This window comes from Pieris napi, chromosome 15 (assembly GCF_905475465.1).
Source record: "Pieris napi chromosome 15, ilPieNapi1.2, whole genome shotgun sequence".
NCBI lineage: Eukaryota > Metazoa > Arthropoda > Insecta > Lepidoptera > Pieridae > Pieris > Pieris napi.
Window position 1 is genome coordinate 5,170,684 of NC_062248.1, and position 204,530 is coordinate 5,375,213.

The 204,530-nt window shown below is 33.0% G+C and overlaps 6 protein-coding genes and 3 long non-coding RNA genes across 20 annotated transcripts; 4 read left to right on the plus strand and 5 right to left on the minus strand.

Annotated features, from left to right (window-relative positions):
* Positions 1–23,752: 23,752 nt before the first annotated feature.
* LOC125056883 lies at positions 23,753–149,807 on the plus strand. Of its 5 annotated transcripts, XM_047660206.1 has the most exons (16): positions 23,753–24,263; positions 58,223–58,256; positions 68,372–68,411; positions 91,576–91,628; positions 95,885–95,942; positions 119,127–119,321; positions 121,844–121,972; positions 122,664–122,778; positions 123,055–123,663; positions 124,051–125,582; positions 125,807–125,955; positions 126,496–126,696; positions 127,487–127,613; positions 128,298–128,482; positions 138,881–138,952; positions 147,346–149,807. In XM_047660206.1, the coding sequence occupies exons 5-16, from the start codon at positions 95,899–95,901 to the stop codon at positions 147,432–147,434; spliced, it is 3,447 nt and encodes a 1,148-aa protein (XP_047516162.1). In that variant the 5' UTR covers positions 23,753–24,263; positions 58,223–58,256; positions 68,372–68,411; positions 91,576–91,628; positions 95,885–95,898; the 3' UTR covers positions 147,435–149,807. The 5 variants fall into 5 exon arrangements, with proteins under 5 accessions (XP_047516162.1, XP_047516164.1, XP_047516163.1 ...); XM_047660208.1 differs by lacking the exon at positions 95,885–95,942; XM_047660207.1 differs by lacking the exon at positions 58,223–58,256.
* Positions 65,482–71,672, minus strand: LOC125056903. 2 transcript variants are annotated; one of them, XM_047660257.1, is made up of 18 exons: positions 71,228–71,667; positions 71,142–71,165; positions 71,004–71,060; positions 70,916–70,930; positions 70,780–70,848; positions 70,428–70,460; positions 70,176–70,229; positions 69,793–69,846; positions 68,275–68,322; positions 68,031–68,087; positions 67,890–67,958; positions 67,016–67,132; positions 66,621–66,683; positions 66,517–66,555; positions 66,419–66,457; positions 66,031–66,105; positions 65,637–65,707; positions 65,482–65,569 (listed from the first exon to the last, which is right to left on the minus strand). In XM_047660257.1, the coding sequence occupies exons 1-18, from the start codon at positions 71,361–71,363 to the stop codon at positions 65,492–65,494; spliced, it is 1,098 nt and encodes a 365-aa protein (XP_047516213.1). In that variant the 5' UTR covers positions 71,364–71,667; the 3' UTR covers positions 65,482–65,491. The 2 variants fall into 2 exon arrangements, with proteins under 2 accessions (XP_047516213.1, XP_047516214.1); XM_047660258.1 differs by lacking the exon at positions 67,016–67,132 and having other exon boundaries at positions 71,228–71,672.
* Positions 135,474–135,904, minus strand: LOC125056925. Its single transcript, XR_007118132.1, has 2 exons — positions 135,633–135,904; positions 135,474–135,542 (listed from the first exon to the last, which is right to left on the minus strand). It is a non-coding gene; the product is annotated as an uncharacterized LOC125056925 (long non-coding RNA).
* LOC125056922 (profilin) lies at positions 148,892–152,276 on the minus strand. Its single transcript, XM_047660284.1, has 4 exons — positions 152,054–152,276; positions 150,274–150,445; positions 149,934–150,033; positions 148,892–149,862 (listed from the first exon to the last, which is right to left on the minus strand). Exons 1-3 carry the CDS (start codon positions 152,162–152,164, stop codon positions 149,936–149,938), a joined length of 381 nt encoding a protein of 126 aa, XP_047516240.1. The 5' UTR covers positions 152,165–152,276; the 3' UTR covers positions 148,892–149,862; positions 149,934–149,935.
* A 7,599-nt stretch (positions 152,277–159,875) lies between these two features.
* On the plus strand, positions 159,876–163,973 carry LOC125056901 (eukaryotic initiation factor 4A). Of its 2 annotated transcripts, none has more exons than XM_047660254.1 (8): positions 159,876–160,049; positions 160,477–160,852; positions 160,934–161,148; positions 161,268–161,415; positions 161,996–162,127; positions 162,654–162,877; positions 162,956–163,101; positions 163,605–163,973. In XM_047660254.1, exons 1-7 carry the CDS (start codon positions 160,027–160,029, stop codon positions 163,098–163,100), a joined length of 1,263 nt encoding a protein of 420 aa, XP_047516210.1. In that variant the 5' UTR covers positions 159,876–160,026; the 3' UTR covers position 163,101; positions 163,605–163,973. The 2 variants fall into 2 exon arrangements, 1 of the variants encoding a protein (XP_047516210.1); XR_007118125.1 differs by having other exon boundaries at positions 159,878–160,049; positions 162,956–163,163.
* Positions 163,974–164,333: 360 nt separating this feature from the next.
* Positions 164,334–172,858, minus strand: LOC125056900. 3 transcript variants are annotated; one of them, XM_047660251.1, is made up of 2 exons: positions 172,706–172,858; positions 164,334–165,740 (listed from the first exon to the last, which is right to left on the minus strand). In XM_047660251.1, exons 1-2 carry the CDS (start codon positions 172,785–172,787, stop codon positions 164,551–164,553), a joined length of 1,272 nt encoding a protein of 423 aa, XP_047516207.1. In that variant the 5' UTR covers positions 172,788–172,858; the 3' UTR covers positions 164,334–164,550. The 3 variants fall into 3 exon arrangements, with proteins under 3 accessions (XP_047516207.1, XP_047516209.1, XP_047516208.1); XM_047660253.1 differs by lacking the exon at positions 172,706–172,858 and adding an exon at positions 166,031–166,301; XM_047660252.1 differs by lacking the exon at positions 172,706–172,858 and adding an exon at positions 166,130–166,300.
* Positions 172,859–174,021: 1,163 nt separating this feature from the next.
* On the plus strand, positions 174,022–204,162 carry LOC125056906 (activating signal cointegrator 1 complex subunit 1). 4 transcript variants are annotated; one of them, XM_047660263.1, is made up of 7 exons: positions 174,022–174,371; positions 174,487–174,586; positions 174,669–174,801; positions 174,987–175,115; positions 175,535–175,692; positions 202,903–203,075; positions 203,660–204,162. In XM_047660263.1, the coding sequence occupies exons 1-7, from the start codon at positions 174,260–174,262 to the stop codon at positions 203,914–203,916; spliced, it is 1,062 nt and encodes a 353-aa protein (XP_047516219.1). In that variant the 5' UTR covers positions 174,022–174,259; the 3' UTR covers positions 203,917–204,162. The 4 variants fall into 4 exon arrangements, with proteins under 4 accessions (XP_047516219.1, XP_047516216.1, XP_047516218.1 ...); XM_047660260.1 differs by lacking the exons at positions 202,903–203,075; positions 203,660–204,162 and adding exons at positions 176,208–176,380; positions 178,162–178,587; XM_047660262.1 differs by lacking the exon at positions 175,535–175,692 and adding an exon at positions 202,224–202,381 and having other exon boundaries at positions 174,025–174,371.
* LOC125056927 lies at positions 178,577–182,449 on the minus strand. The gene is made up of 2 exons (XR_007118134.1): positions 181,549–182,449; positions 178,577–179,525 (listed from the first exon to the last, which is right to left on the minus strand). It is a non-coding gene; the product is annotated as an uncharacterized LOC125056927 (long non-coding RNA).
* On the plus strand, positions 196,282–197,682 carry LOC125056926. The gene is made up of 2 exons (XR_007118133.1): positions 196,282–196,425; positions 196,758–197,682. It is a non-coding gene; the product is annotated as an uncharacterized LOC125056926 (long non-coding RNA).
* Positions 204,163–204,530: the final 368 nt, after the last annotated feature.

A 204,530-nucleotide genomic window follows, 5' to 3' on the forward strand; every position in this document is an offset into this window, starting at 1 on the left:
AAGATATATCGTCTATAGATCTAAAACAAATACGAACTACGAAGGGATGTTAATTTAGCTGAGTAGCTTATCAGCTGATACGCTGTTAGCAAAGCTCATTGGCCTATGAACCACAACATACGTCACGTTAATCATATTATTCCGTAGTGTATATTATGCAATAATTTCGTCAGAGGTGATTTTCAAAAAGAGATTGATTGGAAACAAAATATTCAATTTCAGCCATTCCAAGCCCATACATATCGTTAGCAGTAAAAAATCAGCGTAAAGGATTGATGATTTGAACGAATTCTCAGAACCCACTGGAAACAGAACAAATTACAAAAGTATTATTATATTTAGCGATGCGACTGGGAAGCAATTTAGTTTATTTTAAATCACTTAGGCCCTTAAGAATTCTCCTATTATTAAATAATATCAGATAAAATATAAAAGTGTAACAATATTGTCGAAATAACCTTGTACGCTTTGTATCAGAAATCAATAGGTACAAAATACTGCACAGATAACCTACATTAATTTATAATACCCGTTAAAGTACAAAAAAGTACCTCCTATAGGTGTAAGATTTTATTTTATAAATTACCGACATATTTTCAGTATTCGTTATTCCATATGACGATACGAGTATGATTGTGTTCGATCGGGTGTGAAATGGCTTCTTCGATCCTCTCTGAATCAAGGCTGACATAATATTCGATATAAAAAAATAACGTCTTGTGGGATTTATTTTTTATTAGTAGTAATGTCACAGTTTATATTTAACAGCTGAGTAAGTGTTCCAAGAGTCAGCCAGTCGTGATTTGAGAATAAGGTTCACAGTCGAGACTTAGGAGTTAGAATAAGCATCATATTCTTGAACGACAATCAAAATTGATCTAGTTTAAAGAGCTGTTGAACCAGATTTTTTGTATAAAGTTAAGAGTAGTCTTAATACATATCTGAGAGTGCTCAAGTCGAGATTATTACTTGACATACCAAATATTTGTTAAGGCTGACTCTTGATTTTATCAAATAGAAGTATTGTTCGCGTTAAGTATCATGTCTGAATGTCCCATAACGAACTATTACTCCCGTGTGTTAAAATTCATCAAGTATATATTAGGTTTTTGTAAGATGAGTATAATAAATATCACCAGAATTGACTAACTTGGAGTTCTACAAATCACTTTAAATAATAAGTATATTATGTAGTATAAGTTATATGTTTAATGTTAAAAAAATTCTGTTTAATATGAACTATAAAAAACAAATGTAGACTGTGAAGAAAATAGAAACGTTGATAAGCTATTTTCAGATGCATCTCAATTCTCAAGCTTAAATGCGCCAGATCTCCGCTAGAACTTTAGTAATTTAAATATTCATTTGCCGCTAAAATAACACAAATGTCGCCGTTCGCAGTCTTTATTTAGAGAAATCACAAAAATTTCTTGCTATTCTGTAATATATGTATGTATATGTAAAAATACAACTTTGCTATAAACTCGAAGAAGCTGTTTTACAATAGATGTATGGATGTACTATTACTGAAAAATATTTCATGAAATGATGACCATAAAATCCAAATAATAAAAAATTACATATGTATCATGAATTGAAAATTTATAACAAAATATTACACCTCGAATAATTGATCATGTTTTTTTAAGTAAATAAGAAATAATCGTGTGTGTCAAACTAAATAAATTATTTTGTGTCAAGAAACATTTCGGAAATTCAACTAATAATTTATAAGTTTAAGTTAAGATCCTTTAGATCTCTTATGAGAAATATATTCGCAATTGGACGTTATAGGTGTCGTTACGGTCGGCGCCTGGCGGCGATATTTTAAATAGGTGACCTATAGATTTGTACTTCGTCAAATCATTCTTGAATTACTAGTTCTGAATAATTTACTATAAACTACTGTCGTTTTTGATGTCTTAAATACTTTTCTTTCTTTGAATATAAAACAATTATTGCTTCTTACCCTTAATAAAATAAGACATAGCTGTTTTAGGTAAAATGATAATTAATATTGTGATTTCAATATTCTTTTGTTACGCTTTACAAAGAGTTGATTGACACAAGTCGGATTTACGGTTCCGAGGAGACTTTTATGAGGAGGGGAAGCATTGAATTATTTTAATAAATTTACGTTTCAAAATGTCGCAGATTAATGTCAATATCTGGGGTGTACACATATAACCAACCAATTTTGTTTAAATGATAACATAATGGCTAAGTTTTAATTCATTTTCTTTTTATAATTTGTATTAACTATACGTATATTATTGCATTATTAAAACTACTCGATGACAGGTTTATTTTAGCATTGTATGATTGTGTATTGTTTAATAATTATTATAGGTCCTTCGATTTGAATTTCAGGTGAAATCAACGCTGGGGCCAAATCATTTGAAAGAGTCGTGTCACGTTTAGTCTCAACTTTTAGTGAAGTCGGGTGAAGGGTCGTCTGAGGACGTGCGCAGTGCACTAATTGTCAGAGCTACGGTCTGTACTTATTTCAATCCGTAACTGTTTGTAGCAATGGCTTATATAGTCTAAAATAATTATTTTCAATTATCAATTGTTTCTGTATTTTATACATTTCATAGGTTGAGATAAACATGACCTTTATTTATTATAGAGCAGCATTGCCTATTAACAAAAACAAATGATCACGCAAGAGATACAGAAATTTGAAGCCCGAACCTAAAAGGTTGTAGCGCTATTGTTTTTTTTTTATTTTTATTATACATTTCATAGGGTCAATATGTTTAAGTATATGACATCCTTAATCTACTACTAATCATATTTTAATAAATGACGATTATTATACTGTATTGAATATGTTAGACCAGTGTTTCCCAACGTGGGACCACGCCGCACAGTGGGGCAATTTGATTGTTAAGGGGGGCAATCGAAATCAGCTGGATATAACACAATGTGGAGACTTTAGACTGAAGCTAACCAAATTGGAACCCGATATAAAATTTCTGTGCAGCAGGCATCAGAGCAAGGATCTCACTAAATTAATATAGAAAAATCTTTATTAAAATTATTTGGAATTTGAATTCCATTTTGTCATTATGTTTTGAAAATTTACTGAAGTAAACGAAACAATAATGTTTCGTTAACAATGTAAACCTATCATTTATATGTAATAAGTGAACAATTAATAAATAAATTATGTATGTTACATATTGCATAAGAATTTTAGGTAGGCTAAGGTGGGGCCTGGAACAAAAATGGTTGGGAAACACTGTGTTAGACGGTTTTAGATATTTAAGAAACTACAACTATAGTCCTTTTCATGAAAGAAGTCCCCCAGACGCGGCGCTGCAATCGCATAACGTAATGTTGCCATTTATGAGTAAAAAATTTACCTATTTTATTTACATTTAGCAATGTTATTTATCAAATATTATTTTCTGCATACTTCGATGAAACAATATTTCTGTTATGTAAAAAGTATATTTTTATTTACTTATATTAGCGGTGTTCTACCTACTTACAGGGAAAAGATGAGAAAATAGGGTAAAGAAAAGCAATACAATTTTTTATTCAGAGTTTTATTGCATAATTGTTGGGTTACAATTTTTTTGAAGTAGGTACACGCCGCTATTATACCTTCGTTTGTAATTCTTGTTACAGTTTTCTCTGACCTGCAATTAAATTATGAACAATTAAAAATAATAGTAACTTTAAGTTTATAATGCTTATGTAATATGTAATAAGTATATGTTTTAATTTCAGTTACCTAGTTTCATCACGTTATGTATTTATTCAATTTTGTCGCAAAAACTAATTTATATCATAAAAGTCCCATCAATACAGCAAAAAATTATTAAATGGCAACTCTAAAAAGTACCCGTTATGGCGCCAACTCTCTTCCGAACATTGTTTAGTGGTATTAAAACACCTTGATTCTTATGTTCCGCTTCACAGAACTCTTTCACCTTTATATCATTTCTCGAGCCGAACTTTTTACAACTTTTGGCATTGCAATCAATCTTTAAAATGCACAATAACTAGCTTTGTGCATTTTAAAGATTGATTCACAAATATCTACCACAACAAACGAACTTGATAACATCGACGAATGACAACACTGCCGACCTGTCAAATTTAGTTCCAAAAATCACCGCGGGACTTCTTTCATGAAAAGCACTACACAACGAAACCATTCATACAAAAATTATAAAACACTACGGATATAGATCTATCGTAAATAACAGGATTAGTGACGTATTGAAGAGCAGTGTTGGCCTAGTGGCTTCAGCATGCGACTTTCTGTCTATGAGCGCATTTGACACTCGCTTGTAGTGCGAAGAAAAACATCGTGAAGAACCTTTTGGGTTTGGGAGTATGAACCCAAATTATATGCAACTATTGTTCTCCTACTCTTAATAGCAAAAATATGTATTGACATTGTGGAAAATGGTATTCAACTACCATCTTTATATCTAAAACACATAATTGTATGTATAACATACGTTAAGGATATTCCATCTTCGCTGACATCACATCAATCAAGGTCCCATTCTTACTCAATCGATCGACGTCTTTTAAGAACGATCGGGATGGTGTTGGGAAATAGGAATATTTGATTTGGAATAAATAGTACCAAAGACTTTTACAGCTGCTCTAATTATTCTCTAAATTAAATCATTAACAAAATTTAAATTTCGTGTACCCAGTAGATATACCAGACATCCTATCCTTTCCGTGAATTTTGGCCAAAACCGGCCAAAATTCACCGACGTCCAGATTGACCATTCTGTTAAACGAGCTGGGTCTGGATATTCATAGTTGCTCCTCTCACACTTTAAGATCGATTTTCGTTTAATTTTATATAAATAATATTATAGTTTTGCATAATTTCCTTTTATTATTTTTTATATGCTAAGTGCTTGTCACATTAAAAATTGTATTTTATTTTTCTTTTATCCATGTATCAGTGTGCCGAGCGTTGGCAAGCTTTTATAAATAAATAAATAATATGGTGAATAATATAAATGTTGTTATAGTGCTTTGTGTTTTGCATTGAATCCGCATACCTTGGAGGCGGTGATTTTTTGAAGAAGCAGACGTTTGGTTAGATAAAAGGGGAAGGGATATTTTAAAACATACACTGACCTACATAGACATCATCACTGCCATAAAACAACAAATTTGGGTTACTAAAAATATTATTCTCATTCAATTGAATTAAAAAAATGTGTCAATCAGACTGATTTAGACAAATGCTGCGACTAAGTCAAAAACAATTTATTTTATACCGACTTTTGGATATAATTTGCAAATGTTGAGTTTTAGGGAGAGCACGTACGGGCCATTTTTGACCCTTACATGTCATTCATGGAAGGTTAAACGAAACCTGTCAAAATGCGAGTAAAATGGGAAATTTTTATCCAACTTCGTAAAAATTTCACGAGATTTAAACCCAATTAACGGTATACGTGAAAATATATTTTTGTATATTAAAAATAAAACGACCTAATTTCTCACTAACCGTTGCGTTGAATCATTCAAAGGGTCGAATTTTAATTGCGTATGAGGTATTTTTCCTTTAAGTTAATTATAAGTCAAACTCGACTGTGCTATAAATCTATACCCGGGCTAAGTGAGCAGTATTTATTCTTTAGCGGTCTGGAATGTTGCCAATACTCGCGTTTTAGCCGCTTAAAGCCTGATTCACGCTACACCGTGTCTCGACCGGGCCGTGCCCCGGCCGGGGCACGGTCTAACATTATTGATATACTTTTGTATGAAGTAATTCATGCCTGACCGTGGCTCGGCCGGGGCACGGCCGGGGCACGGCCGGGACACGGCGTTGTAATGTCGGTGGGTATTGTTTCCCGGCTCCGGCACGGTCCGGCCCCGGCACGTCGTAACATGAACGTAGGCGCCCGGGCACCCAACGTCAAATCTTAGTGAGGTTGAATTTTTTCTATGTACGATAAATATGGCTTTTGAAATCTTGTAATTTTTTTGGTTAGATCTGGTTTTAATTTTTCAAGTAAATGAGTAAAGCATTCTTTAGATATTCTAAAATAACCATAAAACTTGCTCTCGTCGTATATTAATTCTTTGTAAAGTAAAGAAAATTCCCCTTCTGCTTCTCGCTTTCTCCAGGTTGGATGTACACCCGATCTTCTTTTAGTACTTTCGCTTCGTTTTTCTAATACTTCGTCATTGATGGCAATTGCAATAGCTGCCAATTCAAATTGTGAAAATTGCATAATTACTTAAGCGTCAAGTCTATCGACAGATGAAATCACTAGCTGACAAAAACAGATATAGTGGTGCAAGCACGTACGTGCGTACACCCAAACAGCCCGGTGTAACATGAATCAATGTCCAGGACGGCGCACGGTGGCCGTGTCCCGGCCGAGGCCCGGCCCGGTCGCGACACGGTGTAGCGTGAATCAGCCTTAAATGTGTTTTTATTGAAGCTTACGATTTTTTAATTCTAGTTTGGATTAAGACTCTTTAAGCCCTATAAATTCACTAGTTAATTATGTAAAGCTATTTCAATTTCACTTACAATTGACGAATCTGTCGGACAATTTAATTCTTGTAACAAATTAAAATGTTTTACAAAAAACTAACGTGAACTTAATTAAATTCCCAATCAACATGATGGAGGCTTTCATTTCAAAAAGGAATTCGCTGCTGACCTATTTGTTACAGTAACACGTCCAGCAATCAGATAATTTGATGAAGACTTAAAAATAGAGTCATTCACTGAATTCTATTTAAGGCTTGAAAAAAGAGATTCGTTGCATTGCTGATATAAATTCTGAGCTTATTATTATGACTTTTAAAATTTTAAAAATTCATTCAAAACATTCTCGAACCGTTTATTCACATTTCTCATTACATTCCTCATATACTTCAGCTTTCCATTTATATTTCCTCAAATGGAATCAAGGAGCTGCGCACAAGCATATATAAAGCAAGTCTTACTACTTTCAGGGCTTAGTAGCTATAGGGCGTGTGGGAATGGAACGCTCATAGGATCCCTCCAGGTGAAACCATATTGATATCTCACAAGAATGGTCAGTGGACACAAAGATACATCGCACTCCTTATGTTATCATTTACACACATTCTGTGAATTTTCTATAATTTTATGTCTGTGGTACCAAGTAGCAACTCTCAAGCGGAATATATGAACGGCGCATTTCTCTAAGCAACCTGCTTGAATTAGATAAGCCGCTTTCCTCTACTAGCATTGTCTACCAAAATGACTATTATATGAAGCGGGCTTTGTTACATATTGGGTAGACAATATTACCAGTACTATAAACAATGTATATACTTAACCAAAGCCGATTTATATATTGTGAAGTATGGATATCAAGATGTATTCCTTCAAAACCGTGGAAGTTTTCGCGGGTACGACCGATTTGGAAAGAGTATTTTGATCTGATGTCAGAATGTGAAGAGCCAGTTACTCTAATGATTTGAATTAGGAATCAGTAAATTAAGGAGATTCCGATAACATTACTTGGCACTTTCAAGGCGCATTAGAAGGAATATAGCTATTATTATATAGTGACTTATATTTTCGTATACCCTCAATAATTTTAATTAAATTTGGAAAATCAAAACTTATTAAGAGACTAATGATGGCCTACGTAGTTGCAAGGCAATTTAGTGCAGTTTAAAGTTGGTTATACATTTTAAAAGAACTTTTGTATTATTTAATATCTTGAAAATGGCCTATTTTCTTTCGGTTTTAAATAGCCGTCTTTAGCAATTTCCTTTTATGAAATTTATGGTAGTTATTGCGTCGGCGCGTGAAAACGGGACCTTTTATGCCTTAAAACATTTCCCAGTATTAAACAGTGCGGTTCAGTGATGCGAACTATCCTTTGCATTACTGCAGTTCAGTTTATATGGAAGTTGAATGTTACTGAATCAAGTTTTAACATGTTTTTCTATGAACAAGCAAAAATTAAGAAACAATTATATTTACTCCTAAGCTTAGTATTTTGTTTAGGTACCAAGAAAAGATCAATGTGGGTTCACATTCATTAAATAAATATTTATAAAATAGTTTTTGATAAATGGTAAAATAAGTTCGAAGTTTCAAGGGAGACTTTCGCATTGAATATAGTCTTGTTTAGACGTGTCAACATATATAAAGTGTGCTTGTACCTAACTCGTAGTGTATACGAGATTCGATTAAATAAATAATAAAATTGCATTTATAGCAGAAATTCTTCTATTACTTTTTTCCGTTGCAAAGTCAGCGTCAGCCATTAAAACTTTTTTAGTGAAAAGTTTTTTAATAAAGTAATTATCCCAAAACCTCTTAACAAAATTCAGAAGGACAAACAAAACTTTGTTTTGTGGGGTGTCTTAAGAGAATTTATTACCATACCTTAGAATAAGGGTACAATTCGCAGGTGTTTAACTTTGCCGAAAACTTTTTTCATTTATGATAAACTCCTAATGAACATTTATTTCGATTAAAGTTCAAATGTTATACGCCGAATACTACCTACGTACATTATGCATACGGCTAACCTGGAGATCGATTCTCTACGAAGTATGATCTATTTCGGGTTGATAGGAACAGCATTCTGATAAACAATAAACTACAAGCTCCCACCTTTGCAGAATGCCAAATCATAAAATGACTGCTTCACGACTGATTTGAGAGCGACCGCCGATGCGAAAGCCGCTGTGTGAGTTCGAAAAGTGAGTTACAGAATCGCAGGGCAGAATGTTTACAAACTTGCCAATCAATGGGACATAATATTTGTTTTTATGGAATCTCGCATTTGGACACAAAGGAGTCTCCTGCGAGACTCGGACCTTAGCTTGGGCCGTAGAGGGGAGGTCAATCGCCTGTAATGCAAGACGAAAGCCAAATGGACTGAGCGAAGTACGAAGTACTGGCCCTCCCAGGCGAAGGTGTTTTTTTAGCCTAATCTGAGTTGTCATTTTCGTTGTACAGTGATTGGATCATCTGGATCCGAAGGCTTCTCGGAGATTTTTTTGACGGTAAGGGGTAGTAGTTGTTACCTTTACGCATCAACAATGGATGATGTTGGTGGGCCTTGTCGAAGTGGTATATGGACGCCAACTTCATCCATTGGGCTATAGTCGGAAGGGGACATAATGAAACAACTCTGGTGTTCATATAAACAGATTTGCGAGGTTTTGGAGCCGCAAATCTATGTTTTGTTTTGTAATATAAGGAATTAAAATAGTATTAGTTAAATATATGCGGTAAAATTGTATTTGCCCTATTTCGAGAAGTTACGGAAATACACTGACTATAAACTATTAAACTTCTGTTAATTTTGGGACAAATCAGTAGTCTTTAATGATACCTATATTTGCTATTGCTTTTAAACTCAGGCAGCTAAATGAAAATAACATGATTTTATATAGATTTTTAGATATATTAATTATGATGTTACATATTTTTTATTTAAAACTGGTGTTTACAAAAAAATGCGATTCGTACTTCGTAATACGCTTAACGAGGTGGTTGAAAACGAAATTAAAATTAGTGCATTAATTTAGCTTAGAACGTGAGCCAACGTTAGGCGAGTTTTATTTACTTTTCATTGTAAATTATTCATACGTTTTCTTGATAAGTGGGTAGGTAGAACAGAATTAAAACTGACAAACAAGAACTATATTTTCAAATAAAATGTATCCCTTAAATAACGCCCCAACAAACCTTAAGATTTTGACGGCTTTCGGGTACCTATTTATAAAATGTGTAAATGACTGATATATATATATATCTTTCATCCTAAAATACACACATAAAGTGTTCATTTTAGGATTAAAGATACATTTATTAACATACGCTTCAAACAATAAACAATGATAGACAAAATTTATGAAAGACAAAATAGTAGCATACTACTATACTTTTGTAGAAACTTATCTACAAAAGTATAGTAGTACGAGTATGTATATAGTCTCTTTCACTTTGAATATAAATTGAGTAACAAATAAATGACGATTGCATAATTCTTAGTGTTAAAAAAAGGTTTTGTTGTATTCACATAGTAATAATAATAAAAGCCTTTATTGCTGTAATTACTTATACTATTACATAAAAATGTGAAGTACTTATAAATTGACACTAATAAATAATCATTAATAATTAATCGGCAAGCCGGTTAATTTCTGTTATATAGCTTGTCCTTAGACATAGGCCTCCTCTAAGAGCTTCTACTCTTCTCTGTTTCTAGCTTTACGTAGCCAAATATGGCCAGCTGCTCTTCGCACATCATCTTCCCATCTTTTTATTTTTCTTCCTCGTCACTTCTATACCTATACCTGACATTTCTTTTTATATATTCTTATATATGTTATGTATCGGTTTTTTAATAAATAAATAAGTGTGGAGGCGAGTCTAAGCTCATTAAATAACTAACAGAATGTGCAAATGAAAAAAGAGATAAAAGTATCTAATATGAAACGTAGTGGGAACAATCTCTCATCAGATATATGAAAGTAGATACATAGATAAAAATCGAATTGATTACCAAAGGCTTCTGAGGAAACTTATTCGAAGTTGATCCCTCGTATCTTGCCTCAGAAAGTTTTATGAAGCGGATAAGATAGATTGAGCTCAGAATGCATTATTGGCTATCTAAGATTGTGTCAAATCCCTTACGCAAAAGTTTATGATTAAAGATTTTCTTTTTATGTTTTCTACTTCAAGTCTTTCAACTTCTTGAAGGTGACGTATAGGCAACACTCTTGGTGTTGCAATCGTCTATTTAACGAAAGATTAGTGACTTTTGCTAACAGCCAATTGATCACGTTACCAAGCGTGAGCTATCGTCATTTCCAAATTAATTTATACTTGAGAAAGTAAAAATCATTATTTATATAGTATAAGTAACAGTATGACTTGTAAACTACTTATTGTGTAAGTAACGATAGTCACTAATCTAAGCAGAGTTCGATAGAAATCTTTTTTGTGTAGCATTCTCATTATTTACTTTAACTCTATATACAAATTTATGTAAGAATATAAAATATTTATCAAGTAGGTAACATCTCGAACCGGTCGAGCGTATGGTATTGATTTTGATTTATTTTCATACATGCTATTGTCATCTTGTTCAGGGTTTCTGCCATCCCAATCTATACCTAATGCATATTGACTTTAAATGTTAAAGGCTCATATGATACTATTTATATCAAGAATATGTAATATGATATCTTTCCAATTTTGCATTCTTATTGCTCATCATTGACTATTTTTTAACCGACTGATATATTTATCACGTCACCAACACGTGTTCCATATAAAAGTATTTTTAAATAAGTCAGGTCGAGAAAAGATATCAATATTAATAGAATTGAATGACCCATAAATCCTTTGAAAGATACTGTAGAATTTCACTCCTTTAAAGTAATTGAATTGATATTATCTAGAAACAGATAGGAACTAGAAATCTGTGGACCTAAGTTTGTCAATGAATGCCTGTAATCAAAAGCTGGAGATCGAATGGAATTATTAAGATTGCAATGTAATTATGCTAAGCTCTTCGGATGCAGATTTAGGTCAGGCGTCAATCGATTTTCAACAATGTAATTAAAAGTTTGTTGAAACTTTGATTGTATTGTACTGAAGGATTGAAAAATATGGGACACCATTTCAAACAGCGTTGATTGTGATTGAAATTGTAGGAATAAAAATAACCTGGATTTTTTCTTTGTATGCTAGGAGAGTGATGGAATCAGTGACGTTTGTCTTATGTAGGCAAATACACGTTTGTTTATTATTGATTCGTGCGTAACGTGTTTTTGTAAATATTGCACTTGTATTTCCTGATTGTAATAAGTGGGTTAGTGTAGCGTCTGTTACCATGGTAACGATAGTATTTTAAAAAATGGTCACTGGCAATCACGATATTCCTATAACATTTTATTATAAGGTTGTTAAGACATGTATACTCTCAAATACGTATTAAATATCCTAATCACATTAGTGCCACCTAGAAAAAAGATTTCAAACATTTTTTACTGCAATCATAATTAAATAATTTTGTACGTTTATGGACAAAACATTATTTTTCAAAGTATAATTTTTATACGATGCTTTACAATTCATAAGTTTCATCCACCAGAAAAGGACTAAGATTTTGATATTATTTAAGGTTAATAGACGTTACCAGATAACATCAATTGTTAATTGCTGAGCTGTCACTCACTTTCCTGACTTGCTTGTGGGAAAGCGCCCATAATCTCCTTAACACTTTTACGTAACGATCCCTTTGACAGCTGACAAAGTTTCCCTTATCAATTTTGATGTAATGGACGTATACTGAAGCTTTTATTTACAATAATATATATATACAAAGCTTGAGAATTTGGAATTCTTAACTAGCATTCAACCTGTGTAAAGTCACTGATGAAGACATATTATGCCTTAATATATTATGTAAACAGCATATCACACAGTTCCAAAACAGTTGTTTAATCGTTCAAATTATTTTATACACTGCAAATTGACTTATTTAAGTACTTTAGAAAAACTAAAGCGACTTCTAATACAGTCAGTAAAATTATTTACTTACCTAAATTGTAATGCATCTAATTTAAATAAAAGGATCATTTGGACATGACTTTCCAAAAAATTTGAGAACATACACTTACAAAATTTAGGACACGTGCTTAGAAGCTCGCTTACATATGAATTCTATAAGCTTCTTTTGGATCATATTAGAGGTCCTTATTTATGTGATAAAGTATGAAATTATGCGTGAAATCGTATACGAAACATTGAACGTAAATAAAAAAGAAAAAATTTATTTTTTTGTTTTATGGGGTGAAAACCTTGCTCTATTCCCAAAACTATATTTATATAGATACCTACTATCACATCATGTGAATGTCGAAGTCATCCATGTGCTCGCTAAGGTACTAGTGCGAAAAAAAATTTAAGCAAAAAATATCTTCGTAGTCCAGCTCAAACTCAAACTCCAACTCCACTCAATATCTTTATTCATATAGGTAAACAAGTACACGTATGAATCGTCAAAATTAAGTTAAATTAATTGTAAATTTACATTTACTACCAGTTCGCAAGTCAAGGGCGTAGAGCAGGTATGAAGAACTGGCAATAAACTTTCCGCTACTCTTTTTAATCGCCAAGTATTGTCATACAAATTGTTTGAGCTGGAGCAAGTCAATCCCAAGGATAAGAATCATTTAAGTATTCGTAAAATTTATAAAAAGCTTATTGATTAATTTACGTTTAACGAGGGCTTTGAATTTATTTAGCGATAATTCTCTAATTTGCTGTAAAAACGAATACAATTTCCATATGAGTGGTTTATCTTTTGGAGCCTGGTTAGTCTAACATACATATAGGGAAAATTCTTATTTTCTAACGTGATTTAAAAGATAATCTGTAAATCTATTTTGACTTCGCCGTCTTCCAACCGCTGCACTCTTCATTTGTCATACACCTCGGGCTGCCAGTGTGAATAATAGCCTTCTGGCTTCAGAAATTCCTTAGAGATTTATGGTTCGTCTCTATTGGGACAACATATTAGACATAATGTTATAATAACAGAAGAGAATATTTTCGCTTAAATATAACTTTGTAACTTTTGTAAATAAGTTGTGTTTTACCTTGAAGTAAAATGGATTTTATTGTAATCATGGCGGCTAAATAAACAGTTGAAAGTTTATTCAATAAGTCTTTTTTGCTTACAAATTATAAATTGATTTATTTTTTCTAATTTAGAGGCCAAGGTTCGCTTTGGACGGAGTAAGTTTTTATCTAGAACAATAAATGGAATACCCAATGAGCTGTAGGCTCACCTGATGTTAAGTGGTACCGTCGCCCATGGACCGACTCTTTGGTTCTGCCAATGCAAGAAAAACGTAAAAGAAAATGCTTGCAAAACAAAGTTCCCTATATTACAGCTATTACATATCCCCTCCTGATAGCCGCAAATGTATGATGCGGTTATCATAGATCGTGTTAAGTGATGCAAGATTTGTGGAATAGGGTGAAGACGTCCCTTGAGGTCAAAGTCCTATTTTATTTTATTCTCGGCACCCGTCCTATTTCTCTTCACGGACAGAAAGCGTCTGTCGGACGACAAACACAAAATATTATGCCTTGTCGCAAAATTACACACGGTTTTAAAATTCAGAAATAAGATTACAATGTACGTTCAAGATTTATGATGCTGCGAATTGGGAGAGAACTTATTTTAAAAGCTAATTAAAGGCTAAATATAAATATTATACCTTTGATTACATAATTGGGGCTGACACAAATAATCAAAGACTTTTATATACAAAATGATAATAATAATAAGTGGCGCTACAACGTCTTTAGGTCTGGGCCTCAGATTTCGAAATCTGTTCCTTGATCATTTTTAGGTGATCAGCCTCCAGTGCCTGACACACGCCGTTGACTTTTTGGGTCTAAAACATGTCGGTTTCCTCACGATGGTTTTCTTCACCGTTCGAGCGAATGTTAAATGCGCACATAGAAAGAAAGTCCATTGGTGTAACAGCCGGGGATCGAACCTACGACCTCAGGGATGAGAGTCGTACGCTGAAGCCATTAGGCCAACACTGCTCCAATACAAAATGATTACTTACGCAATTTAATTGTTACCTGTAACTTGAGACCCAGTTAATGACCAAAATACGGCGGTTGTATACGTAGTAGTGTTATTAGTAGTTTAGATTTACTTACACATTGTAAGGTAATATTTTGAACTATTCAGCGCGTTTCATGAACTACGGTCAATGTTAGAAGTTAGCCAAAGCTTTAATAGACTTACGTCTACTTACTGCGCCGCTCAATTACGCTTTCCATTTGTCGGATGCACTATACTTGCTCTAAATATACTAAGGTAATATACCTTCGTTCTAATTCTAATGTAAAATGTTCAAGGCTTATAGTACGTTTACGTATACTATTTACGCAACTCAGTCATGTATCCTATACCTAACTAAAAAATGTTTAAAAAATAATTTAAAAAACTCTTTTAGTAATAATGGCTTTGTTATTCTTAGAATTTATTATAAATACATATTTTCTTTGTATATTTTTTGTATTTTTTATATTTGTATAGGTGAAACTGTGCTTTGTGTATGTTTAAATGTGTATTCCGTTTTTGGCTTTTGTGTACGAATACCGTTGAGCAAATAAATAAAAATAAATAAATGATAATGGAAGTTATTGAGTGTGTGGCAAACGTAAAACAAAAGAGTAAATGCGAGATTTCCGTTTGATAGTGATTGGTCAACGGGATCTCTCATCTAATACGCATGGACACGTGACTATGTCAGTTTTGTGGCATTAAATGTTTTCACCCACCAGGTTAAGAACATCTCCTGGTACTATTGACTCAAAATTTAATAGTTGTTGTAATATAATAATAACGACCGTTTTATATAGAAATCTTTCGTAAGCGTCTGTAGATCCAAACGGAACTTACCTATAAAATTTTTATGAAAAATCGACGTTTTCGAGCTGCCCAAAATCGTATCTAATGAAGTATTAAATACACCATAAAGGTCGTCACTATCGTAAAGTTGTGATAAAGCCTGAATCATAAAGGATTTACCGTTATTCATGTAAAAATAAACTTACCATTTGCTAATTTATATAAAGCCAACTATTGAAAAGTCACAACCTTTTAACTTTCACGAATGCACTCGTTTCAAAAGCTCGCAACAATCGCCTAAAGTTCACAATTTATTCTTTTTCAAAACGATTGTGGCATACTTCTGAATAAAACATTCAACTTTTGAGAAGTGTTGAAGTTATTAGATCAATAACACTGGTTTCCGACGAAGAAAGATTTTTAAGAAAGCAAGTGAGCTTGTTACATTATGTTAGACTAGTAACAAAAACTTACAAAATAAATCCTTTCATATTAGAAATTGATGGTGATGGTGGTGATAGTAAGACACGAATTGGTCCTGAGATTGTATGACTTAACTCCTGATAAGTGTGAGTAAAACAAAAAGTTGTCCTAGAAGTACCAGGCTGAACAGACTAAAAAGAGTGCATACTGCATAATTAAAACAGATAAGCGAGAAAAAAATATATTAAAATACGTAGTGGAAAAGTTGGCATATGAAGTGTCGGCGAAGTCTCCAATTATGTTTTGAAAGTAACGAGCATATGCCGAGATCCATTCATTGCGTAAATCTTAGAGGCCGGGTCGTCTTCTTTCATACTTTTTTCTTCACATTTTGTTTACACGGTAATTAATATAAAAACATTTTTTTCAATTGGATTCCTTTATCACACTTTGTCATTGTTAGTTCAGATATATTCTCTAATTTTAAATCCTCTAAATTGGTGACAGTGAGTTTAAAAACATCTTGCGTCGAACCGCACTAACAACTTTTCTATTATTTATGTGAAATATATATAAACAATTATAGCCTTAGTGAAGAGGACAAATGGGTTTTTACGTCTGTTTTATATGAGGTGGCGATCAGCACTTTATACCTACTGATCCTCAACCGTCATTGTTTCGCCGGTATTCAAACGTGGTGTGTTTCGATCACTTAGCCGGGAGGATCTAGTCAACTATAGACATATAAAAAAAAATTGCAAAGCTGCATTTTTCAGCATGTCTATGTTATTACTTCACCTAGATCGCTCCGGGCTTGAGTTTACGATAGCTAAACGTGGTACTTACGGTTAAATTATATCTAGCAGCGCAGATTTTATGATACTATTATGGTCATATTTTCTGTTATATCAGCAACAAGCCTTGTACCTGTTGACATTTTCATCAAGGTTGTTTCATAACAATAACTTGTTTAGAACTAGTTTAGTTGTGTAAAACAAACGTGTTCAGAAGTACAGTACTTAAAAAGTATCCTATTAAGAACAAAAACTGTATGATGTCAATGTTCAGAGTATGATAATTTGCCATGTGAAATATTAAATTATGTGAGTGAATATATGATTATATGTAAGCCTATTTAATTAATTTCAGCTAAACCAAAACGTACGCTTTAAAAAATGCCAGTTGCTAAAAAAAGTCATAAGAATATTAAAATCACTTTACGACACAGCTGGGATCATACAAAGTGGGATAAACGTATATATACTATTTAATTTGTACATACTTAGCTATCACTGTCACTAAAACTTCTAATAAAGATGTATATGTCACCGTAAAATTGTAAAAACCGTTAGATTGTAATCTATCTCGCGAGATTGTAAACTGTCGAAAGATTGTCAACTCAACATACTGCTTGCAATTTAACGTATTATTATTCGGTAGTTATATGAAATTGTTGGGAAGTAAAATTAATCTGTAATTGACCAAAGAAGTTTGAATGATAACTAAGTTAGTGTAGTACAATCTACCGAATACCGATAACCGATAGATTACAATCTAACGGTTTTTACAATTTTTCGTTAACATATACGTGTCGTGTATTGATACAAAAGGATAAATTAATAACTTATCGTGATCAACTTGATATCTTACAAAGAGAAAACCAATTATTGACCTCTGTAGCTTGTTGATAAAGGTTTTTTTGTAGCACCTTTTATTACGAAGGCTTTTTTGATGGTTTAACAGCTCCCCTAGACCTTAAGTTAAATACGCACTTCCTTTAGCCCTTATTTACGAGTTACGACGTTGCTTAGGGGAAACTGCCCAGAAAGACACCGATAATTTTTCCGCTACTAATAAAATAGGACTAAAGTATATTTTGGGTGGAGTTTTTTAATGCCACCTGGAGGGTACGCACTCTGAACAATGGAAATTTCCTGAACATTTCTTTTAAACATACATAATTTGGTTTTTAAAATGCTCTGGAAATGCACGGGTATCAAGCCGGCTAAAACCGAAAAAAATTACTACGGCATCAAGTCAGTTATAAGGAAAATCTCCAAATTGATTTAACATATTATTTGTACAAAAGCACTTTAGAGTTATCCACAAACAACCACAGAAGGCATAACGGACAAAGTCGATGCGGAATACTAGTTTGAAATTTTATGATTCCGCTCCAGCATTGGGGCTTGGAGAATTAAACTTCTGAATAGGTTTAAGATGAATGAAAGCGGAGTACAATGGAACAACAGTTTAGAAACAAGTTATTTTTGTTGAATAAATGCAACCAACGATTTACCTGCATGTTTTGATGTACGACGCTTTGTTTAAGGTTTATAGTGTATTATTTTTCAATGACAAGTTTTATTTTTGCACACCTATTTACAAACAATGAAGAATGCTTTGACCTGACAGAATTTTATGTAAGTTACGAACAAATTTGTTTCTTGTTTTATTGTTATAATATTACACATGGTGTCCACGTAAAATATAAATAACAATTAAGAGAAATGTAGACATCGCAAGAATAAAGCGTTCATATGATTAAACAAACATACTTCATCGACTTAGCATGTGTTTGAAATGGTAGAATACCATTGCGGGTGGAAGCTGCAATATTGTTTCTTGTTCAAATCTAACCCTCTAAGCCATGCAGGACTACTCCTTTAATATAAATCAATAAATAAATCCCTTACACCCAAAATATAACTTCTGTATGGTCTGAGTAAGATTTGTCCTGCGTAAATCAAAATATAGTTTTGTTTTTGAGACTCAATTTCAGCAACTAATAACGCATTGAATAAACGTGACTAATCAGGCTATGGTAGCTGATTTCATAACACAATTACAGAATAATTTAATCATAATTATACAACACCTTGGCTAATTTTTGATTTTACGCGTTGTAAAGATTAAAATTGTTTATGTTTGCGAAATCTTACGAATACACGACCTAAACGTGCTTTATCTGTATACATAATATGTGTCACCTTTGTTACATATTTTGAGTAAGACATTATTACAATAATATATGTAGTTTCAATTACTTGATGGATGGCAATGTTTTATTAAGTGTGTGTATAAATTAATAGATAAACAATTAATACTTACTTTTATTTTAATAATAGCCTGATAATATGGCCTATAGCTATTGTCGGTAAATTAACTATCAAAACAACTAACAACTATCACAACATAAGCCTTACATTACGCGTTTAAGTTCAATTTATTACTATAGATTACAAATATTTATTTTCAGTAATTTTTAAAGATATGTAGTAGGCTCGATATTCTAAACACTTTTCTTTTTTTATAAATAAAAATATACGACGTATTTAAAACTGAACAATCACGATTTTATTTAAATAAAGTCATAAATAAAAAACTATTTTTTTCTATTCTGAGTCTACGGTACGCCCAAAAAGGGCAGTAATCGCAGCCCATGGCTACCGATTTTAGTGGGAAATATTAGAGGTTTTATTAGGGAGTATTTGAGGGAAAAATATGCTTATTTTTTAAAATAATCTATTTTATGTTTAGATATCTTCCAAGGTAGTTGTTTAATAAGGGTTAGATCCAAACTTGGTTAATAACGCTAAGATCAGTATATCTAAAACATAATAGAATGATTGGGAGTCGCAGATCAAAATCAATTCTTACCAATTGTTGAAAGTGTTATCTATATAGGTATATAAAAATGAAACCCGTTTTCCGTTGTCACGACATAACATGATAACGGCTTCAACAAAAATAAAATAATACAACCGTCGCAATCAAAAGTCACATCCGTATACACGTGTTAGTGTAGACGTCTGAGTCCCGTCTGCACAGGAAATGGTCTACAGATGAGCTGAGAGCTGGCGGTCTGTTGGTATAGATTTAATTGCGTTTAATTAGAATATTATTTAATGTTCAAATCAAATCAAAATCGTTTATTCATATAGCTAACACACTTATGAACGTCAAAAAAATAAATATTAAATGCTTCTAATTTTACATTTACTAATTTTAAAACGGAACGAAGCGTAGAACGGAAGAGAAGAACTGGCAATAAATTCTCCGACACTCTTTTCAATCGCCAAGTTTTTTTGTTATACACAATATTTGTAAGGAGCTGCAACCATTACACCATTATCCACCATGTTTGTCTAGATAACCAATGCTACACCGGTAAACTAGATAGAACATGAACTTCCGAGCGCTCTGAATAGTATACTTTGTATAATTCACTTATATATTATATACTTACTCTAACTAATTTATTTGATTTAAATTTCGTAAAGAAAATGCAGTCTAAAAACAATTGCATTTCGGTAACCCCTTTTCGGTTTTCATCGATTTTAAATATTATCAAGAAATTATTAAGGCTCTGAGGTTAAGGTAAGGGTAATTTAGACACAAGATTAGCGCTGAGTATATCTTTCGTAAGTCAATTGAATTTTGACATAAGGGAGTCTCGTTTCTGAATCTTGCCCTTAATGACTTAATCTTTTTACCACATATCTCTTTGAAGGTTACTAGTCCGATCAAGCTGAAAATCAGTAAAATTGTTCAAAACATAATTAAAAATAATATTTAAAAGTTCCCCATCATTCCCGTGTATGGATTTTTTTTATTCAATGTCAAAGGTCAAAAAATTACTATACGTCAGACGTTTTAAAATCACCACTGAATGCTTATAAGAACCAGAGATGTGCTTGAAACGAGCTTAGTGCTCTAATCACGTAATTCTGTTAGAAATGCAATAACAAGTGATGCTTATGTTGACGTATTAATTAAAGACTTAGGGTGGCTGTGCGCTTTATAAGCACTTACTTCTACATGTCTATGATACACGCAAGATTACGGAACAAAATATTAATATTTCATCCATAGTGTTATTCCTATAAAAATTGTCTTTGGTATTGGTTAATTCTTATCTTTAAAATGTTGCAACACAATTTATTCCGCCTTATAATGTTTTGTTTATATCTGATTAGGTGGAGTTTTGTAAGTGGTGATAGCAAATTTTACTATACATAGTACTTTTTCTACTATCTTTATTTCTAGATGGTGTTAAAAATAATTACCGTATACACAGTGCACAAAGTCCTGTTACTGAATGAAATGTGGGGCGCAGCCGTCTGTTTCACTAATCATCTTCTATAAATCCATGATGTGCTTTCTAAGCCTAATATTAGGCTGAGGGTCGACGGATATTCGAATTGAATCAATCAGCACTGGGCTATGGAAGAGTCGATTGCTATATATGATTGGTTATTAATAACAATTTACGTTTTTCTATATAACAGGGTTTATTAGATTTTTTTGTATAACATTTATATTTTTTATATTATAAACGGCAAGGAGGCTTACCTGATGTTACGAGCTTCTAAACACGCAGATTCGCAAGTTTCACTCCTTTAAGAATTGTTACGCTTTTTTAAGGATCCTAAGTTGTATTGTGTACGGTAAAAACTGTCTTAAAGACGCTCAGTTATTTTAATATTAATTTCACAACTAAATTAAAAAAATATTGTTTAGTGGGCGTAGTGGTCAACATAAAGAGGGATTAATACTGGATTCAATTCCAGGCGAAACAATAATTCCTCTGATTTGCATTGAAGGCTATTCACATTTTTTTGTTTCCCATAATATTTGCGGCACTAAACTCACATTTGCCCTTATATGTAATCTGGGCTTATACGCGTATGAAATATTAATGATAATGTCATGGGTAGACATAAGTAGCAATTAATGTGTAATATGTTCAAGTATGGTCCGTATCTAAATTACATAAACCGGAAATACACACTCATAACTTCATTAAGCGTAACATATTAATTGCCTTTGAAGAGACGTATATGATACGGCTAAATATAGTATTACATCAAAGTTCCTGGCTGGTTAAAAATAAGAGAATATTTTATGTTGTATTTAAATATTTTACGTTCTATTTTTAAAGATCTATTTTGGAAATAAGTAAATTATATAAATTGTTTTTACAATAATACATTATTTATTATTGATATATTTTTGTGTGTTTAATTGTTTACAATGTTATTTTTTTTACCTAAACTTACTTCGACATTTTTTTCAAATACTCTGTAAGTGCCATGTGTAAATGCTCTGTTTTAACTTTATTTCCTTTCTAGATATAACCATAGACTATAGTCAAATGTATATTAACGTCAATTCCTTACTTCCACCGTAACAAATACTTCCTAAGCACTATTTATAAACATCGCTATTTCTAAAAGTACATTGTGGGAAACGCGCGGTAATTCGCCTCTTATAAGCTAATGACTGAGCCGGTGAGTGGTCGTTTCTTGGAACCGAGGTTAGTAGGCTGCCCTGAGACGTTATACATCGTTACCTGTCTTCTACACGTCTACCTGGCTATTCGTTACCTTAATTACTACACCCTTAACTGTTTTATTTAAGACATTATTGTAATGAACATCTTATATAGAGACGAGACAGGTTATGGTTTGTTTTATGGATGAATAAACTCTGTATTATAAATTATTACTATTTCAAATAGCTATGGACAAACTGGTTCGATACCTAGTAAAACATCAATTGTTTTGCGTTGGTAGGAAAGGTTAATCACATGATAGCCAACAAAACAATCAACGCTAAAAGCTACGAGTCTTCAAACATCAAAGAAGAGTTTAAAAGTACTTCCTAAAGTGTAGATACATCGTTTAAAGTTTTTACATTAAACAGGAAAAAAAATATCTCTTGTTACTGCGTGTTAAAGTGGCGTATGTATAGTTCTCAATAAATGGCTTTACTATCACAGGATCTGGGTTAGATCCCAAAGGAACTTTGATAAATTCATGGGGTCAAGGTTAAATAATAGCTGGGACATAAGTGACCAATCAGAAATTGAGCAATATCGTATGTTTAAGATGAACTTATTTATAGATTTAATCATACAATTGACTAAATTTTGAGTTATATTTTGTCGTCTAGTAACAGTTAAATTTAGCTCTGACTTTGTTTAGTCATATGTAGAAATTTAATAATAAAAAAACTGTATATAATTACTACAAATGAAATTAAGTATTAATAAATAAAAAACAAATATTTTAACATAAAATAATTATAAAAACTTTTGTACATTAAAGGGATCGCCAATTAGACTTCGTCAATGCTTCTGGATGTCATTTCTGTTTTATGTTAAAAAGTGTAAGCAAATTGTAAAATGTGATACGATATAATGTAAAAAAACTTAGTCAACTTAAGTTTATCGTTAATCCCGGTTCCGAAAAAACACTACACGTAATTTCACCCCAAGTTCTGTTTACGATGGTTACATTCCCGTCACTTCTGCCCGTGACATTATTGAGTAGCTCTACACTTCACGCTATGTACATTGTACATAAGTTTATCCTTTAAATTTTATTTGGCGTATTTTTTGCTTCTTATGCAATGTGACGTCATAAAATGAGCTCATCAACATTTTAGTAATCCATAGACATTCAGCCCAATTGGACGTTTATAAAATTTGACTTCCATAGATTAATACGTGCCTTATATTTTACATATTCATTAGATATTTTGATGCAAAATCTGATGCCGAGACCCATAAAGGTTTAGCGCCAACTAATTATTATTATTACATAAACTAGAAGAAGTATATACAAACATTATTTATCTTTCTACCACTGTTTACAATCATCTTAGCCTTATTATCTTGAACAGAACGAATAACTATACTAGAAAGAAGGAAAATGATAGTTGATTAGTTAAATTAAACGTCATTAATCATCCCGTAGTCGGAAACGGATGCAATTTGTATGTTTATATTTCAGTGAAATGCGTATCCCATAATGTTTATTTTCATTTTTATTTGATGCTGCTTGTGATTGTTTTCGTTTTAAAGCGTCGAGTGCGGAGTGGCGCGCGCACCAGACGGCAGGCATTGGAGGTGACGCGGCGCGGGGTCCTCGCCGAACCAGCCGCCAGCGGCCATACGCTCCGTGGCGGCTTCGTCGTTCAGTCATCGTATGACCGTGGGGAACGAGTGTTGTTATTTCGTTCGTAGTCCGCTAACACCGCATTACTTATTATATTTACGTGTCTGACACCGCATATCCTTTGAACTGTAATAGACTTTTTGCAGTTAGTTTAAGAAACCGGATTTTAATTTGTGATTGTTGTCATATCTGACAGCGCGCGTGTTGTGCTCTATCGATATAACCTGTACAACTTCAAGGGCACGGGCAACTTTGTGCTTTGGATGCGGTGCTTAAGAAGCTGTTCTAGGGATTTTAGCCTTGCCTTTTGTAAGATGTAAGTGGGCGTATTCGAAAGTTTGAAAATCGATCGGGTGACGTGCGTGCGTGGGATTGCGTTTACGTAATCTTTGTTTACCTTGGGAATTTGCACTGTGTTGATTACCGAGTCCTTTATCACTACATCTCTGGCGATTGCAGACACAACAAAATACGCTCGGTAAGTAATGAAATGTTCTCAACTCTTGGCTATCCTTTCCAATTGTTTATATTATTTTAACTAAGTTATTTGTAGTTTTATAAGTTTGCGGAATCGAGATGTACTTAAATTTATAAAATATAATAATTATTAGTATATTGTGTAAATACAAGGGCAATAGAAAAATAATAATTGATGATTACTTTTTATTTGTAGAAAGATTTAAGATTGATATCTTTAATCATCAAATTATGATTGTTGTACTACTATACCGGTCGAGAGTACTTTGTAATATATTCCAGTGTTTACATACCTACTATGTAAACTTCTAGGTATAAAGGTATATTTACGATAAGAAAAACAAATTGTAAAATTTGTTTCAGCTTAATAAATGTATGAATGTTTTAATTAAAATAACCAGCTTTCATAAAACCAATAATTATTGCTCTGTAATTGATGTCTGCACCTTTGCGCGCTTATAAAAATAACACTACTTTTGTTACCAAGGAGTTGCCGGTTTGAAAGTCACGAACCCCATTTTACGGCGAGTAAATTGGCTGGTTTTTTATGGTTATATTGTAGAATCGAGTCGGCCGGTTTTGCATAATAGGCTGCGTGTGAGAAAGGAATAAAATTTAGACGAGTTTCTTTATGTCACGAATCACATATCGCCCTTAGGGTTTTTGTCAATATTAGGGGGTTATGGGTACCTATGGCGAACAAGGTAGAAACTAGCCGTTCTTTCAGGCGAAGCATTCATATTTCATGAGCACCAGTCTGAGGCACAATGGCGTCGCGATGAGGTCGTTGGACGAACACAGCTTTTAACTTTCATTTCTCGCATGCACTTTTTTCTATGTGCGCTTGTATTTATGCGTAAAAACGCCGACATAGATACATATTTAGTATAGTATCTTTAGGATTTTAGGTAATATTATTCTAAAATAATATAAATATAACTGGTTTGTAAACTTAGTTTAGTGGTAAACGCAAAATGTATGTTTTAGACGTATTTTAAATATGTATTGTTATTTATTTATTACCATTTCGTTGCATTACAATATAAAAATTGAACATAATTAAATGAAAAGGAGAGCAACTGGCGGCCTTGTCGCTTTCGAGCGATCTCTTCCAGGCCACTGTAAGAAAATAAACAGAAAATGTATTAAATTAGATTAGGTAGGCAAGAAGTGCAAAAATACAGATAACATATAGTTATTAAGAAAAAAAACTAAACAGGAACAAAAAACAAACTAAATTAATGAAGGATACATGAAAAATAAAAAGTAAAAAGTGCACATGAATCACGATAATTTAAGATCAGTCTCACGTCAGTTAGTCGTTAGAACGAAAGTACGATGTGGAGAGGTAATGTTTGTACAGAAGAAATTTATAAGATATATATAATATGATATGAAGCGAATGTTACATGAGTTACCTTCAAGTTCAAAGCCCATTATGACTATTTATTCAATTATTTTTTATGGTTTTAACCCATAGGATCCGAAGCAGACATATTTCTGTGTCTGTTTCATTGCTTTCAAAACTACGGAAGTAGTTAAAATTTTCATAATATGGTTGATAAATAAATAAATTCTGGTTTTGTGTCAAGTAACCAAATAGCTCTTCGGAATCTCAGTCGTCCCTTGGGAAATTAAACTGAATTAGCTACGAATATGTAGATATCCTCTCTATATTAAATGTTACACATGTTCACCGGAAAATATAAATGCTTAAAGTACTCAGATTAATTCCTGCTTCTAGTAAAGTTTCGAATAGCCCCTCATCGCGAATGACTTCTAATATGATTCTTCTTACTGTACGTAAAGTATAAAAACTGTCAAAGCCCAATCTTGGTTCCACCATTGGAAATCTAATAGGTATATAAAGTGGTAGAATAAACTTAACGCTTATTCTACGAATTTTGTTCAAGTTAATACAAAATCTCATTATCATTATGTAGAAACATTTTTATTTTAGAAATAAGTACTACTACTTCTATATATAATATTTGCAAAAGGTAATGTATGAATCTGATCCACAATTTCTCTTCATAATGAAACGTAAGCGAGATCTATAAATCTAACAGATTCGGATAACTTATAAATTATAGACGCTGTGAGACAATTGGTAAAGTGAAAGTTGTAACTAAGCCTTCAATTTGGTTCAAATAAAAACGGTGTTTGTAAACAAATCTGAACTCGATGTCATCAATACATTAAGCCATGAGTCACAATGATGCCATCATATGAGGGCACGACATTCAACTACGCAGCGCGGGAGATGTACTATTTTTATTACGACGTACTGTATATTATTAAGCATTTCTTTTCAGAGTGCGTCTGTCAAATCAAATCAAATTATATATTCATCTAGGTAACTTAATGTAAAAAATTTATGAGTGTCAGTAACAAATATTGATGCTTCTAAATTTACATTAACCTACTGCCAGATCTCAAATCCCTTGCATGGAATGGACGAGAAGTGGCAATAAGCTGCCCGTCACACTTTAAAATCGCCACGTTTTTATACAACCATTGTCTATTAATATGTAATCCAAGGTTTTTTAATTAACGTCCAAACAGGACAGAAAAGAATAGAATATTCCGGCCAAAGTAAAGTCTTGTTTAGATCGTCTGTTGTAGCAACGCCAAGTTAGTAGTTAAGTCCAAACCAATTTAGCTTAAATCATTTAGTCATTGATAAATTGACTTTATATTAATAAAAGTCTACAATCATAGTAACGATCGTTATACGCATGAAGGACGTATGCATTGGTAGGTATGCTCCAAGTGCAGCTCGAATAGGTACGCAAAATCTCGCATTTCATGCAGGTTTTTATTTCAAAGTCGATAGGGAGTAGGGACCTTTCACGTAGTAATGTACTCCAACAGCCATATTGCGTAAGTTCCTGGGTAATGTATGAATGCACTACTTATCTGCGTCGCACATTAGCACTCTCGAGGGACGACAATACCTTCCCACTTCGTACGTGTAATGAACGGTATAAACACGCTAACTTTATTATAAAATCCACTATGAGGAAGTTGGGTTTTGAGTAGTTTAAATATAAATGAGGTGGGAAGGGATCGGCGTGTAATGAAGGGAATACTTGGAGACTACCGTTAGTTATATATGTTAACGTAAAATTGTAATAACCGTTAGATTGTAATCTATCTTGCGAGATTATAAACTGTCGAAAGATTGTGCACCTCAGCTTACTGCTTACAATTTAACGTATTATTATTCGGTAGATTGTACTACACTAACTTAGTTATCATTCAAACTTCTTTGGTCAATTACAGATTAATTTTACTTTCCAACAATTTCATATAACTACCGAATAATAATACGTTAAATTGTAAGCAGTTCGTTGAGGTTCACAATCTTTCGACAGTTTATAATCTCGCGAGATAGATTACAATCTAACGGTGTTTACAATTTTACGGTGACATATATATATTTTACGATTGTCATCTTTGGGTGGAATAAATTAAATCCAATATTAATATTGCCGAAAATATTATGTACTTTTTACTTAAAAGATAAAGTATATAAATTGTTTTTAGCAGCTTCCCACGCATTGAATGGTTATATTGATCTTTGCACTTTATTATGTCATCACTAATAAATCCTTCAACACGGAACTTTAAAAATAATAATCATTTAATTCAATTTGTTCATATTTGTCCTCCTTAATATTATAATGACACATTTTATGTTTGAAAGAAAAGTATATCTTACTAGCGTTCTTTAGATTTGATTTTTGCTTGTGCTGATTTAAACAATTAATCGACAGTATATAAAATCTTTTAATTATACAACAGCTTGGCAAATTCTGTAACGTGTTTTGACATTGACAAGTAAAAGATGACACTTCAATAAAGGTTACAAAACGTACTTGGGCTTGGAGTATTGTGGTTAACCATTGAGTGCTGACCTATACCTAGCCAATCATGCGTAAACATTAAATCTGGTACTAGTAGTACAATTGTTTAACTTATGAGTAAATGTCATCTAGATTCTTGAAATTATTTAGTAATAGTGAATGTGTGTGCAACTCGCATATAATAGCTTCTACGTAATGATTTTGATATAAATTCGCAAACATTACGATCGGAATATTATATTGATATTATATTTTGCTCTGAATACGCAATGGAATAATTCTGCTGACGTATAAATCTCATTATTTATGGCTCAAGGGGTCTGTTTCCTTTAATACTCTCCGAATCTTTTCTATATAAACGATATTCTATAATCGTAAACAAAAACCAATATTTTAGAACAAAGTTGAATTGACTTTTTTATTACGTTACTTACATTACTAAAAAAATCATTTAAAATCTCTCGGGAATTATGTTTTGCTAATATATCGTGAATAACATTAACTATTTCCTTTGGGAATGTGTGCGAGCCATCAATTAATTAAATTTATATGTTTGAAAGTTTTTCCTATTTCGAAAACCTTTGTACATATATAAAGTGATACTTGTGATGCAATGTTATGATAAGTTCAGTAACAAGTGTCGTTTAAATTATTACATACAGTATTTCGGATGTAGAACGCGTTACTTGACTTACCTTATCTAGACGATTACCGGCTAAACAAGACTACAAAATGTTTATGGATGGCAAAATACTTATGAAATAATCTAGACAATTGTAATACTTTCTTAACATATATTTCGCTTCGCATTTGGTATATGAAATTGCATGTAGTCCCCTGTGGAGCACACTGGGGCTTATTACTCGTTTCTATTAAGGATGTATATGATTATGTGCCTTATACACGTCGTTGGTTCGTTGGACACGAGATTAAAAGAGACAAACTATTTAATTTCATAGTGAACGAAGTCGCTTTAGTATTAGTTAGGTTAAGTGATCTATAAATTGAATTAATCAAAGACTCGGCTATAATTAGTTCATGTTACTATTCCTAATGCAGGTAATCGAGGTCGAGGCTAGACTTATTACTCTCATTAATGCTTGGCTCCTGGACCTCGCGGGTATCGGATTGTGGCTACACAAGTTCATTTGATTTACTTCAGAAAATAGATATCTTGTAATGGTAACATGAAGTCTCTGATATGAATGAAATCGTGTTTATTAATTACAATTTCTAGCTAATTTTAATAATAATGTTTTAAATTAATTGATCATTGGCGCTACAACCTTTTTAGGTCTGGGCTCCAGATTTCTGTATCTGTTTCATGATAATTTGCCAATCTAATAGGCAAGTAAGTGATAGCCTCCTATGCCTGACACACGCCGCCGTCTTTTCGCGTCTAAGGCAAGCCGGTTTCCTCACGATGTTTTCCTTCTCCGTTCGAACGAATGTTTAATGCACACATAGAAAGAAAGTCCACTGGTGCCAAGCCGGCGATCGAACCTACGACCGGATAAGAGTCGCATGCTAAAGCCACTAGGCCAACACTGTTTATATCTGACTTTAAAGATGGATGGACGTGTGTTTTCTTTTGAATGTGTGTGTGTATTGGCTAATTTATAAAGCCAATAATTTATTGTATAATAGCTACAGTATTAGTTATATATAATAGTAACACATTAATGCTTTATAAGTCAAGTTAATTGAATAACTGATGTTTCAATCATCTAGAAAATTACTTTGTTAAAAATATTCGTCTGAACAGCAGTCAGTAAATGCACAATTGCAAATAGCAAATTGAATTCGTATGCACCAAAAAGTTACTTCACAATTATATAATTATATTCAGAATTAACACGAATATATTTATTTTGAAGTAGACAAACCGGAACCGTCAAGTGCAGCCAAGCGAGGACACTTCAAGGTCGCACATGTCTTTATCTGTTTTATCAATTTAAAAAGAAATTAAAGTGTTTTTCAATTGCTTTTTATAATGTACTAGCAAACCCGGCGAACTCCGTTTCGCCACCAGATGGCTTCGTTTTATGTAACATTTCGTTTGGTGATCCCGCTTTTCTGTTGAAATTTTTCCTGAATTTTCTTTGCTATATTTCTTTTCTATTCGGTACCTCACGGAGACCGAGACCTTTCCAACGAATGCAAAACCGTGGAAATCGGTTCGTGCGTTCTGGAGTTATAGCGTCAGGAAGGAAAACCCGACTTATTTTTATATACATGTAGTAGATTGAGCAATGGGCATTTAAGCGGGTCATTAACTGTCGCGTGGCTTAGTGACTAACACATACCATTAGACTTGGAGGTGTCAGTTACTGGAGTACCATATGTTTCAGGTAGGTAAAAAGTGTTAAAGGGATTACAAGAATTAAACCATTTAAGAGACTGTAACTTACATAGATAATCGTACTTTAAAAGATCACTCATACACAGAGTTTTATAACAAAGTTGTATTGTTGTAAGAAATATTGTAACTCGTAAATTATAAATATTTGTTTCTGGGCCTAAATCACCGGAGAGTAGAATTGTGGCCACTTTGTAAGGATTTTCTCTTTGATTAATTTGCGTAATATAAGAAAACATTCTAAGGTTTTTAAAGGTAAGTTTTTATATAATAATTTACAATATAAGTTATCCATACTTATAAATCATTAGCGCCGGTACTCTATAACTTCCAGTAGCAATATAGCGATTCCGACTTTAATGATGTTTTTAATTAGATCACAAGGTTGCGACATCAGTAGTCCGGTTATTGAAAATGACAATTATTACATACAAATCTATGGGTATGGCTATTCGGAGTTACAGAGTACCCGTGCTGTTATGTTTGTGTCCTAACTCGCCCTCATTGTATTCGGTAATACGATTACATGACTCATATGTAGAAAGTTTCCTTACGTGATAATGAAAATTTAGCATTTACTTACACGCAAAATAAATTATTTCCAATTATGCCTACGTGATGATCTAAGAATGTAAAATGAACATAGATTATAGAAAGAAACGATTTGTACTGATGTAACGATTTTGAAACAAAAATGAAATATTAGTCTATGGTTATGACAGTCGCGTGACTATGGCCGATTGCAGTGATTTCTCCAATTGTGTTAAAACTTCAGAAAATGTAATCACAGCGATTTGTGTTTTGTAATATTTAAAGCAATAAAATTGTATAAAAATATTTCGTATAATATTGTGTACTTAATTAAACTCATAAAATTAGAATCAAAATTAGATCACATGATTCTTAGGACGCATACGTTATGCATCAATGACGTAATCTTTTTAATAATGAAAACAAATTTTCTGGCCAGAATGAACGAATTAATTCCAAAATTAAAAAAAATAGATTAAGTTTACACAATTTTTATACATATTATACGAACTGATGTTGGTCTATTAATTATTGTTTTGTTGAAACTATGTAGCCCTGAAATATATCTACGTTCGATCCTGGAAAAAAAAGGAAATTGGCACATGCTTATATCAAATACTCTGTATCGATTATAATCTACATATTAAAATTATTTCATAGATGTACATATGGGGACTGTGTGCACTTTGTATCCTGAAAACTGTTAGATTTAGATCCACCGTAATTGAAATCGTATTTTTAACTGACTTTTAATTACTTTCGTAGCATTCGATTTCGACCATTACAAAAAATTCAATATCCTAGGTCATTTGGTTCTGATGCAGTCGGGATAACGATTTTGAGTAAAGTTTTTATGAGAGATAGTTAATAATAGTTTCATCATGTAAATGTGTACTAAATTAAGGAGTTTAACAAAAGCAATGAGTCCTATTTATTTCAAAATAATCGTAAATAAAATGAGATTTGATTCTGTATACTTTACAGAAATTCTATTCCTGATTAAGAAAACAAAAAACAAATGAATGCGGTACAAAATAAAATATGAAGTAACTTTGTTATATGAACTTTTTCAGTATTACCTAATACAAAAGTGTGTAAGTTATTTCTCCCTGAAACCATTATTTATCATTAGTCTAAGTAACCATGTACCTTCAACATGTGGAGTTACATAGAAATATGTAAAAATCTGTACACAAAAACTTTTTTACAGCAGACTGCCTACGTTGTGTACCTACTACTCTACTAGTACCCTTTTTTCCTTCGAAAAAGACTTAGCGAACATCTATATGTTATGAGTATATAATTTGCATAAATTATGTGCTTGATGTCCCAAATAAATTGAATATTGCAGTATGAAAATTCTTTTTCTTCACCTTTAAGTTAAATTAAAATTAAAAGCACCGTAAATAATAATTTGACTATAATTTTAACAAAATTAGCTTATCATTAAACGCATTCCATAAAAAATAGGGCCGTAAAATCGGGAACCTTAAATTTACAAGTTATTTTTGAATTTAGATACTGCCTTGCGATTCTGTATCTCACTTTTCGAACTCGCACAGCAGTTTTCGCAGCGGCGGTCGCGCTCATATTAGTCGTGAAGCAGTCATTTTACGATTTGGCATTCTGATAAGGAGGGAGCTTGTAGAACCGCTGTGCGAGTTCGAAAAGTGAGTTACAGAATCGCAAGGCAGATCTTAATGCTGCTCCCTACACATACAAAATATAGAAACCCCACCAACATTTTTACTTTGCATTTCTAATATGTAGTTGCCAATGGATTTGAATAGCAAGCCCATTCAAATATTTTTATCTGAATCGTTTCGTATGTGGCGATTAGAGATTTCATTCCATTTTGTTTTCTATTGGGCCCTCTCTAAGATTACAAGGAGACGTAGATAAAAGCAGGATTATGACCCTTATGTCCACTTAGTGACCCTCTCTAGTCCCCTCTAGTATTGGACTGGAAATCTTTAAGGCCCACAAATTCTGAATTACTGAATGAAATGAAATCTCACTGAATTTGGCCCGATATTACGTAGGGTGTACGTATAAATTGGGAATTTATTAAAAGAGAATAATTAATTCTCTTTTTATATGAAGTAGTAATTTCTAATGTTCGTAACACGGATTTAATAGTTTATTATTTGATAGTATAGTGCCTTTGGATAATAAGTTTATTTCCAGGTCGACCTAAAATCGAGCATCTGATCTCATTTGTGTTCAAGAAATAACAGTTTAAATCGTACGTCAGTCAGGAAGTCGTTATGGTCTTGTTTTAGTTTAGATTTCTTAATAAATCTTCAAAGCCGGTCACAGCGACATTCAGAGCGTTGAGTATCAAGTTATAGTATCGATGAAGTGATCTCAGCTGAGTCGGCCCACATTTTATGCCTTATTGTCAATTCAATTTAATTTTTTACTTGACGCCGCTTCTAAAATTGAATTTTGTCTATATTTCGCTTACTTTTTTACTTTTATAAATAGTTTTTGTTCCGATGACTTTAGATACCGGCACACCTAAAATACCACAATACAATATATAATAAATATAATACGCCTTAGTAGCCGTTCTTAGTTTAGTTATATTACCGCTAATTAGCTTTTCCCTCCACAAAAGCTTCCTCCAAATGTATCCATGTTAATCTGTCCTTCGCTATTCTGTACCATTCTACCCCGGCCACCCCTCTTATGTTGTCCTCGCAACGCCTCAACTGCCGTACATTTTCTTTTCATCATTAGGGTACCACTTTGTTACCTTATTCAATTTTCCCCTACCTTCTCTTACCATGTGCCCGACACATTTCGATTTCATTTAATACTTAAAAAAAGCATTAACACGTTGAACAAACGGAGAAAAAAAACTAAATAACCTATGGTATAAGTGTTTACATAATATGTAAAATAGCAATAAATTATGTTGTGCGCGACACTTGACACAACCGTTAATTATATGACATTAATTTCAAATGCAAGTGGGATACAATTAAACTGTCAGTACAAGCAGTATGTATTGAGAATAAACTTATAATTTCTCATATTGTTTCATGCCTTCATCGAAAACTCAAAATTCTCTCTTAGGTTGGATATTCTCAATTTTAGAGGCACCAAAGCCTTCTCTAATCACGTCATAGGGATATTAAATATATCTTTAAATATTTTAATAGAATTCAGAAAGGGACTTTTAAAATGCATTATTTAATTTTCAAAGTTGTTACATATAAAAACCAGTCAGACTTTAATGTATTTTGTTAGGTTACATTAACTACTGTCGTAACAAAGTTGTTTCATATATTTCGTTAGCTAAATCTAGTTTAACGATCTGTCAAACATATAAATATAACCCGAATGGGGTTACAGATTCAGTTTACGTAAACATGAAATTTTTAGTGCGTGGCCAATATATCACATTCGTCTATATTATTGAGTGTCTCAATCTTTTGTCATGTATCCAGTATCAATAGTGAATTGTAGTTGTTTTAATTTAACTATGTACGTTGACATTATTTTTTTTACACATCATCGATATTAAAAGAACTATATATAATTTATTCATGTTGGTAACTTAATGTACACTTATAATTGTCAGAAAATGTACTTCTAAATTGACATTTCCTGCCAGTTCTCAAATCAATGGCGTAGAACGGAGAAGAACTGGCAATAAACTCTCCATCACTATTATAAATCGCCAAGGTTTTTCTACAAAATGTTTGTAAGCACATGCAACCATTACATCATACTCGCCACATATTAAAACAGTTAATTATTGCAATTAAATGAACAATGAATACATAAATAAGAAAACCAAACTGTTCGCGTAAAAACTACGACGCAGCAACGGCTAGCAGACAGCCGTTACATTACGATGTTCCTATCCATACCAACTATGCAAAAAACTCAGTTTTGTATTGCGCAGCCCGGAATATTTAAGCCTTGAGTTTGTTTGAGCTATCGCGGAATGGACTCAAAGGAGTATTAAGAATATCCAAAGGGCTAAATCCTATGCAGGTTATGATGCCATAAGGACACCTCACATATACGTTCATTCCTTCACTTCCACACCAACACAATACAGCCGAAAAGGGTATTACTAAGTTAAATGTATTTAAGATTTTTTAATAATTTTTTCCTAAATGTTTGAACCTTTTTGTATATTATATGTATTCAATATTTGGCTATATCTTTAGTATAATTGTTATATATAATTTATGTTCGCTGTAGGCTTACGATAAATATATATAAGTGTTAGTAGCATATCAGCCCTGCGATTCTGTAACTCACTTCACGAACTCACACAGCGGTTTTCGCATGTGAGTGTTGTGTGAGTTCGTGAAGTGAGTTACAGAATCGCAGGGCAGGATTGGACCTTTGTTGATCAAACTTTACTTCGAATGAATATTGTTTTTCGACATTGTATTTGTTATAGATTATTGTATGTAAGCTTATGCCAGATGTTCTCTGAGTCATGGTATACTGACACGTAGGTGTAGGGCCGATTTCCATACAAACATGTTATAATGGGTAATTAGTGAATCATTCTTACTTCCTTAAATTAAATGTACTGATTTGCACCTTAGATTTGCAGCTTAGTAATGCGTAATTCTCAGCCGTTAGTACTCAAGCTGCGTACAATTATTTTTAGAACAACAATGGATTATAATTTCTATGTGCGCGATTAATACTTGTTTATGGTTAAAAAACATGGCAATCGACATTTAGAACATACCGGCTCCATCATGGTGATCAAAGAAACAAAAATGTTATGATTTATGTTCAAAACGTTATATTGATTTCGATGTATTCAGAAATTTTAGTCGTTGTCGTAGTAGACATCATTAGTTAGAATGCCTGCCCTTGTGGCCCTGTTCGATACTACGAAAATTGTATCTATTGTAATTTAATACTTTATACCTTCATCGCAAATATGTGTGCAACAAAAAAAGCATCATGTCAACTGAAGCGTTCCATAGACAGTGTGTCTATGTCTGTTGCATTGTCATTCTATAATCTATGTAAAATGATCATAGTGCATGAGAAGCGTGAGAAATATTTAAAATCAACTTTCCGCTGTTTATCGCCACGCAAGAAAAACAGCATATTACTTGAATTCGCGCTAATTACTCGTATGTTTTAGGTCATTGAACTAACGGTTAAGAGTAACTTAAATATCGTGACTGAGCAAACATTTCAACGCATCGATAGAGAATCGATTATTAATTAACTGCAACTTTGTGTTAAATGAGGTAAAATTTGTTTTTTTGTTCATAAACATAATATAAGCCGCAAATTGTTAATGAGTGTTTTGTACATAATCTAAGAAATATCAAATTATTAAAAATAATTGGGGATTAATTTTCGGTAAATTCACTCGTTATGTATGGAAAAATTTATTTAATCCGATTTAATAGTAAAAAATAACTCACACAGATATTTAACTTGTAAGTTATAACATAGTATTATTATTGGGTTCCCCAATAAATAAACGATATGACTCTGTGATGAAATGGAGATCAGTCTACCTAGTTAATAAAGCACGGTGCTCATAAGCGAGAAGTCGATTCCCGGCGATGTTATTATCGGCTAGGAAGACACAGAGTGTTGATCAGGATCAGTGTGTACCCCAATAAATAACTCGCTATTCCGAGTTATGTTGGGCCAAGGGGAATTTACGGCACACTTCAGTATGATGTAGAAAATTATTATATCAAAGCGTCTTAAATTAAAAGAACGTATCGTTTTTTATAGGATAGGTGGGATATTAACACTCATTTTTAATAGGCGGCCCTTTGAGGAAGGAGTATGCTCTCTTTTTAAACAATTGACGGTCCTATCTCCCAGGGAAGACCTCCATGATTCGATTCCACAGTTCGCTACTTAGTTTAAACGTAAATAACGTATGTCACAGTCGTTAAGTATTTAATGGCTGTGCTAAAAGTTTTTAATTACTCTCAAAATAAAGCTGAAGTGAAACACAAATAAGTATCATCGCAGTGAACCGTTGGTTGGGAAAATAAACCTTGTCTGCGGTTAAATACTATATCGATTGCAAAACTCGCCAGTTTTGAGTTCTGCCATACAATACTTTTATAAAGTAAATAATAGAACGAATCCTGTAACGCCTGATTGCTGTATCTTGAATACCAATAAAATAAAGTAAAATATGTTACGTATTTATTGAAGGTGAATTTGACAGTCGTTCGCTTAGGGTAAACGAGCGCTAAGTGTGAGTCGTGTATGTCAAATCGTGTACAGTACTATTAAATATAAAAGTATCCAAACAGATTAACAGTAATATCTTCCGGATTTCAATAAAAATAATAATTGGAGGAGTTAAATGTTGAATTAAATACACTAAGTAACTACAATATTTTTAGTTTATGAATTGCATTTGAATTGTTTTTATGTTATACTGTATACTAGGTTAATTATAATATGCTTAAAATGTATTGATAACCAATAAAGAGGTAAGCATGTATCTGGTTATCACACGTGTTTGTCACCTAGACATTCTTTTGACCAATCACAAACCGAAAGGCACGTTCGTTTCCTCTTACGTTTAACATTATTTTAGTCACTGTAAGTAAACAAAAATGGTTTACTACAAAAAATCGTAACACATATAAAACACAGAAATGGTACTTAATTCTACGTTCAATCCCCGTCTTGCGTAAATTCAAAGAGAGAATTTGTGAAAATGTCCTATAAAATATTTGATAATGTTTCGAAGCTCGTTCGTACCCCTGACGGGCTGTCGTGTGATTTTCCCAATAAATTTTACATTTCGATTCGCTCCTCAATTTCCTTTACCTAAACGTACGGATGTCGTTCTGTTGAAATGATGTTATCCTCATTCACCGAAATATTTAAAATTGTCTCACCTAGTAACAGACTTTTATTTTATTTTGGTAGCCAACTATAAAGAGTTTCATATATGATCTTTAGACATATACCCCTTGACAATAAAGTTGTATCATGGGCCTCTGAATTATCTAATACATATTTTTTTTCACGTTAGACAATAAAATATATCAATTTAACAAACAATACGAAACAGCTGATCTTAAACCGCAATCTTAGCTGTCAATTCGTTCCAAGGTTGTTTAATTTTAATATTTCAACGCTGAATTCGGTTTATTGATAAAAAATATTTTAAAATGTACTACAGGTAAACATTAAATAACAATATTTATTATTTCTATTGATTGGTCCTGTATTGCTTAGATAATTCTATGTAGTAGTTAAATTATATACGGGTCCTATTAGTTTAGTTTTTGAAACTCTTTTCCAACGACCAAGTCCTTTCTTCCTCGTAAGTTATAGTAGGTAAGTAACATAAACAGATACATTTTAATCATAATAAATGGGCATCCAAAGTATACGTAAAGGACAGCATAACGAAATAAAAATAGTTTAGGTCTATCAGTGAAATCGCCTTAAGTATATTAAAATGTGATTACAGTTTGTAACACTGAAATAAACAGTAACTTTCTATCACTTTCGTTAAGTAATAGTTATAGCGTGATCGAGTCGTTTTCATTATTTTACGCTATAATTAGGCGATCACGGGCACACAAAAGTCGTGTAATAGATCGCTATTGTGTCCAATTTTCTAATATTGCCGAGATTTGAGAGTATTTCGCTTCGATACTTATCAATCGTTTCTGCAAATGATAATAGTAAAATAGGAAATAATGAGACTTTTCACAGTTTAACATAGAATGTTCATAAATTATATAATAAGATTTAGGCCAATATTCGAATACTAACAAGATAGTCAATCAGAATGTTAAATATTGATAAGTTTCATACAAATAAATGTTCTTTTAAGGTTTTATTACATTATCAGTCATATAGTAATTGCAAAGGTATCTTGGGCGTTTGGGTATCGACATAATTTTACACCAGCCACCATTTTGTAAACTTCAAGCCTTGAAGCTTATTTATTGTACATATAGGTATTAAACTCATAAACTTTTTTTGTTGTGCTGTTTCCTGATAATAAATAAATAATATTTAGTTTTGCTGTAGTAGCCACAGTCTGGCGGATGAGTAATAAGAACAAAAAGTAGAACGGCGTATAAACGTGCTATTTATAAATGTGTTGCATTTAAGTGTAAATTGTTATTGTAATTTGTAATAGTGCTGTTTGCGTATATTCGCGCCGCGCTCCCTAACAGTGCAAAAACCGCAGCTTTGTTGTTAGTTTCAACAAATCGCTGCGGCAAACATCGTTTAGTTTTGTTTTTCCATTCATATATTTATAACATTGTTCCATTTCTGTTTACGTGTCTATTGTCTATGTGTCTTAAGAGAAATGATTTTTCTTTAATAAACATTACTCGCTTTGTATGTAAATTTGGATAGATAATTAAAAATATCACTTTAAACTTACATTATTTTAGCATTAAGAAACTATGTTTCTAGTGTAGTTGGAGCTTGGTTACTCAAATTCTCTCGGTGACCACAATTGCTTAAAATTACTGTGTACTCGTTTAGTTCATTATAACAACGCGTTCTGAAGACGGGCCAAAAAATAATTAGTAAGAAAACCTTCCTTGTAAGGATAAATTCTTACTATTGTAGTTTACTCTAAAACACAGGTAAGTTTGGTAAACATTCACGTTTCAAATAAATTCTAATAAATCGTTGGTTAATGGAAAAGAACGTCTTTTAATACTTGGATCCTAAGATGAATAGACAGCAATAGATAAAACTTTTCTTGTCACAGATAAACTTTTCTTTACTAAACTATTCTTAAATATATATAAGTTAATAAAGACTTACAGCATTCAAGTATTTATTCCGATTAGAAGATTATAAAGCCAAACTTAGTAACAAGATTTTACTTTTTCACTCACTGCAATTAGCTATCATAATATAAAATACAACATGCAAAGAAATCCCCTTGTGAATAATAAAGACCCTATTCTGAGTTGAACGGAGGTCACGTTCCTACCACTTGGGTGGCAGTTCGATGCCCGGGTAACTCAACTTTCAAGTTTAACCTACTTAACGCAGTTCCAATAATAGAAGGAATAGGAATAAATACTCCTACTCCTATACAATGCACATCAGTGTAACGCTAATATAACTGAACAGATGTCGATAAATTTAGGTACGAAGAGAGGTTTACTTTATTCTAAATGTACGCCATACTTTTTTATTAATAAATGATTGTATGTTTTAATTTAGCTCGCGCTGGCATTAATACTCTTATTAATTGTGTTATGTTATTTAGAAGTTTCATAATAAATCGTTCTTAAAATATTGCACTACGGTCACATATGCTTTTAAGTAGTTTAAAATTTTCGCAAGAGTTAAATTCAACTCTTAAGGGAAAACAAATTTGAAAAAAAAATTACTTCATAACAATATACATATACCTATGCTCTCAGCTTATATAGCGTTATGGCTTGCGAAAATATCAGATAGTTATTTGATTCACTTATATATACATTATAACAATAACTTAGAGTTATGTAATTTTCATTAAATACAATAAAAGGGTTATAACCTCAAACCCATTGCAAAATTCACTTTTCACAAATACAGCGATTCTCATGCAATTTATGTCAGCGGTTTTGATCGAAGTGCTTCGTGACATAAAAGAAAAAAAAAACAGTAATTAACAAGACGCGGGGAAGGGATCGCACGTTCAATTGTTTATTTTTCACCGGATGTTTCTATTCCGTTGAAACAGGTTTTATATGTTTATTCAATATTTCTTCCAATGCTTACGGGCTGTCATCGTCGTTTGCTTATAAAATGTCGGATTGGAAACATTATAGTCCAAATAAATCAACTAAATACACATTTATTTACAAATGATAATTAATTGTTATTATATTGTTTAATTTAAAATCTCGTTACGTGGTGCTTACTTCTAGCAAAATTATACTTTTGCACTTGTGGTCATAATAAAATGGCTCTCCAGTAACTTAAATCATAAAACACCTGATCAATTTGCTTGCTACATTTTACATATATTATATTATTTGCCCATTATCATAATGGTTATAAAAAGTAAAGAAAACCGAGCAATCTAAGCGTCATTACAACACTTGCGCTGTCCTCCACCTGAATACAAATGGGTTCGAAGCATTTCCTTTTCACTCAGACAAGATTAGTAACTTTAAATGGATTCGACAGCTTGCAACCTCACTGTCACAGGAAGCTTTCTAAAGAAATCCGAAGGAATCGTTTGTGATACGTGATTCCGCATTGATATTTTGCAAACATGAAACTTCATTTTGCTACGATAAACTTCGAATATCTGTAGGAAATTTTTGGAAACAGTGAATGAATTAGACGGAGTTGCTTGATTTACTTAAGAACTTATTTTACTGCATGTACCATGCTACTTTAATATATATATATATATATTTTTTTTAGTTTACTTTTTATAATAAATTTTATGGTTTTTTTAACGTCAATTTCAGCTAGTTTATAAATTAAGTACGTTAATTATCCGTTATTCGGGGCGCTTTAATTTAAAAAAAGAATTTCGAACCAACTAGTCACAACTGGATTTTTCCTACTTACATTTACGAATGACAAGGCTGAATGTGACTAAGTTAAGAGATATATGCGCGAATGTTTTACAAAGTGTGGACAAGTTACGTGCCGAGAGTTATAACTAATTAAAACCTTAATTGAGGCTTATGTGCGTACGAAACTTCACGTCTCCTGACCTTCGTAAAAGACCTTCCCTTTACCGGTTTTATCTCGAATGTTGCCTCTTATCGGGACTATATAGTAAGAAACCAGAGCGGATCGCTAGTCATTGCTCTTTTTGCGGCAACTGCTTTGTGAAACAAGATGCTCGATGTTTTTATAAGAAGCTTGAAAGACGATACTATTTTTATACAATTGACGTGTTTATCGAAAGACCTTGCATGAATTAAGCTATAGTAGTATTAAGTTATAGATTTTAATAATAATACTTGTGTTTCAGGCTCCTGATATAGTTAAAAAAAATAGAAAAATTAAGTACAATTTAAATTTATGAATGAATCTATTGAAATATTAATTTATGATAACGTTTTATACTGATTTTATGATTGGTTAATTTCGTTCTTTTGGGTTCTTCTACTTGTCTACAGATTACCGATAATCCTATTTTTTCACTAGCACTGAGGAAGTTTACTATAAATTAATACAATTATTATTTTTTGAACACGCGATGTGACTAGCATTCAACTTTTATTATAATAATATTTATTGTTTTTCTAATGGATGCTAAGAACAAATTAACGTGGATGAAATTTATGGTTGATCTTCGCATCTCATTTTGTAGTATTGTCCATAATATTTATTACCTTGTTTCTGGTTGAATAAAAGCATAATTTGATGGTGTTATACAGTTAGACCATACAACAGTCACGACTTCGCTTAGTTCACTTTCTCTTGCACGATCGTTCTATATACCCTTAAGGGAATTGTCACAATCTAACTTTCAACTTGCATTAAAGTTTCTTATTAAACATTGATAAATGGCTAAAACAGTATTCTACTAGGAAAAAAATATAGCACAAACTTATTAACTATGTACTTACTAATAGCCCCCGCGTACTTTGTTACGCCTTTATATTTTTTTTACTTAGCCTACCATTTCATACTTGATATTTTGATACCCCATAGAAACTTTTCGCTTTTTCGGAATGATGCCTAGGTATTTGGCGTAGGATTTAAGTTTGTTTCTGTATATTTCCAACGTATAACCTTCATCAGAGTTCAAGGAATAAATTAATAAAAATAATCCAATTGGTCCAGCCGAGTTTTGCATTTTTATTTATATAGATTTCATATCTTTTTAAATTTTAATTGGACGACTTCAAAATGCACTAAAACGAATTTAATTATATATTTTATTTTTATAGATTGGTCTTGTATTAATTTCGAAGGGAATTAAATGTATTAAACTATTTATAGGATATGAAGAATATATTAGGTTATTTCGCAAACCAAAAATCAATGAGTATGTAATGAAATGACTACAATCGTCGAGACTCAAGACAAGACAGTGACTCGAACCAGATAGGTCAACAGATGGCAAAGTATGAATATTAATATTGAACATCCAAAAATATTGAATTGATTATCTCGAACCCTTTGTTTTTTTGAAGTCTGTTAACAATACGTCTTATTTGTATCTTATTGGAAATAATTTGACAGAAATAGACAAATGAACGTCTACAACTTTAATTAAACGAGATAAATTATTCTGATCAAGCTTTTATAAGACAATTGAAAAATACTTCCTAAAATATAATTATTCTTAGTAAGCTGTCGTCGCAAATAGATTATAAGGATTGTTATGTTATTTCAAATGTATACTCGTAGTTACCCGTGGAAATGTCTATAGCGTGTCATAAGCACTGTCAAGTATTAGCTTATCTCTAGGCAAATAGAGTTAAAGGTTATTAAACTGTAACGTGAGAACCTGACACTCGATTGTATTATATTGAGTAATGTTGCTGTATTCAATAAAGTTTTTTCTAATCTTTGCGCAAACGACTGCGTAAGTGTCGCATATTGCATCAAGATATAATTGACCGTAATTCACAAACTTTAATTCGATTTCTAAAACTTAAGAAATATTTAAATCGACAAATAACGAAGTGACCTTATTAAGGTATTGTAATCTTAGCGCGCACCAACTTGAAATGGCAAGAATATGTAGATGAAGTTCTCGAGATAAAAAAAAAGTAAAACAATGGTTTTGATATCTAACCTCTGCACTTTCATTCATAATAATAAATTATTGCACCCGTTTGACTAAAGTATTCATCACTCATGTATATTTAAAAGAATGGGCTGAGACAGAGATCGTTTTTATGAAGGCTTAGTATTGAAGAAGGTCAAGTTATTGCAAGCAAGTATTCGCATACTAAAGAGGACAAAGTAAGAAATAAATAAAAACACAATGGCTTACAATTAATGGTTGTTTTGAACTGATAAATTACTGAAGTTGAAAGGATAGTCTCAGGTTTTCTGGGTTTGTTTTTACAAATCCAATATATCACTCGGTGACGAAGGTCTGATTTTATATCGATAGAACTCTTTACTTTTATTTAAAGTTTGGTTAACATGCTTTTCTTAGGGACTTAATTAGACTTAAGAAATCATTCCGTGGTGGCATTTATCGAGAAAAGCTACATAACAATTTATTTTAAACTACAAAGGTACATACGTCATTTAAAATTATTGTACAAGAACAAATTAAATGCGGGTACGCGGGTGAAACTGTCAATTATTACCTAATTTGAAATTGTTCCTAACATTTAGTTAGTCTATAATAATTTGTCTATGAATTAGTTATAGAATAGACATTTTAAGTTTTTTTAATTAATTTTTGTATCATAAAGTTAGGTCAAGTTGGCTACTAGCAAGTACTATTAAAACAGCAGTGCATGAAACAAGTCATGCGTGCATACTTTGAGGTCATGCCCTTAGCCTCCCACCACCCTTGTAATTATAAACTGACTTAACCGAGATCGTATTTTCCGTATCAAATACAATTGTAAACTATTAATTACCACAACGTTTTATTTTAATCCACACTTATAGTAGTTTCGTGTGATTAGGACAAAAAATATGCTATTTCATGTCTTGATAATTTAACCATAAAGAATAGCGTATATATTGAAAAAAGAGACTGACTCGTATCAGACAGTTAAAATTGTTACTTTTTAAATAGATAGCCATTCTAGCCAGAATAGGCAGCCCTTTTGACTTCACTCCAGCTTCTGAATCTGAAATCGTGCTTCGTTGCCAGGTCTGTTTTCGGGGATTCCAGAACATTCATTATTTTTATTATCAAAAATTTTAAAAGTAAATATTAAATACAGTCAAAACCGTTTACGACGACATCGTTCAGAACAACATACCGATTATATTGGCCAAAATCAAAGTTCCCGGCTGAATTCTATTGCATTAGGTTCTTAATAACATCGTCATGGGCTGTTACGACTATCGAATTTTACAACCAAATATGAGTATTGAGTAGTCCCTTCGATGTCGTTATAACAAATTTTATTCTCTATTATGAGACGCGAATTCATTATAAGATTGCAAAAATAGTCGATAAATTTAATTTAATTATTATCTAATAAGTTATACGTTTAAAATTCGCGTAAGAATATTCTCCCCTGAGGCAATTATAACTGTAACATGTACATTATGCTTTAGGTACTTTTCAGACTAGTTTTGCGAGTCAAGGTAAATATAAACACGATTTTGACATTTTAGGTTCACATGGAGTAACAAAGACAGTTCGTGATTCAAATATCTTGACTATATTGTTGATTATCCAAAAAGGTCTTAAGAATTGTAACGTTAGTAAAGTTATTACAATGTGTCTATTTTAATAAAGTACATATTACAGTTATTTCACTTATACGTTCACGTCAAAGTTTGTTCAAAGCTTTATGAACCACTTAAGCAAGGTACTAAAATTTTAACTTACCTAAAGGTATGTATTTCTTTTCCCTCAAATAATTTATGAGCCAAAGTTTTTAGTTCAGATTTTATGATACGAGACTACAATAATCGTAAAAGAAAGCTCCCCGTCAAACTGCGAAAACTGTCCGCACGGCGATAAAGGAAAATGCATTACTTCCAAAACGAATAGAGCCCGTTTTCTTAAAGGGCCCTTTCGAATAACGGATCGGGTCATTAATGTCCTACTCAGGAGAGTTCCAATTTCAAAAAGTTCATTTTCTACTTTGTTATATTCCAAGACAAAGGTGATGTCTGCGGTTTCGTATACGTAAATTAGAATATTAGTTCGCAATGATATTGTTATTATCCGTAACTTACAGATGTTTACGGTCAAGCGTGGTCTTACATGTATACAAATTCGACCAGCTATCGGACCTGTATTATCTTTTTAGTTGTTGCAGATACAAGGGTTCAATTTTGGTATTAGATTAGATTTCAGTTCGACCAACTGAATATATCCTAGTTTTTTTATATAGTGAAGTTGTGTAGAGAGCATAATCTGGTAAGCCGCGACGCGCCGTATTGTTGCTAATGGACTATTTTAAAATCAATTGCCGATTTAATTACCGAAAGAATATTTGCATTAAAATTCTCTACAAAAAATTCATGTTTTAAAACTTTTATTTTATTCTAGATGTCGTGTATTTACCATATTGAGTTTTGATTTAGCAAACCTTTAAATATTTACTGATTTTGAACGTATGATATATTTCTAAATGTCATAAGAAAAACAAAACAGTTTTTAGTCGATTAATTGTATAAATTAACCGGATACAAGAGTTCCCATTACCGAACGTTCCCAATTTGCTACAAAACGAACCCTCGCAAAATTTTGTGTAATTGATGTTATATCTTTTATTCTCCGTGAGGGCCTTTGTGCAACACGTTTTTAGGCATGTATTCAGTCAGCAGGCCGCAATGCAGAGTAACGCTCATTAGTGGAAGAGGGTTGAGTTCAGAGCAATATAAAGCCTATTTGCTTTGTGCGTCTAATCATGCTAGAAAATTCTTTCCACGCATACATGCAACAATTACGAATAAAAGTTGCATCAATAATTTGTTATAATAATGTACACGATTTATTATTTTAAAATCATTCCATTTCTCTAGTCTGTGTATATAGATAATGGTGACGTCTAGAATTTGATAATATGATTGTCATCTGTCACAATTAATAAAATATGAGTTATATAATTCAAAAGCGCGGCATCCAAAATTAAAGAAGCCAAATGATGATCGCCAATCTTCGAAAGGAGCACTATAAGAAGAGGAAGCGTATATTATTTTTAAGTCGTCTTATATTATTATCACATAATACATTTATATACTCTGTGTACTTGTGTGGCTTGTATCTGTGTCATTTTTATGTTTCATATAAAATATCTATTAATTTAATCTCCTTTAGTCCTATTGAAAACTAAGCTCTTTTACACAAAACCATTCCTTGCATGTTAAATATTTACCAGGCATTTATTTCGTAGTGTTGACCTCTTATAAATGTGTGCTTTCGTAGATCGTGTCATACATATTTACACGTCTATCACCGTACATAATAAAAGTATCCGCCGTAATGTGCGCTCCTTTCCTGGGTCTTAGAGATTTTCCTTCCTCTATCCCACTCGAGCTTTGGGTTGTCAGTAATACTTTATTACTCATATTAAATAAAACCTCTTTATCGGATATCAACGCGAATTTAATACGTATATTACACGTTGCTTTCTTTTTAGCAAACCAGTAAAATACTGTTTACATAATAACGTTATCTATCTATTTTGCTAGGTTTATTTTCGTTACAGAAGTTTTATTTTAATGTGTAGTACTCGAAAATTAAAAAGCTGAAATTCAATGCAGCCTACGCCTCGCGTTACTCCCAAAAAGTTAAATCGATATTATCATTTGGTTTATGGGAGTTCTATACATTCAGATAGTTGTTATGCTACTGGTGCACTCGAAATTTCGATAAAAATAATTTAACAAATAAACGTGTTGTTTGTATTGATTCTTTTTGTGAGACTTTCATATCTAATAACGTTATATATATTCTGTTTGAACAACTAGATAAAGTTCTTTTGTTGTTTTCATGTAGAAATTTACTCCTTACGTAGATATCAATAGTTTATTTTAATACACGTAATAGATAAACTTATTATCTATCTATCTAATTTATATTTGTAATAAAAACTACAGTTGCATACGCATATTTTACTCCTATCTATCTAAGGATACACAAATGGTGAGGTCAATATTAAATCACGTTCAGTGGCAGTGCATAGGGAAATTAATATTAATCAATAAAATAAAATTATAGCAATTTTAAATATATACTAATATAAAAACTAGGTAAGCTTAGTTACGAATACGTGTACTACACTTTCTAAAATATGTAATTTGTTATACAAAACTATGGTTAAACTAGATTAAAATTGACACTATTATTAGAATTAACTCCATACACATCTGGCTCATATATATATCTTAAATATGTTATATATATTATGCTATTCATTCGATACCACGTTGACAGCCCTACAAGCAGAAGGGTTCAACGTGACAAGATTATATGATAAAGTATACGAGAATTGGAAACCTAGAATTTGTTTCTTATTTATTTTATGTTTTTGACGTGGAATACTTAATTAGAAAAGTAAGTTTTGTCTAGGGGATGCTTAATAATCCAAAACTGCCAATCGTTTTTTATTTATAACTAGTATGAATAAAAAATCGTGAGAGAATGGTACGTTTATATAAATCAAAAATCAATAAAATAGTAGTTTATTTAGTGTACAACTTTTTTTCAAAATTTCTAAGCAATTAACAATTATAAAAACAAACTTAATCTCCCCTCACGTTTATATTGTTAGGAACATTACTATATGGGTCATGTGTTGTAATGTTAATATAAACATAATTATTTACGTTGAATATTAAACAGGTTGTTGTATGTAAATCTGTATTCAATTCATATTAGATTTACTGTTAGCCGATTAGTACTAGTCGGGCCTGGTTTACATCAAGAAAGTCAGTGGACCATGTTGATAGTTCTACTGTAATAATAGTAATGCTAATAATCTGCTCTAAGATTACACTTAATACATCTTCAGTAACATTTAACACACTTTCGAGTAACATATAGGCTAAGGCTTAAATACCAGTCTAGTACTAGTTTATGTAAAAAAATCGACATTTCTAAGACGGGAGACTTATTCGCACTTACAGAAGCCTTAGATTTTTTTTAAATGTTTTCCTTTTGTAGGCTTATCGAACACATCAACCACCACTCAAATTGTGAATTTGCTTCTAAAATTAATGTTAATTAAACATAAAGTTACATAAAGAGCTTATCAGTTTTAATAATATTATTAATGTGTACCGTTGTCTCGCTTTAACAGTTGTTGCACCAAACGTTGGTATAGGGATAGTTAGGACTTTATAATCGGCATCTTTATAAGGCAAAGAGAAAGTCGCAGGAGTAAAATGTTATAAGCAGTAAGTGACCTTAGCTTGCGTGCGACCGCAGCTCTTCCGCGCAAAACTGATTTACGGTCCCTTGAAAACGCGGGTCATTGACCGACCCTTCAGGGTACACGTGCTCGCAGTATTATGTCAATGTATCGTTACACAATACTGAGCCCTGATAACGTAACCAGGGGAAATGTTTGGCTTCCGCTTTGTGTTTTAACGTCTGTATTACATTAAATTACCTCGGTTTACTATGGGACAGTTTGGCAAATTAGATCTAAGACATTCTCAATATTAATTGAAAACTACAATGCTGCCAACATTCGATAAGTTTTAAACGAAATGTTTAATGAATTTAACGCGTCACGGGAGAAAGCACGGCTAATGGTGGGACAGTTAAAAAATAAAACAAAATATACACAACAATTTTAAACCTACACCCACCTACAGCACGAAAAATAAAGACAGTTGTTTACCAAATCAGCCATGAAAACATACATTATAATAATATATTTAACTGCGATTCTGGCTTAGTGGTTAACGCACATGCCATGAAACATGGGGCCTGCAAATAGGAAAACGCCCATCGACTGGAATTTATTTAAGAGCTGAGATAAACTGCACAAGCATTATTTAATATAATTTATAATTAAACAGAAGCATACATTATATTGAGATAAGACAGCCATGTGGTCCTCTCAGCCCCGTGTCGAAAGATATTGTTGGCTTCGTGCCATCGTATAATGACATTATTAATATATTGTCTTATCTTATATCCTGTCTAGCGGCTCGAGTAAGAATCATGTGTTTACTTTAAAAAAAACTCTTTCAGATATCTCAGGTTTGGCAGTTAAGATGTTTGGTACCTTAATTTCTATACAGTTTTGCGGATTAAAGATATCGGTTCTGTTACTGCCCACTATACAATTATTATTACCATTAATTATGCCGTTTCACCATTTTGGTTATTTATTTATTACAGAAATACCATTATCCTTATAGACTATATGGCATAGTCTAGATAATGTCGAGAAAAAAAATTCATAAAGTATATAATATTAAACACATAATATACACAATATTACTACTGTGGCGAACAATAATAGCACTCCTCTTTTCCACCGCGTCGGTGATTTTACCGCTATGTGTGACGACACGGGCGCGGTGGGTGGAGCCTTGCAGCCAGTGGCAGCGCGACCAGCGGGCAGTGCGTTGAGAACACCCAGAGGCGATACCCGTGCGCGTTTTTAGAACTATCCCTTAGTAATCATTATTATATACTTTTTGACGTGCAAAAGTTTTTTCTTTGTCTTTCCACTGCGGCCATTTTTAGTCTAGAAACTATTTTTATATGGTGCTCACCTCTCGCGCACCTATAAATTGGTGACCCCGACGTGATTAGTTACGTGATTAGTTGTGTGATTTGACATTTTATTTGTGAAACATGGCTACGGCAGGTAAAGACGAAGTGTGCCGCGTTGGCATAAAAGTTCCGCCATTTTGGCCAAATGAACCTGCACTTTGGTTTTCGCAACTGGAGGGTCAATTTGCGTTGGCCAACATTACCGCAGATGCAACAAAATTCTACCACGTCACCGCGAATTTGGACTATAAATATATTTGTGAGGTGAAAGATGTGGTATCCAAACCACCGTCAGAAGGGAAATATGAAAAAATTAAAACTGAATTAATATCGCGTCTATCAATTTCGCAGCAGCAACGGGTTCGTCAATTACTAACGCACGAGGAATTGGGCGACCGAAAACCTTCCCAATTTTTACGGCACCTTCAAAGCCTGGCGGATGAAGACGTACCAGAAGAATTCATACGGTCTATCTGGGTGAGCAGGTTACCCGACCATGTTCAGGCAATTATGGCTGCTCAAGGTGACCTACCTCTGGAATCTATAGCCCGGATTGTTGATAAAATTTATGAGATCGCCCCGCAGCTGGATAGGCAAGTTGCCGCGACGTCTCAGGCAGGTACACCGACTTCGAGTATAGATGTGCTAACCCGGCGCATTGACGACCTATCGCGTCAGGTAGCGGCGTTGTCAACAACATCAAGTTCGCGCTCGAGATATCGAGGGCACTCACCACGTTGGCGACATCGGTCTCGGAGCCGCTCTAATGCTGGCCCGGGGCATTGTTGGTTTCATCGACGTTTTGGCACTAAGGCGACGAAGTGTCGCGCACCCTGTTCGTTTCCGCCGGGAAACGAGCGGCGCAGTCAGTGAAGGCGGCGACGCGTGACTGCAATAGTGTGACTGGTGGCCGTGTGTTTGTAACCGATCGTAAGACTAAAATACAATTTTTAATTGACACTGGTTCCGATTTGTGTGTTTATCCAAAAAAATTATTTAATAATAGACGCTTGAATAAAACAGACTATAAACTTTTTGCAGCGAATGGTTCAGTGATAGACACTTTTGGATGGTTTAATTTAATATTAGATTTTGGACTCAGACGAGCTTTTACGTGGCGGTTTGTGATAGCTGATGTAACCAAACCTATTATAGGCATAGATTTTCTGTCGCATTTCAATTTGCTTGTTGATGCTAGGCTTAATCGCTTGATAGACAATGTCACATCGCTTAGTGCTTCAGCTAAACCTGCTTCATTTGCTTTATGCCACATCAAATCTTTTACAGGTACCTCACGTTACCACGAAATTTTGTCACAGTTTCCCGACATCACTCGTCCAGCGGGAGACCTGTCTATGCTCAAGGTTAAGCATAATACGCTGCATCATATCCGTACTACTTCTGGACCTCCAGTCTACAGTCGTCCTCGTCGGTTGGCACCGGATCGACTCCGTATTGCTGTGAGGGAGTTCGAGGATATGGTAAGATCAGGTATTGCTCGCAGATCTGACAGTCCTTGGTCATCGCCATTACACTTAGTTCCGAAGAAAAACAACGAATGGCGACCATGTGGCGATTATCGTGCATTGAATGCACGCACAATACCCGACCGATACCCGGTTCGTCACATAGCTGACTTTGCTCATAACCTTTCTGGATGTTCAGTCTTTAGTAAAATAGACTTAATTAGAGCATACAACCAAATCCCAGTTCACCCGGACGATATTCCGAAGACAGCTATTACAACTCCATTTGGAATGTTTGAGTTTCCATTCATGAGTTTTGGTCTTCGCAATGCTGCTCAAACATTTCAACGCTTTATGGATGAAATACTACGAGATTTGCCTTACTGTTACCCTTACATTGATGACATTTTAGTAGCTTCGCAGAACGAAACTCAACACCTGGACCACCTGCATCAAGTATTCCAGCGCCTCCAGGACTATGGAATAATGATTAATGCATCTAAATGCGTGTTTGGTGAGTCGCAAGTGGAATTCCTCGGATACATCGTTTCCTCTGCAGGTACCAGACCACTTCCACAAAAGGTAGAAGCTATCCAGAATTTTCCTCCACCCAAGACGATCAAGGAGCTTCGGAGATTTCTGGGTATGATTAACTTTTATCGACGATTTATTCCAAGTGCAGCTAAAGTGCAGGCCTCATTGCACGAGCTTCTTTCTGGTCCAGCTGTTAAGCCCAGTACTAATATTACTTGGACTGATGAACTGCAAAAGGCGTTTTTGTCTTGTAAGGCTAGTTTAGCTAAAGCTACTCTTTTAGCGCATCCTGATCCAGCTGCAGAACTGACATTGTGGACGGATGCATCAGACAACGCAATCGGAGCTGTCTTACAGCAGAATATTAATTCTGTATGGCAACCACTCTGTTTCTTCTCGAGGAAATTAAATACCGCTCAAAAGAAGTATAGTCCTTTTGATAGAGAGCTTTTGGCGATTTATGAAGCTGTGAAATATTTTCGGCATATGGTTGAAGCTAAGGATTTTACAATTTTTACCGACCATAAGCCAGTCGTTTCTGCGTTTCAAAAAGCTTCTGAGAACTGCTCACCTCGACAATTTAGATATTTTGATTTTGTGTCGCAGTTCACTACAAACATAAAGCATGTTTCAGGCGATAATAACGTAGTAGCTGACGCTCTATCCAGAGTAGAAACAATAACTAGCGTGATTAATTTAAATACTCTCTCATCAGCACAGATCGTAGACAACGAGCTACAACACTTGTTACGCAGCAATAACTGTTCTTTGGACCTGCAGAAGATAGACATTTCTGGCTCTGGTAAGACAGTTATTTGTGATATGTCATGCTCAACACCAAGACCTTACTTGACTCCTCAATTTCGACGGCAAGCTTTCGACTGCTTGCACGGATTGAGTCATCCGGGGATCAGAGCAAGCGTTAGGCTGGTCTCTGAGAGGTATGTTTGGCCCAACATTAAAAAGGACTGCAGATTATGGACACGGAGCTGCCTGGCTTGTCAACGCTCGAAGGTTATTCGACATACCCGTGCTCCTGTCAGTGATTTTGTTCCTCCATCGGATAGATTCAGCCACGTCCACATCGACCTCATAGGCCCATTACCAATGCGTCACGAATTTAAATATTGCTTAACAGCTATTGATCGTTTCACGCGGTGGCCGGAGGTCATGCCGCTTCAGGACATTAAAGCAGACACTGTGGCCAATGCTTTTGTTTATGGTTGGATCTCAAGGTTCGGTTGTCCTGAGAAGATAACAACTGATAGAGGCAGGCAGTTCGAAGCATATCTCTTTAAGGAATTGTCACGTATAATGGGATTTAATCATTTACAGACCACAGCTTATCACCCGGCTGCGAACGGTATGGTGGAGAGATTTCACCGGCAACTCAAGGCAGCAATCATGTGCCATGCTAACGACGACTGGGTTGAAGCTCTTCCGGTGGTTCTTCTCGGCATTCGGACTGCTTGGAAAGAAGACGTTGGGTCGTCGTCCGCAGAGTTAGTATACGGAGAAACATTGAGACTGCCTGGTATTTTCTTCAACCATTCTCCAAAACAGGTCGTAGACTATTCCGATTTTGTGTCACGACTCAGGAATAAAATGCAAGAACTTAAGCCTACACCGGTAGTTCGCCATGGTGCTACTCCAGTTTTCGTCAGCAAAGATTTAGAGACGGCTTCACATGTCTTTCTTCGCCAAGACGCTGTACGAAAGTCACTGCAAGCACCGTATGTGGGCCCTTGCAAAGTGATAAAGCGAGGAGATAAAACCTTTGTCATTGAATTTAACGGTAAAGTTGTAACTGTTTCAGTGGACAGAGTCAAGCCCGCATTCATACTTTCATCACCAGATCCAGTGTCGAAGCCAGCGGTGGTGGAAGATCGCTGTACTCGGAGCGGGCGTCGTGTTCGGTTCCCGGATTATTTTCGACCGTAACGGTCTCCGGGGGGGCTGATGTGGCGAACAATAATAGCACTCCTCTTTTCCACCGCGTCGGTGATTTTACCGCTATGTGTGACGACACGGGCGCGGTGGGTGGAGCCTTGCAGCCAGTGGCAGCGCGACCAGCGGGCAGTGCGTTGAGAACACCCAGAGGCGATACCCGTGCGCGTTTTTAGAACTATCCCTTAGTAATCATTATTATATACTTTTTGACGTGCAAAAGTTTTTTCTTTGTCTTTCCACTGCGGCCATTTTTAGTCTAGAAACTATTTTTATATGGTGCTCACCTCTCGCGCACCTATACTACTGTAAATTCACACTGCGAACATATAAATATGTATGTCGATAGTGTCGGAGACAGCATGCAGTAGTTTTCATAAAAAAATTAATAGTTCAATTAATAATGATTATTTATGCATAGATCAGTCGGCATTCATTCATTGTCGTAGTCAAAAAAGTTGTAATACCATAAATATATATTCAGCAATAAATATTTTTATTTATTCGAAAATAAGTATTACGTTAATAACGATTTTTCTCTGGCGTATTTTAAAAATTATTTTTGCCAACCATAAATCTAGCAGGTAATTATCCGGCAATTTTTAATGAAGGACAATTAATGTTATAAGCGTATCGGCGCTATAATTAAATTGGATATTAAACCTCATTATACCCCATAATAATTCGTTAAAATGTATGATTTGTAGTCAATAACCTCGGCCATCAAATAGCTGTATTTACCATAAATAATTAATAAACATAAATCATTTAAAATTAAATATTTTTTTGTGGAATTCTTGCGAGTAAAGAGTTACTATAACTTGATTGATTGTACATGAGTATCTGTTACTTATGACGACATCTCACGTTCAATCGCGGTTTGACTATTTCTTTAGGCGTTTCTAAATTAGTAACTCTTTACATACTTGATTTAAAAACATCTGAACAGTAGTCATACATTGTATATATTATCTGCAATCTAAAAATTTAATCGGAACATACAAACATCGTAGTATTTTCCGGCCTTTCAAAGTTTTTGCTCGTCCTTGACATACATTTAAGATCCGGTATGGGATATAATCAAACTGAAATTCAATAAGACGAAGGAAGTAACGTGTTTGGTATGTTTTCTTACATTTTTAAGGCTGTTTATATTACGCTATTTCCATATCTTCAACCCAGTATAATAGTGTGTTAATTATAATTAAATGATCGTTGTTAAGTCTTTGAAAAAAATAATTAGTTCCTTATTTGAATGGGGTTTGTATTATAAAATGCAATAAACCTACTTTTAAAACTTCCCACTAACATGGCTACCTTTTCTAGAAGCCGTATACATTTATCGTATATTCGGTAGTATCAATAACAAATTAGGGTGATAAAGCAATTTACCGAACGTTAATATATCGATGACGTGGACAATATTAGCGAATTGGGTCATATGAGGCTGACGTCATAGCGGTATCGGGCCATTCATAATAATTTTATTTGGCTACTCCATGCCCGTTGACAGATATTGATGATCGGAGCGGTAGACTCATATGTCGCCACAATAAAGCCTAAAGGAAAATGGCCAGTATTGGAGTAAATACGGAAATAATATCTAGCGAGTTATGATATTTGATGCTGAGAATGTTTTTATATCGTTCGATGTTTATTCAATTGTTCTTCATTCGATTGTTATTTAGAAAAATAGTCCCGTCGTTATACTAGAAGACGCTACTGGATTTTTTAGATTTCCTTTTCATGATTTTTTATGTAAGTAAGCGTACTAAGGAGAGTCTTCTGTAGAATTGTTTAAGTTGATCCCTGCCGCCTCGTTTCATCACCGCACGAGCGGTTATAATGGAATCGGCACCCGGTGGAGTTCTTCCCTGGGAGTTCGATCGACGAACCTCCAATTATTTATAAAGAATGGTTACTCATTCAAAGGCTGGCAACGCACCCACTAAAGTGGTGACGGCCCTTTACCAGGCAGGCAAACATAAACTATTTAAAAAAAGGAAATATTTGAATGCTTAAAATACTTTGGCTTTTTCTTATTACTTACTTTATACTAGTATCCAGCGGTGTGCACTTTATAAAAGCAAAAACACAGTGCTTAGTCTTTGGAAACGTGACATAAATATATTTATCCTATTCTGAATAATAACTTATTCTGAACAATATTAACAACGCTAGGTTCTGAATTCAACTAAATATTAAACATAATCACTAACTGTCCTTATAATATTCCTCTTAATAATAATAAATACTAATACATTAGCGCTACAACCCTATATGGGTCCTATCCTTGGCCGCAGATTGCATCCGTTTCTTTGATCATTTTTATTTCTTATAGACAAGTAGGTGATCAGCCGTCTGTGCCTGACATGTCGTAGATTTTGGGCCATTATTTGTAGTGTTAATTGCGCACATAGAAAGAAAATTCCATTGGTGCATAGTCGTGATATCACTATCTAGTCACTAAGTTAATATTGCTCTATAATACTCGTCTAATTTTATGTAATTTTTTAATACATTTTTTTTTAATTTTTAAGAAATCTATATTTACTTTTAATATTTATTTCATTCTTAATAAATTCTGCACTACCTTGCATGTTCACATCCTTTAGAATGACTTGAACAGGTTTTTCAGCGATAAGACCTAACATGATTATTATTTCTTCGAATTGTGTTTCTTGTTATTCTACTTATAATTATGTGTGCTATAAAGTATTGTAAGATATAATAATAAGAATTATTTCATTTATTTTTCTTACTTTTTTTATGCTACATGGTTTCAAAAAACAGAAAATAATTATTTTATACTATTTTAGTGAAGTAATGAAATATTTTTAAAATATATACCTACATATTTATTAAAGTCTCAGCAAAAAATACAAAAAAAGCCTATTCGAAATGGCCACCATTCTCGCGATAAGATTTTTTGCTTCCTTCAACGGTTTCGACGAATTCTGGCTTTAACAGAATTAACAGCCTTTGTAGTGTAACAGCACGCGGCCCCCCCGATCTTTTCTGGTCTTCGACAGACGAAGTATTGTTGTATCTGTTGACAGTACGATATACGAACATTTGGTATGTTTTGAAGTGTCTGGAATATGACAGACAGCTCCATACCCACTTTGTGAAAGGCGATCACTGCAATCCTATTTTCTTTAACACCCCATTCCATATTGTAATTCAATAATAAACACGAAAAATATATGAGATGGCGCAATATCGAAAGAAGTTTTTAAAATAATATACATGTTCCAAATTTAAAATAATTAAAAAGTTGAAAACAAGAAAAGTTTTTATGTAACAGTATTTATGGCTAGACTAGTTATATATTCCAAAGCTAAAGACAGTTTAGTGTTGACGAACAAACATTTAAGTCTAAGTAGGATCATTACAACACCAAGTTTACTCTTGAAAAATGAGATATTTTTTAAGACATTTAAAACCAGGCGTCCGAAGTACCTATTGTAGTGAAGCATAGCACGATATCACCGGAACTCTTGAGAAATACGTCTGGTAGGCAAACGATCGCTAATTACCACTCTTGACACGGCATATTGTGTCGAGTGTAAGCAGCCATGGAATGCGTACAATACTCAAAATCCGCTTATTATGTAGCAGGATTTTTTCTTATCGATCGTTACCAGTCGCCCAATTATTTCGCCGATATTTTTACTACGATTCCATGATACGTTGTCATTAAATATGTCAATGTGACAAAGGCAAAGCCTATTGGGACTAATTGAATTGTTGACATGCTTCATGTTATAATTAACCGTACAAACAAAACTAGATTTTGGTTCGGAAATATTAATTGTTTGATAGAACAAAGTTGGACTCCTTGAACTTTAGAAATTTCTTATTTTTTTATATTTCCTAATTTATTAGTCTTAATTTCAGTTATATTAATCTTATTATTGTTTGTTTCAGATGTCAAAATAATAATTAGAATTCCAGTTAACAGGTTTGAGCTTTTGTTTTCTTATTAATTTATATAATTTTCAATTATCTTATGTTTCTTCTTTCTTTGCACATCTTGGTGTAACTCTTACCGGCACTTACTAAGCACGGGTTGTCTGAAAAAGATCGACCCGTTGCAGTGAGCCCTTGATTTATTACTTTGTTATATGTTTTCTTCAGTACAAAGAAGTGTAAAACATAACCATTCGCTTTTGTCGCTTTGTGTGTCTACGACATAGGAGAGTGATACTTGCTCCTAAATCTCGAGTCTTACCTTTAAATCTTTTAAAATACGCTTTCTTATCTTGCGAACGATGCCGTGCGTGCAATAGTGAGCTTACCATACAAATATTTATCGTACTAATTGTTTCAGAGATTCACGGTAACAATCGGAGATATATCTTTTGAGGGCTATAAAAACTAGGGTTTCATTAATACATTGAACATAAACGCAGAAATTTCTCTTAAATTGTATTATATATAGATATTACGTTTTAAATATACATTTGAAAATGATTATAAAGACTCCTCAAATCCCTGGTTCGTCAATATATTTATCCTTAAGGATCTTGTAGATCCTTGATTTAGGGGAGCACCACCCTGTTTCAGAGAAAAGAAATAAACTGAGATTCTCTTATTTCAGGTCGAGTGGCAATTAAGTAGCTTCCCTATCTTACATGTAGCTCGCATTATTAATTACTTAGTGAGAATAATTGAAAAATCCTACCTGGGAGCAGAATTAAAAAAATACTGACTAATAGAATGTTTCTAATCAAACCAGAAATTTTAGTAGATTTAAAAAAAAACGTAGGATATATTCCATTAGAGTTCGCTGGTATATTTGGCTCCCGGATCAGAATTAAGATAATACAATTTGTTCATTTTGTCCGGTCTGTTTGGTATCAACGTCAGTCCTGAGCAGGTTAGCGAAATAATTCGTATTGGATTTTGTAATCTCGTTTTGAATGTGTATCTAGAATTTTAATTATATTTTTGTGATGATGACCGAGACGCATATGTTAATTAATGTTATACAACTGAGCGGTAAATGGGTATATAATAAGTAAAATAATAAAAAACTAACAATATATACTTTTGAGAGTCGTATAATTTTCATCTATCGCGAGCGCGGACCATTTTTGATATTGATTTAAAGACAAGAGACTCTGACGAAAGTAATTATATTTTAGTTAAACGGTATTAATATGTAATAAAGCTGTCGCGGACATGGTCTAATCTGAAAGTTATGTGTTTGCCGAACATGCTAACATTCAATAATCCATATTTACATAATAAATGCATCGCCAGAACTCCAAGTTTCTAATCTCCGTTTAGTCACTGCGTTGAGGAGATAGTCAGCATAAGTACCTAGATGTACAAGTATGTACAAATATATAGTAGATGGACTACATAATCATCAAAGTCGTTCGATGCCAGAATATTAAGTGTAGGGACACATATATGTGTAGACAGCTGACAAGGTTTCTGTTGTTGTATGTGCCATCGTTCTCCGGTCTGTATGACAGTCGTTACAATAGTGATCGGGGATTAATAAATTTATATTAAGTCACATTTGATGGTAGGGGAGCCCAAGAGGGGATTTCGGGATTTACTAAAGCGCGGCAGATTAATATATAGGGGGATACCTTGTACCCGGTTAAGTACCTCCACAAAATATGAGGCCCATATATAAAGCCGCACGTGAAGGAGACAGGATCAGTTTAGTAAAAAAAAATTGACCATCAGAAATTCCCGAGCGCGTCAGATTAAGGTAGGGTGAGTTAATTACATCCTAAAAAGTGTATATTCCACTAATCTGACAATTTGAGAGTGTCGGAAAAAAAGGGGACGGCAACAAAGTCGTAAAAAAAAAACGTCATCTCGACATTCTCGAGCGTAGCTAATTTTTTTTTTATTTTGAAGGAAATAATTTAAGAATAATGAAAAATATATAATCTGACGATTTCCGCAAGCCGAAATAACAAAAATTCGTCGATAAAGTTAAATGCGTGCAGCTGCGTGATGCCTACATTTCCTTAAACCGATCGGAATCTACTAAACGGCGTTCTAAATATTTCCCTCAAAATTACATTTCCTGTGAATTTGAACCGATTCGGACCGATAGATTTTGAGAAATTTTGAAAAATCTTAAAAAAATAAGAAATATTTTTTTTTAAAGTGGTTTCTTTATCGATCAACTTCAAAAACTAAACCGCCTTTGAGCTTGAAAAACCACGTCGATCGCCACCAAGCTGGTCAAAAGCGGATGATTCGTTCGAGAGATATCGTACACGAAAGAAACCCGAAAAAGTGTTTTTTCGGGATTACTCCGAAATTTGTGGTTCGATCAATTAAAATTGCAAAATTATTTATGAGGATGATAAAACTGCGTCGAATGCCGTCAACCGCGTGAAAATTGCTTGATCCATTCAAAAGTTATTGCGGTTTGAAAATTCCAAAAATAGTGTTCTATGAAACTTCTATCAGACTTTCGAGCTGGGAGAGCTCAAATGCATAGAAATGTTATTTCTTTGAACTCAGTGAGCTCAAAATATCAATTTTAAGCGCCCAGGAATGGAATTAGCGGGAAGTTGCAGGGATGGCCCTTTAGGTGAACCGTTTTTCTATTTTTTTTTTGGCAGATCAGGCGAATCCCTCTAGATAATCGTCAGATTATGAGACGGTACGTTTAGAACATAAAGATGAACCACATATATCTTAATCTGACGCGCTTGAGTATTTCAAAATTGCGATTTTTTCGATGAAAAAACGTCATCTCGACATTCTCGAGCGTAGCTAATTTTTTTTTTATTTTGAAGGAAATAATTTAAGAATAATGAAAAATATATAATCTGACGATTTCCGCAAGCCGAAATAACAAAAATTCGTCGATAAAGTTAAATGCGTGCAGCTGCGTGATGCCTACATTTCCTTAAACCGATCGGAATCTACTAAACGGCGTTCTAAATATTTCCCTCAAAATTACATTTCCTGTGAATTTGAACCGATTCGGACCGATAGATTTTGAGAAATTTTGAAAAATCTTAAAAAAATAAGAAATATTTTTTTTTAAAGTGGTTTCTTTATCGATCAACTTCAAAAACTAAACCGCCTTTGAGCTTGAAAAACCACGTCGATCGCCACCAAGCTGGTCAAAAGCGGATGATTCGTTCGAGAGATATCGTACACGAAAGAAACCCGAAAAAGTGTTTTTTCGGGATTACTCCGAAATTTGTGGTTCGATCAATTAAAATTGCAAAATTATTTATGAGGATGATAAAACTGCGTCGAATGCCGTCAACCGCGTGAAAATTGCTTGATCCATTCAAAAGTTATTGCGGTTTGAAAATTCCAAAAATAGTGTTCTATGAAACTTCTATCAGACTTTCGAGCTGGGAGAGCTCAAATGCATAGAAATGTTATTTCTTTGAACTCAGTGAGCTCAAAATATCAATTTTAAGCGCCCAGGAATGGAATTAGCGGGAAGTTGCAGGGATGGCCCTTTAGGTGAACCGTTTTTCTATTTTTTTTTTGGCAGATCAGGCGAATCCCTCTAGATAATCGTCAGATTATGAGACGGTACGTTTAGAACATAAAGATGAACCACATATATCTTAATCTGACGCGCTTGAGTATTTCAAAATTGCGATTTTTTTTTGCAAATTAAGAAAATGGCTGTGGGTTTGCGTCCCATCGAAATCGTCAGATTAGTGAATGAGAGCTTTTTTTTGGTGCACTTAACACTCCCTTAGAAAATCTGACGCGCTCGATAAAAAATTTTTTTTTTTTAATTTTCAACCCTTAAATACAACCACCCGCATCATGCAAACGATCAGATTAACATACGTACATTATTAAAAATACGTAGGGCATAGATGCTATCAATATCTGACGCGCTCGAGGATGTCCATGCAACAGTTTTTTTTTACATATTTAACTATCTATAGCCGCTTCCCCCACCGATGAAAAGGAATTTATCATATAACATTTTTGTCTTCTTTTTATCTAAGCTTTGCATCCCAATAGGTCTCTACGACGCTCGAGTAAATCCCCATTTAGCATCGTGGGCTCCCCTACCATGACAAGTTATAGCGTATCTAGCGGTTTACCCGCGTTATAGTCTTCCTAAATATATCCCAAAAATATATAAATCTGCCTTATAAATATATAATAATAAAATAAGGTTATTTAAAGTTCCCTTAACAATTTCCTATTTATCATATTAAAAACAAATAAAATAAAATAAACCTATGTTAACATATAAAAATGCGTTGCAACTCAATTTGCCGTTATCATATCGAAAATGTTAGTTTTCTATCTTCAATATGAAATAAGGAAAAACAACATTTCAATGTTTGTCTGGCTGCTATCAGAGCTTCCGCGTCAATAGTCCTTTTCTCTTTTTTGTTAAAATAAACGAGACTGCAACGGGTGCTCTTTCTTTGTTGAGTTTGTTTGATCGTTGTTATTGCCTACTTAGCTAGTAATCAACGTTGCTCGTATATTGTGTAAATAATTTATTTAGTAAATAAATGTTTAAGTGTAAAACATTTAATTTTTGTAAATATATTAGGAAACAATTTTCGTAAGAATCAATGTAATAAAAATACTAATATTAGCATATTATAACAAACCATGGATTAGTTCATAACGCAAGTGGCGTATAGTCCGGAGTTCGTAGGTTCCTAGCTAGCCAGCTAAGTAGGTTCTTAGCTGGCTAGCCAGGGGTGACTTCATAAAAATACCTACATTCTCATATTATATTTAGTTTTAATTATTCAATTCTTAACAGAATATTAACGGAATAGTTGTCGGAATATTCTATACCAACAAACCACAATAATGTATTAAATAATATTAAAGTTACATCCAACCTTTAATTAATTTTTAACGCAAGGAAGAGGAAATTTACTAAATAAGGGTCCCTAACGATAAGGGGAACTGGCAATTTCGTACACTGATGAAACTATTGAATTATAAGGCAGTAGCTTCATTACTCCGTTTTATAACAACTTATATAAAAACGGCAAAACTTTTGAGTTAGATAATAATGTATAGTGTTTAAATTTTCTATATTGTTTTATGCAGTAAAATATTATTTCTATGCAGTTTTGAATGTTGATGTTGAGTTAAGAGCGTACATTGACATGGTTGACAAGATTGACCGCCGCTTTAGAACTACTGTAGCAATTTTAAATTTCGAAGCGTTGCCAACAGTACAATACAGTAGGAGTACCTACAAGTTACCCTCCCGCCTGCGGCGACTGGCGACCAATAATCCATTTAGCGCGACCGCACGCGCCGCGCCGCCGGCTTGCCATGCTCTGATCGAAGCGTAATTGGGTGTACTCACCTTCCCTACCGACCGATTATAAAATAAACAGCATTCTAAAGTCATCCGCTGCGACGTAAATTAATTTCTCCTTAACGACTAACGACCTCATCCTACTCACAATCTAATTACGGCGTTTGCTACGATGTCATGCTGTGATACGAATATTTCACTTAGAAAATCAAAGTTGAGCTACTTTTGATTGATGCTCGCTTGAAATACATTTCAAAAGTTACAGCTTTTCGTTTTAGAAGAATCTGAGGGTTGTAATGGTTTCCTACTATGCCCGCAATGTATTTCGAAATTCTATATTTACATATTAAATTATATGTAAGCATTAATTTTTTCCTGTAAATTAGGTTAAGTTACATTTAATTATCTTTCTGTTGCATCTGACAAGAGTAACTTTCAACATGACCCTTGGATATTTGTATTGAATATATACCTATCTATAATAAATGTAACACATGTTACGAAAAAGTAATACTTTTAATTATTTCAATAAACACGAACGACAATTCGTATGTTATGTTTTTCTAATGCAATTTGATCTAACCATCCAAATTCGAAACCATTAAAATAATTTAAGCTAGTTAAATGGAAACATTGCAGCTAAAGTTTGAAATAGTATTGGTCCCTAGGCGCAAGTTACTGTGTCCTGTCACATGCATTGTTGAAACCGAGTATAAATGATCAAAATCCGCTCTGTACACAAGTATAGAACAAATATAAATTGATATGTCACAGTATCAAATTATACTGGAGTTGCATTGCACGCCCTGATTCGTTTGTTGTTGAGTGTACATACAATCGCAAAAAATCTAAGTAAACAATTCCAACGCCAACATCGATATAAATATCGGTATCGGCAAAAAAGTACTAAATATTTATTAAACTCGGATCTCTCACCTGTAAAAGACCAACTATCGATCTATGGGATGTTATTTAGCGATATTATTTACCGTTTTTTAACAACATAGTATAGTTTCCTCTTTTATTATTGGCTGCTATAAATGTGGAGCTTAGAATCAAAGTTCCATAGAGAACTTTGATGGAGTGTTTATAAACGAAATTGCTTTATAGCTTGCCATTTGTTTGACGTTGTGTTGTTTTTAGAATACGATTGTTGTTCGAACAAATGCTGTCTTCTAGTAATGTGATTTCTCTATTAAAGCAAACCTGAACTTGAAAGCTTCAATGGTGTCATTCGTTTCCGGGAATACTTCATTGTGTACCATTTCTGTTGGCCTTGTCCGATATAGGATATCGATGCTGTTAACGAGAACGGCACGTGTAACTCTTTATTAGAAAATAGATGAGTTTATAGATTTGAAAAAGTATAATTGCTTCTCTATATGAATTTAGATTTAATATAATTACAATATTACATCTAGATTAACGTTTTATGTTTATCAGGAATTTCTTCGCCGAAGCAGACTTAATAAAAAGAAAGGAAATTAGGGGACCCTTGCCGCATCGCTGACGCGTAAATTTTTAAAACTACTGTCAAGTAGGTATTTATAGAACATATAGATATGTTTTTGTATTTATACGTGTGAATAAAGGTTATGTCGTTCATACGGATGTTTTCGTTCGGACTCGATTAATCTGTATGTGAGTAAGCAATTGAATTCGAATATCTAGTTTCTGGAATGATCCCATGACAAGAAAATTCAAAACGCATTCAATTTTATTTTACTAATGAAATCGTCAAGTCATTTATCTTATGATATCAAAATAAACAGTAACTAGATTAGTATCTTTTTTAGAAATGTATGCATAAGATACATATAAATTAGCATAACAGAATGTAGTATATAATTTTTTTTTTTATTTAAAATATCATAATTTACTAATTTTATCTAAGTAAAACTTAAGAATTTAGACATAATATATCAAATATATATTTAATACGGTGTTGTAGTTTTCGGAAGTTTTAAAACTTTCCTTCTTTCCGGTGCAGTTTCAATATCAACGGGCGGGGGCTGAAATGAAAAGATTTATTTATGTAAAAAATATTCAAAGTAATAATAAACGTAAGAAAAGAAATACCTCTTCATTTCCATTATTATCATTGTCTGTACTTTCTTCAGCCGGAGTAACGAACAAAGCGTTTGTTGGCTCTGGAATTTTGTACGTTCATAATATATATTTATTTTATAGTTATTATTGATGCGAGGATCGAAAGTATGCAAGTTATTGTAAACTTCTTAAGCCAGTTATTCTGAAGATTAAAATTTCATGTAAGGTAAGGTAGTTTTGTAATTTTGACAATTGACATATCATTACAATTACAATATTATTCGTTTTCCCCAATTAAATTAATTGCCATTGAAATCTTATTTGAAATCCCTAATGATCGTGCGTTGTTTTGTGCCAACCCAAGGAGACAACAAATGTATTGAATCGTCGTATCTAAAATACGATAAACGTTAAAAATACATACTATTAGCTTGAACCATTGCAATGTTATTAAAATATTCGGAGAGGCTTTCCACCCTTTCAATTCTCTTTCCTCCCTCTGAAAAGGGTAAATGTTAGAATTCTGTTTATTTATAAATGCCTGTTTAAAATAAGCCCATCCTTTGAAAATATTCTTACTTCAAAAATTGCTCTTGAGCGGAAATAAAGTAAAAAATACAAGTTTTATAAAAACACAATGAATCAATAATTTTGTACCTTCGTTTCTCAACTTTATAAGCAGTGTCATTAAAGTTAATTCACTGAAGTTGTAATTTTATTAGGAAAATATAAAAATACGATAGTAACTATATGGATAATGTCTATCGAATATGTCGAATAATATAGGACATAATGTCCATAAAAATACTTACTTAAAGGCTGTATTTTGAGACGAATGACACGATTTTCCACTGTAAAAAGACCAAGTTTTAACACACGCAAATTATCAATAAATGCCATGGATACTTACATATTTTTTCTACTTCTTCGTCTATGAGTGATATTCCTACTGAAATTTAACGAGGTAAATAAAGCATATTACAAATGATATATATCATTTTTTTTTATACTCACACATCTTACGAAAATTCTGAACTGCTTTCGAATGTTCGTCGCTTTTGTGTGGCACTTCGATATCTGTAAAAAATATATTTCTCACACATGAATAACTGTTGAAAATGTAATATATTGCCATTGATTATTATATAGATTAAACGTGGTAAGAAAACTACCGCCTTAGTTTACGCACACAAAGTACTTGTACAAGTTATAACCCTAGTTTCATTTCCTAATAAATAATTTGTGGTCAGGTTGGTTGAAGGATCAAAAACAAAATATTGGGTAAGCTAGAAAGAATGGCATTTTGTATCGACTTATCATTTTCTTTACAATGCCTTCAAGTTTACCCTTTCAACAATAAAAAGCAATTAAACGATTAAATGGAGCGATAATTTAATGATTGAACTCACATTCAGCTTTAGTTGCTTTTGTATCGTTTAAGCACTGTGTATAAACACGACACGTGTCAAGTTCAGTTGGAGATGTGCACTCGTATCTCCAATGACAGGCTGGCTTCTGCTTGCCATCTGAAGAATTTATATACGTTATTTGGATAAATAAGATTGTCGTACAAACATAATAAATACATTTATTTATTTAACTATCGCCAGCAATGGACAGCAGTGTTGGCCTCGTGGCTTCAGCGTACAACTCTCATACCTGAGGCCGTAGGTTCGAACCCCGGCTGTGCACCAATGGACTTTCTTTCTATTATACACTTAACATTTGCTCGAACGGTGAAGGAAAACATCGTGAAGAAACCGACATGTCTCAGACCCAAGAAGTCGACGGCGTGTGTCAGGCACTGGAAGCTGATCACATACTTGCCTATTAGATTTAAAAATGATCATGAAACAGATTCAGACATCTGAAGCAAAGACGTAAAGAGAAAGAGGTTGTAGCGCCACTGATTCATTTTATTTTATCGCTAGCAATGGATCTCTTCGCCTAGGGTTACCTAAACCTTAGGCACATAATGTTAATAATATGAAAAAAAAACTATTTTCAGGTCAGCGTATGAAATAAGTCATATCCTCCCGATATTACATAGGATAGGTTTATATAGTGAATAGCCTAGCATTGTGCCCTTTACTCCAACTATTGCTTCGTTGAAAATTAAAGGGCAGTATTATAAAGCGCAAACCAAGTCTCAAATCTTACCACAAAGTATCTTTCGTATAAAGTATAGTTTTTAGTATATGTATATGATGAGTTTGGGATGCTATAATTTTACGTACAGTTTATTTCGATGTTATTTAGTTTAACTTTAAATTAATTTGTTACCTTGCCCCACTCTTCTTTTATTTACCACCAAACGCCGCTTCTTTCTTAGTTTCTGAGCAAGTTTTATTCCTTGAAAAAATAATCAAAATGCTTATCTTGGAAGTATGTAATTATAAATATCCATTAATTTATATGAAATACCTCCACTTTTCCCTGTCCGTAACTTATTTTCATTCGCCTTAAGGCTTTTCATAATAACTGAAATTTGAAATTTATGAGATATCATTTTATTATTAGGCCATTAGGAGTAAATGTGTTGTTACGGAGTTGCTTACAACAAATACGTTATCTTACGTCGATATACATATAATAATTATTCTGATTTAGATAATTTAATGTATTTAGTATGTCTGAATACGGTTGTATTATGCTAAATAATACTCACGTTTATATTTAGTCTTCTTCGGGTAACTGCTCATTTTTACCATTTGACCTAGATTGGATTAGATAAAAGAAATTTAATTTAACAAATTTTGTTACAGATTTCCTACATGCTTTGGAGTAATTAAAGTTATTTACCAGGTAAGTTAAATTGGTTTTTAAGTTAAAATTCAGCTACAGTCAAAACCGTTTACGACGACATCGTTTAGAACAACATACCGTTTATATTGACCAAAATCAAAGGTCCCTGCTGAATTCTATTGTATTACTTACTACACATCTATTGTGGTACTCAATAACGTCATCGGCTGTTACGACTATAGGTTTTTACGACCAAATATGCGTTGTCCCTTTGATGTCGTTATAACAGATTTTGACTGTAATATGAACATTTTGGAGTAAAAGGCATTTAGAACAAGTTCAGTTCAGTGATTGAGTGAGTGATACTATGATTTCTCTCACCAGGGGTTGACATTTATTTTAGCTGGGTTTTCTCTCCACGAATTAAATTGAAACATAATTTTCTATATCAATATGATGATGCATCCGTTGAGGCCGTAAAATGTGAAATATCGGAATAATTTTTTAAATAAAAGTATTAAAAGTATATAAAATTTGTTATAATTGAAATATATGGTTATTCACTGGTTCATTATCTTCTATATAGGTTGTTCCATAAATCAACGTCAACCCTAAATCGGATGATAGGGCAGGTAGTGGTTTAACCCCAGAAAATTAATAAAAAGCTTTTACTTCCAAATTATGGCCATTCAAAAAGTAAATGAATTTTATACAACCTGTCATGTTCTCTTTATTCTTACATCCAAACTATCCGACCTTGTTGAAAAAATTACTAATGCAATGTTGTCAAGACACTAAAAAAATGGGGCATTGAGTTTGAATTCCAAAGTAGTAAAAATCTTTTTTGTAAGTTGTAACTAAAAACAATATATATTTCTTGACGTGATAACGTCTTTAAAATCGTTTTAGTCGGGTGACATGTTCAGAAACTTGTGTCACACCAAAACCTCACGAGCGCGATCGCAGGTATAACGAGAGAGAGACGCTCCCGTCTCATCTCGAGCGCTGCCCGTCATTCCGTGAATGTATGAAGAAAAATATATATCATAGTCGAATAAGTAAACTTGTCATTTTACACCCGAAATTTATCATCAAAAGTGTGAATAAAACGATAGATGTAATTTAAAATTTGAAAAAATTGTTATCTTCATTAATTCCTTACTTCCCAAAAACTTATATCACCAATAAGACGTTATCACGTAAACATCTCGATCGTAAACCTACTTTACAAACAACCAATATTTTTTTAAAATAATTTTGTCACACATCCTGTCCGACCTCAGCTTGACGTGGATTTATGGGACGATATATTTCTAAACAATAATTTCAAATCGCCTTTCCGTTAAAAATTATTTACAATAACTTTTCTCTTGCATACATATTGCCCGTCTAAAGTGGCGTACGCCATGGTATAATTTATAAAACTAATAAAATTTAATACCTCGTAACAATACAATCTCTCCTGGTTCAGTAGCATCCTCAGTATTATCAACGGCTAAAATAAATTTCATATTTATTACTTTTGATTAAATGGATTTGATGAAACTGTTCATAAAAACATTCCCATTTCGTTGTAGTTTTTTGGGCTCACGGCTCACCCAAGGGAGACAAATAAATAAAATAGTAGAGGTGCTCTATTGATACATTTGATTTTCCAAGAATATAAAAATTGTAAATGATTTTTGTTATGGACATAGAAAAGGCCGACCATTTTGATTTAGGGTTGAACATTTAAAGATAACGTATGTTACTTTTGTGTGGTGTAGGCTTTTACGCCTTTTTTTCCATTTTATTTCTTAGAATTACGATTGGTTAAAAAAATACCTTCGCCACTGAGAGCGAGAGCTTGTAGGGCATCGAGTCCGTCAATGTCATTTTCTGTAAAGCACAAACGTTAAGCTTAATAAAAGGCATATTTAAATATCCAGCTCTTGAAATTTCTATTACATTAAATATTTCTTCGCCTCATTGACTAACTCGTAATTAATTATATTGATAGTGATTAGACTTCACTGACTATTCGTAACAATAATTGATTAAAAATCTATGAATCTACGATACTCATTATATAAATACCTGATAATGTTACTATACGTTTGAACGTCATAACTGAAAATAGAATGTTATAATTTTAACTATTATTCTAAATGATTAATTGATTGACAGATTGACTATTAGAGTAAATTTAAATAAGATTTGCGCTAGCAGATATCGAATAAGTCCCTAAAATAAATGATTTATGATTTATTCATATTTAGTTTTAATAATAATAGAATAATAAAATGACAACCAACTATTTTAATGTTTATTAAGGTAGTTGCTTGCGATTTTATTTTAATCCCAATAATTAGATTCCCCAACAAGTGCGCGATGTTAAATTGAGAATAAATTATAATAATATTAATTAAATTTATTACAAGGAACCTACAGAACGCTTCAAACAGCTTATCAGCGAGTTGTTCAGGATTCTCGGAAGAGCTCACAAAGCCTTTTCCTTCTGAAAAAGTTTTACATTTTCTTTATTAACTCTTTTATGTTTGTAGCTAAGTTCATTACTTACTCACCTCCCGGATTTTTAACTGAAATTGACAAAACAGTTTCAGTCAAATGTCTATAACTAAACTTCAAAAAATTTAAATTGAAAATATTTACCTTTAGATAATAATTTTTGTGTTATTGGCAACAACTCCTGTGGTGTGAAAGTGTCACCTGTTGGAAAATATGTTTGAAACCTATTTTACAGAATATTGACAAAATAAAGAGATTTTATTGTTTCAAAAGAACACCTACCAACTGTAAACGGCCTTGCCTGAACTGAAATAAAAATATGTTTTAATCATTATAATTAACATCATAATTCATCCAATGTGACAAACCTTCATTCTCATCATGATTAGGTGTATTGTTTTCGTTAATTTTAGTAAACTTTTCATTTTCACTTTCATTTGATGGATCATTTTTACTATTGTTATCTTCAACGTTTTTATTCTCTGTAATTTGTGCTTCACTCATATCTTGTTCATTATTTTGGCTTCCTTCAGGTTTCTGGCTTGTTCCAGAATTATTTTCATTACTCTGCTTAGCTTCACTATGGTTTTGATCTAAGTCTTGGCTGTTTTGAATGCTTTGCTCAGCGTTACTATTTTCTATAATTACGTCTGATTTTTCGTTATTATCCAGGTATTCATTGCTTTTTAGTTGAGCACCTACCTCTTCGTTTTCATTTTGCTCAGTCTCTCCTCCTCTGATACCTTAAAATTAAATAAATTCGTTTACGAACGTTTTATCGTGAGATAAGTTGTTTGATTTTACCTTTTTTTCTTTTGTGTCTCTTAAGATATGAGGAGGATATCTGCATAAAAACCATTCTCATTATTACGTTACTGTATTTAATAAATCAAAAGGTTCCGAAAGTTATACATACCAGGTCACAAAGAATTAAAATAAGAAAAATGTACAAAATTCCCGTTCGATAAATCATTTTCAATTAAAATGGCTCGTTACTTCTTACAAAAACCAATTTTCTGATAAAATATAGTAATATTAGTTATGTATAACTATCAGCAATCACATGGTCGTCAATCTAGGTTTTTGTTTGACTTTAAATGTTGAATGATTTGTTCATTACCAAATACACAATGGAGCTAAAACGATGAGCATTTGTTTATTTCCCATAGGAAAAAAAATTTGGTGCTGTGGTTTGAATGCACTAGGCTTACATTGTACATATCTTATTATAGCCCAATAGCTAACACTATTTTGAAAGTACTGATTGTAGTACCATTTAAGAGAGTACTATTGTCTACGCTTGTTAATCAAATTTGATAAATTATTAAATAATATTTTAGATGATGACGTTATTTATATTTTAACAAGCCAGCATGAATTATATATATAGGTATACTAGCTAACCCGGAAAACGTTTGTTTTGCCATGTATATTATTTTTAGGAAACATTTCTTTAGTTCAATAACAATAAATATCTACAATAATAAAAAATAGGGGTTGATCGTAGAGGGGTGAAAATTAGGAGTTGTATGTATTTTTGTATGCTGTATCATAATAAAAAATCAAATTCAAAAAAGAAAAATGTTTTGGGGTGGACACCCCTTATCACTTAGGGGTTCGAAAGATCGTAGCCGATTCTCAGACTTACTGAATATGCATAAAAAATTTCATAAGAATCGGTCGAGGCGTTTCAGAGGAGTATGGGAACGAACATTGTGATACGAGAATTTCATATATATAGAGATAATCGTCAAATGCATTTTTTTATATAAGCTTGATAAATGTTAGTAAAGGAAAGGTTGTACCTCTGTATCTAATACAAAAGCTATACTTATCTGCATTTATTGCAATCCCTACCATGACTATATATTCCATTGTCGGCTAGTTACACCATTTAGAGCACTCTCACCGTAGAGAAAATGTACAAATCACAATTGAGTTTCGTAAAGGAAGCATTGTTCTTTTATCAAGATCGTATTCTGTTGGGTATAAATCAAATATTCTAAAACTAGCCATCCATGCAATACGTTTTCTAAAATAATATATTTCTTATATATTGTCTCTCTATAGTGTAAAGTAACAGGGCCTTAATTATATTTAGTAGTTTTGGCTAGTGATGGTAAGGAAAAAGGAAACTTTGTTAAATCTATAAACTACCGAATTTTACTTACATACATTATTGACAGCTTAAACGCTGCGTAGATTTATTTAATAGTAACATTTATTGATTTCTAGTACAAAACATTTTTACGTCAATCAAATGTCTTCTTATTTACATACAAAGATAATTTCATATACTTATAAATATATAAAGAAACTGTAGACGTAATGATCCATTGAAACGTTCCCTATCATCAAGTCTTCAATGTGAACAGACATATGAAATATGAGTTGCAAACGTTCGATTTATTACGAATAACCTCGAAATCTGTAATGCCGCCCTCGTCACATAATTTTGCCGAGAGACGCGCCGTCTAGACAGGCGGGTGCAGACTTGCAACTATTATATACTATAAACTCGATTGTAACCACTTCCCGCTCTTATGCAGGAAGTACAGCCTATTTCTATCGAATTGGATGGAAGTAAGTGTGACAGGCTCTTACCGTAAGTGCTATATTGACATCTGAAGCTATTTAGGAGATCCTTTTAGACATGCAACACTGTCGTATTCTTTTATCTTGTAAAACCAGACATGCGCTATTTTATAAATATTTTTGTATATATTTTTCATTTCTTTTTGCAAGTATGCTACAACGAAAAAGTGTAATTTATATGTGTCACCGTAAAATTGTAAAAACCGTTAGATTGTAATCTATCTCGCGAGATTGTAAACTGTCGAAAGATTGTCAACTCAACATACTGCTTGCAATTTAACGTATTATTATTCGGTAGTTATATGAAATTGTTGGGAAGTAAAATTAATCTGTAATTGACCAAAGAAGTTTGAATGATAACTAAGTTAGTGTAGTACAGTCTACCGAATACCGATAACCAATAACCGATAGATTACAATCTAACGGTTTTTACAATTTTACGTTAACATATGCATTAATGGTGAAAAACACATCGATTTATAAAGCCCATGTATCATATAAAAAATAAAATATTGGTTGTTTGTAAAGTAGGTTTTCGATCGAGATGTTTACGTGATAACGTCTTATTGGTGATATAAGTTTTTGGGAAGTAAGGAATTAATGAAGATAACAATTTTTTCAAATTTTAAATTACATCTATCGTTTTATTCACACTTTTGATGATAAATTTCGGGTGTAAAATGACAAGTTTACTTATTCGACTATGATATACATTTTTCTTCATACATTCACGGAATGACTGGCAGCGCTCGAGATGAGACGGGAGATCGGTCCGTCTCTCTCTCGTTATACCTGCGATCGCGCTCGTGAGGTTTTGGTTTGACACAAGTTTCTGAACATGTCACCCGACTAAAACGATTTTAAAGACGTTATCACGTCAAAAATAATATTTTCGAAAGAAATACATTAAAAGAAAGAAACATATAGGAAAGTATCTCAATACTTAAAGTTGGGTTTACGATGTCAAAATACTTGAAATAATCTAAAGGACAATCTTAAGTATCCAGAGATGCTATAAATGCGATTTTAAGCCTTCCGTTGCTGTACTTGGTTTAATCTTGGTGGAAAACGGATAGATGACGTGCCTCAAGTCTGCGTAGTTTTGCTAGTAAGATAGAATAGAATATTTGGTTATTAGATTAAACAAATACCTTACTACTATTTGTAAAATGTCTTGAGTTGTCAGGGCTGCTATTAATTAATATAATAATTTATTCATACAATAATGTCTTAAATATTATATTGGTAGCTTTAACATTTATAGAATAATTTTTAGAAAAATTGAGTTTTTTACTGTACCAAGGCAAAGTTGCCTGCCTTGTTTTTCTATCTCTATACCTTTATAAGTTTGATTCGGTTTTAATTAATATATGAATTAAGAAGAAGGTTTATATCTGTAAATAATATTTCAACAAATGCATGTACTACCTCAGCTACACTATCCACTATTAGCACTATTAAAAGTTATTTTCTAGCTCGTTACCAATAGAAATACATTTGCTGTAAAATAAATGTAAGTCAAGTTCATAATGATTGACGTCCGCATCGCGGGCGGGCGGGGAGTGAGGGCGCCACTTTCCCAGGCTACAGCTGCGTCCGGGAGGGATGACGTCATTGTTGCCTTGCAAATGCAGTAACACAGGATTTCCTTCATTACACATGTCACATATGGGCTACGGGTTTCTGTAAATCTATTATAGTAATATTTACACAGTAAGCCATTTTAATTGTCCAACCCCATGAGCCTCAAATAGTTAGTTTATTGTTTGTCCTTATCACATTCATTGCCCTAAGAAAGTAAACACAATATTTACTAATTAAAGGAATAGTACGTAGTAGATTTTAGTTTTTTCACAATACTCCAGACTCGAATAATGTCGCAGAATGTAATATATTGTAACGTATAGTTTGAATTTACAATTTTCTTTACCTACAGTGTAATAATAAAAATTATTAAAAAGAAAATTAAAACAAATTTAAAAAGTTTGGTCCCTGTGGCAGTGTACCTTTAACGCTGGCAGCATTTCCTCGCTGTATTGCGATACTTATTCGTTGATCCAGGAAAGCACCAGGTCTGAGATCACCGGTACTAGGCGCCATCTTAATTTTTTAAAAAGTGTGTGCACTTGAACCACACGGCCCAAGAGTCTACTCCAAAACAAAATCGAAGTATATTTGTGCCGAATAATAATATAATATGTAATATATTATAATCACGTTTGGTATGAAGCAACTATTTATTTTTTCTTCATTGGGATTTCAAATTGAACAAGCGACTGTTTAACAAGATTAATTTGTATTTTTTTGTTAACACCTCTGACTCGTGTATTATTAATACAAATGACATGATTCATGATCGAATTTGCGATGTTTCACTCGTATGCATTTTTGAAAGCGTATTTGCTAAACATTCGTCCACCTTTCTCCAAAGTGAAAGAATCAAATTGTTGTATGTCACGCTCAAATTCGCATGATTTGCAAAGATTGTAACATTTTATTTGGACAGTATATTTCAAATTCGCATCATTTTCAAATATTGTAACATTTTATTTGTGCAGTACATTTAATCACCCATACTTAACATCATAAAGCATCGAATAGTTGTTTGAACACAAATCTTATGAAACACTGATTCGAAGTGAAAAATTAATTTTTGTATTCAAGTCTGTTTAACGGACGAACCTGCACGGTAGTTTAGGATTATGATCAGTTATTTAAGACTACCGATGAACTAATGATTAAACATCTTTTTATGTTTCAAGAGTGCTCAGATCCGTCACAGTAAGTGAGAGTAGACGAAGATCTCATTGTTGAAGAGCAGTCGACAGCTTCCATTCTTCGTGCTGAATTCTGACAAAGTTAAGATGCCCGCTTAGTACCATTGAGTGTTCTTGAAATACTTGAACTCTAAAAGGGGATATACCACCACCAAATACTACTAAATTCATCCATATAAAATCTGTATGTATAGAACTCCTATCACGTGTTTTTATACTCCTTTAAGAATATTTTACATATAAAAATGGAACAAAAACTACATTTCATATAGCTTTAGGGCCTTCAGGTGTTTTCTATTATTTATTTTTTTAGGTTCTTTTGGCGCGTTAGGGAAAAATGATGAGAGGAAATTTTAACGATGCGCGCGCACACCGTCACAAAAAACCGACACCCTGAAGTTAGCTATAGTCAACATTTTAGTTTTTTCTATTGTTAGTGATGATTTTTCTACAAACGTAAAATCAAATTTTTGAAAAGATTTTTATCTTGTTACGCCAAAGAAGTATTAAGTACTTCTAACGCGTGTTTATAGGTAAACGAACGTTTTATTATTGAAGAAAGCTAAATGCTACGACTTAATTAACGGAACTGCAGCTCTCGGTTTGTATTTATATAGAACATAATAAACTAGTTGTAAATAACAAGGGAGAAATACGATTACGCAATTTCGATGGTCTTGCGATTGGCGTAATAAATTATTATGAAAATTTTTATTCAGTCCGTATCCCACGACGTTCACATTTGGCAGACAGCCAAAAGGAAGAGAATCCTGGCGCAGATTCAGGACATTTTGATATTATCAGCCTTATCGTCTGGTTCTACTTATATGAAAATTTATTATGTAAGTTACTCAATGGTAATGTAATCCGTATACATAAACAAAACTGGGTCGTATGATATTAAAGGTGTAAAGAATAAAAGACTATTTGAATATGAAGCAAAGTGAAATGTTTTTTATTTTGAAATTTTCACACTGCACGTATTTTTGTTATATTCGCAGAACTTTTTCCAAAATGTTTTGTTTCATTTAATGTAAATTATAATATCCAATTACAAAGAACGCACGTAACTCAAACAAAAAGGAGTCGCTCAGTGGGAGGCAGTTAATTTTTATAGAGCAAGATTTAGCGACCCCCGGCTTGAGTTCCTCAGAAATAACACAGCGAACTTTCGCCCGCTTCCGTGTTATTGTCCATTCCGAACTTCAAGATTGAGTTAACTGTTAATTATTAAATGAGCGACTCAAATGTAAACAATCAAAGAGGTTGTATTTGAATTTCGAACACATTAATTCGATTGCTAACTAACAGAATTTCCTTTGAGTACGTAAGTAATCAATACGCAAATCCTGCGATTAATAAATTTAGGTAACAATTCATTTCATCCCCGACGGGTTTTATGCAAATCGTTACACCTTCGTAAAGGCTTTAATGACAGTGTTCTCCGTTCATTAAGCCGTAGCGAAGGTATTTTGTCACGTGTCTCTCAGATGCTAATTTTCAGTTTTCACCCAACGACTCGATTTAGGCATATCCTTACATCTTTAATATACCGTATCCTTTCGAATTGCAAAATACACCGCATTATTTACATCACACTAAAACAATTTGTGTAATTTTAGACTTACAGTAATTAGAGGGGTGAAGTTTGAGTGACGTATTTAATTTAAGTGGAAGTATCTTTGTATTAAATATCTATAGGTAAAACTTAGTGGGTGAACCCTTGTCAAATTATAGGCAGAGATTATCCCTAAATATTCGCTGTCACTTTAGTTTGCGTTTTATCTTATCAATAAAATGTTTATAGTAAGTCGTAAAAGGTTTGCGTAAGTTTATACTCACCTGTTATACACATGTGATCACGGTTACATGAAGGTCACAAGAATATATTTAACCCATGTCTGTGTGCGAATTTAACATCGCTCGTACGATGAAGGAAAACATGGTGAGGAAACCGGCATGCCCTAGACACAAAAAGTCGAAATCGTGTGTCAGACACATAAGGCTAATCACCCACTTGCCTATTCAAAGAAACAAATGATAGCAAAACAGAAATCTCAAGCCTAGACCAGTGGTAGCCCTGTTTTTTATAACCCTTATACAAACGAATGTAATAAAGGAGTTTCTATGTTTACAATTCATCCATAATTAAGGCTAATTTTGTTCTAATTTCCGCAGTCTAATACTAATAAAACTTTCTCATTTACTTTTATCGGACATTAAAAGTGTCGCCAAACATTGATCGTGTCACAAAATTGAAATTTATTACTTTGTTAACGCTTGACAGTATCGTTAACTTTGATTCAATAACCGTAAATTTTTATGAGGGCCATTTTAACTAGGCATTCATTGTTACATGTATTATGTAAGTGTTAGGCAAACTGAAGCTTGTATATAGGTCAGTGGGGATACTGCATTCTGTTGACACTGGTGTGAATCGATATAGGTAGTAACCGTTCAGGCCAATTCACTGCACAAATTGGGGTTTTCGAAGTGGACGCTTTGATAATTAAACAAAGAAGCTGTTAACAAGCGTTAGTTATGTTGGTTGGAGAATGGACGCATTGGTTTGTACATAGCGTGTGCAACATTCTCTTTTAAGACCACGTCTGGATTGCTTCTATATTACTTCTGTAACTAAAAACTTACCTTCGATAAGTCTGCCATCTGGTTTTACCCTTGATAAATGTCCTCATACGGAAGCAACCCACTTTCATATCTGGAAACGCTAAATTGACAAAAATGTATCGCTGAGAAAGTAAAGCATTATTTATGTTACTATAACGTTTTGTATGTATAAACTATGATAGTTATTACGAATTCGAAGGGCCTCAAAGTAGTAAGGGAGCCGCGATATCCGGGGTATTGGGGGTTCGATTCCCAGTCAGAGAGATCATAATATTTAATGTTGAAATTTATTTTTCGACTTTAGTTATGAGAACCCATCGGTCGGTCAATCACTGATGATTTTCTATAGCAGTAAATATGAAACACAGGCTTATGTCTGTTTTATGGACGGAACTGCCATTGATTAAATTAAGTATACAGAGGAATTGATAAATGTAAAATAATATATAAAAAGTACCGCAAAATGTAACCTGAATAAAAGCTACATGTAATTTTTAGTTTTATCGCTCAGTTCTGTACGGTGAGTTATTGCAAGTAGTTTAGCTGTGAACAATATGTGCATTGTTTTCAAGGTGCGATTTATACGGACCGCTCTCACGAGCAACTTTCGTTTTTGAACCGCCCAGATTTGATCTGCCTTTGTTATCTGAAAATTTCTCTACAATTTACTGTAAAAGGGCCAAAGACAATGTGATGTTTATTTTACTCGCATGTTTACCTGTATAAAAAATTTGAAGAAATATTTTCTAAATATTTAGGGTAGCGAGAAAATAAGTTGTTTATATATACGTATAAGTAACCGAGTAGAAACAAACTGCATAACTATTAATGCGTTTGAGCGCCTTTACAAAAACCAACTTGTGCAGGAATTGACGGAGTAGCTTTGGTCGCGTTAAACTTATCTATTAGTCATTATATCTTAATTTAAGTACTATTTTTGTGGGCTTGTAACTTATCCTACGACTTTAGTTAGAGCCAATTTCAGTTTATTTTGTTCTTTCTTTAATGTTAATTTTCTCTGTAACTGTTGACTAACAGTACTGAGTATAATAGTTTTAGCTTCTATAGACTAACACTTAAGTAATAAAATATAAAACATACACAGACACACACCCACACACATACACAATTACACATAATTTACACATACACACATACCCCATCTGGTTTCCTCTATATATTGTAATGTATTGTATTGTATCTTCTGTCAATCCGAAGTGGTGGAGGCCTGATGACCTGTAACAAAGGTACTCTTACCTTCAGTCTCACACAGACTTGCTTTTTCCATAAACAGAAGTAAGAATATAACTGCCACTTGCTTATGTCCTAAGTTTAAGTTTTTGTGAGAAAATAAATAAACTAACAGCCGCCTATCGTTGCCATTTGGTGATAATAGAGCAAGCTATAGCTGAGCGCAATCTCCTCCAATAAACTTTAGTGTATTTATATTTTAATACTTCCCTGTGTAATAAATGTTAGTTTGTATGAATGAATACATAAATCATTTCTCTAATTATCTTGTCTACACTTTCCTAAGATCAATAAATTGTACTTATAGAATTGCCCGGACTTTTAAAAGCCCCACCGTGACCAAATTTATTATTCACAATGAATTACTCGCGTTCTGCATTTTTCGTCCCAGTAGGCTTCTAATGTCCCTTCATTTATTCAACAAGCTCCTATTTAACTGTAATATTTCTTACGTTTAGGAATTGTTATACCTCTAATTTGTCTTCTTTTCACTAGTACTAGGAAGGAATAAACTTCTTCTGTCGTTTTTCATAATGTCGGAGACAATATTGTTACATAACGTAATTTGTTAAACAAGTTACCTAATTGTATGAAAAGTTCGTTTACAATAGACAGGTAAGCGATAAAAAAACAAGTAATTAAATATCAAAAGTAAAACCTGTTAACCGGAAATAAGCAAAGAACTTTCAAACTTTTTATAACAAAAATCCATTTCCGACGTTTGTCAAGTAATTAAATTCGTAAAAAGCATTACAAGTTTTGCTGTAATTAAGCATATTTTTCGAAAAATAAACCTGGTATTTTGTTCTAAAAACCTGCATTTTCATCTAATTATTTTGCCTGAGCCATCATAATGACTATTCATAAAAAGTTCCTACGTTTAGATTTTTGTCTGAAAATCATTTACGTGGTTTTAATTTATATATTTTTATTTTTATTATTATATTTAAAAACATAATCACTACTAATGTAATGTCGAATATCTAATGCGATAAAATAGTAACAATGGCCGTATTTAGAACTAAATATTACAACGACTACTTGACAAAACTATCAAAAAGTTTGTGCTAGCCATACAGCGTACTTAGAGCATAAGCTTGGACCATTTTAAGCTAGATCTAACGCAATGCTACAAGTTTAGGACAACAAGCTGGGCCTACATACAAAAACATTCTTCTATTTAAACCTTTATTTCTTAATATCTTCTGTGTACAGAGATCGGCCGTACAATTTTATTGTACGTGTTAAGTGCGTTGAATATTTATAACACCCAACAGTTAACATTCAAAGAGAAAACATCCATCAAGCTAATTTATTAGGCTATTTCTCCTGAATGGTGTTTTCATTCATCCTTGTGAGAATTCATTAGCAATAGTAAATTAACTTTAAAAGAATTGGAGAATCGTGCTGGGTTTCAAGTATTTCCTGAGTGTTCCTAAATATTTTTTTTATAGTTTTAAAACCATTTTGCCTATGAAAATAGAACCAGTTTGTAGCAAACGTTATGTGGTTTTTGTGTGTTTTAGCTTTCGCGAATCATGATTTTTTTTTTCAGATTTTAACCATTTTTTAAGTTCAGAGCCGAGTGCCCTAAGATTCAGCGTTAAAATTGACTCCTGTAATTTTTTTTAGTCTCTGTGTCTATTAGATAGTTTGTAGTCGAGCATTACATATAATTAACGCCCATATCCCAAAGAAATACTTTCTTTCCACGAGTCCTGGATTTTTCTATAGAAAACTTATTATTAGTCAGGCGTTTTTTCTACCAATCGTTGTTTTCTTCTTTTTTAACTTAATTGATACTCTGGGAAAATCGGCGTCCCATCTTTGCCATTTGGTGATGATGGAACAATAGCAGAGCCCTGCCTGTCTGCGTATGTTTGTTTATAACGTAGTATCATACGTGGAATGATTTTTGTTTGTTTGTTATGGTTAGAGAAAGACAATTATTTTAGATATATATAACCTAGCTATTAGTAAGCTAGGAGAAAGCCTGCATATTATCATATAAATATAGCCAAAAAAAACGTTTTATTTATCAAAATGTAACATTATAACTATTTATACAATACATTCGCTGAAAAAGCAATTATTTTTATGAATAAATTATTCTCTAGTTAATCTGTGGTTGCAAACCGTACGAAGGTTATTTAAAATTATAAATGACAAAGTTCGGCTACTGTTTGTAATATATTTGGTTGTTTATTTAACGCAATGTTGAATTGAATGTTTTTTTTTTATATGAACGCTTATACAAGGTCCAGATAAAATACCTTATATGTATTCACAGTTCTTAAACTTGGCTTTAACATTTATGAACATATACATTTTTATTTAAATTACAGTGTGAGGCTTATGATTCTTACATCTAATTGTAAAGATGGCTTTTAATATTTACTTTTTCCTCTTTTATCGCTTACTTTTGACGCAGTGATGTCAAATTAGTTCCCAAGCGTTTGTTTTGCATATACATGCAGTTTTGTATACAGTTAATTTTTTTCTGTTTGTTAATTTAATTAAAAGTCTCGGGATAAATACAAATATTGTTGTAACCACGTGCCAAAATCTATCAACAATTCATTGTCTAATTAAAGATATTCACTTATAAGAGAAAATTAAGTTATCAAACAAGAAGTTCCTCTATGCATTATCGGGAATCGTGAATTTCCATTATGTAACTAAAGAGCTTTGAGTCTTCCAATTTCCGCAGAGTATGGTACCGAACTTTCGGGATTATAACTGTCTCTATATCAGATTTACTTCGAACGAAAATAATATTATTGTATATTATTGCTACAATATTTGTTAATATATTTGCAACTTATTCAAAAACTCAAAACAACTTTATTCATATATGTAAATAAATACACTTATGAACGTCAGAATAGAAGTTAAATAAATTGTAAATTTGCTACCAGTTCGCAAGTCAAGGGCGTAGAGCGGGCAAGAAGAACTGGCAAGTAACTTTCCGCCACTCTTTTTAATCGCTAAGTTTTGAGTCATACAAATTGTTTGAAATGGACCAAATCAATCCCAGGGATTAGGATTATTTAAGTATTCGTCAAATTTATAAAAAGCTTTATTGATTAATTTAGGTACGTTTAACGTGGGCTTTGATTTTTTCAGTGATAATTGTTGTAAAAACTAAAAGCGAAACACAATTTCCATATAAGGAGTAGTTTATCTTCTGGAGTCTGGTTGGTCGTACACTCAAATTTGTTCTATTCCGCGTATTATTCTGGTGAAAGTCACCATTTGTTTTAAAATCGTATCATTCCTGACATTCCTGTCACTCCTGACCTAAAGCGCACATGCATAAATGAAATCATTCTTTTAAAATTACTGAATAATAGACTCTAAAGGTAAGCTGCTTTTTGGCCAAACGGGGGTCAAATATAGCGCTAAGCCTCGTTTCTGGATATCACTCTAACATCACTAACGAACACCAAGCGTTGCTCAACAAGTTTTGCTCGTTTTTAATTAATATCACTGCGTTTATTCTGACTATCAATCCTTTTAGGCTTTATCCTGTTTTCTTGACTAAATGGAACAATGTTTAGTAAATTTAATTAAATACTAGATGCCAGGGATATCAAATTTTGTATTTCGAAAAACAACTACGATTGCAATAGGTATATATTTATAGATTTGCACTTTCTAATTTAACAATATATATGTCTTACCTATTTATACAACATAACAAAGGCGTAGAGTTTTCCTGCTTTTTGAAAATTGGCTTCATGTAAATTTGAACGGGCCCCCTTCATACATTGAGGGCGCCGCGTCCCTATATTCAACACTCTTTGATATACGTCTTTTGATGTCTGCATCTCATACAATGTTCAAATAACTTTCTTTAGGTGTTTTAGCACAATTTCACGTTTAGTTAGCGTCAGTGCTCTTCGCATATAGGTTGAATAAATCTCAACTCAGCGCATTGTCATTAATCGTACTGAGTGCACTAACATTTTAATTATTCTATTGAAGAAGGTAGATTGAACAAACGTGGGCTCTTAAAGTGGTTTTCTATTCCACTCTGTACTTTACTATGTACTTTTAAAAACAAATTTTCTTAAATGATCATCTTGTAGTGTAAAATTGTTTTTACGCTTTAAAAATAGAACATGATTGCACTTAAGTCTGTGCAATTAGGCTGATTTTGTGTCTATGAATAACATAGAGTATAATCTGAAATATCGATATGTGGTAGCCTTCTACCGTTACGGATATTCAAAATTTGAATTCAGAACCTCCTATAATCGATGTCTGTTGAACACTTCCTGGACGTTTACTTACACAAATTTATTCTGTGTAAAGATACATTCTAGGATTTTATAAGCTGCATTACATAGGGGTGTTAATGTAAATATTATTACATATATCTTGGTCCTTAGATGTAGATAGGTGAGATGCTGAGTAATCTTCATTTCGAACGTAGTAACAACGGTGAACGGGTCGCTAGTTCACAGTAAAGCGCTTTAATTAGGAACGAGTGTTTTAGATACTAAACCTGCATAAGTTCCGCGTCCTACTAGTTTTAGCTACGCACGTCTGAGATCGAGCTATAAAAGCTTTTACTGCCTCATTTAACGTGCCGCCTCACAGATAAATGTCCAACTTTACGACTAATCTAACGGATTATGTTATTTGAAAAGAATTGTAATCACACTGCAACATATGGCAGACATTCAAAACGGTAATACACGTACGAATTTCACTTTCGTTCGCTCGAGTTCTTCGATTGAATTTCTACAGAGATGTGTTACTTTAATAACACATTGATTTTGACAAACTGTTATAGAAACATTGCGTCTAATGTAAAGTAAATTATTAAGATGCTTTATTGAATAATACAGTGCTTTACTGAGTGCCCATGGGCGGTATCACGTAACAGTGCGCCTGCAGCCCGCTTGTCACCTTATATAAAAATATACGGAGTCGCGTTAACCAAAGACAATATTGTTGCTTGTTTTGGGGGAAAACAATTATAATTTTGGTCGCCACAGATCAACTATGTCAAAAATTCTAAAACAATACACAAAAATCGTAGAGACTCGCGTAAAATAAACATAACCGTTTTTCCCTGTGGGTGCAGTCCGAAAATGGAACTCAGTTTTTTTGGAAGAATCGAGGCTAACCAAATACATGCCGAACAATTGAAGGATAACGATGCATCAGTTACGTAGTTTCAATGCTTCAAAAGTCAATTAAATACACGAAAGCAATAAGAAACAATTGTTTGAGGATTATGACCCTAAAAATTATGAATATTATAATAAATATAACAATAAATCAGTGGCGCTACAACCTCTTTAGGTCTCGGACACACGCCGTCGACTTTTTAAGTCTAAGGCAAGCCGGTATCCTCACGATGTTTTCCTTCACCGTTCGAGCGAGTGTTAAATGCGCACATAGAAAGAAAGTCCATTGGTGCACAGCCGGGGATTGAACCTACGACCTCAGGAATGAGAGTCGCACGCTGAAGCCACTAGGACAACACTGCTCACGACTTATAATAAATATATTTTTCATTAAACATGTTATTTCTGAAAATCTTTTAAATACTTTGTTTTTAATACAAGCGCATTTTCAGCGCTTTCGCGCGAAGTTTTAATATCTCCCTTTGTGTACAAGATCAAGCGCTGTTTAGGTCCGAAAACAAAGGATTTGACTGTTTATGTAAATCAAACCTGTTTAGTGAATTCAATTGAATTTTGCATTTAAATTGAGTTTTCATTAATCTTTTTAAATGTATATTGCCAGTTGCAAATACAATTTAGTCTGTAGTTGAATTTATTAGATACAGTCTTCTTAAAACTTCTAATTGACTTGATACATTTAAAATGAGACAAACATTGCTTATTGCTGCATTGACTTGTAGGCTATAATATGGGTTAGTTATATATTAGGTTTTATTATAGCGTGCAAGTAATGCAAATACAACTACTGTATCTGGGTTAAGATATATTTTCTTTGTATAATTCTACAACAATTAAACCAGTTATTGAGTAGTGTAAATGTATATTTTTTTTAGCAAACGGGCTCACCTGATGTTAAGTAATACCGCCACCGCCCATAGACACTATTATCAATGCCAGAGAGTATAATATGTTAGTGTATTTTATTACTTAATATAAATAGTAGTTTTAATTGGCCTAGTGGCTTCAGCGCGCGACTCCCATACCTGAGGTCGTAGGTTCGATCCCGGCTGTGCACCAATGAACTTTCTTTCTATGTGCGCATTTAACATTGCCTCGAACGTTGATGGCAAACATCGTGAGGAAACCGACATGTCTGAGACCCAAAAAGTCGACGGCGTGTGTCAGGCACTGGAGGCTGATTACCTACTTGCCTATTAGATTTTATAAAAATTATCATGAAACAGATTCAGAAAACTGAGGCCCGTACCTGAAGAGGTTGTAGCGCCACTGATTGTTCTGTCACAATTTTGTCTACAACAGTATAACAATGATACAAACTATTAAATAGCATTTGCCTATTTCCTAACTAAAGTTACATTTATGAAAAATATGAAAGGCGCAGTGAAAAAGCAAAATTTTTCATTAAATGCAAAATAAATACTCTCAGTCGACGCCGCCTCTTGTCATCAGATAAGGATCCAGCTATTTCGTTGAATAACATTTGAATTTTTTACTTTCACGAAGATTGCATTTAAACTTGCATGCACAGGAATGAACGTTTTAAATTTATTAATGAAACATGCTTTTATAGGAATGGTAAGGTTTATACGTAATACCAAATTCGATGTTATGTTAAACAGACCATTTCTACCAAACTATTTCTAATGTAAGCTCTCTATTCCAACCTGAAACTGTCGCAATTTAAATTGGTAACTAAGAATTCATTTCTTTAGTTTACGGCGGCACAGATTAATAACTGTATTTCAATAATACTTCAAATTCTATTATAAAAAAATAATATTGGAGTATGTTTATGTAATTTATTTCCAACACACAAATATACAGTATTAACCTACTTCGTAATAATAGTAATTATTAAAAATTTATAAATAGAAAATAAAAAACTAATTTAAAAAGTTTGGTTCTTGTGGCAGTGTTTAATTAGCACCTGTGCACTTGAACCCCACAGCCCAAATTCTCTACTCCAAAGGGATATAAATCAAATAACATGAGATTTTATATTGGAGTATATAAAAAGTCTTTTCCATCTATCAACTTGAAATTCTTACCCAGAAACTAGAATAGATCGCCAAGTCAAATTAGTACTTGCTAACTCCAGATATACTACAGACTACTAAAATCGTTTTCTTCATTGTTTATTTTTTTTAAATCGATCAGTGCAACAGACTTGGCAATTAACAAACAGCCTGTACCACGCAATCCTCAAAGAGCAAACGTACACAATTTGTAGATAATTTATGAAAATATTCATAGAAACAATTTTCATTTGAAAATAATAAGCCAATGCATTGTGAAGAGTTATGCAGGCGTAAATGAGATTGCGGTGTGGCAAAGCCTGCAGGCGGGAACAGATAAGAAACGCTTGCCTTAAATTATTTGCTATCAACAATTCGCCTGACTCTTAAAGGACATTCAAAACGAAAAGCCATACCAGTTAAATATTTTGCTTTTAGAATTTCTATTTAGACAAACAATTCAATTTATTTCTCAGTTTCCTATCTTCTTGCTAATGGCTCCATTAAACTAGTAAATTCATTTTACCTTATTCACTGCCCTTAATGTACAATATACATTTATTACTAGAGCTAAAAAGGATTACAATATTTGCATTTATAGTTTTTATGTGACGATCACAAATAATAATAAAAAAAACGTGTGCGTTAGTAGTTATACTTCTTTGGCGTAACAAGATAAAAATCTTATTAAACATTTTATCGTTCGCCTTACGTTTGTAGAAAAAACTACACTTACAATAGAAAAAAAAATACTCTCATAATTTTTCCCTAACGCGCCAAAAGAAGTATAACGTCAAAAATGTTTCATTACTATACGAGTAATATCGATATCACTTAATCTGTTGCAGGCAAGCGAATGTTCGCATTGGCTTTTTTTAAACCGCTATATAAACAAAATGTTTATTATTCTGTTGTGTTAGTTATTGTTGAGGTGTCTTTAAAAAGCTGTAGCGCCTGGATAGTTAACCATTTTCACTATGCTGGGCGAGCCCCTGCTTGTGACTGCGATAGCTATTGCGATACCGACCTAAATATTGAAAGTTTTTTACCGCGTGTTCCCAAGGTTGCGACATCACTACACTGAGAGAACTACATCCAAATGCCTTACAAAATCGAGATCCGATCGGGAAATCCATGATAAGCCAATTTACCAATTTTTTTATATTGTTCATTAACTTCACCTCTTCGTGTCGAAGAACTTTGGAAACATCGTACGATACTGAAAATTCTCAAAAAGTTGTCCAACAATTCTTTAAGACAACTCCAAAAATAATGTAGTAAAACATTGAAAAAATACTACATTATATAATAATCAATGTGTTTTAATAGGATCTATTCGAAGCGTTCGTGTCGAACGGAATTGCCCGCATTGTAACGATACCCTATATTTTGTTTTATTTCTGCCTTCGTTTAACAGGCACAGAACTAAACTGGTTAACACATGGGTGACTCTAATAGCTAGTATTGTATGTCGCTAACTAGGCCACTTGGTTGGATATAGGACAGTTTAACCTGCTTCATTTATTATGAATGAATTCTCTGTGTAGAATTAGGAAATATTATATATAATACTACCGACCCGCCCCGGTTACGGTATAAAATATATAGCCTATGTCACTCACTGAAAAAATGATTAAAATAGATCCAGTAGTTTTGATTTATTCATTACTGCCCGTGGCCCGCACGCGTTAAATTTGGAGTAAAACAATTACCCCTGTCCCTATATATACACCATGAAGGTTTCCTGCTATCTTTAAATCATATGCTGTAAAGGGCCATATAGATCTATTTTAAATCAACAATTTATTTAATTGGATAAGGATTAATGTTGTATTGGTTAAAATCGCTTCGAAAATTAGCCAGTATTTGTCGTAAAAAGTAAATGACAAAAAAAAATACTTTGGGACATCCATAGGATATATACATATACCATCGCAGAGTTTTATGTAGACCTGTTCAATGTGTACAATACTTAGTACATTATTTTGATAAATCTCGTAGGGTTCAGCCTGCGTTTGTAATGTAAGCGGAAAAAATGTAATTATTTACGACATCACATTGGAAACCTCAAAAATAACAGTATTTCTCCACGATGTGATGGATGTTATTATACATATAAACCTTCCTCTTCAATCACTCTATATATTAAAGATTTAAGCATACATAGGGATATAGGGACAGAGAAAGCGACTTTGTTTTATACTATGTAGTGATACTTATTTTTATATATACTTAATATTTCAATTCATCATATGAATGGAAATTTAATGATATTCTTACTTAAGACCTCACTTACACTATCTTTTATTGACTTTTACATGCGGTTTATACTTGCGAATACACGTTAGACGAAATGAAACATAACGCTTCGTTGTAATATTATGTAATGAAGCGTTATGTTAGCTATTGCGTGCGAATAACGATTAGTAAAGTAGATACTTCCTTCCGGTTCCGGTTCATCGTTTAATAACGCCTTCGGGAACTGTCTGAGCAACGAATTCGGAAGGTTTATTAGCTTACGCTCTGTCTGCGAACTGTGGACCGTTGCCAACTGTACTTCAACTGCCTTTTGGTAACCGACTTTAAACAAAGGATATTGTTAAAAACGTTACTTTAATATTTTCACACTATTGTGTTATTAAATTATATAGAAATACTTATTAAAATAAGTTAATTTGTTAGAGTATTCTTTGAAATCTATGCAAAAATTAGGTTTGTCTTCTGCATATTCGTAATGCCGCGACTTCTTCGTTTTAGCTGAGCCATATACCTCAGCTTCCGTAAAGGTTAAAAGCTTTCTCTGTAAGAGTCATGTGTCACATTTACTTACAATTTGTCTATTATGCATGTTTTGGCAAGTTACTGTTGGCTGAGGTGACTTCGAGTTATTTTTTGGTTACACCTACTGGTTATATGTACGTAATAATTTCAATATCATCCTAGATTGTACTCGAGATATATGCTGACACCAGAATTTGGCACACCTATCAACGCGCTATACATTTTCATAATTATGTTTCTGCTACATTAGACATATCTCTTATAGATAATATTATTAAAGTTAATAAATACTTAAATTATAAAACAAACTATGTGAAAATGTTGTGTATTTGTTACCACTTCGTTGCATAAATAGTGCATATAAAAGAAGTTAACTAAAGCATTCGTTTAAAATAAGCAGTGAATAGCAAAATAACACGCACACACTAGCACATTTTTATTTATACAAGTTATTCAGTACTCGAACAATCTTAAGTATTCCATAAATATTTACGATCGGTAAAAATCTGAAACGCTCAAAATTTCCTGTAGCACTTTTGTAGGCCGTAAAGTGGTTTATTGTAGCCACAGGTGCGGTCTCCAAGACCGCGGCTCACTTCGCTCGTAAACGTGTGTTTACATCTATTGACAGGGAAAGTCAAATGGAAGATGTAAGGTCATGAAAAGAGAAAGCCTTTACACACCTGAAACCATGTTTTCGTGATCGAGGAAAAAATGTTTTATGTTCGTTACTACAAAAGCATAATGAAAACGATGTTAAATTTGGTGAGAATATTTAATAGAATTAAAAATATTTCAACCACTTGTTATTATAGAAAATGTAGGTTATATGTACATAATGCCTAAGCATAAGGCAGCTTGAGCAGGAACTCCGGATAATATGAAAACGTCACTAACTAACTTACTAACTTGAGCTAGCTGAGTAGATAATCCAAATTAATTATTATAATTGCTCGAAACTGCTATCAAAGTACAATATTTCAAATCCCTCCGATTAATTAACAAAAAAATTTTCACATTCCTTAATGAAATGTAATAATCTCATTACATTTTAAATCATATTAAAAATAATTAAACTAATCTTATTTTGTCTAATAATCATAAAACATGTTGTCTATTAATAGATTCCGAGGTTGTTTAAATTTTGTGATGTTTCTTTGCGAAACGGGATACTAAATTCAGTTTATAAGTGAAAACAATTTTAATTACCTTTTAAAAGGTTTAGAGTATCGATAAAGGGGTTAGTTAGCTTTTTGTTAATCAACAGATAAATAAGGGAAGTAATATTGAAAGAACATTATTTACGTTAATGCGTTAAACATCACAACTTACAAGTCACCACCATACGTATTCAGTAAACGCTAAATGTTTACGATTATTAGAGGCACGTCTTATAAATAAAACATAGGCAGGGAGTGAATACATTGCTTTGAAGCAACGATCGATTGCCGAATATCGTCCTGTTTACTGTCTACCTTGCAATTAAAATGTTTTTTCTTTGTTGCAGACATCACTTGGAATGACTCAAATTAATCAGGAAGCATTGGCCCTAGCGTCCAGGTATGATTAATTATAATATTTTAAAAGAGTTTTTAATATGTATTTGATTACTAGAACAGTGTTGGTCCAGTGTGCGTGCGATTCTCATTCCTGAGGTCGTATGTTCGAACCCGGTAGATCATAATAGACTTTTTTGTCTAGGTCATTTAACACTCACTTATACCCTAAAGGAAAACAGACGACGTGACGTGTCAGGCTAAGAAGGCTGATCACCTACTTGCCTAAAGAAAAAAAACCAAGTGACCATGATACTGTGGTTGCACCATTGTTTTTTTTGTTTTAATTACAATATTAAGGTTTTTCATATATTTTTATCGAAACATAATTAAGAATGCAAATACATACAACCATCGACAATCCAACAAAAATTTCGGAAGTTTTGTTTTTATAATATTAAAATATATGATCTGATAATTATTTTATGAAAAAGCTCATAATACTGCTTACACTTATATAGTATATACCACTTAACATATGTTTAATAAATTATTTAAAATGTTAATCCAATAAGCGTCGTAGCACCAATAGATTTTTCTATTAATAGATATCTCATACTAAATATATTAAAACTCAGAGCTTTTTGATACAAAAACGTTACAGTCGTTTGTTGCATGAGAGCATAAACATGCCTCAAGGGACTGGGAAGGTTAAATTAAATGACATTCAACCGGACCCTATTTCCTGAACAAGCAAGCTTGGGGCAGTCAAATCAACAAATTGTCCTGTCATCTTTGTCAAATTGTTACTGTTATACATGATATTTGCGAATCTAATAATGCACAGGCAAATGTCCAAATAAATAATCGTTTATTGTTTAGACGCTGCACTGTTTACGTTTTTAGAAGGTTAGGTTATAAAATACTTATTATAGGTAAGATATGAAGACTAAGGAGTAAAGGTACCTCATTATAATACGAGAAAGCGCTAAGACACGAAATTGCATTGTATACCTATTTCTATAAATAGAAGAATATGGATTTAAAAGATGATTTAAAAAACAAAAAAAAATTATGGAATTAACAAAAAAAAGTTTGTCATGGAAGTGCTGTGAACCTTGACACGTGTATTTTTTTAATTAAAAGGGTTTCCAAATCTTACAGATTATGCATTGTTATAACGAATAAACACATTTTTATTTTTTAAGTTCGTGACAAACACTACATTATTACGTTCAAAACACACAAATATTTTGACTAACAACGATTTTTTTCTTAATAAATCAATTTTTGCGGGTATAATTTGGGAAATCTCCAAATATATAATGATTTAAAAAATCAGGTCACGTTCAATTCACGCCAATTCAATGGGACCTACTCTTTTCCTCTCAAATTGTGTGTTCCGATGATAATTTTTCTCAGCCTCCTTTGCCTTTGTAGGAACTCCAAATTAAAAGTCTTTTTATAAATTAAGGCCACAGAGATCAATATTCTATAGTACATATTATATATTTCTTTATTATACCAGAGATATTGTTACGCACTTGTTTTTCTGATAAATCATTCTAGAAACGGAGCCTGAAGATGAAAACCATATTCCATTGTATTTCTTGTATTAATTAATTTAAAACAACTGGCAAAACATTACTTCGAAGAGTAAAGTTTTCTTATTTGAATGAGTTTAACAATAAATTACTTTCATGTTGCATATAGAAAATAAATGATAGAAGAGGATAGAATAACATTTAAATGGTTTTAATGCATTTGTGTATTATACATATGTAGTGTTGTAGTATCTAAAGTTAGTGATAAGAACTGTCTATGTGGGATCGTTTACCCTTGGGAAATTTATAGCTGATACATGTTAACTAAAAAGTAAATACTGCAGCTTGACAATGGATGTCAAGATCACAAATATCTGTAAAGTATTTGTATAGAAAATCTTATAGAAGTACTATGCATCAAGTGCGTAAAGCGTAAAGGGTAACAGTTATTTACCGAATAAATAAAGTCAAATCAAAATATCATTAAGGTAAAAAAAATACACTTATGAACAGTAAAAAATTATGCTTCTAAATTTACATTTACTGCCAGTTCTCAAATCAAGAGAACGGACGAAAAGAACTACCAATAAACTTTCCGGCGCTCTTTTATATCGCCAAGGATTTTTTACAAAATATTTGTAAGAATAATGAAATTCGAACGATTCACCTCTATACATATATCCCATATTGGGATCCTTTATCTCATAACTGTGGAAACACGCAAACATAAATTACATTTAAAAAATATTTGCCATCTACAGGTTGCTAATTGCCTATAACCACTGACATCTGAAATCGACTGTCAAAACCAAACGCCCGGTTTTAGATTAAAATAACAGTTTTTTCAAATCTCTCCGATTGCTCCACAAAGGCATCACTGTTAATTTGTCTTTACTTTTGTGTTCCATGTCTATTCATTGCGATGTGATAAGTTGACGACCGGTTAATAGATTTACGAATATTTGAATATAAAATATATTTGCACATTAATAAAAATGAATGTACATGTATCCTCTAAGAAGGCAAAGCCTTTTGTATGTAGCGAGCATCAACTAATCTATAAAGCAACCAAAACAAAACTTAGTAGCGTATGTATTAGATTGATAGCTTAATCGCGTGCTTCGTCGAATTATCGCCACAATTTCACACAGCATAAACTGAAATCCCGCGATTAATATTTGTAATCCACTCAAAACGGCTCCATTAATTCATATGGTACAGACTACTTAATTTTAATAATACGATAACGCGTAACTAATAACATCTCCTTTGATTTGATCATCTTTGTCAGTACTGTAAGATCCTTAGTATAATATATGCGATGTAATATTGTGGCTTAAGTTGATACTTTCTTACATATAACATTGTCTTTGTCGCAGGTACTAAACAATTTAATAAAACCTCTATCAACCCGAGACTCTCGGCAAACATTGGAAAAACGCCTACATATTAAAAGCAAATAATATAGGCTTTCAAATAGATAAAATTTCATTCTTGCTAGTCATAGTTAAAATACATTGGTACTATGAGTTCAATCTATGACGGCAAATTTTAACTGTAAATGAAAACGTGTATTTTAAATATGTAAACACTAGATCGCCTTTCCTATGCAGCATAGTTTTGCATGCGCATAGTAAGGTGTGTTTTAATCCGATACCGAATAATTTGGCAGCAATTGAAAATCCCGAATTGGAACAATCTGATAAAAGGATAAGCTCTTGATTAATTTTTAAACAAATTTGATTCATATTAGAACTAGGACACAGAAATAAGCTATATGATAACGTCCCATTTCTCATCGGGATAAAAATTAGTTTACCTTAAGTCTTTAAAATTGTCATATTGTCTTTGTTATTTAAATGTCGAAACTTATCTTCCTTCGTTTATGAATACATATATCTATCTTATAGTATATTCAAAGTTGCAAACTAATCCCTGACTCGACTAAAACGCAGGCGTGACTGTTTCACTACTAGTTTTTCAGTGCGATAGTACTAAGACCGATCTTTCTTTTCATTGTAGGATTAGTGAAAAGGACACAAATTTCTTGAGCAATGAGACGCTTATAATGTAAAGCTAAGTATTTCATCAACCCTGTTTCCACTAGCTATATCAGCGCAAATGGAGCTTTTAAGTGCCTCACATAAATTAAAGTCAATCTGCACCTTTTGTTGAGACGTTATTTAACTCAATTCTTCGTTAGCAATCTATCAGTCTCCAACAAAATTGATTGCTGATTAAGCAGCTGAATCGCTTTCAACTGCCATTGTTTTTCGTCTGCTATTTATCGTATGCTATCTCTTTGAGATTTCTAGAAAGTTTTGGAAGTTTATTTCCTGATATTCGAGTTGGATTGTTCCATCTGACGTGACTTTATATTATCTACTTAATTTCAAGCGTTATTTAATAAATCTTTCTTTTTCTAGTATTTTATATTTTATTTAGAATTGGCGGAAACATAACTTCGGGTTGGTTTATGTATATAAGAAATCCGTTCGAATCCAACATTGTATGTTCAACTTAAATTTTAAGAAGTTTATGTTATATACATCATACACAAGTTTATGTTATTAACATACACAAAAATAGAATCTAAAATTAAGATATTCACACTAAATTCGACAATATTCTTCATTTATGCGACGTATTCCTGCACAAGTTACTGTCATAATATAAAGAAATTTTGCCGCCCATCTACTCACCAGCAGAATATCCTAAAAAGTATTTAGTAAGGGTGGAAAAGTCCGACATCTCAACATTAATGGATGGTTTTCAGGGCGTGGGCGTGAGATGGCTCGTGCGGGCATGCTGCACAGAGGAAAAAATGGACCCGAGTGAGTATTAATCATTTATTTCAACGATTGTCGGAAAGTAATTACCACATGTTATTCGGAAAATACAGGAAGAGTTTTTCCGAAGCTTTGTTTGTCATGTATACATATTCTGAGCGAATTAAAGGATATTTTAGCATTCATATTCATGACACACAGACCATTTCTAAACTATATTATTCTGCTCAGTTTTTTCTTACCATGGCAATCATGAAATAGTGTTATGGAATACATAAATATAATAAATATGTATTTTCTTTAGATTTTACTTTATTGTAGTTGTTTGTCCTGTTTTATTAATTATTTATGCACTTCTCGTACTTTACCCTCTGGTGGTGTTTTTTTATTGTTCCATACTAGGGTTGCCTGGAAGAAATCGCTTGTGAAAGCGCAAAGGCCGCCGGTCGCCTAATAACTTATACCTGCTTTTTTTACATGCATGTTTTTGTATAAGGTGTTAATACGTAACTAATGTATCAACCTATTTTACGTTTATAAACTTAACTTTTAAAACAATTATAACTAAAGCTTCTTCGTATAAACAATTACAAGTATCTCTTTCCCAAAACTGAATAAATTTTTAATAACAACGTGAGAACCAAGCAGCGTATAGATTAACACTATTATTTTTGATGCCACAAAAGTATGGCAAGAATTTTTTCATAAAGCTTACACGATTAGACACGATTCAGCACTTAACATAATTGGCACACGCTCAATGTAATGGTCATGTATAAAAGACTTGTTTCGCTGTTTAATATTTCTCATAATACGATTTATTTTATATTATTAGGCTCTTTTTGTTTGTTCTTGAATTCGATGCGTTCTCTTGATGTTTTGTCTAAATTCGAAAGTGATAGAAATAGTGACAGGGGAATTCAGGGGGTTCCAGGATATACTCGTATACTTACTAAAGACTTCCTTCTACCAAACGTTTCACCGTTTTAACAACATGCCGTTATTAATACTCACATGATATTCTTTGGGATAGTATCCTATGAAATTCGTACTAGTCTGACATCTTTTAATATAACGGAAAATAACATTATCGTTGAACTTTATCGGATCGTTTCATATATTTATTACATATAAAATTGAATACGTTGCGTAATGCGTGTACAAATAAAAACATAAAACTAAACATAAATTGTCTATAACGTGCCTCTAACACTTACTGAAATATTAATAGTTTTAATGCATAACAAATTATACTAGATTTTTTTTATAAATTTTGAAATTCCCTAAATATCTAAGAATTTTCTTGTAAACATCGGAAACGAGAAGATGCTGTTATTAATTAGGTCGTGATAATCATTCTCAATACCTAAAAAGATTCAGATGTCGTTCATGTTATGTAATTTATAAATATTTTTTTATCTCGTACTTATGTTAACCATAGAACAGGATCACAAGCCCCTTAAAACTCGTAGGCAATTTTAAACGCATAAGAGTGAATTATGCGCAGACAAAGTGGATTGGAGTTCACCAAGGACCGTCCTTGAGACACTTAAAAGGGGCGAAAGTATTAGAGAAAAGCAGGTGCAATCCTGATAGAGCAATTACGTATTGTAATATTTTTTTACCCTCGAAAGAATATTATCTCCTTATAAGCTTAACATCTCATTTCGAAAACCAATTAAAACACAGTCAATTGTTTTGTAGACCCTTTAATTCTGGAATGCGGAAATTGACATGAGAGTTTTAGCGCTTTATTTATATAAGTAAGTATACCTATATATATACACTGTTTTTAAACGACAAAATAATCAACAATATTAACATTATATTCAATGTATAGAGGCGTTTTATAATGCATGCAGAGACTTTGCATTTGGCTAGTAATCATTCTAATAAAATTCAAAAATATAATACAAAATAATTAACAACTCTGGAAGTGTTTATAACTTTTTAGATATAATATATTAATTAAAACTACAATTATCGTATGTTTTTGAGCCGGTAGCAATTTATTTCTATCTCATATTACATTTACATAATATACTAATGTAAATTGCAATTGTCAAAGATACAAATTAATGTATTAGTCCGTTATGTATGTTTATTCGTCCCTCTTAGCAATAACAACCCATCTTCCTTAATGTTATTAGTGGATACTTAATGCTTCATACAGTTTATCCTCAGAAACTAAATAGATTATTGTATCCAACGATAAACTTCTCAGACGTATCCCAATGGATCTTGTGAAAGATACGAAGGGACACGAGGGATCCCATGTTAACGTGAACATATCTTTATATATATAATTCTTCTGTGGGTGTGTATGTCACTGAACTTCTCTCAAACGACTGGACCGATTTTGATGAAATTTTTTGTGTGTGTTCAAGGGGATCTGGGAATGGTTTAGATTCACAAATCAGCCCGCCAGATGGCGCTGCAGTCGGTACTTTCATACTTTGCTTTACTAATTGCTTAAAATATCATGCAGGACAACGTCTGTCGGGTCCACTAGTGAAAATATAAATTTGCGTTCATTAATACGTATATGTGCATTGTTATCGCCATTTATTGTAAGAATTAATTTATAAATGTAATGTAGTATTATGTAAACAGTGTAGCAGTGACGCCACAAATATGAAGTGTGAAACGTGATTCTACAATCACATACGTACTTTATAAAATTAGCATCTTTGTCAAATAAAGTAATGGCCAACCAACGCCATCGCTTCTAAAACAAAATAGTGTCTTTCTACTTTTATCTATTCACTGAGATGTTCAGATTTCAGATTTTCATATTACAATTTTCAGATTTTATTGTTACAATTAAAATAGTTAAAAGAAGAAAAAGTTAGTAGTTAAATAATAAAATATTTTCAGCCCTTGTGATGCTGAGTTGGACACATTACCGTTTTTAAGAGCTCTACACCCAGTACAACATTAGAAGTTGTATTTTCATTGTACATAATGATAACAAATAAACGATAGTCGTAGTAATGTCTATGTATATAGTAGATAGAAGTAATGTCTATTTGTATATATTAACTATCATCTAACTATATCAGCGCGCGAGGTGCGTACCGTTTCACAATTTGACGATTTCACTTCGATAGATTATAATCTACCGAATAATAATACGTTAAATTGTAAGCAATACGTTGAGTTCACAATTTTTCGACAGTTTACAATCTCGCGAGATAGATTACAATCTAACGGTTTTTAAAATTTTACGTTGACATATAGATAGCACCCTTTACTAATAATTAAATAAATCCATATATGTATTTTAAAAAAAATATGTTGGAAAGTCCACTTATTGAATCGACTACCAATGAAGGTCTTTCCTGGGAGATACGACCCTCAAGCAATAAAAAAGTGCAAACTCCTCTCTTAAAGGCAGATCACTAATACTCGTATGGGTGGCCATGGGCTGCTGCCTTCCATAGCTGTTCCAGCTGTTCCATAGGATCATTTGCCCCCTTTCATATAAAAAATCACCTAGAACTTGACTTGATTTGAGAATGAATTGATTATTAATCATCACGCTTCAACCGATTCTACTTAAAGGCACTGTTTGTGATATGTTGCCACATTGCTTGATCATAATTTGGCAAACCATGCTTACGCAGTTTAATTATTTATGTGACCAAACTTTGGTCGTACCTGTATCACATAATATACAGCCGTGCCGGAATTTGGTTCAACTTTATACCTACGCCCTGTTTATAACTATTCAATAATAAAGGCTGTTTCGAAGTTGGACCTCGTTCAGTTGGGTCATTTATTACTGGTTGTTGCATGTTGTTTATCAAGCTGCGCGTTATGCGTTTGTCCATTGTAACATCCTCAGAGGTAACTAGGATTTAAAAGTATGGCCTAAATTTTTGATTCGACAATAACGCTAGCTAACACGATATTATTCCACATTCTAAATTTAAAATCTGAATATCAAAATGACACCTCAAATTTCTAAAGGTTTGGTACCTAATTGTTTAAAACTAAACGACATTAAAAATATTACAAATGCTACGTTTGTGAATTTAAATAACCGTAAAAATCTTTTATTAATAGGGCTTTCCTTATAAATAAAATCAAAAGTATGTCTTTAAATAGATCATGAAAAATACTTAGTAGTCCGTATAAAAGTACTCAATATTTCATACAGAACTATAGAAATATTAAAAACATAAAAGTACAATGAATTTTTTGTGGAAAATTTTACGTAAATATTTTAATATCGTAACCAATTCAACTGAACGCAAACTTGTTTTTTTATACGCGCGTTCATTTATTTACTAAAGGAATTTTAATAAATACTATTAATAGCAGGTATTCAATATATCTAAACTAAGATGGGCATTTAAGGACTTGGAATTTATGGGTTCTTCATGGTTTAGAAGTGGTTTAGTGTCCCGTAAAAGTTTCCGCGAGTGTGGATCGCGGACTCATTATGTTTATGATCAAAGCTCGACGTGATGACCCTTAGGACCCTCATAAAACTATATTATTTCCTGCCTATAGTTGTGTCTCATGGTTTCGTCATAGCGTGCGTTTCTCAATAAAGAAAAATAACACAAAAGAAAAAAAAAATCTTCTCTTTCGGATATAAACGCGAATGTATTATCACGACATTTCGAATACTTTACAAAATTGAAAAATTGTTTAGTAAAGTAGTAGTAAGTTACTGAGAAAGCGCATTCAAGCAAAGAAACAAATTATACGGTTTTATATTACAAATTAACTTGCGACACGCACAGCGTGCGATTATTAACCCTGAGGTCGTGCGTTTGAATCACGGCAATAGATTTTTCTTTTTAAGTGCGCATTTAACACTCGCTCCTACGGTGAAAGCATTGTAAGGAAACCGGCTTGTGTTAATAACCAAAATTGACGACATGTATCAAAGAAAGCTGATCATCCTCGTCTATAAAAATATAAATGATTAAAGAAAGTAATGGAATCTGCCAATAGGTTTATTATTAATAGTAACTGTTTAGTTTAGTTTACTGGATTATTATTTAGTAATTCTATTTTATTAATATATAAACTAACCTTATTATTTTTTATGAAATTCATATAATATAAATAAGTCTCTACATACTTCATTCCTAAGTTGAATTGCACTCTATTTAGATTGAAATTGCAACTTTCCCGACTTCAATTGACTTCATGTAGGTAGAATTTCAAAGCAATTAATTTGTTTATGCATTCAAATAATATGTTTAAGTTATAGAATTTTCAATAAAATTATTAAAATTATAACTTTTAAATGTTTGAATTAATTGCTTTTTAAAATATTGTTTAAAATTCAAAAAGTTATGTAAGACATTACAACTGTGAATTCGATTCTAAATCGCGCATAGTTCGCGAAACTTACAATGTGCTGTTCGACCTGTTGTGTCGTCATATTATTATCCTGATAAAGAAATCCAAAAACTTTGTTCTATATGCTACGTAAACAGTTACGCAGAGACATTTTGTTGGATGACTATATAAGTCCGATGGCTCATATAAACCGTGTACCTAAGGTTTTGAAGCCAATCAGTGTGTATTAATACAAGAATACATTACTTTATGACGTCATGTATAAAAATAGTCCCGTTGTATAACGTTATATTTCCACTAAAAAAATTGGATTCAGCTGTCGTAGCGACACGTTAAAATCTATATAAACAAAAGATATTCGAACTTGGAAATTAATACCTCAGATTTTGTGGGACGTGATTTGAAACGGTTTCCAATTTAGTCGATTGCAAACGATGTAATTTCCGATTTCTGATGGCATTTCACCTTATCATTTATTCACGCATTTATAACAATTTACAGATGTACGAGAGATTTATTTATTATCAGCTAATAAGTAAAATATGAATTAAATCTACTAGCTTGTTATCTTTGCGATTAGGCATTACATTTAAAATTATGTACTAGTCCTATGATCATGTATCACGCGTAAATGAAACTTCACTGGTTACTATTTATCTGGCATAAAATACTGATTGTATAGCGGTTCAGTTGGTTAAGCATTTATCACATGGGGTCCTGGTTCAGATTCTTGGTAAAGGAATAATTATTTCAGCTGAACGGTATAAAAGCTGTTCACCTTTAAAATGTATGAATAACGATACTTCACAAACATATTTTATGTAAAAGGTAAAAATCGTTAACATAAATCTATTTAAAAGCCAAAGAAAGGGTAAGGTAAATCCATGAATGGGATGAGGGGTTCGTCAAATTTATTTAGGCTTATTAAAGTTACTATTTACACCCGAAGCTCCTACGTTGACAAATATTTGGAAAGCCTAATTTTTGACAAGACACGTTTTTTTCCTTGCATACATTGATCTTTTGCCGTATTCAAAACAAACTTCGTTTCAAATCATTACAGTACAAGTTCCTATTTTCCTTCTCAAGAACCAATAACGTAAATACTTCTAATTGTGTAGTATTTCAGGCACTATACAGTGGTCAAAGCATGGATTTTACACTGCGTTTTGTTTGTTTGTTTTGTTTTTGACGGGTGCTTACTTTTTTTGACAGAGACCAAATAATAACAACAATGATAGCTACAATCGAACTCTCGAAACGTAATTGGATGTGACATTTAGTTATATTAACGGACAATGTTTGTATATATTCCTTTACTGCTCGTTTATTATATGAAACCGATAAAATATGTTATAAGCTTACATGAATAGAATCAAAATTCAGAACCCTTTACACACCCGAACGATATTTCAGGGAGTGCCATGATTTAGTGCCTATTTCTTTAATCAAAGGGAGTGTTACCATGCATGTAAATAGACGGACTATCACTATGATTACCATCTACCATATCTAATAATATAATACATATGCCAATTTATGGAATCCCAGCTTGACACATTGGGGTTCGTTTATTATTTTACTATGGTAATTGTTTCAATTGAAAAAAACACAAGTTGATGCATTAATCGTCGTTAAATGGCGTGGTAGAAAAACGGTAACTGAAAGGGCTTAGTATTTTTGCACTGACTAAGACAAAAAAAATTGAAATAAGTTTGAAAATTTAACTAGTTATTTTATGTTGCTACTAGATGGCGCACACTGGCGGTGGTGTATTACATTTTCACATTATTGTTGTGACGTTCATGCTTTTGCCGTACGCAATTATTAGTTCGTTTAATTACTGAATTATTGTATTTAAACATCGTTTATGATCCTACAGTAAATAAATACTAAATTAAGAAAGTATAAAAATAGTCAAAATATTTGATCTACTTTCCTTTTCTTACTTACTTTGCCATTCAATATCCTTATCAGAATAAGAGGGTCCTAAAGTCAGTATTTTTATGTTTCATACAATACTTTGAAATAATATTTAAAATAAGTTAACTTTAACGGCATTTATTTGCATATAAATGATTTATTATTATTTTATTGCAAATGATGACTCCCATCAGACAACTCAAACTGTTTGCCCTTGTACTAAGATTAAAACATTCCTTATTTAAACACAGGAACAATATAGCACTTGTACCAATGACAAAACGAAATAATAGGCCTATGTAAGGTTCACGGCGCTTACCACCTGCATGACGTACCACTAAACGTTTCATGAAAACTGGAAGACAAAAAGATTTTATGGTATACTACTGAAGCTCATTGTTCCAGTTTAAATGAAAGAATAAACCTACGTATGGATAAATTAATAAAACATTTCTCTTTTGAACCGTACAAGGACTGTATGACAGTTTTATAGAGTTTTTATTGCATTTTACTGAAAATCGTTGCTTGTCAGCTGGGGCTAAAGGTGTTACTTTTGTGAATTAATTTTTCAATGGAGTTTGCACAGATCATTGTTGGTTTTGGTAATATTTTTTTGCTTATTATGAAAGAATTAAACTTAAAAATCTATATAAAGATTATTTTGACGTTTATATATATTTTCAACTGTTAATTTACTCGTAGTTGTCCGCTGACATGACTGGTGTATTAATAACATACATTTATAGAAAAGCATTTGAAAAATTGAAATTAGAGTCATATAAAACAATGAAAAATTATTTAAGAACTTTAATATACTTATAAATGTAAGGTTTTTTCATATTGGTGTATATGAAAAACTGATAGATTTCCTATCAAATTTAAATATACTTATATCACATTCTAGTTAGATTTTTTTAACAAGTCAACGTTGTTTTTTGTTATATTTGAGTAAGAAATATGTATGTTAATAAGTAGGATCTATGCGACGCCGGGGCGGGTATAGAAGAACGTGTTCGTAGAATGGCGTTGCGCGTTTCCCTTGCGAAAGTGAAGGTTCCCCCTACACCCCCTGCTCCAGACTACCGCAGACGAGTTTTCTTAGCTGTCCCTTTTGCTGTGTATATATTTGAACAATATTTTCACCGTTATATTTGAATAATCTATAAACTTTGAACAGTTGTCTAACTACTGTAATACATTCTTGTTATAATATTGAACACATTCAATCTCAAAATTTTATTTCCATTGTGTGTAACTGTGTGTACTTATGTATTTTGTACATACATAAAAAACCAGTGACGCTACAAGACTTGATCTTGGTTTCAGATATCTGTATGTTTTTCTTATTAATAGGCAATAAGGTGATCAACATTTTTCCTATAAATAGAAAGAAAAAAGTAATAGTTGCACGGCCGGGATTCGAACATACCTCAGGAATGAGACTAGACCAACGCTGCTCATGAATATTTATATATGAAAATATAATTAACACTTATTTTCTATAATTAATTAATGAGCTTGTAAAAGCATTTATTTTGAAAACTTAAGAAATAATTATAAATAATATATATAGGTTTATTTACCTATTTCTATAAATATAATAATTTTATATTTAGGCTTAAAAAAAAAATATATATATATATATTTAAAAAAAAATTATATATATATTTATATATATATATATATTTATTTTTTTAAGCCTAAATATAAAATTATTATATTTATAGAAATAGGTAAATAAACCTTTCAACATAAATATTATTTATCATAACGATAACGATGTAATGTCCCTCGAACTCAAACAAATAAAAAAGAAATAAATCTTAACTTTAAATAAAATTCTAATCTTAATCAATATCCTCCTATATAAAGCAAAACAAACATCATTCTTATAAAAAAAAAATCTTGAATACTCTGACAAAAAAATCAAAGCAAACCCTCCTCTTCTATATTCAACAATGCAAAACACCGTAATTATACACATCATATAATTTTGAATGTGTGATAGTTCTATTTACGGCCATTTAAAATATGTCGATATAAGATCTGTGCAAACTGTACTAAAATATATATAGGCTTAACGTTGTATTGAACTTAAGACAAACGTCATCTTAATTGACAGAGTGCTTGCCTAAACTTAACTTAGCTAATATTGGCTGACGTGGATATTGCCAAAATTAATGGTTCTTCATTTAATAATTTAATCTCATGTGTACAGTTATCATCCATTACAGCGGAATATACGAACATAGATAGATCCTGATTACAATAATTATTTCGTTCAACGTTAAGGACATGAATTCAATATCCTATGAAAATTACCAAGAAAACATAAGGAATTTAAAAGAAAGTATTTATAATTTAAAATTATTTTATTGGTTGCTCTGCTCTTAACTAATTTAGGAAATCTTTTTCTTGTCGTGTTGTTTTGTAATGTCAACTATTTGCTTCGTTTCTGCTTTATATTATCTGTGGTCCAAATAAAAACATTAGATGTTTGTTTACACTACAATATTTTTATACCTTCTCTACTTTTCTTGGTTTCCCATAATTATGCGTTCCTATTTTCTGCACTAGACTTACAAAAGGGTAATTTTCGCCGACCTTTTCCTAATCGCATAATACATTTTTGCACTGGCTGCATTTTAAGCAAATTACTCGTATGAGAGCACAAGGTTGTATAATTTAAGCTCTTCTGCTAACGAGCTGGTACTTGCCTGTTCTCACTTATTTTAGTTTCCATGGCCTACATGAATTGTTTCGCGTGAAACTTCAAAACCACAACGGTTTATTCTAGTTTTTTACCTCTGTTTTATTCTTTGTGTTAAAACACCTGTAATCTTTTTTTATTCTTCTTTGCAAAACTGTATGATTATAATCTGTTACACATAGATTTAGTAACTGTACGAAGAATAAGTATTCCTTTATTATATAACCAGCGGCCTGTGCCGGCTTCGCACAGAAAATGTTTTATTATAAGTATTGAAAAAAAAGATAGCCTATGGTAATACCCTGGGTATGAAAGCATTTTAAATAACTTGGAAATTGATCGTAGTTTTTGAGATTTTTATTTTCAAACATTTTACACACACATTAATCGTGATCTACAATTCTCATATGATACTGTAAATATAAATGCAAAAGTTTGCGAAAATTAATTACCGTAGTAATTAATTTAATTCTTTATTGTGAAGCCTTCTAAATGGAATTAATTAAACTTTTCGTTACATATACAATTAACGGATAATATTTGCTATTTATTTGAGATCAAGCTATAAATCTGAAGGAAAAATAAATTATCAATATAAAAAATAATAAAAAAACAATGGCGCTACATCCTTTTTAGGTCAGGGCCTCAAATTTCTGTATGTTCTTTGATGAACATTTGTTAATCTAATAGGCAAGTAGGTGATCAGCCTCCTGTGTCTGACACACGCTGTCGACTTTTTGGGGCTAAGACATGTCGGTTTCCTCACGATGTTTTTTCACCGTTCGAGCGAATGTTAAATGCGTACATAGAAAGAAAGTCCATTGGTGCACAGCCGGGGATCGAACCTACGACCTCCGGGATGAGAACCGCACGCTGAAGCCACTAGGCCAACACTGCTCTATCAATATAGAAAACAAATTATCAATATACGAAATATAATATGGGGATTACAATAAATAAAGACAGCTTTTTGGTTTACCATAGATCCAAGAGGAGAGCTCTGCTCTATGCTTCTTTAAATCGATGGTTCAGTAATTGGCCAGTCAATTTCGCCTTTATTTTTTATATTATTATTATCTACCATTAAAGTTTAACTTTTTAGATTTGACTTATTTGTAGTATAACGGATAGTTTCAGCCAGCGTTGTTCATAACTACTTTTAATTGATTCAGTTGTTACCGTCGTTTTTAAAGTGCTGTACCGAATGTATTTAGATGTATTGAACAGTTTTTTCAGAAGCACAAGGGTACGTCGTGTGTAAGATTTTCACTTGTAACAATGCCTACGTGTAAAGTGTTTCCGTGTCATCGACCTTTCTATGATCAAACTCTGTACCAAATGCTTTTATGGTTTGTTTGGAAGCCTGTATCGCTTTAGACGTTTTTCTATTCAATATTAGCAGATGCTTATAGAATAAATGTCCAATGTTATTTTCCAAAATACAAAATATAATAATTATTTGTTCTGTACCTTTTTATATATAGTCTAGTTAACTAACTAGAACAACTAGGTACGGAGTTACAAATGTAAACAGTAAAGAATTTTAACATAATAAGAAAAGTGCGTGCGTATTAAGTACTTTATATATGTATATATATTTATACAAATCTAAAACTTTAGATTTTCGAGACTTACAATTCGTCATTTGAGATTTCAATAAATTATTTGCATAAAATATAAAATACTATTATATTTCATAAATTCTCTTTATGAAATTTTAATTTTGATTCGCCCCTCACTCTCTCTCACTCTCTCTCAATCGGTCTCAAACGCTCTCTCCCTTTTCTTCGACAATAACGCTACACATCTTCGTGACGCTAATATTATTATTATTACGTTTCACCCTTAAAAAATTTACCCTCATGCGCTTAAAGAAGATTCACTTAAAAAATACTACGTAAATATTACGAAAAACAAAAAAGAAACTATTAAATACTCAACAGCGTATCCGTTTTCGTGCTATATTAACGCATCAAGAACTTTCAAGAACGTTACCGAATACCGAAAAGCGTCTGTCCTTAACAGTCTCGTAAAATCCTGACCGTTCAAACCCTTGATGGTTCAAAACGCATAACACTTCACTGCATACGCCAAATGTTACTTGTATACAAGTGGGACTTGTAATTTAACGACGGGCTCGTTCAGCTCGTCACTTTTAGGGACCGTTACCTGTTTTCCATTAGCACCTGGTCGTCAAAGCGAGTGTGATTAATCTAATTTATCCGTTTGAAGCCTGAATTGCTCTTACAAGCTGAGAGCCATTCCTTGCCACCTAACGTTATAACGTCTTGACGTAACTACAGTAAACGTATTTAAATACGTATGTTAGATGTGGATGTAACGAAAATGTTTTAAACAGCGAACGATTAGGTTCATAGTTCAACGTATTTTGTTTGTCCACGAATAGCCCACGCACCAATTTTTCTCTATTGAGTAAGGTGTGTATTTTAGAGTTGGCGTACGAGGGAATTTATTACTATTGGCGCATCACTAGTTTCTATTAGACCTTATTATTTCAAATTATAGAGTTAATTGTTATTTTGGTTGGATTAATGGGTGTGACGATTATGTAAATTTAATAAAAAAATAAAGCAGTTTATAACAGTCATGTTGTTTGTTTTAAATATTTTTTTCTAAAACTTAATATTGTTATAATTTTAAAGCAGTATTGTTTGAGATATAAAAAATATTTCTACTCTAAGTAAAAAGAGTATCCACATCTTTCGGATGTCGTCAGATACTATCATTAATATTTAAATTAATTTAACTATATTTTAGCAGTACTATGCATGTGTTCTTATAATCAATATGAAGTTCATGTAACTGAATCGAAATGACTGCGATGTAACTTCTGCTTGGGCGCGCTAAAATCTTTACTTGACTAGTCACAATCAGGAATTGGCATCCAACCCCCAGTCCCCTCACACAGATAATTAACTACAGATAGGTACCCCACGCGGGGTGCGATGAGATTTTACACACCGCTTTTTTAAAGAGGTTTGGAGTGCGGTGATAGGGTTCAAACAATTTGTTAGGGTGGCCTAAACGGATGTGATTATTGATTTTTAAACTTTAAAGTTTCACATAGTCAATGAGTCTACCACACGTTTGAAGGAAGACATTTTCGATCATATTTTGAATCATATTGGAATTTTTAAAGTGTCTCGAACTAAGAGACGAATAATGAATAACTACGATGAATTTTGTGACACAGTAATTTCTTGTAATTTTTTCTCTGTATTGCAAATTATCAAATGTATTTAACTTATAGGTTTTTAGACTTCTCGCACTTCGTTAATGTCTTTTATCCTTTCACTCTTTATTAATGTGGACCGAAACTACATCGTTTCAAAGTACGCATAAAAAAATATGTATTTATATATTCTTATTAATTTCAGGTCTGTTGCTCTGTATGTATTCAAATTCAAATTAGATATTCAAGATGCCTATACTAATTCGATTTACATATCAATAATAAAGGCCCATTTGACCAAAAAGGGATTCATAGCGGAATTACACTAGTATTCGCCAGACGAATAAATCACTAACTAATGCTGCAGTATCCGGCCCGTGGGGCCGTCGCTGCTTATTGTCGAGGTGACATTTGCCTAATACGGGGAGCCCTATGTGGGACCCTCTCTCAGTGCCATGACAACGGGGGTAGCGTAATTTATTAATTCCCGTTCGCACTTATTGTTTTTCAAAGCTTTGTGTGGCTATCATCAAATTCACGTATAGAGCACCGGTTGCCCTTATAAATTGGGGCGATGTCATTTATGTATTGTATAATGTTAATTTTCGCGCATAAACGCCTAAAATAACGATTTTAGGTGAATGAATCTGTAGTTGTTTTAAATAAAAAAAACGATTGATTTGTAAAAAAATATTATTAAAACTCGTCTCTGGTATGGTACACTAACCTGCTGATATGAAAAGTCAAACAAAATTCTGCAAATCTAAAGTCAATTCTTATATATTATCATAAAATTTTACTTACCGTTTGTAAATACCATTTATTATATGTTACCTGTTTGTGTGGTTGTGGTTATTCAGAACGATAAAAAATATTAGTGTTCACTAGAAACATGCAACCTTTACCTCTGTATAATATCAGTTGATATCATAGTAGAATATAATTAAAAAGAAGGTTACAGGAACAATTAATCCAGGCACAGTCGCGGTCACCAGCTGTACATTCAACGCATAAAGCATGAATGCAGCCAATAAAAACAGAGTGAATGATATAGTTTTTGTAGGCGTCGTCTAGCCACGGTCTAGGATCGATAGTCTGCTTCCCGAAACTTCATTACGTTACTAAATTCGTTACAGCTTCAATTTACATAAGATTTTCCTCACCTCACATAGCTCGGTTTTATGAAGACACGCCGCTGAACCAATGAAAGTGTTATTTAATATGTACATAATGTTGAAATTCAGTGTTCTTGCTTAAATTGTTGGTACCCTGAAAATGGCAAACACTTGTCTTCTGTTTGTTAAATAATGCAATGTATATACAAATTACAATTAGAAAGATACTAATGATAAGTAATGTAGGCATAACCTTCATCTATCGTAATAACGGGTCTACCTGTTTTCTATTGGTAATCACTTTATTCCAACTATAAATCGACAAAATAAGCGCGGTAAACAATTCGGCAACAACTTAACGCCAATTTGGATCTCAAATTTTTTGTCTTACTACTTTTTTTTAGTTTTAACAACAATTATAAATAACTTAAGTTTGCATGAATATTTTTATCTGTCAATCAATCTGAATATACCACTTTTTTGGCAAATAAACGATTTATTATTATTATTTATATAATATTTTAAGGCATATATATAACCATACACGTGTTATGATTTTGTGTAGAATGTATTACCTAATATCTTACAAAGTTACAAATTAATTACGTTATTTGTACCAAAATTCCGGTCAGGGGATAAGCCGGGGAGAGGTTGTGGTAAATCATTTTCAGACAATCATTGGAATTTAGCGTGCAATATCAAATTTTTATTACATCACGGTGACATTTTCATTTCACGATGAAGAGCAATTTCTCAGGGAAATTTATGTTTCCCGCTACTGATCTGATATATGTACGTAAATTTTCATTTCCCGGTTCAAAAAGCGTATCTACTGCTAATCTGTTACATGTGATTTATCAAAATGTATTTATTTAAATTAAAAACTAAATTTAAATTCAGAACAATGTATAGACAACTTTTCCGTCAATACATTGTTATCTGTGGTTTCATTTATATTCTGAATGGTATATTATCTATGTTTCTTTACTATTCGAAGTTGTATTGTTATTTATTCTTACTATTCGAAACAAATAATTTGAAATAATTTTATTTTTTCGTATTGCAAATTATTTGTTTTTAAACTCAACTTTCAATTCCCTTATCATAATAAATATAGACGAGAAAAGATATTTTGAGTGGTTTTAAAAATTTAAGATATTTCATTTCATAATTCGTAGTAACTTCAACAATTCTTCCCGGCCTACCACTGAACGGCGAGCTACGAGAGCAAGCTAATTGCTTAATTAACGCCTCCAATCTGAGGTCGTCTGGCATCACTTTGCAACTATTTATATTCCGTTTTACTATGCTCTGAAGCTTCGTTTAAATGAAGTAAATAAAACCTTAAGGTTTCTCTTAACAACAGACTTTTTAATGCCTCTTATAGACCAGGTCTTATTTATATTAATCCGTGAAGAGGCTCATTTGTTTTTGGTTGTTCCACCGTGCGCGGTAGAAGAGACCGCGCTAAAATCTCGTAAATAGCTTACTTGTAGAATGATGGGCATAGTAATGTTACGAATCAATAATGAAACTCGACTCCAGGTATTAGAAGTCTACTTTGGCTTCTTTAAAACTTGAACCGAGTGGTGCGCTTGACAAAGCGTAAGATTTATTAACTTTCGTTAGTCTAAAACGTGTTGGATTTTGCCATACGGCAATTACGCTAAATCTTGACTCTGAACGCTACAAGCGACTAATAAGCGCTCGTCTTGGAACACTGTTAAGTTACAGGCCCATATTAACCCAAAATGTATATCGATACGATCTTTTACAGAGCACTTAAGTTATACTTAAGTTATAAAATAAGCGATTTATTTATACATTTAATCCGCATTTGGACCAACTAAAATGTATAGTCTAGACATAGAGGAAATTGGGTGCCAATTGTATAACGTTTCATGACAAGTTGCCACCTAACAATAATAAACGAATAAAAACTCATAAATCCCCATTACGTTCTAGCACGCAAGTCATAAAACTCTAAAGCTGTGGAGTAATCCCAGCGTTGATTTATTTCGAAGGGACGCATCGGTCCTTTGAGTAGAGAAGTTCAATATTGACTTTCAAAATTGCTTTAAACTGCAGCCGATAATAATGGCGTGAAAGGAAGTTTCAACCCTATGGCAATGGTGGGAGGTCACAAATGCTTTCTCCGAGTCAATTGACTAAAGTGTTGTTAGTCGCCTCGCTTATTGGCATGTCCTTCAAGTTTTCTGGGACGATAAGACTTCGACTGTCTACTGTCTGTAAAATAAATATTGATTTTTGCACCGTTGCTAAATAAGGCCTTGTAATATCTAGACAGGCCTTCATTTTTATTCATCAACTAGCAGACCCGACAGACGTTGTCCTGTCTTAACTTTGAATATTGATTTTCAATTGGTATAATTAACAAAACAATTATTTCAAAAACAAAGTGTTTATTATTCTAATGCTTTATGATATACAACATTCTTTGTTTGTTTGTCTGGCGCGTATATAAATAGTTGTTTTTGGTATTCCGACACGGGAACAGATGTATTTTATCAATATAGTTGTTTTATATGCATTTCATCAATATAATAACTCCGATCGAAGCATTTGTTTTAAACGATATTCATTTTTCTTACATCCTCTTTAACGATATTTGCAGCACGCATTCTGTCTAATGTCTATGTTATGTCAAACGCCATAAGGTTACATCAAAAAAGTATGAATTATAAAAGCGCTAACAAAAGTCAGGATTACTTATTATGGTGGTTAAGTATTCTTAAATTTTCTAATTTTCCGCGCAATTTTATTAACTTTTGTTCTCCTTCTCCTGACAATAACAAACACAACAAAAAAACGTGTGGCACCCGGGTACTGCCGCGGTAAAGCTATTGTACAGCATTTTTTATCAACTTATGCAGTTATCATTATTTATTTATTTTTTATTTATGCAGTATTTGTTTTACTTTGATATTAATTTAAGTTTTTTCTTAGATTTTATTTCAATCCACTCAACCAGACTCAGACTAAAACGCCTATATAGTCTGTTCCACTCTAACTTGTATTTACCGCACCTATATTACCTCGTGTGTTAGGTTTTTTTCGTTACGGGATTTCTTGATTCGGTCGCCGCGCTCAAAGCCCGCGATATAATCTATGCAATAGCTTAAAAAGAATTAGCGAAATCGGTCCAGCCGTTCACGCGAGATGCCCTGACCAAGCGAAATAGGGATTCATTTTTATATATATAGATGGTCCATTCATGTCGTCGTATTACTATATGTATCTGAACATAATACAACCTCTATAACAAAGTCAAATTGAGAAAAAGCCTCACAACTAGATTTAAATTGGATAAATATTGGCCCTTCAGCCTGAACTTTATTCAGTACACAATTTATTAATCAAGTTGACTATGCACACAGCTACAACAAGATCTTAATTTAACAATAATAACAGCTACCTTTTACTTGAAAATCTCACCGCAGCTATCAATCTTGGAACTAGCTAATTGGCTAAGATTAAAAATGTTCAGTCTAATTGAAGTTTTAGAAGGCGGTAATAAATACCTATCATAAGTATTTTCATACTTAATAATAGAAAGTCATCAAAAATATTAATATTTTGTGAATATCATCATGTATTTTCTCCACACACGTATTTCATAATAATTAAAAAATAACTTCGATAACAGAATTGCATTCTATGAGTCTTGTACGTAAGTTTAATAAAGTATAAGAACAATTTGTACTTTTTTTATACAACAGAATAAAAATTGGGTTTGTTTTATGTCTTAAAATCAAGTCTCTAAAATAAACATTTTATTTAAATAATATATAATTGTTTATTAACATAATGGTATTATAAATAGAAATGTAGCAAAACGGAAACTCTTTCAAAATGGCATATTTATAACAGTCTCCATCAAACAACGGAGTGTTTACAAATATATAAGTACCTAATCAAGAACCGTATATTTTAGGACAAAAGCATAGACAAGACCCAGGAGACAATTTAAAACGCACGCGTCAGCGACCCAATCGTTTACTGATTGATCGCTAATGTTTTGCGTACTGCATCACAGTATATGCAATATCACAGTTGTGAAGTTGCCAAAATACGTAAAATATTTTAAATAATTTATTTTAAATGGTAATAGAATTGCAAAATATACATTGGAATCAAATGTCTTAATTCTATAACATTTCGACGCTTCGAGTGATAATATGGCATCCGTGGTGAGCGATAGAGTTTTTGCTGCTGTAGGAGTAGTAGGAGCTTGTGTAAACTGAAGACAATATAAATACCTTCTTTAGGATAAATTATTTATTTATTTACGAAAGCTTGCCAACGCTTGATATTAAGGAATAATTCAAGATTTAATGCGACAAGCACTTATAACAAAAAACGACAGAGAAAAATTATAAAAAATGATTGAAAATTGATTTCAAAGTGTGAGCAATGGATATCCAGACCTAGCTCTTTTATAAGATTGCTCAATCTCGGGTTTTGGTAAAAAAGAATAAGTAACTTTTTATAACATAGTAAAGAACTAGTTATAGTGTAAGTTACAATTTGAACAACTCTATTGATTAAACCCTGTTTAAATTCGCCAATAACAGTCAAAAAGGTAAATTGTTACTACAAACACCGGAAACTGTGGGGGGTAAGAAGACGCAATTCAGGCTGTCGCGGCGCGTACAGCACGGGTCGACGGCCGGGGCCGCCCGGGGGGGCAAAGGGGGGCTTTACACTTCCGCCTTGCTGCACTCATTTCCGCATAAACAGTGCCTACCGCACTCTACCGACAGCTATCATAGGCCTATCATCATTAAGATATTATAATCTTTAGCTGCTTTAATAAAATTACCAGCGAGTACAAATGCAGTAAAAATAAACCTGGGAAGCCGTAGTTAATTTGTGTTAAAAGGGATGTATGAAATAGCAAAAAGCGTACACATTCCTGAAACACGTTCCTTGTGTTCATCATTTGTGAAAAAGTACTTTGTTAACTGTATCGTGCGTTTGAAACGTATTTCGTTTATGTTTCGAAAAAAAGGGTTAAATTATGACGAGTCGAAACTAACTTCGAGATCGCGATCGTAATCTCAAAATAACTGTATAATTCAACTTAGGTACTGTGATCACAGATTGTAATAAACGAAATGTATTATCTTCCTTAACATATTGTTACACTATTTTATCGCTTTCATGCTTTTAGTTTACTTTTATTGAATTAGATGTGGTTCAATAAAAGTCTTTAACAAACTTCATGTAGCAACTAATCAGCGCAAATCCAGCGAATTAAAACAAGGAACGCAATTTAAAGTCCCTCTTAAAAGTTTCGAAAGCGAAGGAGTGTGGGTGAAATAAAACAAAGGAAGGCGCGCGCCGCGGCACTCACTGTGAGTGCTCTGCTTTGTGGCAGGCCGGTACAATGTAATAGGCGATACACGCTGGCATACCTTCACCACAGTGCGAATGCGAACAGTATCGTTTATCAAAACGTTTCGGTTTATTGAGAATTATAGAAACACAATGTAAAGCCGAGCCAATCAAATGCGAGTTATGTTATTAATTCGGATAAGATAATTCGAATTATTCATGGTTTACTTAACTGCAGACATGGAAACTATTAATATAAAATTCAGGCTAAGGGTGAGATTCGGAAACGACACTTAGCACGAGCTAAGTATCCCTTAAAAGAAAAGATAGATACTATAAGCATTGATTCAATATGACTACTATTTATGAAGTAAAACTTCTTTAGGCGCGACTAGGAAGTACGCCACCTATTGGAAAATATAATAATCAATTAGGATTATTTATTTCCAAATTTTTCGTAAATATTTTAAATTTGCGAAGTTTTTTGAAAATCTCTAAATATACTTAATGATTTATTATTTTAAAATAAGTAAATTAATAATAAATTTTTTGACGATTGCGACATTCTATAATATTCAATAACAAGGTTATATTGGCATGTGCTGATCTCACCATCGTATTTGAATAATCATTGTAAAGTACATGAATAATAAATATAATTAAATATGATATTTATTATTTAAGTTAATATGTAATCATTTCAGTGATATATGCCGTCAACGCCAAAGAAGTTTTACTTCAATCGCGCGTAAAGGTTACACGCACACACTTTTTATTTCATTTAACAAATTTTATTGTTTGTTGAAAACTTTATTCAAAATATAAATAAATGTTTCCTAGACCGTGAAACCTAATTGAATTGAATTTATTCAATAAAATGAAACTACGACAAAATAAATAAAAAACTATTTGTAAAATTAATATAGTTCTCTCTGTAAATATACGAAGTGTTCCGATTATTAGAATTGTGATAATAAATAAATAATTAGCTCGCCACGACTACTTCAAACGACCAAACGCGTATAAGTGTATTTGCTATCGTGTTACTGTTCATTACATCATGTGTTCTGTGTCTTACGGGGCTCAACCCTAGTTCGGTGATACGGCTTACTCCTATGCTCCGTGAAAATACTATCTGTCTTTGACATTTCATTTCATGTACACTTTCATTTCATAGCCTCTATTTGCTTTTAATTCCGTACTTTTGAAATTCATCCCCATATGCAGTAGTGTTACCTAAGGGTTGCTTTTAACATTTGACATAACCTACTCAAAGCAGACAAAGAACAATTTCACTGCACTGTTTATTCTCTCTTTGTGAAGTTGTAGTTTTTTCATTTTTTCTGATAAGCACTGCATACGAAATTAGCCTTGCTATGTTGTGAATGCGTATACAATTCTTTATTTATTCGTATAATAATCATAAAATTCTATTCTAGTGACTTGACACGAATATGTGAATTAAATTTTAACACGCTTGCTGGAAACTTTTAAATAACTTGCACACACCTGTTTCTTGGAGATAAAATTTCTAACCCCTTTAGACTAACTGATATTTGGTACACATCATAATTACGACTTTCTCAAAGTAGGAGCACTTTCACATTAACTTTATATATTTATAAGTTATCTTACAGCTGTCGGCTACACCTATCCATATTATAAAACAAAACACTTAAACAATACAAAGCCAAAACAGAAAACATATGAACATTAATAGATAAAAAAAATAAAAATAAAAAAAGCAACCGAACTTTGCTTATAAACCTTCATTTAGCGATCGAAGAGCGAAGTCAGGAGCCCAAATGACAAAATTAACAAAACGTCGCGAGATTTCATTCATAATTTAACAACATGCAATAATCCTTTATAAAATGTAAAAGTGCAACAAGGTCTACGTGCCTGATAGGATTAGTCTGAGAAAAATAACCGTTGTCTGCGGGAGAAGCGTGCTTGAAAACAGCTGAGATCATTAGTGAGGGAGCTCTAATGAACCACTCGATCGCGACGAAGATCTGCACTAACTTATCGTAGATCTCCAGGTGAATAAACAGATTAAACGCCTAGATTAACATTCTTACTTCTAAGTACCAGTACCTACGGTTGGTGTTAGTAAATTATCTCCGATATGTTTGTAACTTAATTTGACATCGCATATAGTTAAAAAAAAATTATTTAAAAACATATTTGACGTAAATTGACAGTTAATTATGTATTTACTGTACGGTAACTCAGAACAGTCGAGCCTAGATTTCATATTGATAATCCTTAATCAAATTAAATTTCTCAAAAATATAAGTGTACACATATTATATTAAAAGTTATACAAAAGAAATGCAACAAAATAGCGACCTCTGCCGGCACAGCGTTGAAACCCAAGAGCTTATCGAGAGTTGGCGTGAGAGCGGACGCCTCTTCGCTGAAGCAGACTGCTTTGTGCCAGCCACTACAACTTTTTATAATATTACTACGCCCTTTAAAATATTTTTTGTAACCGCTGAGATGGACAGATGGGTTCGATATATGTATATTATATATTTTCTTATATCGTTTAAACAGACAAACTTCAAATACATGATGATGTTAATTATAAATTCAATCATAATCTTATAAAATATATACATAATAATTCACTTTAATATTTTTTAATGATTCATGAATTCATCAATAACTCACCAAGAAATTCGAGAAATCAATAATATTTGATTGGATTATTTTTGTAAGGTTCAAATTTACAGGTGGTAATTAAAGATTTAAAATAACTTTATTATATTTTAACTATATTTTTTTTGTGTGTCTATGGCGTATTTGTTTATTATCTACGACAGAGATATGCTAAGTTTTGGCGCCATTCACATTTCATACGTTTTGTTCATAAAAATACTAGTTAAAATTATATTTCCTAGTTGATACTTTATGCGATAACCCAAAACGAAGGTTTTTTGTAACATATTTTATGTGAAACCTTTTCTACCGGCCTAAATGTCAATCGGTGATGTTGTTTTAATACACATTACTCAATATCGTAAAATGTCTATAAATAAACCAAACCGTCAAAATATTACCGACATTATTAATCGTGAAACCCTTGTAAAACAATTCAAACACATCTAAGTAGTATCTTTTGAAAAACTGAATCTATTATTACGTCGATGAAAATCAGAGTAATATGTATCAAGTGATTTAACAAGAGTAACTACAGCTATCTTCTAATTTAGCTCTAATGGTGCAGTTAGCGGAAGCACTCTGAGGTCAAATCCACTGTAGCTTGTGAAGGAAATGAATTCAATTTAACATTATCTCGGTGAATTTAATGCTAGCCATTCCCGTTTTATATTTTACGATTCATTTCTAACGTTGTTTCGCCTAAATAATTAGTTTACCTGTCTTTTTAGTAAGTAAATCTTATTTTTTTTTTGTACCTGGCTTCATAAACTTGCTGGTTTCATACCTAAAAATATATTTTCAAGTATCCTTGCGAAGAAACATGAATATGTAATTTAATATCCTCATTCATTAATTATGAATCAATAATTACGTCTGTATGTCAACTGTCAAGATATTGATTTCGCAACATTATCCACTGATTAGTGGTTGTTAAATTCCAGAGGCTGCGACGACGTGCAGCGATCCCTTGAACTGCTGGACCAGGTGCTGAGCGAGTACGACGACTCGCCTCGATCGCTGGAGGCGCGGGGTCCTGCGCCCACGCCGCCCACGCCCGCTACGCCCGCGGACGACGATTCGCCCCTCGCCGGACATACGTCCGAGGACGATGGATACATGAGCATGAACGGACGCAGGTAACATTTGACTACTAAACATACTAGGATGTTTATGTTATAAAATAATTCATAGTTGAATGTTTATGTAGCTAATAATATAAGTACTTCTTGCTCTAATTCACAATAGGCTATTTGACAGGATTTTCAACACCATTTCAGTTGGTTTATTAGTGACTGTTGGTCTAAGATCCCGATATACAACGACCTTCACCGAGATGCTTATTTAATGAAACGTATTTTATATTTAATTTAATATGTCAATAAATATAATCCATATGGGTTGCCTAGCAAATTTCAGTCCAGAGTATTTTAATTAATATTAAAAAAAAAATATTTTTAAACATTTCACCGGTATGATTATTAGATAAATTCTATACCAATCGAAAGTATGAAGCCCATAGAATATGCAAACGTTAGGTTGTTTTTGATCAATTAATTATTTATGTGTATATTTTTTATGTGACACTAAAGTATATATACATCTTTAGTAAAAAAGAAAGTTATAGTGATACATATATAATACTACCCTGATTAAAAATAATGATTGAAAAAATTAAAAAAAATTACTACATGCAAATTATAAAAAAATATTTTTTTTAAAATATTAATTAAACATACTGTGGACTGAAATTTGCTAGGCAACCCATATGGATTATATTTATTGACATATTAAATTAAATATAAAATACGTTTCATTAAATAAGCATCTCGGTGAAGGTCGTTGTATATCGGGATCTTATACTATGTAGAAACTATACAAATTGTTTTACATACACAAATTTTAATTTGTGATAAGTATTAACGAAGATATCAATTCGCAACGTTTACGCGGCGCATTTTCTAATTTCAATATAAAGCTACCGAGGAGGCAGCCAATAACTAAATTATTTTATTTTATTCAATTGTCGATGACATTAAGCATCTTCAACCATAAACAATACTCACTCATATTGCATATTGTTTATGATGGACGATAAACGAACTGTCAAATCGCATTGACATGTGGCACTTTATTTATTAATTATTTCCTGCCTTATTTTCCCGCACTGCATTGCTTGATACCTTAATGGTATACCTTAAACAAATTGCCCTGCACATATATACACATTTAAACAATATATTTTTTGTTATTAAAAATAAACAATTAATATTATAATTATCATTGCATTTACATATTTATTAGGGATGCATCCGATACCGATGCCGATACCGATATATCGGCGATACTTTGGGTTTGCCGATATATCGGCATCGGCGATATTTTCATTGCCGATTCACCGATACGATTTGTATGATCTAGTTTGTTGCAAACGAGCCACGGACTATTGTTGCCCGAGAAATCTCCGCGTTTTATTCAATTTGTTATCTCTATCAATCGCTTGGGGACAAATCATTATTATTTATGTATTTCATTTCGCTAAACACTATTTATTCATTAACTCTTTGTTGCATTACAATATAAAAATTGAACATAATTAAATGAAAAGGAGGGCAAAAATACATATTACATATAAACTAAAAATAGTCTACATGAAAAATAAAAAGTGCACATGAATCACGATAATTTACGATCAGTCTCACGTCAGTTAGTAGTTAGTACGAAAAACTCTTGTTGGATTGATTAGTAAACCAAAATTTTTACTCGAGTCAACTATCTTTGCCAGCGCATAGTTATTAGATATTATGGCTTGCGGGAGATCATTGAGACTTTATTGAACGTAGATTTGAAGATCAATTAGTTGGCTTTTAACTGCTATCGCAAGTAGTATTTTTTCGATACCAAATTTAATAAAATACAGATTTACAACAATGTTAACATTGTTAATTTTAATTATTAACAGTTATTTATTTTATTTTAATTTAATTAATTCTTAATTTTAGTAAAAAAACCTTTAAAATTATTCAAAGTTTGTAACTATTTTTTTAATAAAAATTATAAACTTTAACTTAACTTGATATATTTTACCTTAATTTAATTTTAATTCAATAAGCGTTGGTATCGGTATCGGTATCGACGATATTCCTATAAGTGTATCGGCATCGGTATCGTATCGGCAAAAAAGCGTATCGATGCATCCCTAATATTTATATATTATTATGATGCCTACCTATATATGTATTTTTTCACTTTAAATCAATTCGCCTTGATAGTCTAAACCACGAAGTTCACGAATAAAATAAATATACACGTATTTTAAAAAACGTGTGTGTACTTAGGTTATACTTCTTTGGCGGAAAAAGATACAATTTTTTTATCTTTCGCCTTATTCTACGTTTGTAGAAAAAACTACACTAACAAAAAAATACTCTCATAATTTTTCCCTAACGCGCCAAAATAAGTATAACTTAAAAAAACGAAAATGTTGAGAAAAAAACACAAAAAACTTCAAACTTCAAACTTTTTTGTGACGGTGTGCGCGCGCATCTCAAAAATTTACTCTCATCATTTTTCCCAAACGCACCAAACGAAACATAACATTAATATACAATACACGAATAGTTTATTGATCATTTAAAAGATTTTTGACGTAATGTTTCAGAGCGAAGTTCGCGCTGGGCTTTCGACCAACAGAGGAGCGCGAAGAGCCGTCGCCTCCTGACCCTCCGTCACCGCATTCTCCACCTCCGCCAGAGGAGGCCGAGAGGATCATTTCAAACCTCTTACCTAAGTATGTTTTTTTATTTAAGTTTATTTCCTACAATCTAGGAAAAATAATAAAAAAATGTCTGTGTATTACATGTAATTATTTGTGTTTTTTATCCCATTTGTATATGCGGTGACTGTATAGGTATGTTATCTAAAGCTGGCGGCTTCAACACATTTACACTTTGTGCTTGTGTAGTGTCTGTGAATAAGCGCGAGACGTGATGTCAAACTGAAATACAATCACAAATACATCATGAAAAGACTGTCCGTCTCTCTCGCGCTCGGTCAAACTTATGAGTATAAAAGAGACAGTTATTGTTTTTCTTTTGCTACGGTTTATGTTGATCTTTACTGTATTATATTATTATTATTTTATACATGTTGATCTTTTTTCAAACATTACCAGGGCAATCTCGTGAAATGGTGCACAATGTGTGTACTGTGATAATGTAATAGTGTGAGTACTGTGAACCCGCCAGCTTTCGATAACCGACCTATATATACCTGAAGCGAGATTTTAAATTTCGTTTAAGACTATTTTTACGTGTTACTCGTTTGTGAAAATAACTAAACTTATATACAATACTTAAAGGAATAGACTTAATCTAGAATAACATCCGTAGACTGCGGGTTTAAAAACTGTTTTTTTAAGCAGCAGTTTTTTTAAATGGAAGAATGTATTTTTGTATAGTTATTAATTTCCGTCATTTCAGAGTGTCACCAGCAAATTCAGCGAATCGTACAATATCGATAGAGCGACGCGACGAGGACAAACTTGACTCAATTATCAGCGTTAATGGCATCACCACCGCAACACAAACAACATTCGTACGTATATCTACATTTTGTTGTTGCCTGATAAACCTAAAGTTATCGATTAAATGTGAAGAAATCACTAGAGATTCTGTGAGCAACTAGCCCTGGATATGATAAAAGAAAACATGAGCAAACCATGACATGGCGCTAAATACTATGACAAACATGTATTGGATTTTATTAACGTACCGGAACTTAATGTTACCCAAAACCTTAATAAAACTCAACATGTTAGGCATAGATGACTGATCACTGATACATAATAAGTTCTTTAATTTCTTATTTCAGCCAAAAACAAGGCACCAAAGGCCTTATGGATGGGAGAAAGACACCGAAACAAACCACACTCATTTCAATCAATCACCGCCTTTTAAGTTCAGTTCGCTCCAACACGGAACGAGACCGCCCCAGGAAGGCGTCATCCCGTGGCTGCCTCCGCGTCAAGTTCCCGTCAAGTCTCCCAGCTTCGAGAACCCACCGATCTTCCCATTCATGGGTTTCTCCAGCGAATTCAACGACAAGCCGTACAATGAGCATCCCGTCACCATTTATCCGGGACCCAATATATACAAATCGCCCACGTACAAACTATCCCCGTCCATAAAAATAGAGAAGAAACGAGACAGCAGGTCCGACGAAGAGGTCCTGTCTCCGAAGGGAAAGATTCCTCCCCGAACTCTCGCCGGTTCTATGGAGCGACATAGAGAGGTGTGCAGAGGATCCTCAGAGGATATTGAAAAGAGAGGTGAGAGAAATGATGAGGAGCATTTCTCGGACGATTCCTTGGAGTCGTTCCCGCCGCCGCCGACCAACAACACGCCTTCGAAACGCAATTCCATAGCATGGGAAGTGTCCCTCGATGGTGATGATACTCTACTTACACCGGGTAGTACAAAGGTGAGTAGCATTTATTATGGGCTTACGTAAATAAAAACCATATTTGCCATACTGTAGTTAAGATACATTTTTACAATTGGGAAAATGCTCAACAATTATTTTCAGTGCATTAATACATTAACGGTGAATTTATTTGCGGTAGTTTTTTACGTAAACTCCTTAACGTTTTGACTGCAAATATTAAACGAAGTTTGACACAACTGTGTAATTTAAGAAACACTCAACAGTCATATACCTTTTAAACCTTTTAAACCTTTCTTAACTAACCTTACGTTTAAGTCGCCTTAATATCTTGACTATATTTGTTTATATAACGTATCTAATTTCGTTGTTTATCTAAGATTAACAGTACTTACGATAATTAACATGTTTTAATATACATTACAGGTTATCGGGAGACGTAGGAGAAAATCAGGCGACCAATCTCACTCCAGCACAAGCTCGATTCCTCAAAGGTTGGACGACGATTGGGCAGAAGAGTACTGGCCCCCTCCGCCCCCTCAGTCCCAGTGCGAGAGCCAAGCGTCACCTTCCGATGCCGAACCGGAGCTACGTCGAACCCACGACCTTTCCTGCGGCACCTACGTCATCAGAAAAGGCAAAAACCGCAAGCAGTTACCGAGTTTCGCTAAGAGCCCCAAAGCGACCGATCCCCCTAACCTAATAAAAAGCCATAGCCTCAACAGAAGCACGGACAAATCCATAGACGGATCCAGCATATCGATAAGCGGCTCGGGCTCCGTCGGCTCCTACAACTCCAGACCTAGCTCCGATCTAAGTCTACCTCAGTCTAGATATAGTGTCGACTTAAATTCTCGATTGAGTCGAGAACTCAACACTCCGAACTCGAGATATAGCATAGACTTATGTACACCCAACTCTAGAATAAGCAAAGAGATGACGTCTCCTAAATCTAGGCTCAGTTTGGATCTTAACGGACAAGATAGGTACATGAATCAGGATTACTACGGACACAGTCCCAAGAGCAGAAAGACGCCGGAGAAGAGGGAACCAAAAGTTCAGAACAAACTGTCGCCGCAAAATAGATTCACCGATTTTAAGAAATATTCGTCTACCTTTGATAATATACAATCGTTGATTAAGGAAGGGAAAGTCGAGGAGGCACCTCAGAATGAGTGTAACGAGACGGTCGGTGAGCTCTCCACGGTACCGCCGAACATGGTCCGTGTCATATCTCTACCCACACTCGGGGCGGAGTCCGAGAGCAACAGTGCCAGCAGACAGGCGCTCATCACCACCGTGGAAGAAGAGGAAGACCAGGAAATCGCCGAACCGGGCTCCAGCGGGGAGACATCTCCGCTTCGGAAAATTGAAAATAATATAAGCGCTATACTAAGTCAAGGGCGGGACCACTTTACCCCATACTTACCTAAAGACTGGAATATCCATAAGGATGAATACTGTGATGAAGTGTCTAAAGATATATTAGAAAACAGTTTCCGTTATAGTTCTAGGGAGAGGCAGAAGAGACACGATATACAGAAATCGTCGAGTCACAATGAGATTCAGAACCAGAGGTCGATCGAGAGAAGAGACCGATCTTCGGGACGAAGGTCGAATAGCATGCATAAGTCTACCAGTGCCAAAGACGTGCCAGTCAGTTTGATGCGTCAGCCGTCGTCATCAGATTCCGCAGTTTCCAGCGGTGGAGACTTTCCACTTAATGTGCAAATCGTGGAACATTCCTATAGGCACAATCAGCTGCCTCCGTCGCCCAATTTGGGCCACGACAGAGGTCCTTTACCTCAAACACCAGAGTCACCCAAATTTCCGCCTTTACCGCCCTCTCCTGTACAAGAGGTTGATGATGAATACACGGAGATAATGCAGCCGACTGAAAGACGCCACACTAAGAAAGCGGACACATTACCGACGCCAACACTGGAATCTCGTAGAAGGTAACTTTACATTTCTTTTTAAATACAATTTTTATTAACAAGTCCAGGTTTCCATTATATTTCCATAAAGCCTAAGCAATAATTTATTTCATCTCATAGTTAAACTAATCAATCAGAGACCCAGGCTATAAAGGATGGGGCGCCGCCACTGTATTGTTTTGAATTAAAATTGCATCGATTACTTTTCCACTTGAGAGTTAATTACATATGTTTTTTAATTACAGGCCTTCAGAACCGCCAGCCGTACCACCACATAGGGATAACACAAATAGCCTAAAAACCAGGTCGATGGAAACCAGCTATAACAAGAACAGAAGAAACAGTTCACAACATTTCAAAAGCGGCTCAACGGATAGAAGGACTCTACCCACAGGTGAGGTGTTGCCACAGGACTTCTATATTACGTTTATTATACCACCAACCTCTCCCAAAGATAGACAATAACTAATATATAACTTTGAAAAGATGCAAATTATTATTTGCAGTCAGTTTCCTTTTTGTTGCCTTTTTCAGCAAAAGGCTCTATTTAAGTCTTCATAACGTGGCGAGGCATCTTTTTGATTATGCAATATAGTTCACAATGCGTTTATTATAAATAGAGTCTTATAAATATAATTAGAAAAGGCCGTGTGAATGTGGAATAATGAATCTATGTAAACCATTTATAAAACTAAATCAGGCTTCACTCTTTAAACATAAATGCTCTTTCGTCTCTTCTGTGATTTTATGTTTTCGTTGTGGTAAAAAGAGACTACAATTTCATCATTAAAACGCGTAATAAGACTGAAATAAAAGGCTTTAAACTTTCACCGAGTATAATTTATATTGAATTGTTTAATAAAATACTGTTATTTTTTCAATTTAATTGTCCCTCATTTAGCAGTTATCGCAAAATAAAATGAATAAATTACAGATACGGGAGCGAGTGGCGCCCGTCGTCGTACTTTACAGCGACAGAACCGAGACGTTTCCAGTGGTAGGGGGCAGTTGCAGACTTCCGCTAGTCTTCCGGAGACGCCAGTCTTTGCTCGGGGTTGTGACGTCCCTCGTACTCCGCCTAGGAACTCAACTGGACCGCCTAGAAATAACACTATGAGTTCTATGCAAACCATAGGTTAGTTAAATACCTAATATTATACGTATAGATGAGACCTCTAGAAATGCGTGTATACCCAGATCTCAAAAACTATCAAAACGGTATTGATGTAAGTAGGAATATATATACGGTTTGCACGTCATATTTTATATTAAAAACATGAGCTTAAAACTTGAATAACGGCGGAAGTAGCAAGGTTGTATCTAGAAAACTTGGATTTATCGCCGGAATCATTTGACATTCTTGATGAAATGCACTCATGAACGCCTTGTTTCTTGTTAATGTATCAACAATAAAGTACGTTGGTATGTCTAGACTAATTTATAAAAACCATTCAAACTTTTTTAAATGTGTCGGTGCAATTAAATAATGCAAACATAAATTCTTCCTTCATTTCATATTTATTTAAACTGTAATGCCGCTGATTACAGTAAAAAGTTGGAACGACAAGTGGCAGGGATGTCAATAACAGTTTCCTACAATCGATATATAGAAATAAATAATTGATAATTCTAATAATGTTGGACACACAAACATCTCCTTGCTTGCTTGAACGGTTTTTGTGTTCATTTGTTCGGGGAATAGGTCTTTATGTTTATTTATACCCAAGGATTTTTTACCCAAGACCAATTTTTCTTTTTTTTATGTTTTGCTATAAAAATATTAAAATATCACTACCAACCCCCATTTTTAATATGGCATAATCGGGATTGCCGAGTCAGGTAGCCATATTAATTTTAGATAGATTAGGTATAATATTTTAAGAATGTTACTAGAATGTCATCAATAAGGTTTTTTTATGTTATAGGAAGTAGTGTGACTTTGGGCGGATATGGGCGTGGGTCAGTGATGGGAGCAACGGGAGTGTGTACGGGCGCTGATCTTCTCAGGATGGGAGGACCTCCACGAGGCTGGTACCCACGACAGAGGCATAGGTAATACTTTATTATTAAGACTTAATCATCTTCTAGTTAATAGTGTATACTTCAAGTAGGTTTAATTCCCAGTGAAACAATTATGTTTCAAATTTCAAATTGTTAACATGTACTTAATAATTGTTAATTGACTGTAATTTAGTATATTATGAGAACTAATTAATTAAAAAGTATATTTGAGATATTATTTGAAATAATCTAGGAACATCTGCGCTACTGTTTTATGATTTCGTTTCGTTCGTTATTAGGCAGATATTCAATATAATATTGGTTTAGGTGTATAGGTCAATCATTGTTCAAACATCTAGTGATAATTAGAACTTGATAAGAACTCCGTAATAAATACCTCCTACCTTACTTTTATTTTACGAAGTCTAAGTTAATTCTTCTTAATTTTAACACAACTGAAAACTGTCTAAAACTATTTAGCCAGTAAGGTATACATTGGCAAATACTTAATTTCATCTCTGTTACTTCCAATAGTGACTAATTGCAATCCCGACTTAACTATTGAGTTTAAGCTGCGCGCAAGGTTGTGACTTCAGCGCTAACTATATCTCTATTGAAAGTTACTTGTACTCCCCCTCCGCTTAGAAATTAAACCAAAATATACAAGATAACTACAATAATAACACTAAAAAGCCAACTAACCTAAACTAGATCTAAACCTAATCCCGCTTTTAGGCCCGCCTCCATCGAGCATCTAGACAGAATCTCTTCGTCCAAAATGGCAGCAGATCACCCAATAGCGTGGGACAATGCTGGTGCTCGCAAACCGCTAACACTACCGCCGAATTTAACCCCGAAATTCTTCCAAAAGTCTCCAAGAGAAGCGCTTCGAAGAGTTACAAGCTTATTAATACGAAAAGGTAAGTTTTAACTAATACTATCATGGGAAGGTTTCAGGTCACAGAAGCTTCGACTATAATCTAATATTTGCCCTACGAATTATTATTTTGTTTTTATTGTTATTATATGTTTTTTTTATTTTACAAACTCTTGTAAGAATAGACAAAACCGGCGATTATAAAGAGTAGAGAAGAATTTACTGTCCCTTATTATCTGTTCTGAGAACAGGCAATAAATATTTATCTTTTTTTTCCTCACCGACGCCTTGCTAGTGCCGGAAAAGCAAAAATGAATGTCTCGGTTATTGTCTTTTGCCAGCGACGGCCCGGCCTTAATTCCCACCGGCGCCGGTATAGCAAACTTCTCACTCCTGCCGGATCGGCAAAACTCCATGTTTACTGGATATGCATTGTTTCTTCGGTCATGCGAAAAGTAGTTTAAGAATTTGTTGGGGTCAATTTTCAACTTTTCAAATGGGGTATAAGTAGGTATCTCTCATTAGAAGAAAGGATAATTAAAGAATATCATTAAAGAGCATAAGATATCAGGAAAACTATTATGTTTAATATATAATAAATAATATCGGATAACATTGAACCCACTGATTTGCCATACTTATATTTTTTACTATACAAATAACATTGAATGATGTATCTTTGCTTTGTTTATTTCCAATTACGCCCACAGAGCGATGCTCTTGTTATCTATATAAAGATTTGGCGTCAATTATTATTTACACATTTACTCGTAACATAACAAGAGTGTTCAAACTATCAAAGAGCTACTTGAGGTTTGTAAAGCGGCGGTTATTGTTTCTTTCTAATTAGTTAATCAAAATACGGTTAGTACCTACTTTTTAATTTTTTATACAGATGATGTTTATTTAAGAAATTTTAAATTCTTAATGACCAATTAAACTTATATTTCAGCCAGCTTGTGATTTATAAATGGCTACTGACTGCATTAAGCATATAAAAGATCTTGGATTTTTCCTAAAAAAGTTTCTTCGGAAATAATGTAGTTGTAGGTTTACTTCTAGATTGGCTATTGGTAATATGCTTAGAATAAATGATTTATAATTTGATCTTAAAATAATCTAAAAATGCGGCAAGTAAATTTTTTAAATCCTTCCTTTGTTCGGTAATTAAATTTATTAGAGTAAAGGGGTAGCGGAGAGTTTCTTGCCAGTTCTTCTCGTCGGCTCTACGACCTCGATTTTGGAACTAACAGTAAATGTAAATGTTTTGATCTTCCTCTTATTAAAATTTGATTTTGTAGTTTTTGTACGTTTTACGTAACTTTTTCGTTTCTACACGCTTTATATTAGCTTCACCTGTATGTATGTATGTATGTAACCGACTCCTTCGTTGCTCGATAGACGAAAAATATGGCACAGAGCGCCCCACGCTTTTTCACAATAATACCAATATTTTTTGTTCATTACCATTTTCAGCCTAAATTAGGAATTATTTTTCACTTTTTAGTTTGATGCGCTTTAAAAGCGTGTTTTATAGTTTTTTTTAACTATATTTATTCTACTTTATACATTACCTTATACATTCCATATCTTAACTGTTATTAAGCATTTGGTTAATGTAAATATGATCTTTGGCAAGTCTGTTAAACGTTATTTACCTAATGATTATTTTTATATAATGCAATTTAGAATTAAAGCATTAATGTTACCGCATTAATGCTTCATGACTGGGCCTCAGCTTTCTGTATCTGTTCCGTGATCTAAAAGGCAGGTAGACGATCAACTTTCTGTGCCTGACACACCCCCGACTTTTTGGATCTAGACATGCCGGTTTCCGGTTAAATGCGCATCCAAAAATCCATTGGTTTACAGCCGGCATCGAACCTATGAAGCCAATGATGAGAGTCGCACGTTGAAACCAGTTGGCCAACAGTGCTTCATGACACATCCATCCAAAACCCTCGGGCAAAAAGCAAGTGGGCTTTAAGTAAACTAAACGATATATTTTTACAAAAGAAAATACTTTTTTGTAGTACGTGTTTAATCATCATAATTGTTGTGTGTCACGGGATGAGTCAACTCCTGACTATGCAGGCTGTAACATAAAATTTCGAAAAAAGTCCATATTAAATCAACTTTTGATTGAACGTCTTTTATAATAAATGTATTTCACTAAGTTGTACAAGAAAATATACACTTTATCAAATACAATTTTAAGCTCGTTCTGTCCCTATTGTAAATAATTCACGCGTAAAGCCGTGTATAGCGATCAAAGGTCAACTTTATTTTTAAAAATCAATCGTCATCGTTCCACACAGTTTGAGTAAAATAAACATCGCCCACATTAAATTAGCTAGGCAATAAACTTTAAACATTTTCTGGTTTGTTAATTCGTACTTCTATCAACAACTGACGGCGTCGGCTTCGCACCAGTGCTTAGCAGTGTATCGAGATGAAACATTTTTTTTAAATAACTGTTATTTTAGCTTCATGAAAACTAGATAAACTAAAATGTATATGGAATGTTTTGTCCTTATCAGTTACGTATAAATAAGCGTGACAAAACATTCTGTAACTATTTTAACTATGGATGTTATACCTGTTGTGTGTTTATACTGACAGTATTACTGTATAAGTATAAAACCTGTGGAGGAAGAAATGTCAAAATGAAATTGTTCCAACCTAAATGATGTGTTCTTGTTCAGTCTAACCACTGTTCGGTTCGAAGGCCTCAATGCCTGTTGTCGTGATCAAGTATAATATGTACTCAACACTTGGAAACATCTTCGTTCCGATTGTAGATGTCGCTACTAACCGGTATAATTTATTCATTTTGAGGTTATTATACGTTAATTAACATGGAACATCCCAAACTGAATTTGTTATAAGTACTTATCAATTTGTAAAGGATTTTATTCGAGCATAAAATAATAACAGGATTGAATGGTTATTGGTTATTCATACACGATCTTAAAAGGAGACCTCTAAATCCTACTTATTCTATATATATTAAAATATCAATCAACTATTAATCATAATAGGAAAAGGTTATGAAGGGTTCATATTAATTTTCGATTTATAAAAAATAACATGTATGTAACCCATATATCTAACTACTATGGCTTGCCGGTATATGTAGTAAATATGTAAATTTTACGTAAGTAGAATCCGAGGATTTATGTACATATTATATGTAATCCTATGAACTCTCAGACTTATTCGGTTATGAAACTGCTATTTGTATCTTACATAGTAAACAGGGCCCATGATGGGGCTGCAGTTGTACAGAGTCTTCCAATAGCGACACTGATCTCGACCTTTGTATAGAATGTCGATTTATTATTTATTATTATTTTATATTGATTTATATGATTATTTCTCTCAATAATTCGCTCATCGAGCGGTACGAAAACTCACCTTAATGAAGTCGAAATGGTAATTGAAAGTTACTGAGTACTGGCGCAGGTCTTAACTAAATAGTTAAAATTTAAATAGTTAATTAGAAAATAACGCTTTATTATTTAACATCCCCATCGTAGGTGTGATGTCCCAAGCGTGTTCGTCGTCTATCTATTCATTAAAAGTATTATTAGTAGATATTTTACAGCTCTGTCAACATAAATTAAAGAAACGAGATTTTTAGGTTTTTTGTTAAAAAACTCTTATTCAATTTCACTGTAAATTTAGTTTTGATGTTTGCAGTTAAAAAAATAAATTTACTAAAAACTTTTAAAAAATTTGAAAAGAACAACCAGCGCTAAATTTATTCTTACAACAGTTAGTTAAAACACCTAGAGATGGCGCTATCTGTTTCAGATATGAATAAAATTCAACGACGACAAAATTACAGCGGTTTCTATCAGGAACACGTCATATTACGCCTATAAAATATATTGTTTTCCTGAATTCCATAAACAGGATAAAGATAATAATATATAATTATAAACGAATAATTTAATATCCCGCTTCAGTATAAACGATTTAATATCTCCAACATTAAAACATTGGTGTCGATTTAGATTTATTACACGATTGAAGATTGATACCGAACTCATTTAAACCACGTGTGCTCATAGATATTGTTCTTCAAAGCCCACACCACCTTCGCAATGAACAATATAACAATGCGACTAACAATCGGTTGGGGGACCTCAAAAGTTTGGCTGCACAATAGCATCTAGCATACAATGGCGATTTTGTTACCTGCGCCATCAGTATGTGCATAATAGTATGGCGTGCAATGATTCAGTCGCCAACTGCTCGCCCTATGACGGTTTGTGACTCACCTTTGCGAGGGAGTTTAAAATATTCACTCACTTCAGAGCAATAGATGACAACGGATATTTATTATCATTTACCGCGAAGAAAGTTAATAGTACATTGCTTTCAGTACATAAAACTGTTACGTACAAAGCGCGTATGACAAAACCGGTCGCTCCCAAAGATGGTAACCGGCTTGAGGCCGAGACATGGCCAGCGCCCTACATATGACCTAACAGCTATCTCTGAGATAAATCGTTTCTCACCTAGACATACATTGGACGACCTCGTTGGGGTACGGAGAAAAATCTAGGATCTTTAACATGGATTAACCTCATAAAATACTAGAGAATGTAACAATTATGAATTTAATTTAATTGGACTCAATATTATATAAATCAATAAATAACCCATGTCAGTCAGTGAACAAAACTTTAATTATTACTACTTTTTAAACTAATATTTTGTAAAAGAGTGACTATTTTTACTTCCCTTTGTTCCTATCAGATTATGATAAAAACCAGATATAACACGTTATCTCTGAGATAATGTTAGTAATCTTTTACGTGTTCAGTCACCTATTGAACAGACCAATGATTTTCCGGCACTTTTGCACTTAGTAACTAATAATTATGTGCCGTATTAAATTATAGTTTATTCTCGTTATCAGGGGAAGCTGTGAAACGGATATATACACTATCTTTTCCTCTTCGATAATACTGTCAAATTCAAAGTAGCATCATGCTCTTAGAATAATAATGAAAGCCAAACAAATTGATATTAATATGAAGGGCTTAATCGATTTATTGGCCCCATTGTGATTGACTTGACAAATTACAATTCAATAACTAATTTGTAGTAATTTTTAAGCTATTTATCGATGTCCCGTATTCAATATTCTTGTCCTGGTGCCTTCTGCGCATTGTTATCAAGAGCACGCTGCGCATGCAAATGGCGACACATCCGCCTCCGACCAAATCTACGACTACATCCGGTCGATGATACATCCACTACCTGCGTTCGCGAAAGCTCCTCTAGCCGGTTTATATCAAACACTAACCTCCTTACGTATTTAAACCTTGATATAAAGTTCCAATTCTCATATTCCCTTTTTTTTCTTTAATTTGTCTAAATATTTGTAACTAATCTATATGAAATACGTATTTTATACAAAAAATGCAATACTTAATTTAATTACCCCATGCATAGTTATTTGTGGAATTTATCCCATTGACTTTGATTGGATTTCTGAATTTAATTTAAATATGAATCAATGTAGTATTATACAATTTATTTATAATTTCAATACTTTAAATTATTATAGTTTTACAAAGAAACAGCTGTTCATATACGTATATGCATTTATAGATATAACCTAAAAGCTTTTATGGTCATGTACACTTTGACGACAACCATCAAAACCATATGGCACTGTACAGTCATGTGAAAAATGTAAAATCAAGATTTAAAAGCTTCAACTCCCGAAACATAGTCCAATTTAATCGTAGAACATCATACATTTCATAATACTCTCTATTCTAACTTAACGTAACTTTAATTAAATTTCTTTATGTAAAATATAAAAGAGAGGACGCCCACCAGAAACCTGAAAAGATGAAATTAAAGAGATATCGGGGAAAGATCGCAAAATAGGACAGACAAATCGAAGAATTTGGAAATCTTCACTCCGTCGGAGGTCGTGTCATTAATATTAAATAAGCTTAATGTATTATAGTAATCGAATATAGGCTATTTTGACGTGACAACGTGTTATAATTCGATAGAGCCGTCTGCACGCACAAAAAAACATGACGCATGCGGCGTTACCTCGCTCTGAGGCGTTCCATTTAAGGCTTGAAGTGCAAGCGAGAGCGCGGAACGAGCGACAAAGAGGCATAATCGGCCTCCGCGTTGGGCAGCGTTCGACATCTTTATTGTATAAAAAGTATATCGTATTATATCGATTATATTGTAATCGATCAATTCAATTGTTAATCCCATTTACCCCCTTCTCTATATCCATACAAAATATATATCAAACTAATAAAATTAAAATTTTCTTTTGAAAAATGCAACCATTCCATCAGTTATGAAGTTGTCACGTTCAACTATCATCAGTAAACCGACATTACAGACAACTGTTTTTTTTTTAAGATCCATGATCCAAACACAAAAAAATTACACGCTTAAATTCGTTTAATTTAATATAAATTTCCATAACAAATAACAATTTCTTCTACATATTACAAAACTTGTCCCTTTGTATGAGTCAAGTACGGCCTTATAGTAATTGAATACTCACATCGCGGCGCCATGCTTGACTTAAAGCTCATTCTTTTGGAACGTCACTTATTCTTCTCGCTCATAAAAGCATTGTTAATGTGTTCTTAAGTGGAACATATAACAGCCTCTGTCGTCTGCATGTTTAGTGTATATGGATGAAAACACCAAACAAATATCGCAAATACTCTGTAACTTTAATAAAAATAGAAATCAATTTGTGTGTTCAAATAGTCTTTATAAATGTAAGATAACATTCATATGTTGTATTCAAATGAAAATCTTTCTTTGACCAATGGCCTAGTTAACGACGCACACACACTCGATTCCTGACGACACAATAATTATTTCTGGCAGGCATATTTAGTAAACTACTACTAGGTACAGAATTAACTTAAGACGCCGAAAATTGTCCTATGCTTTAGTTTAGTAGACGAATAAAAGAAATAGCTTTAAATTATGCATAAAATGTATTTTAATTAGACTTGCAACGAATATTCGGTTACTATTCGGTATTCGGCCTATTCGGCTGCTTTTATTATATTCGGCCGAATACCGAATATCTACATATTATTCGGCCGAATACCGAATATCTACATATTATTCGGCCGAATACCGAATATCTACATATTATTCGGCCGAATACCGAATACTTAAATAATATATTTTGTCATAGAGAAATAATTGGTAAAATGATAACATTTCTGTTATAATCATTTAAGTAGTCATTGGTACATAACACAGGTAGAATCATCTTCTGAATTAGAAAAATGGAGGATTCTATGTATTTGAATTATTGTGGTAATTAAAATTTAGAAGGGTAAGGTTCTCATTTCTTTTATAATCATTCATTAAGTAGTCATTGGTATATAAAACAGGTACATAATTTAATCATTTTCTGTATTAAACAAGTAAAGAATTTTTCTATGCATTTCAATTATGTATTTTCATAATCAAAATTTAGAATGGTTATGGTGCAGAAAGACTAACATTTCTGCATTTTTACAAGTACAAGCTTTTGGCGCTAAAATCCAGCTTTTGCCTAACAAACTTTTGCCTAATATTCGGCTATTCGGTCAGAGTCCTCGCCGAATATTCGGTATTCGGTATACTGCCGAATATACTATTCGTTGCAAGTCTAATTTTAATTATTATAAGCAATTCCTGTTAATTGTAAGCACCTGTGCATACAAACAGTATGCACATTTGCGAAGGCCAAATAGTTGCCTATAACAGACGTTTGCCATTTTATCGCTAAAGGCATCTTGAATAGCAATTAAATAGAAAAATATATTCAGTAACGTGTCCGGAATTTCTTAAGGTTATAGCATATATCATATTAAAGTCCTGTTGCAATGGCGTATTAGGCTTTATTTAAGGTTAGGGAGTAATAAGCCTTTTGTATCTACCAGATTTCGCCGCGAATCGAGCCCAGGACCTTCGGATAATGTCACGTGCATTAAACACTGAGTCACGATGCCAGTACGAAATATTACTATGGTAAAATCCTATAACGGGTAAATTATAATTATGTATCATTAATAAATTTATTTTCACCCACATGTCATCCATGCTTTAATAATAATATCTTATGAATACGTCAATGCTAATTATAATTACATTTATAATTAACATTTCCTTGCGGATAAATTGTACCAAACAATTCAATTGGAAATCCTAGAAATATTTTAAATCAATATATGTTACGTCCACTTGCTTAAACAAAATATACTATTTAAAATCTAATTGGAATCAATTTTAGAATGGGAAATTTGAAGTTTTAATTCATTTATAACGTAGTATTGAGAAAATAGCAGTATTTAAAATGCTATGTTTTACTGTTACCGTATGTATAGTGTATACCTGTATACGGTTTGGAAAAGTGTTATCGTTTATAATGATGAATTTCCATGCATTCTATTATTGTAAATTATCAATTAATATTTATAAGTACATTTATGGTTTTTCCTGTTATCGAGCGCCTCGCTCGAAAATTAATGTCGATAAATAATGAGCGATGACTGAATCACATATTTTTAGATACTTTATGTACGTTCGCCACATCTGTTACTTGTTAGAGCTTAAACAGCTATCGGTAACTAATCGTGTGGTCTCAAATAATTTTAGTTGGTATACTTGCGTATATTCGCTTTTGTCGAAAATAATCGCTGAAATGTTTCCTAAATCTATTTGATAGAGATTAGACTTCATTGCCTGACACACATCGTTTTTTGGTCGGTTTAGTCACGATATCTTCCTTTAGGTACATATCTTAATATCCATTGATGCAACTACAGACTAAACCACTAGGCTTACCGTATAATCAACTCACTATAACAAAAAAATCGCCTTAGGAATTTCGCCTTAATTTTCGGTTGACATCGTTAAAAGTATTGTACACAGTACACATGACGGATCATGTGAAGTCATACTTAAGTATATGGCGCGAGCGGTTAGATTTGAGGCCGTGCGAGTCAACGCCACTGCCAAGGTCGGCGGCCAACGAACAATCGCAGAAGCCGTTGCAATAAAACAATATTATGTCTTGAACAAAAGACAACATTAATTGAAACATTTATAGTGTGTTGCATTTAAGCTTTTGTATTAGCTTTTTATTTGTTCCTTCGAGAGCTCAGCTATTATGTACAACAGATTGAAGACGCAGCACGTTTATACTAAATTTTTTGTAATAAATATTAAAATGATACGATAAATAATACTTTTATAATTTTTCCCTTACAAATTGAAAGCTTACTATTAAGCCGACATTACTCAATAATGGTAGACAGAAAATCTGTACCACTTGCAATATGTATGCTTTGAGAATCGAAATTAGCTATTGGAAAGAAATAGTATTTTGAAGAAGACTGAGTATTTTTGTATTCGCTGCGTAGGCATCATATAGCTGATAAAATGCTACATTGTAATTCCGTATTGTTAAAAATCATAGTGTGTTTTGCGAATGGTCTGGGTAATGGGTTGAATGTTCTCGCAACCGGTCGGACGGGCGAGCGGCCGCCACAAAAAGGATCCTACAGGGAACGATGAACGATCTGCGACCTCCCTACTCACTCCTCCATCTATACAGCAACATTTCCGGTTTCAATTGACATTAAACTAGTCTGTGCTGATGGTAAATGCACTGTACTTAATCATTTAACTCAATATTTGCTTAAGCTTTAGCAAAGATATTGTCAGCGAAAAAATCTGTTATACTTTCGTGTTGGCCATGATATAGATAATAAATTTGAAGCACGACGTTTGGATCTTAAATCTTACATAGGGAAAGTTAAAATTCGGTTTGAATTTCGAACGAAATACGGCATATCATGACGTAAAGCAGTTCATAGAACATTGTTAACGATAAGCGAATATCTTTATCGCTCCGTATCTCGTTTGTTACGGTAAATAGCTGTTGACAATTTTTTCCAATTATATGTTTCGATACATTGCAAATCGTTGTCTTAACGATAAGATCGAATTATAGAATTAAAAATCCAACCTTTTGGAGCATAAGCGCTAATTGAGAGAGATCTGCTATGCTTTCTACATAATATTATAATTGTACCTTGTTGCTTAGTATAGAAAGTGTCGAATTTACGGAAATTAAATTCAGAGTTATAAATTTAATTTTAGTTACTTAGAATTCTTTATTTGAATTTCCTAGAGAGCAATGCCTTTTAAGTCTAAAGTCTTATTTAAAATACATTTATTCGTCTCGGTGTCTCTATCAGAACTGAAACTTTTTTCTTATGCTGAATAAAAATGTAATTAAAATATCGATGAATTTCTTTTTAAAATTATTTCCTTAATAGTGCAAAATTTCATTTAAAACGGTTTTTAACAAACTAAAACGTGTTTAATTCAATATCTAATGACATTCTATTGTTTCTTGTTTTAGGTAACAATGGGAAAGAAAAGGAAAACACAAGAAACAAGGAAGCAACTTCCCCTGCAGCACGCTCAGCTAATGGTTTGTGATTTTTAACACTATTATAAAACCTTCTTTGCCAATAACCATTATACAGATAGTCTTTGCCTAAAAGTCTATTAGTTCTCAAGTCACGCGCTTAATACATAAAAATCAATAGGCTATAAATTAACCTGTTATCAAATATACGTGAATGAGCATAATTCTCTTGCGAGGGTTGTAATGCGGGATGAGGGGGGCTAGTCGCACACATGGTGCGTCTCGAGGGTTAGGGAAGCTCCGCGCATGCGCCCCCTGTGCGCTATTCACGACGCACCACGCCACACCCGTTTACCCCTCGCCCCTCTATGCAGGGGTGTCAGACGCGAACCATACAATTCCCCGGAAATTGCTATTTTTCCTTAAGGCTCGATATAATAAATTTCTACGTCTTCCCGCCGCTGATCATGCCTTTGATTGGTATAATTGCACTGGTGACAAGTTTCATTGTTGGATGTAAAGTTATCAACTATCAAGGGCATCATAAATAATAATTAAATGTCCATTATACTAATTCTTAATGACTACGATTTCACGGGACATGATGCCAAATTTATAAATGATACGAAAATAAAAAAATCACCAAAAAGGTCAGTGGCACTACAACCTTTTTAGGATTGTGCCTCAGATATCTGTATGATCATTTGTCAAACTAATAGGCAAGTAGGTGATCAGCCTCCTATGCCTGAAACACGCTGTCGACTTTTAAAGTCTAAGGCAAGCCTTTCAGTCAGGTTTCCTGACGATGTTTTCCTTTACCGTTTGAGCGAATGTTAAATGCGCACATAGAAAGAAAGTCCATTGGTGCACAAGCGGGGATCGAACCTACACGTCAGGGATGAGTGTCGCACGCTGAAGCCACTAGGCCAACCCTGCGAAAATACTATCCCAAAAACGATGCTGAACGCTCAATATTATAATTTTTATGTCTTCCCAGCGTTAAGTGATGCGTTCATGCCTTTAATAGGTACAATTTTACGAGACACGGCTTGTCATACAAAACAATGAATGGTTTACATTACTTACATGGAACGATGGTTATGCAAATTCATGTTATTGTAGAATGTAATTGGAGTCTTATGTCTAGTTTCTCAAAGAACTAAAGATAAACGAAGCGCATACTGAGAAATTCACTTAATAAAGCGGGAAGTCGTCTTTTCGTCGATTCTTTTTAAATAAAACCTTTGACGTATGCAAATCTAATGAATTACTTATTACACTGAATAAATAGGAAGTTTCTTCCGTAGCATGGCAACTTAGTCATATTGGCCGATATTTCATATAAAAATGTGCCTTATCAATTTACGTATATAAACAAACAAAATGGGTAATTTAAAGTCAGCTGATATGGTGCAATACCGTGTGGACGTGACTTATCAGACAACCATATTGATAAATAAACATAACTATATTTCTGAGTATTCTATGTCTGATTAATGGACTGATTAACTGGAAAAAAATACTAAAACGTTATGCGCATTGATTCATTTATTATCCTCGCCAAAATTTTATCTAATACATATAAAATTCTCGTGTCACAATGTTCGTTCCCATACTCCTGCGAAACGGCTCGACCGATTCTTATAAACTTTTTTCTGCACATTTAGTAAGTCTGAGAATCGAATAACATCTATTTTTCATCCCCCTTAATATTAAGGGTGGTCCCACCCCTACCTTTTTATTTTACTTTTTAGACAAAACTTTTTGTTTTTATTTTTTATGATACAGCATACAAAAATACATACAACCCTTAATTGTCGCCCCTCTACGATCAACCCCTATGTTTTATTATAGTAGATAGTAATTTTTATTGAACTAAAAAAAAAATTCCGAGATATATTATACATGGCAAAACGAAGTTTGCCGGGTCAGCTAGTAATATATTATAGTTTACTTGTGAACGTGAAATCTTTGTAAAGCAAATAGTATAAATGTTCGTACATCCAGTGGCGTTACAAATCTTTATGGGTTCCGATTTCTAGATCTGTTTCATTGCATTTATAAAAAAGTGCATCAGCCTTTCTGTATCCGACACTTCGTCGACTTTGGGTCATTATATTTTTGCTATCGTATAAAGAAAAAGCGAAGGAAGACAATATGCACCTCACGTCTGGTTGAATGTATGTGTGCATCAACTACACGGAAGATATAATTTATAAGGTTGTATGGAAAATATCTATCACCGATGCCGACAGCTGGACCACAAAACAGTTCAAACCAGAAATAGATTTAGGTAAATGTCGGGTATTTTTAAACATAGTCGATTACCTAAAACCCCATTTCGAAGCTGGTTGTATAAAGAAAGTTTTAATTGTCAACCGGTTACACACTGTTAAAAATTGATTTTTCACACCTTAATTCACAGTAAACACTGCGAGAACAGTTAAGGTATAAATCACAGTCAAATGTTATTTAAATTATAACTTCTGTACTGAAAAGTGGCAGTGTTCAACGAGCAACTCTCATTGTGAGAGTAGCAGTTACAAGCTCGGACAGTAACGGCATGTGGCAAATCCTCCAGAGATTCTGCGAAGCCGTCATGCACCATAAAGAAAAGGCGGAGAGGGCGAGGGAGGTGGATCATCAGCCCATGCGCTTGGCCGTTGCACCGTGCAACGCCTTGTGTAATCCTGGGCACACAGACTTCAGCGAGGGAACAGGGGATCATGCGTCCATTGCAATCATTGCTGCAAGCATTATGCCCGGCCTCCCCCAGCTTTATCAAACAGGGCGAATTGGCCCTTGCTATGCTAAGGTCCATTCCATATCTTTCGCGGCCGTAGAGGACCGTGAGTTTAACGGCTGATTGCGTGGGTGGATGCGGACAAGGCTACGCTGTTACCGTGTCCCGCCTCGGGCGATTGCTGGTGGCACCGTTTGGTTTTAGTGGGTATGCACATCAGCGAGTCTCACATAACCCTTCACCATCTAGTAACCGTACCGCGGGTGTGCGTAACACATTTCCCAAATTAAAAAAAAGTGCAACTGGGGTCGTAGGTTCGATCCCTTGCTTGCATTGCCTTCCCTTGCACTAATGGACTTCCTGTCTATGTGCGCATATAATACTCGCTCGTACAGTGAAGGAAAACATCGTGAGGAAACCGGCCATGTGGTAGACCTAAAAAGTCGACGGCATGTGTCAAACACAGAAGGTTGATCACCTACTTGCCTATTAGAAATTATCTCGGATCAGATACAGAATCTGAGGCCCTAAAAGGTTGTAGCGCCATTGGTAAATATAAAATTGAAAAGTGGCTGTGGACGGTTACAATATATCTTGAACATGAAAACTAAAACATATGCAAATTATGCCTTAATTCCATTGAAGAAATGTTTTTTTTAAGCAGTTTAAACTGAGAATTTATGGTTTTACGTTTTTCCGTTTCGTTATTAAATTTGTGATTCATTAAATTTTAGACTTCCTTCTACAATAAAAAATAGTACCTAATTTCTTGTAACAAACTTTTTTGCTAAATTTTAATTTAAAAAACCTGAAAAATAATTCGGAGCGTATGTTTTCAAGATTACAGTTTCGCCAATACTTTATTGAAAATCGCGTTTGAGGGTAATAAAAAATTTGCTCGCATATAAGTAAAAAGTAAAACTGCTATATATAACATAACTTCGTCCCCCATGGACTTAAAAATAGGGAGTAACTCACGAACGGCATTATAAAATGACGTCAGAGTATCACATTCCCTTGTGAATCAAAAGGACAGCTGCCTAATTGGTAAGAGGCCGTGTTATTTAGTTAGCGACAGACGCCAGGCGTTTTATAGCGAACGCGCCTTTTTCATTCCATATATCGAACAAATTAATTGTAGTCATTAATGAAAAATAATTCCGAAAAGGAATTTCGGTTCAGTGAAATCTTTCTAAATATATATTTTGCGTTGTCATGCATTTAAATTAATTAAGTATGTAGACTGTTTAAAGTTTTCACTGCAAAATACCTCGTAGACATACCTCACAAAAGTCTATCTAGCGAGAGGTCATTAACCGACTCTGCGATAACAGTAAAATGTAATAATCACTAAACCAAATACATTGGATAAAGTATTTAAGTCCAAACCGCGATATGTTATAAGGATCCTTAAATCTTCTTAAGACTATGTTTTAGCAAGGCAAAATTAATAATATAATAATATTGAAACCAAAATGAAACATTTTAACAATAAAGCCAAACTTCATTAATTTATATTAAATAATTTAAATAAATGTAAATAGAGAAGCAATTCTCGATGTCTTCTTTTGCATTCATAAGCGGGCCGTAGAATTATTTTCCTGTTTAAACATACTGAACTTTTATTGATTTATAACATACAAAACATATAACATTTTACAATGAAGAATATAACAGTTAACATAATCCTTATTGTTGTTTCAACTGTCCTAGCGTTTATTGAGAATGTTTAGAGTTTGGAGAAGCGAACATCGACTGATTTTGGTCCTAATAACCTCATAGATTTCATAATATCTAATACCTAATTATGTTTTGTAACTTTACCTCGGCAACACCGTTTCGCGTTTATTTCTGGCTAGTAAACATTTACTCAGTTCAGATATTTGGAGCCGTTCCAGTGAAATACCTCATGAAATACTTATGAGATAGTAAACATGTGGTATAGGCTTTCAACCAGATTGCCATTCATTAGAATATCATTCAGCGACCAAACAGCGATCACCATTATATAGAACCACGCCCTATACTTTTATAACAATCGCATTCTACGTTTAATTTAAATCAAAAACTGTTCGCTTTAACCTGTTTGCCTTTAAAACTAGTTAACAATGCTTATCCAACGATTTACTCATGTTGTAAGTAGGTATTTTATTAGGTATTTAAGAAATAATTAGTATCCGAATTTCATTCCTAAAGACATATATATACCCTCTTTAGACAAAAGTTCTTCCTTCTTCTTCCACAGCGCACCCATTTTTCACAAGTTTCTTTGTTACGAATAAATAATTCTCATATTTTTATCATTACCATCGAATTTATAACACGTGTCAGTAATTCGAAATTGGAACACATTAGTCATATAATGATGTGCTTAAAGAAACCGTTTCGGATTATATGTGAAAAACTATGTTTAGTATTACTATCTCAGCACAAAAATAGTTTGAGCATTTATTATAATGACAGCCATGTCAAATAAATAACTCTGTAAAATATTGATAGGAGTAATGAGTGCGCGATTGCTGAAGCTCTACCTACATTCACAAGTACATTGAACCCGTTTTGCAATTAATAATTTATTTTGCAATAACGGCATTGAAGAAATTATCTTAATTACGACATAAATCATTTTTTCCATTCATAGAGCAGAAAAAAAGGCTTCAACGTCAATACTAAGATGTTAGGGGTCGTTACAAAGGTGATTCACATTTAATAGCTACGTTTATCACGTTAAGTAGTCACAGAGCATAGCAAAGGTCGCTTCCTTCCTTGAAGGTTGGTTCCGCTTTGACGACCTCATTAGGAGACGAAAGTGAGTCAGCTGTCGATAACAAATCGGTCCATACCTACAATTAACATTCTTGTCATTAACCTTACTTGTAGTAAGTAGTCCGATAAGTATACCTTTTAACAAAAGAAAGCTGCTCTTTAGAAATATAACTTTATAAAATTAGACTCTTGTTAAAGCTGTATAATTAAATAGGCAATGTTTCTACGTCAATTAGGAGAAGTAATTAAAATTTAAAATAATTATCCTCATCATAATTTTATTTTATTACAGCGTTCATGAATTTCGTTCTAAATATTCAATCAGTCTCGAGAGTTACAATCGAAATGGTTTTGTAAAATTCTCGGTCGGTGTAATTTGGCTTTCTCTTTGGTTAATTAGTGCACTCTTTTCTAAGCTTGCTTTTGAATTGCATGTTGCGTCATGTAATCCATATGAAAATGTTTAATTGTCTCTTGAACTGTCCAGATACTATATAGATGTTGTCCGAAGTCGCTTACAAATGAAATACCGCGTATAGAGTGAAATTCTATGTATAATTTACGATGTATCAAATCGTTTAGACATAATTTACACAGGTACTAGGTACTAGATAGCTACGACTTCTAAATAATTATTGTATTTAACCAAACTATTATTTAATAAACACAAACAAATTAAAATGATAGAAGTATCTCGAGTTCAATGTCACCAGAATAATATTATTAAGCTTTATCGAATGTCATGCGTGCATTGACCGCTAGAATTATTATTAACATATAATTTGATAAATTACAGACTAAACAACACAATATTCAGAAAATATATTTGCCCCTACGTTGTTCTTAGATATGTATTAGGCGTAAAAAAATTATAAACAATATTCAATTTGCAAATGGATAAAATAAAGCTTCTCTATGTTCAAAGATTTAGAATTTAGATCTATTACGAGTCAGGTTTACTGGGTTTAAGCTAAACACGTTTGAGTTTATGAATAACATAATGCTATCAATTGTTTAACTCATCTATAAACAGGCTATAATCATAATATTTGACATAACAATGATTTCGTGTTTGTATAAAAATGCGACAGTCTGTCTGGTTTGTTCATGGCGCTCCATTGTGGGGAAATATTTAACGCTGGGCCGGAGCACGGTAGAGTACGAGAGCGGGATCAGTGCGGGAGAGAGGAGGCTGCGGATCAATACTTGGTGCTCGGCGCGTCGAAAGCGAACGCACCGAACACCGACCCCGGTGCCCTTCACCGGAGAGTCGACGAACCCTATACCCCCGCGTGTCACACCCCGTAACCCCGCAACCACCCTTCGTCACTTCCCCAAAGGGATCTTCGTGACCCGATTAAATATCATTGAAATCATTAATAAGAGATCTACTTTATTCCTTCGAAAGTATCTATAGATTATTCTCAACTGATTTCACTTCGCTACTTAGATTTATTACGATATGCGAATAGACGAGAGAATATAGATTTAAAAATACCAATTTTGTTGCAAGAGTGCTCTCAAATACCGGGTACAATAATGAGTCATAAAAAAGCTGAGGTAGCGATTGTGGTGACTCGAGATAAAACTTGTCTTAACCCGATCAATACCGTCTCGTTAGTATTCCGGGAATGCAACCGCCGAGTCTGATATCTACCATTTTTATTTCTATGAAATTATGTACTTAACTAAACCTATACATCTATTCATAAACGTACATTGATAATCAAATATAAAAACGCTTTTTATGTATCTGCTGCTATTAATACATTTATTGTGGCCAGAAAATGTATTGCAATTCAATGATGCATTGTAAATCTACAAATTTAACAGAAATAAAGCGCAAAAAATAAGAATTGAAAATAAATGAGAACCGTGGATCAATAAAGTCAAACCATAGCTGTCCAGACAATCTTTGCGGGTAGTCTAGCCAATGAACTTGAATGACGCGTGGGGCCTCCACTGCGCATGCTGGGTATAAATAGAAAATGGTTCGCTATCTGTGTCCCTTCATATGAATCGAAGTAAATTTAGAATTACAACTGTGTCCCTCCCTATAATAAATCTGTAGTACCTCTGCGAATAATTAAAAATTAAGATTAAAAAATGGTTCTTTTACTACTTGTAACAGTTTTTTTTTGACTAATATGTAAATATTCGACAGATAACACGCATGTAATACAAAATTCTTTTACTTTAGTTACAAATCTGTTTACTGTTATATTTTGATATCTTTTTCATAACCTAAAAGAACTAAGTATCTCGTAAAGACATTGATCCAACGCGAGACCAACGGTGCCGATGTTGGTTTCAAAATAAAGTGAAATAAATAATTAATATTCCTCTTGACCGGAGTCAGATGTCGAGATAAAATGAATCTATTTTTGCCGCGAAGCATTTGGGACGCACGCTGGAAAACATATTCTGCCTGACTTATATTTAGATGCCCTACTAACGTAGAATTCTTACTTCGTCTTTCATTTGTTATGAATATTAGCCACTACAAGCTGACAAATGAAGCTAATATTTGTCTAAATTTTTTTAAAATAATTATCGTACAACTGTTGGTAAAAGGCTAACGTTAAAAAGATAACATGCTTCATTATTCTGTATGGCAATCCAGTGCCAAGATCAACTAACTATAAACAACTATGACGCTTCACGTGATTGATTACAGCTATTTTTAATACTCTCATTGAAATACAGCTCAGTTTAAAGCGTATTTTATGCAATACTTCTGAAATGCACTAAATACCACACTGTAGGAACTAATAAGAAATGAAATACATTTAATAGCACACAAAAATACACTAAGTATCTAAATCCATTGTTTGAATAATTGCAATCAGAAAACGCGAATAGATTTAGATGCTTTGTATGTCTCTGTCTGCGCAGCGAGACATCAAAAAAGACCTAACCTACAATCAAAAGTATATTCTATTCACAGGTGAGGAGCATCCCGGTCAGAAGCAACGTAAAGGTTTCTTTCGGAACCTTTGGAAGAAGTCTCGCCATTATTCCTTAGAGCATCCATGACTCAACAACAAGTCATATCGATGGACACTTTGCTTACCATAAACCCGAACTGCTCTCCGAAGCACGTTACCTACTGTTGTATTTAACCGCGCACAACTACTATTGCAATGATTTATTTATTCGAAATAAGTAATATATTGTTCATAACATTAAGCGTTAATATTTTTAACAAATAGTGTACACGTGTGAATGTGGCTTTGAGATGTGTAGTTGTAAGTCTTAGGTACCGACATGGATGTTTGAATAAATCAATTAATAAACTAACTTCCTTAAAACGCGACGATATTGTCACTAATAGTAAAATTGAAAAGTCCAATTACTATTTTACGATTATAGTCGTCATCTTAGTCTCAAGTTGCAGATTTTTTTAATATTATCAATACCATCACTTTTACAGCTGCTGATCATTGAATTTATTTGAATGTACAGTATTACTATTTATAAATGATCTTTGAACAATCTTATAAAATTTACAATCTACTACGCTTTTGCGTATATTAATTGATACTTACTTACTTTCTATCCCTTATATAAAGCTTGGCCTACGTTTTTATGAGTTTTTCGCCTAGACGCTTCTTTATCATGTATTAATTATGAACTGTAGAAATGTAGATATACACATAGAAGTTTAAGTACTATGTATTTCTGTTTTCTCACCACGATACTTGGGAGTTATGCTGAATGACACAATACATATTTATACATGTTTACACAACAGCTATTGGCACAACAACTTTTATAAGTTTAAATATACTATTTTTGTCGTAGAATTTAGGCTTGTAAAGTTACTCTTGTATTGAATAATTTCTAAGAACCAAAGTCATTTTTGAGGACTGCAAGTTTTAATATTTTATACCAATTCTTGTATTCGAGTGTACTTAAATCTCTATTATTATTGTAGATTTTGTCAGAAGAAAATAAATTATGTTCATTAGAAAAAAGTTACGATTTTTATTTATCACCTACCCTACATTGACGCAATATACAAACATGTTGACTGGGATGTGGTTGCAGCGTCTCGATGGCATATATGTACATGAGAGTGAGATATGCAGATCAAACAAAAATAATAAACCGCCAAAAATTTCTTTCCTGGGATGGCGAGATGGTTCGTTCATATAAGAGGACAAGCCAAAATCTATTCACTAGAGTGTGGATACTTTGAAAGTGAACAAAGGTTTCAGGGCCGTAGGAAATGGTCTGTCCGGTCTTCCCTCTGGTCTGCCACTCATAAGATAAAATATATCTAAAATACCATTCCACTAGAATAGATGTTGAATCAATTTAACATTTAGGAATGAAATTTTGCCTTTTAGCTACTTATATTTACTTATTTATGGTATCTGATATTGTAATAGGGTCACGTAAAAAAATATTACAATAAGTTATAAAATCAGTAAATGCATTTATATCAAGGTTACCTATGTAATTAAGTGGAAATGAAAAAAAAAACGATATTGTTATATAATACAAATCATTTTATTATTAGATAGACACAGTTCCCATCGCTTATCAGAAACAATGTACAAAGCTATAGTAGTAATATCAAATATAAACAATATGCACCCTTCGTTTACTGCAAGCCTTGTTTGAGGATAAAGGTTAATAATAATAATTGAGCGCTTCTAGTTACTGCAGCTAAGAGAAAACAGAATGCAAATGGTTTATGTTTCACTACACAATATTATAAATGCGGAATAATGAAAAAAAAGAAGCATAGCAAACATTTGGCGTGCGTTAGGCGCGACGCATTACATTGGATGTTATATTTTTCACACGATGGTTCCAGTGGGACTAGAGATTTTTCATTAAAAATGTATTACTTTTACTTGGGTTACAGTGTCTTTCATTTCATAACAAGCCCTTACACAAATGCCTATTTGTAGTTACATATATAATAATTGTTGTATATCGTTACAGTAATTTCATTACGTGGTTATAGTGATTTCTTGTCAAGCATCTGCACACAAAAAAATTACTTGATTTGACTTTGCTCTGTCGTAGAAAAAATTCTGATGTTAAAGGTATTAAAACGAATCTGTTAAATATAACAGCTGTTAACGACAGATCGCTTGAAAAGAAATAAAAAATCTCTATACATCATACTTTGGGACCGGCTAGCAAAGTCGCCATTCTTTACAGCATAGGTCGATAAAAAGCAAATTTTAAAATATAAATTTAAACTATACACAGTCACAATTACTCTGTGGAAGCGGTGAGCGTGTAAAAAAGGGTCCAGAATCCGCAAAGTAATTGTATCTGCACACAGTTACTAAGCACATCAGACACTGATGACGCCATAATTTATCGAATATCAAAACAAATGAACGATTCTTATCACTTTATAGAATATACAAAATGCAGTTACTTATTTCCCTGTGGAAAAAATATTATCTTAACGTATTCTTAGATCACGGCGCGCTTCGATCTGGAAGAGAACATTGAGGTGAGTAAAAAGACTTTATGGCATACTAAAAAAAATATTTAGTAAATACCTACCTTTAATAACCACAGGTAAGTAAATAGTCTCCTAACTTCTCGACTACAGATGCAGCTTGTTGGGGTTGAATGGGTTCTTCATAGAGAGATATAACGATTGCTGAAAAGAAAAAAAATATTAATTTTCATATTAACTTCAGGTGTCAACTATGGTATCACTGCTGTAAGCATGTCTCATAGAAATATATTGTATTAGGCTTCTTGGTGAAATCGTATATTTATCAGTCATAATTGAATTTAGGTAGAATCAGTCAAAACAATAAGTTTCACATGGCCAGATTACGTTTTTTTTAAAATTAAACGTCATATCTGAAAATTTGAGGTTAAAGTCATCAATTACCTTGCTGTGTCTTCATGCAGTGCACTCCGACCTTGCCAAGTTTTGCGCGTATGATACGGTCTGTGCCACTGAGGTAGATGTACCGCGTACCCGCTATCGTCACGCCGCCACTTGTAAGGAGTGATTCATTTTCGTAACCGGCTGCGATTTTTGCAACTTCGTCTTTTGAAATCTAACAAGAAAGATACTAGTTTAATCATATGGTCATGTGGTAGAACACAAATTTATGAAGTGATATGCAGCTTTAGTGAAACCTTGAAATATTGTAATGATTATCTAAAAATAACATTATTTAATGGTATTGTAAGGAGAGAGATTTAAAATGCCAATAACTACAACACTACCAGAAAATAATACTTGTATCTATTTTTAAATTATACATACTATATACAATCTGACATTAGCCCTAAACCAAAACCATTTACTCAATTTAGCATTCAAATCTTATTTACCAAAACCATGACTATTAAGTCTACACTCAATTTAGGGAACTCTATTAATAATTATAAAACAAAATTAGTATAGAGGACTTTCTTATCAACTACTGACTGATTCAGTCTACCACTCATTAATTGTAAGATACATGACAATAATATTTCATCTTAATACAGTTAGATGAAAAAAGAGGCAAGTTTACTTTTGAGATAACAAACTATGAGTAGAGACCAGAACTATGTATAAAAGAGATTTTAGGTTAGATAAGAAATAAATATTAAAGAAATAATAATATTTAACCAGTTCTATTAACATAAAATAAAGGTATCAAAGTACATATAAATGTTGGTTTATAACTGTATGAAGTAAACGCTAAACATGTGTCAAAATCATTAATTACAGTTTTAGGTCTAACAAGCCACAGACATGGCAAAAGGAAATTATATAATGTTGAATCTAGATTTTTTATTTATTCCTTAACACATAATAAGAATCATATGTATTTATCATAAATGTTATGGATCTGTATGTTAAAGACATTACTACTGACATTACTAGACTATATATATGTTTGTATTATTTAAACAGTATATAATAGTAATTAGGTATTTTTACATATATGCACCTTTAGTTCCGATAAGATTTTCCTATAAGAGTTCATATAATATAAGATAAATAAAAATATACAATTTGGTTGGAAGTTACAAACAATTTAATATATTTAACGAATTTCATTAATCACGAAAATACACAATAATACGTGTATAATAGCAACATATTTAAATAAAGTAAAACACCATACATAAATAATATACAAAGGTAGCGATTGGCGATGACTCATTATTACCCGATATTGCAAGATTCGGCGTAAATAATAAATCATGGGATCAATGGTTTAACATTAGAGATAGCTATTAACAACTAAATGAACTGAACTGTTACAATTCTTGAAATAAATGCCTAGGCCTTCGCGACCTGTTTAAAATTAGTCGACAAAATTATGAAATTTTCAAAAAGTACCGGCCGGCGAGTTGGCTAAGGAAACCGTTTATAAATCTTTATTACTATTTTTATCAGGAATAAAAGTTTTTATAAAAGTAGCCCGAGAGAAAGGTAAATGCGGTAACAAGAATTAAATTAAAATCCCATAAGGCGTTATGATTATATTTCCAATAGGAACAGGTTGCAAGTTGCTACCACATGTCGCCATCTTGCCAACTTTGTGATTTCGATTATAAATTGTCGCAATAGTCTATGTATTTCCAAAAAGTCCCTTAAATTCACAATTATAATCACAAAAATCTATACTTGTAATTTTCACATATCACAAAGGAATATAACTTACATCAAAGCCTTCAGACTTGGCCCAGACATTTCCGTCGTGACCGGTAATTGCAGCCTTTGAAACACATCTGGATGCAATTAACTGTTTGTCAACATAATCTTGCCAGCTCATTTTGAATAAGTTCTTAAAAATTAAAACTAAACTTTGCTATAACACAGTCTTATCGCTGCAACGAGCTAACGCTCCACACGAACAAAAAGCACTGCCGTTTCAAAATGGCAGCGTTCATAGACAGCAGACACAACAGGAAACACTGTGTGCCAACATAAGAATAATACGGATGCGTTTACTGTAAGATTGAATTTGTATATAGCAATTGATCCACAGCTACTATATTATGGCAATACTGCCTGTAAAAAACCAATAGCCAAATAATATGCTTTTATATTTCCAAAGTATATACTTAAGTAACGTAAATATCATAGTTATTTCACTATTAAAAAAAAAAAGAACAAGAGTGTCCAAATTGAGACAACGGTTTACTGAAAAAAGAGATACAAATATTTATTCAATAATTTTATTTTTATTGATGACGATGTTTGTAGATACTGAATCTTAGAACTTTATTGTAAATTCTACAAATAAATTATAAACCAGGTACACAGATACACATCGTACTTAAAATATTATTACCTTAAATCTTAAACAAATTTAATAATTTTATTTCACTTGTATTTTGTAGCTTTAGCCATACATGCATTATATTTTTATAAAATTTAAACAAAGAAGATTGCTTCAACGTTCTTTAATACACTTATACATATTTAAAAGAAACGTAATGTAATTAATGATTGGTTTGCTTAACCAAGTTGTGTTAAATATGAGCCGAATATGGCAACAGGAACATAAAATGTATGTTTTGTCTTTATCTTTCTTATGGAATTATTGTAGGTACTATAATTGTATTGAGTGGTATTACTTTTAATTTTTAAATTATATGGTTCCATATATAAATGTAATAATATGTAAGAAAGAGTAAATAGAGTTTTTTTGGAAAATAAAATATTCTAGAACTGTCAATTATAAAATAAAAGATTATGGGATACTTTATGTCGAATAAACTGAATGTATGAATGAATAACTGTATAATAAAGGGAACAAATGCTATAAATATCATTAATTTATTCAACACTTCATGGCCAAGTTAAATTTTACAATATTTAGTAACTAACATGAAAATATAAAATAAGAATGAAATATATTACTTGTTAACGGGACACTACGTATATATGTCGCAGCCAACTAGCTTAATTAACCGTTCAATTACCAGCCTAGCATTTAACTAAACGGCGCCGTTTAACTGGTAGCCTGAAAGATATTTAGCCGTAGCGTTGGTTACAACATTTAATAAACTGGCTGGCTAATGCTTAGGCTATTCATATGATGAGTCATTATTTGTCAGAAATAAAAAAGGTGAGACATGACACAAAAAATATTTCTTTTAAAATAAAATTGCTTGAGTCCAATTCACAATATTATTATCACTACATTCTTCCATTGTACTTGTTGTTATTTATAAAACTTTGGAAAACACCATCAAAATTGTGGTTTGCCGTCGCCATATTGACAGTTAGAAGTTTCGTTTCGAGTTTCAATGTGGCAGAAAGTGGAATGAAATTTAAATTAACAGTCAACAGGCTAGCCTGCATGTAATGAAATGTCATCGATCCAAGTTAATTGCCTAGGTGTTTGATCAACTGGCTAAACATCTTTCAGGCCGCTAGTTAAATGGCGCCGTTCAGTTAAAAGGCTAGGCTGTGATTTGAACGGCTAATTAAGCTAATTGCTAGTAGGCTGCGACAAATCTAAGAAAGAGTGAGCAAAAAAGAAAAATAGTAGCTGTATCTACCTATCTTCTTTCAATATTCTTATATAAGTTTATATTTGTTGCATACGGGCAGTGCTGGTTTTAGCACTGGCGCCCTGGGCAAGATTTCTACGGCGCTCCCAAACTGAAATTAAAGTCCATACGAAAAAAAGCAAAGGATATAATGAAGCAACCATTTATTAAAGTAAATCCCCATTTTTAGCCTAGGGTATCAATGTCGATGTTTTTAGCAAATTCATTTTCGATAAACTTGGCAACTCTGTTAATTTCGATAGGGATATTGTTTGTTATTTAGATAGGTTTTCGTCCTCTTCCCGCTAAAAACCATCACAGACAATAATGTTCGCAATGTTATCCATACATTTGTATACAGTTCTTGTAAGTCGCGATCTTTGATATATGTATTTTAAAACAAATTCATTTTGATCAGTCAAAAACATTTCATTCATTAAAAGTCGATTCATTTACAGGTGTGTCCAGTGTACAGTCAGCTATAATAAAATAATATTTTGATTTATTTGCGCATGATAAATTACTGACTTCACTTCCCAACATTTGAATGTCTTTTCCGCAGTAGTGGTTTGAAGTAGCACCCTTCATTGCTAATTGCAAGTGCTTCTGTATAACTGCAGCAAATTTGGCTAGTAGTTGTATTAAGCCCAAGAACTTTCCGTTATTTAGCGTAGGTATATGGTTTGTCGGAAGTAACTCTGAACGCCATGTTGTTTCCAGATAAATTAAGTATTATGTGCATAAAAAAAAACATTATTCCAATTTGTAGTTTCTATTGCTTACAATTTTTTTGGGAAATATTAATTAGAAAAATCGCCTAGTATCATTCTTCGGATAATTAAATCAATTAATGTGAGTTTACACTGGGCCACTTATTATTATACGATCAAAAAAAATTCTGTTTCGAGTGAGTGGCCAAGAGACTGAATCTTATATGTCCGGGACGACAGCCTTATCGTCCTCTAGAATTTGTAATTGTTGTACATCATCAATGATGTAATCCTGAGCAGCATCTGTAATAGAAGCACAACTTGTCTACTCACATTGGAAACCTTCGTCCACAATCCCATCAATAGCTATCTGATCTGACTTGTCAGACAAAAACTCCACTACCGATGCATTCGTTTGTATCCCAGATATACATACTAAAAGTCAGGCTCAGGTCTTAATTTTGTTGTTGTGATATATTTATCTATATTTGTTTGTAAAATTCCAATTTAACGAATTCGCCAAAAATTTGTTAACAAATGATAAATAAAAAAAATTAAAAAATTTGACGGTAAAAAACCTACAATGCTTGTAGCATTGTAGGTTCTCAAATTAACAAAATTTGTTAATCTTGTAATTGTTTTGTTAATGAATAAATTGATTTAAAAATTTGCTAAAAATAAGAAAGTTTTTTAGTCAGTCATCTTTTAAAGTCAATTGGGATTCTGCTTAGGGTAGTAAATTTATGTTAAATTATATAGGTGGTGTGTGTGAATTGTCAAAGACAGAAATACCCAAAGTTGACGGACATTTGACGAAAAAATCTAAGAAACTGTTTCAATGCAGTATGCATTGAAACAGTTTCTTAGATTTTTTCGTAGCACTAGGATGTAGGCTTTCATTTAAGAGTAACGGATATAAATTTATAAAAGGGCCCTTCATATTCGGCACCATGGGCGGCTGTCCAACCACGACCTACCCTAACGCCGCTACTGCATACGGGCACCACAATCTAAATAATTTTGCTGCGAATCAGCGCTTCCAGATTCACTGTAATTACAGTAGATTTACTGTATTTTAGACTTTTCTACTGTATACTGTAATGATAAAATACAGTGTATGAAAATACTGTATTTAATTTCCGTTCATATAAATTATCAAATTAATCAAATTTAATACGTTTTACGTATTACAAAATACGAAATATAAATTTGCAACCTAATCTAGAACCCAGAACCACTGACCTCTATCTATAGACAATGTAGAGTAGGATTGTTACCTACATATTAGTTTACGTGCTGGGAATTCCCCAATGAATCAGAACTAACGCTTAGCAAAAACTAACCGTCTAGTATTATCTTTGCCTCACTCAAACGCTGAGTGCGAACGCAAGTTTAGTGAAATTAATAATATAAAAACCAAGCAGAGGAACTGTCTGATCACAAATACTATTAAAGAAAATATGTTAGCTCAGCAAGCCATTCGTCGAAATTCTGAAAACTGCGTCAAATTTAATCCCACTATTGAAATGATTTTGAAGATGAATGCAAAAATTTATCAAAATCATGAGGAAATTATTTTAGAATAACTTACAATGATATGTATTTACAAATAAATTAATACAGCATCTTATTTTTCTTTTAATATTTAAACAAACTTTTACTGTAATTTTACTGTAATCGAATTTGAAATCTGCTGTATTGTTTTAAGAAACTACGATATTTTTTAGCTGACAACACTGTAATTTTACTTTTGGGATCTGGGGGTCTAGCCATATTGGTGTCGAAAAGTATTCTACATACACTACCGCTTTTGCGTAATCGTACTGTCGAAAACGCTTCGTTCGTAGCCAAGAGGCATGTCGATACATTACCGCAAAGTCGACAGCGTAGATGCGAGCTGCTGTTCGTAGCACCTTATTCCGTCATATTGTCTCTGGATTAAATGTATTCCTAATGTCACTTTTATAAACAAATAAAAGTTAAAACTATAATATTATTGTAAATTTGCAATAATTGCAAATTCCAATTATTGGAAGCTGCAAAAGGGACATTAGAATGTCAGCAAGGTCGGAACAATTTTCGATTTAAGTGGAATTTACGGAAGGTGCAAAGTGAATATATGAATTTAATTGCATGTTTAAATTAATTATGGTTTGTTTCATGTTTTCTCAGAAATTTAAGGCTACAAATAAATACAATATTTTGAAATTGCATAATCGCGCTATATAATAATAAGTAGTACTCATACTTTGATATTTTATGGATTTGATCTTACAACTAATCTGCAAAATGAAGAAGCAACATATTTTGTTACCGCGTAGAAGAAACAATAGAAATTATACTGTGGATTGATAAATAAAGAGTGAAAATAAGGATGACTAGAAGTTGATAAGGAATAGAAGGATAGTCCAAGGAATTAAAAAACAATAGAATAAAAACAGTGTGAACACTGAAATTAGAGTTTGATTTAAGCTTTAATTAGGTTTGGTGTTTGTGCTTGAACATTTTTAATGTCAATTTGTAAGCAGATTTATATATAAGTGTAGATTTTATTAGTGATTTGCTACTAGTTGGAATTATCTCTGTTTATGTCCAACAAACAATTTCAGTTTATGTTAGAGTCATAAAGGTTTATTGTTTATAATAAATTTATACTTTTAGAAAGTGAGCATTGAAAAGCAGCAAGTAATCAATGAAATGAAAAGAGGGATTAATAAAAATTATAAAATAGAAACTTAGTCTGGTATGAAATTGTAACCCTTACTCAACCTTTGATTCCATATTGATGCTCCAACATCTTAGATATAAATCTAATCTAAAAGTTAATATTTATGTCTATTAACTTTTGGTTATATTAGTGATTTGCTACTAGTTAATATGTAAATGCAAAATCTGTTTAAGTAAGAAATGAATAAACATTGTATGTTATGTATTTGTCAGTTTTATTTTTGGTAATTTACCTATGTCTTCTTTAGTAGGAAAAGCCATTAAAGTGGTTAGCAATATTAGTTTATTTTACAAGAATATACAGATAATGCATATGACCCGTACCTACTAACAGTTAGGAATATTAAACAAATAGGTAGCATAATAAAAATGTTTCAGTTATGGTTATTTTTTATTAAAATAAGGCACCAAATATCTTCCTTAACATAATGCAGTCTACATAGAAAAATAAGCATATGTAACAACTTATTAAACAATACAGACATTACTACTGAACACACACAGGTGCACCAAATTCAATGCATTACTACCTAATGTAGATGTATTCAATTATTCATATTTATATATGTAGATAATTAACTAATAAATGTAAGTGTTAGTTTGCAGCAATGTCAATATCTTGTTTATGTTCTGTTATATACCAAAAAAAATTCAATTCATAAAACCTAACGTTACATGTTGTGATGATTTCATAAAATTACTATGATACCTACAGTTACTATGAATACATCCTGGGCGATTAAAAAAACAGTGATTGTTTCCTTAACACAACAATTGTAAATAATAATAGTTTTTTTAAAGATATAATTCTTCCCAAAATCTACAAATCTAGTTTGTTTATAATAATATCTCATTAACATTCAAACTGCTGAACTTATTAAGATTAAATGTGGAAGAACATAGTTTCAGTTACTGTTTCCTGTTCATGAGGTAATGTTACTTAACCAACCATTATTTCATACTCCACTTGTCTTATTTTTTACATTATTCATAAAATGCTTCATTCCCCATTTTCAGGTACATAATATAACACTTAAATAAATAAAAGATAAGACTAATAAAACTTGTCCATTTGTGGTTTTTTTTAATATTTTTAGTTGTCTTATTAGCTTCTCTTTTTCTGAAAAGAAAATATTTTAGTTAGTACTTTGATCAAATAGAAAACTGACAAACCAAACTGAGATCGGTCCAAGGTTTGTTCAATAGGTAACTTTAATATTAAAACTCTTTACTTAATTCTAAACTTAAAAATATACTTATATTTGTCACTTTGCTGCTTATTGTCAATTAAAGTTTTTAATAACCAAACAATGTCAGTAACTCTCAAGGGACTTGAATTCAAACTTCTAATTCATTAACAATATTATAATAACTTCTCTAGTATATTGACTTAGTAAATAATTAAAGAAAATATCTGCTTACCATTACTTAGTACTGCTCACTAGATTTTATATTTAAGTTCATAAAGTATAAATCCACTTTTTTGATTAATTTAAATCAATATTATATCATTATCAGCTTCTATTATAATTACAATAAAATATATTTAGAACTTCTAATTATGTTCATTAGTGACTGCTTTCTCATCTGAAATATACAAATAAAACGTATAATCATTTTACTTTGTGATTACATAATATAAGCAATATTAAATGGTATATGTATTTTTCAAATTAAAGAACAATTTCATGAACTTACATGCAATATAAATATCAATAAAAGATATCCAATATAAACAGGATTTACCTCTACTAATTTGCTGATTTTCTTGATATTTTCATATTTATCTGTGTCTATTATGTTATCCTCGCATTGATTCATAGAAAAACTAAAACTCTTAACTTAAAAATATTAATTCTAGTTTAAATTATTATAATTACACGAGAACGTTAAAAATCGACAGATAACAAATTAAAACCATTTCGTTAAAACGTCCAAAATATGAGATGTTTTTAAAACGGTAGTCATTAAAGATGGCAATAGTTGTACTGAATTATTGCGAACAGCAGCTTTTGAGATCACGCTAAAACATGGCGGAGAAACGCCGTTTTTTCTACACTGCCGAAACATTAATTGGCCGTTGGCTACCGAATAGCGTAAGCGTTAATGTGTGTCTTTTCGTAGCACTGTCATGGCGTCGCTTATTGTATCCCGACTCACGCCTTTAGGGCCTAGGCTACCGACTGTCGACACGAGCTGTCATTTTCATACAAATTTAGTTTTCGACTTTCTACATACACTACTGTTAAGCCATCTTGGCTAGACCCCCTGGAAGCACTGCTGCGAATGAACTTAACGACATTAGCTTACGCTTGGTCACGTGACTGTTTTCATATACACTATACAGTAAAACAGCTATTGCGGATCACGCCTGTCGCGAAGTAACTTTGTCTTGCCTAGACACATCCCGCGATCAATAGATTTTGAATTTTGGCATTTACTTCTGGGCTGCCAGTTAGAAATAACCTTTTCATTTCCGTCGTTGAAATACTTAATAAATTAGTTAATATAATAATTTCATCATAGAATATTACAATAAAAATTCCTGTGCTTAATAATTAGTTTTTTTAAATTGAGCATTTTATGGTTTTGCATATCAAGCTTAGAAGTGAATTTAAGTAATTATTTTTGAAAAGCTTCTCTAAACTTAAATTGACCTTGCTAGTTCTTTTCCGTTCAGCTACCGCGATTGGAACATGTCTTATTCACCTGAAAGAAGGTAAGATAAGTTTTATGGACGTTTTAAGCAGTGTAATTTACAGAAAATGTGTGTGAAAAGTGAAAAATTAAGCCACGAGCTAAAAGGTTCAATAGTACTTGCGTTTCTATTTAGGAAACAGAATAAAATTATATTCACCACGGTCGCCGATTGCCAACATGGCGCTGGTAGGAGAACATTATTACTAATCCGGCTCTGTGCACGTGTTTTATAAAATTATTGATTTTACGGTTCAAAATTGTTGCAGAATGTGTGTATATTTTCCCTTCTAAATCACGGTATTACATGGTGTAAATTTAACAATAATTAGCCTATAACAACAGTTTGACAGTGGGGAAACAGATTGAATTTTGCATATTCATCGACTTTAAACCTTCAATATATTATTGGCGTTATGCATATTTCATGTTATTTTCTTATGCTTTAGGACGGACGATTGGACAGACGATGCTAAGAATGGCCCAGCGAAGGATCAAGGTTACGAGGGTCCTCCCGGGATGGAGCCTGGTGGAGCCCTCGACACTAACTGGGACGAAGTCGTGGAAAGCTTCGATGACATGAATTTGAAAGAAGAATTGCTGCGAGGAATATACGCGTATGGTTTCGAGAAACCGTCTGCTATTCAACAGCGTGCTATCATGCCCTGCATCCAAGGCCGCGATGTCATAGCCCAAGCTCAGTCAGGAACGGGCAAAACTGCTACATTCTCTATCTCAATTCTTCAACAAATTGATACTAGTATTCGTGAATGTCAAGCTCTTATTTTGGCACCGACAAGAGAGCTTGCTCAACAAATTCAAAAAGTAAGTGATATTAGGTTCAGTTATTATTTATGTTAATGTACTATAATACAGTTTCAATAACAATGCATTACTTACATGTAGGTGGTGATAGCACTTGGTGATCATTTAAATGCAAAATGTCATGCTTGCATTGGTGGTACCAATGTACGTGAAGATATGCGTCAGCTGGAGAGTGGTGTGCATGTTGTTGTGGGAACACCTGGCCGTGTTTATGATATGATAACCCGCCGGGCTCTGCGAGCCAACACCATCAAGCTCTTTGTACTTGATGAAGCTGATGAAATGTTGTCAAGAGGGTAAGACTTTCAAGACTTAGTCGTTAATAATGTTTAATAGCTGGATTTGCATTATGATAAGTGAACATTCATCAATTTTAACTGAACAGAATAATTTAGTAATTGATATTATATTTCAGATTTAAAGATCAGATCCATGATGTATTTAAGATGCTCTCAGCTGATGTTCAGGTTATTCTGCTATCAGCTACAATGCCAGATGATGTATTGGAAGTCTCTAGATGTTTCATGAGGGACCCAGTGCGCATTCTTGTACAAAAAGAAGAGGTAATGCTTAATTTGAACATAAAACAGTTGATAAATAAATATAAAAACATATTTTGGTGCTATGCTCTTTGCTGTCACATTTTAATATGCTTAATTATATAAATGTTCTCAGTAATTTGATATTACCTTGAGAGAATATAAGCTAATCATGCTTATGACATCATTTTTATTCAGCTGTCTTAAGTTACATAATGGCATGAAAATTATACTTTATTTAAAGTCATCCCTTTAGCTAAACTAACAAGCTTTAGAAAAGCAATTTAACATTTACTTAGGTAATAATAATATACTATTACCTAAGTAACTGTCATCAATATATATTTCATTGTAAAATTTTAGCATAATTGACTTAAATCCTATATTGTTATTTTTGCTCAGGTAGCAGAGCAAGTCCCTTTTAGTTTTATTAAAAACAACAATACAAGTCTCAAGGGATTTCTTCTTACAACTTAACAGTAAAGTATTGAAACAATAAAGAACAAAACCTTTTATCAGAATTTTTTTTATTGTATAAAGGAACCATTATTCATTTTATGGCTTTTTAAATATTCTATTGTTACATGCGTAAATATTATTTCAGCTTACCCTGGAAGGTATTAAACAATTCTTTATTTCAATTGATCAAGAGGAGTGGAAGTTAGATACTCTCTGTGACTTATACGATACTCTCTCAATTGCACAGGCTGTAATTTTCTGTAACACTCGTCGCAAGGTAAGTGACTGTTTCTTAGGATTATGATAATTTAGAAACTGAATAAAGTGTACGTAATCTACCAAGATGCCTATTTAAATTTTTATTTTCTGTTATTTTTATCACTGGTAGAGCTACAAAAAAAAAGTTGTGTTTACATGATTTTAATATATTTGTACTCATGGTTCGGGTCTCACTGCATCTCTATTCAATATTACCCGATGATTCGTAGCAGGTATTAAATCTACTAATACTAAAAAAAGTATTAGTATTAGTAGATTTGATACCTGCTACCAATAAGTTATAAAGAACAGCAAATGCAAGCAAGAGCAAGAGGGTCCTTGCTTGCATTTTACAATTTTGCCAGTGAAACATGATGAAACAGAAATTATGTCTTGTTTTCAGTGTGAAGTATCATTAAAAAGTCTTCAGTAAGTTTCTATGTAGAATAACAAAATATGTATTCAACTAATCTTTCTAGTAGTATATTTTGAATAAATTAACTGATTATTTCCAGAAAATATAATAATAAATAAAACTGTTTCAGGTCGATTGGCTAACAGAGTCCATGCACAATCGTGATTTTACTGTTTCTGCTATGCACGGAGACATGGAGCAACGGGAACGTGAAGTGATCATGCGGCAGTTCCGTACTGGGTCTTCTCGTGTGCTGATTACTACTGACCTGCTTGCCCGTGGTATAGATGTACAGCAAGTCTCATGTGTCATAAACTATGACTTGCCCACTAACCGCGAAAATTACATTCATAGGTAATAGTTATTGCTTACCTTATAAAATATGTGAAGAAAAAAAGCTTATTTCTAATTCATTCTGTATTTCTTGTACAGAATCGGAAGAGGAGGTCGATTTGGTCGTAAAGGAATCGCCATCAACTTTGTGACTGAAGCGGACAGACGAGCCTTGAAGGACATCGAGGAGTTTTACCATACTACTATTACTGAAATGCCCAGTGATGTGGCCAACCTTATCTGAGGTGCCTACGCATTCCGGTTTATAATTTTTGTGTCCTGCATACTATTGCGATATTTTTACAGTGTGAGTATTAGGAGCGCCTTCCAAGTACCGCTGTGCTATTTTTTATTGGAACTCATTTCATTTGGACAGATATTTGTTTTAGTTTAATTAATGAATACATACTATTATAGTCTTATAAATATAAGTTTAATATACTTCATAGGCATAAGACCGGCTTGGCCGGATGGCCCCCGTTCCGCGTAGACCTCTTTGTCATTTGCAGAGGGGTCTCATCGGGTACTGGAGAGGCTATTTCAATCACAAAAGTACTAGAAGGAAATATTGTATTGTAACCTCATTTTCCAGTTGTACATAATATGGTAACTGTTTTGTAATTCAGTAAATAAATATAATTAAACATCTATTTGGTATTGTTATTGAAGAGAATTGTAGCACTCCATTCCCGATCGGAACCTTTTTTAAAATCACCAATACTGAGCTAGTAAAAATTTTTGTTTACAGAACATCTACCATCTCGCCTGAACACACTTTGGATACAACTATGTGGAAATAATAAATCAAAATTTCCCTAATAATTTCATTACTTTCTTTTGTCAGGCCCTATGCAACCTCATTGGTACCCATCCTTGTTCTTTTGACCCAATTTGTAGCCTTTATTGTGGCACTATAACCAAAGCCTGTTTTGCATATTTTTTTTATTCTTTACATGGTTTTTGTTTTGAATGATTTTATTTTCGAATAAATTGCTTTTACAAATGAACTTGGTAATTAAGGTTCCTGTATACATTTTATATAAATTAGTCAAAAATATTTATTGTGAATTCTCTTTCAAATACATGTTAGCAGTCTCAAAATAAATTGTTTTCAGTATATTCTATTTTATATACAATACCATTTGCTGTAAGGAATTTCATACCATAATAAAAATTAAGAATAATTATACCTTTGCTAGTTTAGGTTATTAAAAGAATCCACTGGCTCTAAGTGTGACCAGGTCTGATCATGAAGTACTATTTTAAAATGAATAAATCTCTCCTTAATTTTATTTATTCAATGCATATTTGATTGCTTTTAATAAGGGAAAGCACCTTAAAAATGTTGAAGACAAGAAAATTATTTAAAGTAGCAGTTTATTGTTCTTTTTTTTAAATAACTGGCAGGAAGTTGTGCCACTATATAAATGAGGCTAGAATACAATAATTAAGGACATAGATGTGAAAAAAAATCTAATTCTACATGTAATAATCATCTTTAATCTTTATAACAATCATAAAATAATATATCAGGTAAAATAACATCACAGTCTTATCTCAGAAATTTATATACATAAATATGTCTAATATCTATAAAATATAAATGCTTAGGTACCTAGTCAATAAATTAATGTCTTACTCTCAGCAATATTTGCCTTTATCAAAAACGAGTACACAACCACTTTAATGAAATATCATAAAAATGCAAATAAAAGAACTAACAATAAAACAGAGACAGGAAAAATTATATATACAGACATTCGAGGATGGCACACTGATATTAATATTGATGTATCTTCATTTCTTAACCCATCTCTTGTTGGAACATCTACAATAACTAATTCATCACTGAACAAATCAATACCAAAAGAACATTCCGTTTTATTTATACAAACTTTAGTGTCAGACATATTAGAATATTGAAAGATAGGTTTGTAAATATCAAATATGGCATGAACATCATTTACAACAAAGTCATTATCACTATAAAATATGTAATAATAATATCCATCTATAGTAACATCATGGACAACTTTGAGAGTTGTTGTGACTTCTAAATATCTTGTATTATTGCATTGTATTGAATATGGAAAATATTCATTTATTATCATATTTTCATTGTAACATTCATGAAGATTGTTCTCAAAACTAGATACTGATGCATCTTCTTGTAGTTGTAATTTGGGATTGGCATTTCCCCCATGGTTTACTCCAGTGTCCAAAACAGTGTTAGGATTGTGTAAAGATGGACTTAATGTGTCTCTTTTAATTCTTTTTGTTTTAGATGTTTGTTCAGTGTTAGCAATTTCATAATTATCAGTCACTATTTCTCTTTGACTGTTTAAGACTTCCTTGAGTTCTAGAAGAGTATCAATATCTGGACTTTCAAGTGTAACTGAAACATTTTCATTTTTACTTAACAAAGGGGTATCTTTCTTATACTTATTACCTTCCAAGATTCCACAAGTGTCCAATGTCTTATCTCCTTTCACAACCAATATTTTTGATCCTTCATATCTGGAGCATGCGTTTAACTCAACAGTGGCTCCAGCAAAGAGGTAAAATCCCCAATATTCAAGTGTATCATCAGGCAAGGACATGGATTTTCGTAATGTTATATGTTTTCTATTTTTTGATAAATGGGGCCGCCCTTCCATTTGGAATGCATTGAATGTATTATTCATTTTTAAGGAATGTCTCTCACAAAATATTGATGATTGGCCTTTGTGTATTTGTATTACATCAGAATCCGATATTTTGTACATTACATCTGCATATTTTATATGTCTTAAGTATAGTGGAGATATTATTAGTATTGATGGTAAGACAGTAGTGAGGAGGCAAAAAACCACAACTCTTCTTGATCCATGCATTTTTGTATCATCTAAAAAGAGCAATAATAAAATAGATCAAATTTGCATAACATTTAATTATTACTTTGAAAAGATTCTTTATTTTACATGTAATAAATCTGACATCCTATCAATCTTTTAGTTACAAATTTTTAAGAACCAATAATACCAACTAAAAAGGTAATATCGCCATTTATAATTTTAATGATAATTTAATTTTTATAGATAGGGAACATAACAAATAAAAATATGATAATCCACTTGAAATGCTGATAAAAATAAATAAAAACAAAAGTTCAATATTAATTACGCACGTACATACCAATATTCCTTCTGTCTAGCTTTTAACATTAAAGATTATTATATCGTGTCATTCTTTTTACATTTACGACTATTTACATAGTATTTAGAAAATTTTAACCTTGAATTGAATCCGATTACGCCTCCAGTTTCGTTTAACAACAAAGATATATTAACATTTATTTATCATGATAAAAATAATTTCAATTACGTTTCTAGATATCTAATTCATGTTTCTGAGTTGTAAGTTGTAACTGGTAGGTAATAGGTATTACACTATTACAATAATTTACTATTACCCAATACCCAATAGTCAATACCCATGTCCCATGTCCCATAGCCAGTGATGCCAACTCCTACAAAATGTTCCCCCTAGGCCCTAGGACCAACTTCAAATAGGTACCCCTAAATATCGTTTAAAACCTCGAAAGTTTTTGTTGTATACTCGGTTCGAGAGGTAATATGCCCTAAATAAACATTAAAGTAGTATTAAATAGAGTCTGGCTAATAAAAGAAGATAATTGAATTATTTGAAAACTTTTGGATGGCAGCACAGAATGACATTGAATTTCTTAGGTTAGTATGATTTATTGCCTTGATACTTCATGCAATTACTTATTTTTATTTCTATTATATATTTTTTCCGAATAGTTAACAGGTATAATAGCCTACTCTTTGTTTAATTGATTTTTTGGATTCTGATTTTGATTATTCCGAATAAAGTTGTGTTTTATAATAAATATAGTTTTAGTTTTCCATGCAATGCTAGTAATTTTAAGTATCAATAGTAAAAGACCAAATTCGTATAATATTTAATTTCATAAAAATACAATAATTACTATAAATGTAAAAAAAATCAAGTATCAAGTAAGTTTAATCCAACTCCAATATATCAAACTTTTAGGGATACTAAATTTTTTTGAATTTGCCGCGCTTTTTCGAAAAAATAAATTGAATTGAATTGATATTTCAGTTATAGCTACGTTTGGAGTTTATATTTGGTTTAGTTTGTTGGTTAGGTTCGAGGCTTAATATGAATTGGATACATATGTGCGATTTTAAAGAAAACAAAATATTTTTCTCGATTAAAGAACCCCGGAAATAAATGAACCACCTAAAAAACCCTCCTTGATTTCCCCTAATTTAGAGGGGAAACTCCAAGTTAGCATCGCTGCCACTGCACTGTCATTGAAACTGACACTTCATAGTTAACAGTGCAGACTAGAAGATAACAGAGGTAAATATGCCAATTTATCGGACAGTGGACACCTGTAGTTTACGTCCACATTTAAACAAAATCGATATAAACTATAAATTTTGCGAAAATACATTTATTGTGTCTAAATTTATCTTATTTTATCGGTGATTTATACGACCATTGGCGACCTTTCATTCCATTTTGAAAACTAATGTGTAAGTTATTACGCCCGACGAAAATTTTAGCGACTCGAACGCATATAATTATTTTACATTTAAAATACATGACATTGTAAAATATAATTAATTACATATTTTGATTAATTTTTCTTTTAACTCTTTCTTCCAAAATTACTTCCAATATTATCTTTAAATTTAAACTAAAATCCAATATCTTCATGAATTCATAAACTGTTCAAAGCCTATTACTGATGGCATCAGAAGTTAAGAAGAGGACACAGTTACTTACTACGGATGTTTTATACAAAAACAAATCCAAATTCTAATAATTTTGGGCAGTTACATATTGTGATGCATTGATAGAAGTTATTAAAGAAAGTCATAATAGGCCTTTTGAGTTATTTTATAAATAGAGGTGCCAATATAGCAACATAGCATCCGTATCTTATCCCTTTGGCAAAATGAAATGGATGCCAAAAGACAACAGAAGTATGTTTCAGAAGTGAGAAAGATAAAACAAGACATAGAACATACCTACTGACACAAATAAAAAGAAGGAAAGGACTAAATCTTATTATATTATGTTTGTTGAGGTTGTGTTGTATGTTATTCTTCAACAGCCAGATATCATGATGCCTTAGTACATTATATGGAAACACTACAATATTTAAAGATGAAGAAAATATTTTGAGATCCTTGAACAGAAGATATCCAAATGTAAAAACCTCTAACGAACATTTTTATTTGCTAGAATGATAATGAGGCCTGCCTTATAGACGATACACGAAACGTCAATTTAGTTAAATAAGTAACAAGGTATTTTAAAACCTATTCTGAAAATAATTGCATATGCAAAGTTACATATTTAACATTTTGTATTTAAATACTTTTAAGTAAGACTATTACTTATGCAAGTGTAAATGCTTTCAAATACTGAGTCACTTTCCACTATCGGCTGTTTCCTTATATCGAGAAAAAGCAGTACTCGCTCCATAGAAAAAAATATTTATGGTTTCTATGGAAAGTGAAAATCAGAGGTTGGGAAGAAGTACGAGCATAGTAGGTATAGATTTAATGCACAGATTGATTAATGGAAACAAATAATGTTTAAGCAATGATCTATTTTTAGCGGTCACTAGTCTTTTAATTGGATTTCGAATAGTTTTTTTTAAGTTTATACTAAACTGCAATGAAAACTCTTTCAGGTGATCGAAAAGTAATCACATAACGATCAACCGTTGGTTAAACTTACAAAATTTATCGTCATATTAATCTTTTAGTATATTTTTAAATTTTCAGAACTTGCCAGTTTAATGTAACTTAGTAAATTAACATACATATTTTATTTTCCAAGATAGGTGTCAAAATGGAATAATAACAAAAGAAAGTTTAGGCTGTATCAGTAGTAAGCTATGCAAAATAGGAGCATGCATTTAGATAATACGTTATAGTAAATTATAGTTAGAACTTAGAACAACACGCAAACTCATAGATCAAGGTGAATCACGGTTACAATTAATAGTAACACTGCATTAACGAATTCAAGTTCGATCACATGGAGCGATCACGACTCCGACTCATGGCCAGACATCGTCAGCCATATAAGAAATAAATTCCGTACAGAATAATATAAAAAAAATGCGAAATTTCCAAAAGATTGGAACACTGTTTCGTCAATTTCTAGTTTCTACACGACCATCCTTAAAGGATGATTCACGGTACACCGTGTCGCGACCGGGCCGGGCCCCGGCCGGGACAGTGGTTCATGTTACACCGGGCTGTTTGGGTGTACGCACGTACTGGTCTAAGATCCCGCTATACAACGACCTTCACCGAGATGCTTATTTAATGAAACGTATTTTATATTTAATTTAATATGTCAATAAATATTATCCATATGGGTTGTCTAGCAAATTTCAGTCCAGAGTATGTTTAATTAATAATTTAAAAAAAATATTTTTTTAAACATTTCACCGGTATGATTATTAGATAAATTCTATACCAATCGAAAGTATGAAGCCCATAGAATATGCAAACTTTATGCTGCCCATTCTTTTCCGGTCACAACTATCGGGTTGCCAGGTATAAACAGGTAAATCTGTACTAGCATTTTGCAACGGTCTGTTTATTTAATGAAATTTAAATGAAATTAAAGATTATTTTATTCTGAACACGGTGGTATAGGGTTGGCTGCGAAAAATCAGTCCAGAATTGCGGTTGTCGAATTTTCAAAAGTAAAATATTGCTCCGAGTGAATGTGTGTGCGACTGAGAGGTCCCAACCGACCATCCCAGGCGATAGAAGAGGACACAGCATAGCAGCTGTTTAAAGTCCGCCCACTTAAAGAAAGAGAGTGCGCATGCTATTTGGGCTTGGAAAAGAAAAGGATAGCGATAGACTTGTACATATATACTATGCATCATTTTGGAGTAGAGTGTCGCTATAAATACAATTATCGTAGTTTTATGTCCGATGACTCGGAAACTGAATAATTAAAAAAAAAAATGTATTTTTAATTTTTTACAATTAATAGAAGTAATTTTTTAATTGTTGTTTTTTTTTATTTTGTCTTATAATAAAAATAAAATTTGCAAGATTACCCTGATTAAGAAAAAATCACTTTTATGGGTTTTGAATTTTTTCAATTGATTTGTTTTTTTTTATAGATTTTTTTGTTTACATTTATAGATTTATAATTTGCATGTAGTAAATTTTTTTATTTTTTTCAATCATATATATATTTTTAATCAGGGTATTATATAATATGAATCACTATAACCTTCTTTTTTACTAAAGATGTATATATACTTTAGTGTTACATAAAAAATATACACATAAATAATTAATTGATTAAAAAAAAAACCTATTTCTCTATTTAAATAATAAACTACTCCAAAATGATGCATAGTATATACGAGTCCATCGCTATCCTTTTCTTTTCCAAGCCCAAATAGCATACGCACGCTCTTTCTTTAAGTGGGCGGACTTTAAACAGCTGCTATGCTGTGTCCTCTTCTATCGCATGGGATGGTCGGTTGGGCCCTCTCAGTCGCGCACACATTCACTCGGAGCAATATTTTACTTTTGAAAATTCGACAACCGCAATTCTGGACTGATTTTTCGCAGCCAACCCTATACCACCGTGTTCAGAATAAAATAATCTTTAATTTCATTTAAATTTCATTAAATAAACAGACCGTTGCAAAATGCTAGTACAGATTTACCTGTTTATACCTGGCAACCCGATAGTTGTGACCGGAAAAGAATGGGCAGCATAAAGTTTGCATATTCTATGGGCTTCATACTTTCGATTGGTATAGAATTTATCTAATAATCATACCGGTGAAATGTTTAAAAAAATATTTTTTTTAAATTATTAATTAAACATACTCTGGACTGAAATTTGCTAGACAACCCATATGGATAATATTTATTGACATATTAAATTAAATATAAAATACGTTTCATTAAATAAGCATCTCGGTGAAGGTCGTTGTATAGCGGGATCTTATACTATACGTGTTTGGACGACTATATCTGTTTTTGTCAAAAAAAAAAACAAAAAAAAATTTAACCTCACTAAGATTTGACGTTGACTGCTCTGCGGGTGCCCGGGCGCCTACGTTCATGTTACGACGTGCCGGGGCCGGACCGTGCCGGAGCCGGGAAACAATACCCACCGACATTACAACGCCGAGCCACGGTCAGGCATGAATTACTTCATACAAAAGTATATCATTAATGTTAGGCCGTGCCCCGGCCGGGGCACGGTGTAGCGTGAATCAGCCTTTATGGTATATCCGCCTATGAATTTTGTACAGATATAACAAAATATAACAGAAGATATATAGGAAAGATATTATATAGAAAGAAGATATATTATGAATATTATTATTTATTTTAGAATTTCCCAGAATTACGAATCGGCGCCCACGGGTGGTATCTTGACCAATGGCTAGGAAATTTAGGAAATATGTAGTTAAGATTAAAGAATAAAACAAATACTTTGTTACTAAACAAAAACTAATAGTTGTTCAACAAGTTAACTTTTCTTAGTCTAAGCAGTACGCGTAATTTTCATAAAACATCTCGTTCGTATAATATTTGAAGAACTAGTTCTTTAGCTCTTGTATGAGAAATTATTCTATTTTGTATGAATGCATCTGACATTGCATTTGAAATCATGCGTTTAAACAGCTCAAGTCTTTTCAAATGAAATACTTGATACTTTATGAATTAGATAATATTTGCAATGAATACACAAAAAGAAGTTTATCAATTCATGTTTCCCCTTTCTACTGTTAAATACTAATGAGTAAGACATATATTATATATAGCTTCTATTGAAAATGTCGTTGTCTCACAAGACACGTTTCGAATTATCCTTAGGTACAATAGTGATATCAAAAAAATTATTTCTTTTACTTACTTATTTATACTATTTTATTTATTTATACTACTTACGTTACTCATTTATAATTTAAACACCTGATAAAAAATATAGCAAACGTTTTAGAAAATTCGAATTCACAATTTTTGTTACCTGTCTTTTTTTGGGTTAGTATTCATATCAATATGGACTTAATATAAATTAAGTAGATTTGCTGATGAATATTTGACGATTTGTACAGCTATCAGATGGCTATACATATTGCTATTAATTCATATTTAAGATTATCTTTTTTTTATTTCCGGTAAGTGAAACTACAGGCGGAAATTAAACTTTAAAGCAATTTAAATATAATAATTACGAATTATGTCACCGCACACGCATACCTAGTGCATTGTACGTTATTTAGATAATCGGATTTTACTAGAGCTACATAAAAACCACAAAGAAAAAGTCAACACTTGCGCCAATCATTAGAATAGTTTTAGGTAAGTATTTATGTATTTTTTATTTTTTGTTTATGCATTTTGTAAGATCGCACGTTCACACAAATTTAAATTTTAGTTGAATGTAATAATAACAAGTGTTTTAAGTTATATAAAAAAATATTTTCTTTGGAAATATTCAGGAAGTATGTTATAGTCAATATTTTATAAACTAAATAATCACATTTACCTCAAGGAAAATTCGTATATCCTTAAGATAAAATTTATTGTAAAATACTTTTACATATCTTCAAATCTATAATGATAGACAAATAGCGTATTAAGATAAAAAATAGAATAACGTTGTACCATGGTAACTATTACAAGTGAATCTCAATTATCTTTATAAAAACGTCATAAAATTATTAGTTGTAGGTACTTAGAATTTATCATTCATAAGTTCTGGACATTACAATCAAAAAGATATAATTCTTTTTAAACTTACCACTGTCTTTGTTGGTAATAGATGTATAATTATAATTCGCATTATAATATGTATTACACGAATGATGAGTAGTTTGACTCATCTCCACAATCAGATCCTACTATTTAATTAATAAATATTGTTCACACAAGTTCCACCTTCTTGTAAATGAAGAAACGAGTGCTTCGTGAATTTCAATAATATTTTATGTAAACACTGCGGACAACCTTATTATCAAATTATATCAGATAGTAGGTAATGTTATCATGACATACAAACTGGAGAATATTAATATAGGCTATATAAATTGATTAGGTAGTTATGCGCTTGTTCTTATTGATATTGTAATATAAAAGACTTTAATGTTAGATAACTTTAGGATAATATGTTGGTTGCACAGAAGGAATAAGTAGGATTTCAGCAAAATATTATATAGTTGCACGTTATATAGGCTATACTTAGTACGGCTTGGTACGGATATGCTTTTATTATACCTATTTATAATTTAAGTTTATTAAATTAATTAATTAATTAGGTATTATTATTGAAATTATTAATCAATCATAATTATTTTGAAATGTGATAATTTCAATAGTGTGTAGTTTTCAAAATTTAGTTTAATTTGGTTAAAGTGGAAATGATTTACTTGTGGTTTCCTACCTACCTACCTACACTACACTAATTGACAGTTTGAAAAGAGTAATTTAGAGAGTGTTTTAGAGAGTAATTTGAAATAAAATAACTTTTTGCCTATTATTTATTTATCAAACTAACCATAATTAATAATATTGTATTTTATAGGTCAGTCACGTGGCATAAAACGGTCGGGATTAGTCGAATGGACGATGACGTAGCATGCTAGTAAATAACATGTCTGCCTGTCTTAATACTGTCAGGGAGTTTAATTTCGTCTGAGGCTGTTTGGTTTTGAGCAAATGTAGTATTTACAATTAAACTGGTTTACCTTAGAAAGCTAGCAACAACACCATAAAACACTCGCAACTGCGTCGTAATTCTTAATATTATAAATGTGTTTTTAAAATAAATAGAATTTAAAATAATAATATGTATTGGTGCTATATATTCATAAATCAATAATCTGAATATGTTTTAAATCTTGAATAGCGTTTTTGAATGGCCCAAATCGATTGGTGAAGATAAAAAACCACTAATAACTGCGGCTGTATAAGGTATAACTTACTGAGTCTTAATTTTTATCCTCTGTATTTTATATAAGTCATTTAGTCTATAGACTATGTAGTTCTTTTTCGTGACTAAAAGACAAAAGTCAAATCACAGATGACAGCAGACAGAATACAGAAACAGATCTTATGAAGTCAGAACTCAGAAGTAGTGTTAAAACTTAAAAGTAAATAGTAATTAGTAAAATACAAAACAAGTAAATATTTGGTCAGACTTACGGCGTAATGTAAAATAAACATTTCAATCATTAATAAACGAAACTACCTAACTGGAGACTTATTTACTTCGGATAAATTTACAATTATTATTACAAATTAAATTAACAAAACTCTTACTTTTTTATACCTTTAACTTTCGTAAATAGTCAATATTATGAACGATATTCTTAAACCGGAATTGATATGGATTGAAAATAGATGTTACAGAGTAAATGACCCTATCGTGGATGTTTCTTTTCACCAAGAGCATGATCTATACGAAAATGGTAATACATATTTATTTTGAATATTTCACCAGTCACCTGCACTTGTAGTTATTTTTGTAAAAGTATGACTAGTACCTACTACATTCACAGTTTTTGTATATTATTTGTTTTTTAGATATGCCCTACCAAGATTTGCAAGAAAATGATGATGACACTGATTTTGAAGTTCAAATGATTGATTCAGACAGATACTGTACAACTTTTCATGTATCCAAGTATGTTTCTTATTAGAGTTGTACATGAATTTTAATCATAATGTAACAAATATGTATATTGATTTTATTATTGTAATTACAGACATTATTTAGGTAACATAATAGGTAAGAAAGGAGCAATAAAAATGCGTATTCAAAGGGACACCAAAACTGACATAAAAATCCCACGAATGGGAGAGAACAAAGATGTTGTTATTTATGGTCCAAGTATTCCAGTGAGTAACACAATTTTTATTAAATCAATATGAGTGTTCATTTAATTTACATATTCTCTTTCTTGTTAAGGTTCAATCATATTTTTATTTATTTATAATAGTAGCTTTTTAAACTCCTATAAAAAATGTGGGCATATTTTATTAACTGTTTCATTTTGATTAACTCAATTTAAATGTAATTTTAGAGTGTAAAAGCTGCAAGAAGGAAAATCAATATGATTGTTATATCGGCTAGAATGAGGCAAAGATCAACACACTTTATATCACTTCCAATGAATAGTGAAGAAATAGTGAAGAATTTTGACAAATTTAAGGTAACTTTAATTACAATAATGAAATAGAAAATGTGTTTAGCACAAATTCAGTTTACCTGAGCTGGGCAAGCTTATTATTCATTCTAAATAAAGTTTTGAATGCTAAAAATTCTAACTCGAGTCTTTCCTGGCAAAACAGGTCCATCTTTAGGCATTGCCCTGTTTGCTTTGTGATTGGTCCATCTCTTCACTTCTCCATTCAAGAAGCCTTTGGGACGATTGGGTGTAGGTAGCCCTTGCACGCTATAGCAAATTACTTGCCTAAAACTATCAATCATGTTGATACTCAAGATACCCCTTTAGTTGAAGAACAGTTTGTAGTTAGATATGTTACTTATATAATAATATAAATAACCCTTAACTCTTAAATTATTCTGGCTTGACTGTTAAAGAGTAATTTTTTTGTCTTGTTTTTTCAGGAAATGGTGTTGCAAGATTGTCGAGGTAGGGGATTGCATGAGTCTATATTTATAAGAGCTAGTAAGTTACATATCACTGTAGGTGTAATGTGTTTGATGGATAATGAAGAAAGGCTGCTTGCATCAAAATACTTAGCAGAAGTTAAAGAACATATTATGTAAGTTTCCTGTATCTCTGTATCTGGTGCGTATAATTAAACAAAAAAAACTATTCTCAGCATACGTCATTGACATATGGGGTAGAGAACCAGACCTATCAATAGAAATAAATAAAAATATATAAGTACTTATGTGTAAAAAAGAACTATAAACGTTACGTCCATAACATTTTTTGTACAAAATCTTGCATTAGCTCATAGCTATTAGCACTGGAAGATCCGATCTCAGTTTGGTCTGTTTTGGCGAGCTTAGCTCTGTCTTGCACAAAGGCGTCTCCTGCAAGAGTCGGATCTCAGCTTGGGCCGTCGTGGGTTGGTAGATAGCCTGAAGAGCTGCAGTGAAGCAATATAATCATAATCATAGATGCAAAGTAGGCCACAGTTAAGTAAAATTCTACTGGACATAGACTACAAAAAATTCGCGCCATTCGTAGGTTAGGTTAATAAACACGTTGAATCACAGTAAGTTTCATGAAAGTACTGTTATGCAATGGCTGAATTAAACTGTATTTTAGGCCCATGATACAAAATCACTTGCCACTTAAGTTACGATTAAAAGGATTGTCGTATATGAATGATGATCCCAAAGAAATGCATGTGTTGTATGGCTCTGTTCAAGAAGATGACGCCCATAAAGGCGTTTTACAGGATATGATCGACGCTATAGCTCAGTTCTTTTTTAAAAAAGGTGCGTATTAAGAAGTTTCAAATTTTTTTATGTAATTTGTTTGTAATATCGAGGATAAATGTAAAAATCAATGACGTTATAAAGGTGGGAACTGACCAACGTTACGAGGTGTAATGTAACACGTTACACAGCGTGCAGTCAGTACGTCGTGTTATGGGGAAACCAGTGAGCAATGAGCCGCTCGTTACTCGCTTACGTTGTGTTTCCCCGCAACACGACGTACTGACTGCACGAATGCTCGCTGTGTAACATTACATTACATGTTACATTACACATCGTAACGTTGGTCAGTTCCCACCTTAAGCCGGGTCCAGACGAGTGTAACGTGTAATGTAATCCACCGTGTAATGTAACACGAATTCTACGTGTGGACGGCACTACGAGCATTACATGTAACGCTCGCGCGGCGCTCGAGGTTGATCCATCGGCTGTCGGTTTTTCGCGCGAACACAAAGACGCTCGCAGTGCTCGTTAGGACGGCGTTCGTGACGGTTGTGTCGTATGTACGCTCATGATGTGGAGTGACGAAAAATCGCTTGAACTTATTAGTTTGTATCAAGAAAAACCAGTTATTTGGGATTCAAAAACCCGCAATACTATAAAAAAATCTGAAACACGATGCTTGGAGTGATATTGCTCATTCATTGGAAAGAGATGTAGAAGAATGCAAAAACAAAATGATTACCGCACCAGCTATCACGACCTTCCTATTCGGCATGTTCGTAGCAACTGAGTGGAAACAGCTTTTGAAATATTTTCGCGTTCACAATTCGCTTTGAGTTCGTGTGCCGTCCACATTGTTGATGCTAAATTACACGTAATCTTACATTACACGTTACACTCGTCTGGACCCGGCTTTAGAGTGCTCCACCCGGCTGTCTGTTTTTCGGCGAATCCTTTGACTGTTACGCGGTTCAGTCAGTACACGGCGCACGTCGCGAGTGATCATGATTATGATTTTCTATAAATTGTGTATTTTTTAAGTACTTTTGGTACAATTAAATTCACGACTTGTTCAAAATCGATAGAAGACATGCGTACAAGTTCTTTAAAATTGCTATCAATGACAAACCACCACATATGCCTCTGTTTTTAAAGAAGTTTGATGTCCAGTAACGTTTTTTCTTCTTCTTAATTTGGATGAAACAATAATTAAGTAGAATCAAAGATACCAACGCGTCCTCGCTGTCGGACATCTCGTGAACACTGGCGGCGAAAGCGGAGCACAGAGTATTGACGAGCTTGTTACGCCGATTATAAAACACAGCATAACATGCTCGATGCGTAACACGCTCGATGCGAATGCTACATTACACCTCGTAACTTTGGTCAGTTCCCACCTTAATGGCTTTGTATATACATATTTTGTATGATTGTTAATTATTCTATATATATAATCAGTTAACAAACACGCGACACACCAGAAGCCAGCCATGGGACAACGGGCTGACGATATTCTTCTGGGATGAACCCATGACATAATACTTAAGATCGACCATTAAAGGCGTCGTTTTTATTGCACGAGCCTATGCCTTTGTTTATATGTATTTTATTTTCATACGTGAATGCGAAATTAAATGTCCGAAGATAAAACTTATTTTTAGGTTTTCACTTTTGTGTAAAACATCGACAATAACAAGTCTACAGATATTCGCCATAATCGGGTTGTTTGACTAGTGTTGAACTTGTGTTTTGCAATATTATCATTGTAGTGGTCCTAGGTTTACTAATATAATGAGTGATGTTTCTGCTTACCCATAAATCCAAAAATATATTTTCAGGACTTATGGCAAATGAGTTTGGTCGCGATAATGTTAAAATACACGTTACTCTATTAAACTCTAAATATAGAGGGAAAACAATAGAAAACGACAGTCCAACAAAACAGCAAAGGGAAAGCTTCGACGGGTCTGAAATATTGGAGAAATTTAATGATTATGACTTTGGTGTTATGGAAATTAATAATATTCATTTATCCCAAAGAAAATCTTTAGCGCCAGATGGCTTCTATCAACCGACTTGCGTCATAAGTTTATGATTGAAACTAAATATAATGTCTTCCTGTTAAATTATTTGCCCAACATTTGAAGAATACTTGTCTTAAACAAGGATAATATGCGCGATCGAATTCTTCAATTTTGTATACTTTCTGTTTACATATTTGTTAAACTATAAAGGTGTTTAAATAAAAATATATAATAATTAAATTAGTCTTTATCTTGCTTACAATTTCATTGAAAGCAGCAAAATTAGATAAGAAATATATTTGTTCTTTTTTCCACAGGAATGTAGCCATCCTTATTCCGTCACTTTTTTAAAATTATATTATATTATACCGTAGATAGTATTATACGTATATTCTATTAAAAAGAAGTATTTGTCAAGGACCCTCTGACTGACAGAAATATTCCATATTATTTGAATAAAACATTAGAGAATTTAATTTAAAATAAAATTAGAGAAGAATTAGTAGTAATTACATAAAAAAAAGGAATTACAGTAAAGCACAAAAAAGAGTATTATAATAACATTGCATTGCATTTGTAAAATAACAAGATTAACTCACTGCACTTTAAAGAAATAATTATATCGTTGTTGCCTTCTATGAAACCTGCATGAAAAAGAAATTGTGAGGAAGTGCAAGAAGTGCGAAACTCATAATTATTTATATTAAAGGAAATAAAACAACTAACTACAATTATGAAAAATAACTAATAATTGTATCAATTACGCAAAATTTGAGGAATATGATCACGATAGGCAATGCTAATATTTTATAAACGTCTCCCTTTTCTGGCTTTACAAATTAAAATTATAGAATAGTGTTATAAGTCTCGATACCAAATTTAGTTTTGATAACAAAACTTTTGTATAATGTGAAAACTAAACTGTATCTTTACAGAATCAAGTTCACAATCGTTAACAAGGACCATCTTCGAGCTATAACGTGAGGTTATCATTGTTCAAGTAATACTGCCAAGAAAAGCCCTTAACCTGAAAATCGTATAAATCAAAGACCTTGAATGTTTCGTAGCTGTTTACGAGGGATGCGATGCGTCATGGTGCGTGATGCGTCAGTAGATTCGTAGCAGCGACGACGTGATTGCATGCATTTTGTGAGTGTGTAATCGTATAATCGCGTAGCCTGTTTAAGGAAATATTATTTATATTAAGAATGCAGAGCAGTGTTGGCCTAGTGGCTTCAGTGTGCGACTCTCATCCCTGAGGTCGTAGGTTCAATCCCCGGCTGTGCACCAATGGACTTTCTTTCTATGTGCGCATTTAACATTTGCTCGAACGGTGAAGGAAAACATCGTGAGCAAACCGGCTTGCCTTAGACCCACAAGAAATCGAGGGCGTGCGTCAGGCACAGAAGGCTGATCACCTACTTGCCTATTAGATTAACAAATGATAGTATTGTCTTTGATTTACATAACCTTTACACATTTAAAGAAAAACGATTGCCAAAAATACACAAACACAACAATCCTTTAAGACCCATAGTCAGTCATATCGACTCACCCACATACAAATTAGCCAAACACTTAGTGTCAATATTATCCCCTCTCAGGGGGCACACTAGTGCTCATGTTAAGGACTCTTACCATTTTGTGGAAACATTGAGAGATCTAAAATTACTCCACAATGAAACCATGGTGAGTTTTGACATTGAGTCACTATTTACAAACTTACCACTAAATGACTGCCTAGATATCATTGCAAAAAGACTTAGGGAACAGAACATGTCACCAGATTATGTAGATATTGTAAAACACTGTCTCACATCAGGATACTTAATGTGGAAAGATGAGTTCTATGTGCAGGTTGATGGAGTAGCCATGGGTTCTCCAGTGTCACCTATAGTCGCTGACATCTTCATGGAGGACTTTGAGGAGAGAGCTCTAGCCAATGCCCCGGTTAAACCTCGACTGTACAAGAGATATGTCGATGACACATTTGTAGTACTCCCCAATGACAAAATATCTGCATTTCTAGCACATTTAAATTCAATACACAAGAACATTAAATTTACTGTTGAACAAGAAAACAACAACTGTCTGCCCCTTTTTAGACATTTTAATTATACGCAAAGCAGATGGCACACTAGGTCACACAATACACAGGAAGGCAACCCACACAGATAGGTACCTCAATGGTGAATCCCACCACCACCCTTCACAACTGCTTTCTGTCGGTAAATGTTTGTTTCAGAGAGCCCAGCGTCTTTCTGATGATGCCCACCTCGAGGAGGAACTACAGCATGTCAAACAGGTGCTACACCGAAACAAGCTGCGCATCCCCCGGCTACATCACAAAAACAAAAACAAGACACAAACAGTTCCCCGCCAGCCAGCCTACTTGCCATATGTAAAGGGAGTTACAGATAGAATTAGCCGGATCCTAAAACGAGCTTCTATTCATACAATTTTCAAGCCGCACAAGAAGATTCAGCAATTCCTAAGACCAATCAAAAGTAACACCCCATTGCAAGATGCAGGTATATACAAACTGGATTGCGACTGTGGCCTGTCTTACATAGGGCAAACTAAACGCAATATGTCCAGCAGACTCAAAGAACACATTGCAGACATAAGACATAGACGACACACAAAATCAGCAGTCTGTGAACACATACTAGATAGGCCTAATCACTACATACGCTTTGACCAACCGAAAGTACTTGCGAAAGAGAAAAGATTCTTCCCAAGATTGGTACGCGAAGCCATTGAAATCAAAAAACACCCCAATTTCAATAGAGAAGACGGCCTAAAATTGTCAAACACCTGGGATCCAATAATATCCAAATTAAAATCTCAAAAAGAAAAACAATCCGCGAAAATAGAGGACACCGTGAGCCATTTTTGCCAAAACCCTCCATCTTTTAGTCGATACCAACTCCGGGGAAACAAATACAGATAAGGCAACTTTCTCTGCAGCTGTGATACCTTTTGACATTCAACATCTTTTGTCTTCAGTCACCGTGACCACGCACGCTGTAAAGCACGCGAAACGTCGGATAAATTTAAAATTATGTCAAATAGTTGTAAATTTATAATAATAATACATAACTTTAATCCGGTAAAAAGCGTTTTTCTTTAACAAATGATCATGAAACAGGTATAAGGTAAACAATAAGGTTGTAGCTCCATTGATTTTTTTTTTATTACTTAAAATATGAATATTCGCTATCCTTGGAATTAAAGCTAAGCTGGACTATATTAAAAGGTATTTTTGTTATTTTGCACTTTTGCGACACACAAAAAAAAGTGCGACTTTACATGAATAACAATCTAGCCTATACAATAATTCTGGCTAATAAATAATATTACGTTGACTCTATAATTCTAATAAATAGCTTCAACTAAGATAATGTTTATTAACAGTCTTAGAGTTCTATAATGTTTTGACACTATGTTCGTTTACCGCACTTGCACTTATATTTTGTACTTATAGTTAAAAAATGTAGTGTAGTGAACACTAGGTTTTTATTTCAAAAGGTTAGTACTCTTTAGGCGTCTTATTCCTGTTGTGTCAAGAAGTTTGATTGCCCCAGCAGTCAAGTAGTAGCATTATCAAGCAGTCAGGGCAGTCTTGCCATGCCTTTGTCTAGCTGACTAGGTACCACGAGTTGCTTGGGGTTTGAAGGATTGGCAAGAAAGTATCCGGAAAGACAGATTTTAACGCACTCCTCGAGCGGGAACAGCAAGATTCGTCCACGCATTTTATCACTTGCAATAAGTATTGGGATTCACAGACATGAGCGCTATACCACGTCACATTAGGTTCTGCTGGATCCTGTAAGCTATCTTCAGGCTTTCTAAATTCCGCCGAAACATCGTAGCTGTCAATTTTCATTTCACTCCAGACCTTGGTAAGCGACTCCCTTACCGAAACCGTCAGGATCCACGTTGACACCGGCGTATACAGACGGAATAAGTTTGTGCCGCTCTGCCACGACCCAGTCATGGTAAAAGTACTCTGTATTCCATGTGCATTAAAAGAGAACTCTGATCTTGCTGGCGTGCTTGATGTCAAGTCAAGTCAAATCGTTTATTTCAATTAGACCATCTAAAATGGCACTTTTGAACGTCAAAAAAAAAATATATAAAGATGATTCTAGTTGCCCCTTCCAAAAGGTAGTTTCGTGTGGAGAAGAATGGGCAAGAAACTCCACACTTACTCTTTTAAAATAGGTTTACAATATTTTGTTACATTTGTTAAATAATTATATGTGAAGACAATGTACTCTTAGAATAAACTACTATACTAAAAAAGTTAGTATACATGTTAGACCAGTGCAGATAGCCTTTAAAATAAATAAAAAGTGAAAAAAATTACAGTAGGATGAAACCCATTAGAAAAGGAGGGGAATATGATCAAAATGAAAGGAAAAATAAATTACGGTCGATCTGAGGTCGGGAAGGGGCAGGGGGGAGGAGTTTTAAGGGTAAAAAACGGTTATCTCGATTTCCGGCAAAACTAAAAGTCCTATCGAAGAAAGTTAAATGGCAAAGTTGTAGGTAATAAAAAGATCTAAAACTTTTGTATTCACACATTTTTCACATAACCTCAAAATTTATGTGAAAAATTCAAAAAACCAAGTTTTTAATTTTTATCTTTTACAAAAATCTTTTTTATTTAACGACATTTGGTGAAAACTTACCTTATTATGTCCCAAATATACTGTAATTTATTTGATTAAAAATATTTATTTTTTCACCTTATTTTGAATTAATATCGAAAAAACACCCTAATTTTCAATCGAAAATTCTGACGTCAAAATTTCAGCTTTTTTCAAAAATTTGATGTGCTTTCAGTGCGTTGAAATCTCTTCTTTCCTATGGTAAAAAAAAATATATATATTACCATAGTAAATCTTCTCAGAAAATGCAAAAAATCGTATGCAGTAACGCCCAGACCCGTCATCCCCTTCCCTACTTCTCTATGAAATACGAAAATTTTAGCCCATCTAAAGGCTAAAAATTTTTTTTAGGTCACTCAGGTATATATAAGTTATCTTAAAATAGTAATAAATAGGCATCTAATTATAATTAAAAGAAGATTCATAGAGAAGTAGGGAAGGGGATGACGGGTCTGGGCGTTACTGCATACGATTTTTTGCATTTTCGAGAAGATTTACTATGGTAATATATATATATTTTTTTACCATAGGAAAGTAGAGATTTCAACGCACTGAAAGCACATCAACTTTTTGAAAAAAGCTGAAATTTTGACGTCAGAATTTTCGATTGAAAATTAGGGTGTTTTTTCGATATTAATTCAAAATAAGGTGAAAAAATAAATATTTTTAATCAAATAAATTACAGTATATTTGGGACATAATAAGGTAAGTTTTCACCAAATTTCGTTTAAAAAAATAAATTTTTGTAAAAGATAGAAATAAAAAACCAAAAAGTTGGTTTTTTGAATTTTTCACATAAATTTTGAGGTTATGTGAAAAATGTGTGAATACAAAAGTTGTAGATCTTTTTATGACCTACAACTTTGCCATTTAGTTTTCTTCGATAGGACTTTTAGTTTTGCCGGAAATCGAGATAAACCGTTTTTTACCCTTAAAACTACCCCCCCTACCCCTTCCCGACCTCAGATCGACCGTAATTTATTTTTCCTTTCATTTTGATCATATTCCCCTGCTTTTCTAATGGGTTTCATCCTACTGTAATTTTTTTTGGTTTCAAAAATTATCGGCACTGGTCTATGTTCCTCACATATTTACAAATATCGAAACCTTAGAATATCAACATTAAAGAGTAATAAAAATATTAAAAAAACACAACAAAACAGTGTGTGAGATACAAAAAAAAAAAATAATTACATTTGTAGCATTATATAAATTAAAAAAAATAACAAAAATATGCTAAAGCAAAAAATCAGCAACCAATTTGATTTTGTCCAGGCTATAGAGCCAATCATAGGATTGTCCTATGGAGCAGGACCAGCATGTTTCCAAGCATTCTTATCTTGAATATAATCATCTAATTTGTAATATGCTTGTTTACAAAGTGTACTTTTAATAAAACATTTAAATTTTCGTTCATTTAGTTTTAAAATGTCACAAGGTATTTTATTGTAACATTTCACACAGTACCCCATAAATGAATTTTGAACTTTGGCTAATCTGAAAGATGGTTGAGCTATTTTATCTTTATTTCTAGTACTAAAATTATGTCTTTCATTTATTTTACTAAAAAGATGTAGATTCTTTCTTACATACATAATATTTTCATAAATGAATTGGCAAGGTACTGTCATAATATTAATCTTTTTAAATAGTTCCCTGAGAGATTCGCAACGACGTAGATTATAAATGGCTCTGACCGCTCTCTTTTGCAAAATAAAAATGGATTCTATGTCAGCAGCCCGACCCCACAGTAAAATGCCGTAAGACATTATGCTGTGAAAGTAGCTAAAATAGACCAAACGCGCAGTTTCTACATTGGTTAAATATCTTACCTTTCTAACCGCATAAACGGCTGAGCTCAGCCGCCCCGCAAGAGATGTGATATGAGGTCCCCATTGTAACTTCTCGTCTAGCGTGATGCCTAGGAAAACCGTTTGATTAATAAATTCCAGTTTTCCTTCATTCAACAAACTCAAACTCAAAATATCTTTATTCAAGTAGGTAACCAAGTACACTTTTGAATCGTCAAGTTAAATTAATCGTAAATTTACATTTACTACCAGTTCGCAAGTCAAGGGCGTAGAGCGGGTAAGAAGAACTGGCAAGAAACTTTCCGCCACTCTTTTTAATCGCCAAGTATTGTCATACAAATTGTTTGAACTGGAGCAATTCAATCCCAAGGATTAGGATCATTTAAGTAGTCCTCAAATTTATAAAAAGCTTTGTTGATTAATTTTCGTTTAACGAGGGCTTTGAATTTATTTAGTGATAATTCTCTAATTTCGCTTGGGAGCTTGTTGTAAAAACGAATACAATTTCCATATAAGGAGTGGTTTATCTTTTGGAGCCTGGTTGGTCGTACACTCAAATTAGTTCTATTTCGCGTATTATACTGGTGAAAGTCACCATTTGTTTTAAAATCGTTTATATTTTTTTGGACATACAACAAGGCTTCAAGAATATATTGACCAGATAGTGTCATAATATTTAATTCCTTAAACTTATTCCGTACCGACTCCCTCGGAGAAACACAACAAATACCCCGAACAGCCCGCTTCTGCAGCACAAATATAGATTGAACCTCTGCAGCAGCACCCCACAGTAAAATGCCGTACGACATAACGCTATGAAAGTAGCTATGGTACACAATTTTAGCCGTGTCCTCATCAGTAAACTGTCGGATTTTCTTTACTGCATATGCTGCAGAGCTCAGCCTATTCGAAAGAGTCTCTATGTGTAACATTATGTCACATTCCTTACTTTTAACATTTGGCAACGTAAATCTAATACATTTAGTTTTTTTATCATTCAGTGCCAAATTGTTTACCGTAAACCAATTTTGGACCCGAAGAATAGAGTTATTCACGTCGTCACGATTTTGTGACCGTCGATCTACTTTAAAAATCAATGATGTGTCATCTGCAAATAACACCATCTTCGGTTTATTCTGAACTAATTGGGGTAAATCATTTATGTATACTAAAAAGAGGAATGGACCCAATATTGAACCTTGAGGAACGCCCATTATAATTTCAGACCCTAACGAGTTTATGCCGTTAACCTGTCTGTTTTTCAAGTAAGATCTTAGTAAGTCCAGAGCTTTGTTCTTAATCCCGTAGTGATTAAGTTTCAGCAGAAGAGTCTCATGGTTTACGCAATCGAACGCCTTCGAAAGGTCGCAAAAGATTCCAATGGCATCTTGTGCTTCCTCCCAAGCGTTAAAAATGTTCTTGATTAGGGAGACACCGGCGTCAGTTGTACAACGCCCTTTGGTGAAACCGTACTGTTGTTCATGAAAGATGAAGTTTTTATTAAAGTGACATAACATTTGATTGAGCATTAACTTTTCAAACACCTTACTGAGAGCTGGCAGAATTGACACAGGTCTATAATTATTGGGTTCTTTACTATCACCGGATTTGAACAACGGAACTACTTTACTGTGTTTCATGAGATCCGGAAAGACTCCTTGGTCTATGCTGGTGTTAAATATGAAAGCTGGAAGCGCGGGAAATACGATCGTAGACTGACGCGTTTTTCGATTTAATTAAATTTTATTTCTAGGGTTTGGATCAGTAGTCTAGTGTAGTTAATGTATATATATTTGTTATTTCTTAGTTTTATTTAATAGTGTATTAAAGAGAAGATTTCGACTTATCCGTAGAACAGAGTCCCATCTGCAGGATTGATAGTTTACAGTAGAGGTAAGAGAAGTTGTTGACTTGTGTAATTCTTAAACCGTGAGACTTGACATTTTGATTTTTTGGTATGTTGTGACAACAACCCAGCCTAGTTAAATGCTATATAGTGTATATTTCTTATCCTCTTATTTCACGAGATAGTGAGTTCCATATAAACATAGGACGTTTTATGGCGGAAGAGCGGTGGTCCGTAGTGAACATTGTACATTGTTTTACGGAGACGTCTGAATAAAATGACGTTCTATATTAACATGGGTAATTTTTTGTTGGAATTACCCATTCCGTATGAGTCCTATGTAAATAAACATCTTAAAATTTTTAAACATAATTTTCGCTATATGATGAATACCCTCCCATGTAACTAAATAAAAAATAAAATTATTATTAAAAATAGCTTATTAGTTTAAAAAATGTCAAAATAGATATCAAAACTATTAGAAAGCATCACTTTGAACGGCATCACATCACTGTTAGGTACGGTAGGTACTTAAAATTAGCATAGTCTAAAACTACAGACAGGTACAGATCTATGTACCTATAGGAACATTACAGGAGACGCGTATGGAGAAATTTAAACTTCGCAATAGTTATAAAATCAACAATATGCTCAAACAAACATACTTAATAACAATAAAATTTTACGTAAGTATACCTAAAACAATTTTGGTGGCATAAAAGTTAAAACTTAAATGGCATTTCGTATCACAGCATGGTAACTAGATAACTGTCTTAAATTAGCAGTCTCAAACTTATAAATGTACGTAAATATTTATCATTACAACAGAAAATACTTATATGGAGATATTCAGCCTCAATAATAATTATTATTAATCAGTGTTACATTGTGACCTAGACGTGGATGTTATACATATTTAATAGCAATGAAATTGCACGCAGGCAAACATTAAATAACTTATTTAATACTTATTACGATTAAAATTGTTTCGCTAAATCGGTAAAAACATAGCAAAAAAGAAAAAATAAATGTCTAAAATGTTTTTTATTCCGATACATCATCATCCGATTTTTTAGAAACATTAAAAGAGGTGTGATGTGGCAAAGAGTTATAGTATGGATGATATTCGAAGGGAATAGCTTCCGAACGGCACATATCCATTAAATCTTTATATTTAGCGGCAGGAACCATAATAGGTTCAGAATAAGCAGGTTTTAGTTCAGTTTAATTGTCTGACCAAAAGCGAAACTCTTTGACCCCTCGGTCACATTAGTCTGAATAAAATCTAAGAGGCAACTGCTGACATCATTTGCGCCACGTTTTGCCACAGATTCATCCCACATATAGCAAACGGCCTTCCGTTTACCCATGTCAAAAACTGTGAAGTTAAATGAAGATAACTTTATCTTATAGTAAAATATGTTTATATCGCCATGAGGACACTGCAATACTTTTTCAAAATCAAACACAGCAGGAACCATGTTTCCATTTGACTCCTCAGCGTCTTTCTTATCTTGGCTTTTTAAATTCCTAGCCACCATCTTATTAGTCTGGTGTTGTTGCAAAGTTTCTTTTTCTTGGTCTGTTGGATTCTTTTTCAATCGAAAAACGAAAAACATTCGTCGCACTGATTGGGAATATGAAAAGCTAGATTGAAGTTTAAGTTGACAATGTCACGATATCGGCGTTCCTCTGTAGCCTTAGAGGCATATTTCTCGGAGTCGATCCATTCAAGATACAATTTGAACATTTTGGCAATACTTAAGTCTCCTTGTAGGTAGAGCTTTTGGCTATTCTTGCGTATATAATGCGATTCAACAGGGACAAATGCCCGAACATGGTCACAAACACTTTGTTTCATTGCGTCATCTATAACAATCTTATTATTAGCGTGGCGACCCCGTCTGTTCTTTAAAATAGCACTTCCATCGTACAAGAAGTACGATGGAAGTGCCATGCAGTTTTTAAAATATGATTTGAAACGGCAAGAGTATTAATAAACATAGTTTGGCATACTTCGGTTTTTTCGCTGTGAGATTCGCTAGAACCTGTGATCAGCGGCAGATAATACTTAAAAGTATGCTTTCTAGTATTAGGAGTGTCTTGATTCAGGCATCTTTTGTTCTTCATTTTATTGGAATATTTGAAGATGAAATTCTGCATAGCTAGATTGAACCCAGTTGCCAAAATTATGTGAAGCATTCCTACCGCTGTTGGTGAGATATTTTATCAGGACATTTGTAACGGCATTTACATGATGGCCCCATCGTTTTTTCGTCTACGGCTTTTCTTTTTTTCGTGACATATTTCTTACCTAAGTTCTTAAGGTCTGTCCATTCGGGCGCCGCTGTCGTTTTAGGAGTCACGGTGGGTTCACATTAATTATACATTAATGGTGAATTCTCGAAACTAGAAGGCACTTCCAAAGAAAATGTACTAGGTTGATTGCTGTTAACATCTTTGGCAGACGGATCAGACACATTTAGTATTGAGCTATCACCGGTAATGTCTTCGGTCCCACCATCTTCATGCAGAACTTCTTCCCATATATCAGCTAGTTCTTGACTGATTTCTTCTGCACCGGGAGGCAAAGGTGAGCTTGGTTGTCTAATGTCGTTGTCATCAACGTTCATAGCTGAATTATACAAAAATACTGTATAGTATTATTATATAGGTATTCATAAAACATTATAAAGAAATGAATTTAACAAACCTTAAATAAAAAATCTTTATAATATTATTATTTAACGATATTTTTAAATGAACAAAGTCCTAACTGATGTCATTATCCCAGTAACAACGTCCCATCTTAATATCAAACCGAGAAATCATATATGACACGCTTAAAATACCAATAATGTTCGTATAAAATCGTCCTTATGTTTCATAAGACTTCTACTTTTTACTATTTATTATTACAGAAAGAATGAATACTCTGTGACTAAGCATTATGCCAATTGCTTTTTCGCATGATTTTCGCACTACAAATGCGTTTCTATAACTCTCCGGCAAGAAACGTCCTATATTAAAATCAATCGCCCACAACGCTTTACTGAGACAAAAATGCAATATTAAAGCAATACAGATATGATGTTTGTTAATTTAAGAATTTATTAGTGTGTATCGTGAAATAATACAGCTGAAATCGTCAACATACCGGTATTTACACTTTTTTCGTATAATCAGCAGGAACATTTGAAAATGGTGCACTAAGCTCAGGCCTTTCTGCATCAGTTTTTTGTAGCATATCTAATATTTTCTTTGAACGTGACATCTTTAAAAATATGTTTTTACATGCAAAGTACTTAATTTATTTTGTACATCAAACCTAAAAAAAATCTGAGCGCATGACACAAATATACCATCTCTCAAACGAACAGCGGCCGGAGTGACAAGCGGACGGGGCGCCCGGGCCGCCCAAGCTTCCCGCGCGCCGTTGCTTGATCACTTCGTGCGTTTTTATACGGGATTAATGTCAGATGGTACGTTATTCGATTCTATATTTCCGAAACTAAACAAGATACGAAAATTCTAAAAACGTACGTCTGTAGAGTTCTTATTCCTTATCTCGTTTAGCTATTAAACTCATTTTTGCTCCATGATCACATCGGACTCTGTTCTACGGATAGGTCGAATTTTATTGGTAAGTTATTTTAATATATTTTGCTCCTTATGGAGCCGCCTGATGACCCTGGGGGCGGAGAAGTCCCTGGGGTGGGCTGTATAGTAACGATTTCAAATGATGAGTCTGGAATGGAAACAGATGGATCTATAAAGTCTAGCAGTGGTGCTCGAAAACGGAGAGCCACTGTGCATAAACATTGCACCCACTGTAATAAAAAGAGACGTAGTCGGAAACATGAGGGCAAGGAAATCAAACCAAACGAATGTCATTGCATTCCTTTAACCAATACCCAAATTAGCACTGCTCCCTTGTTCAATGAGTCACAATCCAACCCGTCACAACTTAATTCCTCTAATGAATATAAAAAGCCAGAATCAGTAGCACGTTTAAGATACCAGCCAAGTGATGCAGCACCATATGTTGTTCACATACAAAGAGTACAGCAAACTCCAAATGATAGCGTTTCAGTTCACCCAATTGCTTTTGGTCGTTTCTTAAAAAGAAATTCTATACACAATATTGTTAACGGAAGCTTAAAACGAATTGGTCGTAATAGACTGTCTCTGTCTTTTAATAATTACCAGGACGCAAATTCTTTCCTCAATAACTCTGCTTTACAATCAGTCGAGTATAAGGTTTTTATCCCAACATTTACTGTTACCCGTATGGGTGTTGTAAGAGGCATACCTGCTGAGTGGTCAGATGAAGAAGTTACGGAAAATATTAATTTACCTGTTGGATGCGGTCCAATTTTAAAAATAAGAAGAATGAGACGGCGTATCATTACTAGTGATGGCAGTGAGTTTAAGCCTACTGAAACTGTGGTTCTTACATTTGATGGACAAATACTACCTAAGCGAATTTTTATTTGCTACACTTCCCTCCCAGTTGATCTTTACATTTTCCCCACAATACAGTGCTATAATTGTTGCAGATTTGGTCATGTTAAATCAATATGTAGATCAAAACCAAAGTGTTTCAAGTGTGGCCAAGACCATTCGGCTGATCAGTGCTCTATCCTAGAGGAAGATGCATACTGTTGTTTATGTCAAGGTTCCCATTTTGCCACAAGTAAAAGATGTTTAGAATTTGATCGCCAAAAAGCCATCAAAGAATCTATGGCCAAGAGCTGTATTTCATACGCTGAAGCATCTAAAATTCATGCACCTATCTCAAAAATTTCTTATGCTGATGCTTTACTTTCTTCTTCCAATGTAGGTGCTTCTACTATTTCTACTCCTCAAAATGAACAGTCTCATAAACAGCCTTTGAGTAACTCTTACAAAAAGACTTTTTTTCTCAAACCTAAATCTATTCCTAAACTTTCCAAAGGTTATGACAGAAATACACAACAACAATTAATTAAAGATTATGATATGCCCTCACCCAGAAATGGTTGTGGATTAAACTTAAACAACAATAATGATTTGACATTACAATCAATTGCAGACCTAATAAAAATTCTCATTAACACTTTATCACAGTCTAATATTCTTTCACCGTCCAACGCTGCTCCTTTAATTGACACTATTGTTAGCTTACCAAATTATATTAATAATGGACAAGCAAGCCAAAGCTCTACAGTGGAACTGTAGAAGTGCTTCGTCTAAGAAAAGTGATATTATTTATCTTATAAATAAATATAAACCTTTTATCTTCGCTCTACAGGAAACCTGGTTAAAACCAGGTGCTCCTTGTAGGTACTCAGGCTATGCCTGTCTCCGTGAGGATCGTATTGACGGGTATGGCGGAGTTGCCTTACTAGTCAAACATCATCTTCCTTTTTCTCACTTTCCTATTCCTTCTCATAGTAATGATTTTTCAATTATTGCTGCTATTGTTAATAATATCTGCTATGTTTCAATATATATTCCTCATCCTAGTTCTTCTATCTTTGTTGAAATTGACTCTATCATTTCTACTCTTCCTAAGCCTTTTATCTTATTAGGCGACTTTAACAGTCAACATAATTCTTGGGGCAGTTCAACAACCAATACATACGGAGTTTCATTGATGGAACTGTTAAACTCTCATAATCTTTGCTTTCTAAACGATGGTTCTGTGACCCGGCGGACCTCTCCCAATGAAGGCTCAAGTGTCCCTGATTTAAGCATTTGTACTCCTAGTTTAGCTTCCACTATTTCATGGTCTACACTTTCTTCTTCATATGGTAGTGACCACTTCCCTTTACTTCTTAGATTTCCTTTTCACATTAATTTTACATTTAGACATTCACCTAGATTAAAACATCGACTTAATAATGCTGATTGGGATACCTTTAAATCCCGTATAGAACAAAAGAGGACTTCCCTTCCTAATATCTCACATGGTTCAGAATCAATTTGTGCTGATGCATTAACCAAATTATTCATAGAAGTAGCAGACAAAACCTTTCCGCTTAAAAATGGTGCTCTGGGCTTTATTCCATCTCCACCTTGGTGGGATCAAGAATGTTCAGATGCAATTAAAAAAAGAAAACAAGTTGAGCTCCAATATTGTGAGAATTGTACATCTGAAAATTTTGATCTGGTTACAGATGCTTTCAAGGCCACTAGTTTATTATTCAAAAAGAAAAAAACAGATAGCTGGAAATCTTTTTGTCTCTCCATCTCCCCTAATGTCCGTCCTTCTGTGGTATGGCGTAATATTAGAAGATTCAGGTGTGCATTTACTGAAACTTCTGGTTCTCTCCCCGATTCATTAACAAATCAATTCCTCGACAGACTTGCTCCTACTACAGTTCCTGAAACAATAATTATACCTCTGATGCCATTGAACCCCTCTGGTCTCAATAGTCCATTTTCTATGTCTGAAATTAAAGGAATACTATCTTCAGTTATAGACTCTGCTCCTGGTGACGATGGAATCCCATATTCCTTCATCTCTCATTTAGGTGACCAAACTCTTGAATATTTCCTGAAATTGATAAATACACTTATGTTAACCGGTTCTATCCCTCCACGCTGGAAAAACCAGATCATTATACCAATTCTAAAATCTAATAAAAATCCCTCTAACGCAAATTCATATCGTCCTATTGCATTATCCTCGGTCTTGATAAAACTCTGTGAACATTTAGTGAAAACTCGTCTTGAATGGTTTGTAGAAAGCAATAAATTACTTTGTGACAGTCAATTTGGTTTCCGTCGAGGGAAGAGTACGATGGACAGTATTGCCATCTTTATAACTGACATTTTTTTAGCATTTTCAAGGAACGATTCTGTTGTTGCCACATTTTTAGATGTACAATCCGCTTATGACAATGTAGTGTTGTCAGTTCTTCATAAAAAGCTACAGTATTTGAATGTACCTGTAATGTTATCAAATTTTATCATAAATACTTTATACGAAAGACACATCACTCTAATTTCACAAGACTCCACTGTTGTAACCAGAACCTTATGGAGAGGTCTTCCTCAAGGATCAGTCTTAAGTCCCATCTTATATAATATTTATACCCATGATTTGAAAGCTTCTTTGGGTAATCGGATTTGTATTCTCCAGTATGCTGATGACCTTTTAATTTATTCCATTCATCAATCACCGGCCATTGCTTGCTCATTACTGTCTCATTCTCTTAATTTATTAAAAACTTGGCTTGATACTAATGGCCTTGAAATATCCCCCACTAAAAGTGTTGCCATGCTTTTTTCTAGAATGCGTCTCCCTCCTCCAATCAACGTGTATTTTGATAATAATATTATCCCTGTTAAAAACTCTGTGAAGTTCCTTGGTGTTTTTTTAGATTCTAAGCTCTCTGGTGTAAATCATTGTGACTACATTTTTAATAGGTGTGAGCGAAACCTGAACATTCTTAGATGTTTATCCGGTGTATGGTGGGGTGCCCATCCCTTTTGTATGAAACTCATGTACAATGCTTTAATCCGAAGTATTTTAGACTATGGTACCTTTTTATTATCTCCTGGAAATGCAACCCGTTTAAAAAAATTAGATAATATACAGTCTAAGGCATTAAGATTAATCACAGGAGCTATGAAAACTAGTCCAATTAATGCTTTACAAGTAGAATGTGTTGAAGCCCCATTACATCTTAGACGACAATATTTATCTGATAAATTCATATTTCGCTCCCTTCAATATGCCAACCATCCTCTCCGTTCTAAGCTTCAAGAACTATCTCAATTGTTGACATCTTCCAAGTACTGGTCAAATAAATCTTCACCTTGTCTCATCATCAGCTTCAATAAATTTATCAATATTCAAGCTCCAACTCATACCTTACCAACTTACCCTTTATTTGGAACCAACTTTGAATCTCTAATTATTTCTCCAGACATTAGATTCAATATTGGTATAAACAAGGGCGATTCCCACGCAAGGATTACTTTTAATTATTTCTGTGAACAACACTGCCATGAGTACAATTACATATTTACAGATGCCTCTAAACACGGTTCGTCTGGTAATGTAGGCATAGGAGTATTTCACTTACAAAGTAAAACTACAATAAAAATAATGTTTCCTCCAGAGTCCTCAATCTTCACAGGGGAATGTTACGGTATCTTTAAAGCTTTAAAATTAGTTTTGAGTAAGAAACTTAAGAAATCCATCATATTCACAGATTCACTTAGTGCTCTTCAAGCTCTCCAAAAATATCCATTAAAAAACAAATTAATTTTTCCTATCATTATTGAGATTAGGAGTTTGTTGTATGAATGTGAGCAATTGGGGTTGTCTGTCTCATTTGGTTGGATACCTGGACATTCTGGTATTTTTGGTAACGACATAGCAGACCAACTAGCAAATGAACTGTTAAGGATGGCGATTCTAACTCGTATAAAAATTATTATCATGATTTGGCCTCACTTCCTGCTTCTTTTCTTCGACAATCTTGGACTGACCTTTGGATTCAGAGCAGTTTAATTAAGGGTAAATATTTTTCATGTATACAGCCCACAATACCACTAAAGCCATGGTTTTTTAAAATGAAATTTAATAAAAAGGAAACATCGTCTCTCATTCGTATGAGATTGGGCCATGTGTGTACCCCAGCCCACCTTTCCAGATTTCATATTATTGATAGTGAAATGTGTGAGTGTGGGCTGAATATTGGTGATTTAAACCATATCATTCTGTCCTGTCCTCGGTATAACCACTCCATGTTATTCGATCATTCTCATCCTTCTTCTAGTATCCCGTTACCTACATCTGTTCCTGTTCTGCTTTCATCTTTAAATAATAATATATATAAAAAGTTATGTTTATTTCTTACTGTAAATAATATAAAATTATAAATACATACATATGTATACAAATCGTATTTTGTATGATATATATTTTATTAATTACTGTTCCTTTCCATAATGTAGTATTTTGTATTAGAGATAGTTTTATATCCTGCTGATCCTATCCTTTATCGATGTAATGTTCATTCGGTGTAAAATTATTTTTCTTTACTATTCCGTTTTCCTTACCTTTGTCTGTGGCAATACGCTCTGCGTGAGGCTATATAATAAAAAAATAAAAAAATATGAATTATGAAAGCTAAATAAGGCCAGCCGTACACGGACTGCTTCAAGCAGTTATGACCGACTGCTTGAAGCCGCGACCGCGCGGTGAACTATAGCCATTCATTCGCTGCCGTACACACGACTGCTCGAGCAGTCGCGACCGCTTCAAGCCGTCAACTACATGATGAAATTCCATCGTGCTGTCGACCGCTCGCGAGCAGTCGCGAGGCATACACTGACTGCTCGAGCCGTCGGCGGCTCTAGAGCAGTCGACAGCTCTACGACCTCCCCCTCCCTTCTCCTCTGGCCTCGCGGCGTCTAGTGTCTCTCTGTCTGAATCCATGACTAGCTGCGGTAGAAATTCAACTGCTCGAGCGGTTGGTAGTGACAGCTCGAGCAGTCAACAACCGACTGCTCAAGCAGTCAACGCCGACCGCTCGAGCGGTCCGTGTACGTCGGTCAGCCGTTAACTGCTCAAGCAGTCCGTGTACGCCCGCTCTAAGGCGTAATAGTTTCGATGATAGAACTACAGACTTTTACAGACAATCCCCAAAGATCTTCTGTAGATTTAATTTTAAGATCTTTAAAAGCAGCCTGGGGGTTTGTATATTGAAATCGAAACTCCGTAGGGCATGCCCTTACATTCTTCGTAAGTAACGCAAAAGAAAGTGCGGATGATGAACTTAAAGCTTCGATAGTTTTAAAGGGAATATTGATAAAAAAGTTTTCAAATTCCTGAGCTATTTCTGCATTTGAGTTTATTGGGCCATGTGCAGTCTCTAAGTTAAATTCAGTATTACGCTGTTTTTTTCTACCAGTTTCATTATTTATTATTTGCCAGGTAGTTTTTATTTTGTCATCCGCTGATTTTATTTTATTACTAATATACAGTGCTTTAGCAATTTTGCACACACTTTTAAAAGTTTTTGAATATTTCGCAACATGCTGATGAAAGTTTGTATTTTTTACATGTTGCTTTAGGCCATACAGTTCATAAAGTTTATCCCTGCTCTTACGAATACCTGGAGTCGCCCAATCACTAAATAAGAACTTGGTGTAAATACTTTTTGTCTTTTGTGGAACAATGTCATTAAATTGCGATTTTAACAAGGTAAAAAACTCCGCATAGAACTCATTAGGGTCCCAAATATTATTAAAGTTTTGAACACACAATTTACTGGTCAAGGTATTATCCTTATTTGAATTTTTTGTACAGGTATGTAGGCACAAAACGTTATTGTTTGTCCACTGTGATCAGAAGGCAATTTATTAACAATTTCTTTATGTAAGTAATCACAATTACAAAAAATATTATCTATACAAGTGGCAGAAGAAGCTGTCACTCTAGTTGGTTCCATAAAAACATTAGACAGATTAAATGATTTAAAAAGACTTATTAATCTGATACTATTTGAGTTTGTTTCTAATAAGTTAATATTAAAATCACCACTTATGATTGATTTACTACTAGTACTAAGTTTTTTTAACACATCTTCCATTACAGAATCAAATACAGATAGATTCTGATAGCCCGGAGGTCTGTAAACACATACTACAACATGCTTATCGAGCTCGACACAGGACAACTCTATAGAATGTTCAACTGACAATCTGATAATGTCTTTCCTTTCTTTAGATTTAACAGAATTTTTGATTAATATTAATGATCCACCATGTATCATACACTTCCGGCTGAAATAGCTAACTACACAATAATTTTCATAATTAATAGACATTATCTGATGATCATTTAACCAATGTTCAGTTAAACAAATAATATCGAACTTGGTTTTTTCTAAAAACATTTCTATTTCCAGTAATTTGGAAGAGCAACCTTGAATATTCTGATGAAATAATCTTAAAGTATGTTGCTTTCCTTTTGGTTTATTAAAACATGTTAAATTGCCAGAAGATACCTTTTTATTATCCACAAATAATAATTGATTATTTAAACGGTTAACTTCTGTTGTCTTACAGCCTAGTTTAAAGTACTATCCGGAGTGACCTCTACAGTTGTAGAATAACCTAAGGTATGTGTTCCAGCAGGAAGAGTATACTCTATCTGACTGGTATTGGCCTCCAAGTATGTTGGTATTATAGGTGGACCCTCCTTCGTACAACATAAAGATATATTATCAATCACTGTGTTGTTAGTGTAACTAGGCAACACAGTCTCGTCACTAATCCTAGAATTTGTTATATTAGCTATAACCTTGTTAATATTGTATGCTATTAACATAGCAATCAACCGTCTACATTCAAAAGACAGAGATAAAGTTCTCTGAGTTAACTTAGAACCACTAATAAACTTATTAGTGTCAAAATATAATAATTTGTCACTATGACGACATGTCAACATGTGAATAGTATTGTTCAATTTTAAAATATGATTATTTTCAACCTCTGACAGAGTATCAGAGTAGGGAAAAGCACATAACATCAGCTTTCCTATGTTTAATTTTAATAAGGTGCTGACACCATCCACTATGTCCTTTTTGGTAATACCAATGCTGTTACCTAGTAATAAAACTAAAGCAGAATAATTGTCCAGGTTTGAATTTTTAATTTGTTTAATTATTTGTTTAAAACTTATGTTATGGTAACTATGATTGGTAAAACTATGGCTAAGGTAATTATGTAGGATTGTGATGTACTGTCTTCATAGGTAACTAAAATAAATGTATAATATTTATGACCATTTATTTTTGGTATGTATGTATATACATACATATGTATGTATATGTAATTAATGGACATTTTAGCAGAAAACTTACTTGTGTAAAATAACTAAGCATTGTTGCTTTCTTATAGGTGGACTTCACCTTGAACTCTTGTATATACTGACATCGATAATAAAATAAAAATCACGTACATACAGTCGAGGGATTCCCCGTACAACATAAACGAAAAGGGTTGCCAATTTGGAAGATTCTAATTCCCCAGTTTCTTTATTAAAATAAAAAATGTTACGTAACGCGTTGTTTAAATAACCCCCCTCCCGCCCATGTAACGCACTGTAACGTTTCAAAAGACTCCCCCCTCCCCCCAAATTGCGTTACGAAATACTTGAACGCTCCCTTATACGTTATTTAGAGAATCGAATTTTGCAAAAAGGCAAGTTCTACAAAACGAATACAGAAATATAAAAACCACAAAGAAAAAGTTAACATTTGCGCCAAACATAAGATAGTTTTAGGTATTTATTTATCATGGTTTAAACTATCAAAAAGATATCATTATTTTTAAACACGGCATTACCCACGGTACTAAGTGTTATTATATAATATTTTACAGAAATCGTACTTATTTCTTCTGTGCAACCAACATAGGTACCTTAAAGTCTTTTAAATTAGAGTAAGTTGTATGAATAATATTTACTAACTAAAAAGTGGGATCTGGTTGTGGAGATGAGTCCACTCACTATTCATCATTCGTGTAATACATTATATAATGCAAAACATTACCAACAAAGACAGTGGTAAGTTTAAATAATGCGTTTATTCAATATGCTTGTATGTGTTATATTGATGTGTTTTAAATTAATTAATTAGGTATCATTATTAGTATACATAATTATTTTGAAATGTGAACATATCAATACCGTATAATTATCAAAATTAATTATGTTTAATTTGGTTAAAGTATAAAGAGGAAATGATTTACTTGAAATTTAAATAGAATATATTAGTTACTAAACGCCATCTCACTAAGTAATGGCTTTACATAGATATTTACTGGCTTCATATTACTTAAGTACTTATAATATTGTTACAGATTGCACTAATATTTGGAATAACGGGTGCCTGCCGAAGACAGGAATTATACAACATTAAATTCAAAGACGTTGAAGTTTTCGAATCATCAATTTTAGTTAAAATTTGGAACACAAAAAACAAAATAGACCGATCTTTTACCATAACGGACAAATATTACCAATAGGACAAATAATCCTTCCTTCTTTTTGAATTACAATTCTGGGAAATGCACCCAACAAGAGTTGGTATTAACAAATTTGGAATGTTGGGTAAAAGGATAGCCGTACACGGGACACTGCTTTCGCAGAACTTCTGCAACCTTACTAATCGATGCTGGCGGAGACATAACAGCACTAAAGCGTCACGGAGGGTGGAAGTCAACAACAGCTGCAGAAGGCTACATAGACGATTCTATAACTAACAAAATCTTAATATCCAATTCGGTACTCAATTCCATAGAAAATAATGAAATAAAATTAATATAATCGTTCCATTGTCAACCCTGACAACGACTAGCTCTTATAGCGCCTCAGCCAGCCTGTTATTCAGGTTCAGTTTCATAATTGCAATATTCAAAATGTGTAATTATTATAATAAACAATTTGTTTCTTTTATTATTATTATTTAATGTACCTATAGCCATGAGATTAAATAAAGTAGTGAATGCAACTGCATATAATTAGGTATTAAAACACTCGTGTAACTCGCCTGCGGCTCGTTTTAAAAAACTACTCTCATGTATTATATGTATTTGTATTATATTATGACAGTTGCATAAACTACTATTTACTTTGTTTCAGTATTTATGGAAAGACTAGGTACATACACCCTACACTACACTATTTGACAGTTGAATAAAGTGCTATGGAGAGTAATTTGGCTAGTAATGGCTAAAGAAATTTCCCTTATAATGGTTATTTTTTATTTACGGGCAATACTATTATCAGTATGATCTATGATATGGATATTAGTGACGCTCTTACCGGCCGTGAAAAGTTAGTGGAACTGTAAAAGTAAAACACAAAATAAGTAAGTAAGATTTACTCGTTATTAATGTAAAAATTTCAATCATGAAATCTATCTAACTATATAATCTAACTGGCTAGAGACATTATTTCGGAAAAGTTAACGATTATTAGAAATTTATTCGCTCAGTGGGTGGATATAAATAAAATTAAGAAAACTCTTGTCTTACTTTTAACTTTCGTAAATAATCAATATTGACTATTATTAATTAAAGTCTTAATTTTATCTAATCTAATTATCGTTTTAATGAAGCATAAAGCATTTTTTAATATTATTTGTTTTTTTAGATATGCCCTACCAAGCAAGAATGCAAGAAAATTATGATGAGACTGATTTTGAAGTTCAAATGATTGATTCAGACAGATACTGTACAACTTTTCACGTATCCAAGTATGATTGTTATTGGAGTTGTACATGAATTTTAATCATAATGTAACAAATATGTATGTTGATTTTATTATTGTAATTACAGACATTATTTAGGTAACATAATAGGTAAGAAAGGAGCAATAAAAATGCGTATTCAAAGGGACACCAAAACTGACATAAAAATCCCACGAATGGGAGAGAACAAAGATGTTGTTATTTATGGTCCAAGTATTCCAGTGAGTAACACAATTTTTATTAAATGAATATGAGTGTTCATTTAATTTACATATTCTCTTCATTGTTAAAGTTTCATACCTTAACAACAAAGAGAATACATTCAAAATCTGTTATAACGACATCGAAAGGACTACTCTACTACACTACTCATACTTGGTCGTTAAAACCGATAGTTGTAACAGCCGATGAAGTTGTTATTAAGTATCTAATACAATAGAATTCACCCGGGACCTTTGACTTTGGTCAATATAACCGGTATGTTGTTCTAAACGATGTCGCCGTAAACGGTTTTGACTGTATGTAAATAAACATATTTTTCTTTATTTATTAGTAGCTTTTCCAACTCCTCTAAAAATGTGGTCATATTTAATTTATTTTGATTAACTTAAGTTAAATTTAATTTTAGAGTGTAAAAGCTGCAAGACGAAAAATCAATATGATCGTTATATCGGCTAGAATGAGGCAAAGATACACACACTTTATATCACTTCCAATGAATAATGCTGAAATAGTGAAGAATTTTGAAAAATTTAAGGTAACTTTAACTATAATAATAAAATGGAAAATGTTATTAGTATTGTCTTTGATTAACATAACCTTTACTCATTACATAACTTTAATCCAGTAAAAAGTTTTTTCTTTAAATGTTATTAGCACAAATGTACTCACATATTTTTGGTTCACTTTACCACAGCTAGTCAACCTTATTATTCATTCTAAATAAAGTTAAGAATCCTTAAAATTCTAACTAGAATCTCTGAGTTCTGTTCCCGCCAAAACAGGTTCATCTTTAGGCATGCTATATACATGCTTCGTGATGTTGTTGGTCCATTCATGTCTTCGTTCAAGGAGTCTTTGGGACCATTGGGTGTAGCCCTTGCATGCCGTAGCAAATTGCTTGCCTAAAATATCAATTATGTTGATACTCAAGATACCCCTTTAGTTGAAGAGTTTGTAGTTAGATATTATGGTTAACTTATATAATCATATAAATAACCCTTAACTCTTAAATTATTCTGGCTTGACTGTTAAGGAGTAATTTTTTGTCTTGTTTTTTCAGGAAATGGTGTTGCAAGATTGTCAAGGTAGGGGATTGCATGAGTCTATATTTATAAGAGCTAGTAAGTTACATATCACTGTAGGTGTAATGTGTTTGATGGATAATGAAGAAAGGCTGCTTGCATCAAAATGCTTAGCAGAAGTTAAAGAACATATTATGTAAGTATCCCTCTGTAAAATTACTGTATCTGGTGCATATAATTAAACAAAAAATACTATTCTCAGCATACGTCATTGACATATGGGGTAGGGAACCAGGCCTATCAATATAAATAAAAAATAAATATGTACTTATGTGTGCCTAGAATTTGAAACTCCCGCCCACTACTACCCGTCCTTCAAAAATTATAAAGGCTTACGTCTCCATAACTAGCAGCTAGGAGCTATGAAAGATCAGATAGTAATACTTAAAGCTAACTAACGTTATCCATTACTAAACCCAAGTGGTCAGAACCTTGGCTTGGCCATGGTGGGGTGATCAATCGCCTAAAGGGCAGCGGTGAACCAACATATTCATACGCGCAAAATAGGTGCGGCCACAGATAAGTAAAATTGTACTGGCCATAGACTACAAAAAATTTCGCGCCATAAGGGTTAGGTTAATAAACACGTTTTTAATTAATTACAGTAAGTTTCATGAAAGTACTTTTATGCATTGGCTGAATTAAACTGTATTTTAGGCCCATGATACAAAGTCACTTGCCACTTAAGTTACGATTAAAAGGATTGTCGTATATGAATGATGATCCCAAAGAAATACATGTGTTGTATGGCTCTGTTCAAGAAGATGACGCCCCTAAAGGCGTTTTACAGGATATGATCGACGCTATAGCTCAGTTCTTTTTTAAAAAAGGTGGGTATTAAGGAGTTATAGTATTTGTATGTAATTTGTTTGTCATGACACAGTGCAAATTTAGAAATGTACGTGTACGTTAAAACAAAAGCAATCTAGGGTTAATGTAAAAACAAATGCCGTTATGATGGCTTTATATGTATGTGAGTGGTTATTATATATATATATATATATATGCTGTTCATAAACATGCGATACACCAGAAGCCAGCCATGGACAAGGAGCTGACAGGTTTCTGCGTTTGTTTTATTGATATTTTTCTGGGAGGAACCCATGACATTATACTTAAGATCGACCATTAAAGGCGTCGTTTTTATTGAACGATCCTAATTCTTTGTTTATATGTTATTTAATTTTAATTCATGAATTCGACGAAATTAAATGTCCTAAGATAAAAGTTATTTTTAGGTTTTCACTGTAGTATAAAATATAGACAATAACAAGTCTACAGATATTCGCCATAATCGGGTTGCTTGACTAGTGTTGTACTTGTGTTTTGCAACATTATCATCTTAGTGCTCCTAGGTTTACTAATATAATGAGTAATGTTTCTGCTTACCCATAATCCAAAAATATATTTTCAGGACTTATGGCAAATGAGTTTGGTCGCGATAACGTTAAAGTACACGTTACTCTATTAAACTCTGTATATAGAGAGAAAACAATAGAAAACGACAGTCCAACAAAACAGAAAAGGGAAAGCTTCGACGGGACTGAAATATTGGAGAAATTTAATGATTATGACTTTGGTGTTATGGAAATTAATAATATTCATTTATCCCTAATGAACTCTTTAGCGCCGGATGGCTTCTATCAATCGACTTGCGTCATTACTTTATAATTGAAGCTAAATATAATTTATTTCTCTATTTTAAATTAATTATTTTGTCTCTTCCTGTTAAATTGATTTTTATATAAGTGGGCAAGGTGAGGGTTGACGTTTAAGAATACTAGTCTTAAATACTTGTCTCGTTGTGCTTTAAAGCGTAATGTGCGAGCGAACACTTCAATTATGTATATTTTTTTATGTTTTGTTAAAGTATTAAGGTTATTAAGGTATATTAATAAAAATATAAAATAATTAAAATAGTGTTTATCTTGTTTACAATTTAATTGTAAGCAGAAACATAAGACATGAAATATATTTGTTCTTGTCTTCACAAGGCTACATTCCTTATTCTGTCACTTTTTAAATATTATTTTTCTATTATATGAGCCCACGATTATATGTTACTCAATTTATGTTTACTGTAAGCAGTTATTATAATTATTCTATTAAAAAGAAAAAGTTTTTTTTCAAGGAACCTCTGACTGACAGAAATATTCCATTTTATATGAATAAAACTAAGAATTAGTAGTATTTAGTATAATGGTAACTAAATAAAAAAAAATAGAATAAAGTACATAAAAAAGTATTATAATAGCATTTGTAAAATCACAAGAAACCAATTTAAA

What these genes read in the sequence shown, in the direction of transcription:
- LOC125056901 (XM_047660254.1), top strand. Translation starts at nt 160,027, where the DNA reads ATGTCTTATTCACCTGAAAGAAG. An exon ending in GATGAAATGTTGTCAAGAGG is followed by an intron (nt 161,149 to 161,267) that starts GTAAGACTTTCA and finishes ATTATATTTCAG; the next exon opens with ATTTAAAGATCAGATCCATG. An exon ending in CGCGAAAATTACATTCATAG is followed by an intron (nt 162,878 to 162,955) that starts GTAATAGTTATT and finishes TTTCTTGTACAG; the next exon opens with AATCGGAAGAGGAGGTCGAT.
- LOC125056906 (XM_047660263.1), top strand. Translation starts at nt 174,260, where the DNA reads ATGAACGATATTCTTAAACCGGAATTGATATGGATTGAAAATAGATGT. An exon ending in TTTATGGTCCAAGTATTCCA is followed by an intron (nt 174,802 to 174,986) that starts GTGAGTAACACA and finishes ATGTAATTTTAG; the next exon opens with AGTGTAAAAGCTGCAAGAAG. An exon ending in GAAGTTAAAGAACATATTAT is followed by an intron (nt 175,693 to 202,902) that starts GTAAGTTTCCTG and finishes ACTGTATTTTAG; the next exon opens with GCCCATGATACAAAGTCACT.
- LOC125056922 (XM_047660284.1), bottom strand. Translation starts at nt 152,164, where the DNA reads ATGAGCTGGCAAGATTATGTTGACAAACAGTTAATTGCATCCAGATGT. An exon ending in CCAAGTCTGAAGGCTTTGAT is followed by an intron (nt 150,446 to 152,053) that starts GTAAGTTATATT and finishes CTTTCTTGTTAG; the next exon opens with ATTTCAAAAGACGAAGTTGC. An exon ending in CTGCATGAAGACACAGCAAG is followed by an intron (nt 150,034 to 150,273) that starts GTAATTGATGAC and finishes TTTTCTTTTCAG; the next exon opens with CAATCGTTATATCTCTCTAT.
- LOC125056903 (XM_047660257.1), bottom strand. Translation starts at nt 71,363, where the DNA reads ATGAGTGAAGCACAAATTACAGAGAATAAAAACGTTGAAGATAACAAT. An exon ending in TAAAAGAAGAGTGGGGCAAG is followed by an intron (nt 67,133 to 67,889) that starts GTAACAAATTAA and finishes TAAATTCTTCAG; the next exon opens with ATGGCAAGCAGAAGCCAGCC. An exon ending in CGAAGAAGTAGAAAAAATAT is followed by an intron (nt 66,458 to 66,516) that starts GTAAGTATCCAT and finishes GTCTTTTTACAG; the next exon opens with TGGAAAATCGTGTCATTCGT.
- LOC125056900 (XM_047660251.1), bottom strand. Translation starts at nt 172,787, where the DNA reads ATGAGTCAAACTACTCATCATTCGTGTAATACATATTATAATGCGAAT. An exon ending in TATTACCAACAAAGACAGTG is followed by an intron (nt 165,741 to 172,705) that starts GTAAGTTTAAAA and finishes TGCTCTTTTTAG; the next exon opens with ATGATACAAAAATGCATGGA.
- LOC125056883 (XM_047660206.1), top strand. Translation starts at nt 95,899, where the DNA reads ATGGCTCGTGCGGGCATGCTGCACAGAGGAAAAAATGGACCCGA. An exon ending in AGAGGAAAAAATGGACCCGA is followed by an intron (nt 95,943 to 119,126) that starts GTGAGTATTAAT and finishes GTTAAATTCCAG; the next exon opens with AGGCTGCGACGACGTGCAGC. An exon ending in CCGCAACACAAACAACATTC is followed by an intron (nt 122,779 to 123,054) that starts GTACGTATATCT and finishes TTCTTATTTCAG; the next exon opens with CCAAAAACAAGGCACCAAAG.